Below are 279,470 nucleotides of genomic sequence, written 5' to 3'. Positions count from 1 at the left end.
GGTTCAGTTAATCCTTACTTAAATACTTCATTGAACATAATATGTACAAAATATATTAGTCATCATTCCTAAACTTGTTATCTTTATCATCAGCCCCATTTCTGTCAGGGTGACCATTTTTCCCACTTTACCAGTTTAAAAAAAAATGCTTATTAAACATAGCACTTTGGACATAAAATGCCCAGTCTCTCCTCTTATTCTCTTTAGTACAGGTAGTCCGTGGATTGCGTACATCCCGCTTACACACAATCTGTGGTCACGAACCACCCCCGAAAAAGCCTATTATATTAAAAATTCAAGGTACATACAATGGCTCGTAATAATGAACAGGCACTACTTTGTGATGCACATCAAAATATTATTATTATTATAATATAATCTGCATTTTATGTTAAAGGTGCTTTATTGCATCTGGAAGTGTTTAATTTTTTTATGCACATTAAAGATACACTATATATACTGTATACTAAGAAACATCTGACTAACTGATGTTAAATACAAACCATACCTAACTGCTCCAATTTATGTACAAGTTTGGCTTAAAGACAGACTTAGGAACGAAACTTGTTTGTAATCCAAGGACTGCCTATAATCATTCCTATTGGGATTGTGTTCACATTTTTAAAAATACTCACTTGACCCCACTACTGCCTTCAGCTATTGTGCAATTTCTGTGCACCCTTTCACAGCAAATAGGGAAGTGGCTCATCTTATGGCCCACCTCTCATCAAAGCCAATGATTGGTCTTAATCCTCATTTTACTTAATTTTTCAGCAGCATGTAATGATTAACTACACCTTCCTTCCTGAAACAATTCTGCAAGCTTTTGTGACACCTCTCTTGGTTTTTTTTTTTTTTAATATCTGGATATTCTTCCACCCACCTTGTCAGTTTGTTATATTTTGGTGACTTGCACGTTGATATGATGCTGGAAGCTATACCCCTGGTATTTAAAATAGCAGCAGAGTCACCCATGATGGACAGGCGTCAGCAGAGCTTCAGGACTAAGACAGAGTAGAAAGAAAGGCCGGGTGATCTACTTCCAAAAATTAGCCAATGAAAACCTTATACAACAGAATGTTGTCCAGTATAGTACCAGAAGATGAGCCCCCTAAGTTGAAAGGCACTACACAATAATTGCAACAATGGACTCAAATATACCAATGATCATTAAGATGGCACAGGACTGGGAAATGTTCTGTTCTGTCATATATGAGGTTGCCATGAGTCAGAGCTAACTTGACAATTAATAATTCTTCCAAATGCTTGAATACCCTTGGCTTCTCCTCTGCCCTCTTCTCTATACTTTCTCCCTAGGTGACTTCTTCCTGTCCATATAGCTTTACAACCCATCTATATATTGATAACTTTCAAATTTATATCTCCAGCCCAGACATCTCCCTTAAATTCCAGACCTTTGGGACACTTGCCTTGTTGACATTTCTACTTGAATGTCTAATAGGCATATCAAAACTAACATGACTAAAAGAAAGCCGTTCCTTTCCTTAGCAAAGGCTGCCCCCTCCTTGCAAAAAACAAAATAAACCAGCTGTCCCCAGCTCAAGCTCCCCAGCTGCCTTAGGCTGGGTTCTCTGCCTCCACTCTTGCCTCCCTATGGTTCACCCTTCACACAGCAACCATCTGATTAAATAGCAGTTGCTCAAGTCCAAAGTCATCCTGATTCCACTCTTCTGCACTCCCCCTACAACCAATACATCATTAGCCTTGTTCATGACACTTCTAAAACATTTCAAGAATATGTTCTTTTCTATCTTCATTGCTATTGCCACCCTAACTCAGAGCACTGAAATTAATTCCTCTAGATTACTGCAGTACCTTTCTAACTATCCTCTCTGCCTTTACTTTGGCCCCCTCAGTTGATTTACCACAGAGCAGCCAGAGTGATGTTTTAAAAAAATAAACCCAATTATGACACTTCTCATTAAAATTCTGTAGTGGTTTCCTATCATATTTAAAAAAATAAAAATACCTTACCCTAGCCTTCAAACCCTACATGATCTGGTCCTGGATAAATTTTCCAACCTCATTTCCACCATTCACTTTCTTCTCTCCAGCCATATTGACCATCTTTCTCTCTTTAGGGCTTTTTTATTTATCTGAAATGCCCTTTCTCTTCCTCTTTGTATGGCTTGTTCATTCTTGTCATTTAGATCTGTTATAGATTGAATTGTGTCCCCCCAAAATATGTGTTGTAAATCCTAACCTCTATGCCTGTGATTATAACCCCATTTGGGAATGGGATGTCTTTGTTATGTTAATGAGGCAGGATGAGTATAGGGTGTATCTTGAGTCAGTTTCTTTTGAGATATAAAAGAGATTAACCAAGCAAACGAGAGAAACAGAGATGGGGAAGAGAGATGCTAAGCCACATGAAGATCACCCAGGAGCAGAAGCTAAAAGAGACAAGGACTTTCCTCCAGAGCTCCATGAGATTATCCAGGGACTCAGTTCCCTTCTAGCTTGTTGTTCTATTGTAGGGTGCAGTCTCCATTCACATGATTGAAGCTGCTCACATCTGACCACATTCTAGCCTGGAAGAAAGAGAAAGAGAAAGTGGAGTAAAAGCAATTTCCTGATAGTAACGAGATCTGGAAATTGCAACATCATTCCTACTCACTTAGTCACATATGCACAAGTACTGGCAAGGGAGGCTGAGAAATGCAGTTGCTGGTTGGGTGGCTATTTGCCTAGTCAAAAATTGGGAGATTCTGTTACTAAGAGGAAGGAGAGAGAGAAAGAATGGATATGGGCATGTTATTTTCAGTCCTGTCACATGTTTCCTTACCACCTAATTTACAATAGCCAAATAGCCATCTAGTCAGTCCCTAAAATCATTGTTTTAATTCTCTGCATAATTCTTATTACTCTCTTGTATTTACTTGTTTGTTGATTGTGAGCATCCTGTCATCCTTAATTAAACTTTAAGCTACATAAAAGCTTGTTTTTCTTCAATAGTGTATAAACCAGTTGCCGTTGAGTCAATTCTGACTCATGATGACTCCATGTATTGCAGAATAGAACAGCACCTATACTTAGGGTTTTCATGGCTATGAGTTTTTAGAAGCAGATTGCTAGGCCTTTCTTCTGAGGTGCTCTGTGTGGGTTTGAACTGCCAGCCTTTTGATTAGTAACCCATCACTTAACTGTTTATGCCACCCTGAGATTCCTTATATCTTATTACCTGTTGTCATCAAGTTGATTCTGACTCATGGTGACCCCATGTGTTTTGGAGTAGAACTGTACTCCATAGGGTTTTCAATGGCTGTAAACAAATGGAAGTAGAACGCCAGGCTTTCTTTTGCAGTGTCACTAAGTGGATTCAGACTGCCAAACTTTTGGTTAGTAGCCGAGCTCAAAATGTTTGTGCAACCCAGAGACCTATTTGGCATGAGGTTGGTACTCAATTGTATTAGTTGAGTAAATGAATACAAAAAATTTTCAGCACCCTCCTAATATGTCCTATTCTTTCAACTTAATCTTAATTCCCAACATTCCCTCAAAGACTGCCACCCACTCCCTTCACTATCAAAACCTTATTCAACTTTTAATACTAGCTAAAATTACAATTCCACATAACATTCTCTAGGACAGTACTCCAGCATACACTGACTATATTAGTTATCTACTGATGCATAACAAATTACACAGACTTAGGGGCTTAAAACAACACACATTCATTATCTCACAGCTTCTGTGGGTCAGGAGTTTGCACACAGCTTAGCTGGGTCCTCTGCTTTGGGGTCTCTCACAACACTGCCATCAAGGGGTCAGGATATGCTGCAGTCGCATTTTAAGTTTCAATCAGGAAAGGATCTTTCAAGCTCACGTGGTTGTTGGCAGAATTCAGTTCCTCCTGCACTGTTAGACTGAAGCTCTCAGTTCCTTGCTGTGTGGACCCTTCTATAGGTCAGCTTACACCATAGCAGCTAGTTTCATTAAAGCCAGAAAGGGAGAGAGTCTGCTAATAAGACAGAAATTGTTGTTAGTTGCCATCAAGTTGCCTCCAACTCGCAGCGACCTTATGTATAACAGAACAAACATTTCCTGGTCCAGTGTCATCCTTACAATCATTGGTATATTTGAGGCCGTTATTGTGGCTATTGTGTTAATCGATCTCATTGAGGGTTTCCCTCTTTTTTGCAGACCCTCTAGTTTAGCAAACATAATGTCCTTTTCTAGTGATTGGTTTTTCCTGATGACATCTCCAAAGTAAGCAAGAAGTCTCATCACCCTTGCTTCTATGGCACATTCTGGTTATACTTCTTCCAAGGCTGATTTGTTCATTCTGGTAGTCCATACGCGTTGCGTTGGGCAGATTTGCTGCAAAGACTTCTTTAAAGTGTTAAAAAATAAAGACATCACTTTAAGGACTAAGGTGCTCCTGACTCAAGCCACGGTGTTTTCAGTTGCCTCATATGCATGTGAAAGCTGGACAATGAAAAGGAAGACTGAAGAATAATTGATGCCTTTGAATTACGGTGTTGGCAAAGAATATTGAATATACCATGGATTTCCAGAAGAATGAACAAATTTGTCTTGAAGTACAGCCAGAATGCTCCTTAGAAGCAAGGATGGCGAGACTTCATCTCACGTACTTTGGATGTGTTATCGGAAGGGACCAGTCCCTGGAGAAGGACATCATGCTTGGTAAAGTAGAAGGTCAGTGAAAAAGAGAGATTTTCAATTGACCAACAAGATGGATTGACACAGTGGCTGCAACAATGGCCTCAGGCGTAACAAAGATTATAAGGATGGCGCAGGACCTGGCAGTGTTTCATTCTGTTGTACATAGGGTTGCTATGAGTCAGAGCTGACTCGATGGCACCTAGCAACATAATAACTGGTAGTCCAAAGACAGAATTTACAATCTAATATAATATGATCCCGGAAGTGGCATCCCATCACGTTTGCACCTTTGCTATATTCTATGGTTAAGCAAGTTAGAAATAAGTCAAGGGGAGCAGATTCCACAAAGGCATGGATCCCAGGAATCAGGGATCACTGGGGGTCATCTTACAACCTATCCATCACATTGAACCCCCTCTGGGAATTCATAAAGCACTTGTAGTTAAGACCACATGATTTACCATTTAATGACTTACCATTTAATAGCTTCATATTGATGGTTTAATCTGCCAACTAAATTGGCACTCCTGTTATTTCGATAACCTAATCTCAAAACTAGGTACATATGTAAGTTTTCATATACTTGAATTGAATTTAAAGTGACGCACCAAACCAAATGATACTTATTGCCGTGAAGTGGATTCTGACTCATAGCGACCCTATGGGACAGAGTAGAACTACCCCGTAGGGTTTCCAAGGAGCTGTTAGTGGATTCAACTGCCAACCTTTTGGTTAGCAGCTCAGCTCTTAACCGGTGCGTCACTAGGGCTCCCAGGGGTGTACTAAAGCTGGCTTCTTCCTGCTTACAAGAGCCAATTGTTAAGATAACAGAAATTTTGGAAACTGGTTGACATGTATTGGTAGCTTGAAATTGGCCACGGTGGGAGAATTTACTTCAAGGAAACTGGCAAACTGTTTGAATCAGAGCTTGCCACATCCTCAGAGAGGAGGCTGTCAAACATTTAGCAGCACACCACTGGTTGTCACAAGCTTGTCATACTGATGGTGTTGAAAATATGGTTTTCTCAATGTAAATATGAGTTCTACCACCCAAGGTTGTTGTAGGCTTCAGAGAGATTATAACTGAGAAAAGTAGATTGGAAACTAAAACATCATACGAAGATAAGATATGCTATTATTACTGAAAAACACAAAAGAAACAAAAGCAAAAGTAATGAAGAAAGGAACAACATTCTATGCCCGTAATGTTTTGCATTAAATTGTGAAACAAAAGTGCCCAGATATAATATGTACAAAAAGTTCTTTGCTGTGACTCTTGTGGATGAGAGGAGATACTCCAAAAATGAAAATGCAGTTTTCTTTTTTTTTAATAATTTTTATTGTGCTCTAAGTGAAAGTTTACAAATCAAGTCAGTCTCTCACCCAAAAACCCATATACACCTTGCTACACACTCCCAGTTACTCTCCCCCTAATGAGACAGCCCGCTCTCTCCCTCTCCTCTCTCTTTTCATGTCCATTTCACCAGCTTCTAACCCCCTCCACCCTCATCTCCCCTCCAGGCAGGAGATGCCAACATAGTCTCAAGTGTCCACCTGACCCAAGAAGCTCACTCCTCACCAGCATCCCTCTCCAACCCATTGTCCAGTCCAATCCATGTCTGAAGAGTTGGCTTTGGGAATGGTTCCTGTCCTGGGGCAACAGGAGGTCTGGGGGCCATGACCGCAGGGGTCCTTCTAGTCTCAGTCAGACCATTAAGTCTGGTCTTATGAGAATTTGGGGTTTGCATCCCACTGCTCTCCTGCTCCCTCAGGGGTTCTCTGTTGTGTTCCCTGTCAGGGCAGTCATCGGTTGGAGCCGGGTACCATCTAGTTCTTCTGGTCTCAGGATGATGTAGTCTCTAGTTCATGTGGCCTTTTCTGTCTCTTGGGCTCCTAATCACCTGTGTCCTTGGTGTTCTTCATTCTCCTTTGATCCAGGTGGGTTGAGACCCACTGATGCATCTTAGATGGCCGCTTGCTGGCATTTAAGACCCCAGATGCCACTCTTCAAAGTGAGATGCAGAATGTTTTCTTAATAGATTTTATTATGCCAATTGACTTAGATGTCCCCTGAAACCATGGTCCCCAGACCCCTGCCCCTGCTACGCTGGCCTTCAAAGCATTCGGTTTATTCAGGAAACTTCCTTGCTTTTGGCTTAGTCCAATTGTGCTGACCTCACGTGTATTGTATGCTGTCTTTCCCTTCACCTAAAGTAGTTCTTATCTACTGTCTACTTAGTGAATGTCCCTTTCCCACCCTTCCTCCATCCCTCCCCCCTCGCATAAGCTCAAAAGAATGTTTTCTTCTCAGTTTAAACTATTCCTCAAGTTCTTATAATCGTGGTCTCATACAATATTTGTCCTTTTGCAACTGACTAATTTCACTCAGCATAACGCCTTCCAGGTTCCTCCATGTTATGAAATGTTTCACAAATTCTTCGCTTTTCTTTATCGATGCATAGTATTCCATTGTGTGAATATACCATAATTTATTTATCCATTCATCTGTTGATGGGCACCTTGGTTGCTTCCATCTTTTTGCTATTGTAAACAGTGCTGCAATAAACAGGGGTATGCATATATCTGTTCGTGTAAAGGCTCTTATTTCTCTAGGATATATTCAGAGGAGTGAGATTGCTGGATCGTATGGTAGTTCTACGTCTAGCTTTTGAAGGAAATGCCAAATCGATTTCCAAAGTGGTTGTACCATTTGCCATTCCCACCAGCAGCGTAGAAGTGTTCCAATCTCTCCACAGCCTCTCCAACATTTATTATTTTGTATTTTTTGGACTAATGCCAACCTTGTTGGAGTGAGATGAAATCTCATTGTAGTTTTGATCTGGAAAATGCAGTTTTGTTTGGAATAACTCCCCTTAATGTTCTACACTGTATTTCAATTTATCTAACATAGCTGAAAGCCAAGTAATAGAAGAAAGTGAAACTAATAAAACAGGAAGTTCCAAATATAACAAATTTAGTGATGGTGCTTCTTAGGATGCATTAAATATTTCACAGCATATATAAAGTTAAATATAAAAACGATAGAAAAAGAAAATAGAAATGCATATAGCCATTTATAAGCAAGGTATTTAATCATTGTCCTGGATAAATATGCTAGCACATAACTGTCTGGCTTGTTTTTATCAGTAATTAAATATCCAGCAAACAAAGGATCCATAAGGTGCCATTTGTGCAGATTTTATGTAGGTCATGAACATTTTCATTGCTTCAGTTTATAAATATTTAAGCAGATCACTTCTTTGTAGTTATTTAAAAAATTTTTTTCTTTGAAATTTATTTCACTGTTTTGAGCTCTACTTTTATATTCTGTTTTTCTTTCTGTCATCTAAAAGATTAAAACAGTAATTGCTTTGAAAGCTCATAATATGTAAATTAAAGTAAATGTAAAATATCAAAAATTAAGATTGTTTTCACATACCACAAAAAAGTTATTCTTCTAAAGTTAAAACTACCTACTAAAATTAAAAGGCAATCAATATATGAATTGTAATCAGTAAAATCAAAACGTTAAATTATTTAAATAAGGCTAATGCCAATTGAGATGTTTCAACAAACGGATGCAGCACTGGAGGTGCTCGTTCATGTATGCCAAGAAAATTGAAAAACAGATACCTGGCCAACCGACTGGAAGAGATCCATATTTATGCCTATTCCAAAGAAAGGCGATCCAACAGAATGCAGAAATTATCAAACAGTATCACTAATATCACACACAAGTAAAATTTTGCTGAAGGTCATTCAAAAGCGGTTGCAGCAGTACACATCGACAGGGAACTGCCAGAAATTCAAGCCGGATTCAGAAGAGGATGTGGAACCAGGGTTATCATTGCTGATGTCAGACGGATCTTGGTTTAAAGCAGAGAATACCAGAAAGATGTTTACCTATGTTTTATTGACTATGCAAAGGCATTCGACTGTGTTGATCATACTATGGATAACACTGTGAAGAATGGGAATCCCAGAACACTTAATCATACTCATGAGGAACCTGTACATAGACCATTCTTTCAAACAGAACAAAGGGATGCTGCATGGTTTAAAGTCAGGTAAGGTGTGTGTCAGGGTTTCAATCTGTAGCTGAGCAAATAATCTGAGAAGCTGGACTATATGAAGAATTGGGCATCAGGAATGGAGGAAGACTCATTAACAACCTGCGTTATGCAGATAACACATCCTTGCCTGCTGAAAGTGAAGAGGACTTGAAGCACTTACTGATGAAGATCAAAGACTACAGTCTTCAGTGTGGATTACACCTCAACATAAAGAAAACAAAAATCCTCACAACTGGACCAATAAGCAACATTTTGATAAATGGAGAAAAAATTGATCTTGTCAAGGATTTCCTTTTACTTGGATCCACAATCAATGCCCATGGAAGCAGCAGTCAAGAAATCAAAAGACAAATTGCATTGGGCAAATCTGCTGCAAAGACCTCTTTAAAGTGTTGAAAAGCAAAGACGTCACCTTCAAGACTAAGGTGTGCCTGACCCAAGCCATGGTATTTTCAATTGCATCATATGCATGTGAAAGTGGGACAGCAAATAAGGAAGACCAAAGAAGAACTGATGCCTTGGACTATGGTGTTGGCAAAGAATATACCATGGACTGCCAAAAGAACGAACAAATCTGTCTTGGAAGATGCACAGCCAGAACGCTCCTTAGAAGCAAGGACGGTGAGACTACGTCTCACATACTTCGGACATGTTATCAGGAGGGACCAGTTGCTGGAGAAAGACATCATGCTTGGTAAAGCAGAGGGTCAGCAAAAAAGAGGAAGACCCTTAACAAGATGGATTGACACAGTGGCTGCAACAATGGGCTCAAACACAGCAATGATTGTGAGAATGGCGCAGGACCGGGCAACGTTTTGTCCTATTTTACATGGGGTTGCTATAAGTAGGAACCAACTCAACAGCACCTAATAACAACGACAAAGTTTTTTGATTTAATTTTTGGAAATTTAATGAAATCTTATTAAGTATTTTTATAAAAAATGAAACTGTCTATAATTCTAGTATCCCATGTCCATTTTGTTATTAATATAAAGAACCAGCATCACACTTCATGTATGTTTTGTCTATACCTACATATACACAAATTGAAGAATAATATGAAAGTGTTCAGTATTATAAAATGTCCCTTAGCCACCATGTGCAATCGTTTGAAATTTTACCCTAATTTATGAGTATCTAGCAACTTGACAGCAACAGGTTTTTGTTTTTTTTTAATAGAAACCCTGGAGCCCTGGTGGTGCAGTGGTTCAGAGCTTGGCTGGTAACCAAAAGGTCAGCAGTTTGAATCCACCAGCCACTGCTTGGGAACCCTATGCTGCAGTTCCACTGTGTCCTATAGGGTGGCTATGAGTCGGAATCTACTGAACAGCAATGAGTTTGGTATAGGAACCCTATGGGCAGATCTACTCTGTCCTATAGGGTTTCTGTGAGTCAGAATGGACTTGACAGTTCGGTTTGGTTTTTCATATGGTGTCCTAAGAAAGAGAAGTAAATAGATGCCTGGCACTAGGAAAAGATACTTCATTAGGCCAATGCTACTGCATTTATACTATATGAGGGGAAGAATTTGACAAGTTATTTTGTCTTTTCTGTTATCTAAGTGTTTGTGCTGTTCAGAATCCTCCCAACATGCCAAAACAATGTCTCCAACAGCATAAACCGTAAACCTTCATAGCACTTATATTTAGTTGCCTTCTGTGCAGATAGGGCAAGAGAATTGAAGTGTTCCCTGGACCCTAATTGGTATTATTCACACGAGTAGATGTTTTAAGTTTATAGGTTACACTATGCCACCAATGGGCACTGGATTCAAAGTGAAAGAAGTGCCTATATGTTATTTAATAAATATATTTTTTGGTGTGTTTATGACATGCAAGATCCAGAGCAGGGGCCTTTCTTGCTAGATTGAAGGGTAGTACTGTTCCAGAGTTAACGGAATTATTATCCCTGGACTGTACAGTGCTAGTCCAGAAGTCCGCTCATAAAACAAGAGTTTATAACCTGTTTTGTAGTGCTTTACACTTAAATACAACAGCCAAGTATTAGGTATTTGAAGAGGCCTTCAATCTTAAAGACAGAGATCAAAGTAAATAGGAAAAAATAAAACCAGAGGAACTAGAAATGATGCAGGAAGTAGAAGTAAACTTCCAAAAAAAGGAGACAATAATTATACTCCATAAGAATAAGAGAAGACACTCTACCCATAAAAACAAAACAAATAAGAACCGAATGCCATAAACAAGGAAAATTCAAAGAACCAAAAAGAGTGCTTGGAAATTCAAAATAAATAGCTGAGATTAAAAAAAAAAAAAAGTGGGAGATAAAGACATCTCCAAGAAAATACGGCAAGTCAGAGATGAAAAATACAAGAGAACAGATAGGTAAGAGTTCCAATATCCAAATAAGAATTCTATGAAGAAAGAGGATGTAATTATCAAAAATTAAAAATTCAGAATAGAAGGCCATGGATTTCTAGACTGAAAGGGTTCATCTAGTATCCTACACAATGAATGAGAAAATAAACCAAAAGCAACAATGAAAAAGCCCAAACCAAGGCACATAATTGTGAAACTTCAGAACATTGGGATAAAGATATTAAAAGCGTCCAGAGAGTAAAAAAAAAAAAAAAAAAGTCACAATCAAAGGATGGAGAACCACAAAGCATCGGACTTCTCAACAGCACCGTTGGAAGCTTAAAGACAATGCAGCAATACCTTCAAAATTCTGAGAAAAAAATTACTTTTAACTTAAAACTGGACACTCAGCCTCAGTCAGTACCTAGGGCTCTCTCAACATAGGCACTGTGATAAGATGAATTTATAATGTTTGACGTGAGTCAAATTGTCACTGCAATATACTATAGCCTACTGACACAGTGGCTGCAACAATGAGCTGAAGCGTAATGATTGTGAGCATGGGAAAGGACCGGGCAGTGCTTTGTTCTGTAGTATGTAGGGTCGCTATGAGTCAGAGCCAACTCGACAGCACCTAACAACAACAACATTAACAATTAGTTAATAAAAGCAAGTGATCCCTGTAAAATATGAAAAATCAGAAGTAAAATGTGATTGCTGTTCTGTTTTTATTACACATAGAATGGTATTTTTAGGGCGATAGGACCAAAGTATTCAGAATTGTTTAAGTTCCATTCATGGATCTTTCTCCTGTATTCTTCTTGTTTGAGAAAGATAATTGGAATAAGTGGAGCAATAAGCTGTTACTATCAATATGCTCTCTCTCTTAAGACATCTTCATGTGGAGCTGAAGAACAAAAGCATCTGGAAATAAGTTTTCCCTCATTTTTTTTTTTTAATTCTTACAAAAAAAGGTAGACCAAAAATGAAAATCATCATTATTTTGGATGAAAGGTAATGAATTATTCCTGCCATTGGATAATTACACATTAGAATATTTTCTGATTATAACTATTTAAGGCAATTTAATTCTTATCTACTCTGGAGTGAAGCCCATAATATTGTTCATTTCATACCTAAAGTGAAATGTGAAAAGTTTTACATTCACTTTGATACTTTTACAACCTCTGTCATGCTTAACATTAATTTTACTTTTTATATTCCAGCTATTAAAATAGAAACACTGTTAAAAAAAAAAAAAAAAAAGCATCTTGTTTCTGAGCACTCCATAAGAAAATAACCAAAGCTTTAACAAGAATATAAGTTTTTTCTAAGAAAAACAATATTTAAGTTGTACAATTTGAAGACTGTAATCAATGTCACAGAAGTGTACATGTAGAAAGTATTGAGATGGCATATATTTGGTTATGTATGTTTTCACCACCACAATAAAATTTAAAAAGTAAACAAAAAGAGTATTGAAGGAGGTAATTCATCACTTCATTAATCTAATTATTATTTTATCAATGGCTATTTTAAATTTTTAAAAAGAAAGCAATTTTGTGAACAAAGTGTTGCAGTAATTTCAGCCTAGTTTTTTCCGAATAGGCTGGTATTGATGTATTTTTCATCCTCTCAGAATTATTCCCTTTATACTCATTTGTGTTGTAACAAGGAGCCCTGGTGGTGCAGTGGTTAAGCACTCAGCTGCTAACCGAAAGTTGGGAACTTTAAACTTCCCAGCCGCTCCTCAGGAGAAAGATGTAACAGTCTGCTCCTGTAAAGATTTAGTCTTGGAAGCCCTATGGACAGTTCTACCCTGTCCAGTTGAATTGCTTTGAGTTGGAATCGACTTGATAGCAGCAGGTTTTGTTTTTTCTGTATTACACCTTTGTACTCATTTATTTTCCTTTTCATGTACCTTGCTGACCTACATTAAAGTTAGTTGTAACTCATTTAAATTCAGCATTAGGTGTGAAATAGTGTATTGCTTAATTCAACCTTGAGTGTTAGAGGGGAGTGTCAGCATTTCGCAACAGCAGTGCCTTTAGCAACCAAGGTGTGGCATCACCAGTGGTAAGGAAGCTCTGTTCCAGTCAAACACGTTTCTGTTCGCCATCTTCCATTGCGTAGGAAACTCTCTGATACATAAGTTCTAATCCTCAAATAAAGAAAAAAAGCCAGAAAGAAAAGCAAAAAATACCATCCCAAACCAAAAGTCATCTCCAAACCAAAAAAACCAAACCCAGTGCTGTCGAGTCGATTCCAACTCATAGCAACCCCATAGGACAGAGTAGAACTGCCCCATAGAGTTTCCAAGGAGTGCCTGGCGGATTCGAACTGGCAACCTCTTGGTTAGCAGCTGTAGCACTTAACCACTGTGCCACCAGGGTTTCTAAGTCATCACCAGCCTGTGAAAATTCTTGGACATGAAGTATCAGTCACTGGATTTTCCCTCACCCCTGCCAAGTTCCACAGGTTCAGAGCAGGCTTCTCAACAGGGGCTGAGTGGGGTGGGGAGGGAAATATTGCTAAGCGACAAGGGGTACATCTGTGCAGTGGGCTTATCAGATAACACAAACATTGACCCTTGTGGTTGTTCACAGTCATTCCACAATACAGTGAAAGAGTGTCAATATTATGTAGATAATGTAGGACTGGAGCCCTGGTTGCCCAGTGGTAAAGAACTTGGTAGCTAACCAAAAGATCTGCAGTTCAAATCCACCAGCTGCCCCTTGGAAATCCTATGGGGCAGTTCTACTCTGTCCTATAGGGTCCCACTGTGAGTCGAAATTGACTGCAACGGCTTTTTTTGTTTGTTTTTAATGTAGGATCAAGGGCACCGCAGGGGATACAGAGAGGCAAAATAGAGAATTCCTAACCTCAACAGCTGGAGTCCCTAGGTGGTGCAAATAACAAAGGGCTGGACTACTAGCCAAGAGATTGGCAGTATGAACCCACCCAGAGGTGCCTTGGAAGAAAAGTCTGGGATCTGCTTCCAAAAGGTCACTACCATGAAAACCCTATGAACTGCAGTTCTACTCGGAATCATGGGAGTTGTCATGGATTGGAACTGACTTGACTGCAACTATTTTTTTGGTTTTATGGCATCCAATAAATCAGCTTGGGCTTGCTTTTCTAATACTTCAAAATAAACTACTTGTTAACAGAACTGTTATAAAATTAAGCACAATATAAAATAAAGAAAAAAAAACTTTTGTGATTGTTTCCTGTTCATATAATTTGCACAGGAAATTTTAGTATGTTGTTGTTAGGTGCTGACTCATAGTGACCCCGTGTGACAAGGTAGAACTGGCCCCAGAGGGTTTTAAAGGGTGAAATCTTTTCGGGAGCAGTTGTGGAGCAGCAAAGTGGGTTTGAACCAACAACCTTTACGGTTAACAGCTGAATGCTTAACCATTGTGTCACCAGGTATTGGATAGTGATTTGAGGTCAAATCCCAGGTCTGCTAAGTGACCTTCAAAAATTAGTTAACCTACTGGTCAGTTTCCTCCTCTGCAATCAGAGACTGTATTAGCAGTAACCTCCTATAGAGTTGTTTTGAAGACTAAATGAGATAATTGATGTAAAGCCCTCACAGTATGTATTATGAGTAATTAATTGTTGAGCACCTTGTTAGGCCTTATATCAATAATTAAATGAGTTAATACATATAAACACATAGTAAGCGTTCAATGTAAGTTATTATTATTACAAAAACAAAAAGTAATGTTGAGATAATGATCTCTATTTTTATAACTACATTTTAAATCTACCCTTATATAAATATCCTTTCATTTGCTCCTCCTGTTAACCCTGTGAAGTAGGTATTAAACCCGTTGTCTTCGAGTTGATTCCAACTCATAGCAACCCTATAGGAGACAGTAGAACTGCTCCATAGGGTTTCCAAGGCTGTAATCTTTACCGAAGCAGACTGCTGCATCTTTCTCCTGCAGAGCAGCTAGCGGGTTCAAACCACCAACCTTTCAGTTAGCAGTTAAGTGCTTTAACCAATGTGCCACTGGGGCTGTTCTGAAGTAGGTATTATTAGCCCTTTTTTATTAAGGAGGAAATTGAGGCTTAGAGAGATTTAGAAACTTAGCTCAAAGCTTCATAACTTGTTAGTTGAACCCTCCTTAGAAGGTTGAATTTGCAGTACTTTGTTAGTTGGGTGTATGTCTTTTTTCTTGTTAGGCCCTGGACTCAGGAAATACTTCTTCAGTGTTTGCTGGATTTAATTGAACTGCATCCTTTCTCATATCCATAGTAGTTCCAACTCAGCCAACAAATCAAGTACAAACTTCTCTGAGCTTGCCATTTCATTGCCTTGCCTTGTCTTATCTAATCTCGCTCATCTAAACCCTCATCTACTCCCTCTGCTTGAGTCAGACAAGCATGTTTCTTACTCCTGGGGCTTAATTACAACAACTGTGTTCTTCGAAACTAAGCTTAGGACATATGATTTGACTGATAGTCCAACAATGGGGCAGAACATTAAAATTAGGTTTTCCCTAGAAAATTTAGTATGTACATACTTCCTGTAGGGATAATTCTCCTTCTACTCTTAATCATTCAATAGTGTTTTAATTTCTTAGTGCTGCCTTAACAAAAATACCACAAGTAGGTATTTTTAAATAGGTATTAATGAATAGGAATCGATTTTCTCACAGTTTAGGAGGTTAGAAGTCCAAATTCAGGGCACTGAGTCTAGGGGAAGTTTCTCTCTTTGTTGGCTCTGGAGGAAAACCCTTGCTTCAGCTTCTGTAGCCCCAGTGTGCCTTGGCGATCTCCACTTGGCATCTATCTTCCCCATTTGTGCCTGCTTGCTTCTCTCTGTGTCTAATATGCTCTTTGAATATCTCAAAAGTCATTAAAGATATATCTTACAGTGATATGACTCCATTAACTGTTTTAGGCTGAGTTCTCTAGAGAAGCGAAACCAGTAAAGCATATAAATATATATAAAGAGAGATTTATATCAGTTGTAGAGGCTGGAATGCCCCAAGTCAGTGGGTCAGGCTGAAAGCTTCTCCTGATACATGTAGCCGCAGGAGCTGGCAAACTCAAGATCAGCAGGTCAGACAGCAGGTAAGCTGCTAGTTCAAGTCCCAAGAACTGGAGGTCAGAAGAACAGGAGCCCGCTAGAGGATTCAGAGCCAGCAAAAGCCCACGAGCCTTCCCAGAAAGTTCACTTATATTGATGCAGCCACACTTCCAAGGAAACTCTCTTTCAACTGATTGGCTACTCATAGCAGATCCCATCATGGAGGTGATCACATTATATCAAATCTCATCATGGAAGTGATCACGTCATTATATGTGTCATGGGTTGAATTGTGTCCCCCCGAAATATCTGTCAACTTGGCTAGGTCATGATTCCCTTCCATGATTATATGACTGTCTACCATTTTATCATCTGATATGATTTCCCTTTGTTGTAAATCCCATCACTATGACGTAATAAGATGGATTAGCGGCAGTTATATTGATGAGATCTACAAGATTAGATAGTGTCTTAAGCCAATCTCTTTTGAGAAATAAAAGAAAGAAGCGAGCAAAGAGACATGAGAACTTCATACCACCAAGAAAGCAGTGCAGGGAGAAGAGCGTGCCCTTTGGACCTGAGGTTCCTGCGCTGAGATGCTCCCAGACCAAGGGAAGATTGACGGCAAGGATCTTCCTCCAGAGCCAACAGAGAGAGAAAGCCTTCCCCTGGAGATGATGCCCTGAATTTTGACTTGTAGCCTACTAGACAGTGAGAGAATAAATTTCTGTTTGTTAAAGCCATCCACCTATGGTATTTCTGTTATAGTAGCACTAGATGACTAAGGCAATACAACAGCCAAGCTACACCATAACTACCAAACCAGTGAGTATCATGGTCCAACCAAGTTGACACACAACCTTAACAATCAACTTGGCACCTGTACACATCTTAAACCGCACATAATCTCTGAATAAAGACAATTATAAAGCCATACTTGAGCCTAACATGATACAACTAACACACACACAATCAAAAACACACTAGCCCTGTTTACATCTTATATGTTACAACTGAAGAAAACAAAAAATATTTGATGCAGACATACAAGGTAGAAATACTTACAATTACAGTCCTCGATGCAACTGGTCATGTGGTCATAACGGGTATATAGAACTACCTTCTTCCATCACCCACTCTGTATTCCCTTTGCCCTCAGCAAGTGCCTCAGCTGATCATGGTTCTTTGCTTGATGGGATGTCCCAAACCTTCATTCCTGAAGGGTCTGGGCCATTAGTAGTGGTGTCAGTATTGGATCGCTGTAGTTTTCCATTGACTTTAATCAGAGCGCATAGTAGTACTAAGAGATGCCCTAAGGGATCTCCTGCATTCCAGACATACTCTTATTTGCCTCCCTTACGTAATATCAATCCAATTTCCTCTTGGTAATCAGGATCAGTCACACCAGCCATTATGGTAACTCCTTCTTTGCCTGTTGATTCAGAGGCATAAAGAGCCGAAAGTGGCCAGATGGCATTCCTAACTTCCAGTTCTGTGGAATCAGTGATGTGTCTCCAGGTGGGAGCATTCCTCCCTTTGGAACTAAGACCTCTAAACCTGCAGAGCATAGGGTCGCAAGGACAGGAAGCAAAAATTTTGTGAGTGGGTCACTAAGGGTAGTAGTAAGTGGTGCCACTCCTATTTCCACCTGTTGATTCCTGGACCCATGAATCCTGGCTATGGGAAAAACAAAACCATAAATTGGATGCTGGTTTAGGGCATATACAGCCTCCTGGAGAACACTGACCCAACCCTCGCAGGGTATTGCCACTTAGCTGGCACCATAATTGTGTCTTTAGAAGGCCATTCCGTTGTTCTATCAAGCCAGCTGCTTCAGGATGTTGAGGAACATAGTAAGATCAGTGAATTCCGTGAGCATAGGCCCACTGCACACTTTATTTGCTGTGAAATGAGTCCCTTGGTCTAAGGCAATGCTGTGTGGGATACCATAATGGTGGATCAGGCACTCCGTAAGTCCACAGATGGTAGTTTTGGCAGAAGCGTTCTGTACAGGGAACGCAAATCCATATCAAGAGTGTCAATTCCAGTAAGAGAAAAATGCTGCCCTTTCCATGATGGAAGCAGTCCAGTGTAATTAATCTGCCACCAGATTCTTGGCTGATGACCTCAAGGAATGGTGCCATATCGAGAACTCAGTGTCGGTCTCTGCTGCTGGCAGATTCCGCACTCAGCGGTGGCTGTAGCCAAGTCAGCCTTGGTGAGTGGAAGCTCATGTTGCTGAGCCTGTGCATACTTCCATCTCTGCCACTGTGGCCACTTTGTTCATGAGCTTATTGGGCAATGATGGGAGTGGCTGAAAGAAGAGAATGACTGGTTTCCACAGAACGTGTCATCCTATTCACTTGATTGTTAGAATCCTCCTCTGCTGGGGGTCACCCTTTGGTGAGTATTCACAAGAGGCACAAATATCTTCACTTCTTTGGACCATTCAGAGAAGTCTATCCACATACCTCTTCCCCATAACTCTAATTTTCCAATCACATTCCTTCCAAGTCCCTGACGATCCAGCCAAACCACTGACCACACCCCATGAATTAGTATACAGTCACACATCTTGTCATTTCTTCTTCCAAGCAAAGTGAACAACCAGGTGCAGTGCTCAAAGTTCTGCCCATTGGGAGGATTTCCCTTCATGACTGTCCTTTAGGGAGGTCCCAGAAAGGGGCTGTAGTGCTGCTGCTGTCCACTTTCGAGTGGTGCCTGTATATTGCTCAGAACCATCTGTAAACCAGGCATGAGTTTTCTCTTCTTCAGTCAACTGATCGTAAGGAACTCCACATGAGGTCATAGGTGCAGACCAGGAGATAGAAGATAATGTGACAGCAATGGAGACCATGGGCATTTGAGCCACTTCCTCATGCAACTTACTTGTGCCTTCGGGTCCTGCTTGGGCCCAATCTTGTACACACTACTTCCATTTAATGATGGAGTGCTATTGTGCACATTCAGTTTTTATGGCTTTGTGGGTCAGACAACGCCCAGTTCATGATGGGCAGCTCAGGCTGCATGGTGACTTAGTGGCCCATGGTTAAGCATTCGGTCTCTACTAAGTCCCATTAACAAGCCAAAAGGTGTTTCTCAAAAAGAGAGTAGTTATTTGCAGATGATGGCAGGGTTCTGCTCCAAAATCCTAAGGGTCTGTACTGTGATTCACCAAAAGGGGCCTGCCAAAGTCTCCAAACAGCATCTCTATCTGTCACTGACACTTCAAGAACTATTGGATCAGCTGGATCATATGGCCCAAGTGGCAAAGCTGCTTGCATCGAAGCTGAACCTGTTGCAGAGCCTTTGCTTGTTCTGGGCCCCACTCAAAACTAGCAGCTTTTTGAGTCACTTGATAAATAGGCCAGAGTAGCACACTCAAATGAGGGATATGTTGCCTCCAAAATCCAAAGAGGTCCACTAGGTGTTGTGCCTCCTTTTTAGTTGTGGGAGTAGCCAGATGCAAAAACTTATCCTTCACTTTAGAAGGAATATCTCAACATGCCCCACAGCACTGAACCCCTATAAATTTCACTGAGGTGGAAGGCAACTGAATTTTTGTGGGATTAATTTCTCACCTTCTAGCATGCTATGAGTCGGAATCGACTCAACGGCACTGGGTTTGGTTTTGGTTTTTTAGCATGCAAATGGAGCCCTAGTGGCATAGCAGTTAAGAGCTTGGCTGCTAACCAAAAGGTCAGCAGTTCAAATCTACCAGCTGCTCCTTGAAAACCATATAGGGCAGTTCTATGCTGTCCCCTAGGGTCACTATGAGTTTGAACCGACTTAATGGCAACAAGTTTTTTTTTTTTTTTTAAGTTTTAAGCACATGAATGTTTTACCAATAAATTCAGAGTCATTAACACTTCTTCCTTACTAGGGCCAATCAGCATAATGTCATCGATGTAATGAACCAGCATGACTTCTTGTGGAAGGGAAAGGCAATCAAGCTCCCTGTGGACTAAATTATGACATAGGGTTGTAGAGTTGATATAGCTCTGAGGTAGGACACTGAAGATGTATTGTTGGCCTTGCCAGCTGAAGGCAAACTGCTTCTGGTGGTCTTTTGAAACAGGTATGGAGAAAGAGGCGTTAGCCAGATTAACAACTGTATTATCATGTTCCAAGAGGTACATTAATTTGCTCAAGTAATGAATCTACATCTGGAATAGCAGCTGCAATTGGAGTCACCACCTGCTTAAGTTTTCAATAATCCACTGTCATTCTCCAAGATCCATCAGGCCAAATAGGCAAGTTGAATGAGGATGTGGTGGAAATTACCAGCTGTCTTAGGCTGGGTTTTCTAGAGAAACAAAACCATTAAAGATATAAATATATACAGAGAGAGATTCAAGTCAAGGAAATGGCTTACGTGGTTGTAGAGCCTGGAACATTCCAAGTCCATGGGTCAAGACAGAGGCTTCTCCTGATTCACATAGCCGCAGGAGCTGGCAAACCCGAGATCAGCAGGTCAAACAGCAGAGCTCTTGCTCACAGGTTGAGAAGATCAACGTATAACAAGGTCAGCAGGCAAGGCGGCAGGTAAGCTGCTAGCTGAAGTCCCAAAAAACCAGAGGTCAGATGAATAGGACCCAGCTACAGGATTCAGACTAAGCAAAATCCCACCAGCCTTGTCAAAAAGTTCGCTTATATTGATACAGGCCACACCCTCAAGGAAACTCCCTTTCAACTGATTGGCTACTCACAGCAGATCCCATCATGGAGGTGATCACATTATATCAAATTTCACCACGGAAGTGATCACATCATTATATGACTGCCAAAATACATCATAACTGCCAAACCACTGAGAATCATGGTCCAGCGAAGATGACACACAACCTTAATGATCACATTAACATAACAAAGAAAACGCTCTTCCCAAATGAGATTACATCCACATGCATAGGTGTTAGGATTCTAACACATATTTTGTGGGGACACAGTTCAATCCATAACAAATAGTAATGTGTTTTATTCCTACTTTGAGTCCGTATATAGGTAGTGCCCAGGTTACAAATGTCTGACTTATGTACAACCCCTAGTTACAAACCAACCCCTGTAAAGCCTATTATGTTAAATATTTGAGGTATATAAAATGTTTTGTAATAACAAATGGGCACTACTTTGCAAAACGCATCAACACATTATTATTAAAAAATTACTGTATTATTATGTTAAAGGTGTATAGCGTATCTAGAGATGTTTCTTTAAAGTTTTTATGCATAGAAAGTACACTATTACTATATACTAAGATAAACATTTGACTAACTGACGTTAGATATGAACTCTACTTAACTGTTCCAACTTACGTACAAATTCAACTTAAAGGTTAATTTAGGAACGGAATTCATTTGTGATCTGGGGACTGCCTGTATTTTTTTTTTTGTTGTTGTAATTTTTATTGTACTTTAAGTGAAAGTTTACAGATGAAGTCAGTCTCTCACATAAAAACTTGTATACACCTTGCTCCAAACCAAAAACCAAACCCAGTGCCGTTCTAATTGATTCCGACTCATAGCGACCCTATAGGACAGGGTAGAACTGCCCCATAGAGTTTCCAAGGAGCGCCTGGAGGATTTGAACTGTTGACCCTTCGGTTAGCGGCCGTAGCACTTAATCACTACACCACCAGGGTTTCCATACACCTTGCTACATACTCCCAATTACTCTCCCCCTAATGAGACAGCCCACTCTCTCCTTCCACTCTCTCTTTTTGTGTCCATTTCGCCAGCTTCTAACTCCCTCTACCCTCTCATCTACCCTCCAGGCAGGAGATGCCAACATAGTCTCAAGTGTCCATCTGATCCAAGAAACTCACTCCTTACCAGCATCCCTCTCCAATCCATTGTCCAGTCCAATCTATGTCTGAAGAGTTGACTGCCTGTATTTTTGTTGTTGTAATTTTATATAATATGACAATACTTTATGAACATGATACCTTGATTGATCATAAGATTCTTCTGGCTCAATTTTCTGCAAATTCATTTATTAGGTCATCAAAATTTATACTTTTAACAACTTCATTTTCAATCACTGTAATTAAAATCAGTGTCAGTTGTTGTTGTTAGGTGCCGTCGAGTTGGTTCAGACTCAGAGCAACCCTATGTACAAGAGAACGAAACATTGTCTGGTCCTGCTTCATCCTCACCATCATTGTTATACTTGAGCCCATTGTTGCAGCAACTGTGTCAATCCACCTTGTTGAGGGTCTTCCTCTTTTTTGCTGACCCTCTACCAAGTATGATGTCCTTCTCCACAGATTGATCCCTTCTGATAACATGTCCAAAGTATTTGAGACATAGTCTCGCCATCTCTGCTTCTAAGGAGCATTCTGTTTGTACTTCTTCCAAGACAGATTTGTTCGTTCTTTTGGCAGTGCATGGTATATCCGATATTCTTTGCCAACACCACAATTCAAAGACATCGATTCTTCTTCTGTCTTCCTTATTCATTATCCAGCTTCCACATGTGTGATGGGTAAGATTGTGTGTCAACTTAACTGGGCCATGATTCTCAGTGTTTATATGTGATCACTCCCATGATGGAATCTGTTGCGAGTCAGTTGAAGGGGAGTTTCCTTGGGAGTGTGGCCTGCATCTGAGTATAAGTAGACTTTCTGGCTTTTTTCTTGCTCTGGATCCTGCAGCTGCCTCCTGTTCATCTGACCTCCTGATGTTGAGCTATCAGCTTATTTGCCGACCTTGGGATTCATGGATCTTCACCACCTGTGAGCAGGAGCCCTGCCCTTCCACCTGCTGGTCTTGGATTCACCAGCCCCTGGAGCTATGTGAATCAGAAGAATCCTTGCAGTCTTGCCTGACAATTTTGGGATTACTGGGTTTGGTTCTCTAGAAAACCCAGCCTAAGCCATCATTCAATGTCAGTTACTCTTGGCAAATACATGAATGCAAATAATTTTTAATAATTTTTAATTTTAAGAAGGATTTTTCAGCAGATGTGGCTGTTACTGGACTATTAAGAGAATTTCATAGGGTACAACAACATTGAAGGTAAATTCTGATGAATTATTTTGAAATACACATTTTAATACAATTTTGAGCTGATGACTGATGTGGAACAATTTTTCTATAGAGAAAAAATTTTATACACATCACTTTTGTGTAAGTCTGAATTTAATTTTAAATGTAAATTTATACAATGGCATTTTAATGTTTCTTTTGACATTTCCTGTAACTTGCAAAAATGGTAGGAGAAACCAAAAGTGGGTTCATGATTTGTGTATCATTCTAAATGCCCATTTATGCATCCTATTGCAATGCCTTCAGCTAAAAGGAGAAATTAATTCTAAAACTGTTTTCTTCATTAATAATCTGTTCACCTGAAGCTTCATTTGAAAATAGTGTTTTCTGTCAAATGTGGTGATCCTTGAATTTAATTTTTATTTCTAAGTCTGTGACAACTGGTTTTGTAATGCAGCAGCTTTCAAGACTATAGATTCTAAGCTCTCTGAAGAATTGAAATAACTCTCTGATACGTTTTATTACAATATCCATGTGTATGCTTTTATTTTATAAGAGTTTAGTCATAGTCTTTATTGCCTGTGAACACTGGTAGTACCTGTATCTCCATTCAGGCTGGAGGGTTAGTAGATGAGCAGATGCTGTAGGGACAGGCTTTGGGGATGGACTGGTAAAGGGGTCACACCCACGGGTCCCAGTGCTGAGCCCATGCAGAGTTCCTCCTTTCTCCCATGGGCACAGCTGCTGCTGTCACCACTACCAAACTGGGCCCAAATCCTGGGCTGCCAGGTCAATTGCTCAGCACTCATGGTGCCTTTTGTGCATGTGGGTTCAAATCCCCAAGTGCACACACACTATATCCTCCTGAGTGTCTTCACTGCTCATAAGCATACTTCGTTGCCTTTTTAGAAATTGAGAAGTCAATTGAGAAACCAGCTATCCATATACAAGCTGTCCCTTGGTATCTTCAGGGGATTGGTTCTAGGACCCTCCACAGATACCAAAATCCAGGGATGTTCAAGTCCCTTACATAAAATGGCTTAGTTTTTGCATATAACCTATGCATATCCTCCCATATACTTTAAATCATCTCTAGATTGCTTGTAATACCTAGTACAATGTAATTGCTATGTAAATAGTTGCTAAGCTGGACCAATAAGCATCATCATGATAAACAAAGAAAATAATGAAGTTGTCAAGGATTTCATTTTACTTGGACCCACAATCAACGCCCATGGAAGCAGCAATCAAGAAACCAAACAACGTATTGCATTGGGTAAATCTGCTGCAAAAGACCACTTTAAAATGTTGAAAAGCAAAGATGTCACTTTAAGGACCAGGTGCTCCTGATCCAGGCCATGATATTTTCAATTGACTCATATGCATGCGGAAGCTGAACAATGAATAAGGAAGATCAAAGATTTGATAACCCTGAATTATGGTGTTGGTGAAGAATGTTGAACATACCATGAACTGCCAGAGGCACAAATGAAGTTGTCTTGGAAGAAGTATAGCCAGAGGGCTCCTTGGAAAGAATGATGGTGAGACTTTGTTTTACACACTTTAGACATGTTATCAGGAGAGACCAGTCCCTGGAGAAGGACAACATGAGTCAGCGCAAAAGAGGAAGACCTTCAAGGAGACGGATTGACACAGTGGCTGCAACAATGGGCTTAAACATAGCAATGATTGTGAGGCTGGCACAGAACCAGGCAGTGTTTCGTTCCGTTTTGCATAGGGTCGATATGAGTCAGGACTGACTTATTGGCACCTAACAACAACAATATCATTTAGAGAATAATAGGAAACTGCGTGAGGAACAATGTTCAAAAAAACAAGTGCTGGAGAGAGACTAAGGAATTTGTGAAATGTTGGGAAACTACTACAGGGTATGCCTACACCGTTTCATTTGTGTAGATTCAGCATAGTGCTTGTCACCCAGCAAATTCAAGTTTTGCTTTTTGGAACTTTTGCCCTAATATTTTGGACTCCTAGTTGGTTGAATCCACACATGCAGAACCTAAAGATACAGAAGGCTGGCTGTATTGTTGTCCATTTGTAGGAAATCTCTTTTCTCCATGACTACTTTATTTATTTTTAATTTTTGTTGTTGAGAATATGCACAGCAGAACATACACCAAGTCAACATTTTTTACATGTACAATTCAGTGACACTGGTTACATTCTTCAAGTTGTACAACCATTCTCAACCTCCTTTTCCGAATTGTTCTTCCCGCATTAACATAAACTCACTGTTCCCTAAGTTTTCTATCTCATCTTTCAAGTTGATGCTATCAGTTTGATCCCATATAGATCTTAAAAGTGCACGATGCTCAAAGCAGACATTCTTTACTAGTTAAGCTAAACTACTGTTTTTTTTTTACTGTTTGGTTTTAAGCAGACTTCAGGGAATATTTTTGGTTTAATATTTTAAAGATTACCTCAGGGGGATAGTTTCAGGGATTCATCCAGCCTTCATACCTCCAGAAAGTATAGATTCCATGAGTATTTGAAGTTTTGTTCTGCATTTCTCCCCTTTTGATCAGGATTATTCTATAGGCTCTTTGTTCAAAATGTTTAGTAACGGTAGCCAGGCACCATCTAGTTCTGGTCTCATGGCAAAGGAGGCAGTTATTCATGTAGGCCATTAGCCACTCATTCCATTTCCTCTGCCTGTTCCTGTCTCTCCTTTTTCCTCTGTTGCTCCAGGCAAATAGAGACCAGTTGTAACTTGGATGGCCATTTGCAAGCTTTTAAGACTCCAGGCACTATGCGACAAACTGGGAGGTAGAACGTAAGCATTAAACATGATATTAGGCCAAGTAATTGGTATGTTCCATGACATTATGACCCTAAACCTCCAAACCAAAGAACCAAATCCCATGAGGTGTTTGGTTGTACATAAGCAGCTCAGCGGTTATATGTGGATATGTGGCTGCTTTTGATATTTTCACTTTGTCTTTGGTATTTTTCTTAGTTATCTAGTGCTGTTATAACAGAAATACCACAAGTGGATGGCTTTAACAAACAGAAGTTTATTTTTTCCAAGTTCAGGAGGCTAGAAGTTCAAATTTAGGTTGCCAGCTCCAGGGGAAGGCTTTTTTCTTTCTGTTGGCTCTGGGGGAAGGTCTTGCCATCAATCTAGAAGTTTAGGGTCTAGGGTCTAGGGGTTTCTCAGGGCAGGGACCCTGGATCCAAAGGACACACTCCTTTCCCAGCATTTCTTTCTTGGTGGTAAGAGGTCCCTCTCCTCTCTGCTCCCTTCTCTCTTTTATATCTCAAAAGAGATTGACTCAAGATACAATCTAATCCTGTAGATTGTGTCCTGCCTCATTAAACATCACAGAGGTTAGGATTTACAGCACATAGGATAATAACATCAGATCACACAATGGAGGACAACCACGCAATACTGAGAATCACTGCCTAGCCAAGCTGACACATATTTTGGGGGGACACAATTCAATCCATGACTGTATTCTAAAGTTTCTTTATGATGTGGCTAAATATGGATTTTGACTAGGTGTGAATTTTTTTTTTTTTTAATTCTGCTTAAACTTCGTTGGGATTCTTGAACCTGTAGATGAGTGTCTATGGTAGGCAGAATAAGGTTCCCCCCCCAACCCTCCAGATGTCTATTTCTTAACCCCTAGAAGCTTTTTCTCCTTCTGTTTAAAGCCAAGGTCAACACAAGTTTTTGTGTTGTCTTGTAGTGCAGATAGGTTTATTTTTTATGAGGGTATAGAATTTCCTGTCCTAGCTTATATGCATGTATATGTACGTGAGGGGAGCTCCTATTAGACTCCCTGCCTTGGTTGGGGCCTTGGGTTTGTCTCCTGCACCTACTCCTTTCATGGACATTAGAATTGTAGTTCAAGGTCACCAGATAAAATGTACCTTTTGCATTTGTTACACCTCCAGGTTCCTGCCTTCACTTGATTTTTGGCCTCTGAGCATTCTTTAATTTTTTGCTAGGTCAGAAACGTATTTAAATAAATGCTTTTCATGTTCTACGTAGCATTTACATTTTGTGTGTGTGTGTTTGGGAGAGTTAATCTAATTGTGTGTGTGTGTGTGTGTGTGCAAGCTATTTTGTGTATTTAATCTGCCATACTGCTAGGATGCTTCCTGCATCGTTTAATATTTTCCCCACAGAATCCTTCACTATTGCAACTTGAGGCTTCAATTTTTTATTCAGTTCTTTCAGCTTGAGAAATGCCGAGCGTGTTCTTCCCTTTTGGTTTTCCATCTCCAGTTATTTGCCCATGTCATTATAATACTTCACTTTGTCTTCTCGAGAGGCCCTTTGAAATCTTCTGTTCAGTTCTCTTACTTCATCAGTTCTTCCTTTTGTTTTAGCTGCTCGACACTCAAGAGCAAGTTTCAGAGTCTCCTCTGACATTCATCTTGGCCTTTTCTTTCTTTCGTGTCTTTTCAGTGACCTCTCGCTTTCTTCACGGTTGGTGTCCTTGATGTCATTCCACAACTCACCTGGTCTGCACTCACTAGTGTTCAGTGCATCAAATCTATTCTTCAGATGGTCTCTAAATTCAGGTGGGATATACTCAAGGTCATATTTTGGCTCTTGTGGACTTGCTCTGATTTTCTTCAGTTTCAGCTTGAACTTGCATAGAAGCAGTCGATGGTCTGTTCCACAGTCGGTCCCTGGCCTTGTTCTGACTGATGATATCAAGCTTTTCCATCGTCTCTTTCCACAGATGTAGTCTGTTTGATTTCTGTGTGTTCCATCTGGCGAGGTCCATGTGTATAGTTGCCGTTTATTTATCTGCAATGAAAAAGTCGTTGGTCTTGCAAAATTCTATCATTCGATCTCCAGCATTGTTTCTATCACCGAGGTCACATTTTCCAACTACTGATCCTTCTTCTTTGTTTCTAACTTTCGCATTCCAATCGCCAGTAATTATCAATGCATCCTAATTGCATGTTTGGTCAATTTCAGACTGCAGCAGCTGATAAAAATAGTCTATTTCTTCATTTTTGGCCCTAGTGGTTGGTGTGTAAATTTGAATAATAGTCGTATTAACTTGTCTTCCTTGTAGGTGTATGGATATTATCCTATCACTGAGAGCGTTGTACTTCAGGATAGATCTTGAAATGTTCTTTTTGACGCTGAATGCAACACCATTCCTCTTCGAGTTGTCATTCCGAGCATAGTAGACTATATGATTGTTTGATTCAAAATGGCCAATACCAGTCCATTTCAGCTCACTAATGCCTAGGATATCGATGTTTATGCGTTCCATTTCATTTCTGATGATTTCCAATTTTCCTAGATTCATACTTCGTACATTTCAGGTTCCGATTATTGATGGATGTTTGCACCTGTTTCTTCTCATTTTGAGTCGTGCCACATCAGCAAATGAAGGTCCCGAAAGCTTTACTCCATCCACGTCATTAAGGTTGACTCTACTTTGAGGAGGCAGCTCTTCCCCAGTCATCTTTTGAGTGCCTTCCAACCTGGGGGGCTCATCTTCCAGCACTGTATCAGACAATGTTCTGCTGCTATTCATAAGGTTTTCACTGGGTAATACTTTCTGTCTCTTGGGCTTATAATTACCTTGTGTTTTTGGTGTTCTTCATTCTCCTTTACTCCAGGTGGATTGAGACCAATTGATGCATCTTAGATGGCTGCTTGCTAGCGTTTAAGACCCCAGATGCCACTCTCCAAAGTGGGATGCAGAATGTTTTCTTAATAGATTTTATTATGCCAATTGACTTAGATGTCCTCTGAGACCATGGTCCCCAAACCCTGCCCCTGCTATGCTGGCCTTCAAAGCTTTCAGATTATTCAGAAAAATTCTTTGCTTTTGGTTTTGTCCAGTTGTGCTGACCTCTCCTGTATTGTGTGTTGTGTTTCCCTTCACCTAAAGTAGTTATCTACTATCTAATTAGTGCATACCCCTCTCCCTCCCGCCCTCCCTTCCCCCTCTAGTAACCATCAAAGAATATATTCTTCTTTGTTTAAACTATTTCTTGAGTTCTTATAACGGTGGTCTTATACGACATTTGTCCTTTTGCTACTGGCTCATTTCACTCAGCATAATGCCTTCCAGATTCCTCCATGTTACAAAATGTTTCACAGATTCATCACTGTTCTTTGTTGATGTGTAGTATTCCATTGTATGAATATACCATAATTTATTCATCCATTCATCCATTGATGGGCACCTTGGTTGCTTCCATCTTTTTGCTATGGTGAAAAGCATATATCTGTTCGTGTAAAGGCTCTTATTTCTCTAGAATATATTCCAAAGAGTGGGATTGCTGGATTGTATGGTAGTTCTATTTCTAGCTTTTGAAGAAAGTGCCAAATCAATTTCCAAAGTGGTTGTACCATTTTACACTCTGACCAGTGGTGTTTAAGTGTTCCAGTCTCTCCACAACCTGTCCAATATTTATTATTTTGTGTTTTTTGGATTAATGCCAGCCTTTTTGGAGTGAGATGGAATCTCATTGTAGTTTTGATTTGCATTTCTCTAATGGCTAATGATTGTGAGCATTTCCTCATGTATCTGTCAGCTACCTGAATGTCTTCTTTAGTGAGTGTCTGTTCATATCTTTTGCCCATTTTTTATTTTGGTTATTTGTCTTTTTGTAGTTGAGTTTTTGCAGTATCATACAGGTTTTAGAGATCAGGCACTGATCGGAAATGTCATAGCTAAAAACTTTTTCCCAGTCTGTAGGTAATCTTTTTACTCTTTTGGTGAAGTCTTTGGATGAGCATAGGTGTTTGATTTTTAGGAGCTCCCAGTTATTTAGTTTCTCTTCTGCATTGTTAGTAATGTTTTATATACTATTTATGCCATGAATTAGGTCTCCTAATGTTGTCCCTATTTTTTCTTTCATAATCTCTATCATTTTAGATTTTATATTTAGGTCTTTGATCCATTTTGAGTTTGTTTTTGTGCAGGGTGTGAGGTATGGGTCTTGTTTCATTTTTTTGCAGATGGATATCCAGTTATGCCAGCACCATTTGTTAAAGAGACTGTCTTTTCCCCATTTAACTGATTTTGGGCCTTTGTCAAATATCAGCTGCTCATATGTGGATGGATTTGTATCTGGATTCTCAATTCTGTTCCATTGGTTTATGTATCTGTTGTTGTACCAGTACCAGGCTGTTTTGACTACTGTGGTGGTATAATAGGTTCTAAAATCAGGTAGAGTAGGGCCTTCCACTTTGTTCTTTTTCAGTAATGCTTTAGTTATCCAGGGCTTCTTTCCCTTCCGTATGAAGTTAGTGATTGTTTCTCCATCTCATTAAAAAATGTCATTGGAATTTGGATTGGAATTGCATAAAATGTTATTTATTTTTGAGGTGCTCATACATGTTCATGGTATAAAATTCAAAAGGTACCAAAAATGTTATATAGTAAAAAACAATTCTTCTTTCTATACTTATTCTCCAACCACCCAGCTCCATTAGAATCAGTGTTTTGCATGTCCTTGCAGAGATATGCTCTATATTTACAAGCATATCTGGACATATGTATTCATATTCTAATGGAAAATCTTTTTATTATTAATGTATTAAATGTTGATTGTAAAAAAAGTCAATAATATTCCAGTATTTAATAACAGTATAGTCTACATACTGTTTTCTCATATGTATATGTATATGTATTTTTTTTTTTTTACTCCGCAATGTAATTGGACTTCTTTCCCTATCAATACAAACTAGATCTACAACATTCTTTTAAATGGCTGTGGTGTAATCCACTGAAAAGAATGTTTTTGTTAGGTGCCTTCGAGTTGGTTCTGACTCATAGTGACCCTGTCTACTACAGATTGAAACACTGCCTGGTCCTCTCATAGTGACCCTGTCTACTACAGATTGAAACACTGCCTGGTCCTGTGCCATCCTTACAATCGTTGTTATGTTTGAGCCCACTGTTGCAGCCACTGTGCCAATCCATCTTATTGAGGGTCTTCCTTTTTTCCGTTGACCCTGTAGTTTACCAAGCATGATGTCCTTCTCCAGGGAGAAGGACAACATGTCTAAAATGTGTAAGATGCAGTCTTGCCATCCCTGCTTCTAAGGAACATTCTGGGTATGCTTCTTCCAAGACACAAAAGAATGTACTATTATTTATTTAATCAATATTTAAATTGTTCCTAATTTTTCTATTGTGGAAAACATAGTCATGTTGATCCTTCTACATATATCTTTGCACACTTGCATGATTATTTTGTTAAGAGTTCTCAAAGGCAGAATTGTTAGGTTAAAGGGGATGTGCGTTGAAAGATTTTTATAGATGCTGCCAGAGTACCTGAAGAAAGTTTATATCAATTTACCTTCCCACTGAGCATGTACTGTCCATTCCCAATCAGTAGCGAAAACCAAGCATTAATCATTTAAATAATTGCCAACCAGAGAAGTGAAAAGCAATTCAGGTATTATTTTAGGTTGTGATCCCTGGAAGCAGACACTAACATAGGAATTCTCATGCAAGAGATTTACTGAAGGAACACTGTCAAAAGAAAGGGGGTGAGAAGAGCAGCATGGTACAGAGGAGAAAAGCTAAGTCAGGTTGTGCTCTCAGATGGAAACTGGCTTCAGCCTGTTCTCGAGGAGGGCTCTGGACTATGACTTGCACCAGAAACGTATTGCCTTGAGGCAAGGGGACCAGCCTTTTTATACCCCTACATCAGTCAGTCCAGGAATCCTGGTGGCACAGTGGTTAAGTTCTTAGCTGCTAGCCGAAAGGTCGGTGGTTCAAACCCACCTGCTCTTTAGGAGGAAGATGTGGAAGTCTGCTTCCGTAAAGATCACAGCCTTGGAAACCCCAAGGGCAAGGGGTTGCTATGCGTCAGAGTTGACTTGAGGGCAACTGCTTTTTGGTTTTATCAGTCAGTCATTGGCTGTGAGCTACTACCAGGAGGGGTAAGTAACTTGTTGGATGAAACAAGTCCCTTGATTCAAGGGCAATTCTCCAGTCAGGGGGTAACTGTGAACTTTAATAGTGAACACTCAAAGCAGCTGGGGAATGAGTACACCTTAAAACCAGTTGTCTTCAAGTCAGCTCTGACTCCTGGCAACCCCATGTGTGTCAGAGTAGAACTGTGTTCCAAAGACTTCTCAGTTGCTGATTTTTCAAAAGTAGATTGCTTGGCTTTTCTTCCCAGATGCTTCTGAGTGGGCTCTTACCACCAACCTCTTGGTTAGCATATTAACTGCACTTCCTATGAACTCCTGGGTGTGCCTTACAGTCAGTAGGGAATATCAGCAGAACACAAGTTATCTGGAAACCTTGGTGGCCTAGGGATTAAGAGCTACAGCTGCTAACCAAAAGGCTGGCAGTTCAAATCCACCAGGCTCTCCTTGGAAACTCTATGGGGCAGTTCTACTCTGTCCTGTAGGGTCACTATGAGTCAGAATCGACTCAGCAGCAATGGGTTTTTTTGTTTTGTTTTGTTTTTACTAGTTATCTACCACAGCAATTCTCAAAGTGTCATCCATGGACCTCTGGGCATTCCTAGAACGCTTGGGGTCTACAAGGTCAAAACTGTTTTCATAATAATATTAACATGTTATTTGTCTTTTTTACTGTGTTGACATTTGCACTAATGATGTAAAAGCATTTGATGGTGGGTAAAATTGCTGATGCTTCGGCTTATAGTAAGACAGTGGCATCAAACTATACTAGTAGTCATTGTGTTCACTATCACACGTCCACAATAAAGAAAATGCCAGTTTCACATAGGAATCTGTCCTTCATGAAGCAAAAAATTATTTTTTTGTTAAATATTGACCCTAGAGGACGTGTCTTTTTAATATTTTGTCAGACAAAATGGTAATAAGCATAAAACACTTCTGCTGCATACAAAAGTATGATGGTTGTCTCAAGGAAAAACACTTGTGCAATCACCGGAATTGTGAGGTGAACTAGCCACTTTTTAAAACAGATCATCACTTTTGACAAACCATGATTATTTCAGACTTGGGTATTTTACACATTTTTTTTTCAGAAATGAAGTGACAGTATTATAGTATTTGTTGCCAGTGATAACAACTGAAATTTGAAGCAAAAATTAGTATTTTGAAAAACTTGTATCTGACACCATGAACTTGGCATCTTCCCAGTGTTTAAAGATTTTTTTGATGAGGTCAGTGGTGATATTAACAAATGTGATTTTTAGGTAATGGAATGTGTCAGCATTTGGCAGATCAGTATAATTCAGTGAAGCAATATTTTCCAAATGACCAATGCATTAGAAAAAGAACTATTGAGAGTATAAGACAGACCAATGGATTTTAAGATACCAGAGTATGAAAACTTCATTGCTATGGTTTCAGATTTCACATTGTAACTAGCCTTTAATAAACTATTAGTTGTGCTGAATTTTGCTGTAGTAACATAGAATAAGGAGCCCTGGTGGCGCAGTGGTTAAAGTGCTCACTGCTAACCAAAAGGTCAGTGGTTCAAACCCCGCAGCTTCTCCATGGGAGAAAGATGTGGGAGTCTGCTCTATGAAGATTTACAGCCTTGGAAGCCCCATGGGGCAGTTCTACTCTGTCCTATAGGGTTGCTATGAGTCAGAATTGACTCAATGGCAGTGATTTTTTTGGATCACAGAATAATATCCAGATAATTATATAAAAAGGGTATGAAAATACCCCTCCCTTTTCCAGCTATATGTATACCTGTGTTATGCCAGATTTTCTTCATATATTTCAATCAAAACAACAAATTGCAATAGAATGAATACAGAAGCAGATATGGAAACCTACATGTATTTTATTAAGCCGGATATTAAACAAACTTACAAACATGTAAAACAATGGCCCTCTTCTCACTAATTCTATTTTTCTTTTGGAAAATACAGTATTTTTTATATAAATACGCTAACATTATTGTTATTTAAAAAATATTTTAAAAATGTATCACCTGCTATTTTTAATATGGTAAACATTGCTAGATTTAACCCACATAAACAAAAGTTCTTCGAGTCTTCAGTTTTTAAGATGATAAAGGAGTGCAGAGACTAAAAACTTTAAATGCAGTTGGTCTAGTACATAAGTCTTATTTTTAATTTGCAGTTCTTTGATTATCAGTCAGCTGAACTAACATCTTGGTCATTTGCCTTTCCCCTACTATGAATTATCTGATCATGCCTTTGTCAGTTTTTGTAATGAGATGCTCATCTTTCTCTTATTAATTTATAACATTTCATTATTATATACTAAGAATAGGAATTCCTTATTTATCAAATAAAACCCAGTACCGTCGAGTCAATTCCGACTCATAGCGACCCTATAGGACAGAGTAGAACTGCCCCATAGAGTTTCCAAGGAGGACCTGGCAGATTAGAACTGCCGACCCTTTGGTTAGCAGCCATAGCACTCAACCACTACACCACCAGGGTTTCCCTCCTATAGATTGTAAATAAATATTATCCTCAGTAATATAAACACAATTTAAAGCAAACTTTAATCAAATTAACTTTTATAAAAAATTGTGCAAGTATACAGACTAAGTACTACTTATTGATCAATAATGATTAAATCAATAATATTAAACTATTCCTGAAAACATTCAATCAGGCACATTGCAATTCTGTCTCCCGATTTACCTCACCGACAGTGGCTCCCAGCTTCACTTATAGTTAAGTTAGTTCTTGAAACTAGGCTACCTGAAGCATTCTTTTTTCCCCTGTTGGATAAAATAATTTTTTTTAATTAACTTTTATTAAGCTTCAAGTGAACGTTTACAAATCCAATCAGTCTGTCACATATAAGTTTACATACATCTTACTCCGTACTCCCACCTGCTCTTCCCCTATTGAGTCAGCCCTTTCGGTCTCTCCTTTCGTGACAATTTTGCCAGCTTCCCTCTCTCTCTATCCTCCCATCCCCCCTCCAGACAAGAGCTGCCAACACACTCTCAAGTGTCCACCTGATATAATTAGCTCCCTCTTCATCAGCATCTCTCTCCCACCCACTGACCAGTCCCTTTCATGTCTGATGAGTTGTCTTCGGGGATGGTTCCTGTCCTGTGCTGACAGAAGGTCTGGGGAGCATGGCCGCCGGGATTCCTCTAGTCTCAGTCAGACCATTAAGTACGGTCTTTTTATGAGATTTTGGGGTCTGCATCCCACTGATCTCCTGTTCCCTCAGGAGTTCTCTGTTGTGCTCCCTGTCAGGGCAGTCATCGATTGTGGCCGGGCACCAACTAGTTCTTCTGGTCTCAGGATGATGTAGGTCTCTGGTTCATGTGGCCCTTTCTGTCTCTTGGGCTCCTAGTTGTCGTGTGACCTTGGTGTTCTTCATTTTCCTTTGCTCCAGGTGGGTGGAGACCAATTGATGCATCTTAGATGGCCGCTTGTTAGCATTTAAGACCCCAGAGGCCACATTTCAAAGTGGGATGCAGAATGTTTTCCTAATAGAATTATTTTGCCAATTGACTTAGAAGTCCCCTCAAACCTTGTTCCCCAGACCCCCGCCCCTGCTCCGCTGACCTCTGAAGCATTCATTTTATCCCAGAAACTTCTTTGCTTTTGGTCCAGTCCAATTGAGCTGACCTTCCATGTATTGAGTGTTGTCTTTCCCTTCACCCAAAGCAGTTCTTATCTACTGATTAATCCATAAAAAACCCTCTCCCACCCTCCCTCCCTCCCCCCTTCGTAACCACAAAACTATGTATGTGTTCTTCTCAGTTTTTACTATTTCTTAAGATCTTATAATAGTGGTCTTATACAATATTTGTCCTTTTGCCTCTGACTAATTTCGCTCAGCATAATGCCTTCCAGGTTCCTCCATGTTATGAAATGTTTCACAGATTCGTCACTGTTCTTTATCGATGCGTAGTATTCCATTGTTGAATATACCACAATTTATTTAACCATTCTTCCGTTGATGGACACCTTGGTTGCTTCCAGCTTTTTGCTATTGTAAACAGAGCTGCAATAAACATGGGTGTACATATATCTGTTTGTGTGAAGGCTCTTGTATCTCTAGGGTATATTCCGAGGAGTGGGATTTCTGGGTTGTATGGTAGTTCTATTTCTAACTGTTTAAGATAACGCCAGAAAGATTTCCAAAGTGGTTGTACCATTTTACATTCCCACCAGCAGTGTATAAGAGTTCCAATCTCTCCGCAGCCTCTCCAACATTTATTATTTTGTGTTTTTTGGATTAATGCCAGCCTTGTTGGTGTGAGATGGAATCTCATCGTAGTTTTAATTTGCATTTCTCTAATGGCTAATGATCGAGAGCATTTTCTCATGTATCTCTTGGCTGCCTGAATATCTTCTTTAGTGAAATGTGTGTTCGTTCATATCCTTTGCCCACTTCTTGATTGGGTTGTTTGTCTTTTTGTGGTTGAGTTTTGACAGAATCATGTAGATTTTAGAGATCAGGCGCTGGTCTGAGATGTCATAGCTGAAAATTCTTTCCCAGTCTGTAGGTGGTCTTTTTACTCTTTTGGTGAAGTCTTTAGATGAGCATAGGTGTTTGATTTTTAGGAGCTCCCAGTTATCTGGTTTCTCTTCGTCATTTTTGGTAACGTTTTGTATTCTGTTTATGCCTTGTATTAGGGCTCCTAATGTTGTCCCTATTTTTTCTTCCATGATCTTTATCGTTTTAGTCTTTATGTTTAGGTCTTTGATCGACTTGGAGTTAGTTTTTGTGCATGGTGTGAGGTATGGGTCCTGTTTCCTTTTTTTGCAAATGGATATCCAGTTATGCCAGCACAATTTGTTAAAAAGACTATCTTTTCCCCAATTAACTGACACTGGTCCTTTGTCAAATATCAGCTGCTCATACGTGGATGGATTTATATCTGGGTTCTCAATTCTGTTCCATTGGTCTATGTGCCTGTTGTTGTACCAGTACCAAGCTGTTTTGACTACTGTGGCTGTATAATAGGTTCTGAAATCAGGTAGAGTGAGGCCTCCCACTTTCTTCTTCTTTTTCAGTAATGCTTTGCTTATCCAGGGCTTCTTTCCCTTCCATATGAAACTGGTGATTTGTTTCTCTATCCCCTTAAAATATGACATTGGAATTTGGATCGGAAGTGCGTTATATGAATAGATGGCTTTTGGTAGAATAGACATTTTTACTATGTTAAGTCTTCCTATCCATGAGCAAGGTATGTTTTTCCACTTAAGGATGTCCTTTTGAATTTCTTGTAGTAGAGCTTTGTAGTTTTCTTTGTATAGGTCTTTTACATCCTTGGTAAGATTTATTCCTAAGTATTTTATCTTCTTGGGGGCTACTGTGAATGGTATTGATTTGGTGATTTCCTCTTCGGTGTTCTTTTTGTTGATGTAGAGGAATGCAAGTGATTTTTGTATGTTTATTTTATAACCTGAGACTCTGCCAAACTCTTCTATTAGTTTCAGTAGTTTTCTGGAGGATTCCTTAGGGTTTTCTGTGCATAAGATCATGTCATCTGCAAATGGTGATAACTTTACTTCCTCCTTGCCAATCCGGATACCTTTTATTTCTTTGTCTAGCCTAATTGCCCTGGCTAGGACTTCAAGCACAAGGTTGAATAAGAGCGGTGATAAAGGGCATCCTTGTCTGGTTCCCGTTCTCAAGGGAAATGCTTTCAGGTTCTCTCCATTTAGAGTGATATTGGCTATTGGCTTTGCATAGATGCCCTTTATTATGTTGAGGAATTTTCCTTCAATTCCTATTTTGGTAAGAGTTTTTATCATAAATGGGTGTTGGACTTTGTCAAATGCCTTTTCTGCATCAATTGATAAGATCATGTGGTTTTTGTGTTTTGTTTTATTTATGTGATGGATTACATTAATGGTTTTTCTGATATTAAACCAGCCTTGCATACCTGGTATAAATCCCACTTGATCAGGGTGAATTATTTTTTTGATGTGTTGTTGGATTCTATTGGCTAGAATTTTGTTGAGGTTTTTTGCATCTATGTTCATGAGGGATATAGGTCTATAATTTTCTTTTTTTGTAATGTCTTTACCTGGTTTTGGTATCAGGGAGATGGTGGCTTCATAGAATGAGTTGGGTAGTATTCCGTCATTTTCTATGCTTTGAAATACCTTCAGTAGTAGTGGTGTTAACTCTTCTCTGAGAGTTTGGTAGAACTCTGCAGTGAAGCCGTCCGGGCCAGGGCATTTTTTGTTGGGAGTTTTTTGATTACCGTTTCAATCTCTTTTTTTGTTATGGGTCTATTTAGTTGTTCTACTTCTGAATGTGTTAGTTTAGGTAGGTAGTGTTTTTCCAGGAATTCATCCATTTCTTCTAGGTTTGCAAATTTGTTAGAGTACAATTTTTCGTAGTAATCTGAAATGATTCTTTTAATTTCATTTGGTTCTGTTGTGATGTGGTCCTTCTCGTTTCTTATTCGGGTTATTTGTTTCCTTTCCTGTATTTCTTTAGTCAGTCTAGCCAATGGTTTATCAATTTTGTTAATTTTTTCAAAGACCAGCTTTTGGCTTTGTTAATTCTTTCAATTGTTTTTCTGTTCTCTAATTCATTTAGTTCAGCTCTAATTTTTATTATTTGTTTTCTTCTGGTGCCTGATGGATTCTTTTGTTGCTCACTTTCTATTTGTTCAAGTTGTAGGGACAATTCTCTGCTTTTGGCTCTTTCTTCTTTTTGCATGTGTGCATTTATCGATATAAATTGGCCTCTGAGCTCTGCTTTTGCTGTGTCCAGAGGTTTCGATAGGAAGTATTTTCATTCTCGTTGCAGTCTATGAATTTCCTTATTCCCTCCTTGATGTCTTCTATAACCCAGTCTTTTTTCAGGAGGGTATTGTTCATTTTCCAAGTATTTGATTTCTTTTCCCTAGTTTTTCTGTTATTGATTTCTAGTTTTATTGCCTTGTGGTCTGAGAAGATGCTTTGTAATATTTCGATGTTTTGGACTCTGCAAAGGTTTGTTTTATGACCGAATATGTGGTCTATTCTAGAGAATGTTCCATGTGTGCTAGAAAAAAAAGTATACTTTGCAGCAGTTGGGTGGAGAGTTCTGTATAAGTCAATGAGGTCAAGTTGGTTGATTGTTGTAAGTAGTTCTTCCGTGTCTCTATTGAGCTTCTTACTGGATGTCCTGTCCTTCTCCGAAAGTGGTGTGTTGAAGTCTCCTACTATAATTGTGGAGGTGTCTATCGCACTTTTCAATTCTGTTAAAATTTGGTTTATGTATCTTGCAGCCCTGTCATTGGGTGCATAAATATTTACTATGGTTATGTCTTCCTGATCAATTGTCCCTTTTATCATTATATAGTGTCCTTCTTTATCCTTTGTGGTAGATTTAAGTCTAAAGTCTATTTTGTCAGAAATTAATATTGCTACTCCTCTTCTTTTTTGCTTATTGTTTGCTTGATATATTTTTTTCCATCCTTTGAGTTTTAGTTTGTTTGTGTCTCTAAGTCTAAGGTGTGTCTCTTGTAGGCAGCATATAGATGGATCGTGTTTCTTTATTCAGTCCGTGACTCTCTGTCTCTTTATTGGTGCATTTAGTCCATTTACATTTAGCGTAATTATAGATAAATAAGTTTTTAGTGCTGTCATTTTGATGCCTTTTCATGTGTGTTGTTGACAATTTCATTTTTCCACATACTTTTTTGTGCTGAGACGTTTTTCTTAGTAAATTGTGAGATCCTCATCTTCATAGTGTTTGACCTTATGTTAGTTGAGTCGTTACGTTTTTCTTGGCTTTTATCTTGAATTATGGAGTTGTTATACCTTTTTGTGGTTACCTTATTATTTACCCTTATTTTTCTAAGTAAAAACCTAACTTGTATCGTTCTATAGCACCTTGTATCACTCTCCATATGGCAGTTCAATGCCTCCTGTATTTAGTCCCTCTTTTTGATTATTATGATCTTTTACCTATTGACTTCCAGGATTCCCTGCTATGTGTATTTTTTTTTTTTAATTAATCTTAATTTGTTTGTTTTTGTGATTTCCCTATTTGAGTTGATATCAGGACATTCTGTTTTGTGACCTTGTATTGTGCTGGTATCTGATATTATTGGTTTTCTGACCAAGCAATATCCTTTAGTATTTCTTGTAGCTTTGGTTTGGTTTTTGCAAATTCTCTAAACTTGTGTTTGTCTGTAAATATCTTAATTTCGCCTTCATATTTCAGAGAGAGTTTTGCTGGATATATGATCCTTGGCTGGCAGTTCTTCTCCTTCAGTGCTCTGTATATGTCATCCCATTCCCTTCTTGCCTGCATGGTTTCTGCTGAGTAGTCTGAACTTATTCTTATTGATTCTCCCTTGAAAGAAACCTTTCTTTTCTCCCTGGCTGCTTTTAAAATTTTCTGTTTATCTTTGGTTTTGGCGAGTTTGATGATAATATGTCTTGGCGTTTTTCTTTTTGGATCAATCTTAAATGGGGTTCGATGAGCATCTTGGATAGATATCCTTTCGTCTTTCATGATGTCAGGGAAGTTTTCTGTCAGGAGATCTTCAACTATTTGCTCTGTGTTTTCTGTCCTCCCTCCCTGTTCTGGGACTCCAATCACCCGCAAGTTATCCTTCTTGATAGAGTCCCACATGATTCTTAGGGTTACTTCATTTTTTTAAATTCTTTTATCTGATTTTTTTTCAACTATGTTGGTGTTGATTCCCTGGTCCTCCAGATGTCCCAGTCTGCATTCTAATTGCTCGAGTCTGCTCCTCTGACTTCCTATTGCGTTATCTAATTCTGTAATTTTACTGTTAATCTTTTGGATTTCTACATGCTGTCTCTCTATGGATTCTTGCAACTTATTAATTTTTCCACTATGTTCTTGAATAATCTTTTTGAGTTCTTCAACAGTTTTATCGGTGTGCTCCTTGGCTTTTTCTGCAGTTTGCCTTATTTCGTTTGTGATGTCTTGAAGCATTCTGTAAATTAGTTTTTTATATTCTGTATCTGTTCTTTTTTTTTTTTTTATCTGATAATTCCAGGATTGTATCTTCATTTGGGAAAGATTTTGATTCTTTTGTTTGGGGGGTTGGAGAAGCTGTCATGGTCTGCTTCTTTATGTGGTTTGATATGGAGTGCTGTCTCCGAGCCATCAGTGGGAAACTAGTTTTTCCAGAAAATCCGCTAAAAAAAAACGCAGTCAGATCCCTATCAGAGTTCTCCCCCGGCTCAGGCTATTCGGATGTTAATGAAGCCGCCTGGGGAGGGTGGGGAGGGATCAGAGAGATAGGAGAGTAGCACCTCAGAATATAGCCAGAGTTGCTTGTCTTGCTTGGAATGACTTTTATATCTGAGATTCCCGCGGGGCGCATCACCTATGTGTGCTGGCTGTGTGGAGATTGCCCCTGGGGGGTCTGGCCCACTGGAGTCACGGTCAGATCCTCCGCTGCCAGCCTGGGACGGTGCACTCCCAACTCCAAAATCAGTCACTGCCTCCCTGGGACTCCCCGTCCCGCCTACCGCGACGCCGCGCCGCCCTGGCGACCCGGCTGGGCTCCCCCCCAGGGTCAGCTCAGGCTAGCGGAGCAGCTCCCCGCGCCTGCGCTGCGACCGTGTGTCCCGGCTGGGACGCCACTCTCTCCGCTCCAAGACCCGTCACTGTCTCCCGGGGACTTCTCCCACCAGCTGCGTCGCCACGCCGCCTGCGCGAACCGGATGGGCCCCCTCCCGGGGTTAGTTCAGGGTGGTGGAGCAGCTCCCCACGCCCGCGCCCCGCCAAAATCCCGGTGGGATGGCTCCCTGGCTGGGACGCTGCTCTCTCCGCTCCAAGAACTGTCACTGCCTCCTGGGGACTTTTCCCCAGGGCTGCCCCGCCAGGCCGCCCACGCGAAGTAGCTGGGCCCCCTCCCGGAATGAGTTCGGGGGCCAGGGCTAGGCCCCTTGTTTGTGCCATTTGCCCCCCTGGGCTTTGCCCCAAATTGGGCGCCGAGGTCACCTGACTGGGACGCTGGCTCCAGGCTCTGAAAACAATCGCTGCCTCCCCGTATTTGTTCGTTCTCCATCTCTAAATCTGTGTTTGTTGTTCAGGGTTCGTAGATTGTTATGTATGTGATCGATTCACTTGTTTTTCCGAGTCTTTGTTGCAAGAGGGATCCGCGGTAGCGTCCACCTAGTCCGCCATCTTGGCCCCGCCTCCGGATAAAATAATTTTTGTTTAATTTCTTTAGATGTATTTTTATCATCAAAACTAGTGGTATATTCTAATTCCATTGCTATGTTCTCTTAGCTACCGTAGATGGCAAGTCAGAGACAAGAGGGATAAACTTCCTGGATACCTGAAACATTGTTTTATTTAACAAATTATCGAGTGTCTTCATTCTAAACTGTGCTAAACTGTTAACAAAACTCATTGCCATCGAGTCAATTCTGACTCACAGTGACCCTATAGGACACAGTAGAACTGCCCCATAGGGTTTCCCAGGAGTGGCTGGTGGATTGGAATTGCCGACCTTTTGGTTAGCAGCCGTAGCTCTCAACCATTGCACCACCAGGTCTCCTGTTAACTGTGCTAGGCACTGGATATTTACTGGCAAATAAAAGAGGCATGGCCTTTGCCCTCATACTACAATTTTTGTTTCTGTTTAAAGACGGTGGGTTGAACACATATATTTCCTTCTTGTCTCTCTTAAGACACCACTGAAATAAAGACTCAGAAGTACAAAGACGAGTAAACTAATAGTGAAGAGACTTGGGAGCAAGAGTTTTCAAAACATTTCTGTAAGACTATGAGGACAGATGTAACAGAGCAGGGGAAGCTGTAGGCCTCATCTACAAGGTTGGAAGGATGCAGGTGGTCTGCCACAACCACTGAGAAGTTCTGGGGCTGTCAGAGTTGGTAGGTACAAGGGAGTGCAGCAATAGACTTAAGAATTGGGGCATTAATTGAGGACTGTATATAAAACAGTTGACTTTACTTGATGCCGCCCCCTACCCCTACAGGCAAGCTGGTTGGCCAGAGCAAAGGCACCGGATATAAGCACCAAGCCAAAAACAGAAGTGCTGCTAGAGAAGGGAAATGCTAAGGCCCCTAATGTTAGTGTTAGCACCTCAGGGGAAAGCCTTTATTCTGGCACTTGCGGGTTCCCTGCGCTCTCATTCCATAGACAAGTGTTAACAGAAACCTCCAGCCTAAATACTCAGAGCTCCTAAGCAAACTTCTGGTTCAGAGGAAAAACCTAGCAGGAAACAGACACATAAAAATAATTATGAGAAAAATGAAACCAAACCAAAGTAAACCAAAACAGAAAACATACTATACTCCCAGTCTTCATTCTTAAATACACACCACCAACTAAGGATCACCAGATGTATGAGGAAAACTACCAAAAGGAAAATAAAAGTACAAACTGCAAAATAATTCTGGAGGCAAAATAAATAATGCAAGGAAGAAACACGCTAACAAACAAACCTCTAATAACTATATTCAGAGATATCCAAGAATATATTTCATTCATAAAATAAGAACAGAGCACTATAAGGTTGGGATACCCTGAGAACAAAAAAGAGCCTAGAGATTAGGAAGATGACAACAACAAAAACAAATTTAACAGAAGGGGTGGGAAAAAAAAAAATGAAGGCAATTTTCCCAAAAGTAACAATAAAAAGACAAGGGTGGAAAATAAGGGAAAAGTGTTAAGGGACATTAAGCACCAATTAAGGAAATCTACCATTTGACTAATAAGAATCCCCAAAAGAGTACAGAATGGAGTGGTGAGGTGGTGGTAGAGGAGGCAGGAAAATATCACAAATAATAGAGCAAAATGAATTAAAAACACCCACACCCAGATACATCCCTGTGAAAGATTATATCTTCAAGATTAAACAGTAGGTCCTAAACATTTCTATGGAATAAAAATAGGACGCTTAAAAAAAGGGATAACACAAACTTATAACACATCTGAATCATTGAATGTTAGAAAATAGTGGGGTGATACCTTCAGGGTTCTGAGGAAGATTTATTTTCCTCAGAATTGGGTATCCTGTATCATGGATTGAACATTATCCCGGAAAAGATACATTGAAGTCTTAACTGCTGGTACCTGCGGAAATAGGGTCTTAGAAGATGTTTTCAGTTAAATTAACATGAGGTCATGCTGGAGTAGGGTGGGTCCTAATCCAGTCTTAGCAATGCCCATATAAAAAAGAAGAGACAAAGAGAGGCAGACCAAGGGAAAATTGCCATGTGACCATTGAGTTCTGCTGCAGCTGCAAGTTAAGGAATGCCTGGAGCTACTAGAAGCTGGGAGAGACAAGAAAGAATCTCCCCTAGAGCCTTCTGAGTGAATAAGGCCCTGCTCACACCCTCAATTCGGAGACCATGAATTTCTGTTCTTATAAGTCACCTAATTTGTGGTAGTTTGTTATGGCTGCCCAGGAAACTAATACACCCAGCAAAAAAACAACCAAATGTAAGAGACTGGAAAGCAACTACCCTAACCCTTGCTCACTGAGGCACTCACTGCCTACCTGGGGAGAAAGACATATAAATATGATACGCATAAGATAAGGAAGGAGTCCTGGTGGTACAGTGGTTAACAGCTTGGCTGCCAGCCAAAAAGTCAGCAGTTCAAATCCACCAGCCACTCCTTGGAAATCCTATGGGGCAGTTCTCCTCTATCCTATCGGGTTGCTATGAGTCAGAATCCACTAACGGCAATGGGTTTAAGATGAGGGAAGTGTAATGAGTTCTGCATGGGGTGCTGCCAGCACTGAAAAGGGGCACCAGTTTGGGAGAGGCAAGAGACTTCCTGAAGGAAATGATCCTGAGCTGAGCCTTAAACCGTGAGGAAACAACTTGGTAAACCTCTTTTATAAGTTTCTCTGACCTAGATTAAACTGAGGCAAGAGAAATTTTATCACTATATTCAGATTTGACTTCCACATATCTCATAAACTGGTCATAACTAAGGGCATAAGCATTAAAATACAGTCACAATTTTGTTGTATCCATCACATGTACAGTGAACCTGACTTGCAAGATTTGCAGCTCAGCTCTCTTCATGCCTAATCCATTGGATGCTGGGCATACCGACCTTTCCTTTTTACTTGAATAAACTGTTGAGACTATCACTTTTTTCGTTCATTGCAGGTTCTCTACCTGTGCCAAGTGAACTCAACTTTTTAATATTTAGACCAAGCTTTTCAAATTCCTTATTGGCATGTGATTAGTCTTTATTAATTTCTGTGGGATTATCATTTATTTATGTTTTGGGCAGGCTGCATTCTGGTATCACAGAACAATTCCTATGTTTTCATGAAAACATAGTAAGCTGAAGAGACAAATAAGGTTCCTACTTAGTCTTGTTACTGCTTAGAAGGAATTTGATTTTTCTTTTTATGAACAACAACAAAAAAATTCCCCCAGCTCTCTTTGAAATAATTATCAGCTTAATACTGATTAACACGGATTAATCTACTTTTTTGCTGTTTTGTAGCACACTGTATTTATTGTATATTTGAGGACATCCTATATTTTCCCAGGACCTTGAGTGGCATGAATGGTTTGCATTTGGCTGCCAACCAAAAGGTTGGCAGTTTGAATCCACCCAGTGGCACCACAGATGAAAGGCCTAGGAATCTGCTTCTGTAAAGACTACACCCAAGAAAATCCTATGGAGCAGTTCTACTCTGTAAAACACAGGGCTGGAATTGACTCAACTACAGTGGTTCCCCCCCACCCCAAGACACACATGATCTACTAAAAAATAATAAAAAGAACAGAAAGATTTTTGTAATCAGAGAATACTAGCCAAATTTTTAAGGATCACATTAATCCACCACTGGTATCTGTTTAATTAAAACCAAACCAAACCCACTGCCACTGAGTCAATTCCGACTCATAGAGACCATATAGAAGAGAGCAGTATTGCCCCATGGGGTTTACAAGGTTGTAAATCTTTAGAGAATCAGACTGCCACATCTTTCTCCTGCAGAGCAGCTGTTGGGTTTGAACTACCTACCGACATTCCAGTTAGCAGCCCAGCACTTAGCCACTGTGCTAAGTGCTCCTTGTTTTTGTCATTAGAATAGAGTAATTCTTTTAAAAGATGAAGAGGGAATGTTTGAAGTTCATTCTTGCAGTTAGACTCTCCTTTACAAAAAGAAAAATATAAAGAAGAAAACCCAGTCTAGGGATACCAAAGATTCCCTCCCATCCTCACTGAATGTGGTGTGGGAGGAAGGGAAGGACTTTTTTTTTTTTTTTTGCCTTTTTCAGGATGGCCCCTCATTCAGTGGCAGAGTCAAAGCTTGGGTACCAAGCTTTTCCTACACCCTACCAGCAACAGGCTGGCATACCTTCCTTAAACCGAACCCAAACCTGTTGCCATCAATTCCTACTCATAGCAACCCTAAAGAACTGAGCAGAGCTGCCCCATAGGGTATTCAAGGAGTGGCTAATGGATTCCAACTGCTGACCTTTTTGTTAACAGCTGAATGCTTAACCACTGCTCCACCAGGGCTCCATTCCTCCCTTACTTGTACCCATTGCCGTCAAGTTGATTCCAACTCATAGCGACCCTACAGTCCAGCCTATAGTCTCATCTGACAGAGAAAGGTCTGATCCTTAATCTCACTGCCTCTTATTCCTCTTCCTCAGATTCCCTAACTTTGACCAGAATCTGTTTCCCCAATTGCCTTCAAATTTAGACCATCCTTATTAAAAGGGGGAACCCTGGTGGCATAGTGGTTAAAAGCTACATCTGCTAACCAAAAGGCTGGCAGTTTGAATCTACCAGGTACTCCTTGGAAACTCTGTGGGGCAGTTGTACTCTGTCCTATTGGGTCACTGTGAGTTGGATTCGACTTGATGGCAACAGGTTTGGTTTTTTGGTTTTATTAAAAGCTTTGTTCTCAGACTTTTAGAGAAGTTTAGAAGAAGTTTTACAGAACAAACTAGCTTCTCATTAAACAGTTAGTACACATACTGTTTCATGACATTGGTTAACAATTCCATGACATGTCAACACTTTCCCCTCCCTACCTTTGGTTCCGTGTTACCAGCTTTCCTGTTCCCTCCTGCCTTCTAGTCCCTGTCCCAGGGCTGGTGTGCCCCTTTAGTTTTGTTTTGTTTTATGGGCCTGTCTAATCTTTGGCTGAAGGGTGAGCCTCCGAAGTGACTTCATTACTGAGCTAAGAGGGTGTCCAGGGACCATACTTTTGGGGTTTCTCCAGTCTCTGTCAGGCCAGTAAGTCTGGTCTTTTTTCGTTGAGTTAGAATTTTGTTCTACATTTTTCTCCAGCTCTGTCTGAGACCCTCTATTGTGAGTCCTGTCAGAATAGTCAGTAGTGGTAGCCAGGCACCATCTAGTTGTACTGGACTCACTCTGGTGCAGGCCATGGTAGTTGTGGTCCCCTTGTCCTTTAGACTAATCTTTCCCTTGTATCTTTAGTTTTCTTCATTCGCCCTTGCTCCTGAAGGGGTGAGACCAGTGGAGTATCTTAGATGGCCGCTTACAGGCTTCTAAGACCTCAGATGCTGTTCATCAAAGTAGAATGTAGAACATTTTCTCTGTAAACTTTGTTATGCCAATTGAGCTAGATATTCCCCTGAGACCATGGTTCCCAGAGCCCTCAGCTCAGTTAATTCAGTCCCTCAGGGAGTCTGAATGTGTCTATGGAGCTTCCATGACCTTGCTTTGGACAAGTTAAGCTGGCTTCCCCAGTATTGTGTACTGTCTTACCCATCACCAAACAGACAATAGATAAGTGGTAACTCTGGTGAAGGGTAAGACAGTACACAGTACTGGGGAAGTCAGTACAACATGTACAAGGCAAGGTCATGGAAGCTCCACAGACTCTTTCAAACTCCCTGAGGGACCGAATTACTGGACTGAGGGCTGTTTTCAGACTTTTAATCAATGTTTACTTAAATAGTGGAGAGATCTCCCCCAGAACAGTAACAGATATTTGCATGGCAGCTAATGCTGTGAAATCTAATTGGCCAGGTAAATGTTGTGGTTGATGGAAAGAGCAAGGGCAAGAAAAAAAACCAGTTGCCCTTGAGTCAACTCCAAGTCATGGTGACCTCATGTGTGCCAGAGTAGAACTGTGCTCCATGGGGTTTTCAATGGCTGAGTTTTTGGAAGTAGACTGTCAGGCCTTTTTTTCTGAGATGCCTTTGGGTGGACTTGAACCTCCAACCTTTCAGTTAGTAGCCTAGCGTGTTAACTATTTGCACCACCCAAGGACTCCAAAGGCAAGGAAGACTTCTTATACTTATTGAGGCAATGAATTTTTCAATGGAGATGGCAACTGCAGATTCTCTATTTTGTAAGCTCTGTGAGTCATGTATGGCATTAAGAAGGGGGAAATAATGAGCAATATCAACCAAATATGAAAGGAAAAAAAAAGCAGAAGTTGTAATTTTAACATCTACAAAGTAAAGACAAAGATGATGCATGCTTCACTGGAATTATTTGATCTTGATAAATGGCTCAAGGTCTGGCAAACTGCTTCTGTAAGATTACAGGCAAGAAAATCCTATGCGAAAGCTTTACTCTGTCACATGGGATAGCACTATGAGTTGGAATCTACTTGATGGCACCCAACAACAACGTGATAACTTCTTTATTAGTCTCAACTCCCTTCAATCTATCCTGAGAGCTGTTGTCAGAAAAATCTTTTTTTTTTTTTAACATTTAATTCTTTTTAATGACCAGTTTTCACAGTATGTTGTTAGTACGCTAGCTATCTCCAGTGATGAACAATTTGTTTTGGATTTTTTTTTTAATAGTTTATTTTTTGTTGAAAATATATATAGCAATTCAACATTACATACAATTCAAAATACATACACTGATTCAACAATTTCTACATGTACAATTCAGTGACATTGATTACATTCTCCAAGTTGTGCAGCCATTCTCACCCTCCTTTTCCAAATTGTTCTTCACTATTAACATAAACTCACTGCTCCCTAAGCTTCCTGTCTTAGCTGAGTTCTCTAGAGAAGCAAAATTAGTAAAGTGTAGAAATAGATAGATGATAGATAGATAGATAGATAGATTTATATCAAGGAAATGGCTCACTCAGTTGTTGGGGCTGGAATGTCCCAAGTCCATGGGTCAGGCTTCTCTGGATGCACATAGCCACAGGGGCTGGCAATCCCTAGACCGGTAGATAAGAGAGCAGGGCTCCTGTTCACAGCCTGTGAAGATGGATGAATCCCAAAGATCAGCAGGCAAGACCACAGGTAAGCTGCTAGTTCAAGTCCCAAGAGCCGAAACCCAGATGGACAGGAGCGAGCTGCAAGATCCAGAGCAAGCAAAAGCCCACAAGCCTTGCCACTTATATTCCATGCAGGCCACATGCCCAAGGAAATTGCCTTTCAACTGATTGGCTACTCACAGCAGGTTCCATCATGGAGGTGATCACATCATACCAAATCTCATCATGGAAGTGATCACACCACCATATGAGTAGCAAATCGCTGAGGCTCATGGCTCAGCCAAGCTGACACACAACCTTAACCACGACACTTTCTGTCTAACCTTTCCACTTGTTGTCAGTTTGATCTCTTATAGTTTTTTTAAAAAAGAGTACTATGCTCAAAGCAGACATTCTTTACTAATTAAGCAAAATTACCATTTGGTTTAATTAAAAAAGACTTCAGAAGGATCTTTTGAATACATCAGACCAATTAAATCACTCTATCTCAAATGTCTTCGGTGACTCCCTACTGTCTACAATATGATGAAATCTAATACTTCTTGACATACCTAGCTTCATAATTTGATCTCTGCTTATCCGTCCAAAAGGCAAACCAAACCCGTTGCCATCTAGTCCATCCTGACTCATAGTTATCTGTCCAGCTCCTTCTTACCCATCTCCTTTCCCTGCCTTGATGTATAATATTCAAACTACTTGCATTTCTCAGAGTATATCAACCTCTCTTGATATATGTACATGCTGTTCTGCCTGAAATAACTCCTTGCTCCCTACTGCCCCACCTGTCTTCTAGGCAAAGTCCTACTTATCCTTTAAATTTTGGCTCCAGCCCACTTTCGGAAAGCCTACCTCTAGAGTTATGAGCTCCTCATATTCTACCATTGGTCTTTGTACCTACACAGTTTACTGTTAATTTGCTTACATGTTTATTGCTACAATAGGTTTTAGTACCCCGAAGGAAAAAAAACAAGTTTTTCACCTAGTATCTCCAGCAGTTATCATAGTGGTTTGCAATAAGAGAAACTCAGTTACTTTATTGAACATGCCTTCAAGATCTGAGGAAGCTTCCCAGGCGGGATTGTTGGAGTAAACAAGCAATTCTCTCCTCCCGCCCCCCTTTCAGTTTTCCAGGCTTCTTCCAATACCTAGCAAGCAGAAGTCACTATAACTTTCCCTACTTCAGGCAAAATCGATCATTCCCTCCTTCGTGCTCCCACCGAATGTAGTACATAAATCCTATCCTAGCATCAATCACATTTAAGTTTGTATTTCGAGTATCTGAGACTTTATGAACACAATAATGAAATGAATCAATGTTCATAATATGCATAGACCATATATATATAAAGCCCTTTTCAATCCAACCAAAACGATTGTTTTTAAAACGCTGGATCTTCTAGGCATTCCGATTGTTCTTAGATGGTCAAAGCTTGGCTACCAAAGTTAGGGCGGAAGACCTACTACAGCACCACGAAAAGGATGCGGCTGAGAAGTTATAGGTTCTCTTCAACCAATGCAAGAACTAAGAAACTGCTGACGGTTCAGCGTTTGAAATAATGTATTTGCATCGTAAAGAAAAAAGATTAACCTATCAGGAAGAACTGAGCACAACCAATCAAAAGCGGGAAGGAAGCCAAAGACTGGGGATACCCACGCACCAACTAGGACGTCATTCTCTAAACTCCGCCAATGAGGGCCAGATTGGGGGGGGGGGCAACTGGAGGACAAATTGCCAAGGAAAATAAACAACAATCTGCAGTAGAACTGTTCTATTACAACAGTCCTCGCCTCGCAAACCCCTGGAGTAAACTTCTGGGCAAAGCACTTGTTAAGTACTTTCCATATTCCTTCTCGCCTGGAAAATCAGACTGGAATTCCTCCTTCCTACTAGAACAAGGGCCTTTTTCCACTAGCTCCCACAGGCTTGCAGAAAGCACACTGCAACTTGGCGCTTTTTACCTTCACTGGGAGTCCAGCGCTACCTGAGGGGGAGGGGCGGCCCCAGTGCGCCGGCGTGCATGCCTTGCGGAGGCGCGGCTCTGGGCCCAAGGCAACGTGGGAGTTACAGTTCTTACGGTGGCAATCCTTTAGCCAATCCTGAGGCCTTCAGGACTACATTTCCCAGGAGGCTCCGCGACCTTGGGGCGGACGGGCTGGTTCGTTAATAAGCTGTAGGAAGCCGCGGCGCGGCCCACCAGGTTCCAAAACAAGGAAATGAAGGGGGGAGGCGGGACTGAGGGTGCCTGCGGGAGCCGCCGCCGCTGCCGCCGCAGAGGAGGAGGAGGTGGAGGTGGTGGTTGCCGCGGCCGCCGAGGAGTCCCTTGCTGAAAGCGGATCGCGGAGCGGCTGGCGGCGCGCGCGCGCCCGAGAGGCGGCTGTTGTAGAGAAGTGGAGCGGCGGCCGCGGGGGGAGGAGGAGGAGGGACTGAGCGGCGGCGGCCCCCGCGTCCCGGTGCCTCTATGGGGGAAGCAGACAATGGATTATGATTTCAAGGCGAAGCTGGCGGCGGAGCGGGAGCGGGTGGAGGATTTGTTTGAGTACGAAGGGTGCAAAGTGGGACGCGGCACCTACGGGCACGTCTACAAGGCGAGGCGAAAAGATGGGTAAGAGCAGGGGCGGGGGGAGTAGGGTCGCTCGGGTCCTCGCCCTGTCCGCGAACGGGCGGGATGGGTGGGTCGGAGCCCTATCGGACCGTTTCCAAGGGGCGCGGCGGAGGTGGTAGAGGGGCCATGTCCCGGGTTTGACTCTGAGAGACGCCCCCCTGCCCCTGCGGCTCCGTCGCGCCCCTCGAGCTCCCGCGGCGCAGCCCGGTCGGGGGCCGTCGGTCCCGTACCGAAGGGCGCTCTCCGCGTACATGGAGCAGGCGGCGACACGAGTTTGGACCTCGGCTAGAGGTGGAGTTGGTGGGGTCTGGTCTCTTGGGAAGACGCGGAGGAGTTGCCGCTCCGGCCCTGGGCTGGTGACGGCGGTTGTTGAACTTCCAATCCGCTGAGCCCCTCCCGGGGGCGGCGGTTTGAAACCTCGCCGCGGAGCCAGTCGCGCGGCTTAGCGCCTTGGTCCCCGGCAGTCTCCCGGGTCTGACCCAGTGTGCACGGCAGTCCCAGCTACGACCTCCGCCCCTGGGACCTGCTAGCCGGAACTGGCCCTTCAGCTCGGTCCCTCGCGTCCCTGTCGTGTTTTGGACCCCTCCTCACCCGTCTCCGCCCCCCCCGCGCCCCGATTTCACACCCTCACTCTGAGTTCCGCTCGAATGTGGGACGACATCCTGAGAGAGTAACCGCGTTTTGCCCGCGAGAACTTCAGAGTTCGGCCAGGTTCTCTGGCACCTCTTTTTCCCTCACCTTAGGTATTCTTCTGTCCATCACTTCGTTCTCTGCCAAGTGACTACGTGCTGGGGTTTACTGGGCATCTAGATTATCAAAAACGGAGTACAGAGTGACACAGAGCTGGGCCTGAACCTTTGTTTTCCTGGGAGTTGAGGGAGAACCGTAGGACATCTTCGGGAATCTCCTACCTCATTAGAAGTCGAACTGGACGATATTACGAGTAGTTGAGCTCGAACTGCAGGACAGGTGGAACCAGCTCTCTGTGATGGGTGGCCAGTTATTACCGCATGTCCCATCGTTGTAGGAATTCCCCTCCCCCAGGGTTAGGGCGTCCAGAAAGATCTGCCTGCCATGCTTAAACTGCATAAAGACTGTCAACGTGTAAAGAACAGAGCTTTAGGGTCGTATTGAACATTTCCGAATAAACTGAGTATCAGCCACACTGACATTAGTAAGATTTGAAGGGCCACTTTCTGTGCACGCTGTTGCAATTTGATATGGTAGGTTTCTGAACTCTAGGACCAAAGTAGATAGGTTGTGTGTGTGAATGTGTGCGTGTGTGTGTGTGCGCGCGCGCTTGCCCACTAGTTTTATAAAGGGAAAAACAAAACACAATTACTGTAAAGTTTTGGAGACATTTGCCCCTAGTTTTTTCCCCCCAATCTAGAGTTGGGTGTCAAGAATTATGATTCTCTGTACAAAAAATTTCAGAAATATTTTCTGTGAAAATATGTTGAAAATTACAAATTTCAGGATTATTATTATTGTTATTATTTTTTCTTTCTTATGGCTAAACAGGCCGGATAGTACTCAGTTGTTTGTGAACTTTTGTCATAATTCTTATAATTGCCAGGTGTTCTTGAATGAGTATCATGGGATGTGAGGTACTATAATTAACTTTTGTTTTTGAAATATGTACTTTACTTGTAATACTGGTGTTCCTGTGGGAGTGTTATCAAATATATTTGGGGAAGGCACATCAAGTTTTCCTGTTTAGACATTGGCATTACAAAATAAAAGTGGCTCTTTTCACACTCCTCGTGGTAACTTTGTAATACACTTGACCTAGAATTTTTAAATGTATTAAAAAAATTTTTTTTTGATTAAAATAACTTCCTTTTAGCAGACAATTTCTGAGAAAAGTTAAGAATTTTCTTCTGACTTGTATTTGAGTAGCATGGGCTTACAACAACAACAAACAGCAGATAATATAATTCCTATTTCCATTCTTTTTGAATATTTCCCCCCTCTAATAAAGTTGTTGATTCAAATACATATCCTTCTTGAGTGAAATTTATTTGATTAGAAGTAATAAAGCTGCGTTAGTAGAGGAAGATGGTTTCATCACATCAGATTGGTTTGTGTACCTTCAGCATAATATGCCTTTTTTTTTGGTGAACTTTTGGCCCAATGAACATTTACTTAAATCACTATATAACATGTAAGAAAAACCATAATAAAGGTTTTTTTTCTTGGACCAAGAGTCTAGTGAGATTTGAAGCTTTACAGCAAAACACATCTCTTGTGGGTTGTTAGTGGGATTAATTTATGTGCGTTGGTACCAGTGATTTGAAAGAACGAAAAGTTTGTAGTGATTGTTCTAAACTGTGATGCAGATTTGTACAGTAAAAAATTCTGCACTCTGATCGTGGTAAATTACAATTTAGATGTTTCCATTGTTATTTTGGTTAACATAGGAAGATGTGTAATGCTGTTTTAGGGAGCAAGAGAGAACTCACATGATAGGTTAAAGAGAAATTATCCTGGTATATGTAGTATAGTACATAACTCAAAAATTATTTGGGTCTTTAGAAACACTGAAACAAGTAACAAAATATTAGAAAAATCTCTATAGTTTAATACTATGGCTTACAAAACTTTAGGATTATTTTCCTTGAAATATGACTTTAATTTAGGCTTTGTTAATTATGCTGTACAAATTTAAAACTTACACTGGAATTGCAAGATTTGCATCTGGTTTTTCACCTTTGGTAAAAATGTTATTTATCTCACCACTTTTTTTTTTTTTGAAGGGAGACTCTTGGCTTAACTATCCTTTCTTGAAAATCCAGTGTAAAAGTTTTTCTTGAAGAGAAACAAGTTTGGAATGTTCCTAGACTTTTTAATATGAACAAGAATAGTAAAAGTTTTTCTTTGAACATCAGTAGAAAGTCACATAATTTATTATGAATCTCAAGACCATATGTCTCAAGTTGGAACCTTTTTTTTTTGATTGATAAAGGAATACTGTTAAAAAATTCTTGTGTCGGTAAGAGGTTCAGACAAACATGATTCCATGGGATAGTGTTAATGTCTGAAACTGTTGTACCCAACATACTGCTATTCAACTTTGCAGATGTTGATTAAGTGTCTGGAACCACTCCAATAAAAGAATGCTCCTTGTTGGATAAGTATTATTATTGTATTTTTGGATACCTGTTTTGAAAGATACTGATTGGGAGTGAAAAGGCTGACAGAGACATCTTACAATTTAGTTACAGTTTTGCCTTAGGGCTTCAGATAAGTAGTTGATGACTACATAATGTTAATATGTCATGAAATCCTTCACAAATTAGGTACACATAGGTAAATAATAGGTACAATAGTATCAGCCTGTTTTTGATGGGTTTTCACATTTGGTTGGTAATTAAAATAGAGTTTCACATTTGCATTTTTACTAGAGACCAGAAAATTGAAGATGTATCAGTGTGATCATAGCATTTTAGAACTTTCAAGAGTTTTAGATCATCTAGTTCCATTTCCTTATTTTACCAGTGAGAAAACCAGAGCTTTGAGAGGTTAGCTGACATTCCCAAAGTCTCAGCAAAGACCAAACCTGTAACCCAGATCTCTTGACTTCAGTTCTTGAATTTTTTTACTGTTTTCCTCCTTAATACCATGTAAGAAAAATGTGTAAAGGCCATGTTATGTCTAATCTTGATAATCTTATTGTATGAACTTTCTCCATCCAATAGATAACGCTATAACAAAAAGTATGAAAAAGGGAAAATACCATGTGTCAGGGATATTTAAAGTAGAAGTGCAGGCTCCTCATCTGTCACTGTTTTTGGCCATCTGCTTTGCACAGTAGCCTTGTTGGTCTCTGTCATTAGTCTTTCTATAATCCAAGTTTCTGCCAGTGTAATTTCCTACCAAACAAACAAACAAACAAAAAACCAATCTTGTCATATCTTGTCTTGGAAAATTATGCATTCCAATCTTGTCATATCTCTTCTTGGAAAACTGTGCATTCCCATGACTTAGAAGATCAGGTCCCATCTTAATGCCTTAGTTTGACATGTAAATCTATTTGAATTCTAATCCTAAAGTCTTTCTAGCCTTTATATCTGCCACCATTTCCCTTCTTTTTTCAAGTGCTTAGAAATCATATGCAGCATTGAACTCTTCATATTTCCTAGGACTTGCTAGGTTCTTTCATGTTTCTCTTTCTTTGTGCTACATTCAAATCAGAATGGCTTTGCCCTGTCATTTCCGTGTACGCCTCCTATCTGCACAAATCTGGCAAACTGCTCACATGCAACTCAAATAGCTTTTCTCCTAGAAGCTTTCCCTTATTCACTCAGTGTGCCCATTAACTGTGCTTCTACCCATCTGGGTTCTTATGTATGTAATGTCACTTACACGTGCTTTTAATCTGCTCCATAAACTAAAATCTGCCCCATAAAATTCAAACCTCAAGTTGCAATAGTGAAGGATTCTATGGGGAAAATACTAAATGAAGCATGAAGCATCAAAAGAAGATGGAAGGAATACACAGGTCTCATACCAAAAAGAACTGGTTGACGTTCAACCATTTCAAGAGGTAGCACATGATCAGGAACCAATGGTACCGAAGGAAGAAGTCCAAGCTGCACTGAAGGCATTGGCAAAAAACAAGGCTCCAGGAATTGATGGAATACGAATTGAGATGTTTCAACAAATACATGCAGTGCTGGAAGTGCTCACTGGTGTATGCCAAGAAATTGGGAAGACAGCTACCTGGCCAACTGACTGGAAGAGATCCATGTTTATGCCTATTCCCAAGAAAGGTGATCCAACTGAATGTGGAAATTATGGAACAATATCATTAATATCACACGCAAGCAAGATTTTGCTGAAGATCATTCAAAAGTGGCTGCAGCAGTATATCGACAGGAAACTGCCAGAAATTCAGGCTGGATTCAGAAGAGGACGTGAAACCAGAGATATCATCGCTGATGTCAGATGGATCCTGGCTGAAAGCAGAGAATACCAGAAGGATGTTTACCTATGTTTTATTGACTATGCAAAGGCATTCGACTGTGTAGATCATAACAAATTATGGATAACATTGCAAAGAATGGGAATTCCAGAACACTTAATTGTGCTCATGAGAAACCTGTACGTAGATCAAGAGGCAGTTGTTCAGACAGAACAAGGAGATACTTTGTGGTTTAAAGTCAGGAAAGGTATGCGTCAGGGTTGTATCCTTTCACCATACCTATGCAATCTGTATGCTGAACAAATAATCCGAGAAGCTGGACTGTATGAAGAAGAACGGGGCATCAGGATTGGAGGAAGACTCATTAACAACCTGAGATATGCAGATGACACAACCTTGCTTGCTGAAAGTGAAGAGAACTTAAAGCACTTAATGACGAAGACCAAAGACCATAGCCGTCAGTATGGATTATACCTCAACATAAAACAAAAGTCTTCACAACTGGTCTAATAAGTAAGATCATGATAAATGGGGAAAAGATTGAAGTTGTTAAGGATTTCATTTTACTTGGATCCACAATCAACACCCATGGAAGCAGCAGTCAGGAAATTGAAAGACGCATTGCATTGGGCAAATCTGATGCAAAAGACCTCTTTAAAGTGTTGAAAGCAAAGATGTCACCTTGAACACTAGGGCGCGCCTGACCCAAGCCATGATATTTTCAGTTGCATCATATGCATGGGAAAGCTGGATAATGAATAAGGAAGACTGAAGAAGAACTGACACCTTTGAATTGTGGTATTGGCAAACAATATTGAATACACGATGGACTGCCCAAAAGGGCGAACAAATCTATCTTGGAAGAAGTACAACCAGAATGCTCCTTGGAAACAAGGATGGTGAGACTGTGTCTTACATACTTTGGACATGTTATCAAAAGGAACAAGTCCCTGGAGAAGAACATCGTGCTTGGTAAGGTAGAGGGTCGGTGAAAGAGAGGAAGACCTTCAACGAGTTGGACTGACAGAGAGGCTGCAACAATGGGCTCAAACATCGTAACAGTTGTGAGGATGACACAGGACAGGTTCTGTTGTGCATAGGTTTGCTATGAGTCATAACTGACTCGGTGGCACCTAACAAACTATTAGCTGCAAAGGATCTTTATCATTCTATCTCCAGGACCTTGTTCAGAGTTGGGCATACAATCCAAACCAAACCCAAACCCAGTGCCGTCGAGTCAATTTCGACTCATAGCGACCCTATAGGACAGAGTAGAACTGCCCCACAGAGTTTCCAGGGAGTGCCTGGTGGATTCAAACTGCTGACCTTTTGGTTAGCAGCCATTGCACTTAACCATTATGCCACCAGGGTTTCCTGGGCATACAATACACACTAAAAAATTTGGCTGAATTAAAAAAACCAAAAACACCTGTCTAAATTGGTAAAATTGGTAAACATTTTCACTGATTTTAAAAACAGATCAAAATACTTTTTAAAAATAAGTTTAAGAGTAATGTTTTCAGAGTTGTTTTGAAAGCCTGAAATATAGTGATGTTGCTTGAGATTGGTGTTTAAATGTAAATATTTCTATAGCACTAATAGGTCTAGTGTATTTTTTATAAAAAACTATGTACTACTTTTCAAGGTGATTGGTTGATACATTTAATAGATGTTGATAAGGAACATAGGCAAATTATTTTGTGATAGTAAGCATTTTTCCCTTATGCCAGCTATTTTAGAATTGCCAGACTATAGTAATCTGTCTTCTGTGCTTTTACTAGCTATTTTACAGGATGCTTAGAAAATGTCAGGATTCATATTTTAGGAAGTTTTTTGGTACTGTATATTTATCTTTGAAAATTGTGTTACCGCATAGTAAATGAAAATTGGTTGTGTTTAATTAGTTTTATTTAATGCAAGTATTTAAAAACTTTTTGACCCACAAAGGAGCTCTGGTGGCACAATGGTTAAGTGCTTGGCTGCTAACTAGAGGGTGGTGGCTTGAACCCAACAGCTGCTCTGCAGAAGAAAGATGTGGCAGTCTGCTTCCATAAAGGTTACAGCCTTAGAAACCCTATAGGGGTGTTCTACTATGTCTTATAGGGTTACTATGAGTCGGAATTGGCTTCACAGCAATGGGTTTTTAACCCCCAAGAGAAAGAGGTATTCTTTTCGATGAAACTAGTCTTGAGTAGCAATCAGCAAACTTTCTGTGAAGAAGCAGATAGTAAATACTTGAGGTTTTGTGGACCATACTGCTTCTGTCCCAGTGACTCAACTCTGCTATTGCAGTGTCCAAGAAGCTGTAGACATACGTAAATGAATATGAATGAGCATGGCTGTATTCCAATACAACTTTATTTACAAAAACAAGTGGAGGACTGGATGTGACTGAAGTTTGCTGATCCCTGGCTTAGAGCAGCAAGCTCCAGCAGAACTCCTGTGATGATGAAATGTTCTGCCTTGTCCAGTCCAGTGTGGTAGCTGCTAACTAAATGTAGCTATTGAACACCTGAAATATGGTTAGTGTGATTAAGAAACTGAATCCTTAATTCTATTTAAACATAATTAACATATTAATTTAAATAGCCACATGTGGCTGTTGTTAGTTGCCCTGGATCCAGTCAGCTTCAACTCCTGGTGATCTTATGTATAATAGACAGAACGAAACATTGCCTGGTCCTGTGCCATCTTTATGCTTGTTAATATGTTTGGGTCCATTATCGTGGCTATGGTGTCAATCTATCTCATTGAGGGTTTCCCTCATTTTTGCTGACCCTCTGCTTTATCAAATATGATGTCCTTTTCTAGCAATTGGTCTTTCCTGATGACGTGTCCAAACTAAGTGAGAAGAAGTTTTGACATCCTTGCTTCTAAGGAGCATCCTTGTATTTTCTTCTAAGACTGATTTGTTCTGGCAGTCCACGGTGTCTATTCAATATTCTTCACCCATACCACAATTTGAATACATTAATTCTTCTTTCTTCCTTTTTCATTGTCCACCATTAACCTGCACTTAGGATGATTGAAAAGACCATGGCATGGGTCAGGTGCACCTTCGTCATCAGAGTGACATCTTTGCTTTTTAAAACTTTGAAGAGGTCTTTGGCAGCAGATTTGCCCAATGCAAGGAAGAGCCCTGGTAACTGAAAGGTTGGTGGTTTGAACCCATCAGCTGGCTCTGTGGGAGAAAGATGTGGCAGTCTGCTTCCCTAAAGTTTACAGCCTTGGAAACCCTAAGGCAGTTCTACTCTGTCCTATGGGGCCTCTCTATAAATTGGAATCAATTCGATCGCACTGGGTTTGGTTTTGTGGTTTGGTGCTTAGTGCAATTTGTCATTTGATTTCTTGGCTGCTGCTTCCATGGATGTTGATTGTTGATCCAAGTAGAATGAAATCATTGACAACTTCAATTTCTTCATGTATCATGATACTGCTTTTCAGACCAGTTGTGAGGATTTTTGTTTTCTTCATGTTTCGTGTAATCCATACTGAAGGGTACGTCGTCTTTGACATTTATCAATAAGCATGTCAAGTACTGTTCATTTTTGGCAAGCAAAGTTGTGTCATCTGCATATCTCATATGGCAAGTAGCTATCATATTGGACTACCCAGGGTTAGAGTCTTTAGAATGGGTGGCTTAGCAACACATTTATAACGAAGTGACCTTTTAATAAAAATGCGCGTATGAGGAAGTGGACAAGTGAAATAGGAAAACTCTTGATTCTTCTTTTAAGATAGGGGAGAAATTTCAAGGCTGATATTATAGCTTGATAAAACAAACCAATACTTGTAAAACTATTAATTTGTGAATAGAATCATCCTGGATACATTTTTAAAAAAGGTTTTATAAAAAAGTACGTGTGTATGTTCATGTTTAGTAAGTAATGCCTACACGAGCATAAAGAGATATACAGTGCAAAGCAAGTTTTCCTTTCATCCTTCCCTCAGCTACCCTTTTTCCTCTCTGGAGGCAGCCATTCTAGGGTACCCTTTTAGAGAGATTTTGTGTTTGTGTCTATTTAAAGACAAATGATAGTGTACACGTTCTCAAATTTTTTAACCTTAAATGTAATTTGAAAATCATCAAGTATCTTATGTACTGAAATGCCACCTTCCTCTTAATAGTTTCATCGTATTACACTGTGTTGACTTATATAATTTATTTAACCACCCTTGATGGCTGTCTCCAGTCATTTACTAGTACTAACACTACAATGAGTATCCTAGTGTGTATAGCATTTTGTGCATATCAGTATATCTGTAAGTTAAATTCCTATAAGCTGCTTACCTTTGGAAATAATGGCTTGAAATGATTTGGCAATATGATGATGTACAAGATTAAAATCTGTGAAGTCTGGAGATAGAGAGGGTAAGAATAAGGAATAGAAATGTTCACGCTTTTAGAATAATAATTGTTAATACATAAAAATGAGTTCTAAGTCATTTGTTTACTATAAAAACTGCAAGGTACTATTTTAACAGATTGAGAAAGGTGTGCTTCTGAGTTTTAGACAGGAAAAAAGTGGATCTATGGTAACTTTTTTAATACAATGAATGTCAATGTGGGTGAATTAAATATTTTTACTTTTGGTGTACTGTATTTTTGAACTGGGTATCCTGGATAAATAAATTTATGTGATGTCGAACTGTATATTCGTTTTGGAAAATGCCCAAGAAGTGCAGTGGGCGTTAGACTTCAATATAGAAGACTTTAAAGGCAATACGTTATCATTTGAAGGAGCCCCGGTGGCGCAGTGGTTAAGTGCTTGGCTGCTAACCGAAAGATCACCAGTTCAAACCCATCAGCCACTCTGGGAGAAAGATGGGGCAGTCAGCTTCTGTAAAGATTAAAAAAAAAAAAAAAGATTACAGCCTAGGAAACCCTATGGGGAGGTTCTGGTCTGTCATTGGACAGTTCTACTGTCATAGAGGGTTGCTCTGGGCTGGAATCTACTGGGTGGCACATAACAAAAAAAAAAAAAAACAAAAATATAATTTGATAATTCTCTTGGTGGTAAACTCTTAATAGTACTAGTTAATGTGTTTTCAACTTGTTCATTATATTGTGATGTGACTGTATAATGTTCTTACTGTTTTTGGATTCCAAAATAAAGGGACAAGAAACATTTTTTTTTCAAGAGAGTGTTTTAATGTTTTCAATGGCTAATACGGCTATTCCTTTAAAATAGTATTTTTAGGTTTTTAGAACCATAAAGAGGTAAGGGCAAAGCTATTTAAAGATTCTTGTCCATCTATAAATAGCTGATAGCCCAACATTTCCTATAATAGCTGTTTTGAGCATGCATTGTGCAGGATAAAAGAGGGCCTCAAGAGAGATGACAGGATGTAATTCAGGATACACGTGTGCAGCAGTAGTTTCTTATTGAGGATTTGAGTTTTTAGGCAGAAATGAATAATAAGTCAAGGAGAAATAAAAACCCTCAAAGTCCTCAAACAACTGGTTTCCTTATAAAATATCTTTTATTTCTTATATAATTATTAAAGGAAAAAAAAACACATCATGCTTATAGGAGCTTTGAACCTGTTGTGTATGTTCTATTTAAAAAACATGATTTCAGTGAGGCTTTTTGGTTGACGATCTAGTTTCTAAGCTGTATGTGATCAGGGAATGGATTTAATTACCAAGTAGACCAGCTAATTTTATTTTCTTCTGTGACCGTAGACCCAAACTCGGTCATGGTAAACTGTATTGAAGATATTTACATTTGGCCAGAAAGGTAAATCAATTGCTGCTGGGAAAGTAATGTACAACTTTTGTCTTACTGGTTGGTTAGTAGTGCCCTTCTCTAGGAAAGCTATTCAACTCGACGGCACTGGGAGGGTTTTATCATATTTCTTATGGTTGTTAAATAAGCATAAAGGTGCTATCTTAGTTACCTAGGGCTGCTATAACAGAAATATCACAAATGGATGGCTTTAACAAAGACAAGTTTATTTCTTCACAGTAAAGTAGGCTAAAATCCAAATTCAGAGCATCAGCTCCAGGAGAAGCCTTTCTCTCTCTGTTGACCTTCTCATTAATCTTCCCCTGGACTAGGAGCTTCTTTGCTCAGGAACCCCTGGTCCAAAGGACAAGCTCTGCTTCTGACATGGCTTCTTCGGTGGTATGAGGTCCACCCTCTTTGCTCCCTTCTCTCTTTTATATCTCAAAAGAGATTGCCTCAAGACACAATCCAATCTTGTAGACTGAGTTCTGCCTCACTAACACAACTGCAGCCCATCCCCCCTCATTAACATCATAGAGGCAGAATTTACAACATATAGGAAAATCACACAATACCAGGAATCAAGGCCCAGCCAAATTGATAAACACATTTTTAAAAATTTTTAGGGGGACATAATTCAACCCATGACAGGTGCCAAGCAGTTAGAGACCCAAAGTGTGTTGATTTTCACAAAAGTTAGCTTCCTTTTTCCCTTCCCCTGTTTGTAATGTAATCATTATACTGTAATTGCATTTAAAGAGTGACTTAAACACTGATTAAATCCTGCTGGTTTGGATTTAGGTGCAAATATTTAAAATTTGACTTTTTTTTCCTTCTGAAAAGTTTTGTGTTTTGATCTTGTGTAATTTAAAAAACCAGAGTTGTATTAACTTTAATTTCTCAGCAATGTGTTGACCTTTATGGTATATTAGTATCAAAGTAGCAATACTTTTATTTTTTATGCTATTAAAAATTATCAAGTAATAGCTGCACATGATTAAAGAACATCAGCAGTACCAAAGCCCATTGCCGTGGAGTCAATTCCGACTCGTAGTGATCCTATAGGACAGAGTAGTACTGCCCTGTAGGGTTTCCAAGGAGTGGCTTGTAGATTTGAACTGCTGACCTTTAGGTTAAACAGTACAGTTGTACATAAAATGAAAAGTGAAAGCCTTCCTTTTTTCACTTACTGTCCATGCCCGCCTTGTCACTTCTCAGAGGTAACCAGTTGTTACCCATTTCTGTTTTAATTTTTTATAGTGTTTATCATAATAACTTTAAATAAGATATGTATAATTCTGTGTCTTGATTAATTAACTGGCAGTTTCTGTTGACGTCTATCAGAAAAGCTGGGTAGGTTTGGAAGTACTACTCCATGTTCCCCTCTACCTTCAAATGTATTACTTTTTTTTTTAATTTAAAATTTTTCTGGTAGCTTTTATGACTTTAAATTAGCTTTTTTTCATTTATCAACTTAGATATTATCCCTGGTCTTTGATATGAATGTTAAGGAAAGCAATACTTCTCTTTTACTTTTACCCCATCTCCCGATATTTAAAATATAATTATTATGGCACCCTGGTTTACTGAGTGCTTTTTTTCCATAGATTGATTCTAAAAAGTGAATATCGAAATCCATTAAATTACAGTAATTATGAAAATTTATTTACTGAATGAATTAGTATGTTCAGACCCAAAAAGAAGGAAATGTAATCTTGCATATTGAATACTTGCTGCCTGAAACAGAATGTTCCAGGTACTAAGGCCTAGTGAGTCTTCTTAATTTATTTTGCCCTTTCTTTAAGTCTTTTTGGTCATACTTAACTAACCCAAAAGTTTTTCTTTATATCCCATATGTAGGTTTTCTTGGATTCTTTTTTTGTTTAGTGAGGAACTCTTGTTGAATAGCTTTTTCATATAGAATTTGTAGACTTTTCTGATTTCTTATATGTCTGATAATGTATTTTGTTGTCTTGATTGATAGTTTGCCAGAATATAAAATGACGTATTAGAATTTTTTTTTTTTTAAGTCCCAGTGCTGTTGCTTCATGTCTTCTAGCATCTCTTTTTGCTCATAGGAAGTTTCTTTTTCTTTACAGCACAAGTTAGTTTTCTATACACAAATTGTTTTGTGACGTTGGTTACAATCCCCTCAATGTGTCAGCACTCTCCTCTTTTCCCTTTCCACCCTGGGCTCTTTCTGTCCATTAATCCAGTTTTCCTGTCCCTTCCTGCCTTCTCATCTTTGCTTTTGGGCGGGTGTTGCCTATTTGGTCTCGCATACTTGATTGAACTAAGAAGCGTGTTGTTCATGTGTATTGTTGCTTGTGTTATAGACCTATTTAATTTTTTGCTGAAAGAGAGTGGGAGTGGCTTCAGATCTGAGTTAGCAGGGAGTCTGGGGACCATAGCCTCGGGGGTTCTTCCAGTCTCTGTCAGATTAGTAGGTCTGGCATTTTTTTTTTTTTGAGTTTGAATTTTCTGTTTTTTTTCTCCTGCTCATTCCAGGACCCTTTGTTATGATCCCTGTCAGAGTGGCTGGTGGTGGTAGTCGTGCACCATCTAGTTCGTCTGGGCTCAGGCAGGTAGAGGCTGTGGTACTTATGGTCCATTAGTCTTTTGGACTAATATTTTCCTTGTGTTTTTGGTTTTCTTCATTCTCCCTTGCTCTGAATGGATTGGGATCAATAGATGAATCTTTGATGTTTGCTCGTAAGCTTTTAAGACCCTAGACTTGACTCACCAAAGTAGGATGTAGAACATTTTCTTTATGAACTAGTTAAGCCAATTGACCTAGATGTCCTCCAAGACAATGGTCCCCAGGCCCCAGCCCGAGTTATTCCATCCCTCAAAGTGCTTTGACTGTCGTGGCTGTATAGTAGGTTCTGAGATCAGGTAGTGTGCGACCTCCTAGTTTGTTCTTTTTCTTCAGTGATGCTTTGCTTATCCAGAGTTTCTTTCCGTTCCATATAAAGTTGGTGATTAGTTTTCCCATCTTGTTGGTGTTTGGACTGCGATTGTATTATATCTGTAGATCACTTTGGGTAGGATTGGCATTCTCACAATGTTGAGTCTTCTTATGCATGATCATGGTTGGTTTTTCCATATATGTAGGTCTCTTTTGGTTTCTTACAATAGTGTTTTGTGGTTTTCTTTGTATAGGTCTTTTATGTCCCTGGTTAGATTTATTCCTAAGTATTTTATCTTTTTAGGAACTATTATAAATGGTATTATTTTCCTGATTTCCTTTTCAAAGTTCTCTTTGTTAGTATATAGGAATCCAACTGATTTTTGTACATGGACCTTATATCCTGCTCTACTGCTGGATCTCTCTGTTAATTCTAGTAGTTTTCCTGTGGAATCTTTGGGGTTCTCTATGTATATGATCATATTGTCTAGGAATAGGGGTAGTTTTAATGCACTGTATTTCCTTTTATTGCCATGTTGCTCTAGCTAGGACTTCCAGCACAATGTTAAATAGGAGTGATGATAAAGGGCAGGAAGTTTCTTTATTGGAAACATTTTCTTCTTCTTAGGAATCTCTTAGAGTTTTTTGTTTTATCCATGCATTCTAAAATTCCACTGAACTTTGGTAGTTTTTTTTTTGTTTGTTTCATCTATCTGTTACAAATTATTGGTTTGTTTGAATGATCTATGCACATAATTCAAACCTGAAGAGGTACAAAGTACCTCGGTAGCTTTAATCTCACTTTTACCTCATTCTCCACCTCTTCACTACCTGTTTTCCACTCCTGTCAGTTCTTTTTGGATCCTTTGGGGGGCTCTTTCTTTTGCCTTTGATTTGGAGCAGTTTTTAATTTCCTGTTATTTAAATGATTATTTCCTTTCCTTTGTCTTTGGCCTCCCTTGTTCTATCTTTCAGATATGCTTATTAACGAATATTGACATTTTAGGTTCTCCTTTCCATGTCTATTAAATTCATTCTCAAATTTTTCTCTCTTTAGTTGTAGGAGATTTCCCTTACTTTAATCTTCTAGGTACCAATTTGGTCTTCAGCTGGGCTGCCATTCTTTTATTCAGCTTGATCTGAATTCAGGGATCTTGACTGCCTGGTTTCAACAGGGGATTGATGTAATAAAATAAATATATTCCCTACTAATATTTAGGTTGTTGCTATGCTAGTGTTTCAAGATTATTTATAAACAATTCTCCCACAGAATTTTTTATATGTACCATGGGCTGTCTTTAGATTTTACTTCTTAATTTTTTTTTTATAATCAGTGCTAGATCAAGACAATGGAAACATTTTTCTATTTTCACTTATAGTGAAATTATATATGCTTTACTCTTTCAATATGTAGAGAATTATAATTAGTATAATAGCTTATTGAATACTACTTTGTGTCTAGCACTGTGCTAGTTGCAAATTTGAGGCTCTTGTGTTTATAATCTAGTTGAAAGGATTTAAACAGAATATCTGGTTCACATTTCTCTCAAATAAACTAAAACTGGTGTATTTATATCAAATTATATATATATATATATATTTAAAAAATTTTTTTTCTACCAAAACTATTAAGAAGTGGACAACAGAGGCCAGTCATGATAGACAGATGCAATGGTATGAAGGATTGGGGTACAGTAGCAGAAAGGGACAGAAAGGGGCTTAAGTTAGCAAAAGATCATCACTTTAGGTCATATAACAGTTATTTCTCAATAACATCCCACTGCTAACATTTATCAGTCAATCTGGCCATCCATCCATTTCTGTATCTAGGTTGTTCTATCCATTTACTTTCATTTTTCTAACCATTCGTGTATTTGTTCTTTACCAATTATAATTTGATTCCTTACCATGAACCAAATATTGTGTCATAGTTGATGAGGATACAAGGATAAATGAGATGTGATCTCAGCCCTCAGAAACTTGGATGGGAATTATTCACAACAAATTGCTAATAGTGATTGTTTATAGTAAGGAAATCCGGGTTAAGAGGAAAACTTTTCTTTCTTTAACAGTATGCCCTTTTATTTTGTTTAAAAAAGTATATTTATTTTATTGTGTGCATATATTATATTACCTATTTTTAAAAAACAGTAAAACATTTAAAAAATTAAATATAACTATTATTCGAGAAAGGCAAAAAAATTTTTTTAACTAAAACAGTTTTTATTTTCTTATAAAACCAATAAATATTCACTAAAGAAAACTTAGGAATTACAGAAACATAAAGAAGAAAATGTAAATCACTTGTAATAATATCACTCAGTGATAGTCATTGATAATATTTGGCATATTTTCTCCTAGTTTTCTTCAATGGGTTATTGATGCATAATAATATTTTTAAAAATTGAAGTAAAATTGACTTAACATAGGATTCACCATTTTGAAGTGTACAATTCAGTAGGTTTTGGTACATTCATAATGTTGTGCAACCATCACTACTCTTTAGTTCCAGGACTTTTTCATTACCCAAAAAGGAAGCTCTGTGCCCATTAAGCAGCCATTTCTCATTCTCCCTTTCCCTTAGGCCCTGGTAACCACTAGTCTGCTTTCTGTCTCTGCATTTGCCTATTCTGAATATTTTATATAAATGGGATCATACAATATATGGCCTTTTGTGTCTGGCTTCTTTCACTGAGCATAAAGTTTTCAGGATTCATCAATGTTTTGGCACGTATCAGTACTTTGTTATTTTTATGATAGAATAATATTTCATTGTGTGGATATATCACATTTTATTTATCCATTCATCAGCTGATAGATATTTGGATTATTTGCTCATTTTGGCTATTGAGAATAGTGCTACTATAAAATTTCATGTACAAGTTTTTGTAAGGATGTGTGTTTTAATTTATCTTGGCTGTGTACTAAAGACTGGGTATGTACTAAAGAGTGAGATTGCTGGATCATATAGTAATTCTGTGTTAGACTTTTTGTGGAACTGCCAAACTATTCCACAACAGCTGTACCATTTTACATCCTTGACAACACCTGTTGTTTTCCATTTTTTTAAATCATAGTGGATGTGAAGTGGCATTTAATTGTGGTTTTGATTTGCATTTCCCTGGTAACTAATGATGCTGAGCATCTTTACATGTGCTTATTGGCCATTTCTATATCTTCTTTGGAGAAATACCTATTCAAGTTCTTCGTACTTTTTTTAATTGGATTGTTTTCTTTTTGTTGTTGAGTTGTAGGAGTTCGTTATATCTGCTGGATGTTAGATCATTATCAGATAAATGGTTTGCAGATATATTTTCCCATTCAGCAGGTTGTCTTTTCACTTTCTTGATAATGTCCCTTTGATGCACAAAGTTTTTTTTATTTTGATGAAGTCCAATTCATCTATTTAGTTGTTCATACTTTTGGTGTTGTATTTAAGAATTCATTGCCAAATATAAGGTCCTGAAGATGTACCCCTCCCTGTGTTTTCTTGAAGAAGTTAATGATTTTGCCCTTACATTTGGGTCATTAATCCATCTTGAGTTAATTTTAGGATGTGGTGTGAGGTAGGGGTCCACCTTCAGTCTTTCGCATGTGGAAGTCCAGTTGTTCCAGAACTGTTTGTTGAAGAGAATATTCTTTTCCCATAAATATAAAAGTTTAAAATTTAGATTTATAAAGGTGAGCTTTTAGTAAAGCCATGTGACAGTAAGGGAAAAAAAAAATCTTTTTACACAAATGATAGGAAAATACAACAGAGAAATTTGGTACTTAGAGAAGAGAACTTAGTTACATTAAATTTTATGTGTGACCTTTGCTCCAAGCCAACTAACCAAGATTCTTTGTTTAGTTTAGGAGTTTGTAAATTCAGCACTCTTACCACAAAGATATATTCCATATCAGCATTCGAATAAATAAAATACTTTTAGATCCAAATGATTTAATTAAAGCTTTTTCTTTCTTAAATAACTTACATTTTCCCTTCTCAGAGAGTGGCCTTTTATATCTGATTTCCAGTAAGTATTCATACAAATGAAAAGCACATCTATGATGTCAGGAAACCTTGGAATTGGAAACCTTTAATTTCAAATCTGGGCTAATACTCTCTAGCTATGGGATTTTGATAGTCATGTAATCTCAGTGAACCTCAATTTCTTCATCTGTAAAATTAGTATGATGAAAAATTACTATCTTATGTAATTGCTGTGAGGAGTAATTAAATCATATAAAAGTCCTCAGTAAAGTATTAGTATTGTCCAGATTTATACAGTGGTTTTTGTGATAAATTCCCTTGAAGATTAAATTATCAAATAAAAAAGGGTAAGTATTGGGTGAAAATTATAGTCATCTTATTTTGAGAAAGAGGATTGACCTTGTTCAGCAGGAAGATAGAATTTTATACATAGTCTTTTATACATAGAAGCCCTGGTGGTGCAGTGGTTGAGAGCTCGGCTGCTAACCAAAAGGTTGGCAGTTCAAATCTACCAGCTGCTCCTTGGAAACCCTGTGGGGCAGTTCTGCTCTGTCCTATAGGGTTGCTATGAGTTGAAATCGACTTGACAGCAACAGGTTTGGTTTTTTGGTTATTATACGCTGTTAAAAAAATGTTATTAGGAAAGAAAAATGGGTTTCATGAACGCTTATGAAAGAGGAAGAGCTTATTTTTTCTTATATTAAAAATTTTTTTCTAATTACAGAAATAAACTGCGTTTATAGAAAAATCAGAAAATAAAAATAACAAAAAAGAAGTAAAGGTATTTGTAGATAGAACGGCATGGCATGTTTTCGCTACATGTTTTTCTGGGAAAATAAATGCTTTTATTTTCTGAAAAACGTGATCATATTCCGTATGCTTTTTGGTAACCCACTCTTTTCACTTAACAATTTTAGATATTTTTCCATTTCCTTAAATGTTACTTTTTAGGAGTGGTTTTGTATGTTTTTTAAAAGAAAATCTATATGCCATTCACATGTACAAGCCTTTCATCTGTAATGTCACTAATTCCGTGCAGTTATTCTTGAGGTCGTGTATGTAAAATCTGCTTTCCAATCTTGCTTCTGCAGAGAACCATTGTTCAGTATTTTCAATGACTGTATTCCATTATATAGACATACCATTTTTTGTTTAACTGGTTATCGTCTCTTTTTTAAAACTTTTTATTTATTTAGTTGTTATTGTTGAGAACATACACAGCAAAACATACACCAATTCAACAGTTTCTACTTGTACCATTTAGTGACATTGATTACGTACATTCTTTGAGTTGTACAACCATTTTCACCCTCCTTTTCTGAGTTGCTCCTCCTCCATTAACATAAATTTACTGCCCCGCTAAGGTTCCTGTCTAATCTTTCAAGTTGCTGTTGTCAATTGAATCCCGTATAAATAGTTCTTAAAAGAACTTAATGCTCAAGGCAGACATTTTTTACTAGTTAAGCTAAACTATTGTTTGGTTTTAAAAAGACTTCAGGGAATATTTTGGTTTAAGGTTTAAAGATTATCTCAGGGCAGTAGTTTCAGGGGTTCATCCAACTCTCATGGCTCCAGGAAATCTGGAGTTAAGAGATTTTGAAATTCTGTTCTGCGTTTTCCGCTTTTTGATCAGGATTCTTCCAGTTGTTCTCTTGATTTATGTTTAGTTTGTAATTTTTTATTATTATAAACAGCAGTATGATCAACAGATGATTTGTCATTCCATTATTTTTTGGACAGAGGGAACTTTCTAAGGTGAAAATATGTACAGAATGATAGGAAATAGTACATTAGTCAAGATCTAGTTTCTTAACAGTGTTTTACTCTAAAGTGGAGGTGATGATTAGGAAAGTTTAAAGTGAATCAGTGGACCAGTATTTCATATTATTCCTATACTGATCTGTATAAAGTAGAAGTCTTAGTTTTCTAGTGCTGCTATAACAGAAATACCACAAGTGGATGGCTTTAACAAAAAGAAGTTTATTCTGTCACAGTCCAGGAGGGTAGAAGTCCAAATTCAGTGCACCAGCTCTTGGGGAAGGCTTTCTGTCTCTGTTGGCTCTGGGGGAAAGAAAGGTCATTGTCATCACTCTTCCCTGGTCAAGGAGCTTCTCAGAGAAGGGACCCCGGGTCCAAAGGACGAGCTATTCTCCTGACTCTTGCTTCTTGGTCATATAAGGTCCCCGTGACTCTCTGCTCACTTCTGTCTTTTATCTCTCAAAAGAGATTGACTTAAGACACAACTCAATCTTGTAGATTGAATCCTGCCTCATTAACATAACTACTTCTATTCCTCCCTCATTAACATCATAGAGGTAGGATTTACAACACAGGAAAATCACATCAGATGACAAAGTGGTAGACAATCACACAATACTGGGAATCATGGACTAGCCAAGTTGACACATTTTTGGGGGACACAATTCATGACATTAGGGGTTTTAAGGAGCTATATAATTTTTTTTCTTTTTAATTAAAAACTTAAAAATCTCTTCTTGGATATACTTACAGGTAGTGATAAAAATACAACATAAGCGTTTAGAGCTGCATGGAATCTTCGTGATTCAAATCGATTGCTTTAAAAGATGAGGACAGTGAAGTTCAGAGATATTAAATGCTTTCCTTAAGATCACATAATGTGTTTCAGTGCCTAATATATTGGTGTTGAGTCCATTAATAATTAAACATAAGTTTTTCTATCTTCTACCCCAACACTCTTCTCTGTAACAAGATGTCTGATATAAAAATGAGAACTGCTTGTCTATGGAGCATCCATGATGATCTTTAATTAAGAGAGACCAATGGAAGCAGATTAATTATCATCAAATGTCAGATACCTTTTTCTGTAAACTTTCTAGGATAAAAAAAAAAAAAAAGAATTGCTGCATTGTCCATCAGTCATATATTTATTTAGGTCTGTTTTGGCAGAGGCTTTAATTAAAAAAAATAAATTTTATTGGTTTTTTGCTTAGTCATAGATATGTGTAACTATCAACACTATATAATTTTAGAACATTTTCATCACCCTAAAAAGAAACTCTACCCATTAGCAGTCATTCCCCATTCCACCCTTCCCTTAGCCCCTGGAAACGGCTTATCTACTTTTTCTCTCTCTTAATTTGCCTATATGGGACGTTTCATATAAATGGAATCATATAATATGTGGCCTTTTGTGTCTCACTTCTTTCACTTAGTAAAATGTTTTCAGGGTTAATCCATGCTGTAGCATGTATCAATACTTCATTCCTCTTTAAAGTAGAATAATATTCCATTTTATGGGCGTATCACATTTTGTTTATCCATTCATCAGTTGATGGAATTTTGTTTGTTTCTGCCTTTTGGTTATTGTGAATAACGCTGCTGTGAGCATTTGTGTACAAGTTTTTGTGTGGACATACGTTTTCAGTTCTTTTTGGTATATATCTAGGAGTAGCATTGCAGGGTCATATGATAACTCTACATTTAGCATTTTGAGGAACTACCAGACTTTTCCAAATTGTCTGTACTATTTTACATTCCCGCCTGCAGTGTGTAAGGGTTCAAATCTCTCCACATCCTCACCAACATTTATTATTATTTGTATTTTTTATTTTCACCATCCTAGCGGTTTTAAAGTGGTATCTCATTGTGGTTTTGATTTGCCTTTTTCTAACGGTCAGTGATGTTGAACATCTTTTTTATGTCCCTATTGGCCATTTGTATACCTTCTTTGGAGAAATGTCTATTAAAATCCTTTGACCATTTTTTAAATAATGTTTTAGGTGAAGGTTCACACAGCATATTAGGTTCCCATTTAACAATTTTTATACAGATTGTTCTATGACATTGGTTACATTTTTCACAACATGTTAGCATCCTCATTTCCATTCTGTTTGTTCTCTTTCCATTAATCTAGCTTCCCTGCCCCTTTTTACCTTCTCATCTTTGCTTTAGGGTAAATGTTGACTGTGTGGTCTCATATAGTTGATTATTTAAGGAACACATGGATAATATTGTTTATTTTATAAGCCAGTCTATTATTTGGATGAAATATATCCTCTAGAAGTGGCTTCAGTTCCAAGTTCAAAGGGTATCTCAAAGGTGATAGTCTTATCTCTATTAGTCCAGTAAGTTTGGTTTTTTGTAGGAATTTGAGTTTTGTTTCCTTTGACCGTGTTTAAATTGAGTTGCCTTTTTATTGTTGAGTTGTAAAAGTTGTGTATGTGTTCTTGATACTAGTCCCTTATCTGATCTATGATTTGCAAGTATTTTTTCCCATTCTGTGGGTTGTCTTTCTTCACTTTCTTGACGGTGTCCTTAGAAGTACAAAAGTTTAAAAATTTGAGTAAGTCCAATTTAACTATTTTTTCATTTGTCTCTTATGCTAAGAAACCAAGGTTGCAAAGATTTATTTCTTTGTTTTCTTCTAAGAGTTTTGTAGTTTTTTAGCTCCTACGTTCACGTTTGGCAAGTGATGTTTTTAAAGTGAAGGGGTGTTATGGATTGAATTATGTCCCCCCAAAATATGTGTTATAAATCCCAAACTATGTTTGTGGTTATATTCCCATTTGGGAATTGGTTGTCTATGTTATGTTAATAAGGCAGGATTATAGTAGGGTATATTTTGAGTCAATCTCTTTTGAGATATAAAAGAGATTAAACAAGGGAGCAGAGTAGACATGGGAGAAGATAGATGCCAAGACACATGGAGATCTCCAAGGAACCAGGAAGCAGAAGCTGAAGAGACAAGGACCTTCCTCCAGAGCCAACAGAGAGAGAAAGCCCTTTCCTAGAGCCAGCACTCTGAATTCTGACTTCTAGCCTCCTAAACTGTGAAAAAATGAATTTCTGTTTGTTAAAGCCATTCACTTGTGATATTTCTGTTATAACAGCAATAGATAACTAAGACAAGGGGCATGCAACATACTTTTAAGACATACCTTTAAAGTGTATCTGGCCAAATTGAATGTATACAGTGAAAAGATAACTAGCAATATCATTCACTCATTTATTCAAAACTTTTTTTAAAATAATATTTTATTGTTATTCAACGCTTCTTGAATAACCCTATGTAGGAACAAGGAATGTAGGGATAAAAGGCTTAATTCCTTTCCTTAAATTCTAGAGGGTGAGAGAATCAAATAGATTACAATAAAAAACCCGGTTGCCATCAAGTTGACTCTGACTCAAGATGACCCCATGTGTGTCAGACTAGAACTGTGCTCCATAGGGTTTTCAATGGCAGAATTTTTCAGAAGTAGATTGCCAGACCTTTCTTTTGAAGTGCCTCTGGGTGTACTCAAACATCTAACCTTTAGGTTAGCAGCTGAGCACTTTAACCATTTGCACCACCCAGGAACTCTTAGACTGCAATACAGGGTTATAAATGCTGTGATGCAGGTATGTACAGAATACTGTGGGGGTAACTATGAAGGGAACAGAACTGACCCAAGAATGTAGGGATGGTTTGGAAAGCTTCCAAGAGGAGAGGAGGCCTTTGAGAGCTGAGTTTTGAAGACCGAAGAGTGAGCCAGACAGAGAAGTGGTTAATACATAGTGCAGAGAAGAAAGAAATAATTAACTCAGAGGTCTGGAAGAGATTTCACTTCTTGTTTGGACCAGATAAATTCTACGTGTCTTTAAATTTTTCTCCTACCTTGGCAGAAACTGGACAGATTGTAGAATTTAGGGACTGAACATAGAAATCTGTAAAATGGGAGCGATGTCATTTCCTTAAGAGTTGAGAGAAACAAAAGAGATGGTGTTTTTATACACAAGCCAATATATAAATGTTAATGCTATTACTATTAACAGGATTTTGACATGAAATTTTGATGTTTATTGACTTTTCTAATAATTTGCTTTATTTTTGCTGTTGTTGAGAATATATACAGCAGAACATACACCAATTCAACAATTTCTACATGTATAATTCAGTGACATTGATCACATTCTTCAAGGTGTGCAACCATTCTTTCTTTCCTTTTCTGGGTCGCTCCTCCCTCATTAACATAAACTCACTTCCCTGAGTTTCCTATCTAATCGTTCGAGTTGCTGTTATCAACTTGATCCCATATACCACATTTTTATGTAAATAACACATGCCTTCTGCATGCCTTCACCTATGAGGTACCCTCACAGGTGCTGACATGCCAATCCTCTTCCACATGTTGCTGTAAAAATAACTGGCAAAGCATGCTTATGAAAATGCCTTGCAGGGGAGGGCACTGCCTGCAAGCAAATGCAGAAGGAGTGTTATTTGTGTAAAAATATAGTAGATAGATCTTAAAAGAGCAAAATGGTCAAGGCAAATATTCTTTGCTATTGTAGTTAGCTGCCATTGAGTGGGTTCTGATTTATAGTCACCCGACATAAAACAGAATGAAACACTGCCCTGTCCTGTGCCAATTTTTATTACGTTCAAACCGATTGTTGCAGCCACTGTGTCAATCCATCTCACTGAGAGTCTTCCTCTTTTGCACTGACCCATTGCTTTACCAAGTGTGATGTCTTTCTTCAGGGACTGGTCCCAAGTATGTGAGATGAAGTCTTGTCATCCTTACTTCTAAGGAGCATTCTGGCTGTACTTCCAAGACAGATTTGTTTGTTCTTCTGACAGTCCATAGTATAGTCAATATTCTTTGTTAACACCATAGTTCAAAGGCATCAATTCTTCCTTGGTCGTCTTTATTCATTGCCCAGTTTTTGCATGCATGTGAGGCAATTGAAAACACCGTGGGTCAGGTGCACATTAGTCCTTAAAGTGACATCTTTGCTGCTTAACACTTTAAAGAGGTCTTTTGCAGCAGGTTTGCCCCGTGCAATATGCCATTTGATTTCTTGAGTGCTACTTCCATGGGTGTTGATATTGGATCCAAGTAAAATGAAATCCTTGACAACTTCAGCCTTTTCTCCATTTATCATGATGGTGCTTATTGGTCCAGTTGTGAGGATTTTTGTTTTCTTTATATTAAGGCGTAATCCGTACTGAAGGCTGTAGTCTTTGATCTTCATCAGTAAGTACTTCAAGTCCTCTATGCTTCAGCAAACCAGGTTGTGTCATCTGCATATCTCAGGTTGTTAATGAGCCTTCCTCCAATCCCGAGGCCTTGTTCTTCTTCATATAGTCCAGCTTCTTGGATTATTTGTTCAGCATACAGATTGAATAGGTATGGTAAAAGGATACAACCCTGATGCACGCCTTTCTGACTTTAATCCACACAGTATCCCCTTGCTCTGTTCGAACAACTACCTCTTGATCTGTGTACAGGTTTCATGTGACCACGATTAACAATTCCTGTTCTTATACAATGTTATCCGTAATTTGTTATGATCCACATGGTTGAATGCCTTTGTATAGTCAGGTGAACACAGGTAAACATCTTTCTGGTATTCTCTACTTTCAACCAAGATCCATCTGATATCAGCCTACTTTAAATTTAGGAACTTATTATCACACTCTTTTTTCTAAAAAGTTTGAGAAAATTTAAACTTCCACCAAAAAGTCATGGTGCTGCCCCATTCTCCTCACCCTTGCCGACACTGGCTTACGTCTGTTTTTCTAAACTCTTAGGCAGACAATATTTCACCTTATTTTTTTTTATTACCAGGAAGGTTAAATGTCTTCATTTGTATATTGGCTGTTTGTATTTCATGAATAGAAATAATTACTTGAAATAGAGATAATTCCTCAATGTTTTGATGCATTTCTTTCCTGGCATCTTTTCATCCATTTGTGCCGTACACACAAACACATACATACACTTTTAAAAAATTACAAAAATAGGATTATATTATAAAAGGTAAATTTTCTGTTTATTTTCTTCACCCCTTTTTCAACGGGCATTGCTATAGGACAGTTAAGATGGGCTTTGAGGTTGTACTGTCTGGATTCATAATCCTAGGGGTGTGACTTGGTCAAATTAAGTCCCTGTCTTAGTGTCTTCTTCTGTAAAATGGGAATAGTAGTAGTACCTTCCTCATAGAGTTGCTGTGAGGATTACAGGCGAAATTCTTAAAATAGCATCTGACAGATAATAAGGACTATAGGGTCACTATGAGTCCAAATCATCTCAATGGCAATGGGTTTAGTATTAGTCTTTTCTCACTTGTGTGCTTTGTAGTATAAATTCCTGTAAGGGTATGAATCTTTAAAAATAAAACAAACAAACAAACAAAAAACCCAAACCCATTGTCATCAAGTTGATTCTGACACACTTTCTTAAAAAGTTGTAACAATTTCCTTTTGCACTAAAAACTGTTTAGTGTCAGGTTAGTATTACCATTGTGTCCAAGCTTTTTCTTTCAATCATCTGTTTATGTATTTATCTGTATTCTTGAGAAATCAAAAAATTCATGAGTAAAATTATATATCTTTTCCAACTTTTGAATATAAAAATTTTCAAGCATTCAGAAAAGTTTAAAGATTTAGTCTTAAGATCACCTGCATATCTACTGTCTAGATCAGGGGTTAGCAGTTTTTTCTTTAAGAGGCCAGATAGTAAATATTTCAGACTTTGGGTGCCACCTGGTCTCAGTCAACTCTGCAGTTGTAGTGAGAAAGCAGCCATAGGCAGCAGGTAAATGAATGGGTTGGCAGTCTTCCAGTAAAACTTTATTTATAAAAACTGGCAGCAACTGCATTTGGCCTGGACTATAGTTTGCTATCCCTTGATCCAGATTAAAGAGTTATTAACATTTTGCTATATTTGCTTTCTCTGTAAATGTGTTTGTACATACATATATATTTTTCAGAACCATTTGAAAGTAAGTTATAATCATTATGAAAACCCAGAACCAAACCCGTTGCCATCGAGTTGATTCTAACTCATAGCAACCCTAGGCCTTTAATGTTTCAGCATGCAGCTCCTAAAAATTTTCCTGCAAAATCATAATATCATTATTATATCTAAGTAAATTATAATTTTATGTATTTTTTGCACTTTTTATTGTGGTAATATGTAGTACTTTGGCATTTTAAGTATACTTCAGTGGCATTAATTATATATACAACATTGTGCAACTGTGATCACTGTGTTCAAAACTTTCTCATCACCCCAAACAGGACTGTACCCGTTAAGCATGAACTCCCATCTCCTCTGCCCCTAGCCCATGGTAACCACTAATCTACTTTCTGTCACTGTGTCCTAGTCTAGGTATTTCATATAAGTGGTATCATACAAAATTTGTCCTTTTGTGCCTGGCTTATTTTACTTAGCATGATGTTTTCAAGGTTCATCCATATTGTAGCATGTAATAGAATATAATTTTTTACTTATTAATAGAACCAAGATTATATCATACGGTACAAAAGTATAAAAATCCTTCTGTTTGCTCCTCAGCTATTATTAACTAATTCTCTTTATCCTAATCCCTCTTTCCCTGTCATGCTTTTCTTTAGGTAGAAATCTGTATTGGGTAAATCTGTTTGCTGATTTCATTTGATCCACTTATACAGTCAAGTGAAAGGAATGCTTTATTTATTTTTATGCTTTCGGTTTGTATTTAAAAAAAAATTTTTTTTCTGTATCTTACATGATTTGAAATAGAACATATGTACAATTTACAGTCAAAAGAAAAGTTCTCATTAAGTTATGTATTAAAAAGAGAGAAGAAAAACCAAAACTGTTGCCGTGGAGTGGATTCCTACTCATAGTGACCCTATATAGGACAGAGTAGAATTGCCCCATAGTGTCCAAGGAATTGCTGGTGGATTTAAAACTGCCAGCCTTTTGATTAGCAGCTGAGCTCTTAACCGCTGTGCCACCAGGGCTCCAAGTTACCTATAAAACAACCAAACCAAACCCATTGCTGTTGAGTTGATTCCGACTCACAGGGACAAAGTTATGTAATTTCTGTTTGGTTGGTTGTACTTGATACATAGAAGAAATTGAAGTAACCTGAAGCCAATTATGTGCTTTTAAAAAGTGACCAACTATTTTTTTTTATTGTCTAAAGGGTGCTGAGTGTCTGTTACAGGTATGAAAATATTTGGAAACATGGTGCTGATGGCTGCACAACATAGTCAACATAATTAGTGCTACTGAATTGTACACATAAAATAATTGAAATGTTTTGTTAAATTTATTCTACCACAATAAAAAAATGTGCCCAAGTTTTGATTTTCCATAGTAAAGAAGGGCAGAAAGTAATATAGATATTCCTAATATTTTCAAATTTAACTTTGGATTGTGCTTTTACTTGCTGTGAAAATTTATAACACTTATAAAGCCGTTCCACTGTGTAAAATTGTGCTGCAGATCTAACTAGGGTCTCTGCCGTATTCTCTAGTCTTTCTGCCCCTGCCCAAATTTAGCACTCTACATTGTGCCTCCTCCTACCGGGTCATCTCTTAGGTGATACATGATAAATCATCCTGTTTTATCCTTTTAAAAAAGAAGGAGATAATTTAGTGTATTGGTGTAACTGTGGAACTGTAGGTCATAGGAATACTGTGCTGTAGGAGGAGACAGATTTATTATTCTTAAACCCACCCAGTGCTTTCGAGTTGATTCCAACTCATAGCAACACTATAGGACAGAGTAGAACTGTCCCATAGAGTTTGAAAGGAGCGCCTGGCAGATTCAAACTGCCGACCCTTTGGTTAATAGCCGTAGCACTTAGCCACTACACCACCAGGGTTTCCAGAGCTACCACCCAAAAAACCCAGTGCCATCGAGTCGATTCCGACTCATAGCAACCCCTACCACGTGACCCAGCAATTCCCCTTATAGTTATATACCCAGTAGAGTTGAAAACGTGTCCACACAAAAACTTATACACTAATGTCCATAACAGCATTATCCATAATATCCAAAAGTGGAAGCATCCCAAATGTATATCAACTGATGAATTGATAAATAAAATGTGATATATCCGTACAATTAAATATTATTAAGTCATAAGAATGAATGAAGTATGGTTACATGCTAGAACATGAGTGAACCTTGAGAACATTATGCACTGAAGAACAAACATTATATGATTTCATATATGAAATAGCTATACTAGAGTTGAGAGTAGGTCCCTTTTTCCATTTTACCTCCTGCGTTTCCAGGCTTATTTAGAAGGGAAGGGTAAAAGTAGTAGTAATTTGTGTGCATCTTTTAAAAATTTTGTTTATTTTGTTGTTGAGAATATACATAACAGAACATACACCAATTCTACAGTTTCTACATGTACAATTAAGTGACATTGATTATATATTCTTTGAGTTATGCATTCTCACCCTCCTTTTTTGAGTTGTTCCTTGTCCATTAACATAATCTCACTACCCCCTAAATTTCCTGTCTCATCTTTTGAGTCGTCGTTGTCAGTTCGATTCCATATAGATAGAATGATCAAGGCATTCTTTACAGGTTAAGCTAAACTCTTATGTGGTTTTAAGAAGACTTCAGTTGATATTTTTAGTTTAAGGTTTAAAGATTATCTCAGGATGGTAGTTTTGGGGGTTCATCTAGCCTCCATGGCTCCAGAAGGTCTAGAGTCCATGAAAATTTTAAATTTTGTTCTGCATTTCCCCCCCTTTGATTAGGATTATTCTGTAGAATCTTTGATCAAAATGTTCAGTAATAGTTGTCGGGCACCAAAGGAGGCAGTTGTTCATGGAGGCAGTTAGCCGTACATTCCATTTCCTCTTCCTATTCTTGGCTCTCCTTCATCTGTTGCTCCAGGCAGATAAGAGTAAATTGTGTTTTGACACATAAAAGTTCTTATAGCATGGCCTCTTTATTAGTTTCTCCCTGAATTAGTTAAGGGTAACAGGTTCCTTTGAGAAGTCGCTTCTGTTTTTGTGTGTAGTCATAGCATTAGAGTACTTTACAGTGTTCATTTGAAATTAAATTTTTTTTATTCTAAGGAATCAGGGTAAGGGCTGGGATGGGGAGCCACTTGGGCATTTTAATGACAGTAGTTCTTTGACTCTGAATTAAGGGTTGCCTGAATCTCTGAGTAGGATCTTGGCATTTCCTGGGTTTTGCTGTTTTTCACTGTTGGAAACAGGGTTATAGAAATCACATTGTAAAACTTCTGCTGTCTGTTATCTTCACAATGATGCAATCTTGGCATATATTCTGAGTTCTGGGACACAATGAAGAATCCTCAGTAGGCAAGTAATTTAAAAATGATTGCCTGTTGTCTTAGTTATCTAGTGCTGCTATAACAGAAATACCATAAGTGGTTGGCTTTAATAAACAAATTTATTTCTCACAGTTTAGGAGGCTAGAAGTCCAAATTAAGGACACTGGCTCTAGGGGAAGGTTTTCTCTCTGTTGGTTCTGGGGGAAGGTCCTTGCCTCTTTTCAGCATCTCTTCCTCAGTTCCTTCGTGATCCTCATGTTGTGTGATATCTGTCTTCCCCATCTCTGCTTGCTTCTCTGTGCCTGTCTGCTGGTTTTATATCTCAAAGGTGATTGGTTTAAGACATACGAAACACTGATATGTATCATTAACATAACAAGAAATCCCTATTCCCAAATGGGATTAGAACCACAAGTATACGGATTAGGTTTTACAACTCATATTTTCTGGGAACATAATTCCATCCATAAACCAAACCAAGTCAAACCAAACAAAAAACCCAAACCCACTGCTATTGAGTCGATTCTGACTTAAAATGACCCTATAGGACAGAGCAGAACTCTGGTGGTGTAGTGGGTAAGAGCTATGGCTGCTAACCAAAAGGTCCACAGTTCAAATCCACCAGGTGCTCCTTGGAAACTCTATGGGGGAGTTCTACTCTGCTCTATAGGGTTGCTATGAGTTGAAATCGACAGCAGTGGGTTTGGTTTTTATAGGACAGAGTAGAACTGCCCCATAGGGTTTCCAAGGCTGTAAATCTTTACGGAAGCAGACTGCCACATCTTTCTCCTACTGGTAGGTTCAAACCACTGACCCTTTGGTTAGCAGGTGAGCGCTTTAGCCATTACACCACCAGGGCTCCCTATTCAATCCATAACAGTTGGCGAATGGCTGGAGGGTTATACGACTAAGGCATTCATTGCTGGGTGAGAAAGATTTAGGTCAATAATACCAATCCCCTTGCTTTCACATAGGATTAAACGTTAATTTCCCATAAATTGGAATTAATTTGATGACAACTGGCTTGGTTTTTTTGTTTTCCCTATAGAAAAAATTTCCAATTTTTAAATATTCCCATGGAAGGAAATTTTATACTCTTCTTTGGTAGCTCATTTTTTCATTGAATGATCCTTCCAGTTGGGACATTTAAAAAATTCTAACACGTTATGCCACCATTTTAGAGCATTTCTTGTTTAGTTTTGTGTTATATGCTTCACGGACCTCTGTTAAAGAATTGCCTGAATATACATGTGCTGTCACAGTAATACATTTCATTTGAGGTTTGAGAAGATCTGGGTAAGGACTATTAAAACACAAGAGTCATGGAATTAAATTAAAATTTTCCTCCTAGAGCTACTTTTCTGTTTAGGCCCTTCATTTTATAATTATTAATTTTGCTGTTATTTTGATACCATAACTGTTGTAAGTTTTTGGAGCAAAAATCATGTTTTAATTATTTTAACCTTTGAGTTTTTTTAAGTCATAAAGTGTTTAAGAGTGAGTTATATAATCACATGGCAGCAAATTAAAAAAAAATGGAAACAAAATCATTCAATCTGGTTACTCTAACACAAACATTGAGTATTATTTGGACATGTTCTTTAGTCTCTTTTAGTACCTTTTTTGTGCTAAAATTGTTCTGTTTCTTCTTTTAATTTTGTATCATAGTCATTTCCCATTTCGTTACATATTCTTGCATACCTATCATTTTAATTTCAATTTTCCAAGAAAACATTGCAAATGCTGAAGAATATATAGCATGATTGAGTACTTAAGAACATTTATAATTGTTTGGCTTTTTATATAGAGGTGGGTGCTTGGTTGGTGTGATTTTAGTTCTGTAGACTGGCAAATTTCTCAGGTTTCCTGTTGCAGTTTCCTCATCTGTAAAGTGGGGATAATAGTAGTACTTACCTCTGAATTGTTGTGAAGATCAAATGAGTTAATGCCTGTAGAGCTCTTAGAACTATGCCTGGCACATCATATATACTACATAAACCTTTGCTGCTGTCATTGTTTTATTGGGTGGGATTTTATCTGATTTTTACAAATATATGAAATATGCAAGTAGTTACTGTGCTTCAAAATAGCTTAGAATGTCACAAGGACTACCTTAGGCGAGGGTGCAGCCTAGAAGATTGTTTTGGGAATTAAGAGATGAAGATAGAGCTAAGGCAGGTAGTGCTGGGCAAATTGCCAGATTATTAACATATTACAACCATCGGTTGGGGACTGTGCTCTTCTGGCTGTCAATTAGCTCTCGCATTAGTACTTGCTCTTTTCTAGGCTCCTTTGGGCAGCTCAGCCTTTTTGCTTTGCTTCTTTGGACTTCTCCACACATCTCCCAGAATTCCTTGGCTATGCACTTCATATTCTGTTCTGGTTCTTAATTAGCAGCTTAATTAAAAAAAAGAAAAAAAGCATTGACTTAAATTTTTGTATAATATAGCATTTTTTTGATTTATAGCATTTTTAATACCTTGCTTCATTTGATATTCAGTATAAATCTTAGCGATAGATTGTGAAGGAGTTATATACCTCATTGAACTACTTTGGTTGTAACGGAGAGATTAAGTGACCTGCCTGGTATCACAAGGCAATTAAGTGGTCTAGCTGGAACTTGAACTCAAGCCACTTGACTCCAGGGCCATTGTTTTATAATATTTTGTAATACTGAATTTCCCCCTTGCCAAAGCATCATATTTAAGACAATGCTTTGTATAGTTCCTTCTTTCCTACTTATTTGATGGTACTTTTAAGAATTAAAACAAAAAAAATTATTTTGTTGTTGTTGAGAATATACACAGCAGAACATACACCAATTTAATAGTTTCCACATGTATAATTCAGGGACATTGATGAACCCTTTGATCAAGATGTGCAGTAATGGTAGCCAGGAACCACCCTGTTCTTCTGGTCTCATGGCAAAGGAGACAGTTGTTCATGGAGACAATTAGCTACACATTCAGTTTCCTCTTCCTATTCCTGACTCTTCCTCTTCCCCTGTTGCTCCAGGGAAATAGAGACCAATTGTTGTGGCTTGGATTGCCGCCTGCAAGCTTTTAAAGACCCCAGGCACTACACAATGAACTAAGAGATAGAACAGAAGCACTAAACACATTAGGCCGATTAACTGGAATGTCCCAAGAAACCATGACCCTAAACCTCCAAACCAAGGAGCTGGATCCCCTGAAGTATTTAGTTGTACGTAGCAGCCTCAGCAGCTACTCTTTTTTTATTTGTCTTTGTTGTAAATGTTTATGACACAACTTCTGCCAGTTCAACTTTTTACAGGTATACAACGTATGGACAGCACTTAAAATAATTGGCTGTGCAACCCTACCCTTAAGCAATGTGATTTTGCTTTTAAGGATTTCTAAACATTGCACAAAGATAACATGTTGCTCTTTTAAATTTAATAAAAAAAAATTTTTTTTAAATAGCTAATAAAATTTAACTGATTCCTTTTCTCATAACCAGCTACATTTTGCAGTCTTTTATCCCTATCACCAGAAAAGAATGAAATAAAATCTGAGAGCTAAATATTTGATTTTTTACATGAATGTTTTCTGAAAAACTTTCATGTTTCATGCTGATTTTTATTGTATAAATTTAGAATTAGGTAGATTTCTCCTAAAGACCCTAGCATATGTAGTACCTTGCTTAATTCAATATTATTGTCAGAATTAAATTAAATTTTGCCTTTGGAATATCTTTGCTGTTCTACTTTCTCCTTCACTTTTGTCATCTTCTAGTCCTGTTTTTAGTTTAAGTGTTTTTTCTCCTATATTCCCAACGATTTCTGGTGCTAAGAAGAGGTTGTACCATGAGCTGTAGGCCCAGTGTACTCCATTTTGTGTGGTCTATTTTTCTACGTGATTCATATTTCTTGCATATGTATTGGCTTTCTCACATAATTAAAAAAATAGTTACTTTCAGGATATATGAATTCATACCTATAGCTCTTTTAGTTTTTCCAGTAGCATAATCACTTCTGTTGAGTGAGAATATAAATTAGTTAGGTTTGATTTTAGATCTTTTCATATAATTAGCTGCATAATATGTAATGACCTCTGAATGTTATCAATATATTGTTGATTTTCTCATTGTCAAATCTAAAATCTGATTTCCTTGGCAGATATGTAGACTTGTGATAGGCATTTGGCATTTTATGTGTTGGGCAGTGTAACTTTTAAATCTACATAAACTTCTCTGCCTTTTGCCTCTGCTATGTTCATAGATTCCAGGAGGGCTTCGTGTATGGACTTCAAGCGTTGGAGGTAGCAGACTTTTCAGCAGAAGGTAAAGCAGAGTGTTGCCTTCTGGTGTCATTGTGTGTGTGTGCTGGGGTGGGTATGTGACAGGTGAGCGGTTTTCAAGAATGTCATCACAAAACAGTTTATAATGATACATAATTCACTTTCACAAAATTTAAAATCAGGTTAATACTTGTACAATTTTGTTCAGTATTACTAAAGTCCATAAAAAACAGAAAATTTTAGGTAGAACTAAAGACTCTGAATTTCGTTCTCCCTACCCTTAACTAAGAAGTAGATGTAATTAAGAAAAGAGTGCATTAGTATAAATGTATGATATGTACTATATGCAGTGTGATTTTCTCAGACCTAGCTTCACTATGGTTTTCTTCATGGGAAGGTGTCCAAGTCATTATTCATATGTTGTATTCTCCTCTGCTGCTCTTTTCAGTAAAAGATTGCTTCAGAATAAATTGAGAGGCATCCTAGTCCATGACTCATGAGTGGAGGATAGACATTCTTCCTATAGGTCCCATGTGCCAAAAAACGTTAGTTTTCAGTATGCTAATTATCTCTTCAGAACTTGTGAACATGCTCTTCTCTCAAGTTAGTTCTTGTTGTAGTAGAGAAATAAACACATCCCACGTACTTATAAAATATGTTTTTATGGAAACTGTCTTAATGAGTTACTTTTTAAGAAAATAGCATGGAGTAATGCTTCTTTGATTTTTTTTCTAAAGAAACATTTTATCATTTATATGCCAGATATTTAGATATTACTTTCTGTGAATTTATGCAATTATTTATGAACCCTTTTCAGATGATACTTGAAGAGTTTTTTTTTTTTTAAAGATCTGTATCAGCTAACGTAATATACTTTTAGACATAAAGTTAATGAAGTGGCTAGTTTTAGCTAGATTCTGAATGAGAATTAGAGGAATGGTTTCTTAAATCTTCTGGAAATTGTTTTGATTTCAAGTAAATGTCTACACATTATACCTTATATTGAGGATGTACACCATATGTGAAGTTACCAAACCCAGTGCCACTGAGTCGATTCCGACTCATAGTGACTCTATAGGACGGAGTAGAACTGTCCCATAGAGTTTCCAAGGAGTGCCTGGCGGAGAATTTGAAATGCTCACCCTGTGGTTAGCAGCCGTAGCACTTAACCACTACACGACCAGAGTTAAGGGTAAAAAAACAAACAAACCCATTGTTGTCGAGTCGATCCCGACTCATAGTGGCCCTATAGGATAGAGTAGAACTGCTGCATAGTTTCCAAGGAAAGCCTGGTGGATTTAAACTGCTGACCTTTTGGTTAGCAGCCGTAGCATTTAACTACTATGCCACCAGGGTTTCTGAAGTTAGGGTAGTACAATTTGTTAAATCTCTACTGTGCCCAGCATAGGATCACTCCATTTTATGGGGAACCCAGTTTTACTATCGTTTTCACCTCCCACCTACTCAGAGGAGCTGCTTTTTTTTTTTTTTTTTTTAACTAGATGAGATAGAATGAGTTTGAGGCTATTTATTTAGGTAACCTACAGTATTACCTCCTAAGCTTTTTCTCCTTTTACTCTTCCAGCTACCATTTTGAGGATATTTTCTATTTACTAATACTCATTAGACTAGAAATAATTTCTTGGAGGCCTTTTCATATTTCCCTTTAAGGCTAGTTGGCTATTTTCACCACTGTTGGATTATGTACTCTCACATTTGTTTAGAAGCCCTAGTGATGCAGTGGTTAAGTGCTTGGCTGCTCATTGAAAGGTCAGCGGTTTGAATCCACCAGCCGCTCCATGGGATAAAGATGTGACAGTTTGTCTCCGTAAAGATTTATAGCCTTGGAAACCCTGTGGGGCAGTCCTACTCTGTCCTATAAGGTTGCTATGAGCCAGCATTGACTTGATGCAATGGGTTTGGTTTGGATTTTTTTAATGTTTGTTTACCTAATCCAGCTGGTGTATTTTGTTACTAATTGAGGATCACAATAAATTATTCTAATTAGTACTGTAAATAAGGTAAAGTACTGCTTGTATCAGGGCATAGGTAGACTTCCTCCCTCTCAAGTTCTATGAGAAGTTGGGATTAAATGGATAATTATAGAAGTATTTTAAGTGATGGATTCAGGCACTTTTTCATACAATACCTTTTACTTAGTATCTGTGCACATTACTTAGTTCCTCTACTCTGTCGTGAACTTCTGTAGGGCAAAGATATACCACAATATATTATTGCAACCTATGTAGTACCCAGTATGTACTACATTAGGTACTCAAGAGCTATTTGTTGAATGAAAAGCTTAGTTCTAGACACTTACTGTGAATGTCCATCTTATTAGAGAAGGCAGATAGCCAGTAATTAAATTTAGTCATCTAATCAATTGGTCAAGCCATCAAATATTTGAGTATTAGTTGCAAGGCATTATGATGGTTATGAAGACACATATATAGTGTTATTTGCTCAGAGAAAACTAAATAACCATATAACAAATGTGAATTTCAAATACTTGTTCCGTTTTTGTTGATATGTATTTACCAAAAACTCATATTCCTGTGTTCCTTTGTAAGCATTCTAATTGAAATGTCTCTTCATGGACTTCTTCCATACAAAAAAAAAAAAAATTACAATTTTGATGCAAGAACTGAGCCTTTGGTAGGTGCTGGACACTGTGCTAGGTGCTTTGTATATATTATCTTCAAGATACTTTTGCAAGGGAAGTATTATTCCTGATTTATAGATGCAAAAACTGATAATTTGAGGGTATAAATAATCAATTAGGTGGATGAATTAATATAATAGATGTATGATTCCATAGCCCAAGCTCTTTCTATCATAGAGTATGAAAAGATGCCCTGTGTATAGTGCAGAGACCTGCTTCGTGAATGCACGGGAGACAGCTTTAACCTAGGGTTATAAAGAGGCTGGTGTATTCACAGAATTTCTGAAAAGCTTCACCTTGTTGGATGGATAGGAAGAATAAGGGGATAGAGGTCAGGGAGATCAGTTAGTGTGGAGAAGACTGAGGGCCAAAAGCAGTGAGTATGTTGTGATTGACAGTATAAAAATTTCAAATGTAGTAGTAAAATTCAATTGAACAAATTTTTCTTTTATTTTAAACAAGGCCCCTCCTTTCCCATTTTGTTTTTCTTAAACAAAATAATTTTTCCTGGGTTTGCATATGGCGTGTTGAGTATGAGAGAGCGGATCACAAAAACTATTGTGTAAATCCCAAGCTCATTTTTGCCTACTGGGTTAGAACAGTCAGTGCAGCAGTAACTGAGGGAGCAGAAGGGCTGGGGGAAAATGGAAGATCTCAGGAATCCTAAGAAAAAGATTTTCCTAAAATCTGGTATATTTTATTTGTTCCTTTCTCGTATCTCCGTTAAAAAAAAAAAAAAAACCCAAATCCACTACTGTCCAGTTGATTCTGACTCATAGTGACCCTATACCCCACAAATGTCCGGCAATATGCCACAGAGTTACAAAAGGTCTATAGGAGGTGTCATTGTTTTCAGGGAATTTAACATTTCATTGGGAAGACAGGTAAAATAATCTAATTAGAAACCACTTAGCAGTATTAAGTACCAAATAATGCAGTATACAGTATAAGTATTTTTGAAAACTTCTCCTTAAATGATGTTCTTCAGGGTTATGTCCTAGGCCTTCCTTTTTTTTTCCACTTTTCATGCACTCTTTGGGTGATCTTTTCTACTCTCATGACTTCAATTTCTAAATACTTCCCTGTTTTTAGCCTGCATCTCCATTTTGAGCTATAGGTTCATTGAAGTACCTTTTGGACATCTCCATTTAGGTGACACCACAGTCCTATCAACTTCACCTTCCTTCAAACTTCCCCAATCTGTTGTTCTTAACTCAGTCAATGGCACCACCACTATCACATAGTTGTCCAGGCTGGAAACTAAGAAGTGTTTTTATTTTTATTTCTTCACTACATGTTCTGTTAATATTGTTTCCTAATTATTGTTTAAATCCAGCCACTTCATTTTATTCCCTCTCCTACCATCTTCATTTAGACTGCTTTCACCTCTCTACTACAGAAGCCTGTTAACTGGTCTCCTTGGGCCATCGTCTCCTTCAGATTATTCACAGAAACACAGATTGCTTAGAATCCTTATCTTTTGTTCTTGGATTGGAGTTCAGTTTTCTTATACAGTTTACCTGCTCTGCTTGATCTGGCCCTGTTTGCTTCTTCGGCTTCAACTCTTAGTACTTGCTTGTACCTCTCTAAATGAGCTGCGTTGAACTTCGGATGCATTGTGCTTTGTTGCCTGTGAATCTTGACACATGCTATTCCCTTTTCCCTGGAAGTGGAATATGAAGAAATGAAAATATTTCCTGTAGTGATTAAAAGCACAGACTCTGGAACCAGCCTGCCTAGGTGTGAATCCTGGATCTGCCATTAACTAGCTATGCCATCTAGGGCAAGTTACTTAACTACTGTGTCAGTGTCCTCGTCTGTGCAATGAGGATGGTAGTAGTACCTGCCTCCTAACATATTCCGAGGATGAAAGAAGATAATATAGTTGAGGCTCTTAGAACAGTGCCTGCCATGTACTAGGTACTCTGTAAGTGTACTATTATTATAACAACTCTTATTATAAATGTGTTGTAGTACTGATAGCATTAACCTTTGTTTTAAGGTTAACCTAATGATAAAAGAAAATATACCGTTTTCCCTTCATAAGTTAGGAGTTTATTGGCTCATTACGTTGTTATTTATCTTTGCTCTTGGATGAGGAGCAGCTTTATTTTCCTAACTTCTTATTTTTCACCTTTTTAGTGTTAGAAATGGATCTCAGGTTGAGAGTCCTATGGAACGGATCATTTGACAAGGTTCGGGTTACATTGAAAGAAATTTATTACAAAGAATTACATAAATGTATATATAGACTAATTCAGGTCAACCTATGTGGAAACTTTTAAAAGAAAATTATTATACAAGTAGTTGATGTTCATTAAAGAAGCCATAGTGGTGTAGTGGTTAAAGCACTTGGCTCTGACTGAAAGGTTGGTGGTTGTGAACCCTGCTGGACAGTTCTACTCTGTCCTGTAGGGTTGAAATGAGTCAGAATCAGCTTGATGGCAATGAGTTGGGGGTTGTTTTAAAATGTTCATTACAGAAAAATTAGAAAAGCATCTATTGTTAATATTTTGGTGAATGTGTACTTATTTTCTTGCAGAAATGAGTATGTGGTTTTATAATTTGCTTTTAAAAAATGTCATGAATGCTTTTCTATGACTACAGCATCTGCAACGTAATTCTTTTTTTTAATTAATTTTTATTGTGCTTTAAGTGAAAGTTTATAAATCAAGTCAGTCTCTCATATAAAAACCTATATATACCTTGCTATACACTCTCCCCCTAATGAGACAGCACACTCCTTCCCTCCACTCTTTCTCCTCATGTACATTTAGGCAGCTTCTGTCCCCCTCTGCCCTCTCATCCCCGCTCCAGACAGGAAATACCCACATAGTCTCATGTGTCTACTTGATCCAGGAAGCTCGTTCTTCACTAGTATCATTTTCCATCCCATATTCCAGTCCAATCCCTGTCTGAAGAGTTGGCTTTGGGAATGGTTCCTGTCTTGGGCTAACAGAAGGTCTGGGGACCATGACCACCGGGATCCTTCTAGTCTCAGTCAGACCATTAAGTCTGGTCTTATGAGAATTTGGGGTCTGCATCCCACTGCTCTCCTGCTCCCTCAGGGGTTCTCTGTTGTGTTCCCTGTCAGGGCAGTCATGGGTTGTACCCGGGTACCATCTACTTCTTCTGGTCTCAGGCTGATGTAGCCTCTGGTTTATGTGGTCCTTTCTGTCTCTTGGGCTCATAATTACCTGTGTCTTTGGTGTTCTTCATTCTTCCTTGCTCCAGGAGTATTGAGACCAATTGATGGATCAGAGATGGCCACTTGCTAGCGTTTAAGACCTGCAACATAATTCTTCATGGTTGATGGTTGACTTTTTACCTTCTGATTTATGTGCTGTGGTGATTAGAGTTTCAGGTAAAGTTTTCAAAGGAATTAGCTTTTTTCTTTCAAGTATGTTTCGGAAATGGTGGTTTACAAAGATCAAGTGGTTTGGATTCTAGTAAGGATACTTACTATATTAGGAAAGAGACATTGTTATCACAGAAGTTAAGATCAAATAGGGAAACATGCAAAAACTAAATTTTTTGGAAAAGACGTTCCTCCGTGGCCTAGGTTTGACAGAAACTTAAAACTTACATATATGTTTCTGTTTAAAGGGTGTTGCTTTTTGACATCTTGACTTAATTTTTTATTTTATGTCTTTAGCTTTCATTGATATTATGATTTGAGATGACTTCATAAAGACTGAAAATTAAAAATGCGCCTGCGGGAAGCAGTTTGATGATCTGGTGCTGGTACCATCCGATCCGGTGATCTAGTTCTCTCTGACCTGACAGTGCTGGACTTGGGGATGACAAAATATTGATATGTTTCTCCTTTTTTCTAGAAGAAAATAGTTGGTTTCTGGTCAATTTTTAATATGATTATTTTGCCAGTAAAAATATTGGTGTTTGAATATCACTGTAATATTCATTTAATTTTTCAGAATATATTTCTTATCTTTAGATTTATAATTTTAAGAGAAAGTTTTCCAGATTGTCCTATTACTGTGAAAATATTTTTTAAATTGATTATAACTAATAAACAAGTGTACTTCAATGCAACAAATGTTTAGTTCCTACCATTTGCAGAGTGCTTTGTTAGCTCCTCTAGAATATACAGAAATGAGTGAAATAGACCCCTTCCTCAGCTGGGAGTGGAGTAAGGGGCATAAGTCAATTCCAACTAATTATAATAAAAAAAATAAAGTATGGTAAGTCATTGTGACAGTTTTGAACAAAGTATTTGCTCTACCAATTACGTTCTTGCGAAATGTCATCTACTGCCAAATCTAATAACCTCTTTTCTGTTCTCTCCTATTTAACCTTCTGTATTTAATGCTTTTGGCCACTTACTCTTTAAACCTTGTTCCTTGAATTCTGTATACTGCTTTCTTACTGTTTTTCTCTTTAACTCTCTAAACCAAACCCAAAACCAAACCTATTGCCATTGGGTCGATACATGCTACCCCATGTAACAGAGAACTGCCCCATAGGGTTTCCACAGCTGTAATCTTTATGGAAACAGTCTGGTACATCTTCTCCGTGGAGAAGCCGATGTGTTTGAACTGCTGACCTTTCAGTTAGCAGCTGAATGCTTAACCACTGTGCCGCCAGGGCACAGGTTCAAGACATATAACAACCAAATATTATGCGTGAAAACCGTGACTGAATTGTGGCTCAAATAAAAACAGCTATAAAAATTTATTTGTAGGAGATCTGTGAAAATTTGAATATGCACTAGATATTATGGTTTTTTTTTTTTTTAATTTTTATTTTATTAATTTTCTTAAATTAATAGGATAATGGTATTGTGGTCATACAAGAGAATGCCCTTATACTTAGGAGATAAAGGTTTAAGCATTTGGGCATGGCATGTCATGACATTTGCAATTTAATTTCATATGATTGAACAACAACAAGAAGCATGTTCATGGACCAAGATAGATAAACAGATAGATAGATATAGAGAGAAATAAAGCAAAATATGGAAAAATGATGGCTGAATCTGGATTGAGAGTATGTGGGTGTTCATTTTTCTGGAGTTTCAATTTTTCTGCTTTTATGAAACTTTTCTTACTAAAAAAAAATTGATGAGGAAAGGAACTAATAAGCAGCAGTTACAGAGTTAAGGTCTTAAATCTCCAGCTCTCCATTTATGTGTCATCATTCCTCTATCAGTTCTCTCTACTGAGCTTTTTATTTCAACAGTTCGAGGTTAGCATCCTCAGAAAGTTATGCATATTCATGAACAACCTTTCCTCTTGCTGTCCCACACTTTTCCCCTCAAATGAAATATCTTTAATGTTTTTCAACATTTCCAAATTTTACCATCTTTATGGATATTTTCCATACATTAAGCTCAATTCATGCCCAAACCATTTTATTAACTTTTCCAAACTTGACATCTCCTGTGATATTTTCTCAGTTAATGACATTGCCAGTTACGCAATTAGACAAAGTAGAAACTTCATCCATTTTCAGCATCCCTCTTCTTCAAATACAGAGTCAAATTGGTTACTAAATTCTGTCAGTTCTGTCCAAGAAATGTCTTTTGAATCCATTATTATTCTTCTCTGCCGCTACTCTAATCTAATCTCCCATCTTCTCTTATCTGGACAGTTGATGCAACCTGCCAAATGTTTGCCTGGCCACCCGTTTCTCTTCCCAGTTGTCTTTTCAAGCAAAGATCTGTTAATGTTCCTTCTATGCTCTAAAAACCTTTGACTCCAAACTGTTTACATACGAAGTGCAAGCTTCTTTGTAGGACTCATATGGTCCCTACCCTTTTCTGGCACGGTTGACTTTTCTAACCTAACCCCCTACCCATCGTTATCACACATTCTGCTCTTCAGCCGTACTGAATACCACCTATTTCCTGAAAATACTTCTGTTATTTTTCTCATGCCATACTTCTGCTTGGGAAACCTTGGTGGCACAGAGGTTGAGATCTACGGCTGCTAACCAAAAGGTTGGCAGTTTGAATCCACCAGGTGCTCCTTGGAAACCCTATGGGGCAGTTCTACTCTGTCTTATAGGGTCACTGTAAGACAGAATCGCCTCAATGGCGATGTTTTTTTTTTTGTTTATACTTCTGCTTGGCATTATCTGACCTTCTTCTCCCCCTCTGCCTGGGGGATTTCTCCCTTCAAGGCATAGCACATGCAGTACCTTCTTAAGGTTTTGAAAGAATTATTAATCTCATTCTCTCTGTGCCTGTTACACATACTTCATGAGGGTGGGAGTGTGGGTGTGTGTGTCATATCAGAGCTTTTGTTTATATTTCTTCCTCACTCAAGTGTCTTTTCTCAGATGGATTGTGAACTCCCTGATATCTAGGGTAGTGAGTCTGTAACAATCCTTAAGAGTTTGGCCCACTGTTGGGACACATAACATAAGCTTAAGAATTATTTGTTGATTGATATAAAATAGTAAGGTTCTTCTGTTTTTTCTTATAAACAAAAAAGGATTTTAACGGTCTTATTTGAAGACTTTAAGATCTTCCCCTCAGTCTTGCTTGAGTTTGAATTCATTCGTCTTTTCTTAAAAATGCTTCTAAATGATTTGTCTGCTGTAGGTCCTTGGGACTAGAGATGGCCAGAGCTGGTCTGGACAGCTGGTAGTATTATTGATTGGAGCCAAAGAGTCTTGGGCCTGTCTAATTTTGATAGTAACAAAAGGGGTTTTGGTTAGATCTTAACTATACCTGTGCATATAGACTGCTGAATGATGCTTCAATTGATTGAGGGGCTGGCCACTAAGTTTGGACATTATCAAAAGGTATGAGTGTTTTTTTCATTAAACCAGTTCCTAATATCTCATTTAAGAGGTGTTCCTACTGGACTTGCTTCTCTAGGCTTGAGAAGTTCTTCCCTGAAGTGCATTTAAATTTTACTACTGAGCCTGGTTTTCTGGGATAAAGCTTTCCTTTTAAGGTAATGATTTCTACTCTTTGTACAAATATGTGCTTCTTATTTTTCTACTATCTATAGAATTGCATTCATCAAGAGTTTTCCAGAACATAGTGCCTCAGATGGAACACCTAACAGGATCAAGCCTCTGCCAAATTTATTTTTCTATTTGGTTGTTACATAATGTTCCCATTAAACAATTGTTTTTCATTATGACTAGTGAAAGTGAAGCTTGTATGGTTTTGATAAACATTACAGACGTGTAGAAGAAAGGTCTTTAAATTTAAGATAATTCAGTATAGCATATATCCATTTATATGCTACAAGTATGTTGTTTTTAATTATCTTGAATTTACGTAGTAACTTCTTTTGTTTATTTTCAACAACATGCAGTTGCTCTAATCATACTATCTAATATGCACTAAAATTTGGAAAGCAGTTTCCCTGAAGGCTAAATATTTTGAGATTGCTGTGTCTGTCTTTATGTTATTTAGAAATAAAACAGTTTTAAGGAAGAACTAAGCTAGTTTATTATAACAGTGTGGGGCAGTTTCACCTGCTTTTCAGCCTTGTCATGCAAAAGAGCAAATTGTGTTTTTATGACGCTTAATATTATATGCACCTGAGACATCTGATCTGTGGGAGTTGAATTGCCACCTCCACTTGGAAGAACTCCTGGAGAGGCGGTATACACATGCAATGGGAGCAATAAAGCTTCCTCACCCTGTGTGCAAGTCATTGAAATGTTTCTAGATATTATGGTGAAAGATGCATCTTTAATCTTTGTAACTAAGGTATTGGCATCTGACCAAAGATTGGCATTGATATAATACAGTGCCAGGCAGTCCCATATGCCCTCTGGGACCCTGCTACTTCTTCATATGGCAGACCTCAGAGGTGCCACATCACTTGCCATCTGACAGTTCATGTACAAAAGAGAAATGGTAGTGATATACATACTTTCCTTCATTCTCAGTTTAAAAGCTGCACATCCTAAATATTAAGATCTTTGAGTATTTTATTAATTTAACAGATGGAAGTTACATTTAAATTAATTAAGTGCAATAATTGCTGGGTTTGTCCCTTGTTCCTATCTGTGTAATTCAGAGTAAGAGGCCTTTTGCTTCAGCCTGTTCTGCTCAAGCATTCAAATTCCTTTGACAGCCTGGATGTGAAATTCAAAAGCCATTAATGTGATGTGTTGATTTTGCACTTTTTGACTTCCTGCAAAAATCTTATAGTTTCCATAGCAACGATAACCTATCCAGATTGTGTAATTTTCTTTACAGTATTAAAAATAAAACTGTGCAATTACATGAGCTTCTGGAGTACTTCATTTAGAAGAGCTGGGGATTGAAATATTTCTGATGAAAAATTATGGTTCCATATGAAAATTTTGTCAGAAAGCTGATATAATTTTCTTTCAAGAATTTGTTAATTGTAAATATTTAGTAATTAATACCTGGGGGTAGGCTTAATGGGTAATGTATAAAATTTACATTATAAGCATTGTGATAGCATCTCAGGCACATGTGATTTTACTTACAGGTGCTTTTAAATTAGAGGGGGACATTTGACTTTAGTTACATTTAGTTACATTCAGTCACCTGCTGCTTGTGTTTCTTAGTGGTTTCTGGGTGGTTGGATTCTGGGTGGTTGGTTTCTGGGTGGTTGGAACAAAGCCTAGTTTTATGTTGGGGGGAAACAGAATGGAGAGAAAGAAAAAATAGGATCACATAGGCTTTTCCTATTTTTGACTTTGTTCTTTTAAGACAAGCCTAAGATATCACTTTGAAAATACTCAAGATTGTTTTAATAGGTGAATATTTCTAGAGTATCAAATTATTTGGGCTTTTTTCTTTTTTCCTCTACTTTTAATAAAAAAGATAACATAGTAGTAGCACTCAAGTTAGCTAAAATAGCTCCTTGTAAATACAACTGTTTTTCATTTTTTATTACCTCTAACATATGTATATATGTATGTGTATTTTTATGTAATATCATTTGTATATTTCATCTAGAGTATACGGTAAACATTTTCAATGTTTCTAATCTTCATGGCTTTCATTTTAAGAATTGCATAACAGTCTATCTTCTTGACATATCTGGTGTATTTTGTTTATCAAAATGCTACTTATTTCCTGAATGCCTCTTATTGGAAAAAAAAATGGGTATAATTTTCAAACTGATCACTGGAGAAAACCATAATTCAATTATTTGCCCAAAACAGAGATAATGGTGAAAATCTTCAAAAGGCGCATAAAGTGATTGTATTTAAAAAATTTGTTTTTGGTGAAAATATGCATAGTAAAACCCACTCCTATTATATTGTTTCTAGACATAACGATCCGATGACATTGGTTATTCTTCACATTGTGTCAACATTCTTATTATTTCTAGTTGTTTCATTTCCATTTACTTCATCTTCCTGGGCACCCCACCCACCCCCCAACTTTCTCTTCCATGCTTTTAAATAGCTTTTGATCCTTTGGTCTTATACACATGATTTTTTTTTTTTTTTAAGTAACCCAATACTGAAGGGTGACAATCTTTACTCTTTGGACTAAACAGTTACTTAGTTTAAAGGTGACTTTCAGAGGATAGATTTAATTCACGGTTTGAAGAGTAACTCAGGGCCATGGTCTTGGAATTCCACTAGACTCAGTAGGTCCAGTGCCTTTGGAGTCTTTAAGGTTTTGAAGTTCTGTTGCACATTTTTCTCCCTTTTTATCAGAATCCCTCTATTACACTCCTGATCAGACTGTTGAGTAGTGGTATCCAATAAAACGATGTTTTTAAAAATGTTTTTAAATGCTTTCTTTGCTAGTAAACACAGAATGGGGAAAATGAGGAATAGCTGAGTAATACAGATGCAGCGTTATTAGGCACTACGTTTGACAGGGAAACCCTGGTGGTGTAGTGGTGAAGTGCTAGGTCTGCTAACCAAAAGGTCGGCAGTTTGAATCTGCGAGGCACTCTTGGAAACTCTATGGGGCAGTTCTACTCTTCTATAGGGTTGCTATGAGTTGGAATCGACTCAACAGCAGTGGGTTTGGTTTTTTGCTTTTGGACATTTGACAAAGACATCACAAGGCTCTAACATAATCAAAAGACAAAACTTGGGGAGTATGGGTTATGCCCCTGTTATCCAAACAGCCCATGGTATGAACTACAGTCAGGGCATTCAGCTGGGGCCTTGGTGTGGTTCTGGTGTAAGTACCCTGAAGATACTGTGTTGTACTAGCCACTTATCTCATACTGTTAGAAATTTTAGGGGATTTATTGCCATTATTGAACTGCTGTCTTCCCTTGGTTAAGCACCCTGATAACTATTAAGGTTCCCCAGAATTCCTAATCCTATCTCATTATTTGACGAATCCACTTGTAACTACTGGGTTTCTCCCAGAGTTCCTGAAAATGGGAGGTTGGTGGCTAGAATTTTTGAAGTCTTTTGAAGGCTGTTGGCTGATGTCTTAGGGCTTTTGAATGTTCTCTCTTCTAGATGAGAACCAGGATATACCAGTGGGTCAGCTAACATTCTTCTATGGCTCCTCCCTCATAAATGCTTCTGTACTATGGAATTACTTTAAACCAATCTGGGAGTTTGTGTCTGTCATTTATATTTGTAGTGAATGTAACAGAATGCTTTCGTAGATTCAGATATTAAGACAGGAGTAGAATTATCTTGCAATATGCTTGGGTTTATATTTATATTTATGCTTGTTTATTCTTTGTTTAGTATCCTGTTCTGTTTCAATTTTGAATTTCGTGTTTTGACTCTGTTTGATGTTTTCAGTGTGACATGAATATCTTTTGGTATTTCATATTTCTGTATTTGAAATACTTTCACCAAAAATATTGAGCAAGGCATGGCGTAGTGAGAGTGTTTACATATCATTGCGAAGACTTAGTACATTTCCATTGTTTTTGTAGTTACAATTTTAACCTGAAAGTAATTGTAGAAAATACAATGATTATTTTTTGTTCATGTGCAGAAAAGATGAAAAGGAATATGCGTTGAAGCAAATTGAAGGCACAGGAATATCCATGTCGGCTTGTAGAGAGATTGCAGTAAGTGGATATGAATACAGTTATTTATTTTATTATTGACATTGGTGATGATTTGTTTTAATATGAAATAGGTTGTTAATGTATGCAATACTTGGTTATTTCACAGACATTAATTTAAGGATATTTTATATAAGATAAGAAAAGCTACGTAAACTTTTTAATTACTTGACAATAATCTTTGAACATTTTTAAAATGATATTTAGGATTTGTTATCTTACAGATACTGAATTAAGTGATAATTTAATTGACGTCTATTTTTTCTGTAATCATAGGATTGGTGTATGTCTATAGAGAAAGGAGAGACAATATTAGATCTTATGAATTTATACTTTTCTGAAATACATATTTTTGTGGTAGAATCTACTAGTTGCTACAAAAAGAAAACCATCATAAGTGTAAGCCCTTAAACATAGCTCCTTTTCTCTTTTATCTTTATCTGACACACCTGAGCATTTAAGAAATGACTTTCGATGAGTACCTAACATTTACCTGGGTATCTGTTAAGCGCTTTAGAAATATTAATTCATTTAATCTTCACAACAGATTGGTGAAATAGGTAATTTTAATATCCCTGACTCGACGGCACTGGGTGGGATTTTACAGATCAGAAAACAGAGGGAAAAAAAACATAATTATGATGGTGAAGCCTTACTATTATATTACCTTATTTTAGTATTTTAGTTCTTTAATTGTCGATGTTAGTTGCCAAAGAGTTGATTCCGACTCGTGGCAATGCCATGTGTGCAGAGCAGAACTGCTCCACAGAGTTTTAAAGGCTGTGACCTTTTGGAAGCAGATCACCAGGTCTTCTTCTGAAGCACATCTGGGTGGATTTGAACTGCCAAACTTTTGTAACTTTTTTTTTTTAATTGAACTTTAGATGAAGGTTTACAGAACAAGCTAGTTTCTCATCAAACAGTTAGTACACACATTGTTGTATGACATTGGTTAACAACCCCACAACATGTCAGCACTCTCCCTTCTCAACCCTCGTTCTCTATTACCAGCTTTCTTGTTCCCTCCTACCTTCCAGTGCCTCTCCCAGGGCTGATGCGCCCCTTTAAGCTTGTTTTGTTCCTTTGGCCTGTTCAGTCTTTAGCTAAAGGTTGAACCTCAGGAGTGACCTCATTACTGAGCTGAAAGGGTGTCTTGGGGGCATACTCTCAGGGTTTCTCCAGTCTCTGTAAGGCCAGCAAGTCTGGTCTTTCTTTTGAGTTGGAATATTGTTCTACATTTTTTCCGAACCACTGGCCTTTGTTGTTGTTGTTGTTGTTAACTTTTATTAAGCTTCAAGTGAACATTTACAAATCCAATCAGTTTGTCACATATAAGTTTACATACGTCTTACTCCGTACTCCTACTTGCTCTCCCCGTTGAGTCAGCCCTTTCAGTCTCTCCTTTCGTGACAATTTTGCCAGCTTCCCTCTCTCTCTATCCTCTCATCCCCCCTCCAGACAAGAGCTGCCAACACACTCTCAAGTGTCCACCTGATATAATTAGCTCCCTCTTCATCAGCATCTCTCTCCCACCCACTGACCAGTCCCTTTCATGTCTGATGAGTTGTCGTCGGGGATGGTTCCTGTCCTGTGCCGACAGAAGGTCTGGAGAGCATGGCTGCCGGGATTCCTCTAGTCTCAGTCAGACCATTAAGTATGGTCTTTTTATGAGAATTTGGGGTCTGTATCCCACTGATCTCCTGTTCCCTCAGGAGTTCTCTGTTGTGCTCCTTGTCAGGGCAGTCATCGATTGTGGCCAGGCACCAACTAGTTCTTCTGGTCTCAGGATGATGTAGGTCTCTGGTTCATGTGGCCCTTTCTGTCTCTTGGGCTCTTAGTTGTCGTGTGACCTTAGTGTTCTTCATTTTCCTTTGCTCTAGGTGGGTTGAGACCAATTGATGCATCTTAGATGGCTGCTTGTTAGCATTTAAGACCCCAGACGCCACATTTCAAAGTGGGATGCAGAATGTTTTCATAATAGAATTATTTTGCCAGTTGACTTAGAAGTCCCCTCAAACCATGGTCCCAAGACCCCCGCCCTTGCTCCGCTGACCTTTGAAGCATTCATTTTATCCCAGAAACTTCTTTGCTTTTGGTCCAGTCCAATTGAGCTGACCTTCCATGTATTGAGTGTTGTCCTTCCCTTCACCTAAAGCAGTTCTTATCTACTGATTAATCAATAAAAAACCCTCACCCTCCCTCCCTCCCTCCCCCCTTCGTAACCACAAAAATATGTGTTCTTCTCAGTTTTTACTATTTCTCAAGGTCTTATAATAGTGGTCTTATACAATATTTGTCCTTTTGCCTCTGACTAATTTCACTCAGCATAATGCCTTCCAGGTTCCTCCATGTTATGAAATGTTTCACAGATTCGTCACTGTTCTTTATCGATGCGTAGTATTCCATTGTGTGAATATACCACAATTTATTTACCCATTCATCCGTTGACGGACACCTTGGTTGCTTGCAGCTTTTTGCTATTGTAAACAGAGCTGCAATAAACATGGGTGTACATATATCTGTTTGTGTGAAGGCTCTTGTATTTCTAGGGTATATTCCGAGGAGTGGGATTTCTGGGTTGTATGGTAGTTCTATTTCTAACTGTTTAAGATAACGCCAGAAAGATTTCCAAAGTGGTTGTACCATTTTACATTCCCACCAGCAGTGTATAAGAGTTCCAATCTCTCCGCAGCCTCTCCAACATTTATTATTTTGTGTTTTTTGGATTAATGCCAGCCTTGTTGGTGTGAGATGGAATCTCATCGTAGTTTTAATTTGCATTTCTCTAATGGCTAATGATCGAGAGCATTTTCTCATGTATCTCTTGGCTGCCTGAATATCTTCTTTAGTGAAGTGTGTGTTCATATCCTTTGCCCACTTCTTGATTGGGTTGTTTGTCTTTTTGTGGTTGAGTTTTGACAGAATCATGTAGATTTTAGAGATCAGGCGCTGGTCTGAGATGTCATAGCTGAAAATTCTTTCCCAGACTGTAGGTGGTCTTTTTACTCTTTTGGTGAAGTCTTTAGATGAGCATAGGTGTTTGATTTTTTAGGAGCTCCCAGTTATCGGGTTTCTCTTCATCATTTTTGGTAATGTTTTGTATTCTGTTTATGCCTTGTATTAGGGCTCCTAGGGTTGTCCCTATTTTTTCTTCCATGATCTTTATCGTTTCAGTCTTTATGTTTAGGTCTTTGATCGACTTGGAGTTAGTTTTTGTGCATGGTGTGAGGTATGGGTCCTGTTTCATTTTTTTGCAAATGGATATCCAGTTATGCCAGCACCATTTGTTAAAAAGACTATCTTTTCCCCAATTTACTGACACTGGTCCTTTGTCAAATATCAGCTGCTCACACGTGGATGGATTTATATCTGGGTTCTCAATTCTGTTCCATTGGTCTATGTGCCTGTTGTTGTACCAGTACCAGGCTGTTTTGACTACTGTGGCTGTATAATAGGTTCTGAAATCAGGTAGAGTGAGGCCTCCCACTTTCTTCTTCTTTTTCAGTAATGCTTTGCTTATCCGGGGCTTCTTTCCCTTCCATATGAAACTGGTGATTTGTTTCTCTATCCCCTTAAAATAGGACATTGGAATTTGGATCGGAAGTGCGTTATATGTATAGATGGCTTTTGGTAGAATAGACATTTTTACTATGTTAAGTCTTCCTATCCATGAGCAAGGTATGTTTTTCCACTTAAGTATGTCCTTTTGAATTTCTTGTAGTAGAGCTTTGCAGTTTTCTTTGTATAGGTCTTTTACATCCTTGGTAAGATTTATTCCTAAGTATTTTATCTTCTTGGGGGCTACTGTGAATGGTATTGATTTGGTGATTTCCTCTTCGGTGTTCTTTTCGTTGATGTAGAGGAATGCAAGTGATTTTTGTATGTTTATTTTATAACCTGAGACTCTGCCGAACTCTTCTATTAGTTTCAGTAGTTTTCTGGAGGATTCCTTAGGGTTTTCTGTGTATAAGATCATGTCATCTGCAAATAGTGATAACTTTACTTCCTCCTTGCCAATCCGGATACCTTTTATTTCTTTGTCTAGCCTAATTGCCCTGGCTAGGACTTCAAGCACAAGGTTGAATAAGAGCGGTGATAAAGGGCATCCTTGTCTGGTTCCCGTTCTCAAGGGAAATGCTTTCAGGTTCTCTCCATTCAGAGTGATATTGGCTGTTGGCTTTGCATAGATGCCCTTTATTATGTTGAGGAATTTTCCTTCAATTCTTATTTTGGTAAGAGTATTTATCATAAATGGGTGTTGGAGTTTGTCAAATGCCTTTTCTGCATCAATTGATAAGATCATGTGGTTTTTGTGTTTTGTTTTATTTATGTGATGGATTACATTAATGGTTTTTCTGATATTAAACCAGCCTTGCATACCTGGTATAAATCCCACCTGATCATGGTGAATTATTTTTTTGATGTGTTGTTGGATTGTATTGGCTAGAATTTTGTTGAGGATTTTTGCATCTATGTTCATGAGGGATATAGGTCTATACTTTTCTTTTTCTGTAATGTCTTTACCTGGTTTTGGTATCAGAGAGATGGTGGCTTCATAGAATGCGTTAGGTAGTATTCCGTCATTTTCTATGCTTTGAAATGCCTTCAGTAGTAGTGGTGTTAACTCTTCTCTGAAAGTTTGGTAGAACTCTGCAGTGAAGCCGTCCGGGCCAGGGCTTTTTTTTTTTGGAAGTTGTTTGATTACCGTTTCAATCTCTTTTTTTGTTATGGGTCTATTTAGTTGTTCTACTTCTGAATGTGTTAGTTTAGGTAGGTAGTGTTTTTCCAGGAATTCATCCATTTCTTCTAGGTTTTCAAATTTGTTAGAGTACAATTTTTCGTAGTAATCTGAAATGATTCTTTTAATTTCATTTGGTTCTGTTGTGATGTGGTCCTTCTCATTTCTTATTCGGGTTATTTGTTTCCTTTCCTGTATTTCTTTAGTCAGTCTAGCCAATGGTTTATCAATTTTGTTAATTTTTCAAAGAACCAGCTTTTGGCTTTGTTAATTCTTTCAATTGTTTTTCTGTTCTCTAATTCATTTAGTTCAGCTCTAATTTTTATTATTTGTTTTCTTCTGGTGCCTGATGGATTCTTTTGTTGCTCACTTTCTATTTGTTCAAGTTGTAGGGACAGTTCTCTGATTTTGGCTCTTTCTTCTTTTTGCATGTGTGCATTTATCGATATAAATTGGCCTCTGAGCTCTGCTTTTGCTGTGTCCCAGAGGTTTCAATAGGAAGTATTTTCATTCTGGTTGCATTCTGTGAATTTCCTTATTCCCTCCTTGATGTCTTCTATAACCCAGTCTTTTTTCAGGAAGGTATTGTTCATTTTCCAAGTATGTGATTTCTTTTCTGTAGTTTTTCTGTTATTGATTTCTAGTTTTATTGCCTTGTGGTCTGAGAAGATGCTTTGTAATATTTCGATGTTTTGGACTCTGCAAAGGTTTGTTTTATGACCGAATATGTGGTCTATTCTAGAGAATGTTCCATGTGTGCTAGAAAAAAAAGTATACTTTGCAGCAGTTGGGTGGAGAGTTCTGTATAAGTCAATGAGGTCAAGTTGGTTGATTGTTGTAAGTAGGTCTTCCGTGTCTCTATTGAGCTTCTTACTGGATGTCCTGTCCTTCTCCGAAAGTGGTGTGTTGAAGTCTCCTACTATAATTGTGGAGGTGTCTATCGCACTTTTCAATTCTGTTAAAATTTGGTTTATGTATCTTGCAGCCCTGTCATTGGGTGCATAAATATTTACTATGGTTATGTCTTCCTGATCAATTGTCCCTTTTATCATTATATAGTGTCCTTCTTTATCCTTTGTGGTAGATTTAAGTCTAAAGTCTATTTTGTCAGAAATTAATATTGCTACTCCTCTTCTTTTTTGCTTATTGTTTGCTTGATATATTTTTTTCCATCCTTTGAGTTTTAGTTTGTTTGTGTCTCTAAGTCTAAGGTGTGTCTCTTGTAGGCAGCATATAGATGGATCGTGTTTCTTTATCCAGTCCGTGACTCTCTGTCTCTTTATTGGTGCATTTAGTCCATTTACATTCAGCGTAATTATAGATAAATAAGTTTTTAGTGCTGTCATTTTGATGCCTTTTATGTGTGTTGTTGACACTTTCATTTTTCCACCTACTTTTTTGTGCTGAGGCGTTTTTCTTAGTAAATTGTGAGATCCTCATTTTCATAGTGTTTGACTTTATGTTATTTGAGTCGTTACGTTTTTCTTGGCTTTTATCTTGAGTTATGGAGTTGTTATACCTTTTTGTGGTTACCTTATTATTTACCCCTATTTTTCTAAGTAAAAACCTAACTTGTATTGTTCTATATCGCCTTGTATCACTCTCCATATGGCAGTTCAATGCCTCCTGTATTTAGTCCCTCTTTTTGATTATTGTGATCTTTTACCTATTGACTTCCATGATTCCCTGTTATGTGTATTTTTTTTTAATTAATCTTAATTTGTTTGTTTTTGTGATTTCCCTATTTGAGTTGATATCAGGATGTTCTGTTTTGTGACCTGGTGTTGTGCTGATATCTGATATTATTGGTTCTCTGACCAAACAATATCCTTTAGTATTTCTTGTAGCTTTGGTTTGGTTTTGACAAATTCTCTAAACTTGTGTTTATTTGTAAATATCTTAATTTCACCTTCATATTTCAGAGAGAGTTTTGCTGGATATATGATCCTTGGCTGGCAGTTTTTCTCCTTCAGTGTTCTGTATATGTCGTCCCATTCCCTTCTTGCCTGCATGGTTTCTGCTGAGTAGTCTGAACTGATTCTTATTGATTCTCCCTTGAAGGAAACCTTTCTTTTCTCCCTGGCTGCTTTTAAAATTTTCTGTTTATCTTTGGTTTTGGCGAGTTTGATGATAATATGTCTTGGTGTTTTTCTTTTTGGATCAATCTTAAATGGGGTTCGATGAGCATCTTGGATAGATATCCTTTCGTCTTTCATGATGTCAGGGAAGTTTTCTGTCAGGAGATCTTCAACTATTTTCTCTGTGTTTTCTGTCCCCCCTCCCTGCTCTGGGACTCCAATCACCTGCAGGTTATCCTTCTTGATAGAGGCCCACATGATTCTTAGGGTTTCTTCATTTTTTTAAATTCTTTTATCTGATTTTTTTCCAGCTATGTTGGAGTTGATTCCCTGGTCCTCCAGATGTCCCAGTCTGCATTCTAGTTGCTCGAGTCTGCTCCTCTGACTTCGTATTGCGTTGTCTAATTCTGTAATTTTATTGTTAATCTTTTGGATTTCTACATGCTGTCTCTCTATGGATTCTTGCAACTTATTAATTTTTCCACTATGTTCTTGAATAATCTTTTTGAGTTCTTCAACAGTTTTATCGGTGTGTTCCTTGGCTTTTTCTGCAGTTTTCCTTATTTCGTTTGTGATGTCTTGAAGCATTCCGTAAATTAGTTTTTTATATTCTGTATCTGATAATTCCAGGATTGTATCTTCATTTGGGAAGGATTTTGATTCTTTTGTTTGGGGGGTTGGAGAAGCTGTCATGGTCTGCTTCTTTATGTGGTTTGATATGGACTGATGTCTCCGAGCCATCCCTGGGAAACTAGTTTTTCCAGAAAATCCCCTAAAAAAAAATGCAGTCAGATCCCTATCAGAGTTCTCCCTCTGGCTCAGGCTATTCGGATGTGAATGAAGCCACCTGGGGAGGGTGGGGAGGGATCAGAGAGATAGGAGAGTAGCACCTCAGAATATAGCCAGAGTTGCTTGTCTTGCTTGGAATGAGTATTATATCTGAGATTCCCGCGGGGCGCGTCGCCTATGGGTGCTGGCTGTGTGGAGATTGCCCCCGGGGGGTCTGGCCCGCTGGAGTCACGGTCAGATGCTTCTCTGCCAGCCCCACGCCCAACGTTAAGGTTCCCCTCCTGGGACGGTGCACTCTCGACTCCACAATCAGTCGCTGTCTCCTGGGGACTTCTCGTCCCGCCAGCCGCGTCGCCGTGCCGCCTCTGTGAACCGGCTGGGCCCCCTCCCGGGGTTAGTTCAGGTGAGTGGAGCAGCTCCCCGTGCTTGTGCCGTGACCGCGTGTCCCGTCTGGGACGCTGCTCTCCGCGCTCCAAGACCAGTCGCTGCCTCCCGGGGACTTCTACCACCGGCTGCGTCACCACGCCGCCGCGCGAACCGGCTGGGCCCCCTCCCGGGGTTAGTTCGAGGGGGGAGCAGCTTTCCGTGCTTATGCCGTGCCTGCGCCCAGCCAAAATCCCGGCGGGACGGTTCCCCGGCTGGGACGCTGCTCTCCCCACTCCAAGACCAGTCACTGCCTCCCAGGGACTTCTCCCACTGGCTACGTCGCCACGCTGCCGGCGCGAACCGGCTGGGCCCCCTCCGAGGGTCAGTTCAGCGGGGTGGAGCAGCTCTCCGTGCTTATGCCGTGCCTGCGCCCAGCCAAAATCCCGGCGAGACGGTTCCCCGGCTGGGACGCTGCTCTCCCCGCTCCAAGATCAGTCACTGCCACCCGGGGACTTCTCCCGCCGGGTGCGTCCCCACGCCGCCCACGTGAACCGGCTGTGCCCCCTCCCGGAGTGAGTTCGGGGGCTAGGGCTGGGCCCCTTGTTTGTGCCATCTGCTCCCCTGGGCTCTGCCCCAAATCGGGTGCCGAAGGTTACCTGACTGGTACGCTTGCTCCAGGCTCTGAAAACAATCGCTGCTTCCCCATATTTGTTCGTTCTCTGACTCTAAATCTGTGTTTGTTGTTCAGGGTTCGTAGATTGTTATGTATGTGATCGATTCACTTGTTTTTCCAAGTCTTTGTTGCAAGAGGGATCCGAGGTAGCGTCTACCTAGTCCGCCATCTTGGCCCCGCCTCCGACTTCTGCCCACCACTGACCTTTTGACTAGTAGTTGAGTGCTCAACCATTTATGTTACCCAGGAACTCCTCCTAGTTCTTTAATAAAGGTAGCTTATTATTACTATGATAGCACATCCATTAGAAATTTCTGTATCTAAATTGTTAAATATTTAATATTGTCTATAACCATTGGGAACCCCCATCGTGTAGTGGTTAAGAGCCATGGCTGCTAACTAAAAGGTCAGCAGTTCAGATCTACCAGGCACTCCTTTGAAACTCTATGGGGCAGTTCTACTCTGCCCTATAGGGTCACTATGAGTCAGAGTCTACTCAACAGCAACAGGTTTGTTTTTTTGTTTTTTTCAATTACCATTAGGGATTTCTGTCTCTAATTGGATAACTATAACGTACATTGCCCACGGTTACATGCTTCTGCTTCACTCACGTGGAAGTTCTCCTTCATCACTCTTTGTCATAAGTGTGGTGCAAAGAACACATCAGGCAAGAAATTGATAGACCTGGGTGTCTTTCTACCTTAGTCACTGCCAGCTATGAGTACCAGTTTCCTTACCTGTGTAATAACAGAAATATAAAATAAAAAAACTGGTCATAAATTCTTTGATTACAGAATCGGAGTTCCTTATTGGACTGTGCACACTTTGGGGAATAGGGGCTGTCTTAGTTATGTAGTGCTGTGTCTTCGAATCCACCAGGCGCTCCTTGAAAACCCTATGGGGCAGTTCTACTCTGTCCTATAGGGTCGCTATAAGTCGGAATCAACTTGATGGCAGTGGGTTTGGTTTTTGGGTGTCTTCATCGTTGTCTTAGTTGTCTAGTGCTGCTGTAACAGAAATACCACAAGTGAATGGCTTTAACAAAGAGAAATTTATTATCTCACAGTCTAGAAGTCCAAATTCAGGGCGTCAGCTCCAGGGGAAAGCTTTATCTGTTGGCTCTGAAGGAAGGTCCTTCTCCTCAATATTCCCCTGCACTAGGAGCTTCTCTGCACAGGAACCCTAGGTCCAAAGGATGTGCTTTGCTCCCAGCGCTTCTTTCTTGGTGGTATGAGGTCCCCACTCTCTGCTTCCTTCTCTTTCCATTTATCTCTTGTAAGATAAAAGGTGGTGCAGGCCACACTCCAGGGAAACTCCCTTTACATTGGATCAGGGATATGACCTTAGTAAGGGTGTTACAACCCCACCTTAATCCTCTTTAACATAAAATTACAATCACAAAATGGAGGACAACCACACAATACTGGGAATCATGGCCTAACCAAGTTGACACATATTTTTGGCAGACACAATGCAATCCATGACATGCTGCTATAACAAAAATACCTCAAATGGGTGGCTTTAAAAACATAAATTATTCTCTCGCAGTTTAGGAGTCTAGAAGTTCAAATTTAGGGCACCAACTCCAGGGGAAGGCTTTCTCTCTCTATCAGCTCTGGGGGAAGGTCCTTGTCATCAATCTTCCCCTGCTCTAGGAGGTTTTTAGCACAGGAACCTTCGGTCCAAAGGACATGCTCCACTTCTGGCTCTTCTTGCTTGGTGGTAATGAGGTCCCTCTGTCTCTCTGCTCACTTTTTTGTATCTCAAAACAGATTGACTCAGGATACAACCTAATCCTTAGACTGTGTCCTGCCTCATTAACACAACTGCCTCTAAGCCTGCCTCATTAACATCATAGAGGTTAGGATTTACAACACATGGGATAATTACATCAGATCACAAAATGGAGAACAACCATACAATACTGGGAATCATGGCCTAGTGAGGTTGATGCACATTTTTGGGGGACACAATTCAATCCTTAACAGGGGCCTTGTCTTTTTATCCCTAGTTGCTAGGATAGTGCCTAGCACATAGCAATGTTGTTGTTGTTGTTAGGTGCCACAGAACGGAACACTACCCAGTCCTGCACCATCCTTACAATCATTGTTATGCTTGAGCCCATTGTTGCAGCCACTGTGTCAATCTATCTCGTTGAGGGTCTTTCTCTTTTCCCCCGACCCTGTACTTTACCAAGCATGATGTCCTTCTCCAGGGATTGATCCCTTCTGACAACATGTCCAAAGAATGTAAGATGCAGTCTTGCCACCCTTGCTTCTAAGGAACATTCTGGTTGTATTTCTTCCAAGGCAGATTTGTTCATTCTTTTGGCAGTCCATGGTATATTCAGTATTCTTTGTCAACACCACAATTCAAAGGCATCAATTCTTCTTTGGTCTTCCTTATTTGCTGTCCCGCTTTCGCATGCATATGATGCAATTGAAAATACCATGGCTTGGGTCAGGGGCATCTTAGTCTTCAAGGTGACATCTTTGCTTTTCAACACTTTAAAGAGGTCCTTTGCAGCACATTTGCCCAATGCAATGTGTCTTTTGATTTCTTGACTGCCGCTTCTATGGCTGTTGATTGTGGATCCAAGGAAAATGAAATTCTTGACAACTTCAATCTTTTCACCATTTATCATGATGTTCCTTATTGGTCCAGTTGTGAGGATGTTTGTTTTCTTTATGTTGAGGTGTAATTCATACTGTAGGCTGTGGTCTTTGATCTTCATTATTAAGCGCTTCAAGTTCTCTTCACTTTCAGCAAGGAAGGTTGTGTCATCTGCATAATGCAGGTTGTTAATGAGACTTCCTCCAATCATGATACCCCATTCTTCATATCGTGTAGCTTCCTGGATTATTTGCTCAACATACAGATTGAATAGGTATGGTGAAAGGATACAAACCTGAGGCACACCTTTCTTGACTTTAAACCACTCAGTATCTCCTTGTTCTGTCCAAACAACTGCCTCTTGATCTATGTACAGGTTCCTCATGAGCACAATTAAGTGCTCCGAAATTCCCATTCTTCTCAATGTTATCCATAATTTGTTATGATCCACACAGTCAAATGCCTTTGCATAATCAATAAAACATAGATAAACATCCACCTGGTATCAGCAATGATATCCCTGGTTCCACATCCTCTTCTGAATCCTGTCTGAATTTCTGGCAGTGTCCTGTCGATATACTGCTGTAGCCACTTTTGAATGATCTTCAGCAAAATATCGTTTGTGTGTGAAATATTAATGATATTGTTTGATAATTTCCGCATTTGGTTGAATTACCTTTTTTGGGAATAAGCATATAAATATGGGTCTCTTCCAGTCAGTTGGCCAGGTAGCTCTCTTCCAAATTTCTTAGCATAGACAAGTGAGCACTTCCAGCGCTGCATCCGTTTGTTGAAACGTTTCGATGGGATATCAGTTGAGATGTAATCTCACTAAACTCACTGCCCTGGAGTGTAATAGTGCCCCATAAACATTTGTTAAACATTTGAATGAATAGAATAACAACAAAAATCTAACATTCCATGATTCTAAGTTCTTTTTATAATATAAATTTATCTTTGGAAAGTTCAAATTGGGGGTTTTCCATTAATTATGAAGTGATGTTTGTAATAAGCATTTGATAAGTGATTTTTAAGTCTTAAAGTTCTTACATATTAACAGTACTATTGGCATAGTGGTTAAGTGCTACGGCTGCTAACCAAAAGGTCGGCAGTTCAAGTCCACCAGGCGCTTCCTTGGAAACTCTATGGGGCAGTTCTACTCTGTCCTGTAGGGTCGCTATGAGTCAGAATCGACTTGATGGCAGTGGGTGGGTGGGATAATTTAGAATAGCACTTTTCAGGCGCACTTTCCATATGTGTCGGAATAGACTCGATGGCAACTGGTTTGGTTTCCAGGACTTAATGGGGTGAATAGCTGCTCTATATTACTAGCAAATGCAAACCCAATTGTAGATGTCCATTTTAAAACAAAGGCTTTTGTATCCTGAGGAGTCCATGGTTGTTTGTGTCTTTATGTAAATTTGAAAAGTGATAAAAAAAGCTTAACTCTTAATATCATTCACAGCCTTCAGGAATAGCTTATCATGTTTTTATTGAGAGATTGCCTAATAGAACTTTAGTAAGTGGGCAGAGTTTCTAGATTTAATAGTATTTTCTGAATTGTCTAACTACTTAGTTCTGTTGTGATAGGAATTTTGACACAAGTTTAGCATGGATATTATTGCACATTGAGTAAATTCATACATCTTTAAGCCCATTAACACAGTTTTATAATTATTGTTTTATATGGTTGTCTTTTTATATAATAGAAGAAAAGAGTTACAAACAAAAATACATTCATACTGTCTTTTATATTTACGTATGTAGTTACTTTTACTGGTGCTCTTTATTTCTACATGTGGATTTGAGTTACTGTCTAGAGTCCTTTCATTGTAGCCTGAAGTTCTCCCTTTAGTATTTCTTGTAGAGCAGGTCTGCTAGATGTATTCTCTCAGTTTTTATATCTCAAAATGTCTTGATTTCTCCTTCATTTTTGGGAATGATAGTTTTGCTGGATATAGAATTCCTGGTTAACAGTCTTTCTTTCACCACTGTGTCATCATGGTGCCTACTGGTTGCCATGGTTTGTGATGAGAAGTTGACAGTTAATGTTATCAAGCATCTTTTGCATCTGAGGAATCATTTTAATTTTGCTGCTTTCAAGATATTTCTTTATCTTTTGATAAAGATGTGGATCTCTGTTGAGTTTATCCTACCTGGGTTTGTTGAGCTTCTTGAATGTGTAGATTAATCTTTTTCATCAAAGTTTGGAAATATCCAGCCATTATTTCTTCTAATATATAAAAAAAAAAAAAAAAATTTTTTTTTTTTTTTATATATTTTTCCCCCTTTTCTTTCTCTCCTCTCCTCCTTGGATTTCCATTATGCATATGTTTGTATGCTTCATGGTACCCCACAATTCTCTGAGAATCTATTCATTTTTCTCTATTCCTTTTTCTTTTTGTGGTTTCTTTATAAAGGTGGCAAAAGAGAGGAAACAGTTTGAGGAAAGATACTGGTTTTGTCATCAGTTGCATGTGTGTGTGTGTGTTATGGTGAGGGAAGGTGGGTTGGTGTGGTAACCCAAGCCATGGAGGTAACTGAAAACTTCTCCACTTCCTCTCTGCCCGCTTCCACCAAGGAGTGAAGACTAGATGGTTGGAAGTAGTGCCTTTAGGCACCTGTGGTTGCTGTAACTCCTTTCTATCAGCAAAGAATTGGTGGTTTATGATTGAAAAGTTTGCTTTCTGCTTTGTCAGTACCCTCCCTACTAAGTAGATCAGTGGAGTTATTTCTTTAAAAATATAAAGATTATCAATTTTAAATTCCTACTCTAAGCAAATTAGATTTAATTGGCTGTTTGTTTTCTATTTTTAGCGTGGTTTATTTTTCTCTTGAATAATATTAAAGCAAAATTATGCTAGTAATAGAGAGTAAAGGACTGAAAATAAACCTGATAATGCTATGTGAAGGGCTTAGCTCAGAGCCTGAAAATAAATGTGCAGTAAATAGTGGTTGTTGTTGTTATTGGTAAGAACAGCTTTTTACTATTTAAACTCTAATCAAATAATATATAATTTTTAGTCAAAGTAAATTATTTTTAAGAATCTGTTAATGTAATTTTTAAAGTGTGTTCTTATAGAACGTACTGAACTGTACTTATTCTGCAGCTATAATATTTAACACAAATTTGGTAATTCTGGATTCAAAATAAGAGATTTAAGTGGGAAAACAAATATTTTTAAGAAAATAGTCTTTGGTTTCAGATTGTTAAGTGGGAAAGAAGTTGGACTTTGAATTCAGTCAGACTTGTGGCTATCCTCTGGACTCCACCATTACTCTTATATGTCCTGGGCAAATTGCTATTAGTACCAGAACCCATTTTCTAGGTAGCTGTAGAGATAAAAGAGCCCTGGTGGTGCTGTGGTTAAAGCACGTGGCTGCTAACTGAAAGATTGGCGGTTTGAACCCACCGGTCACTCTGTGGGAGAAAGATGTGGCAGTCTGCTTCCGTAAAGATTTACAGCCTCGGAAACCCTATGGGGCAGTTCTACTGTTTCCTATAGGGTTGCTATGAGTTGTAATGGACTCAACGGCACTGGGTTTGGTATAGAGATGAAGCTATTGTAAAGGGGGTTCAGATATATCTTGATTTGCTACTAGAGCTGGCATTGCCAAGGAACAGCCCACAGGTTGCCCAGATTCTCAGAATCCATAAACTTCTTTCCTTGCTAATGTCCCAGGTCATTCTCAGTTCTGTCCTATAATCAGAATATCAACCAAATCTCAAGAAACATGTTAAAGAATCTTATAAATTCTTAAGAGGAGTTGCCTGTGAGAGCAAAAGACTTGACCCTTACATATATTTCAGTGGTGTATACTTCATCCAAACTCTTGGGTTAAAGTATGGATACTTTTTTATTTCTAGTTTGTCCTTTAGATGACTTATTCTGATTTATTTGGTTTTAGAATTAAACATCTTTCTCTAGTTAGTGCAGTCTCATTTTTAGCCTAATAAAAATTAATCCCATAAACCATCTATCAATATAAATTACCTAATCTCTGTAAAAGGAGCCCTGGTGGCACAGTGTTTAAAGCGCTCAGCTGTTAACCAAAAGGTCCACAGTTTGAACCCACCAGCCACTCTGAGGGAGAAAGATGTAGCAGTCTAATTCTGTGAAGATTACCTCTTTGGAAACCCTATCGGGCAGTTCTACTCTTCTTATAGGGTTGCTATGAGTCAGAATCAACTGGATGGCAATGGGTTTTTAGTTTCCTAGGGCTGCCATAACAAAGTACCACAAAGCAGGTAGCTTTAAACAACAGAAATATATTGTCTCACAGTTCTGGAGGCTTGTAGTTGAATTCAAGGTGCTGGCAAGTTTGTGTTCCCTGTAAAGGCCCTAGGGGAAGATCCCTTCTTGTCTCTCTTAGTTTCTGGTAGGCCCAGGTGTTTCTTGGCTTCCCTTAGCTTGTAGATGCATCTTCACATGGCTACCCACTCCCTGTCTGTCTCTATGTGTATCTTTTCCTCTTTTTTAAGGACATCATCCAGATGGGGTTAGGACCCACTCTGCTCCTTTATGACCTTATGTTAACTGATAAAATCTTCAAAGACGCAACTGTCAAACAAGGACACATTTACTAGTACCAGGGCTTAGGATTTAACATATCTTTTGGGGGGACAGTTCAACTGATACCTTGTAAAAGGATAAATTGAAGTATGTAAGCCTTTTGGTGCATAATCAGTTCTCATTGAAAGTTAGCTTTCCTCGTTTCTCTTGAGTTTGTTAGTGTTGTCCTAGGGTAAAGTCACCACAAAGTTGTAGTAAAGCAAAAAAGAAAGGCTTTATTCAGCATATATTCCAAGAGGCAAAAGCAGGAAAATGGACAAGCCTGCTGCCAGAGCCATGTCTTTCCGAGTCCAAGGAAAACTACGGTATCGTCAGTATATATTAACATTACAAATGGGTAAGATCATTGAAAGGTTCACCTTTTCACAGGTTCGCTAAAAACTGCCAAATTACTGTGATTCTACATTTTGAATTGTCTTTCTTAATAATCATTGGTACAGGTTTTAGTAACGACAGTCAGGAGGGTCTTCATTGGTCCAACAAATCTTACTATTTATTAAATGCTAACAGAAAAAGAGAAGAGTGGAAAATAGTGAATCTTTTGTGCTGTTTATGATTTGTCTATATGAAAATTTCCTTAAAAGATGTTTTCCAAGCTTGTCCTAGCTATTCTCTTTATACCTCAGGGCCCAGTTGATGTGTCCTTTTGAGTTCAGCTCCAGCTGGGTCGCAGTCTTTATACTCAAGGACAGGGAATAATGGCTCCAGTTTTAATCTCGTACCTCAGTGTGATGGAAAGGTAAATTGTGGGTGGCCTGAGCTAAAATCAGTTATAATGCACAGGGCTAGTAAATGCTACTTTAAAAAATTCTTTTACTTTGTTGTTCTCTTTGCATTGTTAAATTATATTTAAAATATGCTCTACGGCAGTGGTAGTGGGTGAACTAGCAACAGGTACATTTATCGTCCCCTCCCCCCACATGTCATTTAATTAACAGCTATTGATTACTAATCTTTGTTACACATAGTGTGCTTGCTGAGAGATATCTTCAGGAAAATGGAAGTCTTTTTTAAGTCAGTCGTTTGAACCATTGAATGCCTTTTCCCTCAGGAAACATTGATATAAAATGATACCTAGGTTACCTGTTTACCCTACCAAAACCTATTGAACCTATAGGTAGCTGAGTTATGGTGTACTCTACTACTGTAATACCTGAGAACTACTTATAACATTACTTTTATTGGAAAATGCATTCAGGATCAAAATCTTATAATGCCTTGTTGTAGTTTTATAAATGGGAACAGGATCTTCAGGTTCAGGTCACTGGTGAGGAGTAGAGGTGTTAGAAACAGGAATAGGAATTGGGGAAGGTGTCTTAGTTACCTAGTCCTGTCGTAACAAAAAATACCATAAGTGGGTAGCTTTAAAGAGCAAAAATTTCTTTCCTCACAGATCTGGAGGGAAGAAGTTCAAGTTCAGAGCATTGGCTCTGTGGAAGGTTCCTTCTTTGTCTCTTTCAGCTTCTGGTAGCTGCTGGCAGTCCTTGCTGTTCCTGGACTTGTGGATTCATCTGCCTCAGTCTTCACATGGTGTGTGTCTCTGTGTCTGTTTTTCCTTTTTATAAAACACTCAGATGGGATTAGGACCTACCCTACACTGAATGACCTCTTTAGCATAACAAAAGAAAGATCCTTATTTCCAAAGATGTTTTGCATAATAAACTGTCCAATTTCTTCAGGGTTTTACATACCTTATTTGTATAGTAAATTGTCCAATCCCTTTACAAGATTGTGGCCTAACAAATCATCTTGGTGGAACTATAGACCTAAGACTAGAAAGGCCATATGTAAAAAAGAAACCTGTTGCATTGCAGAAAGGCATTTGAAAACTTACTTGCAGAGCAGTAAATAACTGAGGTTTGGTTACAGGCTCTTTTCTTCCTTTTTTACTCTGTAAGTAAATTCCAATTAAAGAAGAAAACTTTTTTTTTTTTTTTAATGACCTGCCTTCTGGTAAACTTGTCATACCACTTTATATTATATTAAATAATATTGTTTTGTTAAAATATTAAAATAAAATTGTTATATTAAAATATTAAATTATATTAAATAGTGTTAGTAAACCTGAATTTATTTGTGGTTTTGGTTCCTGGATGTTGCTGGCATAGTGTTCATTTTAATCTATGCCTCCTCAAAAAGAATTATTAAAATTAGGTAATTTTTGTCTAATAGCAAAATAGTCTAAAGGAATTTTTAAAAAAGTAGAAACATTAATGGCTACTAAACAAAAAATATCAGAGGAGACTCTGAAACTTGCTCTCGAACGTCGAGCAGCTAAAGCAAAAGGAAGAATTGATGAAGTAAAAGAACTGAACAGAAGATTTCAAAGGGCGTCTCGAGAAGACAAAGTATTCTGATGACATGTGCAAAGAGCTGGAGATGGAAAACCAAAAGGGAAGAACATGCTCAGTGTTTCTCAAGCTGAAAGAACTGAGGAAAAAATTCAAGCCTCGAGTTGTAATAGTGAAGGATTCTATGAGTAAAATATTAAATGACGCAGGAAGCATCAAAAGAAGCTGGAAGGAATACAGAGTCATGATACCAAAAAGAATTAGTCAATGTTCAACCATTTCAAGATGTAGCATATGATCAGGAACCAATGGTACTGAAGGAAGAAGTTCAAGCTACTCTGAAGGCACTGGCAAAAAAAAAAAAAGGCTCCAGGAATTGATGGAATATCAATTGAGATGTTTCAACAAACAGATGCAGCACTGGAGGTGCTCACTCATCTATGCCAAGAAATATGGAAGACAGCTTCCTGGCCAACTGATTGGAAGAGATCCATATTTATGCCTATTCCCAAGAAAGGTGATCCAACCAAATGTGGAAATTATAGAACAATTTATCATTAATATCAAAAGCAAGCAAAATTTTGCTGAAGATCATTCAAAAATGGCTGCAGCAGTATATCGACAGGGAACTGCCAGAGATTCAGGCCGGTTTCAGAAGAGGATGTGGAACCATGGATATCATTGCTGATGTCAGATGGATCCTGGCTGAAAGCAGAGAATACCAGAAGGATGTTTACCTGTGTTTTATTGACTATGCAAAGGCATTTGACCATGTGGATCATAACAAATTATGGATAACATCGCAAAGAATGGGAATTCCAGAACACTGAATTGTGCTCATGAAGAACCTTTACATAGATCAAGAGGCAGTTGTTCGGACAGAACAAGGGGATACTGCTTGGTTTAAAGTCAGGAAAGGTGTGCGTCAGGGTTGTATTCTTTCACCATACCTATTTAATCTGTATGCTGAGCAAATAATCCAAGAAGCTGGACTATGTGAAGCAGGACGCAGCCTCAGGATTAGAGGAAGACTCATTAACAACCTGCGTTATACAGATGACACAACCTTGCGTGCTGAAAGTAGAGAGGACTTGAAGCACTTACTAATTAAGATCAAAGACCACAGCCTTCAGTATGGATTGCACCTTAACATGAAAACAAAAATCCTCACAACTGGACCAATAAGCAACATCACGATAAACAGCGAAAAGATTGAAGTTGTCAAAGATTTCATTTTACTTGGATCCACAATCAACAGCCATGGAAGCAGCAGTCAAGAAATCAGAAGACACATTGCATTGGGTGAATCTGCTGCAAAGGACCTCTTTAAAGTGCTGAAGACCAAAAATGTCACCTTGAAGACTAAGGTGTGCCTGACCCAAGCCATGGTATTTCCAGTCGCTTCATATGCATATGAAAGCTGGACAATGAACAAGAAGACCAAAGAAGAATTGATGCCTTTAAATTGTGGTGTTGGTGAAGAATATTGAATATACCGAAAGAACAAACAAATCTGTCTTGGAAGAAGTACAACCAGAATGCTCATTAGAAGCAAAGATGGCGAGACTGCATCTTACATACTTTGGACATGTTGTCAGAAGGGATGAGTCCCTGGAGAAGGACATCATGCTTGGCAGAGTACAGGGTCAGTGGAAAAGAGGAAGACCCTCAATGGGGTGGATTGACATAGTGGCTGCAACAATGAGCTCAAGCATAACAACAATTGTGGGGATGGCTCAGGGCCGGGCAGTGTTTCGTTCTGTTGTGCATGGGGTCGCTATGAGTCTGAGCCGACTCGATGGCACCTAACAACAACAACAAACAAAAATGATGCCCATTCTTATTGATAATCAGGGAAATACTAATTAAAACCACAATAGGATATACTTTTATACTCACCAGATTGGTAAAAACCAAGTGATCTGATAGTACCAAGTATTTGGAGTCCCTGGTTGGTGAAAATGGTTAAGCGCTCATCTACTAGCTAAAAGATTGGGGGTTTGAACCCACCCAGAGGCACCTCAGAAGGCAGGCCTGGAGATCTGCATCTGAAAGGTCACAGCTTTGAAAACTCCATGAAGTTATGGAAAAATCACATTGATTAAGGGTAAGGGTTGCACAGCCAGTTAATGTAATTGATGTCAATAAGTTGTACACCTGTAAAAAGTTGAATTGGCAGATGTTGTGCGATAGATATACTTACAACAACAACACAAAAAACAGCTGCTAAGGCTGGTTATATACAACCAAACACCTCATGGGATTTGGTTTCTTGGTTTGGAGGTTTAGGGTCATGGTTTCATGGGACATCCCAACTAATTTGGCCTAATAAATTTGGGGAAAATATTAAATGATGCAGGAAGCACCAAAAGATGGAAGAAATACACAGAGTCACTATACCAAAAAGAATTGGTCAGTGTTCAGCCATTTCAGGAGGTACCCATATGAGCAGGAACCAATGGTACTGAAGGAAGAAGTCCAAGCTGCACTGAAGGAATTGGTGAAAAAGAAGTCTCTGGGAATTGATGGAGTTCCAACTGAGATGTTTCAACAAACGGATGTAGCACTGGAAGTGCTCATTTGTCTATGCTAAGAAATTTGGAAGACAGCTACCTGACTGACTGGAAGAGACCCATATTTATGCCTATTCCCAAGAAAGGCAATCCAACCGAAAGTGGAAATTATCAAACAATATCACTAATATCAGACACAAGTAAAATTTTGCTGAAGATCATTCAAAAGCAGCTGCAGCAGTATATCGACAGGGAACTGCCAGAAATGCAGGCTGGATTCAGAAGAGGACATGGAACCAGGGATATCATTGCTGATGTCAGATGGATCCTGGCTGAAAGCAGAGAATACCAGAAAGATGTTTACCTGTGTTTTATTGACTATGCAAAGGCATTTGACTGTGTGGATCATAACAAATTATGGATAGCATTGTGAAACATGAGAATTCAGAACACTTAATTATGCTCATGGGGAACCTGTACCTAGATCAAGAGACAGTTGTTTGAACAGAATAAGGGGATACTGCATGGTTTAAAGTCAGACAAGGTGTGCGTCAAGGTTGTAGCCTTTCACCATACCTGTTCAATCTGTATGCTGAGCAAATAATCCAAGAAGCTCGAGTATATGAAGCAGAACGGAGCCTCAGGATTGGAGTAAGACTCATTAACAACCTGCATTATGCAGATAACAGAACCTCACTTACTGAAAGTGAAGAGGACTTGAAGCACTTACTGATGAAGATCAAAGACCACAACCTTCAGTATGAATTACACCTGAACATAAAAAAAATGAAAATCCTCATAACTGGACCAATAAGCAACATCATGATAAATGGAGAAAAGATTAAAGCTGTCAAGGTTGTCATTTTACTTAGATTCACAATCAACACCCATGGAAGCAGTAGTCTAGAAATCAAAAGATGCGTTTCATTGGGCAAATCTCCTGCAAAGGACTCCTTTAAAGTGTTGAAAAGCAAGTATGTCACCGTGAAGACTAAGGTGCACCTGACCGAACCATGATACATTCAATCACATCCTATGCATGAGAAAGCTGGACAATGAATAAGGAAGACTGAAGAATTGACGCCTTTGAATTGTGGCGTTGGTGAAGAATATCGAGTATATATTGGACTGCCAAAAGAACAAACAAATCTGTCTTGGAAGAAGTACGACCAGAATGCTCCTTAGAAGCAAGTACAAGTACATGGTTGGCAGAAAAGAGGAAGACCCTCAATGAGATAGGTTGACACAGTGATTGCAACAGCGGGCTTAAGCATAACAAAAATTGTGAGCATGGCACAGGACCAGGCAGTTTTACGTTCTGTGGTACATAGGGTTGCTATGAGTTGAAACTGACTCGATGGCACCTAACAGCAACAACAATATCGTGTTTAGTGCTTCTGTTCTACCTCCTAGTTTGTTGTGTAGTGGCTGGGGCCTTAAAAGCTTGTGAGTGGCCATCCAAAGCACAGTTGGTCTCAGAGGAAGCAACAGAGGAAGAAGGTTCGTCAGGAGTAGGAGCCCAGCTAGCTACCATTACTGAACATTTGGATCAAAGATTCTATAAAAGATCCTGATCAAAAGGGGAAAAATGCAGAACAGAATTTCAAATGCTCATGAACTCCAGACTTTCTGGAGCCATAGAGCCTAGATGAACCCCTGAAACTATTGCCCTGAAATAATCTTTAAACCTTAAACCGAAAATATCACCCAAAGGCTTCTTTAAACAGTTAGCTTAAGTAGTAAAGAATGCCTGCCTTCAGGTTTGTGTTCTTTTAAGAACTGTCTGTGTGGGATCAAATTGACAACGGCAACTTGAAGGATTAGATGGGAAATTTAGGGGGTGATGAGTTTATGTAAATAGGGAAGGAACAATTCAGAAAAGGAGGATGAGAATAGTTGCACAACTTGAAAAATGTAATCAGTGTCACAGAATTGTACATTCAGAAATTGTTGAATTGGTGTGTGTTCTGCTGTGTATATTCTCAATAACAACAACAGCAACCAAAAAAAACTTCTATGGAAAAGTTCTACACTGTACACATGGGCTCACCATGAGTTGGAATCGACTTGATGGCAACTAACAACAACAACTAAGTATTTACAATGATGTAGAATTACTGAAACTGTCATGTAATGCTAGTGTAATTTTAAATTGTTATACTACAACACTAAGGATTTGTTTATCTAGTGAAGTGAAAATGCATATGCCCTGTTACCCAGTAACTATACTGTTAGTTATAGATGCTGTAGCAGTGCTTTTCAAGCCCAAATGACCCAGTTCTCCCTTTTATAACAATTATTCTTTAATATCCCCTTTATTATCCTGAAATGAAATTCATAGAAAATATAACCTACTAACATAAAAAATTACAAGTGTTTTTTTTGAGTTATGCTAAACGTATAGTGTACTAGGAAACCTTGGTGGCGTAGTGGTTACGAACTACAGCTGCTAACCAAAAAGTCAGCAGTTCATTATCCACCAGACGCTCCTTGGAAACTCTATGAGGCAGTTCTACTCTGTCCTGTAGGGTCACTATGAGTCGGAATCAACTCAACGGCAATGAGTTTGGTTTTTGATTTGGTTTTATAGTGTGCTATTTTTTTTTTTTTTTTATGTGTGAGCTGATTAATTTTTGGGCTTCTCGATTAAATAGAAGATTCTGAAAAGAAATTCTAATTGTGCTACAAATTCTTACCTTGAATTCAAAATGCAATAAATGTGAAGGCTGCTACTAAGTAATGTTTTTATCCTGTCATTTGGTTTTTCATTTCCCCTCTCTGTGTTTTCCCTTGCTTATCATATTTGTTGTTTCTCTTCTAATTTTTCTTATGTCTTATCTCTTTTCTGTTTTTGTTTTTTTTTTTTTCACTTACCATTTGCCAAGAATAGGTCTCTTTCATGACCACAGCTGTTTGTGATGCCATGGAGACTGTCTGTATCTGTTTTTCTTCTTATCTGGGACTGTCTTTCTATGCACAATATGTAGGTTCATACCCAGAATTTCCCCAAAAGGCATGGGAAATGATTTCTTATATAAACGGTTACTCAATTAAGTTACTAATGAATGATTTTAAAGGCTTCACTTTTCCTCTAAAATGTTAACAAAAATTAACAATTCAGTGGGCTTTATGGAATGAGATTCCCATTTTAACGTGTTTGTTTTTTGGTCATATGTTACCATTTTAAAAATATTATTGGCGTTGGTTCACTCTGCCTTCATAAAATTTAGGTCAGGGATTGTGTCTGATATAGTCACTATTAAATCCTTAGAATCTGTTCATTCACTTGGAATGAAGTGAACTCTTAATAAATTGTTGTATAAATGCAGCAGTTATTTCTGAAATTATTATTTTAATAATCTTAATAACATGATAAGGTTGTGATGTTTATTCTGATAAAATTTTCTCAGTGCCAGAAGATTTGAAACTTTTCGCTAATGCAAATTCTCATTTGAAATATAAAATTAAGTGTTTTAAAACTATTTTCATTATCTAAAATTTTGCATCCATTCTGATTCTCCTTCCTATAATCATGTATGATTTAATGAGTAGAGGGTGGGAAATAATATTTATTTGACTATTCAAATAATTTTGCAGCAAATATTGACTGTATATTATAATCCAGGCATTGTGCTAAGTGCTGAAGATATAGTAGTGAACCAAATTTTGCCCTTTCCCTCAAGAAGTTTATAGTTTTGGAGGAGACAGATAAGAGAACACTAGGTTCAACTCAGTTCTATGACAGGGTGTCTTAGGCTAGCTTCTCTAGAGAAGCAAAACCAGTAAAGCGTATCAGTATATATATAGAGAGAGATTTTTGTCAAGGAAATGGCTCACGCCATTGTAGAGGCTGGAACGTTCCAAGTCCATGGGTCAGGATAGAGGCTTCTCCTGATTTACGTAGCCACAGGGGTTGGCAAACCCAAGATCAGCAGGTCGGACAGCAGGACTCTTGCTCACAGGCTGCAAAGATTGACAAATCCCAAGATCGACAGGCAAGACCTCAGGTGAGGTGCTAGCTCAAGTCCCAAGAGCTGGAGGTCAGACAAACAGGAGCCAGCTGCAGGATCCAAAATGAGCAAAAACCCACAAGCCTTACCATAATGTCCACTTATATTTCATGCAGGCCACATGCCCAAGGAAACTCCCTTTCAGCTGATTGGCTACTCACAGCGGATTCCATCATGGAGGTGATCACATTGTATTAAATCTCACCATGGTGTGATCACAACATCATATGACTACAAAACGACTGAAAATTATGGCTCAGCCAAGTTGACACACAATCTTAAACATCACACAGGGTTGAACATCGAGTGTTGGAAGAGCACCTAACCTGTCGTTAGGAGTCTTGGAAAGCTCCTTGGGGCATGATGTGTTAGTCGAAATCTGAAAGACAAATAGGAACTAGCTGGGTGAAGGAGAGGGGGAGAGGTAGAGAAGGACATTTACATTTAGGAAACAACATGTAGGAAGGCCCACAAGTGACAAAAAGCATGCATGTTCTTGGTCTTATGAATAAACAATAGATGAACTAAAAATGATGACCTGTGTATAAGAAGTTGGAGAGGGAACGTGGAGATTCAAAATCTTTTTCTACACTACCAAATTAGGATAAGATTTAAGGACAATAACCTACTGCCATTGAGTTGATTGCAACTCATAGCAACCCTATGGACAGAGTAGAACTGCCGCATAGGGTTCCCAAGGCTGTAAATCTTTATGGCAGCAAACTGCCACATCTTTCTCCTGCAGAGTGGCTGGTAGGTTTAAACCACTGACCTTTTAGTTAGCAGCTGAACGCTTTAACCACTGCACCATCAGGGATCCTTTCAGGAGAATAAACACTTCCAATAAAACCTCTAACTTATTGCTGTGGAGTTGATTCCGACTCATAGCAACCTTATAGGACAGAGTAGAATTGTCCCATAGGATTTCCAAGGCTGAAATATTTACAGAAGCATACTGCCACATCTTTCTCTCACAGAAAAAAAAAAAAAAAATTTTTTTTTTTTTATCTATTGGAACTGCTGACCTTTCAGTTAGCAGCTGACTGCTTAACCACTGTGCCACCACTGTTATTAGGTGCTATCAAGTTAGTTCCAACTCATAGCACTGCTATGTACAATAGAACAAAACACTGCCTGGTTCTGTGCCATCCTCACAATTGTTGCTGTGTTTGAGCCCATTGTAGAAGCCACTGTGTCAGTCCATCTCGTCGAGGGTCTTCCCCTTTTTCGCTGATCCTCTACATTACCAAGCATGATGTCCTTCTCCAAGGACTGGTCCCTCCTGATAACATGTCCAAAGTACGTGAGACGAAGTCTTGCCATCTGCGCTTCCAAGGAGCTCCCTTGGCTGTACTTCTTCCAAGACAGACTTTTTTGTTCTTTTGGCAGTCCATGGTATATTCAATATTCTTTGCTAATACCATGATTCAAAGGCATCAGATCTTCTTTGGTCTTCCTTATTCATTGACCAGTTTTGGCATGAACATGAGATGATTGAAAATACCTTGGCTTGGGTCAGGTGCACCTTAGTCCTCAAAGTGACATCCTTTTTTTTTCAACGCTTTGAGAAGGTCTTTTGCAGCAGGTTTGCCCAATGCAATATTGTTGTTCGATTTCTTGACTGCTGCTTCCATAGGAGTTGATTATGGATCCAAGTAAAATGAAATTCTTGACAACGTCAATCTTTTCTCCATTTATCATGATATTGCTTATTGGTCTAGTTTTGAGGATTTTTGTTTTCTTTATTTTGAGGTGTAATCCATACTGAAGGCTGCAGTCTTTGATCTTCATCAGTAAGTGCTTCAACTCCTCTTCACTTTCAGCAAACCAGGTTGTGTTATCTGCATATTGCAGGTTGTTAATGAATCTTCCTTCAATCCTGGTGCCCTATTCTTCTTCATGTAGTCCAATTTCTTGGATTATTTACTCAGCATACAGATTGAATAAAAAAAATTGAATAGGTATAGGTATGGTGAAATGATACAACCCTGATGCACACCTTTACTAACTTTAAACCATGCAGTATCCTTGTTCTGATTGACTACCTCTTGGTCTATGTACAGATTCTGTATCAGCACAAGTAAGTGTTCTAGAATCCCAATTCTTCTCAGTATTACCCATGATTTGTTATGATCTACACTGTAGAATGCCTTTGCATAATCAGTAAATCACAGTAAACATCTTTCTAGCATTCTCTGCTTTTAGTCCACCCAGGATGCTATCACCACTCATCTGTAAATTTGTTGTCCTGTGGAGGCTCGCATGTTGCTGTGATTCTGGAAGCTATGCTACTGTTATTTCAAAGATCAGCAGGGACACTCATGGTGGACAGGTTTCAGTGGAGCATCCAGACTAAGACAGAATAGGAAGAAGGACCTGTTGGTTTACTTCTGAAAAAATTGGCCAGTGAAAATCTTATGAATAGCAGTGGAGTGAAATAGCGACCCTATAGGACAGAGTAGAACTGCCCCATAGGATTTCCAAGAAGCACCTGGTGGATTTGAACTGCCGACCTTTTGGTTAGCAGCTGTAGCTCTTAACCACTATGACACCAGAGTTTCCGAATAAACACTTAGGTATCTATAATTAGGTATGGAACATTTTCCGACCTTTTTATCAGTTATTACTTAATCAGTGCTTCCCCCATTTTGTCCAGACTTGAATAGAAAGAGCACGTCTACTTTTTTAATGTTCTATTGTGTTTTAGGTGAAAGTTTTTAGGGCGTATTTGTTTCCCATTCAAAAATTTAATACACGAATTGTTCCGTGACATTGGTTGCAATCCCTGTAGTGTGTCAGCACTCTCTCCTTCCCCCCTGCCCCCGGGTTCACCGTTTCCATTCATCCGGTTTTCCTGTCTCTCAGTAGCTTCCTTTGCCTTAGGTTGTGCTGACTTCACCTGTATGTGTATTGCCTTTCCCTTATACCAAAGTTAACACTTGACTGCCATCTAGTTAGTGGTTTCTCCTCCCTGCCTCTTACCTCTCTGGTAACCCTCAAAGATTATTTCTTTCTGGGTGTAAACCTTTTCTTGAGTTTTTCTAATAGTGGACCGATTGCGTATTTGTCCTTTTGTGATTACTTATTTCACTTAGCATAGTGCCCTCCAGGTTCATCCATGTTGTGAGATGTATTGTGGATTCATCATTGTGTAAAATACACCATAATTTGTTTAGCCATTCATCTGTTGATGGGCACTTAGGTTGTTTCCATCTTTTTGCTGTTGTGAATAGTGGTAGAATGAACATGGGTTTGCATATGCCTGTTTGTTTGACGGCTTTTGTTTCTCTAGAATATATTCTTAGGAGTGGGGTAGCTGAATCATATGGTATTTCCATTTCTAGCTTTCTAAGGAAGTGCCAGAGTCCTGGTGTCATAGTGGTTAAGAGGTCAGCTGCTAACCAAAAGGTCAGCAGTTCAAATCCACCAGCCACTCTTTGGAAACCCTACGGGACAGTTCTGCTCTGTCCTATAGAGTTGCTGCGAGTCGGAAGCGCCTCGATGGCACCAGCACACACACATAAAAGGAAGTGCCGTATCGTTTTCCATAGTAGTTTTCCATTTTACATTCCCACCAGCAGTGTGTGAGAGTTCTAATTTCCCCACAACCTGTTAGCGTTTATTGTTTTCTGAATTTTTGATCAGTGCCATACATGCAGGGATGAGATGGTATCTCATCATGGTTTTGATTTGCATCTTTTTAATGGCTGATAATTGCAAGCATCTTTTCCTGTATTTGTTGGCTGCCTGAATGTCTTCTTTGGTGAAGTGTCTATTTATGTCCTTTACCTCTTTTGCAAATGAGTTGCTTGTCTTTTTATTGTTGAGTTGTTGGTTTTCTGTGTATTTTAGAGATTAAACCTTTATCAGATATGCCGTTGCCAAAGATTTTTTCCCAGTTTGTAAGGTTCTCGTTGAAAAGTCTTTTGATAAGCATTTAAGTGTTTAATTTTTAGGAGGTCCCAATTATCTAGTTTATTTTTCGGAGTTTCTGCATTTTTAGTTGTGCTTGATACTCTATTTATACCATAAATTAAGGCCCTTAGTGTTTTTCTGTGTTTTCTTTCATAAACTTTATGGTTTTAGGTTTTGCATTCAGATATTTGATCCATTTTGAGTTAGTTTTTGTGTATGTGGTGAGGTATGGATTCTGCAAACAGATATCCGATTTTGCCAGCATCATTTGTTGAAGAGACTATCTCTTCATCATTTAATCGACTTTGACTCGATGGCAACAGGTTTTGTTTTTATTTCATCTTTCAGGGGGCTATTGTAAATGGTATTGTTTTCCTGATTTCCTTTTTGGATTTGTCTTTGTTAGGGTAGAGGAGTCTGACTGATTTTTGTATGTTGATCTTGTACCTTGCCACTTTCCTGAATTCTATTAGTTCTAGTAGCTTTCTTATGGATTTTCTATGTGTAACCCAAAAAACCCAGTGCCATCGAGTTGATTCCGACTCATAGCGACCCTGTAGGACAGAGTAGAACTGCCCCATAGAGTTTCCAAGGAGCGCCTGGTGGATTAGAACTGCCGACCCTTTGGTTAGCAGCTGTAGCACTTAACCACTACGCCACCAGGGTTTCCTTTCTATGTATAGGATCATATCATATCATATGTGAATAGGGATAGTTTTACTTCTTCCTTACCAATTTGGATGCCCTTTATTTCCTTTTCTTGTCCTATTGTTCTAGCTAGGACTTCCAGTACAATGTTGAATAAGAATGGTGATAAAGGGTATCCTTGCCTGGTTCCTGTTCTCAGCGGGAATGCTTTTAGTCCTCCTTCATTGGAAGCAATGTTGGCTGTTGGTTTTGTGTATATGCCCTCAATTATGTTGAATAATTTTCCTCCTATTCCTATTTTGGTGAGAGCTTTCATCAGGAGTGGGTGTTGACTTTATCAAATGCTTTTTCTGTATTGGCTTAGGTGATCATGTGATTCATTTCCTTTGTTTTACTTACGTGGTGTATTATGTTGATTGATTTTATAATGTTGAAGCATCCTTGCATACCTGGTATGAATCCCACTTTGTTATGATATATTATTTTTTTGATATGCTGTTACATTCTTTTGGATAAAGAATTTTTGCATTAATGTTCATGAGGGATGTTGGTCTATAATTTTCATTTTTAGTGGTGTCTTTGCCTGGCTTTGATATCAGGGTTATGCTGGCTTCATAGAATGAATTTGGGAGTATTCCTTCCTTTTCTGTATTCTGGAATAGTTTGAGTAGTATTGGTGTGAGCTATTCTCTGAATGTTTGGTAGAATTCTCTAATGAAACTGTCTGGGCCAGGGCATTTTTTTGTTGATGGGTTTCTTATGACCTCTTTAATTTCTTCTTTTGTTATGATTCTGTTCAGATATTCTACCTCAGTTTGTGTTAGTTTAGGTAGATAGTGTGTGTCTTGGTTATCCAGTGCTGCTATAACAGAAATACAACAAATGGATGGCTTTATAAAAAACAAAGAGAAATTTATTTTCTCACATTAGTAGGCTAGAAGTCCAAATTCAGGGCATCAGCCCCAGGGGAAGGCTTTCTCTATCTGTCAACTCTGGAGGAAGGTCCTTTTCATCAATCTTCCCCTGGACTAGGAGCTTCTCTGGGCAGGAACCCCGGGTCCAAAGGATGCTCTCTGTTCCCTGCACTGCTTTCTTGGTGATATGAGGGCCCCCGTTTCTCTGCTCGCTTCTCTCTTTTATATCTCAAAAGAGATGGCTAAAGACACAATCCAGTCTTGTAGATTGAGTCCTGTCTCATTAACATAACTGTTGCCTATCCCACCTAATTAACATCACAGAGGTAGGATTTACAACATATAAGAAAATCACATCAGATGACAAAATGGTGGACAATCACATAATACTGGGAATCATGGCCTAGCCAAATCGATACATATATCTTTGGGGGACACAGTTCAGTCCATGACAGTGTATTTCTAGGAATCTGCCCATTTCTTATAGGTTTTCAAACTGTTGGAGTAGAATTTTTCATAGTATTCCGTTATGATCGTTTTTATTTCAGTTGGTTCTCTTGTGATGCCACCTATCTCATTTCTTATTTGGGTTATTTGCATCTTCCCTTTTCTTCCTTTCATCAATTTGGCCAGTGGTTTGTTGATTTTATTGATCCTTTCAAAGAACCAGCTTCTAGTCTTATTATTTCAGTTGTTTTTCTGTTTCATTTATTTCTGTTCTCATATTATCATTTCCTTTCTTCTGGCGGTTGTGGCCTTGTTTTGCTGCCCTTTTTTTGTTTATCTGAGTGGTAGGGGTAAGGTATTGATTTTGGCCCTTTTTTCTTTTTTTGTGTGTGTGCATTTATTGCTATAAAGTGGCCTCCGAGCACTGCTTTTGCTGTGTCCCAGAAATTTTCGTGTGTTGTATTTTCATTTTCCTTTGATTGTAGGAATTTTTTAATTTCATTTTTAATTTCTTCTATTACCCAGTGGTTTTTAAGCATGATGTTGTTCAATTTCCAAGTACGTTTTTCCTTGTTCTTTTTGTTATTGATTTCTAATTTTATAATATTGTGATCTCAGAAGATGCTTCACATTGTTTTGATGTTTTTGAATTTACAGAGGCTTGCTTTGTGGGCTAGGATACGGTCTATTCTAGAGAATGATCCCTATGTGCTGGAGAAGAATGTGTATTTTTCTGCCATTGGATGGAGTGCTCTGTATATGTCTATGAAGCCAAGTTTATTGACTGTATTATTTAGATTTTCTGTGCCTTTGTTGAGTATCTTTCTAGTTGTCCATTGTCAAAAGTGGTGTGTTAAAGTCTACTACTATTATTGTAGAACTGTCTGTTTCTGTTTTCAATTCTGTTAGAGTTTGTTTTATGTAGTTTGGCGCTCTATCATTGGGTTCATAAATGGTTATTATGGTTATGTCCTCTTGGTGGATTGATGAGTTAATCTTTATATAATGTCCTTCCTTGTCTCTTATGATGAAGTTTGATTGAAAGTCTATTTTATCAGAGATTAATATTGCCCCTCCTGCTCTTTTTTGGTTGTTTGCTTGATATATATATATATATATATATATATATATATATATATATATATTTTTTTTGGCATCCTTTGATTTTTAACCTCTATATGTCTTTGTGTCTAAGGTGTGTCTCTTGTATGCAACAAATGATGTGTCATTTTTTTTTTTAAATATATTCTGCCACTCTGTCTTGACTGAAGTGTTTAAACTATTTACATTCAGTGTGATTATTGATAGGTATGAATTTACTGCTGTCATTTTGTTATGCTTTTTTTTATGGTATTGATGATTCCTTAGTTTTCTTTAATTTTCTGTGCTGTGTTCTTTCGTTCATGAATTATCTTTTCATTTCATTGCTTTTGTTGATTTTGTGTTTGCTGGGACTTTTTTATTTTATTTCAGTATGTAGGTTTGTTAATTTTCTTTGTGGTTATGGTGAGGTTTACCTTTATCATCCTGTATTTAAAACAGTCTGTTAATTTTTTTTAATATCACCTTGACCTCCACTTCATATGGAAGTTCTATAACTACACCTTTTTCTCCCTTTTTGTTTTGAAGTTTTAGATTTCAGATTGACCTCTCTGGTTCTCCGTTTTCAGCTTTGTAGCTTCATTTTGATTTTGAGAGTTCTTTGTCTGGGTTGGTATCTAGGTGATGTTGTCACATGTCTTGGTCTCAGGTTGTTATCTGATGTTGTTGATTCTCTGCCCAAAGGACTACTTTTATTATTACTTGTAAGGTTGGTCTGGTTTTTACAAATTCCCTCAATTTCTATTTATCTGGGAATGTCTTAATTTCACTATAATATTTGACAGAAAATTTTGCTAGATACATGATTCTTGGTTGGCAGTTCTTTTCTTTCAAGGTTTTATGTTTTTCATCACATTGCCTCCTTGCCTGCAAGGTTTCTGCTGAGAAGTCAGAGCTTAAGCTCATTGGTGTCCCATTTTATGTGCTTTTTTTTTTTCCCACAAGCTGCTCTCAGAATTCTTTGTCTTTAGTTTTGGAAAGCTTGGTTATGATATGTCTTGGTGACTTAATTTTGGGGTCTATCCTGTATGGGGTTTGTTGAACTTCTTAGATGGAAACCTTCTCATCTTTCATGATACCAGGGAAGTTTTCTGCCAGCAATTTTTAAACAGTTCTCTCTCTCTTTTTTCTTGTCACCTCCTATTCTGGAATTCCAATCACGCATAGATTATTCCAGTTGATAGTGTCTTTCTTCATTTTTCTTTATGGTTTTTTCTGATTGTTTCTCAGATAAATTAGTATCAAGGATTTGTCCCCTATTTTGCTGATCCTTCTTTCCACTGATTGAGTTCTAAATCTACGTCCTTTTACTGAGTTACCTATTTGTGATATTTTATTGTTAAGCTTTTGGATTTCTTATTTCTGCTTTTGTACGGTTTCCAATTGCCTGTTTATTTTGTCATTTTGTTCTTGTATTGTTTTCCTGAATTCTTCTAGAGTTTTGTCTATGTATTCCATGATTTCTTTGAGGATTTTACATGTAAGTCTTTTGAATTCCTTATCAGATAGTTCTGTTGCCGTTTCTTCATCAGGAAAATTTTCTGTTCCTTTATTTTGATCACTGTTTTGAACCATCTTGTATCTTTAAATGATTTGGTATTGTCTCTTATCTCCAAGGCATTGAAATGTAATTTTATTCATTGATGGATCCTATGTTTATGTGCTTTGTCTTGGTTTTTTGTTTTGTAGTGACAAGTTTTGAGTGGTCTAGGTCCTTCCACAGCCCTTGTGGGATGATTAGGTCCTTCCAGGTTGATGCTAGCGGTTCATACATTTGCTGGAGAGGCCATCTTTGTATACACAGGTTATCAATAGTACCCAAATGGATGGGGTAGACCTTTATGCAGGCACAAATTGGTGTCGTAGTAAGTGTTGGGAGATCAGGGGTTCGCAGTGCATGTGGCGTCAGCCTGTGAAAACTGGCTAGGTGTAGGATGGGTGATGCTATAGCTAGGTGGTTGTTGAGTGTTGACACAGGGAGCTCCTGCTTGTCATTGGAGTCTGTTGGGATGCTCCTTGTGGTCACTGGGGATGGGATGTGCCTGTCGAGCTATGCCAGGTGGTTGTTGGAAGAGTATACATGGGTGCACCTGCTAGTCACTGGGCTAGGGAGTGGGACACATGTCAGTTGCTCGGCAATGGTACTGGCTGTGTTTCTGGTTACTGTGCAGGCTTGGGTGATCCTGCTGGTCACTGGGCAGTTGATGTGGAGGTACTCCTGTTAGTTGCTTGGCTACAGGTCTGCTCATCATGGTTGCTGGGCTGCAAGTGCGTTCTTGCCAATCATTGTGCAATGGGTATGCTTCTAGTGGTCGCTGACTGTAGGCACTCCTGCCAGTTGCTGGGAAGTGGGTGCAGTCCTACTGATTTCCAGGGTGCAAGTGTGCTCCTGTCAGTTGCCAGGCAGTGAGTATGCTCCTGCCAATTGCCAGATTGCAGACCTGCTCCCACCGATCATCAGGGTACAGACACACTGTTGCCAGACGGCAGGTGCCCTCCCACGGTTGCGGTTGCCAGATTGCAGGCATGCTCCTCCCGGTCACTGAGCTGCAGGTGTGCTGCTGTTGGTATCCGGACAGCGAATATGGGCTCGCCTGTCATGGGTTGGGTGGGCTTTTCTGCCTGGCCACCCCAGGTGACTGGGGCCTGGTCCGTTTAATGTGGGGGGGTCCACAGGGACTGGCTGGGTGGGAGGCCTCTAGTTGCTAAATCTGCAGTTTTACTCTCCATTGGGTGTTTCCTGGCCAAATGGTCAGGCTCTGCCACTGGCGAGGAGAATCTCCCCCAATTCTTGACTCCCTCCATTCTCCATGTTTGGCAGAGTCATTGGAGCTCCTGCGCCTCTTCCTGCACTTTCCCTTTTTAGCCCTGGCTTGTGTTCTGCCCACCTTGTTTCACTCCAGGTTTGTTTGCATAGTATCTCTTTTTTTTGCTGTGAGTTGCTTATAGTTGCCCTCCTGTGCTCCTTACTCAGGAACGCTGCCTGCTTAGTCCCAAGATAACTACGCTCTGCAGAGTCAGGTGGCAAGGTCTGTATCTCTCTGTATCTGCTGTTTTCTTTCTGTCTCTGTTTCCACTTGGAGTTCAGTCTAATTCTTCATCCTTCTACTTGATGTTCAGGGTTCCAGAGTTGTCATCTATATCTGTATCACTCGATTTCTCAGGCCTTTGATGTAAGGAAACATTCTGGTGTGTCAGTCTAAGTCGCCATCTTCACATACTACTTTCTTCAGAACACTTATACTTTGATTCAGAGGGTGTCTTAGTCATCTAGTGCTTCTGTAACAGAAATACCACAAGTGGATGGCTTTAACAAAGAGAAATTTAATTCCTCACCGTAAAGTAGGCTAAAAGTCCAAGTTCCGGGGTCAGCTCCAGGGGAAGGCTTTCTCTCTATAGGCTCTGGAGGAAGGTCCTCATCCTCAGTCTTCCCCTGGTTGAGGAGCAGCGCAGCACAGGAACCTTGGGTCCAAAGGATGTGCTCTACTCCCAGCACTGCTTTCTTCATGGTGTGAGGTTCTCATGTCTCTCTGCTCACTTCTGTCTTTTATATCTCAAAAGAGATTGGCTTAAGACACTATCTGATCTCGTGGACCTCATCAATATAGCTGCTACTAATCTATTTTGGCCCCCACGTGTCTGTCAGTTTCTCGTACTGTGGGGGCTTGTGTGTTGCTGTGATGCTAGAAGCTATGCCGCTGGTATTCAGATACCAGCAGGGTCACCCATGGAGGACAGGTTTCAGCTGAGCTTCCAGACTCAGACAGACTAGGAAGAAGGACCCGGCAGTCTAGTTCTGAAAAGCATTAGCCAGTGAAAACCTTATGAATAGCAGTGGAACATTGTCTGATATAGTGCTGGAAGATGAGCCCCCCAGGTTGGAAGGCACTCAAAAGATGACTGGGGAAGAGCTGCCTCCTCAAACTAGAGTTGACCTTAATGACGTGGATGGAGTAAAGCTTTCAGGACCTTCATTTGCTGATGTGGCACGACTCAAAATGAGAAGAAACAGCTGCAAACATCCATTAGTAATCGGAACCTGAAATGTACGAAGTATGAATCTAGGAAAATTGGAGATCGTCAAAAATGAAATGGAACGTATAAACATCGATATCCTAGGCATTAGTGAGCTGAAATGGACTGATATTGGCCATTTTGAATCAGACAATCATATAGTCTACTATGCTGGGAATGATGACTTGAAGAGGAATGGTGTTGCATTCATCGTCAAAAAGAACGTTTCAAGATCTATCCTGAAGTACAATGCTGTCAGTGATAGGATAATATCCATACACCTACAAGGAAGACAAGTTAATACGACTATTATTCAAATTTACACACCAACCAATAGGGCCAAAGATGAGGAAATAGAAGACTTTTATCAGCTGCTGCAGTCTGAAATTGATTGAACTTGCAATCAAGATGTATTGATTACTGGCAATTGAAACGGGAAAGTTAGAAACAAAGAAGAAGGATCAGTAGTTGGAAAATATGGCCTTGGTGATAGAAACAATGCTGGAGATTGAATGATAGAATTTTGCAAGACCAACGACTTTTTCATTGCAAATACCTTCTTTCACCAACATAAATTATACACATGGACCTCGCCAGATGGAACACACAGAAATCAAATTGACTACATCTGTGGAAACAGAAGATGGAAAAGCTCAATATCATCATTCAGAACAAGACCAGGGGGTGACTGTGGAACAGACCATCAATTGCTCATATGCAAGTTCAAGCTGAAACTGAAGAAAATCAGAGCAAGTCCACGAGAGCCAAAATATGACCTTGAGTATATCCCACCTGAATTTAGAGATCATCTCAAGAATAGATTTGATGCATTGAACACTAGTGACCGAAGACCAGACCAGTTGTGGAATGACATCAAGGACATCATCCATGAAGAAAGCAAGAGGTCACTGAAAAGACAAGAAAGAAAGAAAAGACCAAGGTGGATGTCAGAGGAGACTCTGAAACTTGGTCTTGAGCATCGAGCAGCTAAAGCAAAAGGAAAAATTGATGAAGTAAAAGAACTGAACAGAAGATTTGAAAGGGCCTCTCGAGAAGACAAAGTGTTATAATGATATGCGCAAAGAGCTGGAGATGGAAAACCAAAAGGGAAGAACACGCTTGGCATTTCTCAAGCTGAAAGAACTGAAGAAAACATTCAAGCCTTGAGTTGCAATAGTGAAGGATTCCATGGGGAAAATATTAAATGATGCAGGAAGCATCAAAAGAAGATGTAAGGAATACACAGTCATTATACCAAAAAGAATTAGTCGATATTCAACCATTTCAAGAGGTGGTGTATGATCAGGAACCGATGGTACTGAAGGAAGAAGTCCAAGCTGCTCTGAAGGCACTGGCAAAAAAAAAAAGGCTCCAGGAATTGTTGGAATATCAATTGAGATGTTTCAACAAACAGATGCAGCACTGGAGGTGCTCACTCATCTATGCCAAGAAATGTGGAAGACAGTTTCCTAGCCAACTGATTGGAAGAGATCCATATTTATGCCTATTCCCAAGAAAGGTGATCGCACCGAATGTGGAAATTATAGAACAATATCGTTAACATCATACGCAAGCAAAATTCTGCTGAAGATAATTCAAAAATGGCTGCAGCAGTATATCGACAGGGAACTGCCAGAAATTCAGGCTGGTTTCAGAAGAGGACGTGGAACCACGGATATCATTGCTGATGTCAGATGGATCCTGGCTGAAAGCAGAGAATACCAGAAGGATGTTTACCTGTGTTTTATTGATTATGCAAAGGCATTCGACTGTGTGGATCATAACAAACTATGGATAACACTGCGAAGAATGGGAATTGCAGAACACTTAATTGTGCTCACAGGGAACCTTTACATAGATCAAGAGGCAGTTGTTCGGACAGAACAAGGGGATACTGATTGGTTTAAAGTCAGGAAAGGTGTGCGTCAGGGTTGTATTCTTTCACCATACCTATTTAATCTGTATGCTGAACAAATAATATGAGAAGCTGGAGTATATGAAGAAGAACGGGGCATCAAGATTGGAGGAATACTCATTAACAACGTGCGTTATGCCGATGATACAACCTTGCTTGCTGAAAGTGAAGAGGACTTGAAGCACTTACTAATGAAGATCAAAGACCACAGCTTTCAGTATGGATTACACCTCAACATAAAGAAAACAAAAATCCTCACAACTGGACCAATGAGCAACATCATGATAAATGGAGAAAAGACTGAAGTTGTCAAGGATTTCATTTTACTTGGATCCGCAATCAACAGCCACAGAAGCAGCAGTCAAGAAATCAAAAGACACATTGCATTGTGTAAATCTGCTGCAAAGGACCTCTTCAAAGTGTTGAAGAGCAAAGATGTCACCCTGAAGACTAAGGTGCACTTGACCCAAGCTATGGTATTTTCAGTGGCATCATATGCATGTGAAAGCTGGACGATGAATAAGGAAGACCGAAGAAGAGTTGACGCCTTTGAATTGTGGTGTTGGTGAAGAATATTGACTATACCATGGACCGCCAAAAGAACGAACAAATCTGTCTTAGAAGAAGTACAACCAGAATGCTCCTTAGAAGCAAGGATGGCGAGACTGTGTCTTATATGCTTTGCACATGTTGTCAGGAGGGATCAGTCCCAGGAGAAGGACATCATGCTTGGCAGAGTACAGGGTCAGCGGAAAAGAGGAAGACCCGCAATGAGGTGGATTGACACAGTGGATGCAACAAAGAGCTCAAGCATAACAACGATTGTAAGGATGGCTCAGGACCAGGCAGTGTTTCATTCTGTTGTGCATAGGGTTGCTATGAGTCGGAACCGACTCGGCGGCACCTAACAACAACAACAGTAATCTATCTTGGAAACCCTGGTGGTGCAGTGGTTAAGGGCTATGGCTGCTAACCAAAAGGTTGGCAGTTCAGATCCACCAGGCGCTTCTGGGGAAACTCTATGGGGAAGTTCTGCTCTGTCGTATAGGGTTGGTATGAGTCGGAATCGACTCAATGGCAACAGGTTTTTTTTTTTTTTTTTTGGTTTTAATCCATCTTATTACATCATAGTGCTAGGGTTTACAAGACATAGGGAAATCACATCAGATGTAAAATGGTAGACAATCATACAATCATATAAGGGAATCATGACCTAGCCAGGTTGACAGATATTTTCGGAGGACATGATTCAATCCATCATATTCCACCCTTTGGTCCCCAAACATTTATGTCCTTGCCACATGTAAAACATATTCACCCTGTCATATTATAGCAAAAGTCTTAATTCAATTCCAAGTCCAAAATCCAAAAATTCGTCTTCATCTGTGATATCCAGAATACAAGTTCTCTACTTCCCAAAGTACAATGGCAGAACAGGCACAAGCTATACATTTCTATTACAAATAGGAGAAATTGGAGAGAAAGAAGGCCTAACAGGCACCAAGTAAGTCCGCAGAACACATTATATTAGCCCTCAAGGCTTTGCAAATTATCCTCTGTCTTCTGAGACTATTTACACAATGGCCCTGCCCTCCAGACTCTAGGTATTGGCCATACTCTCCAGATTCTGAGTGGAGACACCTAGGCCCTGGGCTTCAGCTCTGCCTTCTGGCCCGGTGCGTCGACAACTCTGTTCCCTCGGCTTTCTCCTAGTCCACCTGAGTGGCGACTCCACCCTTAGAAACACCAGCGGCCATGGTTCCACTCTTTGAAGCCCCTGAGGTCACAGCCATACCTTTTGAGACTGAGGCAGCTAGGTTTCTTGTGTTCCTTGTCTCTTCAGCTTCTGCTTCCCGGTATCTTGGCGAAACAGTTGTTGCTAGTTTGTCCTTGCTAATACTCTCCTAGTATTTTTCTACTTTCGCACTCAAGTACAGAAGGAAAAAGGTTCAGGAAGCTCTGTTGCAGCATGATTACAACAGTTGTATTATGAAATACTGGGGCTGTCTTTTTACCCAATTAGATGGGAGTAGTTTCCCTCTTTTTTCTACCTTATTGTTATTTGAAGTTCCTGGTGTTTTAAAATGGTATTAAAATGTTTCCATAGCAACACTCTGCAGTTTCTTATGATACAACTTGGACTGAAAAAGAGAAATACTTCCTGAAAGAGTTTATTGAAAAAAATCAAGCTAATAAGACGTAACTGTTAATTTTTAAAAAGCATTTTTAAGAAGAATCTTAAGAAAATTTTGACAGGCCCATGTAAACTGAATTCCCCAGTGAGTTTCTTGCTTATGTAAAAATTTATCTTTGAATTTGCACTAAATCTATACTTTTTTCTCATAATTAGACAGCTTAAATAAACAGCTTAAATAAAAAAACTTAAGTACTGCCAAATTTCAGTTAAATAATTTCTCAGTTCTGTTTGAGTCCTTGTATACCCGTACTCAGAAGCTCACAGGCTGCTTATCAGATTGTTAAAGCAATGCTTATACTACCCTTATATGCTTTCCCAGCATCCCAGACTGAATGATGAATTTTATTCAGGATCTTTTCCTCTGATATATATAAAAACACACACACACATATACATGTATATGTATATGTGTGTGTGTGTGTGTATGAAATCAATACCAAAATATTTAAAATATTTTTATATTTAAATTGTATAAATTATCTGTTTGATGCTGCCCCTTACTCTCTGTTGACCTTTAGTTATATTCAGTTTCATTTTAACATTTGAGTCATTTTTCTAAAAGGACTTAGGGAAGACATTATATTTAATAACTAAAATTATTAATCCCATGTTTTCCTCTTCTATTTACTTTAATCTTTTCCTTCTAAATTTGGTTTAATTTCTATTAACTCAGACTTTTGGACTCTTTTCAACATTCCAAAAGCATGAACTAATTCCATATGTTCTATTTTAGCTACCATTCTCATTCTTTTGTTGTTGTGATTTTTGAAAGCTTTGGTTCCAGAAGAAATCCTTTGAAGTTATCATAGATTACGTTTATGTCAGTTGTATTTAATGTGCCTTAATTATTGGTTCACTCAATAAATACGAGGTGCTGGAAACACAATAGTGAAAAACACAGACAATAGCAATCCTTTCCTAATGGAGGTTACATAAACCTCTTAGGACAGAGTACAACTGCCCCATAGGGTTTCCAAGGCTGTAACCTTTATGGATGCAGACTGCCACATAGTGGATATCAGCTGGAGACTTAACTATTTTGACTCCTATTGTGACTACCGTTTGCATTTGCTTACATGGCTCTATTGTCTTTGAAGCCTCTGCTGCCTGGTGCTCTTTCCATCTGTGCATAATTCAGAGCCCTGGGTGATTTCGTATATTTCATTTTCCAGCTAGGTTTTTGTATATTAATATTTCCTGATATTGCCCTGTAATTTTAGTTATATTTGATGTAGGCACTGAAAACCAAAAACCCACTGCCGTCGAGTTGATTCCAACTCGTAGTGACCCTATAGTGTAGACACAGAAACAAAAAATGATCTTATCTAGCTGTATGTCTTCTTCAGTCTATTTAGAAGTGATCTTTTATGTAATAGTTCAAGATTTACCCTACTTGCTTTTCAAGTCTTGTTAATTTTTCTTTCAAAAAGCTTTTCATCTTTAGCTGTTCTATTTTTACTTTTACCACCCTAGTCTAAGCCCTTCTTATCTCTTAGTGCCTAAACTTTTAGCAATAGTCTTCTGTTTTCCTTGCCTGTCTGCCAGCCTACCCTAAACATAACCATGGATTAATCTTCTTAGAATATAGATATGATTGTGTCATTCTTCTGTTCTAAAATATTCCCAACTAGAACAAGAACCATACACTAAGATTTGGGGAGGAGAGGATGGTGGACATCCCAAACATGGTGTCTCTGAGGATCAGCTGGGGCAATGATCAGTGGTGTTATTTCACCCCTTACCATGTCATGTACTTGCTTTGTTGATATGTATTTTTTTCTTTCCAGATACTAGAATAGATAAAAAGGATGCTTCTGAATAGTGGTGCTAGGGAGCTTATTTCAGTCTTGGTTTCCACTGCCACCATTGAATGCAGACTGCATGTGGAAGACATATTGCGTGTTAGTTACTGGACTTTGTTAAACATTCTTTATAAATAATGGGAAGAGACTATCTTTTAATACTCAGCAGGGCAGGGAACATCACCCTTAATATATTTAAACAGTTTAGCTGGCATTTGAGCCAGTTGGTTATGGTTTTGTTCATATAATTTCCATGGGATTTGTTTAAAAGTTGAAGTATAAAAGGCCTGTAATGTCATTTGTGAAAAACAGAAGTGGTTAGTATAGACCTGGTTTATTTATTTTAAAATTTTGTTGGTGGACACAAGAGAAAGCTCATATATAATCCTATTGCATTTAATGTTGTCAGTCTTTGGTAGGTCGTTATAGGTAGGGTCTAGCTTTGTTTGGGCTAAAAAATACCTGATTTTAGAAATGGGATTCACTTTTCCTCCTAACATCGTTATTCCAGTTAGTATCGCTGCTTCACACTCATTCCAAAACTTAGTGGCATAAACAACATTTTTATTATGCACATGGGAGTTGGAAACTCAGAAAGAGCACAGTAAGAATGGCTTATCTCTACAATGACTGGGCCTCAATTGGGAAGACTTGAAGGTTGGGGTTGACTTGAGTGATAAGTACTGGAATAATCTGACAGCTTGTTCATCATCATGTCTGGCTCTGGGCTGGGATAACTTGAAGACTAGGGCTGTTGACCAGAGTGCCTACCTGTAGGCTTGCTTCCTCACAGCGTGGTAGCCTCAGGATAGTCACACTCTTACAAAGTGGTTCAGGGCTCCAAGCACAAGTATTAAAGGCAACAAGAGAGAAAGTTCATTGTTTTTTTGACAAAGCTTCATAAGCTACGCCTTATCACTTCCACTGCATTCTGTTGCTTACACGTGAGTCACATGCCCACCCAGATAGAGAAGAGGAATTAGTCTTCTTGCTGGGGATGTGGTAGGGTTCTAGAAGATCACGTGGAGTTGGAGATATTGTTGTAGCCATCTTTGGAAAATACATTGTCACGGTAGTCAAGTCTAATTCTTGCCAATGTTGCTTGATAAGTTCCTCTGTGGTTTTTTTTGGGGGGGAGGTTGGGGGAGGGCACTCAAATCCATATTTCGTAATGACTGTAGAGATAAAAGATCCAGGATTCTTTACCTGTATCCATGAATGAAGTTTAGGGCTTTAGGAGTCTATGAACTGAATGTATAAAACATTAAAAAATATATAGTTATATTTTTTTCTTTGCTATATTTTCTATTACTTTGGAAATTGCCCTAAAAAAAAATTTTTTTTTTTTAATCAAAGTTGCTCAGATGGTTTTTTTCCTTTCCCCTACTTCAAACTCATGTAGGTCGGTTGGATCACTAGTGTATCCAGTTAGGATGTGTGCAGTTTTCATTGCTGCCACATGTGGAGAATGTATGAAATAGTTCGCCAATGATTGGAATCAATGAAAATTTACTCTCCCATCTGTATTTATGCAACACCTAGTTTAAATTGAATAATATATATACAAATAAAAAAAAAGCAGGACAAAACTTGCATGTTCCTTGATCCTACTCTAAAGATTGAATGTGCAGGTCCACAAAAGTCATGTTTTTTCTTGTCTGGCAAGGTTCTTGCTAATGGAAGCAGAAGAACCCATTGAAGTTGAAGAAGTACTTCATGTCTGCCCAGCCAGAAAACATATTGAACAGTGTGACTCTTTGACAAGAAGATGGTTTAATTTGAGAAAGGCTGCAACCTTACCTAAATTGGGATTTGCCCCAACACAAAATCTTGCAAGCAAAAGAAGCAATATGATTGGAGAAACCTTGGTGAAGCTCTCTGTTGTTTGTGGCTGGGTGCAGGAAAACAATGATGGCCTCTTTCAGATCACATTATTCCTCTAATATTGTTGCTGTTTTTCTCTCGTAGTCTCTCAAATCAAGGTTTTAAAGGAATTGGCAGCTATGCCATTTCCTTTCAGTGTGTAACCAAATGAAATTGTGATGTTTTTAGTAAAGCCGACTTCTCTTTTTTGTCCTTTAAGAGCATGCTGATGCCATCAAAGAATTCTTGCTTTGTGAACCCATTTGAAAACTGGGAAGGCTGTTGAGATATAAAACAGTGAAAAGTGGCTTGCCAGCAAAATTGATTGAGTACCTGGTAACACATCTGGTTTTGCTGCTTCGGTGAAGGAGGAAGCTCCACAGGTCATTGTGAATCGTTGCTTTTACACTGGCAACAAAGGCTCTGCCAGAGATCCTGAAAGTCTAATGTGTTGAAAGTCACACTTTATCCCAGTCAGGGTCTTGAATCACTGCCTTGTCAAGAGATTCTCTTGAGAAATGCGAGTGGAATGTGAGGTTATTTTCTATTGCAGAGAAGTTCATTGATTCACCAAAGAACAGGTCTCAAAGCATTGGGGAATTCTAATTCCATTTGCTGCCATGTTGTGTGTGAATCAGGACTTTCAGAATACTTGTGCTAATGTATTGGATTGTTAAATCCATTGCCATGTTATAAACCATGCTACTTACTATTCTGCCTCCTTATTCAAGAGAAACAGTAGCAGCTTTCTAATTGAAATAGATTTTAGATGAATTTATTTTAATTTTCTTTTTAATATCCTTTCTAATCTAAGCATCTTCTTTTTAAGTTGAGAGAGTTTAATCTCTTTACATTAATGTGTTTATTCATTTTTTTGGATTTATTTCTGCTCTTATTTTGGTGTTCTCTATGTCTTATGCTTTGCTCTTTTTCCTTTCTGACTTACATCGTATTGATCGAGTTTTCCTTATTTCCTTTTTTTGCCCTTCAATTTCTAGTTTGGAAATAACCTATACTTTTTCTAATTTAGTAATTACGTATTTTTTTTACATATATGCTTGACTTAAATTTTCAAGTTGATCTAGCATCCTCCAGATTAGAACAGATCTCCTCTTCCTATGTGTCATTTCTCTTTGTTACTTTAGCTCTACCTTGTTTATAATTACTGCCCCCCCCCCAACTTTGTGCATTTTTAGTTTCTTTACAGTTGGGGCTTGTATTATTATAGCCATTCTAGTGGATGCGAAGTGGCGTGTCATTGTGACTTTGACTTTCATTTTCCTAATGACTAAGGATGTTAAGTGTCATTTCACATGGCTTTTTGGCCATTTGTGTATCTTCTCTGAAGAAATGTCTATTCAAGTCCTCTTGTGCATTTTTTAATTGGGTTTTTCAGCTTTTTCATTCTAATATCCTAATATTCGTTTTTAAATCTATTAGTCAACCATCTTTTGCTCTTCAAGTCTATAGATTGGCTTTATCAATATTTTGGTAGGATACATTTCTGTTTTCCTTTAACGGTTCCTCATCCTTCTCCAAGTTACATACATCTTATAATGCCTCTGGGATAGTAAGGTCGCCTCACAATACTTAATATGTCTAATAGTAGTTAAATCAATAAGTGAAAAGGGCAACGTTATGCTAGTGGATTAACAGTCAAAAATAACTTGGTCTCTTAAACTCGGCCAGTGTTTTCTGAACACTCCTATATGCATGGCATGGTGTGAGGCTTTGTTTAAGTACTTAATTATAAGTCTGATGGAAAATGAGTCTTAAAATGAGTCTTGAAAGACTCATAATGTCTTTACAACAGTGGTTTCTATCTTTTATTTTGTGATTTCAGTTCTTGGGCAAAAACTGTATTTAAATGATCATCAAAGTCTTTTAATTCTGAAATGTCATGCAGTTTACTTTCATAGCATGCTTCCATGATTAAGTAATAGATCAAAAACAATAGAACATCTTTCTTTTATAAGAGTAATTTATAAGTATTTTTAGCTTATAAATATTTTTATTTTAGCATCCTAAAATAATTTGGCACTACTCAGGGACATTCTTCATGAACAAAAGCATATTACATTCACTAAGAAAGCATCCATTTTCTCTATTGAAGGAAGTGTAACAATGTGAATTGTGTTTTAAATCTGTGAGCTCATTAAGAGGAGTTACATGAACAATATTGTAATTTCTCTTTTGAGCTTGGAGCCCGTAGAATATGAAAAAAAAATAAGGTAATTAGTTTCCAGTTGTAAAATAATTCCATAATTCCACATCTAACATTTAACTGAGAACATTATTTTTAATTCATACTCAAGTATAAGAAAATCATAAGTATACCAACATACATATCATTTTTATCACAGTATTTAGCATGACATTATACCATAGAATTAATAAACTCTTTATAAAAAATGCTATAAAACTCATACTTCATCTGTGTATAAAAAGTATTCATCATTGATCTATCTACTTTAAAAACTGTGGCAAAGAATATCTAATGAAGACTTTGTTAAAGTACACACTGAATCGTCTTAATTTTGTTTTTAAATGTGTGCATATGCAGATGGAAAAAAGACTGGAAAGAAATACGCCAAATGTTGACTATATTTATCTCTGATTACATTTTTTACTACTACACCATTCTGCTTATACTATTCTGCCCAACTAATTCTAGCTGCTTCTCTTTGTTTTCCTAGTCTTAGAGATAGCTATCTGCAGTTGCTAACTTAGTGAGTCCTTAGTGTTCTCCTTTTGGATACGCACAGTATACCTTACTTAGCATGTTAAAGGCTCCAAGTCAAGAAATCTGCTTAACTCAGCATTTCCCAAACTTACTTGAGCCCAGGACTTTTTGTCTTTTTTTTTTTTTTTTTGCAGCATAGCTATTAATATCCTGTATAACATCGGTTGGAGCCGTGATGGCGCAGTGGCTAAGAACTCGGCTGCTAACCAGAAGGATGGCAGTTTGAATCCACCAGCTGCTCACTGGAAACCCTATGGGGCAGTTCTACTCTGACCTATAGGGTTGCTATGAGTCAGAATCAACTGGAAGGCAACAGGTTTTGTGTTTTTTTTTTTTTAAATAACATCAGTTGGGGAACGTCTGAGACATCTAGTGCTACTATAACAGAAATACCACAAGTGGATGGCTTTTACAAACAGAAGCTTATTCTCTCACAGTCTGGTAGGCTAGAAGTCCGAATTCAGGGGCCAGCTCCAGGGAAAGGCTTTCTCTCTCTATCGGCTTTGGAGGAAGGTCCTTGACATCAGTCTTCCCTTGGTCTAGGAGCTTCTCTGTACAAGGACCCTGGGTCCAATGGAGGCACTCTTCTTCTGGCTCAGCACCACTTTCTTGGTGGTATGAGTTTCCCCTGTCTCTCTGCTCCATTCTCTCTTTTATATTTCAAAAAAGATTGACTCAAGATACAACGTAACCTTGTAGATTGTGTCCTGCCTCATTAACATCATAGAGGTAGGATATACAACACATAGGAAGATCACATCAGATGGCCAAATGGTAGACAACCATACAACACTGGGAAATGTGGCCTAGCCAGGTTGACACACATTTTTGGGGAATACAATTCAATCTGTAACAAGGAGACATGGACCTAGAGCATTGTAAATTTGTACACCTTTAAAAAAAAAAAAAAAAAGGTAGCTACTCTTACCAGCTATTACCAAATATACTTGAGGTTCATATGATCTATTTATTAATATGCAAATTATATATATATATTTAGGTAGCTTATAAATTCTCCATCAAGGCAGGTTTTTTTTTCCTTTCACATATAAGTTTCTGACTATTGTCTTTTGGTGATTTCCTTGTTCTTTCCAAGGATAACCTTTATATTCTTATTTAATTCATTCAAAAATATTTTCAAGGGGCAAATAAAGCACTGGGACACTCCCAGTTTTAATTGATGAATAAGTTTTTCTACCTCCGTTAAAACTGTAGGATATAAAAGCCTATTTGTTGAGTCTGGTATAAAATGTAAGTCAAAAAAAAGTCAAACACCCTTGTAAAATCGAAACCACATTTTCATTTACTAAGGATTTTTGTCAAGACAAGCCCTTCCTTAGGAAGTAATTAGCCGTGAATGTAGAAGGCATAATTAATAAATAAGTACAATTCATCACTTTGTTAATCTGTTTCTAAAGAATATGGCTGGCATTCAGTGCTTTTCCATTATTAACACATATAAATATGCAGACATTAGTATTTTTATCACAATATCACAATATATTCATAAGAAACCTATCATTTCTCTTGTTTTCATTAGTGTAGGAGTTTGCCTTGAGTTTATTTTCTCTACGAGATGCCTTTGGTTTTTTATGTTGCGTTTCTTCCTTTTGAGAACTTTACAGTTTAAAATGAATATCTCTAATACTCAATGATTTGTAAGCTGTCTTATAATATTATAAAATTATTGTGCTTCTATAGAAGTTGTGACTTGTCCTTGTTTTTATCGCGGGGGGGGCGGGTGGTGGTGGTGGTGGTAGTGGTTGGAGGTCCAGCACTTTAATGGGAAAATGAAGTCTGTAGCATTGTAGATTCGATTTCTTTTGTGTGTTTTAGGGGTGTTTATATATTTTCATTTAGAGCCCATCTGTTTTTTGACTGATGTCCCACAGCTGTTCAGAGTTGCTTGTACACGATTGGCGCCTGAGCCTATAGACAAGCCAGCCAGGTCTGGCAGTGATAGAACACAGTGGATTCAGAGCTTCTCCCAGATGAGACAAAAATGCTCCCAGGTGAGTTGCTGAAGAGCAGAACAGATCTCTCACAAGACAGTCTTGGCACTTAGACAAAACATGAAGTGAAGGCCTGTATAAAAAAAACTGTTTTTGGTTGAATTGGCTTTAAGACTAGTTTTCTTTGTTAGTTAGAAATTACTGTTACCCTATTGTTTTTGCTTTTTCTAGTTACAAGCATCCATCTCAAATGGGGTCTAGTCTTTGCATCATTATATATGATGTACTAATTGTATGTCATAGTATTCAGTCTGTATATATTTTGCTGACTGAATTAAAGGATTAATTTAAACATGAAATTAGAATTAATACTGTAGTATTTTTTCCTGATGATAGATTCTTAAGGTCAAAATCCTATTTATCCATTTGTGAAAACAGTAACACATGATATTCAGATGTATATCACTGACAGATGACTTATGTATAAGAAGAATTTTCTCTTTGATACTATCCATATATTTATATATATATATTTCACGGTAAAAATGTCAAGACTACTTCAGATTCTTAAAGTAGACTTTCTTTCTAGCTTTGGATTGTGAATAGAATTCCCTGTTTTTTAGGACTTTGCTCTTGCATTCTGTGATTACTTGTGGGCTGATATTTATTTTCTTGCATAGAAAACTGAAAAATGTCTCTTTCCTTCTACCTCAAAGAAACTGCATTTCCACGTATAAAGACCCTACATAAAATTAACTTGCTCTTTATACAGTAAATTTGTAGCAGTGTAGTGTTTCTTGCTTATTACATTCTGACACTTTATGCAGCATTTTCCAAGTACTTATTTCTTAAGCAGATTTTGAATGGAAGGGTAAAAAGAGACAGTTGATATGAAGTTGTTATTTAAAACTGTTTTAATGTCTATAAACTTTAAAAGCTTAAACTAACTTCTGAGTCCAAGATGGTGATTCACCTACACCCTCTCACCATGTTCCTGTTAAAGCAGGCCAAGTGATAGAATCCAAAAAAATATATGTCATTATTATTATCAGAAAATTAAAGAAGGGCCTCACCCACAGTATCATCATGTTGGAAGGGTTTCCACAGGAAACAATGAAAGTAAGAGCAGAGCAAGGGAACGCATCTGCCTTCCAGTTGCCAGTCAGCACATTCAAGAGAAACTTGTTAAGGAGGTTGGTCCGAGAGCTTGTCCGTCCATATAAACCAAGTAACATGTTCAGGCTGGGAGCTAGGGCTGGAGACAAGAATAGGAACAGAGATGTTAGCAGGTAAAATCTGTATCTCCTGTCCTGGGTGGAGCTACGGGAAGAGGGAAGTGACTCTCCACTGCACATTCTGTATGCCACAGCTCCAGAACCAGAGCAAAAGTCACCCTGAAGGGTGGCTTGTGGGGGTGGGTGGATAGAGGGGACTTCCCATCCCAACTAGCTTCAGGCTGAAAAGGGGGTCTGCCTCATTCAAGAATTCAACAGTGATCTGCATGATCTAGAGCAATCTAGACCAGCACTGGCTGGTAGAACTCTCTGGAGTGAGAGAAATCTTATATATCTGTGCTCCCAGGTATGGTAGCCAATAGTCACATCTGGCTTTTGAGCAGTTGAAATGTACTTAATGCAACCAAGAACTGAGTTAAGTGCCAAAAGCCTTAAAAAGGGAATTCCTCTTTGGGGTATTTTTATCTTAAGGGAGTTAACAAGACAACTGTTCAAAACTAGTCATTACAACATCGTTTATAATATTAAAAAGTGTGCATAACATTGGCGTAACATAAATGTATTATTTAAAGCAGACTGTTTCATACCAGATGATGGAATATTATGCAGTTATTAAAAAATGCTAATGTAGAGAGAGACATGTATTGACAGAAAAGTTGTTTCTAATATGTTAAGTGAGAAAAGGCTGGTTAGGAAACCATGTGGTTAACGTGTTCCCATTTTTTTGTGTATAAATATTTGAAAAAATACACACATACACACACACAGATAGGATTTCTTTTTAAAAAAAGATTTTAATTGCTGTTCTGTTATACATTAGCTGTGACTGTGTAACTGTGCAAAGTACTTAACCTCTTAGTCTCAGTTTTTTCAGTGTAAAAGAGAAAGAGAAATAGTACCTATCTCCTTGGGTTGTTTTGAAGATCACATGAAATAATGTGTCTGTATTGCTTCACCTGGTGTCTCATTATCATATGACAAGGGCATAATAAACAGCAAGTTTTGTGTGGTCATAGTGATTGTCATATGTCTGTGCATAGGAGAAAGTCTGGAAGACATCTATCAAAATGTTACCAAGTTGTCTTTGGTTTGTGCTTTTACAGGTGATCTATATTTTCTTCTTCATGCTTTTCAGTGTTTTCTGATTCTGGGTTTGCATATGAGCTTATATTATTCTTATAATTGACAAATATTTAAAACTATCTATGTGCCTAATCGTCATTAATATAACAGTCAAGCAAAAAAAAAAAAAAAAAAGGCTCCTGGCAAGTAGATAAAAGATTTATATCTAATATAGATTTTATCACTCTGTTTAGAACTGCAGAACCGTTATCGTGGTTATAGGAAATCTGTAAAATTAAAGCCAATGGAAATATAGTAGTATAATTGAAACACATCACTGCATATAGAATTATGGTTTTAATCACCTTTGCATCTGAGAAGACAATGTAGTATACACTGAGTTATGTTTTAGCTTGCATCCTTCATAACCTGGGGAAAAAGAAAGCATTTATTTCTGTTTAGAAGTGGCTCTGTTTTATAGTAGCTTATTTCTAGGGTTACACAAATTTAGTAACTCTAATGGTGGTGTGGTACAGTGGTTAAGAATCTGGTTGCTAAGCAAAAAGTCAGCAGTTCAAATCCACCAGCTGCTCCTTGGAAACCCCATGGGGCAGCCCTACTCTGTTCTGTAGGGTCGCTATGTTGGCAGCGGGTTTGGTTTTGGTGTGAATTGTTGGGAAAGCTATGGACATTTAGTTAGGATATTGCTTTTCTTTTGCATTTTTTTTTTAATTATAGTGAAATACGCACAAAAATACAAAACATTTTATCAATCTCTACATGAAGGGTATAGCTTTTGTGTGTTTTGAATTTTGTATTTCCAAAATTTTTGGCAGCAATGTTTTATATTTCACTTTGCTTGGAGCCCACATTGTGTGTCAAGTTCTGTTCCAGGCTCTGTGGAATAAGAAGAATGAAGAAAAGATTCCAGCCCTCAGGGGTCAGTCTGGTGGGGAAGACAGACAATTAAAACAATCAGATGTTACAAGTGGTATGGTAGAAGTGAGTTTCGGTGGCCTACCAGTGAAGGAGTGGCCAATTATACTTTAAGAGAAGGTGGGTGGTGGGCAGGGAGAGGTCAAAGGGGCCATCAGGAAAAGGCTTCATGAACAAAGAACAGGGTGCTTGAGATGAATCTTGAAGGTGAGTGGGTATTTGCAGCTTGGGGTAAAGACATTTACAGCTGAGAAGCAACCATGATATGAGGTAGCATGGTGTACCAGGCAGTCTAAAAGTGGTTTGGTGTGGCTGGAGGGTAGGATGTAGGGACAAAGTCAGCCAATGAGAAAACTGGAGAATCAGGTCAAAGTTTCAATATTGATACTTTGAGAAATACTCTTAGGGTAAAAGAATACCCTTACTGAAGAATCCTTCATTTCCTGCTTCTTTCTTCCCCATTCCCTTAGTTATGCCCCCTCGTCACCATCCCACCCATAGCAACTTCTCACTCTCACGAGGTCTTACTACTACTTCTATAGAGACATCTTTAAAGAATTTGTGAGTTTAGAAGTAAAGAGAAGCAATTGAGAAAAGGTACAATGATTTAGTAGCTGATTTTGGCTTTTGCTATTGTTAATTACCATTGAGATGGCTCTAATTCATGGTGACTTAAGGGATGATAGAACGAGACTTTGCCCGGTCCTGGCCGTGTTTGTGATCCCTGGTATATTTGAATACTTGCTTACTTATAAGGAAACCATCCTGTTTTGTATCATAATACTGTGTTGCTTAATTTAATTTCCCTCTTCTTCTTTTTTTTAAATTTCAGATCTTCAACCAGTTAGATATTCAATTGGGCTAAAACTAGCAAATAATTCTGGGAAGAGTGTCATGTGTGAAATCTGAGCCGATGTTTACTTTTCTCTTTCACAGCTGAAATCTTCTTAGGGGAGAGCAAATCACTGATTTTGAAGCAGGGCATCTTTTGGGGTGTGTGTGAGGGGTCTGGTTAGGCCTGGTAGGAATCCTGCAGGGTAGTTAGCATGATGACTTTGGGCATCCGAAGAAAGGGCATTAGGAGGTGAGAGAGAATTCTAGCAATAAGCTTAACTTATTTTAGAATTGTACCCCAGGCCTGTTTCTATGTTCAGAGAAAAGGGAGGAGACCCCCTTCCTCCTGTGACCAAAAAACCAAACCCCTTGCTTCCAAATCTATTTGGACTCATAGCAATCGTATAGGACAGAGGAGAACTGCCCCATGGAGTTTCCAAGGAGTGGCTGGTGGATTTGAAGTGCCAGCCTTTTGGTTGGCAGCCTAGTTCTTAACCACTGCGCAGGGCTCCCTTCCACTTAGGACTCTTTTTTCTGTGCCAGTTGACTTCCTCTTATTCATTTTGGGAAGAGATAGTCTCCTCCAAAAACTAACCAGTTTGCCTGAGTTCTGGAATTCAATTCTTTCTACCCGTGTTTTGATTAGTTACTCCTTTATATTTTTGTCTTTCTAATTTCTCCCTCCCCATGGATTTCTCTGTCTCCATATTTTAAAAAATGCTCTCTCCTATCTTAGCAAAGCAAAATAATACAAAACCACCTCTCTGAGAAAAAAAAACTTTTTTCTTTCTGAGCTCTTAGTGCTCCTCCATTCCAGAGCTTCAAAACAGTTTGTTCAGGTTCGTACCCTTGCTAAGAATTTGCATTTCCACCTCAGATATACTAAATAAGAATCCACACTTTAATAAGATCCCCAGGTGATTCTTATGTATAATAAATTTTGAGAACCACTGATCTACTAATGGTACCCTGGTGGCACAGTGGTTAAAAGCTATGGCTGCTAACCAGAAGGTTGGCAGTTCGAATCCACCAGCCGCTCCTTGGAAACCCTATGGGGCAGTTCTACTCTGTCCTGTAGGGTCTCTATCAGTTGGAATTGACTAGATGGCAATGGATTTGGTTTGGTTTTGGCTCAGAATTGGTTCCTAAAAAGCAACCAGCATTAGCATCACCTGGGAACTTGTTAGACATGCACATTATCAGCAGGGGTTCAAACTGGACTGAACCTGTTCGAAACCCTTCACCATTCATAGCCAGGTGGTTTCCCTTCACCATTAATTCATCAAGGACAGCCTGGCTTTTGTTGCATTCTAGCTTGTTTCCACTTTCCCAAAGTATTTGTTGATTGCCCATCACATGGCTGGGCCTTATTCTTGGTTGCAGTAGACAACAATGAACAAGACAGATATGGTATCTGTCCTTATGTAACTTACAGTTTGGTATAGAGAAATGTTCTTTCTAAGCTTACTATATACCTGCAGTCGGGGTTGACAATTTCTTCCCGTAACACTTGAAATCATTATCTGTTGTCCCTTGTAAGAGAAAGGAAATCCTTTTCTTGGTTTTCGTATAATATCTTCTCCTGGGAGAAGGAGGCTTCTAATTCTCAAGCATACATTGAGTCTTTGTGTAATCTTTTTGCTCTTAAATGTCTGTTTTTAGGCTCTTAAATGTTTTTTATTTACCCAGAGAGCTCTGTACTAATTGCCCTTCTCATCTTCTCATGTGAAACATTATTCTTGGGCAATTTCATCTCTATGCTGATGACTCCCCAGTTCTTCACCTACAGCTGAGTGCTTTCTCCTGAGTTACAGATCTATACATCTAAGACCACCATCTCTTTTTTCCATGAACATCTCAAACTTATCATGTCTGATACTAAAATCAACATTTCTCTCCACCTCAAACCTGCAGTACTTTTCCTTGTCTCTAAATTGTGCCACTGTCTGTTCAGTTCTTTGTACCATCTTGGATCATTTGTTCTAAGCCTTCAATTACTAAATCAATATTGAATCTGTCCTGCCCTCTTTGTATCCCCTGCCTCTTTCTGTCCTTATTGCCAGTGCCCATGTCAGGTACTGTCCTCTGCCTTTCTCTCTCTTAGACTTGTTGGTCCCTGTTGCTTCTGGAATTCATCTTGGTCTCTTTTCTCAGGCTCCGAATGTAGATTACCTGAATCTATTTTCTTATGGAATCCATATGCTGATGAGCTTTTGACTTCTGGGTTATATAAAAATTTAAAGGTATAATGAAAAGGATTTGTTGGTAATGACTACACTTATAGTGTGCAATGAGCCATACAGTTTACCAGATAGCTTATAACCAAATAGGTGTATATGAAAACAATGGAGCCCTGGTGGTGAAGTGGTTATGAGCTCAGGCTGCTAACCAAAAGTTTGGCAGTTCGAATCCACCAGCTGCTCCTTGGAAACCTATGGGGCAGGTCTATCCTGTCCTATACAGTCACAATGAGTCAGAGTTGACTAGATGGCACACAAGAACAACATATGAAAACAATTGGATATATATAAAAAAGATCAATAATTCAAGAGATCATTTGCGAAATTCCAAATGTGTGGCATAGATAATTGCCATAAGGATTTGAAAGAGCGAGAAATCATTTAAGAGTAAAACCCTTAATGAATGGAAAGGAACAAAGTAAAAAAGCAGGCAGAGGTTGGGGCGGTGGATAAAAGAGAGAAAGAAATGATGTAAATAGTAAAGATACATAAAAAACACGCTTTCTATGGATGCTGTTATTGCGTAATGTACATGGCTTGGTTGTCGTTAATGAAACAGTCTTGATTTAATTCCCTGTAGTCCTTTAATTTTACTTAACTTAGTGACTGAACTGTGTTCCTAACCCTGGGTATTTATTTTATAGTTATCTGTCCTAATCAAACAGGTGATCGGGCAATAGATTGGTTGTGTAACCAGTACAAACACACCCTTTGACATAAAAAAATACAGCACAAAAACCCTAAAATACACGTCCTGATGATTACCTGTTGTACTTGAACTCTGTGGTCTTCTGTCAGCGTTCTGAAATTTCTCAGCCCAGTTTTTTAAAAAATATGCTATTTTGCTAACCTCTTTATAGACAAGTAATCTTAACTAAATTTCTTTAGTCTTGTTGATTCCAGATTCAATGTGTATAATTTATAATGTGGGGCTATTCCAAATATATGTGTAGGTTCATTTTTTAGAATTCAGTCAAGTCTTAGTGTATGTTGTATAGCTAGCTGTCTTAATGTATCTTTTTAGAACTTTCTCTGTGCATTTTCAGAAATTATATTTTTCTCCATTACCATTTTAATTAATAGTATTTTTTCCAGTTGGTCCTGAGAATTGGTATATAAAGAACTTGATTTTATATAAAATGATTCTTGGTTTTTGAAGTAGAAATCATAAAAGTATTAAAAATACTATGAACATAATGTCCTAGAATGTTGTTGTTAGGTGCTGTTATTCAGTCGATTTTGACTTAAAACGACTGCCTGTGACAGGAGAACTGCCCCATGGGTTTTTGTTTTTTTTGCTATAATCTTTACAGAAGCAGATCACCAGGTCTTTATTCTGCAGAGCCACTGGGTGAGTTAGAACTGCCAGCCTTTCGGTTAGCAGTTGGGCGCTTAACCGTTTATGCCACTAGGGCTCCTAATATCCTAGAACAGTGGTTTTTAAACTTATTTGTCTCTGATCCACTTACTCCCATTTGTGCTTCTCTCTCTCACTCTTAATCTCTTTCCCCATTCCTTTTCTGGCTTTCTTTTACTTTCAATCTAACTGAAATAAAAATTACATGAAACAAATACCTTTAAACAATAGCCTTATATACACTGGTGTTTTAAATTCTTTCCATTCTAGTCCATGTAGGCGATTTCACTTGGGGGGGAATATGCTGATTCCAGCTCACTAAGCTGATTTCATAATTCACTAGTGGGCTGTAAAATGCAGCTTTAAAAACAATACCTTATTCTGGAAAAAGCAAAACTATAGAGACAGTGAAAAGAACAGTGGTTGCCAGGGGAAGAGGGAAGGTATGAATAGGTGGTGCACAGGACATTCTTAGGGCGGTGAAACTATCAGTATGACACTGTAGTGGAAGACACATGGCATTATGCATTTGTCAGAACACATAGAACTGTCTAACACAGAGTGAACCGGAATGTTAACTGTGGACTTTAGCTAATAGTAATGTATCACTGTTGGGTCATCAGTTGTAACAGATGTACCACAGGAGTGCAAGATGTTAATAAATAGAAGAAACTGGGTGCAGGGTGGAGAAGGGAACTCTATACTTTCTACACGAATTTTCTGTAAGCCTAAAACTGCTCTAAAAAATAAAATCTTAAAAAAACCTGACAGTAGATTTTTATAAAAAATAATTAAAAAAAAAAAAAAAAAGGACAAGAGCATAAGGTAGTAAACCAACACTCGTCAATTGTTCCTCCTGGTAACTCCTGTTGACATTTCAGAAATACAAAAATAATGAATGCATGATAAGAATTCAAACAATGCAGAAAGATATAAATGAAAAAATTTAAACCTCCACCTTCCTCAACACCTGGTCCTTCTACACAAAAGCAACTATTATAAATAGCTTCTTATGGCCTTCCAGAAGTTTTAAAATACATATACCAGCAAATATGTGTATTATAAAAATACCAAAGATATAGTACATGTTCTGTTCTATTCCTTGTCTTTATCACTTAATGCATCTTAGGGATCTTTTTATCAACAATACAGATCTTGTTCTTACTGCCCTCTTTTTAATGGCTATTTATAATATTTCACTGTAAGGATGGACTTTATTCAACCAATTCCCTATTGAAATCATTTAGACTCTTCCAGTTTTTGTTTGTTTGCTGTTGCAAGTAGTGCTGTAGTGAACATCTTTGTTCTCTACTTTGTGATGTTCTTTTGTGAGTAAATTCCACAGTGGAATTTCTGGGTGAAAGGGTATGTGCATTTAACATTTTTACAAGTAATGCCAAATGGCCTTTCAAAAATGTTCTCAGAAACAGAGGGGCAGTGTATGAGTTCCTTTTCCATATTCTCTCCAACACTGGATATGATTATGCTTTAAAATTTTTCCCAGTCTGGCAAATAAGAAATATATCTCCATAGTTTCAATTTCTTAAGTGTGGACTACTTTATATTTATTTTTTTGAAATGCCTAGTCATATTCTCTTCCCATTTTTTTATTGAAGTGTTTTTCTTTTTTCTTACTGATTTTATAAACTCTATAAATTAAGTGAAGGAGCCCTGGTGGTGCAGTGGTTCAGCGCTTAGCTGCTAACCGAAAGTTCAGAGATTGGAACCCACTAGCTGCTCTAGGAGAGAAAGATGTAGCAGCCTGCTTCCATAAAGATTACAGCCTAGGAAACCCTGTGGGGTAGTTCTACTCTGTCCTGCCAGGTCCCTGTGGGTCAGAATCAACTTGATGGCAACTTTTTTTTTTTAATGAATTAAGCAAATTAGCTCTTTGCTGTCTTACAATTTGATGATGTTTTCCAAGTTTGTTGTTGTTCTTTTGACTTTGTTTAGGGTATATTTTCTATACAAGATAGTTTTGTAGTCAAGTTTAGTTTCTTATGTCTTATTTAAAAGGAGCTTTCGCTATAGCAGGGGTTTGTTTGAAATGTACTGAAGAATCTGACCAAAACTTATGTTGGGAAAGAACAATTCGAAGAGGAGAGTTTAGGGAGATTTGACATTTTTTTTCAGGCAGCTTTGATATAGGCATTAAATTTCAAACAAAATCACTTTAAAAAGCTAACTTTAGAGTTAATGTTGTCTTTTTTGCATATGTGCTCTGCTAAAAACAAAATTATTGAAAGTTACAGTGTTGTGAATTATTTTTCAAAATTATAATTTAGTGATTTCTAGGTTCTTTTTCTGACCATTTTAATTTTCATAAGAGCCATGTGTATTACAATGTAACTCTTTTTAAAAAATTTAAGTTAACCTTAGTGGGAATACTATTTTTAGGATTTATTGGTTAAATTTAGCGAATGCTTAATATAAAAGAAACCATTTATTTCATTGTGGAAACTCATCCCTCCCTGTGTTTTCTCATAACTCATATAAAGGTTTCTTAGCAGAGTAGGAAGGAAATGAATTTTCTGTTTAGTGGAAACAATATAGTAGACATTTCCTGGATTGTACTTTGGTCAGATTATTTAGAAGCTTTCCTTATTACTCCTGTTAAAATTCCAGGGAGGTTCCCTGGGAACTAAAAATGATTAATTTATTTGAACCTTGACTTCACTGTGTTTATCTTCTCTGGAAGCATAGTTATCTGAAATACAGCGACTCATTGGTACTAGTAATTTATCCATTAATAATTAATCAAAACCCTTAGCTATAAATTATAAATGTTAGTACATTTCTTGTAGAATCTGGGGTGGTGTGTCAGACCATTGATAATACTGGAGGTTCTAAAAAGAGGAGCATCCAACGTGTCAGAGAAGTGTCATTAGAAAGCCAGTGTCTCTCCCTCTTGCCACAGAGCCCCAGCAACATGGTCTAGGAGGGAGGGAAAGAGATAATACCAGAAGTGTTCCACCTGGTTGCCTGCTTTATTTAGAAAAGGCCAATTGTGTAATTCAGAAGCATAAGTTATAAAGGTATGAGCTAGGTGTAAAGCCAGATAGCCTGAGGTTACACTGAGGTAAAAATAAGGTTTAGTGTGGCCACATAGGATAAAATTACCAATTTATTTTGATTAATTAAATAGCAAGCTCAAGTTATTTTTCTTGATTAGTTATGATTAGATTCCTTGAGCCAATGCACTCATGATATGATGAGAATGCCTGCTAGGATGCTGTCTGTAATTCCAGTTCCCTCTTTTTCCCAGCAACACGTTGGCTCTAAGAACTCCTTCTCTACGCATCTTCTGAGAGCAAATATCAGCTGAAACCCCTACTTCATTCTAAATCTGCTGCCAGACTTCCATCACTACAGAGGGCACGTCTCTTTTCTTTCCAGATGAATATATATAAAGCCACGTAGCACAGGACCTGGCACAAAGTAGGCACTCAGCAAGTTTTGTTGAGTGAGTAATAAAATCAGTAGGACATGATTTGGTTTTCAAACATGTTGGTTAGATGACATTTATTCCACATTGAAAAAGTATTTTTAAAACTGCCTGTTATCTTTCTCACAAGCAGCTTTCAAACAAAATTAAATAAGATTTCTCAAGGAATCTAATCATAAGCCTGAAGAAGATTCCTCAAGTAAGTCTGGTCTTTTTTTTAGGAATTTGAATTTTGTTCTATGTTTTTCTCCCATTCTCTTGGGGACCTTCTATCGTGTCCCTGGTCAGAACGGTAGGTAGTGGTGGCTGGGCACCATCTAGTTCTTCAGGTCTCATGCTAGAAGAGGCTGTGGTTCATGTAGGCTATTAGTCTTATGGTCTAGTTTCTTCTTTGAGTCTTTGATTTGCCTCATTCTTTTTTGCTCCAGATGAGTAGAAACCAGTAGTTATATCTTAGATGGCCACTTGCAAGCTTTTAAGACCCCAGACACTACTCACCAAATTGGGATATAGAGCTTTATCTTTATGAACTGTTATGCCAGTTGACCAAGTTATCCTATGAGACTATAGTCCCAAGCCTTTTAACAATCCTGTGAGGTGTTTGGATATGTCTAGGAAGTCTCTGTGACTGGAGAGGCACCCACTTTAGAAATTTCAGGAAAGGTTTCTTAGAAGAAGTGGTAAGTGATTCTTTCTAAAAGGCGGGTAGGCATTAATCAGGCAAATAGGGTAGGGATGATCTTTCCAGGCGGAGAAGAACACATGTGTAAATACTAGTTAAGGGTCCATTTTAATTATCTAGGTGAGAATTCATGAGTGATATTTTAAGAGGCAGAGTGTGTAGCACTTGGTGACTGAACACTGATAAATGGTAATGTGATTATAAGGCTTTGGAGGCCTGCCTCTTTGATCATGAAAGATTGGTATAATTGCAGGGATACTTAACATGCTAGGGAGTAGAATTGGGCAAGTAATATTCAGTTTTGGATCTGTGAGTTTTGAGGTACAGTGGAATTTCCATGTGGATGTATATACAGATAGTTGGATATCGATGCCAGAAGTCCAGGAGCCAGGGTGGGGCTAGAGATTGAGATTTGAGATTTTCCATAGAAGTAGTAGCAAAAGCTGAGGTACTTGGATAAGATGGCAAGAGAGACTGTAGAACAGAGTAGAAGGAAAAGAGGACCCGTGACAGAATTTTGGAGAATAAGTCAATACTTTTTTTTCATTTTAAGCTGGCATCTAAATAAGGAGTTAAAGTTGTTACAGTTCCCCGCTCCCCTCCCCCCCCCCTTACTTCAAGGAGAGAAAAGAATAAGCAAGAACCAAACATTTGTTAGGAGCTTGCTTATTGAAATCCCAAGGCATTAAAAAAATGCTCAAAGACAAATTTATTTGCATGTTTTAATTAAGAAGGTAGGAAGATTTTTAGCAAGGAGAGCTGAAACAAGTAAAGGTTTTCTGATTGACCTTCAATGAATCAGAAAATGAATTAGAACTCTCCAGAGAATTCTAGGTAATTAAGGTTTCAATTTGTAAACTTTTTGTTTTGGTTTGCATCTGTTTTATTTTATATACTTAAATATTGTTTATACAGATTACTATTGATTTACAATAAGTATGTACAATTTTTTCATGTGGAATATGTTATATAAAAGATTAATATTCGTACTATATGTGTGTTTGTGTGTGTATATATATATATTTATATATACTATCATAGCCAGGAGGATGTGAATATTACAGACCTTGCTTTATCTCAGATATCTTTTTCAGACCAAGTACCTGCAATACTTGAAGTCAGAGAGGAAAAGAAGCCAGATTATTCATTGGAAAATGGAAAGGGAAATAACTTTCATATAGGCATAATATTATTATGTTGTTAGTTCCTGTCGAGTTGGTTCTGACTCATGACAAACCCATGTGTGCAGAGTAGAACTGCTCCATACTGTTAGTTAATCCACTGCCATCCAGTCGATTCTGACTCGTATCGACCCTGTAGGACAGAGTAGAACTGCCCCCGTAGGGTTTCCAAGGCTGTAAACCTTTATGGAAGCAGACTGCCACATCTTTCTCTCCTGGAGTGGTTGGTGGGTTTGAACTGCCGGCCTTTTGATTAGTAGCTGAGCACTTAACCACTGCTTCACCAGGACCCTTTACAGTATTATTAAAGGAGTATTATAAAACACACTAAAGGAGTGTTTTAGGTACTTTGGTAAGAAAATGCTATGGCACTCCCCATCATAGCATTTGTCTCTCTAGCAAGTATCTCTGACTGCCTGAGTGGTTAGTTTTTTTCACTTAAAAACAACAACAACAATAATAACAGCTATTATTTATCAAGAACTTAACCATATGCCAGATTCTACATATATTATCTCTTTGGTCTTCATAACATTCTTGCATATGGTGGTGGTTATGAGTCATAACTATAATTTATCAAGTGCTTAATATATTCCAAGCATTGTTATGCACTTAATATACTTACATTCATTTATTCCTTACAGAAAATGTTTGTGCATGTTTGTGAGTAAATGTTTTTATTCTTCCTTGAGGCTCAGAGGGGTTAAGCAACTTGCTTTATGTCATACAGCTAGTAAGTAGTGGAGTCAGGACTCAAACTCAGGTCTCTGAACTCTAAAACCTGTACCTTTTGCATTATACCTGCTGCCTCCCTGTCACTTCTTCTGGGTGGCAATGGGGGAACATTGACCTTCCTGAGCTTATGACTGATACCTAAGCAGTGTCACTAGAGTGAAATAAAGCAAAAAAACTTAGGTCCACCTTGAACCAGGGCCATCTGGGTTAATATCTCTATATAGACCCCGTTTCAGAGTATGAGTGCCACCTGCTGGAATGTTACAATGTAACTGATGTGCTTGTAAAGACCAGCTTCCACAAAGCCATAATAGTTATGAAAGTGTCAAATTTCAAAATGCTGACCCTTAAATTTCAATTTTAGGAAACTAGGGTATTTTGGAGTTTGATGAATTCTCTATTTACTGTAAAATATACTGCTTCATTAATCCTCAGTTTTTTGGAGTGGGGAGAGGGATCATGCAATTAAAAAATGATACATTCAGTGCTTTCTAAAATAAAGCAATCGACAACTATTCTCAATAATGAGAAAGATGAATAGTCAAATGAGTCATATCGTTGCCTGTAACAGATCAACTAAGAATAGAAAATTGAATTTACTTTTGAGATAAGTGGGTTATATAAAGAGGATCCTTTCCATTCAAGTCGTCTCTTCAGATATTAATGGTGCTGATACCCTGAAAAAGGAATCTGGGACCCATGGGGGCATCAGAGACTTGGAGAACAGAAAGTGGAGATTAAAAGAGAAAAAATGTGTAGATAAAAATACAACCGGATTCTGAATTTTTAGCTTAGCACAAGGCTCAACAAATTGAGCCAGGATCCTAAATGGTGATTTAGAGAAAAAAGTTTAGGATTAGAGCTTTAGACTGTTTAAATGTTCAGGACATTTAAAAGTGAACACTTTTCACAGTCACCTATATGTCCTCGAGGGGAATCCTTGTAACAGGAACATTTATATATTAGGAATATTGAAATGAACACACAAATTGAGGCAAAACTTGCTTCTTCCATAATGGGGAAAGAATATCAGATAAAAATATTGGCATGTCCATCGCACATTCTTTATTAGGTTCCTTTGGGATCGTGTTACTACTTTGTGAGTATTTGGCACAGGAGATGTCACCATTTAATGTGAGTCACAGGAAAATCATTGTGTACTTAACTGCTGTTTAGAAATGATTAAAGCCTATTTGTAGTTGCATGATGTCATGTTGAACAAATACTTGTGAGACAAGAGATTGGAGTCCATTATTAAAATTTTATTTTTGCCATGAGTTATGGAAAGTACAAGCATGACCAATCTCCTTTCATTGTGTCTCTTCTCAGACCAACCGCGAAAGAAGAAGCTGAGGTAGTATATGATAGTATGCTCTCTTGGCAGGTAGATTTCCAGAGAGAAGGGCTTTTCTTTAGGAAAATTGTGTGTACTTTTTATTTATTTTAATTATAAGAGCAATGCTAATTATAGAAAATACATGGAAAAATAGATCTAAAAATCGCACATACTAACCCCACCACCTAGAATAACTACTATTAATATTTCGGTATGTTATTTTTATGCACTGTGGAGTTGGTTCTGACTCATAGCGACCCTGTGTACAATAGAATGAAATACTGCCTGGACCTGTGCCATACTTACAGTCGTTGCTATGCTTGAGCGCATTGTTGTAGCCACTGTGTCAGTCCATCTCATTGAGCGTCTTCCTCTTTTTCACTGACACTCCTTTTCATCACGCATGATATCCTTCTCCAAGGACTGGTCCCTCCTGATAACATGTCCAAAGTATGTGAGATGAAGCCTTGCCATCCTCGCTTCTGAGGAGCATTCTGGATGTACTTCTTCCAAGACAGATTTATTCGTTCTTTTGGCAGTCCGTGGTATATTCTTCACGAACACCATACTTCCAAGGGATCAATTCTTTGGTCTTCCTTATTCATTGTCCAGCTTTCACATGCATATGAAGCAATTGAAAATACCATGTATGAGGCAATTGAAAATACGATGGCTTGTGTCAGGCACACCTTGGTCCTCATAGTGATATTCTCTGCTTTTTAACACTTGAAAGAGGTCTTTTGAGGCAGATTTGCTGGATGTAATACACCGTTTGATTTCTTGACTGCTGCTTGCAGGGGCATTGATTGAATTTTTAATATAACAGGCTCTATGGGGGTTGGTTCTTAATTATAGGTTGTATGACTATGTAAGTCAGATATTAGTAACCTAGGGACTGCCTGTATATGATATGGTGTTAGCACAACATCCATATAATGTCCTATTGTACAAGAATTACTCTGCATTGCTATCACATTTTTTTTGGTGGCTATCCCTTATCAACCATGCCCAGAGTGGTCAAATAGCTTCCATAGAAATAGAATCTGACAACCTGAAAGAATGTGTCTGTCTTGGTTATCTAGTGCCGCCATAACAGAAATACCACAGGTGAATGGCTTTAACAAACAGAAATTTATTCTCTTAGTCTAGTAGGTTACAAGTCCAAATTCAGGGCATCAGCTCCAGGGGAAGGCTTTCTCTTTCTGTCGGCTCTAGAGGAAGGTCCTTGTCCTTAATCTTCCTCTGGTCAAGGAGCTTCTCAGGCACATGGACCCCCTGTCCAAAGGATGCACTCTGCTCCTGGTGCTGCTTTCTTGGTGGTATGAGGTCCCCAAACTCTCTACTTGCTTCCCTTTCCTTTTTTCTCTTGAGAGATAAAAGGTGGTGTAGGCCACACCCCAGGGAAACTTCCTTTACCTTGGATCAGGGAGGTGACCTGGGTAAGGGTGGTGTTACAATCCCGCCCTAATCCTTTTAACATAAAATTACAATCACAAAATGGAGGACAACCACAGAATACTGAGAATCATGGCCTAACCAAGTTGATATACACATTTTGGGGGGGACATAATTCAATCCATGACAGTGTCCTTGGCAATGCATATTTTACCCTTGAAGTACAATTATTTTCCTATCTAAGTTACTAGAAAGCCTTTATAGGGGCAGTGGTGGTTCAGTGGTAGAACTCTCAGCTTCCAAGTGGGAGACTTGGTTGATTCCACGTCAGTGCATCTCATGCCCAGCTACCACCATCTGTCAGAGGTGGGTTGCGTGTTGCTGTGATGCTGAACAGGTTTCAGTGGAGCTTCCAGCTAAGATGAGCTAGAGAGAAACGCCTGGCAATCTACTTCTGAAAATCAGACAATGAAAACATTATGGATCACAACAGTTCAATTTTTAACTGATCATAGGGATGACACAGGATCAGGCAGTGTTTTGTTCTGTTGTACAAGAGTTTGCCATAAGTCAGGGAAACTCCACAGCAACTAATGATGAAGAAAGCTTTTGGTTTTCTGAGCTCTTCAGAATTGTAGATCAGGGATATAGATCTGTAGCATGTTTGATAGTGTAGTATGGGGCAGATGAGGATTTTTGCCTGAGAACTGGAGCAATAGAGTTGTTCTTTACTGAGATGGGGGAAAAGCAGCTGTTGGGATGGGGCGCAGAGGAGTGGAGATCCCAACCTCAGTTTGGCCTATGTCCAAGTAGAGATATTGAAGAGACAGTTGGATACATATATCTGGAGTCCACGGAAGGTGTGTGGGCTAGAGGTAAATATTTGGGAGTTAATGCTTGTAGGTGACATTTAAATCCATGAAAGGGATGAGATCACTAAAAAAGCACCTTCTGTGTGCCAGGCGTTGTGCTAGTCTTTGTTGATATAGCAATAAATTAAAAATTGTGTTTGTTCAAGTTTATGGTTAATGGGGGGCAGATGGAAAGAGTTAAAATAGCGTAAAAATATACTAATACAAATACATGTAAAATACAGATAATGCAGCGAGGCCACATTTGAGAGTTGTCTGAAATGTCTTCACCACTCTCTCGGTGGTCGGACCAAGTGTGGTACCTTTTACAAGAGCTGGCTTCTTCACCAGCCCACTGACTGCAATGTGTTCTCAGTGATATTAGAGAACCTGTCTTGACACTTCCGTATGTTTTACAGTGCTTTTCATTATTTGATCTTTGCCTTATCTCTTACTTTGGTTTCTCAGACCTGTTCCTAAGATTGGAGACGATCCGTTTTGTATTTTTGAAATATCACTCTTACTGTAGAGTGAAAGATGAATTAGGAGAGACAAAAGAATGTCTTTGCCTTAATCTCCTGTCACATTGGTATTTAGTGACTTACAGAGACTTGTCGGGTAGAAAAAGTGTAATGAGTACACAGAAATGGATGTGTATATTGTAGTACTAGAAAATACGAATTTGGAGATTAGGAAAAAATTCCTAGTAAATGCATGTAGTTGCCAAATTTACACTTTTCTCCCATGTATGCCATATTAAAAGGTAACCTAGAAATACCATGTAGCTGTAAAAAAGAACAAGAAAGATTTTATATACTGATATTGAGATATTTCCAAGGTAGAATAAGTGAGAAAAAAGATAGCAAAGTGCAGAACAGTGTAAGAATGGGAGGATTAGCATGTTATATTCATATTTCCTTCTAGTTGCATAAAGAAACACTGGAAGGATTAACAAGAAACTAATAAAAATTGTTACCTCTGGGCGACAAGAAGGAATGGGGTCACTAGGAACAGGAGTGTAATGAGACATTCCAACGTATACCATTTTCTGTACTTTTGGTTTTTGAACCATGTAAATGTATAACTTATTCGAAATAATTTTTTAACATCGAACTTAAAATGGGTTCATTATAGAGGGATCGACAATTTGTAGTCACAGAGAATATAAGCTTTAGAGATGCCGATGAAATACTGCTACTTGTGACATCCCTTTTCCCAGACAAGTGGGGTCCGGAGGTCGGGAGTCTGCCCGTGTCGCTGTTCCGTGAGCCTAGCTCAGATGCCAAAGTGGGGTTTCACTTTTGCATTCACTGCAGGAAGTGAAGAGAACATATTTTGGGTTGTTGTTGTCAGTTGCCCTCAGTTGATTTCAACTCATAGCAACCCCATGTGTGCAGCGCAGAACTGCTCCACAGGGTTTTCAAGGCTGTGACCTTTAAGAAGATCACCAGGCCTTACTTCTGAGGTGCCTCTGGGTGAATTTGAAATGCAAACCTTTCAGTTAATAGTCCAGTACTTAAATGTTTTTGCCACTCAGGGACTCCATATTTTGGGTAAAAATAAAAAAGCTGGGTAGATTCTCTTAAGTTCATCAACATCAAGGAGTCAGAAAGAGGGAGACAAATCAGCAAGATCCCTTCACACCAAACCAAACGCTTTGCCGTTGAGTCATTTCTGACTCATATCGCCTATAGGGGAAACACTGGTGGCGTAGTGGTTAAGAGCTAGGGCTGCTAACCAAAAGGTTGGCAGTTCAGATCTACCAGGCACTCCTTGGAAACTCTATGGGGCAGTTCAACTCTGTCCTATAGGGTCACTATAGTCGGAATTGACTTGACGGCAATGGTTTAGAGGCTATAGGATGGAATAGAACTGCTCTGTAAGGTTTCCAAAGCTGTGATCTTTATGGAAGCAGACTGCCACATCTTCCTCCTGTGGAGCAGCTGGTGGGTTCGCTTGGCAGCTGAGCGCTTAACCACTGCACCATTAGACAAGGAGCAACGCGGGGCCTAGCGACCTTAAGGCCACGTGCTCCCTATATGAGAGGGTTGGGGAGCTTTTTATTTCCGGTGGCATCTGGGCGTTAGGTTTGGTGCCCGGAATTCTTCTGCTCTTAGACCTCCCATGTCCACATTTGGAAGTCCGGATGTTGAATCATGTCGGTGATGTTCATGTCCAAGGACAGATTGAGGACACAGTTCTTCAGGTCCTGGACATGCGTCAAAATCTTGGTTTGAGCAAGCTCAGGATTCTGGCACTAAATTCAAACTGCGGTTAGCGCCGCAGCATGGCTGGGCCAAACCCAGTTAGAAGCTGCAGCTTGGCGGGCTGCGAGCGAGGTGGGGAACCTCGGGGCAGGATGGGCTGGGCTGGGGTGGAGTCTTGGCGGAGGCTTCTGATTTGCTCAAAGGTGGCCATGGCAGCTATAGCAAATCATTGAACTTGTCTCAACAGAGTCAGGAAGCCTCAAGTGTCCAAAAGCAGCTAACCAGATATAGCTCTGCATTGTTCCAAAATGAAATGTTCACTAATTCTATCATTAATTAGAAGCTTGTTTTGTCTAATGCTTGCATCTGAAGCAAGAAGCAGTACTGTTAAAGGAACCACTAAAGCATTTCCTAGGCAGTGGCAACAGAGATAAGAGCTGATAGCTGAGAACCCTCCTAATCACAGCTCCCCGGAAAGGGAGGCTTTCCCACCTAGATCCAACAGCTAATATGGATAGAACCCTGAGGCAGGTTGTGAAAAGTGGCAGGTGGCCTTGGGACAGCCCACCCTGTCCTAGCTCGTACCTCTTACTGTGTCCCAGGGCATACGGGTGGAGGGAGAACACTAGGAGTCGTATCTTGGAATAATGTCCAAATTCTAGCTGGTAGAGCACTTTCCAGCAAGGTTTTCAAGGTGTTTGGTGAGGAGCAAGAGCTGAGGTACAAAGCCAAGAAAATGATGAAATTGAGGAACTAGCAATGTAGTAGAAAAGTAGGCAACTGGGAAGTAATCTATAAAGATTCCACAGATGGATCAGATGCCAGTAGTAGATCTTACACGATTCCAGCACATGCACTCGAGGTAAGCTTTACTCATTTAAAGGTATTGTTACCAACTGCCAGTCTGACACAAAGAGTCCTTGTCTTTTCCCGAGTAAGAATAAACGCGAAAGACAGACTTTATCTTCAGCAAGCTTTATTTTGCTTGAGTCAAGCAAAAGGAGTTAGGGGGATCTAAGCCTCTCCAAAAGACTGACTCGGAAAGGGAGGCAAGGCTAGGGCTTACATGGGTTCAGTGGAGACAAGAGAGTAATGAATATTTAGTGGTCTTCTTTCAAGGGGCGGGTACTTCTCAGAATGGTGGTGTATGTTAATTAGTTTGCACACGTATCTGGGATCTAAGATGGAACCTGCTGATATTCAAGATGGAGTCCTCTCGGCAGCCCTTGGCATCACTTATTATGGGATATAGCGCACACGCACTTGATCTTTGGCATTACATTGCCATCTTCGGAGGGCTAAGGAAGGTCAAACAGCAGTCACACTCGGCTTCTCTGCGCATACGAAGCCTGCAAAGGAGGAGGAGACTAGAAAGACACTAAGAAGGAGATAGTAATTCACGGGCTGCCCCAATCCTATCTTATGTTGACAGGGTGGGTTCCTGTCTACCCAGCTTTCTAGATGGTAATCTTTTTAAAAGCTCTTTTGTTCCACCAGCACAGTTAACCCTATCTGTCTCACTATAGGGTGTGGTTCCTGTTTATCCAGCTTCTAGATGATAATCTTTTAAAAGCTCTTTTGTTCAGCCACCAGCACAGTTAACCCTGTCTCAGAGTGTGCAAGCAGTTTATTTCTCTCTTCCTCATTGGTCTATTTATATGTCCTCACTACATTGTAGGAAGCAAGACAAGGATATCAGTTGTAATGGGAAAAGCATGGACTTTGGAATCAGGCAGACCTTTTTAAATCCAAACCCCTTCTCTTTCTGTCTGACTTTAGTCAAGTTATGTTCTAGGGTAAAATCTTCAGAAGTTTTAGTAAAGCAAAAAGAAAACTTTCATTCGGCATATATTTGAAGAGGCAAAAGTGGGAAAACGGACAAGCATGCTGCTAGAGCCATGTCTGTTCAAGTCCAAGGGACATTACAGAATGGTCAGTATATATTAACATTACAAATGGACAAAACCATTGAGAAAGCGTCACCTTTTCATAGATTGACTAGAAACTGCTCATTCTGATTCTACATTTCGAATTGTCTTTCTTTCTTAATTATCCTACAGGTTTCGGTAAGGAGGGTCTTCATTGGTCCAACAAATCTAGTCGCTAAATGCTAATAGGAAAAGATAAGAGTGGAGTCTTTGTGCTCTGCTTATGATTTGTTTATGAGAAAGTTTCCCTAAAAGATGTTGTCCAAGATTGTCCTAGCTATTGTCTTCATACCTCAGGGCCCAGCTGATGTGTACTTGTGAGTTCACCTCCAGGTTGGTTACATTCTTTATGCTCAACAACAGGGAATAGTGGCTCCAATATTATCTTTTAAATCAGTTATTTTATCCTGTGTCCATCATAGGGCTGTTATAAGGATTAAATGAGAAAATGTATACCTAGTCATCTTGCACATAGAAAGTATTCAGTAGAAGTTTCTTTTCTTCTGCCTTTTTGTAACATCCACACAGCTTTATATTTAAAAGGCGCTCAAAATATTTGTCAAATTAAGTATGTTTCTCTTTACCTATTAAATCTAAACCCTGGCTAAGGACAGCTGAAGGCAGGCGTACTTATAAGGCTTTCACCTTGAGCAGCTAATGTCATTGTTGCTAAATATTTTATCAAGCAACTGTCTGCTATATCCAAGTGCTGTTTTCATCTGCTGATCTGGTCTCCTCATTATCAGCGTTCAGCTTGAACATCATACTTTGTGAAGGCCTATTCCTTTTGTCTATTTCCAGAACCTCTTCGCCACACCTATTTTTGTAAGTGAGTGTGAGACTCATTCCCTTACTCTCACTATTGCCACCACCATCACCACTGCCAGTTGCCATCGAATCAGTTCTGACTCAGGGCAGTCCCATGTTGCAGAGTAGAACTTCTTCATAGGGTAGTCATAAGGTAATTTTCTTAAAACATTTCCTGAGGGTGGCTGAGGGGATTTCTGACAAGGGTTTTGTGTCAAGACCCTCCCTTAGGAACATTCTTTCCATGTCTTTAGTTTAACCCCAGGAAAAAAAGTTTCCTTGGTTATGTACGTAAGGGTTTGATGGTTGCAAGGGTTAATGCAGAAATAACAAAATGGAGTAGGACCCAAGCCTGAACCAGCCTTTTCAGACATACCAGGCACCCCAATCTCAATTTTTTTAAAAGCCCTTATATACTTCTATGATGTCCCCATGAATCTGTCAGTTTGTCATACTGTGGTGGCTTGCATGTCGCTGTGATACTGGAAACTATGCTACCGGTATTTCAAATACCAGCAGGGTCACCCATGATGCTAGAGGTTTCAGTGGACTTTCCAGACTAAGACTAGGAAGAAGGACTGGGTGATCTACTTCTGAAAAAACTGGCCAGCGAAAACCTTACAATAGCAGCTATTGTAAAGATGAGAAAATTGCATCTCAGAGTGGTTAAGTAACTTATCCAAGAGTAAACATCTAGGTTTAAAGAAAAAATAATTACTTTCATGAAACCTAGTGTTGTAGGGTAAAAACATCACAAAGTTTAGTAAAGCAAAAAGAAAGTTTTATTCAGCATAAATTCAAAACGGCAAAAGTGGGAAAACAGATAAGCATGCTGCTGCAGCCATGTCTGCCCAAGACAAGGAACTATCACAAATAGATAAAAATGGGAAAACAGACAATTTGCTACTAGAGCAATGTCTGCACTAGTACAAGGAACTATTACAGAATGACCAGTACATATTAACATTACAAAAATGGCCAAAACCATTGAAAGTTTCACCTTTTCACAGATTGGCTAGAAACAGTGATCCTACATTTTCATTTATCTTTCTTAACAATCAGGTTTCTATAACCACAGTCAAGAGGGTCTTTATTAGTCCAATAAATTTTCTATTCACTAAATGCTAATGGAAAAAGATAAGCCTGGAAAGTCTTTTATGTTCTGTTTGATTGGTTTGTTTAGGTGAAAGTTTCCCTTGAAAGGTGTTTTCCAAGATTATCCTAGCTGTTGTCTTTATACCTCAGGGATGTGTCTTTGTGAGTCCTTGTGAGCCCTTTGTGTGCCCAGCTCCAGCTGGGTCACATTCTCTATGCTCAAGGACAGAGAATAATGATTCCAATATTATTTCCTAAATCACTAGTATGAATAAAATAATATCCCTAATGTTTGGGACCTAGATTTAAGAAGCTGCCCACAGAGGTTCCCAGCAGCAGAGAAAGAGAAGAGGAACTGTTAACTACCATTTGAAAAAATGCTTTTGATATTTATGTGGTAGATGACTAAACCCTGGTTGGTATAGTGGTTAAGTGCTATGGCTGCTAACCAAAGGTTGGCAGTTCGAATCCACCAGGCGCTCCTTGGAAACTCTATGGGACAGTTCCACTCTGTCCTGTAGGGTCGCAATGAATTGGAATTGACTTGATGGCAACTGGTTTGGTAGATGATTCAGGTAGCTTTTCAGAAAAGAAGCTAAATTTTTGTTTTTGTGACTTGAAGATACTGAGTGAAAACAACTTCATCCTTTCTAATCCTGCCTCAGTGTTTCTGAGTGTTTTGGGGTGATGGACTTCTGTAACCAAGGAGCACTGATTGCTCAGTGGTTAAGTGCTCGTCTGTGAACTGGAAGAAGGGTCAGCTGCTCCACGGGAGAAAGATGTGGCAGTCTGCTTCTGTAAAGATTACAGCCTCAGAAACCCTGTGGGGCAGTTCTACTCTATCCTATATAGGGTTGCTATGAGTCAGAATCAACTCAGTGGCCATGGATTGGGACTTCTGTAAGAGTCTCTTTAAATTTTGGCGGGGGGGGGGAGTTTGGATAATTTGATACTATGTTTCAAAAGTCTTAAAAATATGGGCCTTTTAACCAAATAATTCTAAGATTTTATCCTAATGGATGATGTGTATAAAGATTTAGCTATAAAAATGTTCATTGTGCTGTTGATGTTGATAATAATGGCAGTGATGTTAACTGGCTGCTTACCACTGGGCAGCCCCTGTGAAGTGGTGAGTCTTTTTTAATTCACATTTCATAAACCAGGCAACAGGCAAAGTGAGGTCAAGTGACTTAGTCAAGGTCACACAGTTAAAAAGTGTTAGGTGCAGACTTTGAATCCCAATCCAAGTCTCATTCCAGAGTTCACACTTTAAGCCATTACACTGCGTCATTGTTCATTGATGGAAAACACTGGAAATAAAATCTGTGTCTAAGTAATAGAATCCATAGGCTACTTCGTAATCCATATAATTATTAAAATCCATGTTTTAGAAATATATTTTTAATGACTTGAAAAATGTTTGGGATTTATTTAGTGGAAAAAGGATACAATGCAATATGTGCACAGAGGTTCCTAAACTTGTCTGCTCGTCAGAATCCCCCAGAGAGCTTCAAAATAATACTGATGTGTCTGTCTTACCCCACAGGTTGTGATTTAATTACTGGTTTAGGATGTGACCCGAGCTTTGGAATTTTAAAAAGATCTCTAGGTGGTTGTAATATTTGGAGTAGTTTGAGGACCTAAAGTTTAGAGTATAATCCCATTTTAAAAACATACACATACACATAAAGAATTGGAAAAATATGCACCAAAATGTTGACAGAGTTTATCTTTTAGCGGAGCCCTGGTGGCCCAATGGTTAAGTACTTGGCTGCTAAACGGAAAGGTTGGCGAAGTTCAAACCCACCTAGCGGCCCCTCGGGAGAAAAGACTTGCCTGATCTGCTTCCACAAAGGTAACAGCCTAGAAAACCCTCTGGCACAGTTCCACCCTGCCGTACAGGGTCGCTATGAATGGGAATCAACTGGACTGAATACAACATCTCTTAGAAGTGGTATTTTGGATGACTTTTTTTTCCTTATCTGGATTTTCTAATTTTTTCAGAAATTTTATTTTGAAATTATAAGAAATTCGTCATCTCCTTCTCCTTGCTAACAAAACAGTGACCCCTCTCTCCCTCTTGGATTTAGCTTTTGCGAGAATTGAAGCACCCAAATGTGATCGCATTGCAGAAGGTGTTCCTTTCTCACAGTGACCGCAAGGTGTGGCTGCTGTTTGATTACGCAGAGCACGATTTATGGGTAAGTTCAAATCACTGTATTTTAGCATTATTTTGTGTAGGTATGGAGACATACATGTACGAGATGCATATTGCTGATTCACAGAAAGAAAAGCTTACTCTGTTGAGAATAAATGCGTAAATGAATATAAATGTTTTCTAAAAATTTGAGCAAGAAACATTAACATCTTATTTTACTGAGAATATAGTACGATGAAACCTGTGAGAGCCGGAACTTGACTGGGCTGGGTTGTTTTTTTCAGCCTTGAAAATTTTCCACCTTTGACAGGGTGCATTCTTACCACTTTTCTATTGCATTCTATTAGTGGAAAATGAGTTTTCCTTCTCTGACCAGTTTCTACCTTACACAGGGTTCGGGTTTCATACATTTTACTGTATTTGTAATATTCAGAAATTTCCCTTTAGAAAATTTTAATAGGAGTAGCAGATTGTAATTTTATGTGGGTAATTAATGACAGTTTACTAATATGTGTAGTGAAAATTACTTTCTTTTGTGGTACATACAGTAGTTCAAATTTAACCAGTTACGTATTTGTGAATGGAAACCCTGGTGGCGTCGTGGTTAAGTGTTATGGCTGCTAACCAAAGGGTGGGCAGTTTGACTCCACCAGGCACTCCTTGGAAACTCTATGGGGCAGTTCTACTCTGTCCTATAGGGTCGCTATAAGTCGGAATCGACCCGATGGCACTGGGTTTGGTTTTGGTTTGGTATTTGTGAAGAGTTTCTAAGTTAAGATCAACCTATTGCAGCATTTTGCTGTTTAAAACTGGTTCCACAAAACACCGGTGTATATATATGTGTGCGTGTGTGTGTATATGTAAATAATATGAATATTATCTATATATTATATATTGTGTTGCAGATTTTAAGGATATTTTATCAATATATGAAAGAAGCCAAAAATTCTGACTCCTGACTTTTTAAGTTGGTAATCAGGACATTTAAATATTTTCCCAGAGGAATTAGTAAAATTAAAAAAATAAAATCATACTTGGCAGTATGTTCAAATTATGGGTAACTAAATTTTGATTCAGTTTTGTATGGTTTGTCATCTGTGTTAATTACAAATCTGTTTAGGACTTACTTTAACAAACTCATAGGTCTGAAAGGAACTTGCAGAGTTTATACTATTACTGCAGATATTGGTAAGAACCTCTAGTATGATTTTCCTCATTTCTTTGATAACCATGAATTAATGCATTACCCCCATTTTTCTTGGTCTGTAATGTAGTTCTATCAAGGTTTACTTGATAATGTGTGTACTTCACTTTGAACATCAGTGATGTAATGAATTGCCCCCAAAAAGATGTAGCACATTGGACTAGCAGATCTTGTAGAACCATGCTGTCCAATTTGGTGGCCACTAGCCACATGGTGAGGAGGGCCCTGTGGTGCAACAGTTAAACACCGGACTCCTAACCAAGAAGTTGGCAGTTCAGACCCACCCAGCGGCTCCACAGGAGAAAGACCCGATAACCATTGCTGTCGAGTTGATTCCGACTCATAAGGAGACCCTACAGAACTGACTCATAGGATTTCCAAAACTGTAGTCTTTATGGGAGCAGACTGCTGCATCTTTCTCCTGCGGAGTGGCTGGGTGAGTTTGAACTGTCAGCCTTTAGGTTAGCAGTTGAGTGCTCAACTACTGTGCCACGAGGGCTCCCTATGAGTCAGTTCTACTCTGTCATGTGGGGTCGCTATGAGTCGAAAATCAACTTGAAGGCACTTAACAGCAATAGCCACATGTGGCTGATGAGCACATGAAATGTGATTGGTCCAAACTGAGATACGCTGTAGGTGTAAAGTACACACTATTGATTACATGTTGAAATGATAATGTTTTAAATATATTGGGTTAATTAAAATATTGAAATTAATTTTAAATATTTATTTTTCTTCTTTTTTAATGTGCCTCTTAAAAAAATCACAGTTACATATGTGGCTCCCAAATATTTCTGTTAGATAGTACTACTATAGTATAAACCCAACTTTCCTATTATTTCTTAAATTCAAGTCAATGTTGTCGGGCAATTTATAAAAATTCAAGATGTATAAATAGCTCAATAATTTTCCAGTACCATTTGGCCATTTTAAGGCTAGTGGAGCACTGTTGAAGGATCCCTGGTGGTGCAGTGGTTTACAGTGCTCAGCTGCTAACCAAAAGGTTGGTGGTTGGCAACCAACAGCCGCTCTATGGAAAAAAGACATGACAGTCTGCTTCTGTAAAGATCTACAGCCTTGGAAACCCTGTAGGGTGGTTCTACTCTGTCCTGTAGGGTCACTATGAGTCAGAATCTACTCAGCTGCAGCGAGTTTGGGTTTTTGGTTCAGTGCACTGTTGACAACTTCGCCAGTGTTGCTTGAATATGCCTTGAAATGGCCCTTAGTACTCAGTTTGGCATAGTTTGAAATGGGAGTTGGGGGTGGGATATGGAGGAAAGACAGGTAGCATTTCTTCTGTTTCATTACAGTGTTTTTATAATCCACAGTATAATATGCAAACATAAATATTTGAGTATGGTGACCCAGTTTTCGGTTGTATTTATCTCAATGGCATTACACTTCCTCTTCTTTTCTAGTGATTTTCCATTTAATATCAAACATTAGGAATATATCCTAATTCATTCTGTGCCAAAACAAGGTAGAGCTTTCCCAATAATTCTAATATACACATAGTTGGTGATGTTACTCGAATTAAGCTCTCTCTTTTTATAGAATAGTAAAGATTTACAGTTGTTTTTTTGTTTTTTCTCCTCTTTTCATTCTGTCAGTATAAAGTGCTACTAGTTCTTTTGACCAAGTTAGATACTTGATGATTTGTGCCTAAAGAGATTACTGGAAAGTTCAACACTATCTGAGCAGGGAGAGGTACTACTACTAATTTTGAATATGTATCGAAACTATAAAAGTGTGATTCAATTACAAAGTTATTACAGGGGACTCTTGAATCTATTGCCTGGAGATAATGTTTGGGCCTTGACCAAAACTGTCCCATGAAGTCATCATTGAAGTAAACAGCAGTTTGGCTTGATTGGTGAAGAATGTTTGACTTAAGTGTTATGTTCTTATAAAGAATTATCATACAAGTTCAAACTGACAGCAGTTAATATAAAGCACAAATGAGAGCTTTAGGGGGCAGAAAGTCTGAATTAATGGTGATGTAACAATGAGTAGAGATAGTGAGAATGGTAATACATTGTGAAGTATGTAGCCAGTGTCATTGAACTGCACATGTAGAAATTGTGAGTGGATTTGTTTGGTTGTGTATATTACCAACAAAAATAAAACTTAAAAAAGGAAGATATAGAAATCAACCCCCTCCCCCCCCAAAAAAGGTTATTACAAATAGCAGGAGGCAAATATTTATTTGTGAAGTATATTCTTGCCTTAAACTCTCGCATCTGAACATGTTTCTTTGAACTGGATATTTGCTTATGAAAGAACAATTCATAGAATCATAAAACTAGACAAAACCTGAGCAGATAGTCTAATCTCTACTTTTAGGCATGTTTTTAATATAAACACTTTTACTTTTTGTTTCTGTTTGAGAGAAAAATCTTAAGTAAATCCAGCCGAATACCACACACATTAACATAGCCACATTCACCCCCCAAAATACAGTTTTGGTTGACCTTATTCACCCCAAAAATACAGTTTTGGTTGACCTTACAATTTTTCTTTTTCTCATCATCGGCCTTTAGAAGTAATTTTAAAAAATACAGAGAATTTATTGTGATGTGTTTTTTAACAGGTATTTAACAATCACAAAATATAAATTATTATAGTATGTTTTATTTTTTTAATTTCTAGCATATAATTAAGTTTCACCGTGCATCAAAAGCAAATAAAAAGCCCATGCAGTTGCCAAGATCCATGGTTAAATCATTGCTTTACCAGATTCTTGATGGTATCCATTACCTCCATGCAAATTGGGTGCTTCACAGAGACTTGGTAAGTAAGGTTTTTTTGAATTGATCAATATTTTTTTTCCTGAAAAAAAATTTTTTTTCTTGGTACAAGTATAATGAAACATTAATTATAGAAAATTTTGAAATTACACATAAGCAAAAAAGAAGGAAATAGATATCACCCATAAATCTACAATCCATGAATAGATATTATTACTGTTTGGTCTGTATTCTTTCGTTATACTTATGCATATGTATAAAATGTCAGTGTAGTTTTTAAACAAATGATTAGTATTATTTTAATGGGGCAGTTATATGTAAAATAAGTGCCTGTTCTTGTTTTTTTGTTCTTCTCGTTGCTCATTATTAGTAAAAACATTAATAATTAAAGACTGAATTCTCATCGTTTTTATCATCAAGATCTAAACTGAAATAATGACATTGCATTGGGTTAAAAGAATGTTGTTATCAGTATTAACAATAAATGAATAAATAAATCTAGTAGGTGGAATGTACTTGTTAGGCAAAGTACCCGCAATTCAAATGTTTGATTTTAGTTTTTAAATAAAATATACATATAACAAACATTCGTTAATATCAAATTATATGCTAGACATTCATCTTCACATTGTTGTCATTTTAGTTTATGTTGATCAGATTTTTATTTGTTTTTAAGGAGACAATGGGTATTGAATAGCTGTAATCCCCATGAGTTACAATTGGAAGTTTTATTTTGCCTCTCAAAAGTGGTTTTGTGATCACTTATTTCTTAATTATAGGGATATGGTAGAAATATGTCTAGGTTGATTCCAGTTTTATTAACTGGGGAAAAGTATTCATTATAGAAAAGAATGAATGCTTAAAGAGATCTAGTTAATACCCACTGGTACATTGTCAGTCAGGCCTAATTATCTGGCTTGAGCACCTCTTGCTATGACAATGAAGTTAAATTGGGCCAAAAGGACAGTGAGCACTACCCATTTCAACAAAAAACAGTGAGCATTTATCATTTTAACAAAAACATTTCATCTTATAATTTTCAACTGTAAGGTTCTCAAAGACTTCCAAGTACTATTTAGCATGTATCAGCACTTCTAAAATAACTCTTGGATACATGAGGTTATTCTAGTTCAAGAGAAGATATTCTTCATAAATAGGCTTTCAGAGTTTCATCTGTTGTACACTTAATGTAACTTATGAGACTTACATTACATTTTTGAAATCACGATCATGCTTGAATCATTGATCAAAATCTCTTATTGAGGATTAACTAATCTGAGCTCTTCTCTTTTCACAAAATTATATGTTTTAATACATTTTAGTCAAGATATTGTCACCTGAATGTCCGATGGTACTAAAGCTCATTATGACAAGGTCTCATTTTTCTCCCATCCAAACTTCTTACTGCTTTATTGTCCACTATTTGGTGATGGTACAACCCTTCTCTCACCTGGAAACATATTTTACCCCTGCAGACCTTTCTTTGCTCTCCACATCCAGAATTTGCCAAGTCTTGTCAATTTCACATCTAAAATATCTCTTCGGTTCATCTATTTCCACCCCAAGGACCTCCTTCCTAGTTCAGACCTTTATTACCTCTTTCTTGGATTATGGTACTAGCCTCTAGCCTCTTAACTTGTCTCCTTGTCAGCAGTCTCTTTCCCCTCCAGTCCCATTTTTGACCTTCTTCCGACTAATTTACTCAGCTCCTGCTCAAGAACTTGAAATAGCTCCTCATTGCTTACAGGTTATAACTCTAGTTCCTTGTTTGGCTTTCAGAGTTTTACCAGATATAGCATCAACTGCCTTTTCTAATTTTCTTTATCTCCAATAGATCCTCTCTCTCTCTTCTTTACTCCTTGACAGCTGTATTGAGATATAATTCACATACCATACAATTCACTCATTTAAAGCGTACAATTCAGTGGCTTTTAGTATATTCACAGATGTGTGCAACCATTACGACAGTCAGTTTGAGAACATTTTCATCTCCTCAAAAAGAAACCCCATCCTCTTTAGTTATCACCCCCTCTCTAGCCCCTAGCCCTAAGCAACCACTCACTGTGTCTCTATAGGTTTCCCTATATGAATGGAATTATATATGTGCCCTTTTGTTATTGGCTTCTTTCCCTTAGGTAACATTTTTAAGGTTCATCCATGTTGTAATATGTATCAGTACTTTATTCTTTTTATGGCTGAATAGTATTTCACTGTATGAATTGTATGCATAAAACACATTTTGTTTATCCATTTATCCATTGATAGACATTTGGTTTGTTTCTACCTTTTGGCTACAATGAATACACGTTTTTGTGTGGACATGTGTTTTCATTTCTTTTGGGTATATACCTTGGAGAGAAATTGCTAGGTCATATGGTAACCCTGTTTAACCTTTTGTGGAACTGTCAGACTTTCCAAAGCATATGCACAATTTACATTCCCACCAACAGTGCATGAGAGTTCCAGTTTCTCTACAACCTCTTCGTCAACACTTACTCTCTGACTTCTTTATTTTAGCCATCCTGTTGGGTAGTGGGTATTTAATTTGCATTTGTGGTTTTAATTTGCATTTCTCCGATAACTAATGATGTTGAGCATCTTTTCATTTTATTGGCCATTTGCATACCTTTTTTGGAGAAATGTCTATTCAAAATCTTTGCCCCTTTTTTAATTGGGTTATTTATTTTCTGATTGTTGAGTAATGAGTCCTATATATATTTTAGATACAAGTCCCTTATCAGATATATGATTTGCAAATATTTGTCACATTCTGTGGGTTGTCTTTTCACTTTCTTGATGGTGTCTTTTGAAGCAAACGTTTTTAATTTTGATAAAATTCATTTATTTTTTCTTCTGTTTCTTGTGCTTTTGGTGTTATATCTAAGAATCTTTTGCCAAATCCTAGGTCAGAAAGATTTACCCCTATGTTTTCTTTTAAGGGTTTTATAGTTTTAGGTCTTACATTTAGGTTTTTGATTCATAGAGTGACTTTTTGTATGTAATGTGAGCTAAGTGTCTGATGTCATTTTTTGCATGTGGCTATTCAGTTGTCTCAGCACCATTTGCTGAAAAGACTTTTCTTTCCCCCATTGCATGGACTTGGCACCCTTGTTGAAAATCAGTTGACGATAAAAGTTTTTTTTTTTTTCTTCTGGAATTTCAATTGTATTCCAGTGTCTGTTGTTATGGTGGTACCACACCATCTTGATTACCATTGTTTTGAAAGTGGGAAGTGTGAGTCCTACTTTGCTCTTCTTTTCCAGTATTGTTTTTGTTATTCTGTGTCCTTTGCAATTCCATATAAATTTCAGAATTAGCTTGCCATCTTGTAAAAAGAAGTCAATCGGAATTCTGATAGAGATCACATTGAATCTGTGGGTTAGTTTGGAGAATATTGCCATCTTAACAATGTTAAGTCTTCCGATTCATGAACATGGAATGTATTTCTACTTATTTAGATTTTCTTTAATTTTTTTCAACAGCGTTTTGGAGTTTTCAGAATTTAAACTTTGCTATCCTCATCATCTTTCAAATATGTTATACTCAAGGCTTATTGAACTATTGATTGTTCCCTGTATTCTCTTGAGATTTCCTGTCTTCTTAGCCTTTAATTCCCGCCTTAAAACCCTTTACCCTTGTCTCTATAGGAACCAGCACAAACATTAAAACTTACCCCAATAACCATCCCTATTTGAAGATAATCTCTCCTTCTTGTTCATTCTCGTTACACTTCATCTTAACTTCTCTTATGGTATTTATCTCTTAGAATGACCATAATTTATATAGGTGCTTTAAATCCTCTTCCAGATCATAAACTTCTTGAGAGAATAGGGTCTCTGTTTGATTCATTTTTGTAAACCATTACTCCTATACACAAAAGGTGCTGAGTAAATGTTTTCTCAGTTGATATCAATAAATTGAGTATTATGGTTTCTTTTTCTTTGGATCAGGTAATTTGAATTTGAACACACTGTCCCCAGTAAACATTTATGATTTCCTTGTATGTGCAAAGCATGAAGAGATGGGGATAATACAAATAGGGCTGCATCAGAACCTTCTCCTCAAGGAGCTTATAGTCTGAGAGAAGAATATTGATGTGTACACAAACAATTATACTTGTATATATATAAATAAACATATATATTTATATATATGTATACACAAGAGAATGTGATCATGGCTATGTGAGAGATACAGACTAAATGCTACTCAGGAACAGAAGAGGTTCTGAGTAGGAGAATAGGAAAAGGATTGGAGAGCAGGTAGCATTTGAGCCAGACTTTGAAGGATGACTAGAATTTAAATAAAGGTTCAGGGAATGAGGGTAACCTGAAGGAGTGTTGGATGTAAAATTTTTGAGGTGAGAAAGCACATGGATAATTCCAGAAAAGGTGTGTAGTTCTGTCTAGCTTAAATATGGATAAGTTGAATTAAAGTAGTGTGAGGTAGAACTGGAAAGATATGGGTTAGAGCCCAGTTGAGGAAGGCCCTAAATAATCAGGCTAAGAAATTTTTTGTTTGTTTGGTTTTGTACTGGAAGGTTTTGAGCAACAGAATGCATTTTTTCCCCCCACTAAAGAAGTCACTACTGATTGTTATTGCTTTACACAAAGCGTGAACATAATGTTGAAAATGTACTCTGATTGTGGTTCCGACCTGGTTTTGCACTTGTTTATATTTCACACACACCTTCACCAAATGGCTTCACTCCTCAAGTAAGTAACTCCCAATAAAATTTGAAACTTTGGACAAACAAGAATCTTGTCCTTAACAGCCTGCTTAATTCTTTTCACTGATCATGAGACCTGATATCCAGACCATATTGTCATGGTTTTGCCAAAATAATTTTCAGAGTAAAGATTTATGTTGTGTGTTTACTTTGTAAGATATATTCTGTAGTAGATATAGAAATGTAAAGTCTATGAAATATGAGTGTGGTGTTAAAAGGAAGATGATACAGGTGTTTGAAAAATTATCTTTTGTGAATTTAAGATTAGAGTGCCATTCTAGTCAATGAGTAGTGAGTAGTTTTTTTTTTTAAGCTTCATTTTCTCTTCCTGTAAGAAATCTGGTTTTATACTATTTGTTAGTCACAGTTATTTCAGAGTACTCATTTCTAAATCCATATAATTAAAGGTGTTAGAGTAAATATAGATTTGTAGTGTGATAGTATAACCCAAAAAATTTTTTTCTTTAATAACAGCCATTGTTTTGAACTTTACACAGCAAACATCACATCATCAAAGAGACTGGTGTTTTTTTTTTTAATGTTTGCTATTATATATTATATCTGGAATCATGTTTTAATTATGTCTTTTAGATCCTAGAATTTAATAGAGATAGAGAATTTAAATAAAGTCACAAAAAAAAGATTACCTATACTAAGGAATTGCTTTAAAAGGAAAGGAGAAAGGGAACTAAATGTATTTATCTTGGCTGAGAGACAGTGAAATAGAGACCTAAACCTATAAATATTTGGAACTTGTAAATACCAAGGGAGAAAAGATGTATTTTAATTTTACAGCAGGATGTAGCTAAGAGTGAGAAGATGAGATATAGGATGACTCACTTTTATGGGATTACTATTCTGGTCGATTGGAGGAATGCCAAGATATATAGTTTATCTCTTTTTCTAAATTATGAGTTTCTTGAGAGCAGGGATCATACCACACTAATTTTTGTATCCCTAGAGCTGGCATATTATTTGTGCTCATAAGTTACTAGAACTGAATTTCAGCAAAGCATCTAGCAACTTCACATTATTCTTTAGCAAGGATGGAGAGATATTGGGTAAATGATAGTATTGTTAAGTGGATTTATGGCTGTGTAGTTACAGAATATTGCTCCTGGATCAGTGGCATAAACTAAACGATAAGTTAGGCTATCTTCTTTTCACTCTCGTATCCCAGTAAGTGACATGTGCAAGGTTTTTACTGGATGAAAGATTTGAATGAATGATCCAAGGCTCTGACCCTAGCTCTGTCTTTTAAAAAATATTTGTAGAGGTCCCATCTCAAATCTCTAACTTGAGTTTCGAATAATAATTATTTTTCACAGTAATTGTGGGTGAATTTGCAGTCTTTCGAAGTCTGTAGGCACAAATGGTAAAATAGCTATATGGCCTGCAAAGGTAGCATATGGAAATTTTGTGAGGTCCTGTTCAGGGAGAAAATAATTTTGTACTCAGTAACATTTTGGGTTTGTTATTAATTAACATCCACTAAACATTTTGGGGCCCTGGTGGCACAGAGGTTAAGAGCTCAGCTACTAACCAAAAGGTCTGCAATTCAAATCCATCTGCTGCTCCTTGGAAACCTTATGGGGCAGTTCTACTCTGTCCTATAGGGTTGCTATGAGTCAGAATCGACTCGATGGCAATGAGTTTGGTTTTTTTGGTAAACATTTTAGGATTATCAAAAAGTCAGTTCTATCACAGACCCACAGACTTATTCTATTAAAGGTTTACTAGACTAACAATAATAATAAAAAAGCTTCTCTATACTTCGAATCAGAAATGGTTTCAGTTGATTTTGAAAAACAATGCAATGGATACAGTTGAGGAGAGAACTTTATAACTCTAGATACTTTATCATACTAACTGACAGAGAACTATGTAGTTTTGATTTGTTCATTCTTTTTTCTTCCTTCTGACACCTCCTTACACAGGTTTTTCAACAGCATCATAGATTGTTTATTATATGTTGGTTATGTATATTTTGAAGCTGTATTAGTTAACTATTGCTGTGTAACAAATTGCCCCAAAACTTGTGGCTTAAAACAGCATCATTTATCATCTCTGTTACTGTGGGTCAGGAATTGGCTTATCTGGGTCCTCTGTTTCAGGGTCTCTTAAAAGGCTGCAGTTATCTCAAGGCTGGACTGGGAAGAGTCCACCTCCTCGCTCACTTTTGTGGTTGTTGGCAGGATTCACTGCCTCATGAGCTGATGGGTGGAGGCCTTCCTTCTTTGCCACATGATCCTCTCCATAGAGCATCTCACAGCATGGCAGTTTGCTTCACGAAAGTGCAAGTAAGAGGGCAAGAGAGAGTGAGAGAGAGACTTAGCAAGACGAGAGTCAGAATCTTTTGTAACCTAATCATGGAAGTTTGCTGTATTCTTTTCATTAGAAACAAGTCACTATGTGCAGCCCACACTCAAGGGGAGTGGTTTACACAAAGGCGTGTATACTGGGCAGTGGGGATCTTTGGAAAGCATATCTGAAGGTGCCTACCACAGAGTCTAAGACTTTTAAATGATATTTGGATCCTATTATTATCCTTTTTACTTAGTAGAAATACACTAAAGAAAATTTAAGCAATCTCTTTCCATATAAAATTTTTTTTTATTTATTGTGCTTTCGATGAAGGTTTACAGAACAAACTAGATTCTCACTAAATAGTTAGTACACATATTGTTCTATGATGTTGGTTAACAACCCCATGACATGTCAGTACTCTCCGTTCTTGACCTTGGGTTCCCTGTTACCAACTTTCCTGTCCCCTCCTGCCTTCTAGTCCTTGCCCCTGGGCTAGTGTGCCTGTTTAGTCTTGTTTTATTTTATCGGCCTGTCTAATCTTTGTCTGAAGGGTGAACCTCAGGGATGACTTCAGTACTGACTTAAAACGGTGTCTGGGGACCGTACTCTCAGGGTATCTTCAGTCTCTGTCAGGCCAGTAAGTCTGGTCTTTTTTTGTGAGTTAGAATCTTGCTCTACATTTTTCTCCAGCTCTGTCTGGGACCCTCTATTGTGATCCGTTAGAGCAGTCAGTGGTGGTAGCCGGGCACCATCTAGTTGTTCTGGACTCAGTCTGGTGGAGGCCATGGTAGATGTGGTCCACTTGTCCTTTGGACTAATCTTTCTCTTGTATCTTTAGTTTTCTTCATTCTCCCTTGGTCCTGCAGGGATGAGACCAGTGGAATATCTTAGATGGCCGCCTACAGGCTTTTAAGAACCCACACTCTACTCACCAAAGCAGAATGTAGAACATTTTCTTTAAAAACTATGTTATGCCATTTGAACCAGATGTTCCCCAAGACCATGATCCCTATAGCCCTCAGCCCAGCAATTCAGACCCTCAGGGAGTTTAAACGTGTCTATGGAGCTTCCATGACCTTGCCCTGGACAAATTGTGCCGGCTTCCGCAGTATTGTGTACTCTTACCCTTCACCAAAGTTACTACTTATCTGTTGCCGATTTAGTGTTTTTCCACCCCCACCCCTCCCCTCCCTTGTAACCATCAAAAATTGTTTCTTTCTGTGTGTAAACCTTTTCATGAGTTTTTACAGTAATGGTCTCATACAATATTTGTCCTTTTGTGGTTGACTTATTTCACTCAGCATAATGCCCTCCATATTCATCCATGTTATGAGATGCTTTGCAGATTCATCATTGTTCTTTATTGTTGTGTAATACTCCATTGTTTGTGTGTTGCTATTGTGAACAGTACTGCGGTGAACATGGGTATGCATGTGTCTATTCGTGTGACAACTCTTATTTCTCTAGGATATATTCCTAGGAGTGGGATTGCTAGATCATGTGGTATTTCTATTTCTAGCTTTCTGAGGAAGCGCCATATTGTTTTCTAAAATGGTTTTATCATTTTGCATTCCCACCAGCAGTAGGTAAGAATTCTGATCTCCCCATAGCCTCTCCAACATTTGTTATTTCCTGTTTTTTTTTATTCCTGCCAGAAATGGGGGGTGGAGGGGGGTGGGGCGAAGGGTAGGATGGGCAGGGGTGGGGAGGGGAGTGAGATAGTATCTCATTGTGGTTTTAATATGCATTTCTGTAATGGCTAGTGATTGCAGAGTATTTTCTCACATGTCTTTTGGCCCCCTGAATGTCTTCTTTGGTGAATTGTCTATTTCCTTTGCCCATTTTTTAAATTGAATTATTTGTCTTTTTGTTGTAGAGATGTTGGATTTTCTTGTTGTTTTTCAAGATTAGATCTTTGACTGATGTGTAATAGCCAAATATTTTTTCCCAGTCTGTATGTTTTCTTTTTATTTTTTTGGTGAAGTCTTTTGATGAGCGTGAGTGTTTAATTTTCAGAATATCCCAGGTATCTAGCTTATCTTCTGAAGTCACATATAATTTTTTCCATGCATAAAAGTCACATGGGTGCTGAAGGTTTGGGGGTAGTTCTGGTCATAGATTGCTAAAAAAAAGTTATAATGTACAAATTTTCCCTTACTTTTAAGAAACATTCTTCAATGATGTATTTCCGAATTCAGTATGTATTCTTTAATGTTCTCCTCCACTCCAGTCCCTACTATTGAACCACAGGTTTAGCCAACTTTAAATTCAGAGGGTGTGTTCAGTTGAGATCCAGGATTCATCACCTTGAACATACCTAGAGACTTCCATCTTTGTTTATTATGCAGGGTGAGGCTTATGCTTATCACTAGCATTAATATGTTCTTATTTCTGTTTTTCATTCATTTGTGTAATACAATGGCAAAAATGCAACAAAAATTTAAGTAATGGCAAAAACATTGTTTTCCAAGGTTGGTGATGCTGCTGAGTTGTCACAGCTAGTAGACTAGGAGTATAAGGATGCTATGCAGAAACATGACAGAGTTCTTTAGCTAATAAGAACATTTAAAGAGAGTTTAGGAATATCATTTTATGAAAGTTCAATATATGAAAGTCAAGGACTATCTTTTATTTCTACCCAGCTGCAAAAAACAAAACAAAGCTGTAATGTTAATCTGTGTGAAATTTGATTAAAATAAGTGCTCCATAGTCAGAGAATCATTTCGAAATCTGTGTGTGCAACACAGCTTCTCTTCGTACCTTCTCTGACAGGAAATATATCATCTTTAATTTCGTCTGTGCTAAACAGGGTAAAATAAGGCAAATGTGGCATACCTCAAAGAAACCATCATGCCAGCATTTTGCAGTCATCTCAATGTCGTTTTAGAGTTTTAGGCTTACTTAGTTCTTTTGATAACGGGAGCATTGAGATTGTAGACTTTTTTAAAATAAATTTTGTTTCTAAGGTAACTATTCTTGATCCTTAAGCCTCAGTTTACTCATCTGTAAAATGGGAGTCAGGGTATGTGAGGGTTAAATTTGATAATATGTATAAAATATACGTAGTCAATGCTCAAAAATATTAGCTGTTATGATTATCATTAAGTCATATTTAATGAAGCATAAGGAGGCTCTTAAGTTATGAAAACTAGTGTGAAATTTCACTTACTTTACTGTTGACTACCACATTTTGGACCAGCAGAAAATGGAGTGAAGAGGACTTCAGAAAAATAGTAAATAAGATATTAAACTCCTTTATTTTCAGTTTTATGTTTTTTGGTGAGGATTCATCAGCTGTTTCTCAGGAACATGTCCATTTAAGTATATATTTAATTAATTTGTGTATCAACCCCTTCACTTCCCTCCCCAGTGGAACAGAATCCATAATGTGGATAAGTTTAAAACGCCATTCAGGTTTGAATAAATGAAATTATTTTGTGTGCGTCAGATTTATCTTAAAAGATTCTCCTAGGCTAATATTAAGCTCATGTTCTTTGAGCATTCACCAACCCTATGTTGGGGGAAAAAGCCCAGAAGTGAGTTTGGTAGGAAAGAAAACCATTTTTGAATTAAAATTTGCCATGGAAAATAAATTTTCAAATGCCTGAGAGTTGGATATAGTTAAATTTTGTTTGTCAGTAATAATCATGATCAGCCAAAGGGGCAAAAGTGTTTGGGAACTATAAAACCCTGTGCTTTTTTCTTTAGGAATCTCCTCTACACCCCCGCCCACATGCTTTACAGAGACACCCACCCCTCCAGTCTTCGCTCCAGAGTTCCTGAATTCTTCCTTATTTCCCTCTGAAGAAACTTCCCTACATTCTTTCTTGACCTTATCATCAATCCAAAGATGCTGCTTCTGTTAACCTCTTTCTTCACCAGGGTTCCTTTAGCCTGATACCTTTCTTACAAAGTGGAACCCTAGTATAAATATATGAAACGGGCCTCTTGGTGTCTGCATTTTTTTTTTTAAGTAGGCCATGTTTCATCCCTGTTTATATTTAAACATTGCTATATTTTGGGTGGGGGCTAGGTCTTCATATTTAAAAATATGAAAATCAAAAAAAAAATTAAATGTGATCATAATTAGTAAGTATCTCAAATAACTTACTTTTCCTTTCTTCCTTCTTGAAGGACGCATAACTAAGAGAGGCTCTGGGGGTAACAATTCCATGCCAGTCAGATGACTTCCTATTTATTATTTTTCATTTGATTTATTAACATTCTACTTCAAGAGAGTTATGACAGAAAGTAGTGTTTATTTTAATATGACTTAATCATCTCCGTTTCTTTCAAAATGGAGAGCTAATGATTAAAAAGTAAAGTACGGCATGGATATCTTTTAACCTGGAATTTTAGACCATTACAAATCTTGTCACCCTGAAGAACCATACTAGGATCCCTAACCATGTCTTTTGGTTCCACACTAGTTCCTTAGAACTGGGTCCTCCATAGTCTGTGGCTCAGCCACTCAGGTCTGCAGTGCAGAGAGGAGGCCTTTGCAGGTGGTGATGTCATCCATGCGCAGTGCTTCCTGTCCTGCCTCTTTGAGAAGCCTTGTGAAGATTGGATTAGATAATGTGTCTTAGAGTGCTCTAGATACCGTGATTCACACCTTACAGATCTAAGAAGGCACTATTAAGGTGTTTTCTAGACATGGGCTGTGGTTTTGTGGCATGACAATTTATCCATTTTCCACACTCATAACCCAGTAACTGGAGCTTTCGTCAGAGTCCGCATATGTCTCAGTTTGAGTTAGAGCATACTCCTCCACCATCTGTTCCGCAGGCAGAGGATACACACTAAGAACCACTTCTAAGGGGGCCAGCTTCAAAAGGATGTGGTTTAACTCACAGTGGCATAGGAGGCCTCCTAAGGCTCAGCGCAGGGATAAGGCTCTTTTACCATAAAGTTTTAGTAGCCGGTACTGACAAACACATGTATAGAGAAGGCTGTTTATCTGACTGACTTCCAGGTCACTAAGAGGGGATAATCAAAAAAATTCCACATTGACAGCAATGGCAGGAACTGCTTAGGACCCAAAGGCCACAGGCAGAAGCCCCACTACTTTGGGTCCTGTGGCTAAAGCTAAAAAATCAACTAAGGTATGCTGCTTTTAAAAACCCATTTACTGAAGTAGAATTTACATACAGTAAGATGCACCCATTTTAAGTTTACAAATTAATGAATTTTGACAAGTACATGCCCGAGCAATCACCACTACTGGCATTCTGTTTCACTAGCAGTTTAGGATGATTCAAGATTCTTTATTGAGAATGAATAGAGATCTTGGCATGTAAGGACTGATGATTCATTTTACCAGGAAATTACACAGGGTGGTTATTTTGTGGGATCATATTCTTAACTAAGCACATATCTACTTAGAAGTCTTCTAGAAGTGAGGGCTATAACTCAGTTAAGGACTGTGCATTTCCAAGTGTACTTTTGTTCTCATAACCCAGGCCTAGAGTGCACCCCTGAAAGACTTGAGTTCTGTTAAAACAAAAATCATATTAAGCCAATAATAGAAATTGATTGAATATACAATTTGCAAATTGGTATATATCTTAGACTGGGTTCTCTAGAGAAGCAAAACCAGTGAAGTGTGTATATATATATATATATATAAATATAGAGAGAGAGATTTATCTCAAGGAAATGGCTCATGTGGTTTTGGAAGCTGGCAAGTCCCAAATTCATAGGTCAGGCGTCAGGCTGGAGGCTTCTCTTGAACCCACAATCGGCAGATCAGATAGCAGGCTACTGGCTCAAATCTCAAGAACTAGAGGTCAGATGGTGAAGAGCAGGATGTAGGATCCAGGACAAGAGAGAGCTTTGCCAGAGCATCCATCTGTGTATTGGACGCAGGCCACACCCTCAAGGAAACTCCCCTTATTATCAGTTAAGGATGTGACTTAAGTAAGGGTGTGTCATGGATTGAATTGTGTCCCCCCCAAATATCTGCCAATTTAGCTGGGCCATGATTCTCAGTATCATGTGATTGTTCACCATTTTATGTGATTGTTCCAGCGTTTTATGTGATTTTCCTATGTTGTCAATCCTATCACTATGATGTGATAAGATGGATTAGAGGCAATTATATTGATGAGGTCTACAAGATTAGGTAGTATCTCAAGCCAGTCTATTTTGGAGATATATGAGAGATGCGAGCAGAGATACATGGGGACTTCATACCACCAAGAAAGTAGCACTGGTAGCAGAGCACATTCTTTGGACCTGGGGTCCCTGCGCCTGAGAAGCTCCTCGACCAGGGGAAGATTGATGACAAGGAATCTTCCTCCAGAGCCGACAGAGAGAGAAAGCTCTCCTCTGGAGCTGACACCGGAATTTGGGCTTGTAACCTGCTAGACTGTGAGAGAATAAATTTCTCTTTGTTAAAGCCACCCACTTGTGGTATTTCTGTTATAGCAGCACTAGATGACTAAGACAGGGTGTGACTTGAGTAGGGCTGTGACTTGAGTCACACCCTCTAGTAAAGGTGGGATTTAAGATGCACCCCACACTAATCCTGCCTAATAGAGGTTTAAGATTTACAACACACAAAATGGAGGATAATTATATAATACCACATAATGGAGGATAACTATGTTAGATCACAAAATGGAGGATAATTACATACTACTAGGAATCATGGGCTAGCCAAGTTACGTGTAACATTAGCCATCACAGAGGAACATTTTGACTAGGGAGACAAAAATGTCCTGAAGATGAGAAGAACTTTCAAAATTCTTATGCCACATCACACTGGCATTGTCATGGAAATGGGGGCCAGAACAGTATTTATATAACAGCAGTTTATTAAAACACAACCTCCAGTCTGACCTTGGAGTTTCTGTTCCTTGAAATTGGCTGCACATAGGTAATTGTAATTCTTCAAAAGAGCCAAATGCCTAAGGGAAACCTGTTTTATTAGACCATTGTTTGACTTGAAGGTGACTTTTAGGAGACCAATTTATTCAAAGCTCAAGGCTCAAAAGAACGTCTAATGGGCAATGGCCTATGTGGGTCACCCCAACTCCATGGACCCCAGGAATCTGGATTCCAGGAGAATTAAAACCATTTTCTCAGTTCTAATCCTGGGTCTGCTTGTTGCACAAGTGAAATGAGCTTGTTCAAGGCCTTTCACCCTTTGGGCCTCGGTTTCTTCATCATTAAAACGAGAGGCCTCTGTTTGCTGATCTCTACCTCTGACACCCTTAATTTCTCATGATATAGAAATAATGCTGAATTATTTGATTTGAATGTGAATGTCATAAATATAAATGGAAAAAATTTTCTACCAGCGTTGCTTCTCTGAGGATGGATTGTACTCATTGCTGAACAGGACAGAATCCAGGTGCCTTTGTAGCATTATTCCTGCTGTTGCTGTCAGTGTGGACTATATCTTGAGTTTACCCTCTTAGTGACCTTGAAGTTAGTTAGGTAAACAGCCTTCTAGATACATGTGGTTGTCTTGCATTGAGTTTTTTAAATAATGGTTACTTTTTATTGGTTCACATTAGAGAAAAGAAAATCTTATCTCTACTGTTCAGGCCTGTTACCACTCCTAAAAGGCAAAGACAAAGAAATGCTTTGTTAACTCTTGGCAGGCATTTCTTACTGTGAGTGCCAAAATTTGGTTAACAGATACAGTATCTGTATTACAGATACTTCTGGACCATTTTAAATAAAATGAAATGAATCACAGCATTTAATATAATAGGCTGCACCCAATTTACAGATCATTTCCATGTAGTTGTAAATACATAATTTGGAACTGGGAAGATATTTTTGCTTAGAAAGGGCATTTTGAACAGCAGTTAGATAATCGGAATAGAAAGGCTAGTTTAAACCATAATAGAACCATGGAATATAGCTCATTTTTAACTAGATTATTTCTTTATAACTACACTTATGAACTTAGAATATTTGCCTTACATATTTTGACCTCCTCATTTTATACCAGGCGCTAAGCTGGTCACTGGGAAAACAGGGATTAATAAAATACAATCTCTTCCCTCAACGAGTGCTTGGTGGGGAAGATACACATGAAAACGTTTAAAAATGAAACTATAAAGTACATTCAAGGATCAACTATGCATACTGTACAAAGAGCACAGAAGAACAGCTAACCAGTTGGGATGGGGCTTTCCTGGAGGACTCTCACTGAGCTGAATCCAAAGAGATGAGTAGGCGTTAGAAGGGGAAAAGGGGGGTGGGTGGGGGAGGGGGAGCTGTCCAGGCAGTGGAGGCAGCGTGAATAAAGGCAGGGGATAAGGAACAACACAAACTTCAGTATTACTGGGGCAAAGCAAGAAGTGGTGAAGGAAGAGGCAGAAGAGAGAGACAGGGACCGTTATAGTGGATCTTAGTTGTCTTGTAAGCTTGGGTCTTACCCTGTGGTCATTTGGAGCTGAGCTAGTCACGTTTTTGTTTAAGATAGTACAGGGATATGGAGAACTGGTTTTAGAAGTGTAAGAATGGTGTGGCAGTGGCATCTGACCTCCTCTAACTTTCAGAGAGAGGAGAATTACCAATTCTAAGACCAGCTGTCCCTCCCACAGCACTCTCTACTTCTCTGCTGGGTTCAGTAATTCGTTGCAATGGCCACACAGACTTACAGACCACACTCACAGTTACAGGGTTTATTAGGGAAGTGAGAGGTTACAATTCAAGTTCAGCAATGCTCAGGGTTACAGTTCTTTGATCAGGACAGCTTCTTCTCAGCTGTGCTTGTAAGCATGCTTCTTTCTGGCCCCTTGGCCTCTGCCCTGCCCAGAAGAGTGTTACAAAGCTCTTTTGGTTCTGTCCATAAGTACCTGAGGCACCCCACTCTGCTGGTAAGCATTGGCTGGAAGGCACTCAACTCTAGTTCCACCAAGTGCCCGGAGGCACTGTACTCTGCCAGCAAGGCTCCTGCTGAAGGCACTCAGCCTTCTTGCTCCACTGGCCAGGAAACCCACTGAGCCATTTCATGCCTGTCTCCTGCCTCTGTTGCCGCTTCTCACCGTCTTCAGTGTTGCAGCTCTCTCTCTTGGTCTTTTTGTTCTAGGAGCTTCTCAGTGCAGGGATCTTGGGTCTAAAGGATGCACTCCACTTCTGGTTCTTTTGTCTTGGTGGTGTTGAGATTCTCCCTTCCAGCTTCTGGGATGGCTCATTTCAAGCCTAGCAGGATGGCAGAACTGACCAATCCTCTTGTTAGGGTTCCATATGCCTTATTTGCATGGTCCCATCCGACAAGTGTGCCGTACACCTTATTTGCGTTATTAGCCAGCTATACAATCCCCTTGGTGGGCCACAGGCACCTCATTTGCATGGTCCTCACCCAAGTCATTTGGTGGGAGTTAAAAAGACTATGGGTAGAAGGACCGTATTAAGTAACTCACTGCCCCACAAAGAAGCAGGGATACCAGCCCTATCAGGCTGTTGTAGTCTGCTGGTTGAGAAATGATAAGGGCAGAGCTAGGGCAGAAGTGATCAAGATAGAGAAAAGATAAATATTTAGGAAATAAGATAATCAGATCCGAAGATTGATTTGATTTTAGGGATAAGGGAGAGGATGAAGTTCAGACTTCTACCTTTGGTGACTGAGAAGGGAATACCAGAAAAAGAAGCAGTTTGGTCAGGGAAAAGTAAAGTTCCGTTTTGTACATATTGAGTTTGAGGTGATATGGAGATAGCCAGCAGGCAGTTGACGTATCTCTAAGATATATAGAAGTTTAGCATAGATTTGGGAGTCATTTGCACATGGGTGATAGTTGAAACCTTGCAATAAAGCTAAAATCAAGATTTTTTTAAACCTGTATTTATAAGGGAGCTTGACATATTTGGGAGTAAGCGCTTATTCTAGTTTCTTGTTATTTCTTTTAGAATTGGGAACTTGCCTATCAAAGGAGTCCACTCATGCTTTACCCTACAGTCAGCAGGACCATGAGTGCTATCCATCGGCATTTTTTATTTATTGATTTATTTGTTCATTCTTCCAACAAATATTTATTAAACACTTACTAGGTGCCTGGCTTTCAGCAGATAAATAAAGTGGTGACAGAAATATACTCCTTGCCTTCTAGGAGGTTGCAATCTTTGTGATCAGAATCTGTATCTTCATGACATGCTGTGATTCTATTTTTAAATCTACTAACTGATCAATGAGGTTGTTTTAAGTGGTAAGCAGCTGTGATAGACTAATGCTATTAGCAAATATTTGCTAAAAAAAAAAAAAAGCAAAGGTCTTACTCCTAGATAGTTCTTTGCCCTATTTATTACAACACAAAATCTTATTTGTTCAGGGTGAACAATGGAGAACAGTGTAAAGAAAGGGACATGAACCGAGGGTTTTCCCCTGGGAATGTACTTCTGTATCAGATGTGAGGAGGGTTATGCCATCACTGTATTTGAATACAAGAATAGTTGTAGCCAGTAGTACTAGGTCAGAACTGTTCATTGTTTCAGAAACTAGTCCAATTGATACTCTGATTGTTTCTGTTCCTGTTATTCAGGATTGTAGACAACTGTGTTTATGTTTTTTCTGTCTTCTCTACTGGTGCTGCTAGGAGTCATATTGTAGGTTTCATATTTGTGTTCAAATTTATGTCCTGGGGAGGGGTTGGGGGTGCAAAGCAAATGAAGTAGAATCATTTCGTATCTTTAAGCTTTTCTATTTGTGATGAACTAATTAGCTGAAATACGTTTAACCCTGTGAAAAACTGGTCGTATAAAAGGAAAAAGCAAATCTGGAGTATTTGTAAAGCATATGAATGTAAATTCAAGAATTAACTAAATTGTACTAAAATGCAGATGTTTCAAGAATAGCCTCTTAGGAATCATATTATTTATCACATTATTTCCCTGACTTTGGCCTTTAAAATACGATTTAACTAAAATGAATCCTGCAGCATTGATTTGTCTATCCGATTTTATTGCTGATAACTTAAATGCGAGGCATCCAATGCCTGCCATTTGTACTGTTTCTATGGTAACCAAAGTGTGGAAACGCAGCAGTATCACTTTCTTTCACAGCTGGCATTTTGTGTTCACAGTAAGAAGAGGAGTTTTAGTAAAGCATAGCCTGTGTTAATTGGGATGTAACTAGGTCAGAACAATTTTGGTATCCTTTCTTCATCCTTTTAGGCTTGCGTGTAGTGTGTGAGTGCAGGTACTTGCAAATCAGCTAGCTTCCTTTTTTTTTAAGCATACACTTTCACTTAAATTCATCATCATTAAAGTTAGTCTTTTGAAAACTAGGCATACAATCTATAAACACAAGTCAGAGTGGAATCTTGAGGATTGGATGGAGTTGCTTTGAGACATGCCCTATTCCCCTATACCTCTTTGAGTGTTTCCGTTAAGAAAGATGAATTAATCTGAAAATGCGTTGAAAAGTTAAAAGCATTTTAATGGCGATTATATCATCTTTTAGTTGTTGTCATGGTTATTTTGACACATCAAACATCTAGTCACCTTAGCATTTATTTACTTGTTCTTAAGGGGGCAGGGGATGGTAGTCGTTCAGCGGTAAATTCTCACCTTCCATGTGAGAGACCCGGGTTCAATTCCTGGCCAATGTGCCTCACGTACAGCCACCTCTGTCTGTCAGTAGAGGCTTGGCTGTTGCTGTGATCCCAAACAGGTTTCAGTGGAGCTTTCAGACTAAGACAGACTAGGAAAAAAGGCCCGGTGGTCTACTTCCAAAAACCAGCCAGTGAAAAACCTATTGATCACAGTAGTCCTGTCTGCAACTGATCTTGGGGATGGCGCAGGACCGGACATTGGGGTTCATTTGTCGTGCATGGGGTTGCCATGAGTTGGGGGCCAACTTGAGGGCAGCTAACAACAACAACACAGGGGACAGGTGAATCCCAATTAAAGGATGCACATTTAAAAATGTGACTCCCTCTGCAATTCTAGGTCCTACCTTTGCTACAGGAGCCCTTCTTTGTGGATATTGCCCAAGCTCTGAGTTCCTTTCTCAGACTGTATAGAAGACCTCATGGGCCACTGCTCCCCTAAACCATGTCACTACCTCTGCTCTCATCTCAGACTTTACCTGGAGACCCCACTCTTAGAGCTTCCATAGGCTTCAAGTATGTTGTATCAAAGGTGTTCTTTTCTAACTAACTTCAATAATAGCCAGATCCTTTCTTCTCTTTCTCTGAATCCTCATTGTACTATGGTGCTCATATTCACTGTTTCAACACAGTGTGCCTGCAAGAACTTCTAAGAAGAGTTAACAGTGATCTGAAACCAACTTCCTCTATTTCTTCCATTCACCTGCTCATAATCTGTTTTCATTTTGCTCTCCTACCTCATACTTTGTGTTTTTATCTTACAATGTTTATTTTGAAAGAGTTTAAGCTCAGAATTTAGGAATTACAAATAATGTAACAAATAGTAGGTAAAATGGTTTATTTGATAATTTTACAATTTTAAGGATTGTTATATCCCAGTGTTATGGATTAAATTGTGTCCCCCCAAAAATATGTGTTGTAAATCCTTGACTCTAGGGCAGTGGGTTTGGTTTTGGGGTATACCTGTGGTTATAATCCCATTTGGGGATGAGTTTTCTTTATTATGTTAAGAGGCTTTATCAGTGTAGGGTATTTATTAAGCCAGTCACTTCTGAAATATAAAAAGAGCAGATGAAGACAGAGGAGCAAGCAGAGATGGGGAAGCTAGATGCCATGCTACATAAAGATGGCCAAGGAATAAGGACCTTCCTCAAGAGCTGACAGAGAGAGAAAGGCTTCCCCTAGAGCTGGTGCCCTGAATTTGGACTGCTAGCCTCCTAAACTGTGAGAAAACAAATTGCTGCTTCTTAAAGCCACCCACTTGCGGTATTTCTGTGATGGCAACACTAGATAACGAAGACACTCGGATCCCCTTGTCACAACAGCCTTCAAAAGTGTACTCTACCTTGCCTTTACCTTCTCGCCACTAATTCGGGCCTCGTGTACTATGGCTGGCTTTTGTGAATACACAGAAATAAATTTTTTCTAAGTCACCAATGACTTTCTAATTGTCCAGTTCAGTTCCTTCTTCTCAGTTTTCATTCTGGTGCACCTGATGACCATTCTTCCTTTTTAAACTCTTGGCTTCTAGTACTCTGCACTCTCTAGGTTTTCTTACCTTTGATATTCCTTCACAGATTCAGCCCTTGGCTCCTTTCTCTCCAATCTCCCTTTATTTCTCCCAGCATTATATTTTTAAAATATTATTTCTCTGAGTATAGACAATACGAAATATACAAAATCAACATTACAGAAACATATAAGGTAGTAGAAAATGACAATCTGCTCAAATCCTGTCAGAGATTGGGCAGAATACCAACATCTATATCTATTATAAAATTATGTAAAGATTATATTAAGACAGACAGTATACCAAAATGATACAAATGCTGTTGTTGTGTGCTGTCGAGGAAGTCGATTTTTGACTCATAGTGACCCCTTGTGTTACAGAATAGAACTGCCCGCATAGGGTTTTGTAGGCTATAATCTTTACTGAAGCAGATTGCCAGGTCTTTCTCCCATGGAGCTGCTGGGTGGGTTTGAACCACCAGCCCTAACAGCTGAATTGTTAACTTTTGCACCACCAGGGCTCCTTGATGCTAATGCTAGTCATGTAAAATCTAAAGTCTTTCCAAGTTCTTACAAGATTCTGTATAATGGACAGCCCCTTCCCCAACCTTCACTTTACCTCTCTGACTGCTTTTCCTACCACTCTCCTCCTCTCACATTGACTCCACCCACATTGCCCTCTTTGCTCTTTCTCCAGTTTGCCAGCCCCCTAGCTAGCCAAGGGTTTTTCTAACTGCTCCAAACACCATGACCTTGCCCTTCTGCAAACCTTGTGGCAGCCCTCACCACCTCTCACAGCACAGACTCAAGAACCTGTCCAATTCTGGTGCTAAAATGACTTGTGCCAAAAGCAGAACCATTTGAAACAGAAAGGAAGCCTTCCCTTGGGTTTCCTTCTCTAGAATCAGCACACTGTTATCACTCTGTACTTCCTGACGCCCACTGTACTCCCTCACATTGTCTCCAGTTCCCCAGACACACTCTGCCTCAGTTCTTTCCACTTCCTTTTCCCGGGAGTACTTTTCCCTTATAGATATCCACCTGGTTTATCACTGTACTTCCTTCAGGTCTTATCTCAAATGGTACTTATCTCAAAAGAGGCTTTCTCTGAAGAACTTAAAAAACCTTTGCGGTCAAGTGGATTCCAATTCCTAGCGGCCCTATAAGACTAAGTAGAACTGCCTCATAGGGTTTCCAAGGAGCAACTGGTGGATTTGAACTGCTGACCTTTTGGTTAGCTGCCAAATGCTTAAGAACGTAAATTAATGCTTACGTAATTCCTAAAATAACACCCTCCCACACCACTCTTAACAGTGCCAATCCCCATTCCTTGTTTTATTTTTTGTCTTTATTATCTTTTTAATGTATATACAGAAGAATATTTGGAACATTTATGCATGTTACAAAGTATAGTAATTCAGGGCACACCCAAGAACCCATCACTTGACCCAATACTGGAACATTGCCAATAGCTTCTATTTATGTTTTTTCCCCATCCCATCCTCCTGTCTCTTCCCAAGAGGTAACAAACACCCTGAATTTTTAATCTATTATTCTTTTCTTTTTTTAAAACATAGGTTTATCACATTTTTATATATGCCTTGGTTTTAAGCTTTATGAAAATGATATTCTGCTATGTATAGTCTCCTAAAACCTGTCCTCCTCCCCTCCCCACTGAACATAATGCTTCCAAGATTCGGACATGTTTTTGTGTTTATTCGTAGTTAAGAGATTTTCACTGCTGTTTTAAAATTCATTGTGTGATTCTAGTGCAGTTAATTTCTCTATTTTTACATTAGCTAGAAATTTGAGATTGTTTCCAGGTTTTTTTTTTTTTTATTATTACAAATATGCTGCTATGATCATTCTCTGGTACATTATATCTAAGAGTTGAATTACTAAGTTGAAGGGTAGGCAATTGTTCAATATCACAACGTGATGCAAAATTCTTTTCCAGATAAATTGTACCAATTTATTCCCCCACCAGCAATATCTTGGAGTTCCCACTGATCTGTTTCATGTTCAAAAATTCTTAATTTTTTACCAATCTAACCAAACACGTTGCTGTCTAGTCAGTTCCAACTCATAGCAACCCTGTAGCCAGTCTAACCAGACCAATCTAGTAGGTGTAAAATGATATCTCACTATGATCTTAATTTGTATTCCTCTCATTATTAATAAGGTTGAGCATCGTTATAAATGCCTATCAGTTAAACATGTTTCTTCTTTTGTTAAATGTTCATATATTTTGCCCATTTTTCTATTAGTTTTTTTTTTTTAATGTATATTGATTTATAAACCCATAAAGCAAACGTTGCCGTTAAGTCAATTCCAACTCATAGCGACCCTGTAGGACAGAGTAGAACTGCCCCACAGAGTTTCCAAGGAGCGCTGGTGGATTCAACTGCTGACCTTTTGGTTAGCAGCCCAGTTCTTAACCACTATGCCACCCGGGCGCCATATGATTTATAGGAATTCTTTATTCTGGCTATTAAATCTTTGTTCCTTATATATGTTACAAATATGCTACCAGTTTGTGCTTTGTCTTTTAATTTTCTTTTCTCTTCTGATGATTGGAAGTTATTTTAACATAACTGAAATTATCATTTTTTTTTGTTTTGTTTTTTCTTTTTATGGTTAGTGCTTTTTATGTCTTAAATTCTTCCCTGCCTAAGGGTTGGAAAGATAGTCTCCTGTGTTTTCTTCTAAAAGCTTTAAAGTTTGGCTTTTTCACGTTTGAATCTTTAGTCCACTTGAGATTTATGTGTATATGGTATGAAGTGGGGATTAATTTTGTTTATTTATTTTTTCTATTTGGATAATCTATTATACCAGCTCCTCTTTTCCTCACTGATCTGGAAGTTCTCCTCGGCCAGTATCATGGTTCCATCTGGGTTCTGTACTCTATCCCATTGATTGGTTGTCTATTTCTGTGCCAGTACCACACTGACGTACTTACTATAGCTTTAAAATGAGTTTCGATGTCTTGTTTTGAGCCAGATTTCCTCTCCCTCCCCCAACATACTCTTCTTCATGACTGTCTTGGCTGTTCTTAGTTCTTTGTTCTTCCACATACATTTTAGAATCAGCTTTTCAATTTCCAAGAAAAAAAAAAAAATTTTAGAATCAGCTTTTCAATTTCCAAGAAAAAAAAAACCTATTGGAGTTTTGATTGAAATTGCATTGAATTTACAGGTTAAGTATTGGGAAAATTGGTGTCTTTACTATATTGAACCTTCATATCTATAAATATGGAATCTTAATTTATTTAGGAGTCCTTAATATCACTCAAAATACTGTTTCATAGTCTTCTGCATACAAATCTTCCACATCCTTTGTAATATTTATTCCTAAGTACCTTATAGTTTTTGTTGCTATAGTAGCAGTGCTGTCTTTTTTAAAAATTGTATTTCCTAGCCTTTCTTTTTGCTGGTGTATAGAAATATAGTTGACTTTTCCATAGTGTTCATTTAGCCAGACAGCTTGCTAAACTTTCTTACTGTTGCTAATAATTTTCTATTCTCTGAAAAAATTTGAATAAGATTGAAATAATTTGTTCATTGAAAATTTGGAGAATCTGCCTCTAAAATCATCTGGGATCTAGTGTTTTATTGGTAGGAAGATTTTTAACTACAGTTTTAATTTATTTAGTAGTTCTTGATTTCTTCAAGTTTTCTATTTTGAGCCAATTTGTAGGTTACATTTTTCTTGGACTTTGTCCATTTTGTATATATTTTCACATCTGTAGGCATAAAGTTCTTCATAGGATTCTTTTATCTTTCTAACCTCCACTGGATCTATAGTTATGTTTCTTTTTGTCATCTGTAATGGAGTTTGTTTGCACCTCTCTCGTCTTGTTTCATTTGCCCCAGAGGCTTTACAAAAAAAACAAAACCAAAGAGATCCTTTCTAAAAAGGAGGTACCTGCCCTTGTCTCTTATTATCTGTTTACTTCTACTTTCTGACATTACTATAGTTGATTCAGCTTTCTGTTTGCAGTTTGTCTGATATGTCTTTTTCTATTCTTTTACTTCCAGCTTTTATGGGTCTGTATGCTTAGGTGGGTCTCTTGTACATAGCGTAGGAAATATCTGTTTTTTTTAAGCTGTAAAATGTATTGTTTTTGCCTTAGGCCTAAGTTGGGAGGTCTTTCCTCCAGAGAGATTTTGCTTTTTGTGTTTACTGGTAGCATATAGGTTTACTCATCTAAGTTTCCTTTAGCCCCTTGAAGGTCTTGACTAACTGTGAAGGAGTAGCAGGCTCAGCTTCCTCCCCTTACTGGTGGCCAGAGGCTCAGTGTCCCTGCTGAAGTACATTATCGGCATCTGCCTTCAAGCCCATCCTGCCTTCCCTGGCTGCTCAAAGCTCTAGCCCAGCCCCTTAACTCTTAGCCACAAGATACTTAAGTGGGGCGAGGGTGAGCAGTTGTTACAGATATTTTCAACCTCTTATGTGGTCAGGATGCTTCAAGGAGTGTTTCTTATACAGCATATATTTGTTCTGTATCACAGGGTCCCTCAGAGCACCTAGTCAGCTGTAATGCCAGATGTGGAATTCTCTTATTTCCTCCTTGTTTTATTCTTATCCACAGTACTTACCAGTATCAGAAGTACTGTATACTTGCTTATTTATTGTCTTTCTTTTGCCACCAGAATGTAAGTTCCATGAGGGCTAGGATTTTTCCTGGTTCACTGGCATATCTCCAGCATCTAAACCACTACCTGATACTTAGTATGTGCTCAGTAAACATTTGTTGTATGAATGACTATAGAAAGTGGAGGGGGCATTGCAAAATAGCAATGCCAACTTGAACTTTTACCTTGAAATGCTCTTATACCTTTCTCTGTGACCATTGTCGTAAGTTATGGCCCTTTTACATTTCCTTGGACTATTGTAGTCTACTTCCAACTGGCGTCTCTATCTCTGCTTTGTGGTCCATCCATCCTTTCCAGTCTATCCCTCACATTGCTACCAGAGTTTCTTCCTAAATATAGATCTGATTACATCATTGTCCTGTCTTGGCTTTGCCTATGGAATAAATCCCAGTCCCCTTTATATGGCATTTTATTCTCAGCATCATTCTCCAGTCTTATTTCTATACAGAGCATTCTATGCTCTGGTCACATCAAAATACTTATAGGCTCTCCCAGTATGCCACATGTGTAGTTTCATATTTATCATGCCATTACTTATATGGTTGCCTGGAAAGTTTTTCTTCTGTTCACGCTTATCAAAATCTTAGTCATGCTTCAAGGTCATCCAAAGTCATTGCCTTCCTAAAGACTATGCTGATGTTCATGGAAAAGAATCACTCATTCCTGGCATTTTATTGTGCTATTTTGGGACTCTCTTAATTTGCCTTATATTCTAACAAGCTGTCTGTCTTTCCTTACTAGATTTCAAGCCCCTGGAAGTCAAGACCTTTATGTTTTATTTCTCTTTGTTTCCTGAAAGTCTCCAGTACAATGTCTTATACATAATGGATCTTTGATAAATAGTTGTCCAACTTGAATTTTGAAGGTTCAGTTTTGTCTGACTGCTATTTTTCTCTAACTGCTCTAGTGCACTAATCCCATCTTCAGTTATCACACCCTAATGACAATAACTTTCACATTTCTATGGGACGGTTCCTATTTCCACTCTACTAGCTATTATGACTTGGATATGTCACATTACTCAAACTCAGTATGTCGTCTCCCTCTCTGTGTTGTCCCCCATCTGAAAACAGTGCTTCTTATAACTTTCTTATCACCATAAAAAACCGAAAACCAAACCCGTTGCCGTCGAGTTGATTCCAGCTCAGAGCGACCCTACAGGATAGAGTAGAACTGCCCCATAGGGTTTCCAAGAAGAGGCTGGTGGATCCCAGCTGCTGACCTTTTTGTTGGCAGGTGAGCTCTTAAGCACCACGCCACCAGGGCTCCAATCACCATAAAACGCACCATCATTCTGCCAGTCACGTAAACTCAAAACCTTGTTGAAATCTTTATCTCCCTTTTTCTTAATCTTTAATTTCAGCCATCCACAAAATCCTATTAATTGGTCCTTTAAATTGTTTCTCAGCTCCATACCTCCCTCTGCATTTCAACTGGCAAGACATTGGACAAAGCCCTTATCACCTCACACCCAGTTGTTACCCTCACCCCCACCCCTGGTGGTGCAGCGGCTAAGCACTCAGCTGCTAACTGAAAAGGTCAGCGGTTTGAACCCACTCAGTGGCTCTGAGGGAGAAAGAACTAGCAGGAGAAAGACTGGCAACCTGTTCCTGTAACGATTACAGCCTAGGAAACTCTACGGGGCAGTTCTGTTCTGTTCTGTCCTATAGGATCACTGTGAGTCGGAATCGACTCAATGGCATACAACAACAATATAAAGGACAGATAGTTCATCTGGCATGAAAGACCATCCAGAGTCTAGGTTTATTCAACCACCCCAACATGAGCCCTCTCATTTCTGTAAAGTCAGACTTACTACTGTCTCCTAAGCATACTATGGAAACCCTGGTCATGTGGTGGTTAAGTGCTATGGCTGCTAACCAAAGGGTCAGCAGTTCAAATCCACCAGGTGCTCCTTGGAAACTCTATGGGGCAGTTCTTCTCTGTTCTGTAGGGTCACTATGAGTTGGAATTGACTCGACAGCAATGGGGGTTAAGCATAGCATGAGGAGCCCTGGTGACTCAGTTGTTAAGAGCTTGGCTGCTAACCAGATGGTCAGCAGCTCAAATCCACCAGCTGCTCCTTGAAAACCCTATGGGGCAGGCACCTCTGCTCTGTCCTATAGGGTCTCTATGAGTCGGAATCGACTCAATGGCAACAGGTTTTTTTTTTTTTTTTAAAGCATACCGTGTTCATAGCCTTTTCCACTCCTGCGGTGTTCTTCTCTGCCATGCTAGTTCCTCTTACTTATTTTTTAGGATCTCACTGATGGACAACCCCCAACCTTCCACCCCATGAACATTTTCCTTAAAAATGGAATCCCTGGTTAAATCACTTTTTTTAAAGTGCTTATTGTTTTCGTTGAAATTTTAAAAAATCAACAAATTGTAAGGTACCTTAAAGTAATCTAGTTTAACCTCTTCAACCTAGACTAGAATTCTATCTAGAACAACTCATAAACAGCACTAGCTTCTAATATTACACAAAGCCTCTGATTTTCTTTCTGCTTATATAGTAAGCATCTGGAGGTTAGGAACTTTGTTTACTTTTGTTTTTCCTCATAGTGCTTGGATGGTTCTTTGTCCTGAGAAGAAACTAAAAATAGATTCATCGGTTAAATATATGAATGTAGTAAGTTAAAAACACACAGATTTTCTCTCCAGAGAGTTTACATGGGAGACTTAACTTGCCCAAAAGAAAAATAAATTAATGAAGCCTGTTCCCACAGCTCCTCTGCACCAGGCATTTGCAAACCGGTGATTTACGAGATGGTGGACACGTTTGTAGCCTACTCTTGTTCTTTATATCGTTCTCGTTTAGCCTTGGTTTTATTTCCCTACTTGCTGAAATTATGTTTGGAATTTCTCACTTTTGCATGCACTATAGCTTAAAAGATGGATGAATTTTAATGGAGTCTGGTGAATGTTGACCATGTTTTCCTACAGTAGTTTAAAAATTTTTAGCAAGGAATATTCCATTTGATTCACTTAAACGAAGGCAGTTATGTTGGGGTTTGAAATTTTATATAAAATTTTCAACCACATAAGCTCTTCGTTGTGGGCAGTTAGCAGTTTATAATTTGTGGGAGTTTTTTATTAGTAGGGTTTTTTTTTTTTTTTTTTCATTTTTTTTCCTGTGAGATGAATAAAAATAATAGCTTTAATTGCTTTGTATTTATTTGTATGATGTAATTTTGAAAATAAGGTGTATTTCTATAGCAAGGATGTTTATATATAGTGTTAACTTCAAGTATGTCAAATGCTTTAACTGTGTAGAGGGTGCTTAAATATTTGGTTATAGTTTTGACAAAAATACAGAAATGGTATTTTCATATTGTAAGAACTTTTTTTTCCCCCTTTTAGAGCATGTCAAAAGGATAAACATAGTAATTTGAGTGCTCTATTTTTATTTCTAGAAACCAGCAAATATCCTAGTAATGGGAGAAGGTCCTGAGAGGGGGAGAGTCAAAATAGGTAGGTAATTGTGCCTCAAATAATTTATTAAGAAACCGAAGTGACTGCAAAAACGGTTTTCCCTTTTAATACTCTTATTTAAGAAGTTAGTTTTAAAATTACTTCCTCACAATATTTTTAGAAAGGATGTTGGGATATGTAGATAGTTTATAATCTCCAGAGTTATTCCCAAGATAAGATTCTGTGATTCTGAACTGCGGCATCACTGGGATTTGATAAGCAAGAGCATGAAAACATTCATTCCCATATAATATCCCAAGCATGTATTTATGCTACTACCATTGCCCTACACAGTCACCCTAAACACAATCCCCTAAATCTTAAGTTTGTCTCAGCTTTACTACATGTTCTCTCCCTGAATACATCCCTCTTGTCCTGACCTAATACACGTGTACCTTCACAGGTGCCCCTCCTCCCTGCACCCTACGTCCACATATCCTATGCCAGGCACCCACATATATTTTCCAATGAATATATATGTTCACAGCCTTCCTTATGTACCTGTCTTAGTTTAAGGCACTGGCAAGAGTCTTATCTGCATATTAATATTTCCTTTGCAACCTTGAATGTTCTAAAAGAAATCAGTATCATTTATACCTGTGACAGCTTTGGGGAGAAACTGAGCTAAGAAGTTCTATATTCTAATTTCTCTTAATAGGAATTATATTTATTGAATGTTCAATGCTTTTCAAAAGAATTTTAAAATAAATTGTGTTTCATCAGCCTGCTTTCTTTGCTATTAGAATATCATGCTGATGGTGATACTTAACCTACTACTAATTCATGCTATCCTACATCAACCAAGCGTACCTTGCTACTTGGTCTTCTACTTCTTCACTTAATTCCCTATTCCAGTCCCTGAAGAAGCTTTTCTAAACCTTTCCTTTTCTTTAAACCTCTGCTCTGAGTTTACTGAGATTCAGGTTCATTAAAAAATTTGTTGATGTTAATTACCACCGGATAGCTGCTTTTCATCTCTTGCCTCTTCCCTTCCCCTCTTTCTTCCCCCTCCCTGCTCAACACTCCTCACATTATATGAGAATGAATGTTTTTTGTGGGCATGCCTCTTTGTATTTCTCTCACACAGTCTTATAGGCATTTTTGAGTGCCTTCTTTTTGTCAGGCACTAGTGGAAGGGAGCTAACAGATGGTCCTCCACATGCAGCCCCATGAGCAAGACAGTGAAATAAACAGTTTACTATACAGTGTGATACATGCTTTCATATGTTACCTCATTTATTTTATACAGCCACCCTCTATGGTGGGCTATTATAGATAAGGAATGCCAGATTTAGAGAGCTTGTAGCTTGCTCAGCCTTTCAAAGCTAGGACTTGAATTCCAAGTCCAGAGTGTCTTTCCCTCCACACATTGCTGCCCAGTGATAGCAAAGCCATCTGGCGTGACCTCGCTGACCTCCGCACAGCTCTGCCTTTGCACAGTCTCAGTGAAAGAGTGACTCTGTTTTTTATCTACTAGTGCCTTTTGTAGTTTCCAGATATCTCCCTGCCCATACTTAAGCTCCCCAGCTTCCACTATGTTCATTTTCCCCTTCTCAGGTTTTGCCTCTTCACCTTTAAACATTCATAATCTTCTCAGCCTGAAAATAAATCTTTTTATATCCATCTTATCTTCTTTAGCATTTGTTCTGTTTCTTTTTTCCCCTCTTGTTCCTTTACTTCTGAAACATATGACACTCACCCATTGGTTCCACTTACCCGGATTTGTTCTATCTGACCTCTGATTCCATCTCTGTATTGAAACTGCTCTCTACGGGGCACTTGTGACCTCAGCTCTACCCAATCAAGTGGCCTGTATTTAGCTACCATTCTCCTTTACTGCCTTAAGCCATTTGTTCCTCTGACCAACCTGGCCTGTCTTCTCCCTTGGACTATATGACATCACTTAATTCTATTTTTCTACATACCATTCTTGCTGTTACCTCTGCATTCTGTTATTTACTACCTCTTACTCTTATTAACCCCTTGTTTTAAGACACCGTAGGCATTGGCTTGGTATATGGCCTCCTTCTCCCATGAATTCTTTAGGGAGTTGAAAAATTGTTATGACATCAAAATCTTGGATTCTGTTTAAATGGTTCTGAGATCTGGATCTCAGATTCTATTCTCTCACCCAAGCTGAATGGAGCCTTTATCTCTATTTGGATGCTCTGCTGCCACCCTATATTCCATTGTCCCAAAGCAAATTTATCATCATCTGACTCTCCCTTGTTTGTTTGTACCAGTCATCACATTTATCCCAGTAACTGAAACTTAGTATCTTTTCCGTACTACTATCAAATATCTCTTATTACTCCTCCACATAAGTCCTGTACTCTAGCCAGGCCAGCTAGTTGCCTTACTGTTAAGAGTTTTAGGTTTGAAATTTTATCCATGATTAGATATAAAACCAAGGTTAAAAGTAAGCAATGATTTAAAATAAAGGAGTGGTGAACAATCAATCTAGTTGATTAAATTGTTTTTAAATTTTGTTTTAATAGCACATTATTTTTTAAAAATAGTAATGCTAATGCCTACCTTTAACACTTTAATATAGTTCTCTTTTGACGTAAAAGAAAAGCATAGTCGAGTGGAAAATGCACTGTGCTTTTCCTGTATTTGAACCTTCCCCTCCCCAGTAGACCCCTCCCAGGACTTACTAAAATGTTTATTGCCTTTCTTTTTTACTGTTCAAAATGATTTATCCTTCAGTATCTAACTCATGTTCCACTTTCAATTTAGTTCACTTCTGCAAATGCTTATTAAACATTGTTCTAGATTAAACCATGTAGGAGTCATAGACCCTTCCCCTAAAGAACTTAGGATCTCATAGAAACTTTTTTTCATTTTTATAATACTTATGCCTTTTTTATTTTCATGTATTTTCCCATGTTGCCTTCTTGTAAGTTTCTTGGTGGTAGAAATTTTCTGTTGCTTCTTTTTCATCATTTAATACTGCCTAATTATCACCCATACCAGAATTTTACTATCCTTGTCTGTTAAATGGAACAGTTTCACTCATCTACATGTTAATGGAAACATGTATTACTAGCAGTGATACGTAAGTAAACATTCATATCTAGTTTTAGGAAAACAACAGTAATATTTAGGCTAGGTACTTTTGGTATGAATTAGTGATTATTTGAAAAAATATTTTGAAACTCTTTTAAAGTTATACATCAGATAGGAATTGTTCTTAATAGTATTTATTGGACTATATGAAGAAGAACATGGCATCAGGATTGGAGAAAGACAAATTAACAACCTGCATTATGCAGATGACACAACCCTTGCTTGCTGAAAGTGAAGAGGACTTGACTTGAATCACTTACTAATGAAGATCAAAGACCACAGCTTTCAGTATGGATTACACCTCAACATAAAGAAAACAAAAGTCCTCACAACTGGACCAATAAGCAACATCATGATAAACAGAAGATTGAGGTTGTCAAGGATTTTATTTTACTTGGATCCACAATCAATGCCCATGGAAGCAGCAGTCAAGAAATCAAACAACATATTGCATTGGGCAAATCTGCAAAAGACCTCTTCCAAGTGTTAGATAGCAGAGATTTCACTTTGAGGATTAAGGTGCACCTGACAAGCCATGGTATTTTCAATTGCTTCATACACATGTGAAAGCTGGACAATGAATAAGGAAGACCGAAGAATTGATGCCTTTGACTTAAGGTATTGGTGAAGATTATTAAATATACCATGGACTGCCAGAAGAATGAACAAATCTGTCTTGGAAGAAGGAGCCAGAGGGCTCCTCAGAAGGTATGATGGCGAGACTTCGTCTTAAATACTTTAGACATGGTATCAGGAGGGACCAGTCCCTGGAGAAGGACATCATGTTTGGGAAAGCAGAGAGTCAGTTAAGGAGAGGAAGACCCTTAATGAAATGAATTGGCACAGTGGCTGCAACGATGGGCTCAGGCATAGCAACAACTGTGAGGATGGTGTAGGACCAGGAAATGTTTTGTTCTGTTGTACAGAGGGTCGCTATGAGTCCAAACTGACTCAATGGCATCCCACAGCAACAACAACGTTGTTTCTGACTGGCCTTGATTTTACCTAACAGTGAATAAGTGGGCCTTAGATCAAAGTAAGCAAGTAGAGAATAAGAAAATACTGAATTTAGATTTTATTTTAAAAATGCTTTTCAATGAATGAAACAGCATTCTACTGTATTACTTTGCCATCAGCAACAGTCAGCATCTATTAAATGTATCAGGCAGCGCTTTGTAGTAAGTGCAATACTGGTGGAATGATCTTGAATATCTTGGTTTACTATAGGGAAATTTAGTTAACAAAGAATAGGCATCAGCAAATGCTTCCTTGGACAGCTTTATTTTTTAAGACCAGGGTTTTCCAAAGCATTCTCAGAAAGTCTTACAAATTATTCAAACTCTAAAGAAACAAAATCACTGTAAATTAAAATGAAATGTGTGTTATAGCATATTAGTTTAAAATTAAATGATACTCCATAGTTGAAATGGTTATGTGCTATTTGTGCACTTCATAGTACAGTATTTCGGACCCCTTATACAATCAAAATGTACTATCTATATTGTATATTTAAGATTATGGAGGCTTATCATTCTTGCGACTGTGCCTTTGTCACCTGCAGTTACCATGTGTGTAATTTTTTAAATGGCGGATCTGTGGCTAAGAGTGTGGCTTCTAAATTATAGCATGGTTTCTTTTGAATACTGGCATCTCTGCTTACTATCCTTGTGACCATGGGAAAGTCACTTAACTCCTTTAGGCCTTAAGACTTTTCATCTTAGAAATGGGCAGAGTAGAACTGCCCCATAGGGTTTCCAAGAAGCAGCTGGTGGATTTGAACTGCCAACCTTTTTGTTAACAGCCAAGCTCTTAACCACTGTGCCACCAGTGCTCCTAGTACTTAAATCAGTTAGATTTGGTGTAGGCCTTTGTTAAATGCTAAATGACAGCAAATTTATCTCTTATATGGTCTATGCATGCTATTGGAAACATGTATTACTAACAGTAATATGCTGGTAAACATTCAGTGACTGGCATTCTGGGAGAAAAATCCCCAAATTCTAGCATTTGCTCTTTTCCATGATGTAAATCTTCCTCCTTGTCATTTTCAAGCCACCAGCACGTACTACTGAATGCAGAATTGGATTTGCTCTTTTCCATGATGTAAATCTTCCTCCTTGTCATTTTTAAGCCACCAGCACATACTACTGAATGCAGAATTGGGGACAGATGTGCACAATTGGTTCTCATGGGCCAGTAGGAGCCAGCTCAGCACACGCAGAACTGAGATATAGCCAGTTTTTAGAAGTGTAGGCATACTCATAAAAAACCAAATCCACTGCTGTTGAGTCAATTTCAACTCATAGCGACCCTATAGGACAAGTCATAATTAATCATAGAAACTTTTAGACTGTTTTAGATTTCAGAGATGTTTAAGAATATTATTTGAACTGTCTCTGAAAGCCAGGAATCTGAAGTCAGACCTGGATTCTAATTCTGACTCTGTACTCACTAGCTCCATGACCTTGGGTAAATCAGAGTATCTACCTCAGAAGGGGGTACTAAAGACAAACGAAGTAATTCCTATCCAATGCCTGGTGCAGACCGCTGGCTAAAACGGGAGGAAAAGGGCTGCCTTATAAGGTTAGCAGCTGTTATTGTCAACCTTGCATGATTCTAATAGCCTGTCATACTGATTTTTATATTAATTTATTTTATTTTTTAGCTGACATGGGTTTTGCCAGATTATTCAATTCTCCTCTAAAGCCACTAGCAGATTTGGATCCTGTAGTGGTGACATTTTGGTATCGGGCTCCAGAGCTTTTGCTTGGTGCGAGGCATTATACAAAAGCCATTGGTAAGTTAGCCCAAAATGATTTATTATTTTGGTATCATACTATCATAAATACCAAATGGTATAGTAATAAAGCTACTTGGTAAAAACCACTTTATGGCTCTTTGTAAAAGTTCTATTGTCTCCTATATTCCTAGATTTTACATTCTCGTAGATTTGGACTTTTAACTCTATAGGAGGATATGGTTCTTTTAAAAGAAGAAAACTTATTCTTTCAGAGAATAGAGGTATCTGAGCCTTTTGCGTTGCTATGGAAACGAGAACATGCAAATTTTACTTTGTACTTAACTAGCTATTGATAAAAGAGCAGGAGAGAGGATTAGAATTGTCTTCTCCACAAACAGAAAAACAAGACTAGTGCAGTGTGTTGGAGAGAGCATCTTCTACTTGGGGAAAAGGTAGTCAGCCACATCCTTTCCTAAACGAGAAACAATATGGCTAATCTTTCTGTCTTGTCATTACATTTATCAGAACTGCAGTTTCTCCATTACGGTAAGAAATAGATGGAGTCTGGGTAGATTAGCAATGCTTAGCATCTTGCCATCTAACCTAGTTTAAAAAAAAAAAAACTAAGAAAACCTGTTATAAACACACTCTGTTAAGATTTAAAAGTCTGCGTCAGACAGAGGCATCAGAGATTTTGGTGCCCCTTCACTACGGTGTCCTCAGAGGGCTTAGCTGCAAATTGAGGGAGTCATGAGGAGAGAGCCTTTCTCAAGCCCAGAGACTTTTTTAAAGGGGGTAAAAAGAGAGAATAGTGAGAGTAAACAGTAACTGTCCATAGTGAAGAGCTAGCTCTGTAAGGTACCTGAATTTGTGAAGTGTATTTCTTTAAATTTTTATTTTGCAGAATAGTCTATTTACTGATTAATATCAGTTTTGACTACATTTAGTTTAGTTGCTTTTCTTGAGCTCTATTTAATAAAGGCATTAAAAGTATAAAATTATTAAAAATAGATAATAAGTAAGCCCAATCCTTTCTTTGTTAAACAAGCTTATGAAAAACCTGGTGGCACCCAAGGTAACTAAGAAGGAAGTCTTATATTTGGAAAGATGAGACTGATAATTAACTTGGCCATGGGTGTAAAAGGCAAACAAAAATTAAAATATAGTAACATCCTCATTTATCAGGAAATATGAGTTCTGTAAAACTCAGATCCCCAGAACACTTATGCTTTGTCCAGTGCCCAAATGTTGTAAGTACTTCATAAATATTTCTGAATAATTTTGTTAACTTAGTGAAAAAGCCTCAAGTTGTCTCAGAACTGTGAGGAAAACCATTGTGTGTTTGATAGTAAAGAAATGTGAGACTGACCTAAGCCCCTCCCCTTAGCAGTTGAGCCCATAGGAAGGCAGCAGATGAGAGATTGCCAGGGACGCCCTATCAGCGATGTGCAGTGGAGCTCTCTGTGAAGAGTGAAGGAGAGTTACAGAAAGCACATGGAAGGGATTGGGTGGCCCTAAGATAAAAAAAAAAAAAAAAGATAAGGAAGAGCAAAAACCAGAGCCTGACTATTTACATTCCAATGAGTAACTTTTATGGAGGGGCTGCATTTTTCAGACTTTTATAACTATATGTTTACATTTTCTGTTGTTTATGTTCTCTTTACCCACAATTGAAAACAGTAAAATAAATCTCTTAGACGACCTCAGAAGGCATCAAAGGATAGGAAGAAACTGAATGTAAGCCAGGGAAAGGGAGACCGTAGTTGGAAGCCACAGGTGGTGCCCTAGACCAGCAGGTGGTTGATGGGCTGATGGTGCAACACCCCAGGGCAAGAAGTGGGGGTAAAGGATGTGATAACAGTAGAAATCCATGTGCCTTGGGCTCTCACCAAACACTAAAAAACCTAACTAAACCCATTGCCATGGAGTCGAATTCCAACTCATAGCGACCCTATAGGACAGGGTAAAACTGCTGCATAGAGTTTCCAAGGCTGTAATCTTTACGGAAGCAGACTGCCACATCTTTCTCCCATGGAGCAGCTAGTGGGTTTGAACCTCCAACCTTTTGGTTAGCAGGCCAGTATTTAACCACTGCGCCACCAGGGCTCCTTCACCAAACACTAGTACAGTCTATATGTAGAAGAGTTGTAACTACTAAGAAAAGACAAATTCAGCCAAAACTTGCTGTTAAAACTAAATGGTTACCCACCAAAGTCTGTCCCACTCCTAGAGATTCTTATACAGTAACTCAGAGCAAGACCCATTTTTTAATATGTGCCCTTAGGTGATTCAGTCGTGTGTGGTCCTAGAGCCCATGCTTTGAGGAGCACAGTTTCATGAGTATTTTCTGATTAATAGCCCTAGTACTGAAACGAAAATAGATTTTTTGGGGGGAAGTAAAGTTTATTCAGTATGACTTGAGAAGAAACTGTATTTCCTATTTTCTCAGGGTAAGGAGAACTGAGATGGAATTTTAACCTGCTTGCAACTTATTTGCTCATTAAATGAGATTTACCACTTAAAAATAAAAGCATAATAACTAATTTCTAATTTTAGCTAAGTCCCAATTATCCATGATAGATAGAAGTTAGGAGAAAAAAGAAAAACACAGAAAAGGAATGACCCCCAAATCAGTTACCTTTGGGCTTGAAATACATTCATAGCAGACACATAAATGTATACACATTCATTCATTCTCAATCTTCTGCATGCCTGGTCCCTGTCAGAAGTGAGCATTATTTCTATTCAAACCAAAAAAACCAAACCTGTTCCCCATGAGTTGATTCCTACTCATAGTAACCCTATAGGACAGAGTAGAACTGCCCCATAGGGTTTCCAAGGAGCGGCTGGTGGATTTGAACTGCAGACTTTTTGGTTAACAGCCAGGCTCTAAACCACTGCACCTTTCAGAGGATAGAAGAAAAGAGTTTGATGATTTGATATCAGTGGAGGTTTGTGGAGTGACATTTAAGGTGTGTGCGTGTGTGTGTGCGTGCGTGCGTGCATGCGTGCACACACGCACATGAGCTTAAAAAGTCTAATAGAATAGAGCTGAGGGGTGGATATAAATGGTACAGGAGCCAGAGGACTATTTAAAATTAGAAGCAGATATGAGGCAGGAAGCACTAGAATTTAACCCTACCTGCTACCCCAAGATTCCTTCTCCTAGCAATTCTCAGGGAGATCTAGATGCCAGCTCCCATCCTTTGAATAGAGGACAAACCGGAAATCAGCGTGATGGGCAGCATATCAGAGGCCCTAGTACTCCCAGGCGACCGCAGAGTAGAGGCAGCCAGCAGGAAGATAGATGGGACTGTCAGAGGCAGCACATCAGGGACAAGAGTGACAACCAGCATGGTGTGGGGGAGAAAAGAATTACAAAGTAGACAGTGAACGGTACTATTACCCTACTCTAGTGATGGATGCTCATGGTGATGATGACCCTGCTGCATCATTAAGTATGATTAAGTGCTATTTTATAGCCTTTAAGATGGCCCGTAATGGTATAATAAAAAGTGGTTATCGAAAGAACATGCTCCCCTTATCCAGAAGGCTAACTTATGTGGAAGGAAACCATTCCTGAATAAGGTCACATAAATGAGACCTTACTATATGTCTTGTTCCATTTGGCAGTTTGTTTTATGAAATAGCATCTAATGGATATGATTAATTCCATCTAATGGATATGATTAAACTTATTTCTTATTTAACTCATCTACAGAATGCGATCCCCACATTTGGTAGGCTACTAAATACTGTACTCTTGTATACTATGTGATCATAGTCCTTGGGTTGTTACCTTTAAAAAAAAAAAAAAAACTTATTAAACAGCATGTTTTGAGTGAACAAGTGTGATCTCACAAAAATTAGTTCATTTACACAGTTGGCAATGCATTGTATATACAATATTGTAGTCTCAGAATATAAATTACAGTCTTTCAATGTGTAAAATTCAAATAATCTATAACCAGTGACTTCAAATAGTTAATAAAACTTTCAAAGATTCCTAACTTTATCGTGTAGGTTGGTAGATGAGACAGCATCTAAGTGAATATGTTTACATAAGACCTGTCTACTGGTTTCATGCGGTGTCTACATATATTTCTACTGTTTATCAGCTTCTAGACCTTAACTGAAATGGGTAGTCTTTCTGACAAAAGATATTTCCCAAATCTTTTAATGGGGCCTGCATTCTGCCTAGATCCATAATCTCAAATTCTGCTTTCATTATGCATTTAGTTGTCTTAAAAGAATTACATCACCATAGTTGATATTGTTTCATCATATCAGTTCCTGTTTTAGATTATCAATTGAATGATTCAGCAATTAAGTTATTAATAGTGGTTATGAAGGATCTTGCCTAAATCTAAGGAAATTTTGCTTGCTAAGTTGAGTTTCCCAAGCTTATCTTCATCAGGAAATTTACAAAATGTTTTTGAAAAGTTTTAATCTGATATGTGGTGATATGGTTCACATCATAAATATATATATATACTTTTTTCTTACTGCACTTATTGTATCTAGTATATTGCTTCACTAAAAGTATTCTTATATGTAGGTTTATACCCAAGAATTATAACCAAGGAAATATAATAAAATTGTACGAAAACTTGTTTTTCTTTCTTCATAGATATATGGGCAATAGGTTGCATATTTGCTGAATTGTTAACTTCAGAACCTATTTTTCACTGCCGTCAGGAAGATATAAAAACAAGCAATCCCTTTCATCATGATCAACTAGATCGGATATTTAGTGTCATGGGATTTCCTGCAGGTAATTTATTTTCCTTTTCAAAATCAAGCATATTTTAAGTATATTGTGTATATTTTAAAACAAACAATAATTAGGAGATTTTTATAAGAGTAGCAAAGTAGCAAAGTATTTCCTGTAACAATATTCAATATTTTCTTTTGTAAGACAAAGATTGGGAAGATATTAGAAAGATGCCAGAATACCCCACACTTCAGAAAGACTTTAGAAGAACAACGTAAGTAATTCCATATTAAATATAGGTTGAAACATCAATAGGAACATTTAAATTAATCTTTTTAAAAGTCAAATATAGATTAATTAAAGCTAGAAACTTCGATTGTGTACAATAATTTATGCCTAAGATTTAAAGAAGATATTTTAGATACTGTCAACGATTGCATTGTATCTATAGATCGCTTTGGGCAGAATAGACATTTTTACAATGTTGAGTCTTCCTATCCACGAGGAAGGTATGTTTTTCACTTATGTAGGTGTCTTTTGGTTTCTTGCAGTAGTGTCTTATAGTTTTCTTTGTATAGGTCTTTTACATCTCTAGTTAGATTTATTCCTAAGTATTTTATCTTCTTAGGGGCTATTGTAAATTGCATTGATTTGGTGATTTCCTCTTTAATGCTCTCTTTGTTGGTATAGAGGAATCCATCTGATTTATGTATGTTTATCTCGTATCCTGATACTCTGCTGAAGTCTTCTGTTAGTTTCAGTAATTTTCTTGAGGATTCTTTAAATTTTTCTGTGTATAAGGTCATGTCATCTGCAAACAGAGATACTTTTACTTGTTCTTTGCCAATGTGGATACCCTTTATTTCTTTATCTAGCTTAATAGCTCTGGCTAGAGCCTCCAGCACAATGTTGAATAAGAGTGGTGATAAAGAGCATCCTTGTCTAGTTCCTGTTCTCAAGGGGAATGCTTTCAGTGTCTCTCTGGGATGATGTTGCCTGTTGGCATTGTATAAATGGCCCGTATAATGTTGAGGAATTTTCCTTCTTTTCCTATTTTGCTGAAAGGTTTTTTTTTTTTTTAAATCATGAATGGCCGTTGAACTTTGTCACATGCCTTTTCTGCATCAATTGGTAAGATGTGGTTTTTGTCTTTTGTTTATGCGATTGATTACATTGATTGTTTTTCTAATATTGAACCATCCCTGCATACCTGTTATGAATCCCACTTCATCGTGGTGAATTATTTTTTTGATACATTGTTGAATTCTATTGGCCAGAATTTTGTTGAGGACTTTTGCATCTAAGTTCATGAGGGATATAGGTCTGTAATTTTCTTTTTTTGTGGTGTCTTTACCTGGTTTTGGTATCAGGGTTATTTTGGCTTCATAGAATGAGTTTGGAAGTATTCCATCCATTTCTATGCTCTGAGATACCTTTAGTAGTAGAGGTGTTAACTCTTCTCTGAAAGTTTGGTAGAATCCTCCAGTGAAGCTGTCAGGGCCAGGGCTTTTCTTTGTTGGGAGTTTTTAAATTATTTTTTCAATCTCTTCTTTTTTCACGTGTTTATTTAGTTGTTCTGCCTCAGTTTGTGTTAGTTTAGGTAGGTAGTGTGTTTCTAGAAATTTGTCCATTTCCTCTAGGTTTTCAAATTTGTTAGAGTACAACTTTTCATAGTATTCTGTTATGATTCTTTTAATTTCAGTTGGGTCTGTTGTGATATCGCCCATCTCATTTCTTATTTGGCTTATTTGCTTCCTCTCCTGTTTTTCTTTTGTCAGTCTGGCCAGTAGTATATCGATTTTGTTAATCTTTTCAAAGAACCAGATTTTGGTCTTGTTAACTCTTTCAATTGTTTTTTCTGTTTTTTATTTCATTTAATTTGGCTCTAATTTTTATTATTTGCTTTCTTCTAGTGCCTGAAGGTTTGCTCTCTTTGTATTTTTTCAAGTTGTAAGGGATAATTCTTTGACTTTGGCCCTTTCTTCTTTTTGTATATGTGCATTTTTTGGTATCAGTTGACCTCTGAGCACTGCTTTTGCTGTGTCCCAAAGGTTCTGATAGGAAGTGTTTTCATTCTCGCTGGATTTATGCATTTCTTTATTCCGTCCTTAATTTGTTCTATAATCCAATCATTTTTGAGCAAAGTGTTGTTCAGTTTCCATGTGTTTGATTTCTTTTCCCTGATTTTTCTGTTATTGACTTTTAGTTTTCTGGCTTTATGGTCAGAGAGGATGCTTTGTAATATTTCGATGTTTTGGATTCTGTTAAGGCTTGCTTTATGACCTAATATGTAGTCTATTCTAGAGAATGTTCTATGTGCGTTGGAAAGGAAAGTATACTTGGACGCTGTTGGGTGGAGTGTTCTGTATGTCTGTGAGGTCAGGTTGGTCAATTATGGCATTTAGCTCTTTCGTGTCTTTATTGAGCTTCTTTCTGGATGTTCTGTCCTTCTAAATAGATCTTTTAAATGTCTGTTCTGTCTAAGTACAAAGTTACACCCTTGATTTTATCTTTATCTGAGTCATGATTGGTGACTGAAATGCTGGACTAGGAAACCAGGAAGGATGGTAGAAGGATTGAGAAAAACAAGCCGGTGCAGTCATGTACATTGAGTAGAAATAAGAGAAGAGTAAAGATGATGGCTTGATAAGAATTTGTAATAAATATGCTCACCTAGAGGAAGAGGTGGAAGTGGCAATGGCTTCCTTTGGGCAACATAACAGAATTTCAGGACAGGATGGCTTGTTGGAACAAAACCAGACATCATAAAGAAGAGAATGCCACTGATATTTCTGGCTCCTCTTTCGCACTCAGCAGAGTCCTTTGCCTCTATCCATGTTAAAGATGGCACTGGTATTGCTCAATCAAGGTTCTGTCTTGGGCTTTTTTCACTCTTGACATTTTCCCAGACAGTCTCCTCAATTTTGATGGCCACAGTTTATTATCAGTTATGCTGACACGATCTGTATATCCTGCTCAGATCTCTTTTTCAAGTTTCAGATCCATTTATCTAGTTGCCTTATGAAATCCCAACTGGAATGTTTCATAAATATTTCAAATGAACATACAAAACTGTACTCTTCATCTATTCCCTTAAACTTCTCCTCCCGTTCTATTTCCTATCTTAGGAAACAGTCACATGATTCACTTAACTGCCCAAGCCAAAGTCCTGGGAGCTATTCCCAATCCTTCTTCTATCTCACCCCTAGCACGCAAACCTAGTCAGTTCTGTCTTCTAAATACCCTTTGAATCGTTTTATTTCTCTCCATCTATCCTGCCATTGCTGACGTACAGGCCACTACCATCTCTCACCTAGAATCCTGCAGTGGCCTCCTGAGTGGTATTTCTACCTCCACTCTTCCCTCACTGTCTATATTGCAATCACTGTCTATACTGCAGTCACTGTCAAATGCAAATTTGATTATGTCACTTACCTAGTTGCTCTTAATTCATATTTGCTCTCACTTCCTTAATGTGGTTCATGAAATCTTGGCTTCTACTTCTCCACTTTCATCTCACCACTCTCTACTTTGTATTCTACAGCCCAGGCATTGTGAATTTCTTAAGTACCTGAAATACCCTGAGCTTTCTTTACTCTTTGGGTTTTTACATATGTTATTCCATTCCCTTAGTCTGGGATATTCTTTTCTCCCATTTTCTTCATCAGATTAACTCCTACTCATCCTTTCTACTTATGCTTTAGGTCTAGACCTGGGCATCACTTCCCTGACGAGGTCTCCCCTGACCTTCCAGGTCTGAATGAGGCGCTCCCCCTCTGCACTCCTATTGTGCCCTGTGCTGCTTCCATCAGCACTGATCACCTTGCACTACAATTAGTTTGTGAACACGTATCTGTCTTTCCCCGTGGATAGTGTGGATCATGTATATCATATACACCATTGTGTCCCCAGGGCCTAGCATACTTGTCCAGTGGATATTGAATGAAAGTGGTTCAAGTAATTGAAAATACTCCAATAATACAAAAGATGGAGAAAACTAATGAAGGCACCTAACATTTAACTTAGTATTTAAAGACTGAGTGGAAATTTTTACCAAGCAGATTGTAGGATAGTGTTTACAATAACCAGAAATAAAAGGAGGTACATTTTAAAAGATGAATGAAATTTAGCTAGAAAAATAATAGGAAAAGTTTAGTGAGAACAACGCATACTTCCTAAGCAAGTAGTTCTACCCACATAAATGCATAAGGCAAAGAGGAATTTATTTAAAATTAAGTGGTGCAAATGGTTAACTTGCTTGGCTGCTAACAGAAAGGTCGATGGCTCAAGTCTACTCAGAATTGCCTTGGAAGAAAGGTATCTTAATCTGCTTCTGAAAAATCAGCCATTGAAAACCCTATGGAGCACAGCTCTACTCTAACACACATGGGGTTGCCTTGAGTCGGAACCGACTTGAGGGCAACTGGTTTAACTAAATCTAAAGCTATCCAGAAATGCAAAACGCAATACATACAAGTCACCAAAATAAAATACAATGGGGGAAAAAAAAAACTCCAGGAAATATTATTTCAGTTGACATAAAAAAGTAAAGGCTAATAATTTGTTTTCATTGTATTAGATTAAAAGAACCAAAAAAAATTACTCTCAAAGTAAATTGGAAGTATCAGTTTTAATTAGTTGACACCTGATTAGCTGAAGGTAAGGTGAAAATAGAAGAGGAAATCATTAAGTTGACTTTAAAAAACTTAATGTTCAAATAAACATGGTCTGATAAAATGCTTCATAAAGTATGTAATGAGTTTGAGTTACTTTGAAAACCGGTTATCTCCTGAACTGTAGCAAATGTGAAGAGTGTAGTTTAGAAAATGACAAACAGTTCAGCTTAACTTTAATATTAGGAAAGAAGAAACCAGGACGGGAATTGAGCAATAGGCCATCTCAGATTCAAAACCTTTCATATTATATTAGAAGTAAATAACCTAGACTCTAGAGTTAACCTAACAGTTGATTCAACGTAAAGACCAAACACGGTAGACAAACTCCATTTCTTCCTAATTGTTAAGGTTTCTTCCCATTACCAAACTCAGAGGATTTTTTTTTTTTAAACAAATACACACGGTGAAGGTGTTTTAAAGGAAAACATCTAGTGTTGGCAAGAGTACAGTAAAATGGGCACTCATGGGTATGCCACTGGTCAGGACGAGTGCTTCTCAAGTGTTAATGTACCCACAGATTACCTGGGGACCTTGTTAAAAATCCAAATTTTGATTCAAAATCTGGGGTGGGGCCTAAAAATCTGTATTTCTAACAGGCTCTCAGGTGATGCTCATGCCGCTGACCTGAGGACCACATTTGTGTACCAAGGTTCTAGAGAACATAAAAAGGCTTTAAAGTATATGTGCAGGTCCTTTAACCCAGTAATTCCAGAAATTTATCCTGTGGAAGTAATCAGAGCAGCCACAATTACCTGAGTATTTACTATGTGCCAGGCATGGTGTTCAGCCCTGTACTTACATTCATTCATATGATCCACATAACAACTCTATGAGGTGATTGTAATACCCCTTTTCAGATCAGGAATCTATGGCTTATATAGAGGTTAACTAATGTGCCTAAGAGTGCCTAAGATCACACAGCTGGTAAATGAACAAGTCAAGGTTCAGGAGGGGTCTCTCATTCTCACCTGCTATGCAATATTGCCTCCCTGGGATATGTACCAGAATTACCTACGAGGACCCTCACTCCATAGCTGAGGGTAAACAAACAGCATAAATAACAATAAGAATATACAGTCATTAAGGAGCCCTGGTGGTGTAGTGGTTAAGAGTTTAGCTGCTAATCAAAAGGTCAGCTGTTCAAATCCACCAGCCAACTCCTTAGAATTCCTATGGGGCAGTTCTGTTTGTCCTGTAGGGTCGCTATGAGTCAGAATCAACTTGATGGCAATGGGTTTGGTTTTTGGTTTTAAAAATAATAAATTTAAAGAGTATTTGACAAGGGAAAATATTTATGAAACTATTAAGTCAAAAAAGTTACAAGATAATTTATATAATATCTTAATTTTGTAAAAATGAACAACAAAAAAAATCCTCTGAGTTTCTTGTATCAATATGTGTAACTAGAAAAAAATGCCAAAGAGAAATTAGCAAAATCTTGACAGTGGTTATTTATAACTGAATAGTTTGATTATAAATTATTTTAATTTTCTTCTTTGTACTTCCCTGTATTCTCTAAATTTTCTAAAAACAAAAAAAAAAATTTTTTTTTTCTACCATGTACTTATTTATTTTTTGACCTTTTTATTTTGAAGTATTTCATATGTAGGAAAGAACAGATATGATGAGAACTTAAGATGTATGTTTAAAATAATAAAATGAATATCTATCTACCCACCTGCTCAGCCTAAGAAATAGAACATTACTAAGATTACTGAGGGAGTCCCTGGGTGGCACAAATGGTTAAACGCGGGATTATTAACTGAAAGGTTGGTGGGTCAGACCCACTCAGAGGTGCCTCAGAAGTAAGACCTGGCAATCTGTTTCCAAAAGGTCACAGCCTTGAAAACCCTATGGAGCAGTTCTGCTCTGCACACATGGGTTCTCCATGAGTTGGAATCAACTAGAGGACAAAAAACAAGATCACTGAAGTGCCTTGTGTGTCCTTCCTCCCTGTTCACATCCCTCCCAAAGGGTAGCCATTTTTCTGAATTTTTATTTATCATCCACCATTTTTATTACAGTTGTACTACTATGTATGTCTCTCTAAATTAATTATTATTCTGTTTAATATGTCTTTGAACTTTACATAAATGGTATCATACTGTATATTTTCTTCTGCAACTTGGCTTTTTTCCCTTTCAACCATATGTATATAAAAAATATATATAACTATAGTTTTTTCACTTTTACTATTGTATAACATTCCATTCTATGAATATATAGCAATTTCTTTTACCCATTCTTCAGTTGATGGACATTTGGGTCACATACAGCCTTTTGCTATTCCAGAAACGCTGCTAAGAGCTTTTTTTTTTTCATGTAGCCTGAAGCACATGTGCAAAGGTGTGTCCCAGACCAGAGTATATAGCTAGGATTGGAATTGCTGGGTCATAGGATATACATATTTGCAGCTCTAATGGTTAATGTAAAATTATTATCCAAAGTGATCCAACAGTATAAACTTTTACATGGGTTATATAACAATTCCTATTTCTTCACAAGTTGGCCAATATTTGGTAATGTGTGCCTTTTTAATCATGGAAAACAGTGTCTTAAACACACATGCCTTATAGAAAAACTGTCTTTGTAGGTACGCCAACAGTAGCCTCATAAAATACATGGAGAAACACAAGGTCAAGCCTGACAGCAAAGTATTCCTCTTGGTAGGTGCATCTCTCCCAGACTGAAATCTGATCCTTAGCACAGCGCTTACCTCATCCCATTTACCTTCTCTTTAGAAAGAAATTAAATTGGTGGGTGCTGGGGCAAAATTGGAGCCCTGGTGGCACAGTGGTTAAGAGCTTGGCTACTAACCAAAAGGTTAGCAGTTTGAATCTACCAGCTGCTCCTTGGAAACCCTATGGGGCAGTTCTACTCTGTCCTATAGGGTCACTATGAGTCAGAATCGACTCGCTTTGGCAGTGGGTTTGTTCTTTTTGTTTTGGGGGGCAAAATTAAATATTTTTCTGTTGAGATGTCACCCTTGACTTCTAGTCTGAATTTTTTTCAATAATTTATTAGCAGGAAATAATTTAAATTCTAAAAGGTCTTTAATGCTGATGATATTTGCCAATTGTACATAAATGTATATAGTGTAACAATCACACAGTGAGCTAAACAAAATGTATTTGATGTTAATCCAGTTAGACACTAATGCAAAAGTTAAAATGCTGTCTCATAGACAACCTTTTCATGTGCACTTAATTTATGTGTTACTGTAGCTTCAGAGACTCCTTACTATGGATCCAACTAAGAGAATTACCTCAGAGCAGGCGCTGCAGGATCCCTATTTTCAGGAGGACCCCTTGCCGACGTTAGAGTACGTAGCCTACCTTTTCTCTGCGCTTTCTCCAGGTCTAAGATGTGGGACGGCAGCTGAAAACAGGCGAAGCACTTGTTGCTAAAGCATTTTTACTTCCTTCATTAATACTCAGAGAGAAACTGCTAAAGAGGAAGGTCCTGTATTTAGAAACAAGCAAAACTGAGAGGTGTGAATGAAGACAACTGTTTTAGGGATGACCATTAATTGGTTTTACAGAGGAAAACTAAAGCTGAGAACAGATGGGACTTTTCTAAAAAGGTATTTCATAAAAAGGTCGGTCTGTCAGGTTAGAGATTAAACCAAACCAGTAGGGAGCTGATAATCTGAAATTTTCTCTTCCGTAACGTGTCCACTGCGCCACGAAGCCCCTCTATTTCTTCATCCTTGTTACATCCAGATATATAATTTGTGCTTGGATTTATTAGAGATGCAGCTTTTCTTGATGGGGGAAAAAAACATTTTCATTGTTAAAATAAATACAAATTCAGTTATTTTTGTTGCAGATGCAGTTAATTTGGAAAAACTAACTGCATATGTCAGCTGAAGCAGCTAAGAATTGTTATTGAAAGTAAAAATGAATGGCAAACTCCAGCCACGGATAAGGAGTAAAAATTGGGAGAGCATAAATAGACCTGTTCAGCAAAATAAAAGGGGGAGTTTAAATTAACGGGGTTAATGATATTGCAGACTTTAAATCATGCCATGATGAGTATTCCTTTTTTTTTTTTTTAAATAATTTTTAGTGTATTTGCTGGCTGCCAGATTCCATACCCCAAACGAGAATTCCTTAATGAAGATGAACCTGAAGAGAAAGGTGAAAAGGTATAAATTGCACGGTACACTTTGTACCCCCAGAGAGTAAAAGAGGCAAAAAAAAGATCTCAAGGGAAGTATACCTTAATAAGTACTATGTATTTAAGGGCCTTTGATTTAATGATGTATTTATTTTAGTTTCTATGAAAGTTTTGGGATTGTAGCTGTACCTTGAAATTTGAAATATAATAAGCTTACAGATAAACGATCTTCCCAGTGAACTTCCTAGTTTGTTTTATAGCCTATTCTCTTCCCCGATTCCTAATTCTTGCCCTTTTTGTTTGTTCAGTCCCATTACCATCACTTTATGTAGAGTGACTTTTCAAAGCATCTCTCTGCTCTTTTGTCTTAACTGGCTGCATCAGCCCTCTTCCCAAGACCCTCTACTTCCCCAAAATCAGGATTGAAAGACATTGTAGCTGTCTCAATAAGCACAAAGCATTTCCTGTGTACCTGATGTCCGGGACTAATTTGGAAGATTAATGTACTATCTAAATGGACTTCAGAGACTGAGTCCTGTTCAGGGTTTGGTACTTTTATCTCGGGGACACTGAATTCCCCCCGGCACTTCCATTCTCCAGTCAGTTCCTGTCACTTCTGTGTCCCAGTAAGCTGCTCCCTAGGGCAGTCAGCAGTCACACATGCATATCAAGGAATGAGAAGAATTTACTGTAAATTTAGTTTCATACTTTTTTTTTTTTTTTACCAAGCTCGATGTTTTATTTTTCCTTAAAAGAATCAGCAACAGCAACAGAACCAACATCAGCAGCCCACAGCCCCCCCGCAGCAGGCAGCAGCCCCTCCACCGGCGCCGCCGCAGCAGCAGAACAGCACCCAGACCAACGGGACCGCGGGGGGCGCCGGCGCCGGGGCCGGGGGCGCTGGGCCCGGTCTGCAGCACAGCCAGGACACCGGCCTTAACCAGGTGCCTCCAAACAAGAAACCGCGGCTCGGGCCTTCAGGCGCCAACTCAGGCGGGCCTGTGATGCCGTCAGATTATCAGGTACTGCGCCCCGAAGTGTGTACTTTACGTTCATAAGTTTTGTGAAATAGGAAATAGATTAATGATAAACTCTCGAACTCTAAAGTTTGACTATACAAAGCATATAATTCTGTTTCTAGGGCATTACATGAAAATAAAGATTTTTTTTTAAATCTTATTTCCCATAAACTCACTGCCATCCAGTCATTTGGACTCACGGTGACCCTATAGGACAGAGTGGAACTGCTACATAGAGTTTCCAAGGCTGTAAATCTTTACGGAAGCACACTGCCCTGTCTTTCTTCGTGGAGCAGCTGCCGGTGGGTTCAAACTGCTAACCTTTTGATTAGCAGTCGAGTGCTTAGCCACAGTGTCACCAGGCTCCTTATAGGTCACATAATTGTGAGATATTTGGTTTCCTGGCTTGTTCATCCCTGACACCTGAGGAGGCTGAAGAGGGGGAGGCAGTTGAAAAGGAGGGGGTGCCTGCTTACTTTGAACAAAGTTAACTACATGAAAGATTTGCTTCCACTGAGAAGAAATAATCAGTAAGTAGCTACATAGGTATAGAAGAGGAGAGGATCGAGATTGTGACCTTGCAGAAATAACTGTTAAGCTTCTCTAAAAATAACTTAAAATCTTTTTAATGTAAAAATATAACACAGTTGCCAATTCAACATTTTTCAGGTGTACAGTTTGTCACTAGATATAATTTTGAGGCTAGAAAATATTTTTTGTTATCAAAAAACAAAAGAAAACTACAATCACACTACTAATTCAGGATATTAATAAAAGTCTAAGAATTAGTACTTGGAGAGAGAGGTAAAAATACCCATTGTGAAAACAGTAGGGAATCTTGTTACAAAAAAAACAAAAAACATTTTTAAGGTAGTAACAAGCTAAGAGGAAACCCTGGTGGGGAGTAGTGGTTAAGAGCTATGGCTTTTAACCAAATGTCGGCAGTTGGAAGCTAACAGGTGCCCCTTGGAAACTCTATGGGGCAGTTCTGCTCTGTCCTGTAAGGTTGCTGTAAGTCGGAATCAACTCAATGGCAACGGTTTTGCTTTTTTTTTTTTTAAATAAGCTAAGAAACTTAAATGAGAGGTTTAAAAAAAAAAAAAAAAAAGGTTTAAGACCATAATCCCTCAGTGTGCTGGTGGAGGAAGAGCACTTGGGATAGAGATCATAGAAAACAAAACCACAGCAAGGGAGCCATAAACTCACCAATAAGAAATCAGAATAAAGGAAACCATTAAACCATTAGCAAGAAAGACTAAATAGCTGCCTAAACTTTGAAGAATATTGAATACACCAGGGACTGCCAGAAAAATGAACAAATCTGTCTCGGAATAAGTACAGCCAGAACACTCCTTAGAAGTGGGGATGGTGAGACTTTGCCTCAGGTTACTTTGGACATGTTATCAGGAGGGATCAGTCTCTGGAGAAGGACATCATGACTGGTAAAGTAGAGAAAAAAAATAAAAAGAGGAAGACCCTCAGTGAGATGAATTGACACAGTAGCTGCAATGATGGGCTCAAGCATAGCAACTATTGTGTGAGGATGGTGCAGGACCAGGCAGTGTTTTGTTCTGTTGTACGTACAGTCACTATGAGTCAGAATGAACTTGATGGCACCTAACAACAACAAACTGCCTTTACATTTTAAATATCTCAACAAACCATCTGTTTTCACATGATTATTATTGTTGCTAATTGCCTTCAAGTGGATTCCAACTCATCGTGACCCCATGTGTGCAGACTAGAACTGCTCCACAGGGTTTTCGAGGCTGTGATCTTTTTGGAAGCAGATGGCCAGGCCTGTCTTCTGAGGCGCCTCTGGGTAGGTTCGAACCAGCAACCTTTCAGCTAGAAGTGGAGTGCTTAACCATTTGTGCCACATGATTACCCGAAAACTCTTCCATGATTCCCTACAAACAGAAGAGTACGTAATTACTTTCATTTGGCTCCATTTAAACTAACAAAGCCTTCAGCTTTGATTCACTAAAACCAGCTTGCTATTTGGGGAGTAGTCATGAACATATTCGAATTTTGTTATAAATTCAATTTTTTCCCAGGCTTTAATATTAGTTTATTACTATTATATGAGTAACAGATCTTTACTATATACTGACTTGTCTTTGTGTCTCTGATTGCCATGTTAACTTGATTATAGTCAGTTGTGGACAGATTACTTAAAAATTGCATTTCTCCCCTATTCTTTCAAACTCAGCTTTTCAAAATGCTTCTCTTTGTCCTTACTATGCAACCTACTTAAAAATAAACTTTGGCATATACCTACGAAATGGGAGTTCTTGAGTGGTGCTTGGCTGCTTAACTGAAACATTGGAGTCCACCCAGGGATGCCTTGGAAGAAAGTTCTGGCAATCTGTTACCGGAATAAGGTTCTTGCCTCTCACTGGTTAAGAATGAGCAAGTAAGGCATGTAGTTTTTCACAGGAGCAAAGCTTTATTGAAGAGTCTTGCAAGCAGAGACAAGGAGGGCCTAGAGCAATGCATACCCTCATCTCACACAACAAAAGACAGGCCTGCGTTTTTAAAAGTTCTTGGGCAGGAAAAGATTCATGTTTATTCATAGATACAGGCTAGATATGTTAACTAAGGTGTGTACGCAGCAGCTTTCCAAGAGGCCTCTGGGATTTGTAGATTCACGCCTATGCAGTCTCCTGCTCCCCAGGTTCGATTCCCCGGAGGCGGCTGTAGCCCCTCACTGCCCCTGGTAGAAGGTCACACAGGGGTCACAGGTGGATGTTCGGTGCATGTCCCTGGGCCTAGTCTTTTCTAACTCTTTCTGAAAGGCACCTTTAAAGAAGTTTGCATGCTATTTTTAGATACGCTGCCCCATTGTCCTGGGGAATGGCTTTGTTTCTGGGCCCTGGCCCATTTCTTGTTACTTTGTTTGCAGATTTGGGGGCCCCTCTGTTCTCTGTCTTACGGAGTCTCTAGGTTCCACACTCAACCCCCTATTACCTCCCTGATAGTATAGCCTATTTCTCTTTTACTTGTTTCTCCTCTAACCACACCAGTCTCTTCACTATTTCTCAAATAGGCACCCTCCAATCTCAGGGCCTTTGCTCCCTGTCTTACTCCCCTTGAGACTTCAACCCCATAAATCTTTATGGGAGTGTGGATGGAGGTCTCTGTTTCTGTAACTTCTTCATGCTGGACTGGGGCATTGTTCCTGCCTAACCGAGTAGAAGTCTCTTGCTACCTTGGCACCACTGGGACCCCTTCTTGGGGAATCAGTTGGTAGTCTTGTATGACCAGGAGCTTGGCCTGACTGAAAGCTTCAACAGACAGGGGCCAAATGTGAGTAGTACTATTCTTCTGGTCAAGGCTCTAGACCCTGTGGTGGCTACTGTCATGGAAAGACCTTGGTAGTCTAAATCGCGCAATTGTTTCTTTTAATAGCCTTTTTCTTTTTATACATTTAGATAATAGTCCTAGGAGGGCATCCCTCTCATAGTGTGTGGCATCATGGAAGGCTTTTACTATTTCCATAATAAATATGCAGGCACATGTAATACTCTGTCATCATTCTTCATTTATCTTGTATCATCTTAAGAAAAACCCCTTCTTTTCTCTTAGGGCACACACCAAGGCAGTTAGCTCAGCTTTTTGGGCTGATGTTTCTGGTGGTAAAGCTCTTGTCTCAATAATACCAGTCTGGCTGTCAGTTACATAAAAGGGTGGCAGGGTTCAAAGTTTGGCACACTTTGAAGTTTAACTCTGGGGTATCTAGGAGGAGGGCCCAAAGAGGGTAGAAACGAAGCAATAGAGGGGAGTGTTTTCTACACTGCCCACCAAATATATTGGCTTCCCCCTCCTTTGTTTCTTTACATTCTCTGTCCCAAATCACAGGAAAGGGGAAAAGTAAAGTTCCTTACCTTAGGCTTTCCGTCAATAACTAACTGTACAGTCACAACTGGAGAGTGGGCCTGGATTTGGGGTTAAAACAGAGAAGGCAGCTTTCGTGTCTAGCAAAAATTCAGTCTCTTTACCTCCCACGTCGAGAGTAACCCAAGGCTCTATTGTGGCGATGGTCTCCTGGCGGGGAGCTGAGTGGACCTCTGGGCCTCATCAATAGGGCTGCTGTTCTTCTTCCAAGAGGGACATCAGGCGCTGTGGGCCTGCCTGGCCTGGCCTCTCTTTTTTGCAATACCCACATTGGTCTGGCTTGATACTCACTGGTCGATGAGGAAATTCTTTTGGAGGTCTTGGTCTTTAGGATTCTGTTGGGTTACCTCGAGTTGGGCCCTGAAGTGCTACTGCCAACAATCAGGCCTTTTTCTTCATTTGATCCTCTGCTGCCAGATCCCTATTGTTAAAAGACCTTGAAGGCTTCCTCAACCAGTCGTGAGAGGGGAGTCTGGGGTCCTGCTTCTATCTTTTGTAGTTTCTTTTTAGTATCTGGTGTTATAGCTAGCAAAGTCTTTCTTCCTGAGCTGTCATGGTCAGACTATTTCTTAAAAGCCTCAATCAGCCTGGTAAGGAAGACTATTGAGTTCTCTTCTGCTGTCTAGGTAATTTCTTGTACCCTATTATAATTAACAGGCTTGGCTATACACTTCTAAATTTCGCCTAGTATACATGCAACTAAATATTTGGCTCTTTTTTACCATCTCTATTGTAATCCCAATTCGGCTCCGCATCGGGGACTGTGTTTCTCTTCCCAGTCTGAAAATAACATGTGTTAGGTGTGGACAGCATCGTCTGTCTGTTCTCTAGCCTTAGTCAGGATCTTAGTCTTTTCATCCGTACGACACTAGTGAGTTAAAATGACCACCACATCTCCCCAGGTCAAATTAAAATTCAAGCTGCGTTTCATGAACTCATCCTTAGATGTCTCAGGGTCTTCTACACACTCTAATCTTTTTTTTTTTTTTGCACTGGCTTAAGTCTGAGACTGAAAATGGCACATGAACCTGGGTTGTGTCTCTAGTCCCACAGTGACTGATAAATTTCTTAAAGATTTCTCCAATTTATATATACCATAAATGGGAATTAAAGTTACCAACCATACCTTGAGTGCTGGAACGATGGGCTTTCTCCTGACTCTTGTTTTACAAAGGATGGCAAATTTAACATTACCTTTAACACACAAAGTTTGTCCGGAGAAAACAGAAAATATAGAAAAACTTACATGTGATAACTAAGTTTTCACTATTAGCTTTTCTTGTTGGAGGCCTTCAGTTAATCTGTCTAAAACATACTAAGCGTTCTCCTTGAGGGCAAGCTGTCCCTCTTTGGTTTACCTGTTAACAGTCATGGGTCACTTATTCAGAAGCAGAAGTGGTATCTAAGACAAAATGGAGTCTGAGCCATGAGGTTGATCTCCTCTGAGAACCTGGTTTAAGATACATAATTTTCTGTATAGCAAGAGGGTAAGAGTTTGATTACAAACATTAAACAGGTACCTCATGCAACATTGTCTAGAAGACTGATTAAAATGATTATTGATTTACCATAAACATAACTTTCAGTCTAATCTTTGGAGTCAGTTTTTCAAAACAGATTGAATTCTTCAAAAAAAGCACAATGGCCAGAGCAAATTCTTTTGTTAGTTATCTGGACAATTATTTGTAAAAGGACACCTAAAGGCAATGGCCTGTGTGGGTTGCCTCAACCTTTATGAAAGTCAGAAATCTGGATTCCAGGAAAATTACGTACAACTCTTTCATGGTTCCCTCTTTTGAGTCATGATCTTGTTATAGAATCTTTGATTAAAAATATTCAATCACTATCTGCTTTTAAGATCTCAGGCACCAAACAGCTACTCAGGAGGTAGAACAGAAACACTAACATTAGGCCAGTTGTCTGAAATCACCAATGAAACTATGACCCTAAGGCCTTTGAACCAAGGAAACAAATTTCATGAGGTGTTTGTTCACACAGAAGCAGCATCAGTAACGGTTTTTCATGTGCCTCAGCAGGAGCTACATTCTGCCAAACCTAGAATGCTATTCTAATTTGTAAAATCATAGTTCATATTTCAGACACCTTTCTGGTCATGATATTCACAACTTTGTTAAGTTTGTCAACAAGAACTTCTAATTCAAGAGTTTCTTTCTTTTTTTTTTTAACCCACTAGTTATTTAGGACAAAAGAAGAATATGGTTTCTTATGTCCAGAAAGTCAGACCTCAAAGCACCAGCAGTACTCTCACATAAAACCCATAGTATCCTTTAGTTTAGATATTTTGGTCAAGTGTTTTCAGGAAATCGGTAAAGTAACATAATTCTTAATGGTGAAAGACCTGAAAGAAATCAATTCCAAACCATTAACTGTATTTTTAAAGAACTTCAGATGTAACACATAATCCCGAGACACAGCACCATACAGTCAGGATATATCAAGAATACACCAAGACCATTAAGGCTCTAAATACCTGAACAGCAACAAAAATCACTTCATAGGTAAATGATGTGAATTCTCCAGTCAAACCATTGGCTTTTAATGATGTTAGACTCAAAAAATAAATCGACCAAGTTAGCAATAACCCAGAGAGAAAGAATCAGGCACTTCTTATGACTTTAACAACATGTTCCATATAATTTATATCATGTCTAATAAACTTTTTTAGCACTTTTTCTTTATAAAAATTTTCGTGGCTTTCAAACTTGTCAGGAGTTTATCATAAGTTACCACGCAACAATACTTTAGTTATTTAACCAAAGATCTTGAAATAAAACCCTTAGTTTTTCTTAAAGCCACGTGGCTTGGTTTCTGACTCAGGAATCTTATTCTAATGACAGACTGAACCTTTGTCTTTGAAGCAGATTCAATTCAACATCAATAAGTTACCTAAAAGATCTTAGAGATTATTTTAAGCCTGTATACCATAAAACATAAGTAATTGAAATAAAGTTTCTTTAAATATTCCAAATTTTCATTTGACTTTTGTTATTTCTCATATTTTTCCAATCTAATTTTATCAACTGACTTTGGAAATCACAAGGTTTCTGTTTAACTGACCAATGAACATTTCTCTAGGCCATTTCAGTGTTTCTTTGTGGCCTTGGCAGGTAAGGGCTGGGGGCTAAGGAGGCCTCATTTGGCCCCACCCTACCTACTTTTTAACTCAAGGTAGAAGACAAGATTAGCCCATTCTGATGCATTTACATACAGAGGCATTTTGAAAGGCTATCTACCCAGTAAAATACCAAAGCCCTTTAGCAATTTTGTAAAGGAATCCAATAGTTAGCTAGGGAGACTGGAAGCTGAAGGGAGTCATCCCAATTCCAGACATTTCAAAAGGCAAAAAACAGCAATTTCTTTCTCTTTTGCTGTTCTGGAACTACTTTTCCTTCAAGACAAAATTACGTTTTTTCTTCAAACCACCTAGAGCAAAAGATGACCAATCGCTCAGTAAACAGCCCAATCAGTAAATTCTCAGGAGTCTCCACAAGCATGCTCTAATTCAACCTGAATTTCTCTTCACCATTTAGTTTCTATGCAACACATACATTACACATAAGACACAGAGGTGACCGAGACAAGCTCACAGTCTCAACCTCCCAGACAGCCCCGGTCACACATAAGACAAACAGCGCTCAGACCAGACAAGTCAGAAATGGCTTAGTGAGGTCCAACACGTTACTAGGAATATCTGAATCTCCACTTTGACCTTCCAGATGCCTCTTATCCCCAGTACCAAACAGAGGGGCTTCAATCTCTCAATCCAAACAGAGACCTCTACATCCATTCCCTCAGAAACAGGGTGTACCACCTAGAGGCAGACAATATCCAAACACAGAAAACGACGGCTGAAACAAGTAGCTGGGCAAAAGGCCAGCTTGAGAGGAGAGGAAAAGGGGCAGGCTGCAGCTCCTGCCAAGAGTGCACTACCAGCAGGTCAGAAATTCCCTACTCCCTAGGGTCAAAAAGAAGGCATCCCTCGGTCCCTAGGGTTTGAAAAGCCTGTCGCTCTGGGGGTGCTCTGTGGAATATGTCCCTTGGTCCCTAGGGTCAGTTTAGACCCGTTTCTCTGGGGACACTTCACCCTTCATTAGTGCCTCCGGCCCCCACAGTATAACACACCTGGGAGGAAAATGAAACTAAGTTTGGGCCCTGAGGAGTAAGGGGGAGAAGTCCTTACCTGGCGGAGAAACGCGAGAATAATCAGTCTCGGCAGCTGCTTTTTTCACCACCGGCGTCAGGCAATTCTCCTCTCCACTGCCTTGGGTCCGAGAACAGGACGCAAAGGATCCCTTTGTGCCTCCTGGCTGGCTCGCCAAAATTGTTACTGGAATAAGGTTCTTGCCTCTCACTGGTTAAGAATGAGCAAGTAAGGCATGTAGTTTTCCACACGAGCAAAGCTTTATTGAAGAGGCTTGCAAGCAGAGACAAGGAGGGCCTAGAGCGATGCATACCCTCATCTCACACAACAAAAGACAGGCCTGAGTTTTTAAAAGTTCTTGGGCAGGAAAAGATTCATGTTTATTCATAGACGCAGGCGGGGATATGTTAACTAAGGTGCCTGCGCAGCAGCTTTCCAAGATGGCTCCTGTCCTGGAGGCCTCTGGGATTCGTAGCAGGACTTATTATGGGGTGTCACACCTGTGCTGTCTCCTGCACCCTGGGTTTGATTCCCCGGAGGCGGCTGTAGCCCCTCACTGCCCCTGGTGGAAGGTCACACAGGGGTCACAGGTGGATGTTCTGCACATGTGTCTGGGCCTGGTCTTCTCCAACTGTTTCTGAAAGGCAACTTTAAAGAAGTTCGTGTGCTATTTTTAGATACCCAGCCCCATTGTTGTGGGGATTTCCTGTTACTTTGCAGATTTGGAGGCCTCTCTGTTCTCTGTCTTACTAAGTCTCCAGGTTCCACACTCAACCCCCTATTAACCTCCCTGATAGCCCGTTACCTTTGAGTCGTATAGCCTATTTCTCTTTTACTTGTTTCTCCTCTAACCACACCAGTCTCTTCGCTATTTCTCAAATAGGCACCCTCCGATCTCAGGGCTTTGCTACCTGTCTTAAATCTAGTTCCCTGCAAACCCTATGGAGCACAGTTCTACTCTGACACGCATGGGATCGCCGTAAGTCAAAGTTAATTCAAAGACAACTGGCTTTAGTTTGTTAAAAATAATCAGAACTCAAAGAAATTGAAACATAAGATTTATTCTGAGCACTTATTCTATGTGCATATAGGGAGACCATTCTGATTCCAAAAAAAAGGGCTAATGATTTGAAGGAGGCTAGTTACAATGAGGGCTTAGAAGAGGAGGAAGAAGAGTAGAAGATCAACTGTTGGCTAATCTTAACATGATTGATTAAACCTGCCCTCCTTCTACTGAGATCAGGTCATAATTTATGATCTCTGGCCCTCTACCACCTGCAACCATACTTTTTTGAGATTTAAATTAGAAGAGCCTAGCTCTGGTGGTACAGTGGTTAAGAGCTCAGCTGCTATCCGAAAGTGCTCAATTCAAATCTACCAGTTGCTCCTTGGAATCCCTATGTGGCAATTCTGCTCTGTCCTGTAGGGTTGCTATGAGTCGAAATCCACTCAATGGCAACATGTTTGGGTTTTTTTTGTTTGTCTAGAGTCTTTTTCATTAAATCAGGAGGTAATGGTTTTGTTGTGACTGTCCTTTTCCAGCTGGAAAAGACGATTGTACGTTGCTTTAGAGCTGCTTCTGGAGGAAACTAAATCAAAGCTTTTACAGATTGGGTCAGGCTTTTTAGGTTAATATTTGGTTTTGTGGATAAGAAAAACCTTAAAATCAAAGTAAGATGTCTGTTACTAATTTTCCTCTACAACAAGCTTTAGACACTAGCGTGGGGTGGGGTGGGAGAGCCTTACTGCACGTGGTTTGCAACTCTTGCATTATCAATTGGTTCTTTATCTGGTATAGTTAAAAACCTAAATGCAAGAGACACCAGAAATTAGTGTAACAGCATATATTTATTGTAAGCAGATACTATTCAAATTGGGCAGCATCACACTGAAAGTATTGGGAGCGTGCTCCAAAGAGGGGATAGTGAAAACAAGCTATATAGGCGGGTCCGGGCGGTAGTCTCCTGAAGGTCATTATAAATTGCATTCATACTGGTTTCTCAGGAGATAGTGTCAGAGCAAGCAGGGTTTCAGGGCCAGTCAGTTGTAAAAACAGAGTCATTAAGGGCATGCTATATATCCTAAAACACAGCTTCCAATCAGACCTTGGAGATCCTGCTTCTCTGAACTGACTGCGTGTAAATAACTTAGATAATTCTAAATTTCACCAATGCCTAAGGCAAAATTATCTCTGCTAAGCAGCTCACTAGGCTGTTGTTTGACCTGAAGGTGAGTCCAGGAAAACCAGTTTCTTAAAGGCTCCAGGTTCAAAAGGACACCTAAGGGCAAATGGCCTGGGTGGGTCACCCCAACTCTATGAACTCAGATCTGGATTTCAGGAGGATTAAAATAGTTTCTCACAGGGAAGACCTATTGTCACGGAGTCTCATCTGTTAAAAGTAATCATAGCCTAACAATTATAGGGCTCTAATTTTATGATTACCTTGCTTCCTCATATTTTACAGTTTTAGGCCATTTCAGGAATAAAGCTTCTTTGTATCTGGATTTAAGCTTCATCATAAACACATTTTTTTTTCCTTGTGCTTTAAGTGCAAGTATACAGTTCAAGTTAGTTTCTCATACAAAAATTTATACACGTTATGTGACCCTAGTTGCTCTCCCTAAAATGTGACAGCACACTCCTCCTTTCCACCCTGGATTTCCCGTGTCCATTCAACCAGCTCCTGTCCCTTTTTGCCTTCTCATCTCACCTCCGGCAGGAGCTGCCCATTTAGTCTCATGCCTACTTGAGCTAAGAATCATTCTCTTCACGAGTATTATCTTATGTCTTATAGTCCAGTCTAATCTTTGTCTGAAGAGTTGGCTTCAGGAATGGTTTTAGTTCTGGGCTAACAGAGGGTCCGAGGGCCATGTCTTCTGGTCCCTCCAGTCTCAGTCAAACCATTAAGTCTGGTCTTTTTCCTAGAATTTGAGTTCTGCACCCTACTTTTCTCCTGCGCCATCAGGGACTCTCTGTTGTGTTCCCTGTCAGGGTGGTCATTGGTGGTCACCGGGCACCATCTAGTTCTTCTGGTCTCAGGCTGATGGAGTCTCTGGTTTATGTGGCCCTTTCTGGCTCTTGGGCTCATATTTTCCTTGTGTCTTTGGTGTTCTCCATCTTTGTTTGCTCCAGGTGGGTTGGGACCAATTGATGTATCTTAGATGGCCGCTTGCTAGCTTTTAAGACCCCAGGTGCCACTCACCAAAATGGGATGCAGAACATTTTCTTAATTTTGTTATGCCAGTTGACCTAGGTGTCCCCTGAAACCATGGCCCCAGACCCTTGCCCCTGCTACTGTGTGCCTTGTAGTGTTTGGTTATATTCAGGATACTTCTTAGTTTTGGCATAAACACATTTTTAAATGAAAATTTGATAGCCATCTTTTATAATGTCTAAGGAAGGCTAATGTGATATTTTCTTGCATTTGATTCTCTGAATTATTTTTATCTTAGTTTATTCAAAGCCAGACTTAACTTTTCTATTAAGGAGAATGTTTGTCATATTTTTCAGTGGGTTCTGTTAGTGCTTCATCAATAAATTATAAGCAAGTATTATTAGTACTTTTAAAATGGGAATATTGGCATTTTTTTTCCTATCTTAAAATATAACTTATCATTAAAACAGATACACTGTAACACATTAGATTCTTATAAGTCTACATTTTAGTTTACCAGCAAAATTGCCACTAATGCTTTCAAACTGCAAAGGAGAAAAAGGATAGTTAAAATTTGGATTTTTCAAAGCCTTCTTCACCAGCACAACTTTTCAGAGTTATGTAATTTAGGACTACTTTATTGCAGTGTTTGTCTTGGACCACATGTTGCAAGTCTAGTTTGGCAGCCTTTGGACCCTGACTCATCCTTCCTTAACCACCAGTTCCACCTGGAGGCCATTTGCAATTTAACTCCTAGTAATAACTTATAATTATACATATTCTTTCCGACTTGCTCACAGAAAAAAACCAACCCTCTGAGTATCACCAAAGACGCTAGCTCCAGCTTGCTTATATTTAACCAGACACCATTTTCTCATTCTATAGATGAATCTTTTTTTATTTTTCATAGTTAACTTAGGTACTATGAAGATTAATAATTCCTTTAAAGTAATATTAATTACATTAATATTAAATATCAAAGCATTGAATTGATATACATTTATCTTTGCCTTTTTTTTTCTCTCTCTTTAGGAAAGTCATCTTTGAAAATTGTTTTATTTTAAATACTACCCAAAGTTTGTAAAACCCTCTTAGTGCTGCCCACCCTCCAGCCCGACCTTGCCTTACTTTGTCTTTAGGTAGTCCAGCTGCTGACACTGCTTCTACCTCTAAAAATTCTTGTCTCTAAAAATAGTGATTTCTTTATCACAGCTTTGTGTCGTTTATAATGAAAGCATTAACAGCATGTGTGTATACATTAAAAATACCATTGATTCAATATGCCAAATTGGTTAGTTTTGTTTGCAAATCTCAATTGTGCAAAGGGCTAAACTCCACCCCAGAATTAGTCAAGATAAAGAGCAGTTAGTCAGCATAAGTTTTCCCTCTGCCTTTTTTTTTTTAACCAGGGTAGCTAATCTCCCAAAGAAATCCAGCCAGACCTGGTGCCTGTCAGAACATGTGGTTACAGGCTGTTATTTCAAATAAACACAATGTGTTAACAAGCTAAGTCAGCTACCCTGGATTCAAACCAGGAGCCTAATGAGGAAAATGGCTCATTTCTCTGTCTTATTGTGATTCACGGAGTCTCTGCTAACCAAAAGGTTAGAAGTTCAAAGCCACCCAAAGGCACCTCAGAAGAAGGACCTGGTGATCTACTTCTCCAAACTCAGCCGTTGAAAACTCGGCGGACTGCAGCTCTGCTCTGACACACACAGGATCGCCACGAGCGTGGGTGGACTCCATGGCAACTGTTTATTGTGAGTCACACCTTGTGCCATTTCCTTCCTCCATCAGTAATTTCCTTTTCTTGTTTCCTTTTCCTAGCACTCCAGTTCACGCCTGAATTACCAAAGCAGCGTTCAGGGATCTTCGCAGTCCCAGAGCACACTCGGCTACTCCTCCTCGGCTCAGCAGAGCGCGCAGTACCACTCGTCTCACCAGACGCACCGGTACTGAGCCCCGTCCGCCCGGCCGGTTCAGCCCAGAGCACAGACTCAGCAATACGATGCCTGCGTTGAAAAGAACCAAAAATGCCAGCTGTGATGCCAGTTTAAAACTCACACATTTAGAAGGAGAACTTAAATACTGAGCATTTTGCAGGTCTGATACTTCTTCTTTATCGACTTAAAGAAGATTCTCGTGAAGTTTCCCGACACCCTTCCCCTGCATGTGTTCCTTGTGATTTCCCGATGAAGCGTCTGATCTAATCCCAGCACTTAACTTCTGTAACCTTCAGCATTTTTGGGAAGGATTTCCTGGTGCACCTTTCTCATGCTGTAGCAATCACTATGATTTATCTTTTCAAAGCTCTTTTAATAGGATTTTAATGTTTTAGAAACAGGACTCCAACGGTGTATAGTTTTATACTTCATGAACTGTTTTAGCAACACAGGTAAAAAATGCACCTTTTAAAGCACTACGTTGTTTTCACAGGATATAACTGTTTTGCTCATGGAAGTCTTAAACAGAAACTGTAACTGTCCCAAAGTACTTTAATATTGTGTTTTTATTTATCTAGTTTCAGGGAAGGTCTAATAAAAAGGCAAGAGGTGGGACAGAGGGAACCTCCAACCAAAAACAGCCTAGATCTTCACAGTTACTATGCTTTATGCTATGAAGAACTGAAGTATGTTGTAATTTTTATATGATCACTCATATGGAACTTAGTTCCAAGAATCATCATCTTATTCTGAAATGTGTTCAGTAATTAAGACTTATAATTTTTAACCTTCATGTAGCTAAGTCTACCTTAAAAAGGGTTTCAAGAGCTTTGATGAAATATAGTCCTCTGGTGACCTTGACCAGAAAGCTGCAAGAGAATATTAACTGCACTAGGATTTCTTTAAGAAGGAGTAATGTTGATTAAAGGATGTGTTGCTTGCCTTTGAAGGAAAAGCTTTTCGTGTGTATTGTACATAAAGTTGGCCTCTCTAAAGAACTGTCGATTTCTTCACCTCTGGGTCAGCTTGAGTAACTTTCTTAAATAATCAAGGGTACTCAAATAGAAGCCTGCAAATTAATCTGCTTTTAAAGAGGCAGTGTTATCCATTCATATTTACATTAGACATAGAGTGACTATTTTTAAAGCATGTTAAAAATTTAGGTTTTATTCATGTCTAAAGTATGTATTATGTATGCATAATTTTGCTGTTGTTCCTGAAACTTAATTCTATCAAGAATCTTTTCATTGCACTGAATGCTTTCTTTTGCCCCTAGGAGAAAACTTAATAGTTGTGCCTAAAAACTATGGGCAGATAGTATAAGACTATACTAGATAAGACGAATATTTACATTTCCATTATCTATGAATTAGAGCCTGAGTTCGTTCTTAGCCAGTTTAGGGAGCCTCTTACTCCCTAGAGTCAGAAGGTAATGTAAAGACTTAGAGCTCCCATTGCAATGTAAGAGCCAAGAAATTTGTGTTCTTCTCAATGCTACTAGCAGCACCAGCCTTGTTTTAAACATTGTTTTTTTCTTGAGCTAGAAGAAATAGCTGATGTTGTATATGCAAACTGTATGCATCTTTTTTACTATTCTTTGTGAACTTATCTACCTGGTTATGATACTCTGGGTCCATACACAAGCAAAATAAGATTTTAGACAGAAGCCAGTATACCTTTTGCACTATTGATGTGATCGTAGCCAGCAAGGACCTTACTGATCTGAGCATAATAATCCTTACTGATAATAAAGACTGTGTAGTGGCACTCAGCAAGAATGAAGATGAAACAGTTGACGTGCTCCATTGGAAGGAATTTCTGATTGTCTTCATGGTAGTTTATCCCTTCTGTTTTTTAAAATTAAGAAATCAATAGCCTTCTGTATAATGCAGCTACCTGTATCAAGTTCCACCCTGTGCCCTGAAGCCTCACTGTCCAGAGCTATCAGTCAGCAGATGCTCTCTATACCCACCGTCTCCATGGGCTCAATGCCAGGCTGGTGGTGGACACAAAGGAAGGGCAAGACACACTTCCAGTCCTTGAGGAGCTTTTATGGTCAGCCTGGTGACAATAAATTACGCTCCCCTGGGATGTCTGTGCCATGAGCTAGGCTTATATGTGAGACCATCTTATGATATGAAGGTTCTGTTGTTTACTTCTAACCCTACTTGGATGGAGTTATTATTCCAAACTCTGCTCAGTAGTAAACAGTGTTATGGAGAGGTTTCTGTATCAGTCCACCTTAAAGAAAGTCAGAGATTAAATACCATACAAGGCATTAGTGTATATTTTAAATGTTCGCAGCAGCCTTTCAACAGCAATTTAGTCGTCCTTGTAAGCAGAACACAATTTACTAAGTGTAGGAAATTACAATGAAAATAGCAGCTCCGTTCCTGTCCTCAAGGAGAGCATACGTTTAATAAAAGACAAACCCAAGTATGTGCATAAATCAAAATGCCATGCCCCTTAATCCTTTGTAAACAGCTTTGACACACAGTTCGTGTGGCGTGTGTTTATGCAGTCGCAAGATTACCCTGGGTTCGTTGCATGTGATAAACCTTACTGGCAGAACTGTTGTATAAACTGTAGGGGGATTTCATCACTTCCTCTCAGTACACAGTGTTCTCCAGGACAAAGCCAGAAATCCCCATGACTAACAACTGAGTCTCTCTGGTCACTGGGCTGATAGTGGCCCTTCCTCTTCTGTTTTTGCCTCAGGGTTGGTGATGCCCACTGGTGTCTATTACTCTTTAAAATAATTTGGTTTGTAATTTCCTTTTCCCCATAAAGGGGAACAAAGACTTGAACACACATAACAGCCCTAAAACTGTTGGACCTCTGAGGAGACCTGTGAAGCTTTGAGGTTAAAATTTACCTTTGTGGTCCTAAAATGATCCTATTCATCTTTGAAAATTTTATTAGATGCAGTCATGTCCCCTGGGGACACAGGGCATAGGGCCACACTCTTCAATGGACAAACACATCTCGCAGCTTGTGGAACACCCACACCAGAGGAGGCCATGGAAATGAAGGATTGAATCAAAGTGAAAGCTTCCTGCTCTCCATATTACAACTTAGTTTTTGAGTTAGCTTTCTGGTGAGATGTGTGTTTGGAAAAATGGATTTTAAACTTTCAAGACAGATGAGCTTAAGGCTAAGGTAGCCTTGGCAGCAGGGCTGGTACTGTGAGGCTGAAATAATCCTTGTGATGAAGGAGATCATGCAGTAACATACAAAAACCAAGGACGTGTATTTTTATATCTGTGTGGTTTTGAAACTTTAGTACTTCGAATGTTATCCTTCAGCACTACTCTTTTACAAAAAATAATTTACTCTTAGGAATAGAAGGGATGACTTTTACTACATGTTCACTGCCTCATTTGTGGAGAAGCAACTGCCAGCTGTATGCCTCTAAAATGATGCCGTTTTCTCTGCTAAAGGTAAAAGGAAAAAAAAAAAAAAAGTTGAAAAATAAGATCAGAGCTTGATCTGCTTTGAAGAAATTTATGTAGCAGAAACTATACAATGAAGGAAGAATTCTATCAAAATTGCAAATCTTAAACTCTGCGATGATACCTTCCTAGGAAATGAAGGAGACAGCAACATGGCAGTTAGATTAAAGGAGGCTTGAAGGATTCAAGTACAAGTGATATTTTATATAAAACATAGCAGTATGGGTCCCCATAATCTTCAAGAATAGTCACAAATATCAGAAAGCAAAGTTCATTGTTTTAGGATTTTTTAAAAATGTGTTGTACCTAAGGCCATACTTACTCTTCTAAGCTATCACTGCAAAGGAGTGATATGTATGTATTATATGAAAAAAAAAAAAAATCCTTAATGCACTGTTATCTCCTAAATATTTAGTAAATTAATACTATTTAATTTTTTTAAAGATTTGTCTGTGTAGACACTAAAAGTATTACACAAAACCTGGACTGAAGATGTCCTTTTTAACCACAATTTAAAGTACTTTTTATATATGTTATGTAGTATATCCTTTCTAAACTGCCCTAGTTTGTATCTCCCATAATTCCTATTGTGAAGTGTACCTGTCCTCGTCTCCTCTTGCGGTAGTTTTATGCACGCATCCCCCTTTCTGTGATGATATAGACAACTGTGTACGCTTCCCCATGCTCCGCTGCCAGGTGGGTGCTCCAGCCGGCTGCACCCAGGGAGGCCCACCCCGCGGGGTGTAGGAAGAGCCATGCTTTGCAGCTGAGCATTCCCCACTTTTGAGTTGTCCTAATATCCTTCTTGAAATGACTGTTAAAACTAAAATAAATTACATTGCATTTATTTTATATTCTTGGTTGTAATAAAATTTAATTGACTTTGTTTCTGTGTGAATTTTTTTTTAATTGTGATAAAAATACATAGAACATTTGCCAAGTCAACAGTTTTTACACATGCACTTCAGTGATGTTGATTATGTTCATCATGTTGTACAACCATTACCACTATTCTTTTCCAGACTATTCCACCACCATTAACAGAAGCTCAGGATCAAAATACCATGCCCCTTAATACTTTGTAAACAACTTTGATATACAGTTCTTGTGACATGTGTTTATGCAGTCACAAGATTACCGTGGTTTCGTTGTATGTAATAAACTTTACTGGCAGAACTGTTGTATAAACTGTAGGGGCATGAATCCCCTTCTTCCCCTCCCTTTCCAGCCCTGGTAACTACTGATAAACTTTGACCTCCATACATTTGCCTATTTCATGTAAGTGGGATCATACGGTATTTGTCCTTTGGTGACTGACTTATTCCACTCAGCATAATGTTTTCAAAATTCATCCATGTTGTAATATTTTAAATATTGAAAAACTCTTGTAATAAGTTTTTAGTGTTACTGTTTTATCTGTGTACCTAAAAGCTTTTAAGAGTACACTTATCCTGCAGTGAGTACAAAGTCTACTTGTGAGTTGTAGTTAATTATTTTATTCAGGATACTTATGATGTCATAAAACCACGGAAGCAAAAATCTCATAAGTAAAATTACAGGTTTTTTTTAACAGCTCTGAGGAAAGCATTTTTTTTTAATAAAAATTAGAATGATGTTTTAGAAAAAACACGCTGCATTTTATGGGCGGGTTGGGAGTTCCTCTTTTTATGAGAGCATTCTGTTGGAGCCCTGGTGGCACAGTGGTTAAGAGCTTGGCCGCTAACCAAAAAGGTTTGCAGTTTGAATTCGCCAGTCACAACTTGGAAACCCTATGGGGCAATTCTCTGTCCTATAGGGCTGCTATGAGTCAGAATGGACTACAGGGCAGCAAATTTTTTTTTTTTTTTTTTTTTGGCCTGTTGTAATTGGCTGCCTCTTCAATAATTTACCTGATGAATATTATTATATGGTTAATCCAACAGTTAAAAGCATCATGGGATGAAATGAATGTTTAAATGACAAATACAAAACTTTGATTTCTATTTAAAATAGACATTGGACATGTCCATTTGACTGCATCTCTGGTAGGCACTGATTGTATATTCAATATTGTGCTATTTGTAGGATAAGTCTTCTCTAGGAAAACTGTTCTTTGACCATAACTGCCTTTCTAACTAGCCACCTGGGTAAAAGTGGATGCCTGAACAACCCGTTACGACTCCTGGAAAAACAACTGTGTCTATCTCCCCAGCTGACTGTAAGTTTCTTGTGTACAGGGCCTGGGTTTTACTGCTGTGATCCCACAGCTTGCATGATGCCTATTAGAGCAGATGTTAATATGACAAGTCGATAGCATCACTTTTGTACACTGGCATAGAATTCCTGGATTATATAATATGCCTCGTTTATATATGAAGATGGTTGAACATAATTTTATTCCATGAATTATGGAAATACCAGCAGTAATAGTCATCATTTTCTTAAAACAGGTTCATTCCTTTTATTTTGGGCTACAAAATCATAATAGAGTATTACCCAAAGGAACAATGATTTAAATCACATTTGAATAAAAAATTATGCAAAGTTAGACATTTTTGCCAGTCCTCTTTAGAAGCCATCTTTCTTTTGGCTGCCTAGATGTAGGCATAGTAAAGCCTCATATAGCATCATTTTATCTAGTAGGCAGTAGGAAGCCAGCTTGGACAAGCAACAATAAGCCTAATGGGAAACTCTGTTCCCTCAAGCTTCTTTCCAGTTAATACCCCACATATCCACAGAGGCAACCACTGTTCTGATTTCTCTCACCATATAATGATTTGAAGTCCCTGGGTGGCACAAAAAGTTAAGTTCAGCTACTAGCCAAAACTAACAAGCCCAGGAGAGGCAAAGTATGACCTTGAGTATATCCCACCTGAATTTAGAGACCATCTCAACAATAGATTTGAACACTGTGACCGAAGACCAAATGAGTTGTGGGATGACATCAAGGACATCATATATGAAGAAAGTAAGAGGTCATTAAAAAGACAGGAAAGAAAGAAAACACCAAAATGGAAGTCCAAAGAGACTCTGAAACTTGCTCTTGAACGTCCAGTAGCTAAAGTGAAAAGAATATATGATGAAGTAAAAGAGTTGAACAGAAGATTTCAAAGGGCAGCTCGAGAAGACAATGTAAAGTATTATAATGACATGTGCAAAGACCTGGAGATAGAAAACCAAAGGGAAAGAATATGCTCAGCATTTCTCAAGCTGAAAGAACTGAAGAAAAAATTCAAGCCTCTAGTTGTGATATTGAAGGATTCTACAGGGAAAATATTAAATGATGCAGGAAGCATCAAAAGATGGAAGGAATACAGAGTCACTATACCAAAAAGAATTGGTGAAGTTCAACCATTTCAAAAGGTACCATATGAACAGGAACCCATGGTACTAAAGAAGTCCAAGCTTCACTGGAGGCATTGGCAAAAAACAAGGCCCCAGGAATTGACAGAATACCAACTGAGATGTTTCAACAAACAGATGCAGTGCTGGAAGTGCTCACTTGTCTATCTCAAGAAATTTGGAAGAGAGCTACCTGGTCAACTGACTGGAAGCGATCCATATTTATGCCTATTCCCCAGAAAGGTGACCCAACACAATGCAGAAATTATCAAACAATATCATTAATATGACACACAAGTAAAATTTTGCTGAAGATGATTGAAAAGTGGCTGCAGCAGTATAAATCGACAGGAAACTGCTAGAAATTTGAAGCCGGATTCAGAAGAGGACGTGGAACCAGGGATATCATTGCTGATGTCAGATGGATCCTGGCTGAAAGCACAGAATACCAGAAAGATGTTTACCTGTGTTTTACTGACTATGCAAAAGCACTTGACTGTGTAGATCATAACAAATTATGGATAACATTGAGAAGAATGGGAATTCCACAACACTTAATTGTGCTCGTAAGGAACCTGTACGTAGATCAAGAGGCGGTTGTTCAGACAGAGCAAGGGGATACTGACTGAGTAGTTTAAAGTCAGGAGAGGTGTGCGTCATGGCTGTATCCTTTCACCATACCTGTTCAATCGGTATACTGAGCAAATAATCTGAGAAGCTAGACTATATGAAGAAGAACGGGGCATCAGGATTGGAGAAAGATTCATTAACCTGCATTATGCGGATGACACAGCCTTGCTTCCTGAAAGTGAAGAGGCATTGGAGCACTTATTGACGAAGATCAAAGACCACAGCCTTCATTATGGATTACACCTCAACATGAAACAAAAATCCTCACAACTGGACCAATAAGCAACAGCAGGACAAATGGAGAAAAGATTGAAGTCAAGGATTTCATTTTACCTGAATCCACAATCAATACGCATGGAAGCATCAGTCCAGAAATTAAAAGGTGCGTTGCATCAGGCAAATCTGCTACAAAAGACCTCTTTAAAGTGTTAAAAAGCAAAGATGTCACTTTGAAGACTGAGGTGTGCCTGACCCAAACCATGTTGTTTTCAATCACCTTATGTGCATGTGAAAGCATGACAATGTATAAGGAAGACCAAATAATTGGCGCCTTTGAATTTTGGTTACGGCAAAGAATATTGAATATACAATGGACTGCCAAAAAAATGAACAAATCTGTCTTGGAAGAAGTACAACCAGAATGTTCCTTAGAAGCAAGGGTGGCGAGACTGCATCTCACATACTTTGGTCATGTTATGAGGGGAGATCAGTCCCTGGAGAAGGACATCATGCTTGGTAAAGTAGAGGGTCAGTGAAAAAGAGGAAGACCCTTGGTGAGATGGATTGACACAGTGACTATGATAATGGGCTCAAGCATAACAATTGTGAAGATGGTTCAGGACCCGCCAGTGTTTCATTCGGTTGTACATGGAGTCGCTAAGAATCAAAACCAACTCAATGATACCTAACAACAACTAACTAAAAGGTAACCTATTACCAAACCTATTGCTGTTGAGTCGATTCCAACTCATAGCAACCCTATTGCTGTTGAGTCGATTCCAACTCTTAGCAATCCCATAGGTAGGTGGTTCAAATTCACCCAGTCCCAATGCACCTTGGAAGAAAGGCCTGGCAATCTACCTCTGATAAATCATAGCCATTGAGAACCCTATGTAGTGCAGTTCTGCTGTGAAACACATGGGCTTGCCATTTGTTGGAATTGACTCAAAGGCAACTGATTTTCCCTTTTTAGAATTTTGTATGAATGGAATCATACAGTTTCTACTCTTTTGTGCCTGGATTCTTTTACACAGCATAATACATTTAAGAGTCATCCATGTTGGGTGTATCAATAATTTCTTTTTATTGGTGAACAATATTTCATTTTAAAAATATACCACAATTTGTTTATCCACTCATCAGTTGATAAACATTTGGGTTGTTTCCAGTTTGGGGCTATTATGAATAAAGCTGCTATGAACATTTTAATACACATTTTGTTGTGGACATAAGTTTTCATTTCTCTTGGATATTCTTAGAAGTAGAATTGCTAGATCACAGGATAGGTATGAGTTTAACTTTAAAAGAAGCTGCCAAAGAGTTTTCCAGTGTGATTTCTGAGCATTTTTCATATATTCTGAATATAAGAGCTTTCTCAGATACACGTATTACAAATTTTTTTGTTTTAATGGTAACTGTTGAGAATCAGAAATTTTTCATTTTTGATGAAGTCTAATTTATCTTTTATGTATGTGTATTTGTCCTAAGAAATATTGACTACTTCAAGGCATGAAGATAATTTGCCTTTTCTTTCTGCTAGAAGATTTATAGTCATAGCTGTTATGTTTAGGTCTGTGATCCATCTCAATATAATTTTTGTGTAGTGAAGTAGAGGTCAAAGATCATTTTTTTCCATATGAGTATCCAGTTATTTAAGTACCATTAGATTAAAAAAAGATATTCCTTTCCCTCATTGAATTACACAGTGTCTTTGTTGAAAAATCAATTAACTATATATGTACAGGTCTGTTTCTGTACTCTTCATTCTGTACCATTTAGCTATTATTTGTCCTATGCTGATACCACACATTTTAATCTCTGTAGTTTAATCACTGTAGTCTTTAAATAGGGTAGCGTAAGCCTTACAACTTTGTTCTTGTTTTCAAGATTGTTTTGGCTACTCTAGATTCTGTGCTTTTTCATATACATCTTAGAATCTGTTTGTTGATTTCTAAAATATCATAATGGTATCTGCTGGAGTTTTATTGTAATTACATTGAATCTATAAATCAATTTGGAGAGAAGTGGTATCTTAATAATATTGAGTTTTCTAGTCCATGAACATGGTATAGCTCTCTATCTATTTAGGGCTTTAATATTTTTCAGCAATGTTCTTCAAATTTCAGTGTAGAAATCTGCACATCTTTGGTTAAATTTTTTCCTAGATATTGTGCTACTATAAATGATACTTTAAATTTTTTCATTTTCTAATTGTTGCCAGTGTATAGAAATACAATTTTATTTATATATTGTCCTTATATCCTGCAAGCTTGCTAAATTCACTTATTGGTTCTAGTAACTTTTTTGTGGAGGAAGATTCGTTTAGATTGTCAAAAATCACAATAACTTTGTGAGTAAAGACAGTTGACTTCTTCCTTTCCAATCTGTATGACTTATCTCTATTTCTTTCTTAATGCATTAGCTAGGTCTTTCAATACAATGTTGAATAGAACTAGTACAATTAAACACCTTACAGTATTCTCCATCTTAGAAGGAAATCATTCAAAAATTTCAAAATTAAATATAATGTTAGATAAAAGTTTTTCATAGATGTCCTTTATCAAATTGAAGATGTTTTCTTCTATTCCTATTTTACCAAGAGATTTAATCATGAACAGGTGCTAAATTTTGTTAAATGCTTTTTCTGAATATAAGAAAACCATATTTTTTTCTCCTTTATGCTGTGAATGTGGTGAATTACATTGATTGATTTTTGAGTGCTAAAACAACCTTTATTCCTGAGGTAAACATGGAGGAGAAGGCAGTGTGAAGACCGAGACAGATTGGAGTGATGTGGCCACAAGCCAAGGAATGCCAACAGCCATCAGAAGCTGGAAGAGGCAAGAAACAGATTCTCCCCTAGAGCCTCTTGAGGGAGTAAGGCCTTGCTGACACCTTGATTTTGGACTCCTAGCCTCCAGAGCTGTGAGAGAATAAATTCCTCTAATCTTAAGCCACTCCAAAAAAAAAAAAAAAAATCCATTGCCATCTAGTTGATTTTGACTCATACTGACCCCATAGGACATAGTTTAAGCCACTAAGTTTATTTGTTTATTAAGTTTATTTGTCACTGCAGCCACAGGATTTCAGTATAGATTGTGGTCATGAGGTATTATCATTTTTATAATTGCTGGATTTGATTTGCTAATATTTTGTTAAAGATTTTTGCATCCATGTTCCTGAAAGATACCTGTTGAAAGATACCTGTTGAAAACCCATTGCCGTCGAGTCCATTCCGACTCATAGCAACTCTATAAGACAAAGTAGAACTGCCCCATAGGATTTCCAAGGACTGAACAGTGGATTCAAACTGCTGACCTCTTGGTTAGCAGCCATAGCACTTAACCACTACGCCACCAGAGTTTCCAAAAACTCATTTTATTTTAGTAGAACTGCCCCATAGCATTTCCAAGGAGCAGCTGGTGGATTCAAACTGGTGACCTTTTGGTTAGCTGCCAAGCTCTTAACCATTATGCCATATATTGGTCTCTAATTTTCTTTTCTTGAAATATCCTTGTCAGGTTTGGTAGCAGGGTTATGCTGGACTTATAAAATGATTTGGGAATTGTTCTTTGTTATCTGAAAGATTTTGTGCAATATTCATACCATGTCCTCCTCAAGTATTTTGTAGAATACACCAGTAAGACCTTCTGGTTCTGGCGTTTTTTGTAAGAAATATTTTAATTTAAGTTTGACTTCTTTAGAGGATATAGGGCTCTGCAGATTTTCTTTTCTTCTTTAGTCAGTCTTGTTAAGTTGTACTTTTCAATAAACTTATTTTATCTAAGTTGTAATGTAAATATTTCTGTAGGATAGATACTTAGATATGGAATTTCTGGGTCAAAGGGGATGAACCTTTTAAAATCTGATAACATTTATTAAGCTAATATTTGCTGAGCACTTCCTATGTGTACTTTACATATATTAACTCATTTCATTCTCAAAGTAGCTGTGTGAGGTGGGTAGTATTATCGTTCCCATTTTTAACAAATGAAAAAACTGAGACAGAAAGTTTAAACATGTCTATGACCACACAGCTGATAAACATCAAAGCCAAACTCCTAATCACTTGTACTGGTGGTTCTCAAAGTTTACTCCCTGGACCAGCAGCATTAACATCACCTGAAAACCTGTTGGAAATGCAAATTTTCAGGCCCCATCCTAGATCACTGAATCAGAAATTCTGGCAGTGGGACCCAGCAACTTGTGTTTTTACATGGGTGATTCTCCAGGTGATTCTGATGCATGCCGAGGTTTGAGAACCACTGACTTATACTGTATTCCTCTCACACATATCCCAAAATTACCTCCCAGAAAGGCTGTATTAACTTACATTCCCACCAACCTTGTGTGAGGCTGCCTATATTGCTTGGCCTTACCAAAACTTGCTATGAACAATACACAAATTATGTACTAACCTGATAGGCAAAAAGTAGTGTCTTGTCCCTTTTCAGGAGCCCTAGTGGTGCAGTGATTAAGAGCTCAGCTGCTAACCAAAAGGTCAACAGCTGGAATCTACCAGCCACTCCTTGGAAACCCTATGGGGCAGTTCTACTCTGTCCTATAGGGTTGCTGTAAGTTGGAATCGATTTGACGGCAATGGGTTTGGTTTGGTTTTGTCACTTTTAAAAGGCATTTTCGTTCTCCTTCCAGTGAGAGAGTCAGGTTCTGTCCCTTCTGCCCCTGCTTGGGCCTCCTCTGTTCAGCATGGCTTCTGGCTCCACTGGTCTTCCCTTTTTGGAGGTTCTCAGTCCTAACACTTGTAACCTTACCGGCAACCATGTGATACTTGAGCACTAAATTGATCTCACTTTTTGTGAGTAGGGAGAAGAAAATAGGTTATTCTATATAAACACACACAAATTTTTTTTTTTTTTTTGTCTACAGAGCATAAAATACAAAGTCTTTTTCAGTTCAGTTTTTGTTAATGAAAATCCTTTTCTAAATTGTGTGTTTCTCTTGAGACTTTGCGTACTTCTTGGCACTTTGGTGACAGTGCACTGAGATGATAGGTACAGAAGCATAGGAGATTTGTAGTCACTCCAAATGACACCCTCAAAAGTGTTTTGGGGTAAGTGACTGGGCTGCTTCTCATGACCCTGCCAATTCACAAGTGCCACGGAAGCTGGAGCTCCACAAGACTGGAGGCTACAACATATTCCAGGAATATAACATTCAAGTCTTGCAGTTTGCATTTTATTGTTCATATTTCTTTTTTATTTTGAAATTAGAATTTTTAATTAAAAATTTTCACAAATAAAAAGTGTTTTGGGGAACCTAATCCCTAATATTAAACATTATTTTGAGGTGAAGGCATGCCTTCATCACAATCGAGAGCAGAAAAACCTTCATTGGCTAGGGGTCCTGTGAGTTGATTTCATAGTGTTTCCCATATTTTCATCACATTACAGAAAAGACCATAAACATGGAGCTGATTTAACTCTTACATGCCTAATTTCTACCTATACCCTGTTGCTGTTGAGTTGATTCCAATTCATGGTAACCCCATGTGTTACCGAGTAGACCTGCTCCATAGAGTATTCTTGACTGTAATCTTTACAGAAGCAGATATAATTTTTGAATTGTGATATTCACCTCCACATCAGACATATCAATATGGTATGACAGAAAGACATGGATTTTGGTGACAGAGTTAGGCTTGAAACTCAGCCCTCCTACCTCTGAGCTGTGTGGCCTTGGATAAGTTACTGAACCTCTCTGATCTTGTTTACTAACTGTAAAATGCCAAGAATATTATCTACGTCATACAGTTTGAGGATTAATTAAGATAATATATGATTTGCCTAATAGAGCACCTGCCTCATAGTATGAAAAAACTATATACTCTCAATAAATGTGGATTCCCTTGGGTTTCTCTTCCTTCTCTAATTTCTGTGGGTTTATATGTGCGTTTCTAATACAAACAAGATGTTTAATGTCCTTTATTGCCTTCATTTGATGGTCACTCTTTTTACAGAGAATGACACCTACATCTGTAGAGACTATTAGGTCAGCCATTTGCATAGACAAACGCCAAGAAGGACACAACCCTTCACGCCATGGAGCACTCTCACAGACAGAGGGCTATGCCACAAGCACTAGGGTTCAGTTTCTTTAATGAAACTATAAAAAATGAGGGACTCCTTCACTGTATTTTGTTTGCATCATCGCATCACCTCTTTTATTTTTCTATACCTCAATGAGAAGTTCATTACACTATGTTTCCATGCCGTTTATAGCAGTACTTATACCAATGAGAGCAACTACATTTTCTGGACGTGCAGCTGCAACACAAAGCATAAGCCACCCACCTATTCTGGATCCAACCTAGCATCTGGGGTTACAGAGAGCACACCTTCCCCCATTCCCCACTGTGGGTCTCATAACTATATCTGGGGACAAAATAATTCTTGAATTTTGCCTTTCAGCTTTGTAGGCCAGGTTTGGAAGGTCTGGTCCACTAAGGGGATTGAAGAAGAAATAGAGAGAGTTGCTCTGTCTGTAAGCAGTTAGCATGAGGGCTCCCTCTGAGAAGAGCAGCCAATAGTGGGTGGGTGGGAGGTTCCCAGACTCCTGTCTGCTGGTAAGGGCTATGCATTACAACCTGATAGGGTGGAACAGTCTGGGCACATAAACTCCAAACCAATAAAACAAAATTCCCGGGCAGGGCCAAGATGGTGGAATAGTCAGATGCTTCCTGTGGTCCCTCTTACAACAAAGACCCCCCAAAACAAGTGAATCGATTATATATGACAATCTAGGAGCCCTGAACATCAAAGGCAAAGTTGAAGAATTGGACTGAGTGGCAGGGGAAGGTAGGGACGGTTCACAAGCAACGAGGAGTTTGCAGACCTGACCTGGCAGAAACCGGCACACGGCAGGCCAGATCAGCTGTGTGCAGTGAGGCAAGTACAGGTACTTGGGCCGGGTTTTCCACATAGAGAGGGACCAACCGGCAGAGAGTGAACTCAAACCTCCAGAACCACTCAAACATGGTGCTCAATTGGCAAGCGATAGGTACATGTGTCTCATCTACAACTCTGATGAAAAAACATCCCTTTGGGAAAAAACTTTCTCCCATCTACCTGTCCGCTCCCTGCTCTGCACCAGGTTCCAGGCTGGCTTCAGAGATTGCTGTGTCCTCTGGTCTGGAAGTAGGACCTGTCACATGCTCGGAGCCATTCTTCTGGCCTTGGAGAGGGAACAAATTAACAAATAGGAAAAAATAATTTGCCAGCTCCCCTAAGCCAGGAAATTAGGGCAGGCAATGCCCTTCACCCCTGCATAGACCTGTGTGGGCCCATTTCAACTGCATAGGCCCTCATCAGCACAGTATAACAGGGTACATACGTGAATCCCAACTTCAACTGTATCAGCTATATGGTAGAGTAGCAGGTTTGTGACATTTGACATTGCTCTGACCAGTAAGCAGCGTCCTCACCTACCCACATCAGGGGCCTGAGAACTGATGGCTCCACCTACACCAGCTAGCCACCCATGACAGAGGGCCAAGAATAAGTGGGGCCTCCTAGTCCTCATAGTCAACAGCATTGGATACACATAGTCCAGCTGTAAAACCCACCCACCTACATGCTGTAAGGAATAGGGACACACTTTTCTCCGAGACACTCAGGGGCAGATGTCAGTCCCCTGCCTTGCTCAGCCTTTGATCCCCTACTGCAGCCAGATACTTGTGCCTAGACCAATCACCCCTGCCCATCTAGGACTATAGGTGAGAGCACTTGGTGACCAACTCTAGAGTACCTCTTCTGGAGATATTTGCAGGGCTCCAAAATACATAAAACAAACTCTAACAGCACTGAAAAAAAGAGAGATAGACAGCTCCACAATAATAGTAGGAGACTTCAACACACCACTTTCAGTGAAGGACAGAACAACCAGAAAGAAGCTCAATAAAGTCACAGAAGATCTAAATGCCACAATCAACCAATTGGACCTCTTAGACATATACAGACCAATTGGACCTCTTAGACATATACAGACCAATTGGACCTCTTAGACATATACAGACCACTCCACCCAACAGAGCAGCCAAGTATACTTTCTTTTCCAATGCACATGGAACATTCTCCAAAATAGACCACATATTAAGCCATAAAGTAAGCCTTAACAGAATCCAAAGCATCGAAATATTACAAAGCATCTTTTCTGACCAGAAAGCCATAAAAGTAGAAATCAATAATAGAAAAAGCAAGGAAGAAAAAAAAAAAAGCAAATGCATGGAAACTGGACATCTTGCTCAAAAATTACTGGGTTATAGAAGAAATTAAGGATGGAATAAAGAAATTCACAGAATCAAATGTGAATGAAAACACATCCTACCAGAACTTTTGGGACATAGCAAAAGCAGTGCTCAGAGGTCAATTTATAGCAACAAATGCACACATTCAAAAAGAAGAAAGGGCTCGAATCAAAGCATTAAGCCTAAAACTCAAACAAATAGAAACAGAGGAGCAAAAGAAGCCCTTGGGCACCAAAAGAAGTCAAACAATAAAACTTAGAGCAGAATTAAATGAAGTAGAGAATAGAAAAACAACTGAAAAAGTTGACAAGACCAAAAGCTTGTTCTTTGAAAAGATCAACAAAACTGACAAAAGAAAAACAGGAGAGGAAGCAAATAACCTGAATAAGAAATGCGATGGGCGATATCACAACAGACCCAACTGAAATTAAAAGACTTATAACAGAATACTATGAAAAATTATACTCTAACAAATTTGAAAACCTAGAGGAAATGGACAAATTTCTAGAAACACACTACTTACCTAAACTAATACAAAGGCAGAACAACTAAATAAACCTATAATGAAAGAAGAGATGGGAAAGATAATTTAAAAACTCCCAACCAAAAAAAAGCCCTGGCCCTGACGGCTTCACTGGAGAATTCTTCCAAACTTTCAGAGAAGAGTTAACACCGCTACTACTAAGGTATTTAAGAGTATAGAAAAGGACAAAATACTCCCAAACTCATTCTATGAAACCAGCATAACCCTGTTACCAAAACCAAGAAAAGACACCACAAAAAAAGAAAATTATAGACCAATATCCCTCATGAACTTAGATGCAAAAATCCTCAACAAAATTCTAGCCAATAGAATTCAATGACATATCAAAAAAATAATTCACTATGACCAAGTGGGATTCATACCAGGTATGCAGGTATAGTTCAACATTAGAAAAACAATCAATGTAATCAGTCACATAAATAAAAGACAAGAACCACATGATCTCATCGATTGATGCAGAAAAGGCATTTGATAAAGTCCAACACCAATTCACGATTAAAAAAAAAAACTCTCAGCAAAATAGGAATAGAAGGGAAATTCCTCAACATAATAATGGGCATTTACACAAAGCCAATTGCCGACATCATCCTAAGTGGAGAGAGTCTGAAAGCATCCCCCTTAAGAGTGGGAACCAGACAAGGATGCCCTTTATCACCAGTCTTATTCAACATTGTGTTGGAGGTCCTAGGCAAAGCAATTAGGCTAGAAAAAGAAATAAAGGGCATCCAAATTCATAAGGAAGAAGTAAAAGTATCTCCATTTGCAAATGATATGATCTTATACACAGAAAACCCTAAAGAATTCACAAGAAAACTACTGAAACTAATAGAAGGGTTCAGAAAGTATCAGGATACAAGATAAACATACAAAAATCAGTTGGATTCGTCTACACCAACAAAGAGAACTTTGAAGAGGAAATGACTAAATCAATACCATTTACAACAGACCCCAAGAAGATAAAATACTTAGGAATAAGTCTAACCAGAGACGTAAAAGACCTATAGAAAGAAAACTACAAGACACTACTGCAAGAAACAAAGAGAGACTTACATAAGTAGAAAAACATACCTTGCTCACAGATAGGAAGTCTCAACATTGTGAAAATGTCTATTCCACCCAAAGCAATCTATAGACACAATCAAATACTGATCCAAATTCTAATGGCATTTTTTAATGAGATGGAGAAACAAATCACCAAGTTCATATGGAAAGGGAAGAGGCCCTGGATAACTAAAGCATTACTGAAGAAGAAGAACAAAGTGGAAGGCCTCACACTACCTGATTTTAGAAACTATTATACTGCCATGCTAGTCAAAACAGCCTGGTACTGGCACAACAACAGATACATAGACCAATGGAACAGAATTGAGAATCCAGGTGTAAATTCATCCACTTATGAGCAGCTGATATTTGACAATGGCCCAAAATCTGTTAATTGGGGAAAAGACAGTCTCTTTAACAAATAGTGCTGGCATAACTGCACCCATCTGCAAAAAAACGAAACAAGACCCATACCTCACACCATGCACAAAAACTAACTCAAAATGGATCAAAGACGTAAATATAAAACCTAAAATGATAAAGATCATGGAAGAAAAAATAGGGACAATGATAGGAGCCCTAATACATGGCATAAACAGAATACAAAACATTATTAACAATGCACAAACACAAGAAGAGAAACTAGATAACTGGGAGCTCCTAAAAATCAAACACTTACGCTCATCCAAAGACTTCACCAAAAGAGTAGAAAGATAACCTACAGACTGGGAAAAAATTTTGGGCTACAACAAATTCAATCAGGCCTAATTGCTAAAATCTATAAGATACTGCAAAGCCTCAACAACATAAAAACAAATAATCCAAATAAAAAATGGGCAAAGGATATGAACAGACACTTCACCAAAGAAGATTCAGATACATGAGGAAATGCTCACCATCATTAGCCATTAGAAAAAAAAAATTTTTTTTTTTTTTTAGAGACATGCGAATCAAAACTACAGTGAGATACCATCTCACCCCATCAAGGCTAGCATTAATCCAGAAAACACCGAATAATATATGTTGCAGTGGTTGTGGGGACCGGAACACTTATACACTGCTGGTGGGAATGCAAAATGGTACAACCACTTTGGAAATCGATTTGGTGCTTCCTTAAAAAGCTAGAAATAGAAGTACTATAGGATCGAGCAATCCTACTCCTTGGAATATCTCCTAGAGAATTAAGAGCCCTCACACAAATAGATACATGCACAGCCATGTTCATTGCAGCCGTGTTCAGAATAGTGAAAAGATGGAAACAACCTAGGTGCACATCAACAGAAGACTGGATCAACAAATTATGATATATTCACACAATGGAATACCATGCAGTTATAAAGAACAATGATGAATCCTTGAAACAACTCATGGATGAAACTGGAAGGCATTATGATGAGTGAAATTAGGCGCAAAAGGACAGATATTGTATGAGACCACTATTATAAGAACTCAAGAAAAGGTTTAAACACGAAGAAAACACTCTTTGATGGTTACAAGGGTGGGGAGGGAGGGAGACGGGTATTCACTGACTAGGTAGTAGACAAGAATTTTCTTAGGCGAAGGGAAGGACAACATGCAATACAGGGGAGGCCACACAACTGGGCTAAACCAAAAGCTAAGAAGTTTCCTGAATACAACCAAAGACTTCAAGGGACAGAGTAGCAGGGGAGAGGATCTGTGGACCATGGTTTTAGGGGACATCTAGGTCAAATGGCATAACAAAGTTTATTTAGAAAATGTTCTGCATCCCACTTTGATGAGTGGTGTCTGGGGTCTTGGAAGCTAGCAAAAGGCCATCTAAGATGCATCAATTGGTTCCAACCCACTCGGAACAAAGAAGAATGAAGAACACCAAAGACACAAGGAAAATATGAGCCCAGGAGACAGAAAGGGCCACATAAACCAGAGACTCCATCAGCCTGAGACTGGAAGAATTAGATGGTGCCCAGCTGCCACCAATAACCACCCTGACAGGGAACACAACAGAGAGTCCCTGATGGAGCAGGAGAAAAGTGGGGTGCAGAACTCAAATTCTAGGAAAAAGGCCAGACTTAATGGTTTGACTGAGACTGGAGGGACCAGAAGACATGGCCCTCGGACCCTCTGTTAGCCCAGAACTAAAACCATTTCTGAAGCCAACTCTTCAGACAAAGATTATAGGGTCGCTATGAGTCGGAATCTACTGAACTGCATTTTGGTTTATAAGACATAAAATGATACTCGTGAGGTGCATACTTCTTAGCTCAAGTAGATACATGAGACTAAATGGGCAGCTCCTGTCTGGAGGCAAAATGAGAGGGCAGAAAGAGACAGGAGCTGGCTGAATAAAAAAAAAAAAATGGACACAGGAAATCCGGGGTAGAAAGGAGGAGTGTGCTGTCATGTTATAGGGAGAGCAACTAGGGTCACATAACAATGTGTGTATAAATTTTTGTATGAGAAATTAACTTGAACTATAAACTTTCACTTAAAGCACAATAAAAAAAAAAAGGAAAAAAAAACTAAAAACTAAATTCCCCTCCAGAAAAAGTCCTGCACTTAGGAGAAACTGCTCATGGCATCATCCAAATTGAGCAAGGCATAGGCTATAGAGGCAAAGGAAAGGGAAGGTCCAAATGCAAGTGGGGGAGGGAACACAAGGGGCAGATCCAGGAAATATATGGGCATTTTTCCCCTAAGTTATTTGTGGAAACTTACTAGGCTTTTGTAACGAGATACATTCAATTCTAAATATGTTTCTAAAAATCTTTTTAAAAAAATGCTTTCTCAATTTTCCAATGGCATAATCAAATTCCGCACATTTTCTACATAAACATGGAATAGATTTTTATTTTGCTTTTCCACCCACACTATTTTAGAGATCTCAGATTTCCTCTTATTATTTGAAAATAAGGCAATATATAAAAGCTCTTTTGGCCTAAACAAGGAGTTTAGGGCAGACTGCAATATTGGCGTACATACTTTTCATATATAATATTTACTTCTCTGCAATATTTACTTCATAGGAACTTACATATGAAGAAAATGATCCAAAAAAGAACTACAGATTAAGTAGGGGACTCCTACCAACTAAACTATGTGGAAAGTTCTTTTACAATAGTTTCTAACATGTTCTTTGTTTCTAGTGAGGACTGGACATGGAAAAATAAGTTTTTAAAGCAGAGATTCAGGGTATGTCTCATATAGTCTTAATACGCCTGGTGACATTTCTTGTGAAATTGCCCTGTATTATTTAACTTTTTTTTTTTTTACTACCATCCATCTGTCAGTTTGTTACATTGTGGTGGCTTGCATGTTGCTATGGTGCTGGAAACTATGCCACCAGTATTTCAAATACCAGCAGGGTCACCCGGGTGGACAGGTTTCAGTGGAACTTCTAGGCTAAGCCAAACTAGAAAAAATGGTTTGGTGATGTACTTAAAAAAATTAGCCAGTGAAAACTTCTATGGATCACAACAGAGTATTTTCTGATCCATTTGCTTTGGACTTGTCATCAGCTGGGAATCAGTCGCTAGAGGACATCCATCATGTCTGGTGAAGTAGAGGGCTAACGAGGGTAAGGGAGATCCCTGGTAAGATGGATTGGCATAATAGCTGCAACAATGGACTTGTATCTTGAAGCCAATTAGATAGTACGCTTTTTACTTACCGACATGAGCCTGAAGTTGTGGCAGTCATTCTGGGACCATGAAGGGAGCCAGCCTTAGCGGCCAAGCTGGAACACTGAGGCCAACTGAGAAGAAAGATGGTAAGAGCCAGGATCCTTGGGAACACCATCAAATCACTGATTTAACCAGCACTGGGACTTTCCTGGAAACTCTGGTGGAGAAGTAGTCAAGAGCTACAGCTGCTGACCAAAATGTTGGCAGCTCCTTGGAAACCCTATGGGACAGTTCTACTCTGTCCTATGGGGTCCCTATGAGTCAGAATCGAATAGATGGTAATGGGTTTGCTTTTTTTTTTTTTTTTTTGGTTTGGGACTTCCATACCTCTGGATTTCTTTTCTGGGAGGTTATAAATGTTCTTATCTGAAAAATAAATTTTAATTGGGTTTTCTGACATTTGTAGCCCAAATCATCCAGACACAAGGGTCTAACCAATCAGAGTCTGTCTTACTTATCTAGTGCTGTTATAACAGAAACACCACAACTGGTGGCTTTGAGAAACAGAAATTTATTTTCTCAGAGTTTAGAAAGCTGGTTCCACGGGAAGGCTTTCTCTCTCTGTCGGCTCTGGAGGAAGGTCCTTGTCTTTTCTGAGCTTCTGCTCCTGGGTGATCTTCACGTGGCTTGGCATCAATCTTTCCCCTTCTCTGCTTGCCTAATCTGCTCCTTTATCTCTTGTAAGGGAGTGACTCAAGACATACCACACGCTAATTCTGCCTCATTAACGTAACAGAAAACTTATTCCCAAATGGGATTATAACCACAGGCTCAGAGGTTAGGATTTACAGCACGTATTTTTGAGAGACACAATTCAATCCATAACAGAGCCTTAATGCCATTGGCATAAGGACAGAACATTCAAAGCATTTGGGTTTGGAATTGTTGATTGTTAAAAAGCAGGCTTATTAAAAACTGAGTGTCTCCTATCACTACTACCAGGATCTGCAATCTGTATATTTAAATGAATGACTCTAATATTACCATTTTTACTATCTGTAAATTAGAAAATTAAGCATTTATTCCTTAGCAGTGGTGATAGGCTATGATGATAACCAGTCATCCATAGCCCTGTAACAATGAAATCCGTGACTAACTGATAAAATTCCTTGGAGTCTCTTAGGAAGCAGAATAGCCCCGTGTGTTTCTAGTGGTTGCCTGGTATGTGCTGCACTGTCTGGGCTAAAACTCCTCTCCCCTTTGGACTCAGCAAATTTGCATTAAATCCTTCCTCTGTGTCAGGCAAGGGAGAGGATTCCCTCCCTGTCCTCCAAGTCTAATCTTGAAGTTCAACCCTACTTGAGTCCCACCTCCTCCACAATGACTCCAGCCTCCGTTAAGCAACGCTTTAAAAAAAGTCAACCCTGATACCCAATCTGAGGTCTGTGGACTTGCTCATCAGCTCCCACTCTACTCCTCGGTTGCTGCAGCTAAGGAAAGAGGGCTCCAGGCCGAGAAAGAAGTATGAACCAAGGCTCAGTAGCCTGAAGGAGCCCAGGGGCCAGGGCCTTCTGGAAGAACTACAGTGACAGGCATCACCAAGGAGGAGAGAAAGTGCCCTCTGACAGGCATGTCCTTCTCTTGCAGGCCAACCCATGAGGGAGGGCCGAGTGAGCCTGGACTCAGAACCAGGGGAGCTGGCTTCATGCTCTAGAGGATTATGTCTTCATCTCACAGGCAGGATGCTCTGGAAGCCTGGGGCTGGGTTTCAGTCCCCTCACTGTGCTTGGCTGGGCCCCAAAAGTGCGTGGCTTAGCCTCACCTTTTCTGTCCTTTCGTGGTTGACTTACCCCCCCATCTGACAATTTTTAATAAACATTGAATATATTCAATCAGGTTAGAGTAGAGGCCTCTGGGCCTGGGAGCTACTTGTGAATATTCCTTTTTGATCCATTGACAGTTTAACTGTTGGAGGGTGATATCATTTTTCACATTGCCAGTTTCCAAGGAACCTCACTTTAGCTTCCGAGTACAGGTGCTCTCCCCATCTGGATGGTCAGATGTGGAGGGGCACATACGGCTTTGGGTCAGGTACCTGGTGTCAGCCCCTCACTCACTTACTGTGTACCTTCAGATGAGCTGTTTATCTCTCAGAGCGTCAGTGTCCTAACTTGTGAAACGAGGATCACGACACTCACTTCATAGGACAATTACAATGACAAAATGAAATGAGGTATGCACAGCATCAGCTAAGATGTTATTGGCAAACATTATTGGTTTTTCCTGTCTTTTCATTGCAGTGGCCATATTTCCCATGTAACCCCCATGATGCCTAGCCCCATGCCTGGTTCCCAGTTGCTACTCAGTAAATATTCATTACAGAAATTACTTGCTGTTGCTTGTGTCTCCTGCATTTTTGTTGGTTTTTTTCAAACTGTGCTCAGTGTAGTCTTAGGGGTTTTGTGGAGGTGCCTGTTATAGATTGAACTGTGCCCTCCCAAAATATGTATTGTAAATCCTAACCCCTATACTTGTGGTTATAACCTCATTTAAAATAGGGTTTCTTTGTTATGTTAATGTGGTAGTATTTGTGTAGGATATTGTCTTATCACTGACAGCATTGTACAACACTGTCAGTGATAGGATAATATCCATACATCTACATGGAAGACCAGTTAATACGACTATTATTGAAATTTACACACCAACCACTAAGGCCAAAGATGAAGAAATAGAAGATGTTTATCAGCTGCTGCTGTCTGAGATTGATCAAACATGCAATCAGGATGCATTGATAATTACTGGTGATTGGAATGCTAAAGTTGGAAACAAAGATGAAGGATTGGTAGTTGGAAAATACGGCCTTGGTGATAGAAACAATGCCGGAGATTGAAAGATAGAATTTTGCAAGACCAACAACTTCTTCACTGCAAATACCTTCTTTCACCAACATAAATAGCAACTATACACATGGACCTCACCAGATGGGACACACAGGAATCAAACTGACTGCATCTGTGGAAAGAGACAATGGAAAAGCTAGATATCATGAGCCAGAACAAGGTCAGGGGCTGACTGTGAAACAGACCATCAATTGTTCACATGCAAGTTCAAGCTGAAACTGAAGAAAATCAGAGCAAGCCCACGAGAGCCAAAATACAACATTGAGTATATCCCACCTGAATTTAGAGACCATCTCAAGAATAGATTTGACGCATTGAACACTAGTGACCGAAGACCAGACGAGTTGTGGAATGACATCAAGGACATCATCCATGAAGAATGCAAGAGGTCATTGAAAAGACAGGAAAGAAAGAAAAGACCAAGATGAATGTCACAAGAGACTCTGAAACTTGCTCACGAGCACCAAGCAGCTAAAGCAAAACAAAGAAATGGTGAAGTAAAAGAACTGAACAGAAGATTTCAAAGGGCGTCTCGAGAAGACAAAGTAAAGTATTATAAAGACATGTGCAAAGAGCTGGAGATGGAAAACCAAAAGGGAAGAACACACCTGGCGTTTCTCAAGCTGAAAGAACTGAAGAAAAAATTCAAGCCTTGAGTTGCAATAGTGAAGGATTCTATGGCGAAAATATTAAATGATGCAGGAAGCATCAAAAAAAGATGGAAGGAATACACAGAGTCATTATACCAAAAAGAATTAGTCCACGTTCAACCATTTCAAGAGGTAGCATATGATCAGGAACCGATGGTACTGAAGGAAGAAGTCCAAGCTGCTCTGAAGGCATTGGCGAAAAACAAGGCTCCACGAATCGATGGAATATCAACTGAGACGTTTCAACAAATGGATGCAGTGCTGGAGGTGCTCACTCATCAATGCCAAGAAGTATGGAAGACAGCTTCCTGGCCAACTGACTGGAAGAGATCTATATTTATGCCTATTCCCAAGAAAGGTAATCCAACCAAATGCAGAAATTATAGAACAATATCATTAATATTAAACACAAGTAAAATTTTGTTGAATATCATTCAAAAGCGGCTGCAGTAGTATATCAATAGGGAACTACTAGAAATTCAGGCTAGGTTCAGAAGAGGACGTGGAACCAGGGATATCATTCTGATGTCAGATGGATCCTGACTGAAAGCAGAATACCAAAAGGATGTTTACCTGTGTTTTATTGCCTATGCGAAGGCATTCAACTGTGTGGATCTTAACAATGAATGGGAATTCTAGAACACCTAATTGTGCTCATGAGGAACCTGTAGGTAGATCAAGAGGCAGTTGTCCGGACAGAACAAGGGGATACTGATTGGTTTAAAGTCAGGAAAGGTGTGCGTCAGGGTTGTATTCATTTACCATACCTATTCAATCTGTATGCTGAGCAAATAATCTAAGAAGCTGGACTATGCAAAGAAGAACAGGGCATCAGGTTTGGAGGAAGACTCATTAACAATCTGCATTATGCAAATAATACAACCTTGCTTGCTGAAAGTGGAGAGAACTTGAAGCACTTACTAACGAAGATCAAAGACCACAGCCGTCAGTATGGACTGCACCTCAACATAAAGAAAACAAAAGCCCCACAACTGGACCATTGAGCAACATCATAATAAACAGAGAAAAGATTGAAGTTGTCAAGAATCTCATTTTACTTGGATCCACAATCAACAGCAGTGGAAGCAGCAGTTAAGAAATCAAAAGACAGATTGGGTAAATCTGCTGCAAAGGACCTCTTTAAAGTGTTGAAAAGCAAAGATGTCACCTTGAAGACTAAGGTGCGCCTGACCCAAGCCATGGTATTTCCAAACACATCATATGCATGTGAAAGCTGGACAGTGAATAAGGAAGAGCAAAGAAGAATTGATGCCTTTGAATTGTGGTGTTGGCGAAGAATATTGGATATACCATGGACTGCCAAAAGAACGAACAAATCTGTCTTAGAAGAAGTATGACCAGAATGCTCCTTAGAAGCAAGGATGGCGAGGCTGCATCTTACACGCTTTGGACATGTTGTCAGGAGGGATCAGTCCCTGGAGAAGGACATCATGCTTGGCAAAGTACAGGGCCAATGGAAAAGAGGAAGACCCTCAATGAGGTGGACTGACACAGTGGCTGCAAGGATGAGCTCAAGAATAACAATGATTATAAGGATGGTACAGGACTGGGCAGTGTTTCGTTCTGTTGTGCATATGGTGGCTATGAGTTGGAGCTGACTCAGTGGCACCTAACAACGACAACATTTGTGTAGGATGTGGCACCTAACAACGACATTTGTGTACTATGTGTCTTAAAGCAATATCTTTTGATTAAAGAGTAGATTAAACAAGCAAGCAAGAAAGCACATATGGGGGAAGGTAGATGCCACACCACCTGAGATCTCCACGGAATCAAGAAACAGGAGCTGAAAAGAGACAAGGACTTTCCCCCAGAGCCAACAGAGAGAGAAAGCCTTCCTCTAGAGCCAGTGCCCTGAATTGGGATTTCTATTAGCCTAAACTGTGAGAAAATAAATTTCTGTTTGTTAAAGCCACCCATTTGTGGCATTTCTGTTACAGCAGCACTAGATATCCAAGACTGTGCCCAAAGGCGCAGGTGGGCCAGGGCAGGAGAAGCTGGGCAAAGGCAGGTGATAAATGATAAGAGTAGGAAGTGGGGGAGGGAGCAGTTGGACTGTATGCCCAATCCCATGCAATATCTGCCAGTTTACATTTTACACGGGTTTTAGAGCAAGATATTTTTCTTTAAGAATGGGTGCTGTGATTGAAAGTTTGAAAATAACTGACTTATGCTTTGAATAGCTTAGAGGAAGCATTTGATTTTATAAATGACACAGGAGTCTGTATCCTCATTGTCTAAAACAGTAGCCAATAGACACAGGTGGCTATTTAAGTTAAAAGTAAAATTAAATAAAAAATTAAGTTCTCCAATCAACCTAGCCATATTTCCAGTGCTCAATAGCCACATGTGACTGATGGCTACATACTGAAGGGTGCAGATATGGGTTTGGGTCCTGCTGCTAGCTTGCTACGTGACCTACTTCACTGGTTTCGGTTCCCTATCTGTACCAGGCAGGTTTGGGCCACATCAGAGGTTTCCATCTATTTTATCTCCAAGGATCCCTTTGATTGTTACTTTGTTCCCGTGGACCAACACCCATGTTTAAAATAAAATATTTTATTAGGTAATAATTGGCTTACATTCCCACTTTTGTTAACCAGTGCTATTTATAAGTACCAATAAAAATTTTTGATCAGCATAAGATTACTAGAATTCTTATACTGAGTTGAAATAATTCTAGCCCAAAACTTAGAAATACAGCATTGTCATTAGCTGAGTGGCCTTATCTCTAGTAATTGTACTGTTTCCATGTGTTGTCTTTGAAATATTGACAATAGCTAGTAATTGCTCCTCCCTGTCCCTTTTACTGCCCTCTCCACCCTTAGTGTTTAAGGTTCCCAAGTTAGAAGACTAGTGACTACATGGTCACGTAATATTTTGGTTTTTTTTTTTAAAAAGCATTTCTAGTTCAAAGGGAGAAAATGATCCAAAAATTTCAATTTTGGAATTTACAAAATCAACTAAAAGAAACCGTTATCAAACGTCCAAATCAAACTGAAACTCTAGAATAGACAGACTTTCCTCTGTAGAAAACAAGATGTGCAATGTGACTCCATTTTAAAAGTGTATATAGGGTGATACTTCTGGCTATGGTGGTGTGAAGAAGTTGGCAAATCCTCATTCCAAAAATCAGGAATAAAACTGGGAAAAATTATAAAAACCAACAACAAACCACCATATTAGGTGTTGGTAATCAATCAAAGGGAATGTCTTTGTTATTCAGTGCTGTTATGACAGAAATGTTACAAGTGGGTGGCTTTAACAAACAGAAATTAATTTTCTCACAGTTTAGGAGGCTAGAAGTCCAAAATTAGGGGGCCAACTCTAGGGGAAGGCTTTCTTTCTCTGTCGGCTCTGGAGGATGGTCCTTGTCTCTTCTGAGCTCCTGGGCAATCTTCATGTGGCTTGGCTCCCCCCATCTCTGCTTGGTCTCTTACTTATTTAGCCTCTTAAATCTCAAAAGAGATTAACTCAAGGCACATCCGACACTAATCCTGCCTCATTGACAAAACAAAGACAACCCATCCCCAAATTGGGTTATAACCATAGATATAATTTACAACACATATTTTTTGGGGACACAACTCAATCCATAACAGGGACAACAAGTTGAGAAGCATTTATTCATGAAAAGCTATTAAAATTTTGTATAACAATGATGAGAGTCTGTGGACTTCATGCCTTGAGCTTTGTTCCCCTATCCTTACCCTCAGCTCAGTCGGTGTGGTAATTTTACCAGGCAGGAATGGCTGTGAAAACCAGCAGCTTCACCATCAAAGGAAGGTGAATTTGATTTGGAGTGGACAGTGAAAACCTACACCCAGCAATGGTGTCAGTAAAAGCAACACACTTAGTAGGAACTGAAAAGGGAAAGCCTGCAGCTTTGCTAGGGCTGGAATGAGAAGCTGACTAACCAGAACTTTAATGGGGACATCACAGAAATTAGAGAGCCACAGGAACATTATACAAGCTCTCCACAGATCCCTGGCTGACCAGGAAACTATGGACATGCACACAGGAGACCCAAGAGAGCCTGGAATAAAGTAAAAGCCAGAGCAGACTTTAAAACTACCTAGACTTTGAGTGCATTCCTCAACCCACACATAGATCCATTGGCAGAGGATAAAAGTCTTATGGGCTCAAGGTATTCGAACATAATCTCTGTCCAATCATTGACTGACCACTAAGCTATGCAGACACGAGGACAACCCTTAGGATACCAACCTAAAAATTAAAAAAAAAAAAAACCTGAGCAGAGACATTAATGGCCACATGCTGCAGAAGAGACAGGTTCTACAGACCAATTCTAGGCAAGTTAATAAAAATAATAATTACCTCAGGAAGAAAAAAGAGTCTAGAGTTGCTACAATATATTATCTAAAATGTCATGTTTTTAACAAAGATTTTGAGACACGCAAAAACAGAGAACGTGACCCATACTATAGCCAAAACTTGTGACCCATACTCAGGGAAAAAAGCAAACGATAGAAACTGACTCTTAATGGGCCCAGAAATTAGATTCAGCAGACAAAGATTTCAAAGCAGCTATTATAAATATGTTCAAAGAACTACAGGGAACCATTGTTAAGAATTAAAGGAGAGTATAATGACAATAGGAAACCCTGAAGAAAAGAAGAATCTGCAGTTGGAAAATATGGCCTTGGTGATAGAAACCATGCTGGAGATTGCATGATAGAATTTTGCAAGACCAGTGACTTCTTCATTGCAAATACTTTTTTTCACCAACATAAATGGCAACTGTACAGGTAGACCACGCTAGATGGAATACACAGGAATCAAATCAACTACATCTGTGGGAAGAGATGATGGAAAAGCTCAATATCATCAGTTAGAACAAGGCCTACTGCAGAATAGACCATCAATTACTTACATGCAAGTTCAAGCCAAAACTGAAGAAAATTAGAACAAGTCCACGAGACCCAAAGTACTACTTTGAGTATATCCCACCTGAATTTAGAGACCATCTCAAGAACAGATTTGATGAGTTGAGCACTAATGACTGAAGACCAGATGAGGTGTGCAACAACATCAAGGACATCATACATGAAGAAAACAAGAGGTCATTAAAAAGAGAGAAAAGACCGATGTGGATGTCCAAAAAGACTCTGAAACTTGCCCTTGAACATCAAGTAGCTAAAGCAAAAAGAAGAAATGATGACGTAAAAGAGTTGAACAGAAGATTTCAAAGGGCTGCTCGAGAAGACAAAGTATTATAATGACATGAGCAAAGACCTGGAGATGGAAAACCAAAAGGGAAGAATATGCTCCACATTTCTCAAGCTGAAAGAACTGAAGAAAAAACTCAAGCCTCGATTTGCAGTATTGGAGGATTCTATGGGGAAAATATTAAATGACTCAGGAAGCATCAAAAGAAGATGGAAGGAATACACAGAATCACTATACCAGAAAGAATTGGTCAACATTCAGCCATTTCAGGAGGTACCATATGGGCAAGAACTGAAGCTATTGGTGAAAAACAAGGCTCCAGGAGTTGACAGAATACCAATTGAGATGTTTCAAAAAACGGATGCAGGGCTAGAAGTACTCTCTTATACTCACTCATCTATGCCAAGAAATTTGGAGGACAGCAAACTGGTCAACAGACTGGAAGACATCTATATTTGTGCCTATTCCTAAGAAAGGTGATCCCACTGAATGCAAAAATTATCTAACAATATCTTTAATATCACATGCAAGTAAAATTTTGCTGAAGATCACTCAAAAATGGCTGCAGCAGTGTATCGACAGACAACTGCCAGAGATTTTAGCCAGATTCAGAAGAGGACATAGAACCAGAGGTATCATTGCTGATGTCAGATGGATCCTGGCTGAAAGCAGAGAATACCGGAAAGATATTTACCTGTGTTTTACTGACTATGCAAAGGCATTGAACTGTGTGGATCTTAACAATGAATGGGAATTCCAGAACACCTAATTGTGTTCATGAGGAACCTGTACATAGATCAAGAGGCAGTTGTTGGGACAGAACAAGAGCATACTGATTGGTTTAAAGTCAGGATAAGTGTGCATCAGGGTTGTACCCTTTCCCCATACCTATTCAATCTGTATGCTGAGCAAATAATCCCAGAAGCTGGACTATATGAAGAAGAATGGGGCATTGGGATTGGAGGAAGACTCATTAACAACCTGCGTTATGCAGATGACACAATCTTGCTTGCTGAAATTGAAGGACTTGAATCACTTACTGATGAAGATCAAAGACCATAGCCTTCAGTATGGACTGCACCTCAACATAAAGAGAACAAAAAGCCTCACAACTGACCAATAAACAACATCATGATAAATGGAGAAAAGGTTAACTTCTTAAGGATTTCATTTTACCTGGATCCACAATCAACACCCATGGAAGCAGCAGTCGGGAAATTAAAAGATGCATTGCATTGGGCAAATCTGCTGCATAAGACCTCTTTAAAGTGTTGAAAAACAAAGAGGTCACATTGAAGACTAAGGTGCACCTGACTCAAGCCATGGTGTTTTCAATTGCCTCCTATGCATGTGAAAGCTGGATAGTGGATAAAGAAGTTGTTGTTGTTAAATGCCCTCGAGTTGGTTCTGACTCATAACAACCCTATGTGCCACAGAATGAAACACTGCCTGGTCCTGTGCCATCCTCACAATCGTTGTTATACTTGAGCCCATTGTTGCAGTCACTGTGTCAATCCATCTCATTCTTCTCTTTCACTAACCCTCTGCTTTACCAAGCATTATGTCCTTCTCCAGGGACTGATCCTTCCTGAAAACATGTCCAAAGTATGTGAGATGCAGTCTTGCCATCCTTGCTTCTAAGGAGCATTCTGGCTGTACTTCCTCCAAGACAGATTTGTTCACCCTTACAGCAGCCCGTGGTATATTCAATATATTTCACCAATATCACAATTCAAAGGCATCAATTCTTCGGTCTTCCTTATTCATTGTCCAGTTTTCACATGCATATGCTGCAATTGAAAATACCATGGCTTGGGTCAGGTGTACCTTAGTCTTCAAGGTGACATCTTCACTTTTTGACACTTTAAAAAGGGCTTTTGCAACATATTTGCCCAATGCAATGCTGGGCAACGTTGGGCATATTGACTATACCATGGACTGCCAAAAGAACGAAAAAATCTGTCTTGGAAGAAGTACAACCAGAATGCTCCGTAAAAGCAAGGATGGTGAGACTGCATCTCACATACTTTGGACACGTTATCAGGAGGAATCAATTCCTGGAGAAGGACACCATGCTTGGTAAAGTAGAAGGTCAGCGAAAAAAAGGAAGATCCTCAATGAGATGGATTGACACAGTGGCTGCAACAATGGGCTTAAGCATAACAATGATTGTGAGGATGGTGCAGGACTGGGTAGTGTTTCATTCTGTTGTACATAGTGTCGCTGTGAGTCAGAACAGACTCAACAGCATCTAACAACAACATAATGAGAACGAGTCAACAAATAGAAAATCTCAAAGAAATAGATATTACATAAGACAGGAACCTAATGGATATCCTGGAGTTGAAAAATACAATAACTTAAATGAAAAATGTATTAGAGGAGATCAAAAGCAGATTTGAGCTTATAGAAGAAAATAATTAGTCAACTTAAATATAGATCAATAGAAATGAGTCAGTCGGAACAAAAGAGAGGAAAAAGATGGAGAATAATGAACAGAGTGCTAGAGACTAGTGGGATAACATCAAGTGTACCATTATACACGTAATTGGAGTTCCCAAAGGATAAGAGAGAAAGTGCTGGAAAAAATATTTAATGACATAATGGCTGAACACTTCCCGAATTTACTGAAAAAACATCAATCTACTAATCCAAGAATCTCAACAAATTCCAAGTAGAATAAAGAGAAAAAGATCTATACACAGACATATTGTAGTCAAACTGTTATGAACCTAAGCAAGAGAAAAATCTTGAAAGCAGCAAGAGAAAAAACTACTCATTATGTACAATAGCATAACAATACAATTAATGGTTGACTTCTTGCTAGAAACCATGGAGGCCAGAAGAGAGTAGAATGACAGATATATTCAAAGTGCTGAAAAGAAAAACAAAACAAAAATCCTGTCAACCAAGAAAATTATATCTAGCAAAACTATCCTTTAGTAAGGAAGATGAAATATGTACCCAGATAAATGAAAACAGGGAAGTTGTTGCTAGCCTTACAAGAAATACTGAAGAAAGTTCTTCAGGCCAAAAGGTAGTGAAATCATATGGTAACTTGAATCCAAAGAAGAAACAAGGTGTACAGGAAATGATAAACTTACTGGGAGAGTGAGGCTAAAGCAGAACATTTAGGAATTCATTTTTATTCTTTCGTTCAATAAACAAGTCCACATGCCAGGTTCTAGGCACTGGAGATACCAAACCAAACCCACTGCCATTGAGTCGATTCCGATTCATGCGACCCTATAGGACAGAGTAGAAGTGCCCCATAGGGTTTCCAAGGAGTGGCTGATTCGAACTGCCAACCTTTCTGTTTAGCAGCTGTGCTCTTAACCACTGCATCACCAGGGCTCGACTGGAGATACAGTGGTGAATAAAACAGACCCCCTACCCCCAGCTTTCCTTCTCTCACGGAGTTTATGTTCTAGTGTTGGGTATGTTTCCAACTAGCTGTGTGGTCTTAGAATCTCTGATCTTATGCTTTCCCACCTTTAAAATAGAAGCTGGGATCATCTAAGATCCCATACAATTCTAGCCATTTGCTCTGACTCTGAAAGCTCAAAGGTATGTAGTAGCACAGGTGCTGTATTCGTTTTCTATGACTGCATGACAAATTACCACACATTTAGCAACTTAAAATAACACAACTTTATTGCCTTACAGCTCTGGAGGTCAGAAGTCTGACATGGGTCTCACTGGGCTGCATCAGCAGGGCTGTGTTCCTTTCTGGAGGCTCTAGGAGAGAATCCGTTTCCGTGACCTTTGCGGTTTCTAGGCCTAGACCACATTCCTCATCTCATGGTCTTATTCCTCCATCTTCAAAGCCAGCAACAGTGGGTTGAGTTCTCCTCACATTGCACTGCTCTAACCTCCTCTTCTGCCTCCCTCTTTCAATTTTAAAGGACCTTATGATTATATTGGGCCCACAGAGATAAACAAAAACCACAGAGATAATCCAAGATAATCTCCCTATGTTAAGGGGTGTTGATCAGCGATCTTAATCTATCTGCAATCTTAATTCCCCTTGCAATGTACCGTCACATATTCACAGGCTCTGGGGATTAGGATATGGACATCTTTGGGACCATTATTCTGCCTATCACAGTTGCTATATAAGCAGCATGAGCCAAATTTGTTTTTTTTTTTTCAATTTTTGAATTTCACAAACCATTTAAACAAACAAACTGTCCTGGTTGTTTGTTTTTTACGCAACAAACCATCTCCAAACATAGTGGGCTAAAACAACAAAAATTATTTATTTTACTACAAATCTGCAATTTGGACAGGGCTCAATAGGGCAACACATCTCTGCTCCATGTGGTATCAGTTGTGGCAGCTCAAATGGGGCTGTAGAATCCGCTTCCAAAAGGACTCACTCACGTGACTGGCAAGTTGGTGCTGGTGATCAACTGGGAGTTCTTCCAGGGCTATTAGTCAGGGCGCTTGCTTTTTTTCCATGTGAGCCTCTCTTCATGGCCGCTTGGGCTTCCTAACAGCATGGCAGTTAGTTGCAAAAGTAAGTATTCCAAGAAGCCTGGGAGAAAGCTGCAAAGTTTCCTATGACCTGGTTTCAGAGATCCTAGACTGTCATACCCACCACATAAAACTGCTCAAGTAAATCACTATGGCCAGCCCAGGTTCAAGGAATTTAATTCTCCAAGGCATTAAATGCACCTCTCAGTGGGAGAAGTACTGAAGAATTTGTGGCCAGTGTTCATTTACCACATACACAAACAGAAGCAAACAAACAAAATGGAAGACTAACAAAATATTGTCATATTTTATTTTGCCAAATAGGAATATTAAAAAGCAAGCCCCAAAACTTCATCATCTGCTATCACATTATCACATGTTTCTTAAAAACAAACAGCTCTCTTTTTAGACCATAAAAAGTAGAAAGGACATATCTCACAATAAATGGCCGTTCTTTAAATTGACGAATTTTGGCTTAATGAAAAATTTGCTATGCAATACTTATTTTTCTTATTTCAGCCCAACTAGAAAACTCGGTCATGGGTAGGGCACCCAGACAGACACGGGAAGACCACCAAGTACTGGGAAATCACCAGGTACAGGCATGAGCGTCTTGTGGTTCAGAGCAGCAGCTCATTGCTGCCTCCTCGGTCTGGTTTGCAGCCAGATCATCCACAAACCCAATGCCCTGCCGGCTCCAGAGACTTACCTCTCTTGCCTGCTTAGTTCCCAGTCCCCAGGGAGCTGCCAACAGGCTCATAGACAGAAGGATCTACCTGTTGTCTGGAGCTGTCTCGGGGTCACCATGTTGGCTTTTACTTGCCAGTGTCAGGCTCTCTGGCCCCAGCTTGCGCTTCTTCCAGTGTGCCTTCAGCTCCGTGGCCTGGGCTATTCTAACTCTGCAGGCCCAGATAAAAGTCAGTGGTGCAACTGGCCTGATGCAATGGGAAGCCTGCCCAAGACCACCACAATTGCTGCAGCTGAGTCTATCAGAATCACAGGAGGAGGTTCTTCAGCACCAACCTCCACCTTTCTTGAAATCCTGACACCCCTCTGTGTCCCGTGATGAGAAGGTTGTGCTAGAGTCCCAACAAGGGACTCCAAGACCAAGTATCCAGAGACCCCTATGCCAAGTCAACACTGAATTTCTATGCATTACCCATCACAGCTAAACTCAGGAAAGGCACTGTGCCCGGCATCAATAAACAGTTTCTTAAAAGAATGACTGGGGCTTGACTGTGGAAGGGAATTACCTGCTGACAATCAGTTATTCCGATGGATGAGGGTTAATTTTTTTAAGTGTCTCTGACCTACAAAGAGGAACATGTCAGAGAGAGGGAGCAGGAAGAAGTCCAAGCCAGGGAGAATCAGACCTATGGATTATCTCCCCTCTCCAAGACTTCAGTCTTTTGGGGAAGCCAGAGTCCTGCTCCACTTCCACATAACAAATGTCAAGAGTGGGACATTTCTTCAATTCTTGGTGCAGAGGGAGGAGCCAGGATTGATTGTTTGCCCTACGCCTTTCAGGCAAATAGTTCTGTCTGAGAGAAATGACCTCAAAATGAACTTTCGTTAAATTCAGGATAATGATAGAGTAAAAGGGCTAACTAGAAATCAGTCAACAGTCTATTCACATATTTTGGAAAAATGTCTTGTTTTTAATGAGAGGTGGGGTAAGGGGCCACTCCAGGGGTGAGATCACATCCCTTGGGGTTTCCCTACAGTCTTGATAGTGGAACATAAGCGTGTTCTTATCTGGAGCATCATGGGGCAGGGCTAGAGGTCATCCTCCTCATCTAGCAGTGTACCTAAGAAGCAGGTCAACCTGACCAAGGGTAGGCTCAGAGCCCTGGGTTTGCAATTCACGCAAAGAGCCAATTTAACAGCCCTCAAAGCTCATTCTCCATAATAGTCCTAATTAGGATCATTCTACACAACGAAGGGAAACAATTTACATACACTCCAGCATGAGCTCATAGCAATAGAGTTGTTTGTTTTTCAACCCTGAGGCTATAGCCATGCAAGTCTCAAAAAGTAATACGTATGTATTTTAAAGGCTGATATTTTCAGATACTCTAGAAAAACGTGGCAGTAGCAATATGTTGGGCTAAACTGCCTCAGTCACGGCTCTCTTCTCTCTCCCTTGCATTTTACCTCCCCTGTTGTCTGCCTTGGTGAGTGTTAGGATTTTGTTAGTGGCTTAATATCTCAGAAAATAATTTACAATCTGTGGTTTCTTCTTCGCTCTCCCATAACCTTGAAATTTAAACATCTGTCCATCTGCGTTTTTGTCCCTTTCCATCCAGCAGAACTTCATGCCGCTCCCCTTGCATCACGGAGCAGAAATTAGCGTGCATTTCTGTTTATCAGTGACATTGTGCTTGGTGAGACAGCCGTGTCAGCGTGCTACTGTGCCTTAACATTAATATTACTTAACTGTTGCTAGGGGAGCCAGACAGGAAAGACAAAGAGAGTAAACCACAGCATCTTGCTGATACTTTGCCATCAACATTTCCCTCTTTCCTCGTTTGGAGCAGGATTTTTTTTTTTTTTTCTCCCTCTCTCTTTATAGTCTCTGCCTGGTCTAAATTCTAGAGAAGAGTAATTCTACGTCATGGCTTTGGGAGATTCCTAGGGGATGTCAACCAAGCCCCACACCTTCATTACAACCTTCCCATGCCTCTCCTCTTTTCTGCGCTCCTGCTCCTTATTCCCGGAGCACGTGAGAACCCATTGCCATCAAGTTAATTCCAACTAATAGTGACCTCACACGTTACACAGTAGAATTGCTACATAGGGTTTTCTTAGCTGTAATCTTTATGGAAGCAGATTACCAGCCCTTTCTTCCATGGAGCAGCTGGGTGGGTTCAACTGCCAAACTTTAGGTTATGATATAGGAAATAATATTGGAGTCATTATTCCCTGTCCTTGAGCATAGAGAATGTGACCCAGCTGGAGCTGGACTCATAAGGACTCACAAGGACATATCGACTGGGCCCTGAGATATAAAGACAATAGCTAGGACAACCTTAGAAAATATCTTTTAGGGAACCTTTCACATAAACCAATCAAACAGTACACAAAAGACCTTCCACTCTTATCTTCTTCTGTCAGCATTTATTGAACAGAAAATTTGTTGGACTAATGAAAAAACCTTCCTGACTGTCATTACTGAAACTGTACCAATGATTGTTAAGGAAGACAATTCAAAATGTAAGATCATAGTTTCTATCCAATCTGTGAAAAGGTAAAGCTTTCAATGGCTTTGCCCATTTGTAATGTTAATATATGTCTGTGATTCTGTAACGTTCCTCGGACTTGGGCAGACATGGCTGTGGCACGTGCTTGTTGGTTTTCCCATTCTTGCCTATTCTTTGATGTTCTTTGGACTTGGGCAGATGTGGCTGTGACAGCATGCTTGTCCATTTTCCCACTTTTGCTTATTCTGTAATATTTCCTTGGACCCAGGCAGACATGACTCTAGCAGCATGCTTGTCCGTTTTCCCGTTCTTGCTTATTCTGTAATATTTCCTTGGACTCAGGCAGGCATGGCTGTAGCAGCATGCTTGTCCATTTTCCCACTCTTGTCTGTTCTGTAATATTTCCTTGGATTTGGGCAGACATGGCTCTGGCAGCATGCTTGTCTGATTTCCCGCTTTTGCCTCTTTGAGTGTACGCCAAATAAAACTTTCTTTTTGCCTTACTAAACTTTTTGATGTTTTTACCCTACAGCAGTTAGCAGCCAATGGCAAACCACTTATGTCACCTAGGGACCTGGGCACCATGATAGCTGGTGGATAAGGGAATGGTCTGTGGTTCCACATCCCCTGGATTTGAATCCTGGTTCTATTTGTGTAATCTCAGGCCAGTTCCTGAGACTCTCTGAACATATTTCCCCTTCTGTTAGATGGGGGATATGCTAGTTGCCTCCTCATGGTATTGTTATGGGAATTAACTGAGATATTGTATGTGAAGAGCCAAGTATAAAGTAAGAATTTGTAAATGCCTATTGTCATTAACATTCTCACAGCTTCCTGGTTTTTCTCGATGACTAACCTACAGTAAAACTGATAATGGAGCATGTATAGTAGATAGTCAATAAGCTCCATATGATGGGTCTTTGGCTGGGTTCTCTAGAGAAGCAAAACCAGTAAAGTGAATGTGTGTGTGTGTATATATATGCACATACATACATACATACAAAGAGATTTATATCAAGGAAATGGCTCACACGGTTTTTAGAGGCTGTAAGTCCCAGGTTCATGAAGCAGGTAAGAAAATTCTGATTCACATATCCGCAGGGGCTGGTGAACTCAAAATCAGCAGGTTGGAGAGCAGTGCTGCCACAGGCTGTGAAGATCAACAATCGGCAGGCGAGACGCCAGCATGCTGCTAGCCCAAGTCCCAGGAACCGCAGGCCAGATGAATGGAAGCCAGCTGCGGGATCTGGAACCAGCAATAGTCCTGGCAAAGCAAGCAGGAAGGAAGTAAGCAGAGGAGGATGGGGAGATGAAGGTAGAGGGGTTGGTGAGCTACCACAGGCCCCACCCCCGCTGGTACCACACAGCAGATTCCGTTATGGGGGTGATCACGTATCAAATGTCAACAGGGAAATCACAACCTTATACAACTGCCAAAACACTGATAATCATGGCCCAGCCAAGTTGACACACAATCTTAATCACATGATGATTACCACTTTCAATTAGAGACACCATTAACCCACAAACTGCTGAACGTAATTAATCATTGATGATTTGGAAAGCACAACAGGACCTCCCAGTGTTTTTAGAAGGGCCCAGGTTACCATTTTATTGCTCACCAGAAGAGGTGGAAACCAATCCACAGCCTAGCTGTGCCTTGCTCCTTTCTTCTCCAAACTGAAGCCTTTTCCTGGAGGTTGAGATAAAAAGACCCTGGAAAGGTGCCCTGAGCAGCACAAATGATTTGCTCTCAGCTGGAAACCAAAAGCTTGGTTGTTTAAACTCACCCAGTGGCACCACGGAAGCAACAGGCCTAGTGATCTGTTTCTGTAAAGATTACAGCCAAGACCAAGAAAACCCTATACGTAGAGCAGTAACACACGGGGTCTCCTAAAGTCAAAAATTAACAACATGAACAAAAAAGACGCTGGAGTCGCCAGCTCAAGCTGTAGGGTCAGTGTAGAGGAGGATTAAATAACATGCGTTAAGTTTGCCTTGAAGGCAATGGATTCATTGGCTATCTCTTCCATCAGTTAGATCTCCATTGTATTTTGCCATGAGGCTCTTCCTGAAGACACATTTTCATCTCCCACTTTTTTATCTATGTGAAAAATTTCCATTTTCAGTTTCTGCTTAATTCAACTCTCCCTGAAAAATTTTAAATTCACAAAAGAAGTTAAAATAATTAATTACCACACTATGTACAGAGGGGAAACCCTAGTGACCTAGTACTTAAATGCTATGGCTGCTAACCAAAAGGTCAGCAGTTGGAATCCACCAAGTGTTCCTTGGAAACTCTATAGGGCAGGTCTGCTCTTTCCTGTTATGTCACTATGAGTCGGAAGCGACTCGGTGGCAGTGGGTTTGGTTTTTTGAATTATGTACAGAGGGGTGTTCTTTGAATTCAGTAATTTTCCCAGCAAAATTTCTTCATGTGCACATACAGTTTGTTTCCCCAAATGGACTTCACTCACCCTGGCCCTGCCTCCCTCTTCTGCCCTGGAAGCCTGGCCCCACTCTGACTACCGGATTAACTGCAGAAAGTAGGAAAGGGGGACCCCTTAGGTTAAGAAGAGCAACTGGGTGGCTCATATGGTTGCCTGAGGAGCTCTGAACCTGAAGCAATCAAAAAAAAAAATCATAAGTAACCCCAAATGCTATCAATTGGTATGCACACTCACAGCACAAAGACAAGTTCCGTTCCTTTGTGCTGTCCTGGAATGTTTGCCAGCTCTGAGGTCACGTTGCCCAGAATTGTGTTGTCCTGCAATGAAAGGCCCTATTGTGATGACTGATTAACAAGGCAAAGGTTTGCTGCGTGCATCAAAACCTGGAACATCCTGATTTTTTACGTGCTGAGAAGTGTGTGCTTAGTATTGTACTAAAGTAAGTGGGGCAAGGGTAGCTTCTTATACCTAAATACCTAAAGCACAGAAAAATAGACACCTAACTGCTCAACATACCAAAATAGAGGCTTTTTAAATTACCTGAGAAACGAGCTTATTGCTTTTATTGTTTCCTTTCTTTCTTCTTCTCTCCGAAACTTGTCCTTCTCTCTGAAAACTTCCTTTTAGCATGACCTCAGGCTTCTGCTGGGGATTCTTCCCTGCTGTGTGAATGAACAAACAAAGCAGACTGTTATAAGTGATCATAAAACATGGATAAAATGACTTGGAAAGCTTCTGATACAGAACTCCAGCTGGGTTTTGAGTGGTTCTTGAGGGCAAACAATGTAATGAGGTGAATATACAGTAAAAATGCACATGTTGTTGTTAGGTGCCATCGAGTCGGTTCAGACTCATGGTGACCCTATGTACAACACTACCCAGTTCTGTGCCATCTCCACAATCGTTGTTATGTTTGCGTTCTTTGTTGCAGCCACTGTGTCAATCCATCT

General features: G+C 38.7%; 1 protein-coding gene across 17 annotated transcripts; it reads left to right on the top strand.

The window, feature by feature from the left end:
* Positions 1-51,432: 51,432 nt before the first annotated feature.
* Positions 51,433-243,800, top strand: CDK19 (cyclin dependent kinase 19). 17 transcript variants are annotated; one of them, XM_064289788.1, is made up of 19 exons: positions 51,643-51,753; positions 85,585-85,646; positions 91,500-91,629; positions 91,921-92,024; positions 95,110-95,188; positions 99,160-99,235; positions 145,571-145,752; positions 147,329-147,448; positions 172,805-172,915; positions 176,726-176,866; positions 205,007-205,064; positions 210,799-210,930; positions 215,504-215,647; positions 215,792-215,861; positions 222,857-222,929; positions 223,488-223,585; positions 224,332-224,410; positions 225,138-225,404; positions 238,443-243,793. In XM_064289788.1, exons 8-19 carry the CDS (start codon positions 147,428-147,430, stop codon positions 238,572-238,574), a joined length of 1,326 nt encoding a protein of 441 aa, XP_064145858.1. In that variant the 5' UTR covers positions 51,643-51,753; positions 85,585-85,646; positions 91,500-91,629; positions 91,921-92,024; positions 95,110-95,188; positions 99,160-99,235; positions 145,571-145,752; positions 147,329-147,427; the 3' UTR covers positions 238,575-243,793. The 17 variants fall into 17 exon arrangements, with proteins under 17 accessions (XP_064145812.1, XP_023398567.2, XP_064145852.1 ...); XM_064289791.1 differs by lacking the exons at positions 145,571-145,752; positions 147,329-147,448 and adding exons at positions 115,690-115,802; positions 116,457-116,593; XM_023542809.2 differs by lacking the exons at positions 95,110-95,188; positions 145,571-145,752 and adding an exon at positions 90,408-90,460 and having other exon boundaries at positions 238,443-243,797.
* The last annotated feature ends 35,670 nt before the right edge of the window (positions 243,801-279,470 follow it).

Source organism: Loxodonta africana, chromosome 1, assembly GCF_030014295.1.
Source record: "Loxodonta africana isolate mLoxAfr1 chromosome 1, mLoxAfr1.hap2, whole genome shotgun sequence".
In the NCBI taxonomy this organism is placed as follows: domain Eukaryota; kingdom Metazoa; phylum Chordata; class Mammalia; order Proboscidea; family Elephantidae; genus Loxodonta; species Loxodonta africana.
Note: the sequence above shows the minus strand (reverse complement) of the source record. Positions and strands in the feature narration are given on the sequence as shown.

What these genes read in the sequence shown, in the direction of transcription:
- CDK19 (XM_023542799.2), top strand. Translation starts at nt 51,626, where the DNA reads ATGGATTATGATTTCAAGGCGAAGCTGGCGGCGGAGCGGGAGCGGGTG. An exon ending in ACGCAGAGCACGATTTATGG is followed by an intron (nt 172,916 to 176,725) that starts GTAAGTTCAAAT and finishes TTTAATTTCTAG; the next exon opens with CATATAATTAAGTTTCACCG. An exon ending in GCATTATACAAAAGCCATTG is followed by an intron (nt 210,931 to 215,503) that starts GTAAGTTAGCCC and finishes CTTTCTTCATAG; the next exon opens with ATATATGGGCAATAGGTTGC.